This window comes from Balaenoptera physalus, assembly GCF_965194825.1.
Source record: "Balaenoptera physalus genome assembly, chromosome: 15".
NCBI classification, from domain to species: Eukaryota; Metazoa; Chordata; class Mammalia; order Artiodactyla; family Balaenopteridae; genus Balaenoptera; species Balaenoptera physalus.
This window is the reverse complement of record NC_138894.1, coordinates 9,803,220-10,091,577: the sequence shown is the minus strand read 5'-3', so window position 1 is coordinate 10,091,577 and position 288,358 is coordinate 9,803,220. Positions and strand designations below refer to the sequence as shown.

The window sequence follows — 288,358 nt, the reverse complement described above, 5'->3', positions numbered from 1 at the left end:
GTGTGTATCTAATGACCTTTTTCTCTTTGTTACTGGTCACACTGTTTACATGTCTAGTGATGTTTTTATTGTATGCTGGATATTGTAGATAACACTTTGTTTAAATAGTGTTGAGTTTTATTCTGGCAGACAGTTAGTTGACTGGCATATCACCCTGATCCTAATGAGGCTTGTTTTTAGGTCTTGTTATTGTGGGTTTGGCATGGTCCTTACTCCAGATTAAAGAAATCCTATTCCTAAGGTGTGGCCTTTCTGTGGCCTCAGTTGTTCAGTAAGAGCTCCTCACTCTGGAAGGTTAGAGCTCTATGTCTCCCAGCACTGTGTGACCTCCAGAATCTTTGTTTAGCTTACTACCTGCTCCTTAGTAGTTGTTCTTTTCTGAGCCTCGAGGAGCCTTGTCCTGTGTAAACACAACTTAGTATTATGCAAGACTAGGTGACCACTTTGAAGATTTCAGGAACTTCGTCTCCAGTACACTGTGCCCCACAGATTCCAGTTGCCTCAGCACCCCCGAATTCTGACCTCTGTTTCCTCTGCCCATCTCTCTGTTGGTCTCTGCTCCCCTGTGTCTTGGTTTTGAAGGCTCTCCCCCACAGAAAGCCAGGATGGATGTGGAACTTGCCTCACACGCTTCCATTTGGATCACAGACCACTGAACATCGTTCCATTCCTGACAACAGTTGCTTCATATATTTTGCCCAGTATCAAAATTGTTGGAAAAAGACTAAATCCAATACTTATTATTCCACTATGGCTGGGATTGGAAGTCTGATTGTATTCTGACTCTGGCTGCTGTATAGAAGAAACTACAAAATGAACTACTTACCCTAAGGCCACATAAAAAAAGATTGATGATGGAGTTTCTCTTGGAGCAGAAAATGCTAATGCTTTGACACCTGTTAAACACCTGTGCAAATCTGGCAAGGCATCAGGAGTAAAATGTACTTTCAGATAAACCCATGGGAACATGAGGCCAGTTCTCATCTCTGACACCAAGTAGAGACCTGCAGTTTGGGAGGCTGGAATAAAAGGACCTCCTTCCATAGTTCTTCTGGTTGAGCTCAGCCACAGCCAGAGCAGGAGCTGGCAGTGTTCCTTCCCCATTCAAAGCTGTAACCAGTGGACTGACTGGCCATCTCATCTGGGAAACCAGCCACAAGGGCAGAGGAACCCAAGTGTGTGACCTGGGGAGCTCTGAGGTCACCCTCAAGTATTGGGTCTCATTTAGACAATTCCAAATCTTCAGCTGTGGGGCAGGAAACGGGTCACATGCTGTTACTCTTGCAATGCAGGACCAAGTCAACCCTCCAACAACAGTTATTTTCTTAGCAAATGCCTGCCCCTCACTACAAATGGGGATCTGGATCAGGGGAAGCCCGCAGTCTTCCCTGGCCACCCAGCTATATGACGCCACGGTTTCTCCCATCCACAGCCTGTGGACGGCTTGTCACGCTAACAGCTCGTCAGGGAACAGGAAGATTTTATCAGCCCAAATAAACACCCGAACTCAAACTCACCCTATCGCTGTGAATGTCTATCAGGCAGATAAATACACGAAAGAGCCGCCCCCTCCCTTCCCTGGTACAAGCTGCCATTTGCCCTGGACAACAGACCGAGGCTTGGGTGTCAAGTGGCTCACAGATCCAATGACCTTCCCTCCATCCCCTCCACACCCCGGCACTGCTTCAGGAGAGCAGCAACGTCCAGAATCCACTTGAGAAGTGGCCTGAACCTCACAATTTCCATTACAAGTCCACGTGCGCAGAAGTGAACGTCATTTACACCTCACCTATCTTCTCTCAGCCTGGACTGAGCCTCTATTTGCAGAACCAGCCAGAAGAATCCTAAAGGTTCAGAGGTCTACACAGAGGAAGCCCACTGCCCAAAACTTCCCTCCCTAACCCTATCTTTAAAAGCGTAATGCAGATGCTAATAGCAGGGACTGGACAAAGATGTCCTGATTTTAAGCCTCACACAGTGAATCAGCATTTCAGAAACTCTGCTCCCTCAGAGACCCTGTGAGAACTCTCCGGCAAAGTTTCATAAGAGATTGGCGGAGGGCTGTCAGGCAATTTCTGTGTAAGCTTTCTGCACACGCCACGAAATTCTTATTTTCCAGAGCCCTAGACAACAGTAGCAAATTCTTAAATTTCCCTTACGATATTCACATTAGATTCCTTGGGCTTCTCAAGGGGGGCTTTTTGTTCATGAAGTTATTTTCTTTATTTGGTTCAATTTTCTGCTGATTTACATGTAGCAGCTGTGTGATGTAATAGCTACCGCTCATAAGAAGAGGTGGGCAGGTATGGAAGAATTCCTATTAAATGTCTGAGAAAGCAGTCATGATTCTTAGACACAGGATCCCAGAGGAGTTTCAGAATGTTTCCATGCAATTTGGACCCAGGCAACTGTCATCAAACCACTGTTCAGGAAACCTGCAGATGCAAACGAAATGAGCCGTCAAGACGCGAGCCAGCAGCGGCCATGTACGAGGAAGCCGCCTCCCTGCCGCACATCCCTGCTCTGACCTGCAAAGGCCCACTGCAATCTGATGCCAGGCTGAGCCGGTTTCCCCCAGGGGAACATGCACCTGGCACCGAACACTCCATCTGCTAGGGCGCCCCCAGCCACCCGGCCAGCTGCTCTTTTCCCTGCTTCCCTTTTGGTCAGAGGAATCCTGTTCCCGAGCCACCCGTAAACTCACAGAGCCTGTCCCCAGGTCCAAAGCCCATCAGCGGGCATGACGAAGGGGCAGCGATATGGCTGAGGGACAACGACGATAAAATGAACGGGTATCAGGGCTCTGGCAGCTTTCAAAAGGGGTTACTGAATCCTGAAGATGGAAATGGCTGCATTTTGTGCAGGTTCTCAACCCTCCGGGCTTAATAAAACACCCTTCAGCAATAAGCCCGTCCTGTCATCGTGTCCTTTCTCTCCAGCATCGCACGGGGGGCAGGGGGGAATGCTGTTCCCTCCCCACCAGCCTGGCACCACCTCCCACCTCGGCTCCACCCGCTCCTGCAGCTGCTCCAGCTGCTGGAGCAGATTTCAGAGACCTCTTGCCAACAGGCTGTGGGTCAGGACCACCCTCAGGCAGGACACACCGCACACCTTTTGTGAACAGCACAGGGCAGCATTTTCTCTGAGGATGCATTCTGAGTACTTCTTTGCTTCCCAAACCACTGCTCCGAGGACACCCCGGAACCAGTCAGCTCTGGCTCACATGACAACCGTTCTCCCCAAACAAGGAGCAGCCTGGAAGCCACACGGGTCAAGGTTAAGGTGTCCTTCCCTCCCACACCCACCCACCGCCAGAGTGTGGGCTTAGAGGCCATCAGGCCTGGGCCCGTTTACAGGGGGACCCCAGCAAGGGTCTGTCCCCAGCGCACACGTTTGATTTTCTGCAAAGTGCAGCCGATAACTGCGCCTACTCTCGGGACCAAGAGGAGGATTAAATCAGGTGAGACAGGTCAACTGTGAGGCTCAAGGGTGCATGCAATTACCTCTCAGACAAAAGGGCTGTTCAGGACTCAGGTTCCAGTGAGCTTGCTGGACACAAAGAATCAGAAAAATCTAAGAAACCATTTATTTTTCAAGAAAGGTTGAGAAGTTGTCTTCAACCCCATGTGGCTGCCAGGAAGTGGAGGATATAGCAGTGTACATCTAACCCCTCGGGCCTGAGGCAGGCTGGGCTCACAGTAGCTGTGGTCGCACACAGCAGCTATGGGACGAATATCACACCCATGCTGCTGGCCAGGCATTATAAACCTTGATTGGGATTAAAAAAAAAAAAAAAATCTTCCCCAAATAATTTTTCCAACATTTAGCCTACTGCAAACTACTTCACTCTTCTCAGCTACCATGTTCTGGAAAATACAGAAGTTGTCCAAACTCTGGAACTATTCTTGCTCCAAGATTCCCCAGGTCGGGGCTTGCTGATGGGGTCTTTACACCCGGAGTTCTGGGTGGGGCCGGGGGCGGGGGGGCTTGTCCCAAGGCCAGGCACCTGGGTCCCTCAAAGGGACATGTTAATTCTGGCCCTGCCCACCTCGCAGTTAATGGTGGGCCCAAATAAGACTGCTGGGTGCAAGCTGTGCCTTGAAAAAAAACAGACGGTTCTATAGATGGGGAGGTTTCTCCAGACTATGGGACACTTTGCACAGATGCCCCCGGCAGCCCCAGGTGCCGGCCCACAAGCACTGACTGAGGGTCCTGGGCCTCCGTGGGCAGAGCACGAGGTCAGGCACTGATGGACGAAGCTGACAGGATGCAGTCCCTGCTCTCAGACTCCCACAGACGACAATCCGCCCCCTTAGTGTGCGAGGTCCAGGTGTGTTCAGCGTCATGAGGATGCCCAGATCGATGCCAGGGCCAGAAGGGGAGGCACCTGCAGGAACGGGAGCCGCCGAGCCTCTGCGGGACAGGGTGCCGGTGGCCCGCGGTGGCCTCCTGAATCCAAGCACTGGGGCCTGAGGCAAGGCCGGCACTCCCAGGCAGAAATTACCTGCTGAGCCTCAAAGCTGGGCCACCCTGAAAACCTGTGGATGCTTTGTTTTCTTCCCCAAACCGTTCAGTTCACATGATTAAACCCACAGAAACCCCAAGCACACCAATTGCTCTGCTCGCATGCGTCTCACATGGCAACAGGAAAACCGCAGAGGTGACAGTGGAAAAATGTTCTTTCGAGAACAATACTGACACACATGTGCTTAACTGTTTTACTGTCCCAGCTGGCTGACTCATTTGGTGGTGACGCAAGTGCCAGGCCCCTCCCCGCCCCTTGTTTGGCCCTAACTGGCAGCGGGAGTGTTTCCTCTGGTGACAGCCACCAGCGTCCTGGACGACACACCTGTGCCCGGGATTGGGGAGAGCGGGAAAGGGGCAAGGGAGACCACAGCATTTTGCAATTGATTGAAATAGCCATGCTAACTGCTCATTCCTTTGAACTAAAAGGCAGTCTGCAAAAAGTAAAAGAACAGCAAATGGAGGAGGGGGCCGTGCTGTCGGGCGGTGGATGGGATGGGTTCAACGTGGCCCAGGTATGCTGCAGGCAGGTAAAGGCTCTGGGTTGAAGGTCAACAGCGAGCATGGTGATGCCCACTCCTGTCTGCCACCCACTCCTCAGGGGTGACCTGGCCGTGCTCGCCCGGCCCCACCTCTGTCTCAGGCGCTGGGCTCACACCACCTGTGGTTGCACAGATCTGCTGCTCCGACCCACTGCTCGTCTGCAACGGGGCGTGTGCCGGGCACAGACAGGCGTGTCCCCCCCCCCTCCAGGCCCGTGATGGCTCCTGAAAGCCATCCCCCCGCCCCCCGCTGCGGCTGGGGGCCGCCTGCCTCCCACCCCCGACTGGCACGGCCGCCCCCTCCCCTCGGCAGCCCTGCTGAAGCAACTGAGCTAATTCTGGGCTCCCTGCCACCCGCACAAGCCCACGCGCACGTGTTCTGACTCATTTCTGAGGCGCCTGGAAGCAGGGGCCAGGAGACAGGCCACAAGGCGCCCACGAGCACCCCATCAGCTCAGGGCCGGGGGTCCTCGGCCTGGCAGGGAGGCCTCTAATCACTTCCACAGATCACACTGGTGGGGACGAGCCCCGATTTTGAACTCCACGGATGGATGTCTTGAGACGTCCAGCCATGTGCTCGTGGTACACAACCATGGAGTTAAAATCTGGAGTTAAAAATTAAACCTGTCTTACTGTTTACCATCGAGACCCGTTTGGCGTGTGGAAAATTCTCACCCTATTGCCAACGTTCTCAAACCTAAAAGACATGAGATCAGAAAAGAAGGGAGAATTTACATCTAAAAGCTCAGTTCAATCTATTTCCAAAACCATTTCCTGGACACCTATTTTGCGTTATTCTTCCACATCCCCAAGGACCTCAGGCAGAGTCTCCACCCTCAAGAGACGGCCGTTTCTGCCCTACCTGTAGCGGCGGTACGATACAGCGCGAGAAGGGAAGCGACACGGAACAGTTACATCTGCGCAGGAGGTGAGGGAGGGGGAAGAGTGACCTGTGGGCAACCCACGGGCAGTGAGGACACAGGCCTGCAGCCTCTGGGGATGTCTGGGGAACAGGGAGTTTCAAGGCTGGAACCTGTGGGCAGTGAGGGGAGGGGCAGGTATCAGACGTGCTTAGATGCGAGGAATGCTGGTCAGACGTGGGGGGCCCAATGCCAAGCCCCTTAGTAACTAAGGACCACACCTCCCATCAGAGGGCAGGTCTGGGCATCCAGGAGTCACAGAGAGCGCACTCTGCAGCAGCAAAAAAACAAACATCGTATAGTAACGCATGTATGTGGAAGCCAGAAAAATGGTACAGGTGAACCTAGTTCCAGGGCAGGAATAGAGACGTAGACATAGAGAACGTCAATGGACATGTGGACACAGCGGGGGGAAGGGGAGGGTGGGATGAATCGGGAGGTTATATTTGACATAAATACACCACCATGTGTAAAATAGCTAGCTAGTGGGAACCTGCTGTATAATACAGGGAGCTCAGCTCGGTGCTCTGTGGTGACCTAGATGGGTGGGATGGGGGGAGGGAGGTCCAGGAGGGAGGGGATATATGTATACATAGAGCTGATTCACTTCATTGTACAGCAGAAACACAACACTGTAAAGCAATTACACGCCAATAAAATAAATAAATAAATAAAAATAAAATGAAATCTGTCTGACTCTTAAAGAAAAGAAAAAAAAGAAGGACTTTAACCAATGTATGTGGTCGGGCAAGTTACTTACACGCTCTGAGCCTCAGGATAGTCAGAATAAACATAACAAAACCTACTGCAAGGCTGTTTTCAGGATTAAATACGCTATGGGAAAGCGAAGTGCCTGCCTGTGGCCAGTGGTCCTGCAGTGCCCAGGTGTAATGTGGGCGGGGAGAATACAGTTTAGAGACAGACAGGTTTGGGGGGAGGTGTCAAACTCCAACTCCACCGCTTAGAAGCAATAGGACCTGGGAGAAGTTGCTCAAACTTCTGAGCCCCGGGCTCCTCCACAGGCAGGCGGACAACAGTGCCCTGCCATTAACGGGCTTAGAAAGCGGCTCTGTATTGCAGGCTTTATTATCATCTTGTCATTCCCTGTGACCCACTGAGCAGCGCGGGGATGGCGGGCTCGGCCGTGTGCCCCGTGACCCACTGAGCAGCGTGGGGACGGCGGGCTCGCCCGTGTGCCCCACTTGTGGTCAGAAGCCAGGAATCCAAGTCAGGAAAACAGCCAGGGGGGAGGAGGCAAGAACCAACAAGCCCAGGGGCCTGCGGTCCTGGAATTCTTCCAACGGATCTTCCACTTGGGAAGTCATTCTCCTCCGCCTCCGCCGCCTCCGCCGCCTCCTCCGCCTCCGGCACCACACAGCAGCCCAGCCAGTGCCAACAGCAGCCCGGACATTTACTCAAGGCGGCCTCCGAACCTCCACCCCAGGCAGGAAGCGTCCGAGAGCCAGGTTTCCAGGGGGACGGCGCCCCTCTCTGTGCTGGGCATCACACCCACGCGCACGTGGACGCCACCAGTGAAAACGCGCAGAAAAGGCGCACACAGGGAGGGGGCTCCCAAGAAACCAGCAGGGTCCTGCCCACCCCTGATGCTAAGGACGGACAGCCCCACCGGCACCACCCCCCCCCCCCCCCCGCCTGTCCCCAGGCGCTTCCCGGGCTCCAGCCCTGACGCAGCTCCTCCGCCACCGCTGCGGGACCACAGCAACTCAAAAGGTCCCGGGCTGAGCCCGCAGGCGCTTCCCGAAAACGGCGGAGCTGCCCCGGGCTCGCCCCTCCCACGTCGGGTTACAGAGGCTGGGTGCCGTCTCCACCCCACGGTAGCTCTCCGCTTACACGGGCTGGACGCGGTCCAGGCAGACCTGTGGTTGGTTACCGTCCTCTTCCAAGGAGATTTTTTTTAAAAACAGGAGTCGCGGGGTGGAGGTGGAGCCCTGTCTTGACCCCTCCTCCGCCTCCCAGGGATCGGGTTCCTGAGCTCACCAGTTCAGGGCCCTCGAACCACAGGCCCCTCATCAACTCCGCTGAAACTGGAGCGTCCGCGGGGGAGGCGGGCTGCCCTGGGTGCACGAGCCGGGCAGTCAGCACCCCTGGGGGCGGGGCGGGGTGGGGGGGACACAGCCACTTGCCCTTCCTCCTCGTTCCGTTCTTGACAGTCTCGTCCCTGGAATTTAGACCCCTGAGAGAGAAGGAAGGAAGGATGAATCTTAGCCCAAGGCTGCTCCCAGGGCCGGTCCCCAGCCCCTGGGGCAGTGTCCGGCAGTCATCAGGTGCCCAGCGGGCAAAGGAGTGTGTGGTCCGGAGCAGGGGACCAGGCATCCGAGCATCAGCTCCCTCATCAGTCGCGGGTCTCTGCCAGTGTGGGTGGCTTGGCTGAAGGAATTGGCATTGAGGCGCACAGGGTAGAGAAATAAGGGTTGGGGGCAGGGCGTCAGCCTGGATGGAAGTGTCCATTTCCTGGCCTGGCCCAGGGACTCGGTCTGGCCCCTAATCAAAGTGATAAGGAAAGACAGAAAAGGACATCACATGACAGGCCCTAGGGGACTCAGGCTCAGGGACAAGGGGGTACAGAGTGTGGGAGACGGGCTGCCCCTTGCTGCCCCCTTTCTGCATGGAACCCGGTGTGGCTAAGTCCTTCCTTTGAGCCCAGGAGTGCCCGGGAGGCCAGAGCAGAGTATCACGGTGGACTCCTTCCTGAGCACACGGGAAGCTCCTCCCAGGACCAGCAGAGAGGAGCCGGGCAGTGAATGAACAGGGCAGGGGCATGCCAACACCTGTCGCTGTGACCACAGGGACCAGGGATGCTTGAGGACTGGGGAGAATACGACCGTCTGGAGTCCTGCAGGACCTGCCTAGGTTTGAGCTAATCCAGGCCATGACGTGAAGGTCACCTGAGAGCAGAGAGGGAGGAGGGCTATCAGCTCTGTGCACATGAAGGACAAGAGCGGCAGAGTGACGGGGCGGGGCCTGCACTGGGCAGGTGAAGAGGGGAACCGCTCTGCTCGGAGGGGGCTGCTAGGCAGGGAAAGAGCTGTCCGCTGGGCACGGGCACTGGGCACGGCGGCCCGTCACGGATGGGCGGCAGCACAGCCGGGTTTGTGTGACAAGTGATAGTTACACATTCCACGCCTATTTGGGACAAGAGGTCAAGCTCTTTTTTTTTTTAAGATTTTTTTTTTTTTTGATGTGGACCATTTTTAAAGTCTTTATTGAATTTGTTACAATACTGCTTCTGTTTTACATGTTGGTTTGTTTGGCTGCAAGGCATGTGGGATCTTAGCTCCCCAACCAGGATCAAACCCACACACCCTGCATTGGAAGGCGAAGTCTTAACCATTGGATCGCCAGGGAAGTCCCAGAGGTCAAGCTCTTTCAACACAGTTTTCTCCAACTCTATGACTGAGAGGAAGCACATGGGCAAATCTTCCAAACATCTACTAACCAGCTCTTGGTCTCCTTGGAACCAAAATCAAATACTCTGACCGAATACAGTGCAAGTGTTCAAAGGCGCGGCCGAGCCTTTTGTTTGGTGAATGACAGCAGGTGTCCCTTCTGGGCTCACCCAGGGCACTGGCCTGGAAAACTGCCCCAAACTTCCAGAGAGGGCCGGACGGCAGGAGCCCAAACTCCCACGACATCATCCAATGTTAGGATGCACCTAGAAAAATGGGGATTCTAATTATAACAGTAATTCATTGGATTGTAAGACCACTGTGCTGTATCCACACGATGGGATACTACTCACCAATAAAAAAGAATAAACCACTGATGCAACTACATGGATGAATCACAAAATAATTACAGGCTGAAAGAGGCCAGACAAAAGAGGATCTACTGCATGATTCCTGTTATATAGAATTCTTGGGAATGTAAATTGAGTAACAGTGACAGAGAGTGGACCAGTGAGAAGGGAGGGGGATGGAGGGAAGAGATTAGAAAGGGCATGAGGCATTTCTGGGGGTGATGGATATGTTCACTGTCTTGATTGTGGTATTGGTTTCACGGACACATAAATATGTCCAAACTTATCAAATTGTGCACTTGAAATGTGTTCAGATTATACGTCAATTACATCTCAATAAAGCTGTTAAAAAAAGTCATCCAAGCTGATTATAAGAAAAAATACAGAAAAATATTAAATCTCCCATAATTTTATCAGAGCTGACCCAAAACAATGTTTCCTTTCAATCTTCTCCCTATACACACACACAAATAACATATAACCTTGTTTTTACATAGACTACAATCCCTCTTTTAAAAGTTTTTATATTCTGATTTTTTAAAAACTGTATATACTGAGTTTTTGTTTAGTTTTGAACTCCACCCTTCAGGCACACTGAGAACAGGGGTGGGGGACAAGCAGCTTGGGGGTGGGGGGAGGGTGTGCAACCAGAAGGGGGTTCAGTCCCAGAAGCAAAGCCTCTGGAGGGGCCAGGTGGACCCCAGACCCCAGGGCAGAAAGCCGGTCCACTACTCTGAGAGCCTGCCCAGTGTCAGCACCCCTTCCTTTGGTTGAAACTTTCCTGTTCTCCAAATCGCGCCTAAATGACAGTGCCTCACACCCAGTATCTGCTCTGAAAAAAGTGAAGACCGGCCTATTCTCCCAACACATCTCCCATCTTCACTTTGGCCCCCCGGCTCTTTCCCACGGGTCCCCGTCTCCCCCTCCAGCCCCGGCCCACCATCCCTCCCGCCTTCTTCATTTAGCCCTAGATCACGAAGTGCCCTTGTGACTAAGCATCCTTCGGAAATGTTCCTAAGGGTTCAACCACACTTGGCATATGAATGACTCACTCCCTATTATTGGATGTTGAAATTGCTTCCAAATTCTCATCTTTGTAAATTACATTGTGATGAACATCCTTGCAAAGAAATCTTTTGACTGCAGATTTAATTGTGTCCTTGGGAAAAATTCCTAGAAGTGGAATCCCCAGGATGAAGGGGTGAATTCTTTTAAGGGTTTTGGGACATACTGCCAAACTGCTTGACAGAAAGCTTGTATCTTCCACATGGCTCCACTTGCACCAAGTACCATCATTCACAAAAACAAACACAAACGATACACACCCCAAATGTTGCTAATTTGATAGCAAAAAATAGTATCTAATTTTAATATGCACCTATTTTATTACTTTACAACCGACTTTCTCAGATTTACTGCCATTTATTTCTCCTTATGTGAATGAATTCACATCGTTCAGCCACTTTCCTATTGGCAAGTTCATTCACAAAAAGAGTTCTTCATATCAATTATCAGAGTTGTTTTTGTAAGAGTATTTTTCTATACGTGTTGCAGGAGTTTTTTTTCTCAGTTTATCAACTGACATTTTATTTTGTTTTGGGGTTTTTTCCTTTTAGCACACTAAAGTTTTGATTCCCCCTGGTGAAACAAAACAATTTTGGCCTTGTGGCTTCTGCCTCTGGTATCACATGTAGAAAGATGTTTCTCATCCCATAATTTCTTAAGTTCTCAACTGAAGTAAATTTAATGACTTCATTTTTACATTTAAAATTGTAATCCACATGGAATACATTTTGGGGTTTGACGCGAGTGAGAAACCTGATGGTTTTCCTAGTGGTTAAATATTAACTAAATCTATTAACTCTTATTTTCCAGACTTTCTAGTCTGTTCCATGGATATGCTTTCAATTACCAGCTCAAAATCAAAATGTTTCAAGTATTATAAATTTATAATATGTTTTAATATCTGATAGGTTATCCACCAAGATTCTAGCTGGGAGTTGCATTAAATCCAGAAATTAATTTGGGAACAACGTAAATACAGAAAATAGTGATCCCTCCTTTGCGGGAACGTGCTAAACACCTTCATTTACAGAACTGCTCTCTTGAGTTTCCAGGTCAACTTTCTTATGCTCTTCATGCAGGTTCTACACATTTCCCATTAGCACCCTTGCCAGGAATTCCACCTTTGATTCTGTCATTGGTGGAACAGCTTCCCCATCACATTTCCTGACTATCTTAGGGGCAGACAGGCGAATTGTGCACACTTCCGCATGTAGGCGCTGTCTCTGCAATGTCCCCCAGCCAAGCACAGCTGGTTCCAAAGCCTTCACTGAGTGGTCACCCCTGCAGGCCCCCAGAGCTGTGACCACTAAGGGGCGCCCGCGCTTTCCTCCTCGGTTTCGCCGCAGCCTCCTCTTTTAAACCCCTCCGCCCGCCCTCGACAGCCCTCTACACAGCCCATGCCCTGTCCCATCAGACACAGCCTGTCCCACACACACCAGACCCTTCTCCCAACTGGAGGTGTCGCTCCCTGTAGAAACGACCTTCACTCCTCTAGATCCATCTGCTGCTATCTCCATAGTCTGACTTCATCAACTGCCCCCTCAAAAGAACACTGTAGTGCGTATTTGAAAGGTGCTAAGAGAGTAGATCTTAAAAGTTCTCATTACAAAAAATTGTGTAAATATGTATGGTAGCGGATGTTAACCAGAGTTATTGTGATCATTTTGTAATATATACAAATATTGAATCATTATGTTGTACACTTGAAACTAACGTCAATTATAGCTCAATAAAAAATAAAGTAAAATAGCAAAAATAAGTAAGATAAAATGTTAGGAATTTTTTTAAAATCCTCACTGGGTTTGCACCTTGTAGAGGAGCCCTTACTCCAGTCTACTTTCTGATAAGCTATTCACACGTCTGTGCCCTGTCAGGTGATGCTGGGAAGGCCCGGCCCACAGTCAGCTGTCCTGCCCCAATCCCAGTGCCGTGCACTCGGCTGCAGCAAGTGTGTGCTGATAAACTAGGTGAAGGAAGCTGGAAATGTGCACCCTGGGTATGGCGAAGCCAAAAGGAAGAATGATTCCAGGAAGACCGGGAGGCCCGAGGGGCTGAGGACAAAGGAGCGTTTGTGCCTCTTCAGAGCAGATGGGGTGCAGGCCAGCCCAGCCCTGCACACCTGGAATCTTTCCCAACAACTGTTTGGGCTGCTCCCTCCTGCAGGAAGGTGGGAGCCCGGGTCTTGGAAATCAGCTCTGCCCAGCCGTGGCCCAGACATGCTCAGGTGAAGGCCAAGGCTCTCAACCCTGGCCACATAGCAGATTCACCTGCAAAGCTTGTTAAACACAAAGTACGCTCCCACCCAGACCTCCTGAGTCAGCAGGGTAGGTGAGGCCACGGCAGCCTCAAGCAGGCTGATATCAGGCCAAGGTACAGCCCAGGCAATCACCCTCCACCTCCTTGGCCTCCCTTGAATGGCAAGGTGGACCAAAAAAGGAGAAGAAAATAACGCTTGACAATGCCTGGAGGCCAGGCGCTGGGCTAGGAAGGCACTTGACATGTACTATCTAATTGCGTTACTGCCCCAACTTACAGAGGAGAAACCACATTCAAAGGTGTAGTCTCATCCCCAAGCGACCAGCCTGGGACCAGGACCAGACAAACCAAACACCCCATAACTGAGAAATCCAACCTTTTCTGGTTTAGCTAAGACTCTGAAGGGCCTAAGAGTGCCAAGCATCTATCTCCCCGTGATGCCTCGGGCACCCAAGCACTTGGTCCTGAGCCTGAGAAACAAGGGCTGTTTGCCTTCACCGACTGGCTTCCGGCCAAGTTTGGGGGGCCTGGTTCTTTTCAGGGTTCCTGCTTCTCCTCCAGCCCCATTCTGCACCCGGGCATGGGTAAGCCAAGCCACCGAGCGGTCCCTTCCTGCCTGGGCCCCGCCTCTGTGACTCTGCTCAGGCACCTCCCCAGGTGGGCAGGGCCCTCTGTCACACTCCCAACCAGGCTGTGTTGTGACATTCTGGGGCTCTAAGCACTTCTGCCTTCATGAGCCCCTTCCTCTATTTATAAAAGATTTTTTAAGTATTATATATCTTACAATTGCATTGGTATAAAGGTGAATATATTATTGTATACTAAAACATTCTCTTTAACCTGAAGTTCATGTTTTCCTTCTGATTTTAAAAGAAATTAAGACATTTCTTTGGGCCCCTAAAGCTCTGACGGACGCTCAGCACTGTGCGTCCCGTGTCCACTGGGCCGGTGGGCCCTGCCCCACCGTGAGCCCCACAGGGTTCCCTGGACGCTCCCCACGGAAACTGGCGCAAGCTCAGCCAGTGCCTCTAGGACCCAGGCCCCAGGCACCCCACCCCGGAGGATCTGCTGCCCTCACCCGTCACATTCATTGCACTTATGCTGATATTTCAATGCTGTTTAGACTGTGGGCTCCATGGACCTTGATAATGTGTACTGAAGGAACACTGAATAGAACGAATAGCAGTGAACTTTTACCAGTGGGACTACTGGATGAAATGATAGGTTTGTTTGAGGACTTTTGCCTGATTTTCTTGGCTCAGTATTTCATATTCAAATTAGCTCAACATGCAGCTCTCTCTCGCAGGTGAATAAGAGGCCACGGTGGCCTGTGAGACCAGGCTGCTGAGGGAACAACATGCCTGCTAGAATCCTGGATCCTTCTGTTAGGGTCCAGGTATAAAAGTAGGGTCCAGGTGCCTCATGATCCCTAAGTGGTTAAGACATCCTGTGTATTTCTAATGCTAAAGCTCTACTGGGCTGTGACACTTCAGACCGTTTGGAAGTTAGTGCAGTGGCTGATGCTTGGGGATTACTTTTTAAAAATAAATCCTGGGAATTCCTGGCAGTCCAGTGGTTAGGACTTGGCGCTTTCACTGCCGGGGTCCGGGTTCGATCCCTTGTCAGGGAACTAAGATGCCATAAGCCAGCGGTCTCCAACCTTTTTGGCACCAGGGACTGGTTTCGTGGAAAACAATTTTTCCACGGATGGGGGGTGGGGGAGGATGGTTCAGGTAATGCAAGAGATGGGGAGCGATGGGGAGCGGCAGATGAAGTTTTGCTCGCTCACCCGCCACTCACCTCCTGCTGTGCGGTCCGGTTCCCAACAGGCCTCGGACCAGTACCGGGGGTTGGGGACCCCTCCCATAAGCCACGTGGCATGACCAAGAAATAAATAAATTAGTTAATTAATTAATTCTGAAATCCTGAAATAGAGAAAACTAAGCACTAATTAATACTTGGAATTTTGGTATTATTCAGCCTATTACATCTCTTAAATTTGTCTTCATGTTTGGTTACCTCTTTTAGACCATTTTTTCTTAATTCATATGTTTTCTTTTAATTAAGGTATGTTTGTTCTAAAAAGAAAACATTTGGGAGTAGAAAACTACACTTTGTCTCATAACTGGAGTGAAGCTTCAGCCACTGCAGAAGCACCCCCTGGTGGAACCTACTGAAATTGCAAGCAAAGTACCCAGGAGGAAAAAGCAAACTGCAAAAGGGCATATCCACTTTTTTGAAAGGCTACAAATATGAAATCTCCAAACACAGATCCTTGGTTCTTTACCTGTGAATCCCTGATAAACAAGCATTATATAGAAATGTATCAATATTATGTCACATACATATACAGGTTATTATTTTTATTTTATTTTACTTTTTTTTAAACATCTTTATTAGAGTATAATTGCTTTACAATGGTGTGTTAGTTTCTGCTTTATAACAAAGTGAATCAGCTGTACATATACATATATCCCCACATCTCCTCCCTCTTGCGTCTCCCTCCCACCCTCCCTATCCCACCCCTCGAGGTGGTCACAAAGCACCGAGCTGATCTCCCTGTGTAGGTTATTATTTTTAAATAAGTGTAGATGTGATTAATAAAATATGTCATCTAGATGAGCCTCAAAATTCATACTGTTTTTTTGTTTATATACTGATATATTAAAAATACAATTGTTGTCATGTGGAAGGTTTCCCTAACTGTTCAATGTGACAAAGGGACACTCCTACTCAGAAAGACCAGGAACTCTGGCTTTAGGGGAGAACTGACAGCCTTTAAGAAACCAAACACCGTGGCAGACCATCCTGGACGTTGTGTCTTGAATTCAGATGGGAATTCCACTTTGATTGACAGTGAGGAGCTTCAACTGCAACTTTGCACAAAAGACTACACATCCATGAGAAGAGCAAAGAACTGATGTAATGTCATGTTGATATTACAGCAGAAGTGTTTATTTGGGAATTGGGGAGAAACAAGAACAGAGGATGTTTGGGAAGTATCTGCTCCCTCGGCTAATCCTGCTGGCACATGGCGAACAGTTCACTTGGGATTGCCCCGTGGAGCCCGAGAGACTCAGGATGCAGCCACCCTGGTGCGCCAGCCAACCACTGACCCGGTGACAAGGCAGGATCCCAGCACCGGTCGCTCTGGACCCCTTCCCCCACCCCCAGGGGCTTCAGGTGACCGCCTCCCTCTCTGCCCACCTAGGTGTCCCTGGACGGGGACAGGCACACATGCCACTTTCACCTCCTGAGCTTTCGTTTCCTCACCTCCAAACAGGGACAATCGTTCGTACTCTTTAAGGTGGCTGCCAGAACTAGTGGGATCATGTATTCCTTAAGTACCCAACAGTGCCTGGAACACAGCCCATGTTCAGCCCACTGGGGCTCCCACCCGTCCCCCTCACTCGACACTACACTTTTTATTCTCTCAGATGGCATGTTACAGGCAACAGTACCCCAGTTGGTCCACACAACGACCCTCAGAGGTAGGGGCTCGTCCCGTCCCATTTTCCATACGGGGAACAGAGGCGCTGAGAGGCCACATGGCTGGAGAATGTGAGAGTCAGGCTCTGCACCCAGAGCTCCCAGTCACGAGGCCTTGTTCATTTTAACTAGGAATGTTCTAACATTAAAAAAGAGAGAGAGGTAAGTAAGGCTTAATTATAATAACACGTCCTTTTTAACTCACTCTTGTCCACTGGCTACAGCATACCTGCCGCTTCCACACAAACGACTGCCTTTGCTTCTCCCAACAACCCTGGAGGAAAATGAGCCCGAGGCCCACTGGGTCAGCCCGGCCCCCAGCCCGTGCCCTTGGCTGTCTCCCCACCTGCCACCTCCCCTCCTCTGCTTTCCTGCAGAAACTGCTGCAGGCGGCGGATGCAGGAGGGAAGGAGGAGGGTCCCCAGAGACTCCCGCCCGGGGTGCGTGTCAGGGAAGCAGCTCTGGGGGAAAGTGGCCTGGAACAAGGAGCCCCTCCTGTGCCCCAGGCCTCGTGCACACCCTGGGGAGTAACTTGCCAAGTTCACTCCCACTAAGAGAAACCCTGGGCCAGTTATAAGGACACTTCCAGGCCATTTCCACATTAACAGTTCAAGACAGGTTAAAAACAGGCGACAAGGAAAGGACACTGGGTTCAATTCCCTGCTCCACCGCGGACTGGCTGTCTAGGTAAGTCTCATAACCGCTCTGTGCCTCAGTTTGCTCCTCTGGAAAATGGGAATAAAAATTGGTGTGGGGGTAAAGCAATCCTGGCAGCACCTGGCGTTTTACCTAAGGAACAAACAGTCTATTTTCAAGGGGAAATCATCTCCTGAGAGAAGAGGGGGTAGAGGTGGGTCCACAGCTCTGTTGCTCACTAGCTGAGGGGCCCTGGCCAAGTTACTTGGCTTCTCTGGGCCTCAGTCTCCTTATCTGTAAAATGCACAGGGTGATCGTAAGGACTAAATGAGATGCTGAAGATGAAAGACCCAAAATGATGCGTGGCCTCGACATCACCTGCTCTCTGCGCTGGAAAGAGACTCATCTAATCTGGAAAGAGACTCATCTAATCGCACACATACTCACAGCTTAGTAACTATTTGAAAGCACAAGATTCGGGGAGGGGGAGGTTATGCAACAGGCAGCCTGGATTATCCAATGTATCTATGCCACATGCACAAAATTCAGAATCTCATTGTACGTGCTTAGAAAAATGGAAAGAAACACCTGTTGCTGGTAAAATAATTATTTCAGTTTACTTCATCATATACAATCAATGTACAACCCGTAAAATTAAAGAAAGGCAAATGTCTGTTACATATAAACCATAGATAGAAGGTGCTGTGGAAACCTAAGGCACATCATTTGGGATATAGCAAATCACGATTACTTTCTCTTTTTTAAAAGACATGGGTTCCTTTGATGGGCCTTGCTGAAAGCATGACCTGCTGGACCCTCCAAGGACTAGTCCCAAGGGCTGTGTCGGCCCACCTGGAGTTGGACGGGGCCGAGCCCCCTTCTCACCCCTACCACCCCCCTCAGAGCTTCGAGCTGGGGAGCACCGGCTTGTTTTAAACAGTCCATCTCTAAAGGGGGAGCACACACCACGAGGGCCAGAGGACCTGTTGAGGGCCAGGAGAGCGTGCACCCCCAGGCTGGGGCTGCCCCCCTGCTGTCACCCAAACACCCCACCACCACCACAGCTCTGGGTTGCTAAGGACACAGTCTTTTCTGGAATCCTTCCTCGGCAATGCTTTCCTGGAACAACTGAAAATACAGAAACCACGCAGAGGGGGAGCTTGGAGCTATATAAACACCTGAATTCACACTAATCACACACAAAGGCCATTGGAAGAGGCAGGGAGAAATACGGTTCATAAACTGCCTGCTGATCAATTATGGGTCGTGAAAAAAAATTGGCTATTAACTTAGCAATAAGCTAACTCCTGCTTCCTACCCACGCCTGACAGCTCAGGGCTGCTCAGTGTGAAGGGGCAACAGAACCCAGGGTCCCCAGGAGAGAAAAGAGCCAGACACTCCCCTCCCAGCCCACAGCTGCCCACAGGCAGGCCTCAGGGGGCCTGATTTTCAAATACGTGGTCTGCATAGAAGGCAAGTCTGCAGGTGCTATTCGTATGTGGCTTCACCTTGAGATAGATACTGATATATAGAGACAGATATATAGTGTTTCTTTTTTTACCTATTTGAAGCTCAGGCTGGAGAGGCTGCCAATCTGGTTTCTAAGAGTGAGCAGGAAGGGGGCTGGGGTCATGTCAAAAGGGGTCTGAAGAGAAGGGGACTGAAATGAAAACCTTATCAGGGAAACGACCTTGACCTCCTCTGGAGAGGACAAATGATTGATTCTGCAAGGCAGGGGCCAGGCCCACAGAACCCATGGCTAAATTCTGTGAATTTCACCCCTGTCTGCATCAAATAGAACACAAAAAGTACACAATATTTTTTTAAGAAAAAAGAGAGAAGGGCTGAGATACAGTTCACCCCACCTGGCTTGCTCACTGCCTGCTGGAAGCTAGAAAACCAAGACCACACTTCCCAGCCTCCATCCAGGCCATGCTCCCCACGAGGTGGAGTTTCCTGTGCCTCTTTGCTAACAGGCACCACCACGGAGGCATCAGATTTTCCCATGGGTGGTGATGGGGGTCCCAGGTGGTCCACTGGCCACAGCTCCGCGATGAATGCTGAGTGGCAGGTGGGACCCTCCACGCGGTGGGTCTGGGGTGGGAGGCAGCTCCTGGCGGCACAGCTCTGCAGTGTTGCTCTGGGGGTCACCCCTGCGGGTCTGGCCCAGGGCTGAGCTTTCAATGATTCTGTTATCCCTGAATTTCCTGCATTAAATCCTCTTCTCCTTAGACTAACCAGAGCAAATCCTGAATAGCACAGATGCTGAAGATGCCGTCGACCAAGATCCATGAAATCTCATGGGGAAAAAAAACTTCAGTGTGAAAAAAAAAAAAAAAAAAAGACTCTGGGCAGGACACCTCAAAGGAGGTGGCTTGTATACAGACAGGAAATCTACTTATGAGATAGGACTTCAAAGGAAGCAACCAGACAAACGTGCAAAAGAGCGCTGACAACGATCTTCATTGTCGTGCTGCTAAACGGAAACGTCCATCCAACAGAGGGCGTGGTGAGTAAGCCAGGGCCACCCTGACCATGGAATCCCTCGCAGCCATAACAGCTGGTGCTAAGGAAGAGCATCCGACAATGTGGAAAAGAGGTTCAACACATGCTACCCATTTTGAAAAGGCAGCCCAGAAAACAATGTAGACATTACCTCTTTGTATTAATAGATACTTTTGTGCATACATGTATGTATGCGTATTCGGGACAGCAAGGACAAAGTTTGGAAGGATACGCGCCCCCAAATGTTACTGAGATGCCTGCTCGTGTTCTGCCCCCTGGCTTGCTGGATGCGAGAGTCTGTCTGTTATGCAGCACCTGGCCTCGGGCCACCCGAGGGGGGCAGCCAAAGGGCAGCCTGCCAGGACGGAGCCAAATCACAAGTGTGGTCGGGGCCCCAGACGGTTAGACGGCCCGTCCCACGCCGGGTTCACCACCTTCCAGGCCCTCCCCGCTTGCTGGTCTGGCCGAGTCCTTTCTACAATGGTCCCTCTGCCACCTAGAGACCCCGGGATGCCCATGAAACGCTCCCAGCGACTTCAGCTCTAGAACGTGGTACCAGATAAGCCTTGCTCACCAGAACCCCTCGACGCACAGACCCGTCTTTGCTCACGAAGGCCACAGAGCAGCAAGATGATACCAGCTAAGCCTCGGAAAGCAGGTGACGCACATCTGCAAAATGTTTTGTATTCGTACAATAAGAGCCCATTCACACCCTGAAAGTACACTGGAAATGCTAATACATCATGATTTAAAGATCTGATTTCCAATGGACCATGCAGCTGACACCAAGCAACTGGCCAAATACACAGGGCCGAGTCTATCCCCATGGAAATGACCCCAGGGCACGGAGGATGAATCAGCAGGTGGAGTGGCGTGGCCGCCGGGTTCAGATGTCGACCCCCAGCAAACGCCACCCTCCTCCTCCTCCTCACTTCCGTTAGCACAGTTAGCACTGCAGCTGCTAAGTCATGAATCTTCCACGCAGACGGGCCCATAAGAAAGTTCCTGCTATCACTCCTTGCGGAGGAGGTCAGGGAGAAAGGATGAATAATTAACAGGCAAGCTGATGGAGCCTCGGGATTAGGAGTTAGGTATCAAACCCAGGTTAGAATAGCAGGTGCCAGTGGAGACGCTGCTTCAGAGCAGCTCCCTGCCTTTCCCACGTGGGCTGCAGAGCCGTGAGGAGAACTCAAGGGACCCAGGTCAGAGCCTTCATGCCCACCGCACCTGCCCCTGCACCCATGCGGTGCTGAGGCTGTGCCTGCCCCAGAGCTGCAAGCAGACCAAAAGAGCAAACAGCTGAGAGCAGCTTGCACAGGCTCGGAGCAGCGTCTACAGAAAGGACAGCAAAGGGGATGGGTGACTCTCGTAAGATATGTTAAGTGGAGATAAAAACTCAGGAAGGAGAGCATGTGTGCATCCAACATAGAGAGGTGGGGAAGGATGGACAGACACCTGATAGTCATGAGGTGCTAAATATACCCAGGCAGCTGGGCAGTAAATATTCATGACACACTAATGTTGAAAAGGTACTAAATATTCATAATATATTCATACGCAGGAGACTAAATATACAACAGGAACCTGATATTGGCCGTAATTCGGTTACCCACTGGCGACACCCACTGTGCTCCTCTGATCCACGGCTGTTCGTCAGGCTCACCGGCAGGCCACAGATGTGGCAGGGCAAAACTGTCCCTACGGCTCCCAGCAGAACAAGTGTGTGTGTGTGTGTCACTGGCCCAGGGCACCTCCCATCTGTGGCCCTGCTGCTAGTACTTGTAAGCACACGTTAGCGGGGAAAGCTGACGCTGCAGAGGGAGATGGACCACGTGAACCCTGCATGCCCCAGGACTCAGGGTCTGAGGGTCTCCCACCTGCCAGTACCCTCTCCTACCTGTGTTACCTTCCCCATCTTTCTGCCCTGGCTCTTTGCTTTAAATTGCATCAAGGTCCTTTCCCACAGGACATCTACCACTAGCCCTGCTCAGGAGCGCTCTGTAGAGCAGACTTGCTCATTCTCCTGGAACGCCATCAGACCTCAGCTGAGGAAGGACCCTTTATTGCTTTAGGAGACATTATTAGGGGGCCCTAATTGGGAACTATAATAAATGCCCTTTTGCCTTCTAAGAAAGACAATGGAAGAGTAACAGCTACAAATAATCTATGAAGCATTTTCTCCGCTGATACAGGACCTCAAGTGATGCGTGTCTCTGTGTGTGTGTGTGTGTGCGTGTGTGTGTGTGTGTGTGTGTGCGTGCACGCGTGTGTCCCTACCCCCATGCTATGGGGTCTCAGGGACTCTAAGTGGCAGAGCGGAAACCAAAGCCCTGACTGCCCGCCTCGGCTGGACAACCTGCTTTAAGAAAGCAAAACACCTCTGACATTTTCATGTCCCACACTCGGGACAGCCATTCTGAGACTAGTTTCTTGGGAAAGTTGCACACCTTGGCTGACGCTTCTGTTGTCTCCCACAGATGTGAGAATCTGGGGACAGAAACAATGGACAGATTGGTGTTTGGACCCCCGAGGTGAAGGTGGGTACTCCGGAAGTTCTCAAACTTCATACATTCAAAAGCCCGTCCCACACATCAGGGCTAGGAAGACACTTGAGCAAATAAATAACTTCCTACTCCTCACCTTTCAAAAGGCTCTGTTGTAATTTCTTTTCACGGATAGCTTAACCATAAGAAAAATAACTGGGAGCCCTTCCTACCCGGAATCTGCACAGGAACAGTGCAAGCGTCTGCACGGAGCTAGTGGCCAACAATGGTGAGGGGGCATCCCTAGTGGTGTGGCCACACCTGTCTGATCATTCCTTGTCAATCTGCTGCTAAATTTGCTGAGCATCCGCCCCGCCCCATGGCATCTACTGGTTTTTGACCCACTGAGCTCAGGGTTATGGGTCATAGCACGTTAAAGCAATACAAAGGATGCCGCGGTAATTCCTTAGAATCACCGATGTGTCTTAAAGGTCCATTTACCTGAGCTGAAAGTTTGAAATGAGTTTCCAGGTGCAGATAACTAAGAATAACAGGATTAGATGAGAATTCCTCTGATTTCCATTCAGCTGGGGGAAAAGACCAGGCATTTAGAAAGCTGACCGTGCCTGCTGTCCTATGTACAGATGACACTACCTGTACCAGGGTTTACAGGTACCCTGACAACAAAACGGATACGCACAACACCAGGAAGGGTCAAGTCACAGGTGGGACCCGAAAGGCCACTCCTGGGGCAGCCTTCTGTCTCTAGGAATTCAAGAGCTCCTTCCCATGGGAAGTTCTCTTTCATCTCACATCTGTGTGGCCAAGTCTTAATGTTACTTAAAGTCCCACCTCCTCTGAGAAGCCTTCACTGACCACTTCACCTTCCACACATGGAGTGTGAACTAAACCTAGGGCTTGGGTGTATAGCTTTACGCTTCATAAGAGCTAATCATATTCTCCAGACAATTCCCAAGGACCCTGAAGCATCAATTATGACTTGGACTTTTCTGTATTTTTCCTGCTGCTTTTAGTAAATGCCAAGCATACAGTGGGTCGTTCTGATGATGAAGCAGCAGCGGCATAAATAGGGTGACCATTTGGAAAACACTAATTCATGTGAAATTGGTCTACCGGGCTGGGCTCAGTAGTGTGTAGGCAGACAGCTCTTCTCTCCCCCCACCACCAAAGCTTCAAAGCTGCTCTTCCCCATTTCCTCCCAGCCCCAGACTGGCAACTCCAACAGGCCCTACAGCCTTTCCAGTCTTTTTCAGGTAATAATAAGCCCAGTGCACATAACCGAGGTCAGCCGACCCAGAAGATGGGCCGGGGAGGGGGAGGGGCGGGGGGAGAGGGAGTTTCCGGTCTATTTCCCCAGCTTGCTCCCCACCCCGCTTCCTTCCCACCTTGCCAGAGTACATCTGGTTTCTCCAGGGATGGGGGAGTTAAGAGAAAAAGATGTTGAAATTCCCTTTACACATCAAGAGCTTTACTCTAAGCCACAATGTCCAGAAGATAGGAGACACAACCTAAGAAAGATTCCTGCCCTGCAGGTAGAAAAAAGTTCTTCTGGTACCAGGAGAGAGGAACCTGGGAGCCCCCCGCCCCTTTGCACCGTGCCTGGAGGAGAAGAGGCGGTGAGGGAAGAAAAAACCCTGGGAGGTTGAGGGGGACGTAGAAGGCAGGGGGGGGGAGTTTGTCCTGCCTCCTGCTGGGAACACAGGGACTGCTCAATACAGCAGGTATGGGGGCCTGGGCTGTTCCACACAGACCTGGTGGAGACCCAGGGGGTGGGGACCTCAGAACCGGATGCAGGAGCCGGGTCCCCAGCTGTGGCTCACCCCAGTGACACCCGGCTGGACAATATGCAGTGGAAACAGAAAAAGGAGGCTCAGACGTGGGAAACCCATCAGAGGACAGCAAGAGGCCACCCTCCCCCATGCCCCGATGTGACTGCAACCTTCTCCTGGAGCCCAGAGACCACCTGCGGTGAGAAGGGGCCCCAGAGGGCGACCTGGGGAGACAGAGACTGATTCTGAAGGGCTAAGCTGCTTTAAGCTAGATAGCGGCTGAGAGAAAATCACTTGAATTAGGCTCAGGAAAATCACGATCATGACCTAGGACTAGATATATCAAAAGGGAACCAAAGTCCTTTGTTCGGGGCAGCGAAATTAAGCTCACCTATAAAAAACTTCGCACATCACAACTGGTGGCTGGTGACCTTCACCCCTCCACGATAAAGCCGGGCAAGAAACATCTCCACTCGGATTCAAATGCTTCCGCAGGGTCTCCATGCAACACAAACAGCGTTTATAAAAGCGTGTCTGGGGGCTTCCCTGGTGGTGCAGCGGTTAGGAGTCCGCCTGCCAATGCAGGGGACATGAGTTCAATCCCTGGCCCGGGAGGATCCCACATGCCGCGGAGCAACTGGGCCCATGTGCCACAGCTACTGAGCCTGTCTATGCTCTGGAGCCCGCGGGCCACAACTATTGAAGCCCGCGTGCCAGAGTAGCCCCCGCTTGCTGCAACTAGAGAAAGCCTGCGCACAGCAGCAAAGACCCAACACAGCCAAAAAAAAAAAAAAAAGTGTGTCTGTGCACAAGGCACATGGCTAACCTCCAGAGGAAGAGCGGGTGACTGCAAGCTTGCCAAGGCAAATCCAGGCCCCCTGAGCCATCGCGGAAAACTTACCCCCCAGAGGCCCAGGCACCTTCACCCACAGTCTCTCATTTAACCCTGTGAGCTGGCGATCAGCACTCCCATTCTGCTGAGTCAAACTGAGACTCAGCAAGATTCGGTGACCAGCTCAAGATGACCAAGCTGAGTGACAGTACGAATAGGACAGCCACCCTTTCGTGTGCCCCACGTGCCTGGTCCCACGCAGCGGCCAGATGCTGTGCGTGAGCTGCACAGCACCCAGGGAGGGGCCACTTTTTAAAATTTTATTAACGAGGAAACGTGCTCAGAGAGGCTAAGAAGCTTGACTCACAGGCAAGTCTGGACCGAGGGTGAGGCAAGCGAGGCCCTCGCTCCAGGCACAAAATTTAAGGCGGTACCAAAAACTCCAGAAGATAAATGTTATAATGAACTGTTTTAAAACATCAAAATTAACACAAAATCCACATCGTACAAAACATCACAATTTTAAATAAAGACAGGATCCGTATTACTGATTTTTCCTTCTGCCTTAGGCTCCAATATGGCTCAGCACAGCACTGGGGCAGAGCCAAGAAACCAGACCAGCTCAACCCTTCTCCACCGGCCCCCAAAGGCAGAGACCCCTGATGCGCCTGCACTGCCTCTAGATGTTTCTCCTCACAATTTTATGACCTCAAAGGGCTGTAAGGAGTGACCAGGATACTCCATCATCGCAGGTGTGAGCTCCAGGGAGACCAGGGGTCTAAACAGATTCTGTTCCATGGTCACGTGCACGTGTTATGTAAATGAAGGAAGCCTGCAGTCTTCAACAACAGGGTGGGATATTTTAAGATATCAGTTGGGGAAGGTGTGGGGTGGGCTCGATCACACAGCTGCTTGTCTCCCACTGGATGGATTTCTGGCTCAAAATTAAGTTTTCAGCAGTGACACGATGCCAGCTGCCGCCTGTACCTACGCAAGTCCAATCCAAACGGAGGCATTCCTTTTCACTTTGCATTTCAAAAGCCAAAGCTTAGTTGGTAACTACTACATTGGCGTAGCTACTTATGCTTTGATCACTTGTTCACCTCATATTAAAGCCCCGCCTGAGATGAAGCCTCTGTTCAACAAATATGTGTTGATTAAAAATTCGAACATTTCTTACATCACACCCAGAACCTCGTACTAGCGGCTTGTAATCAAAGCCTAAAACCTGTAAAACAAATCAACCATTACCTGGAGCAGAAGGAAAATAGTTTATGACTCTGTCCACTATTTTCTCCTGCCGTGGCCATTAGCGACGGGAGGCACAAATATTTCCGTCTACTAACAACTTCAACCCTGCAGACCATCTCCCATCTTTTCTATTTTCTGAACACGATCAACTGCGAGGCTTCGCCTCACGACGCAAAGTTGTCCGGCAAAGTGAGCAAAGGGAAACTTCGGGCACTTGCGGGAGCGCGTCCGGCTGGACTCGGCCCTGGGCCAGCGCTGCCCCGAGAGGCGGCCTCGGGCAGGGCGCCCTGTCCGCGGTCCGAGGGGCACCTGGAGGCCCGCGCCCTGCCCTCGGCGCCCCGACCCCTGGCTGGCCGGCCAAGCCCGGCTCCCGGCCCGCGCCGTCCCCGCCCGGGTCCCCGCGCCGCGGTCCCCGGCCCACGCGCGCCCGCGGCCGCTCCGCTCCGGTCCCCCCGCCCCGTTACCTGCACGGGAGCGCGGGCGGCTCCGCGAAGCGCCGGAGGCTCGGTCGGCGAAGTGGGGGCGGCGGGACTGCGGCCGCCCCGGGAGCGCGGACGCCCGGCCCGCACGCGGCGCTGCAGGTGGCCGCCCGGCCTCGCCGCCGCCGGGTCGGGGTCCGGAGACTCGGACGCGGGCAGGGGCACGACCCTCCGGCGCCGGCGCTCGCCCGGCCTCGGCGCGCGCTCCCCGCCCCGGGCGCGCCGGCTCGGCTCGGCTGCTCTCGGCGCGGCGGGGGCGGACGCCGCTCAGCTCGCTCGCCCGCCCGTGGCGCGCACCTCCCCCGCGGCGCGCCACTCCCGCCGCCGGGCCGAGTCGGGCCGCGAGCTCGCGGGGAGGGGCGGGGGAGGTGGGCCCCGCGGGCCGGGAGGGCGCCGGGTGCGGGCCTGGCTGCCCGCGGGGACCCCTCCGCAGCCTGCGGCGACCCCGCCTGGGCCGGTCCGTGCGGCGGCGCTGTCAGGGCTCCAGGCCTGGCCGCCCCCACTGAGCGGGGCCGGGGTCCGCCGGAGACCCAGACGACCCAGAGGACGAGGCGCCCCGGCCCCGCGCCCCTGCGCGCCCTCTCCGAGGGGGATGCGGCCCCGACTCCAGCCTCGACCTCGGGGGTCACCTGGGGGTCAGCGTTCCGACGGCCGGGGCCAGAGGGAGGGCGCCGTGGATGGGAATTGTACGTTTGAATAAAAGTAAAAGCTGGGTTTTTTATAACCATGTTGGTCCGGAGCGTCTCCGGGCTAATTAGGGAAGCTGCCGCCCTGTCTTGGGTTGAATCATGGTTGTGACACTGCAAGAGGGGGAAGAAAGGCTGCTGACGGCTTCGCAGCCTCGCTGGCTGCCGTTTGTTTCTTTTGGAGACGGGCTGGTCCAGGTAAGGAGAGCGTCTTAGGAAACGTAGCCTCGGGTGGTGGCTCAGCGAATCAACTAGAGAGCCGGCCCTGAAGCCTGGGCCTGCGGATCACACAGCCCGGGACACCTCCACTCCAACCATGTGCCCCCAGAGCAGGGAGCTTTCCCGGCAGGGAGGGAAGACGCACGTGAACTGTGACCCGCAGGAAACCGAGGCCACGACAGCTGACCCTTGAGAAATTTCCATGCCAGCTGGAAGAGCTCATGCTAGCATCACGGAGTAACACTCGAGTGATACCCGACGTCTGAATCATCATTTAAATCGGCGCCGTTATATGGGGAAACGCCTGGAATCTGCGCCACATCTTGGGGTGGTGGGTTTGGGGATTTTCCCTGCGTACGCTGAAGACTGGAGAAGCCTGCGTTTGTACCACTATCCGCAGCAGAGCCAGGGTGGAAGCCTGGAAGGGGCTGTCTCCACCCCTGGCTTTAAAGGGGATCAAAATCCCAAACAGAAGAATCAAAGGCAGGGAAAAGAGGCTAAAGACAGATCTCATTTACTTGAGCACATAAAGAGAGGTTTACTCAGAAAAAAAATTTTTTTTCGTATAATCCCTTTGGTACAAGCCATTCTCTTAAAATCCCCCTTTGCCCTTAAGTGCTTGAAATTTCCTGTGTGAAAGGAACAAAAATATATTGTAGATCAGTCTACAGCCCCCCAAGTTAATAACCTGCCCTCACAATGGACAGGTGACTCGTGACAGCCAGAGACAATGTTAGGGGTGTGTGTTTGCTTTTTTCAGAACCCTCAGACTAAACTGAACAACTACAAACAAAGCTACACTCCCTTCTCTCCTCTCCCACCTTGAGCCTCTGTTCCTTGCTCTTCAAAATCACATTTATTTTTTGTTGTAACTAAATATTTATTGACTTCATAAATTCCCTTTCTAACTAAGGATTTCATTGGTTTCCAGAGTATCTTAAACCTCTGGCTTTATTTGTGTGTGCCATGGGGGGCTTTTGAAGTTCCTGGAGGTTCTGAGGGGACAGAAACCAAAGTTCCTGGTGATTAGTTAAGGCTGAGAAAGAACATGGTGTCAACACCCAAAACAGAAAGTGGTGAGGAACTTTGTGAATAGGTTAGGAAAATGGGAAGTTACCCGCTTCTGGTAGAGCAAACACCTTCATGCTTTAAAAGTGTTGAAAGGAAGAATGTCCCTTCCCCACACCCAGTCCCCAGGGCTCCTCCACATGGCCTTCGAGGGAGCTCTTTCCCTCCATAATGCCTCTTGGACCAAACCTTGAAGCCAGGTTGAGAAATGGCTAAAGTGTCAGTAAAGTTTTGCCAAAGGTTCCAAGGAAATAGTCCCCATGTGGAGTTTCTGGAAGCCTGCACAGACAACCATAAAGCTATGAGCATAGGATTTGTTTTTGTTTTTGTTTGTTTTTTCTGGAACTCCAGAAAATCTCTCATCTATCCCTGATCACCTCCTCCCAGGGAAGGAGAACCTCACCGACAAGGCAAAAGGAAAAGTCTGTGCTACCTCTAAATACATTGCACCTCATCAAGGAACACATTTTTATCAAACTGCAGGTGCTGTTCTAAGCCATTTACAATTCATTGCTCATTTAAACCATTCAGTCCCCAGGAGAGCCCTGAGCTAAGACCTGCTGTTATCCCATTTTACAAATAAGGCACTGCCATTGTCTCCCTGTTGTGGAGGAATGAGGCGCCCAAGGTCAGGCAGGAAGGAAGTGGCAGAGCCAGGGATTGAACCCACAGTCTGAACTCTCGGCACTGAACAGGCTGCCTTTCTACAAGTGGCATCTAACGCTGCAAACTGAAAACACCTGTTAGCTTAAAAAGGGAAGGAGAATCACCCTTGCCCACACTCAGGAAGAGGCAGCCTCTGGGATCTCAGAAAACAAGAGAATTTAAGTCTAGTCTCCTCTCTCCTGAATCATCATTTAGTCAGACCAGAGGGCTGTCATTGATGGGTTGAAGAGGGGTTCGCCAAAGGTACCAGGCTCACTAGCCCAGGTTGGTACCCAGGAGACCCTTCTGCAGGACAGGCCTTCATCCCAGGCTTCTGCTCTTGGGTCTTCATAAGACACTCAGCCTGCCTGTCCTCCCTTGGGTTCCCAAAATACAGGCCCCCATCAGGCACAGGTATCCCTACCTGGGCAGAGGATTTCAGCCAAGGACCAGCCAGGAACCAACTAGGAAAAAAAGATGTCAACCTTCTCATGACAGCAGGCCCGTTGCCCAGGTGAGCCTTGGTGACAGAGGTGGAATTGAGCCGCCTCACTGTCAGAGGTCCTCCTTCCTTGCCTGTTGTTTACATGCATCATCTGCCACCACACACCCAGGCAGGTCCATTTTTGTCCACACAATCAAGCGGCTGTGTGTATGTGTGCACTTTTGCTCTAACTAGTGATTAACTATTTTCAAGACCATCACAAGAGTCACAAAGCTCTGCATGGAGATCACACCTTTATTTCAGTGGTTCTGAATGTTTTCTCGTAAATCTTTACAATCTTAATTTTTTTGTAAAAATAGATGTCTGATTGAAAGACTGGACTTATGTTCAGAACAAGTTCAGGGCATTCGGTTTTCCTTGACGGAATGTTTTTTCCTAAGTTAGATACTATTTATCCTTTTGGGCCAGTTTATTGATCTGTAGGAAGGTATTTCAGGTTTAGTGAGGTAGGGATATTCAGTAATTCTGGCTTAGTGTTGGCTTCGGCTGGGAGGTCACAGTTCTGCTAGAAAGTTATCATGGTTAATAAGTTTCATAAAATCTTAGGGTTTCAGGGTGGGCTAAATCTTGGTAGTGTTTTTTGTTGTTGTTGATTGCAGGATTTGGTTTGGTTTTTGTTTTCTGAGGTATAACTGACCTAAAGGACACACATCTCTGTGTTCAGCTTGAATTTTCGGTTACATATCATTTCTCTCATGCAACCATCATCCACATCAAGATCTAGAACATTCTTAGCGTCCCAGGAAGCTTTCTTGTGCCTTTTTGTAGTCAGTGCACACACCCAAGCTAACCACTATTCCACACTATTACCATAGATTAGTGATCTATGTTGTTAAGGCTCATGAATAGGCATATGTAGACTGATACAGTATGTCTTCTTTTGTATCTGACTTCTGTTATTCAACACAGTGTCTGTGAGATTTATCCATGTTCTGTGTATCAGGTCATTCCTTTTGTATTGCTGTGTAGTATTCCACTGCATGGACATACCGCAACTTACCCCTTCTACTCCTTAGGCATTTGGATTCTTTCCAAGTTTGGGATATTATAATACATCTGCTATGAACATTTTCATATATGTTTTTTGGTGGGCATAAGCACTCAATTTTGCTGGTTATTATCCAAGAGTGGAATCCTGGGTCATAGGACATATATATGTAAGTTTAACTTTAGTACTTACTACCAAATACCATCTCTCTACTGCATTGTTTTCCTTTGAAAGTATGATACAAAATTCTTTGACAAATATCTGTGTCCATAGTTTGTCTGCATTCACAATTATATCTTTAGGAGAGATCCAGAGAGGAGTTCCTGAGTCAATGGCTGTGAATGAGTCAGAGGCTCTATTGAGTCACAGGGTATGAAGGCTTCTTAGGTTGTAAGGCCCTAATGACACAATTGGATAATACTTTCATTCATCTCTGGGCAGCTTCTTCTCCCATTCCTCACAGCAACTAGCCCTTACTGCTCTCATGCACCACGTGTTCTCAGTCCCCATCACACTCTTCCAAACAGATGGTCTGCTTCCTTTTTTCATAGAAAATTAAAGTTACTGGGCATGGAAATAAGTCGGCTAAGCAGCTGACCTTAAAATAGGGAGATTTTCCTGGATTATCTGGGTGGGTCCAGTGTAATCACAAGGGTGCTTAAAAGGGAAGAGGGAAGCAGCTGAAGACCAGAGACGGCATGAGATGGCATGAGATGGACTCACCTCAATAGTGCTGACTATGAAGGTGGAGGGAGGGGCCACAAGCCACGGAAGGTGGGCAGATTCTAGAAGCTCGAAAAGGCAAGGAAATGGATTCTCCCCTCAAGGATCCAGAAGGGACATAATCCTTCCAACACCTTGATTTTTAGCTTAATGAGACATATAGCAGACTTCTGCCCTCCAGACCTGTGAGATCATTAAACTGTGTTGTTTAAACCACTAAGTTTGTGGTAATCTGTTACTGCAACAATAGGAAACGCATACGGAATTTATTTTAGAATTCCCTTGACTTATAGCTGGAAAGTCTATTTCTCCATGCCCACTCACTGGCACAGTCTATAGCAGAGACCCCATTAGACCTGCCTTGGCTCAATCCTAGCTGAATAAGCTTAATATTTTAAATTGAGGTTATCATTCAAAGTAGGATTCAGACTCTTAACTAAGGCTCTCCCAGGCACTTTTTTTTTTTTTTTTTTTTTTTTGGGCAAATGCCAGACACTGACAGTCTGAAATTTTGGAGCCTTGGGCAGCCATTTAAATACCCTTCAGCAATTTATAGACATTTCAGGAACATCCACAACAGTATCTTCTGATAACTCAAAAATGCTTTCAGTTTTATTTTAACCTGCCCCAATTTTATAAGATTTATTTTTAATTATTCCCTCTTTTTAAAAAAAGTGCATTCTCTTGTTACACCATCTAAAAATCATAGTTTTGTTCGTTTTCTTATCAGTAGTAATGTTATTTTCCATAAAATCCTGCGCTTTCATACTTAACCCTTCCTCTAACCTAACAAGAATTTCTTATCCAAAAATATCAGCTTCCTGACTGGGGATGAATCTGGAAGATTATTTTGGAGCAATACCCGTAACAATGCTGATTTTGTGTTTATATGGAATACTATTTTCAGTAAGAGAAATGAGAATTTTAATTACACTTATAAAGTCTAAACCTCTACTTTTCTTTTCTTTTGGTTTTATACCAGCGAGATAAAACAAGCATGGATCTGATTTATGGGCTGGCCCACATAGCTCCTTTTGCAAATGTGGCTTTAAACCAGCTAATCTTTTGAAAGTCTTTACACTGACTAATTTAGAAGCAAGGAGAACAAATGTGGGAGTATAAATGCAAGGCACTGAATAAGAGTGATCAGCTCTGCCAATGAACACACTGCTGTGTTTCTGAGTACCCAATGCAGTTCACGACTTTCATTTAGATGAAGCTTCCTGGGGCTTGTCTTGCCTCCCCAGCACAATGTGCTACGTGACTGGAATTCCAGTTTGGAAGGTGAGATCTGTCCAGGATCTTAAAGATCAGAGTCTTCAACCTCATGTAATGGGGGACTAGAGAGTGACTAGCCCAAGGTTACATGCTGTTGGCTGAGCTTTGCTAAAGGCAGGTGTGTTACAGCACCTGCTCACCTCTCACTGATTCTGTAGTCTCTCCAGTCTCTGAAAATCACCAGAAGATTCTGATGGAAAACTTATCTTCTTAGTAGAACAAATGAGCAACACTCCTATTCACTTGATAGGAGTGCAGCATCTTATTCATTTGATAGATTGTAAATAACAAATACACTATAAATAAACAAACAGTAAAAAAGGAAATGTAGGGTTTTTTTAATCACAGAAAGGTTTTTTATTGACACTGTTTGGGCAGCTCCTTATTTTTTGCCTGAGTTATGAACAAAAACACGTTCATAAGGCAGTTTGGTACCCGAAGCATACACCCTCTTCTGCTAACTGCTGGAGCAGCTCTTCCATGGCTCTGTCAGTGAAATGACATGACATTCAGGTGAAAGAATGAAGAGAATGTTTCAGTAGCAAATGGTAACACTAAAAATAGTGTTTGGAGTGAAAGTAGGATGAGGAATAATTTCTTCATTGTTTCCATGGAAAAGTAGGAAAGTGGGAATGATGTATGGCCTTTTGAGGCCTTAGGTAGATCTGGAGATGTACCCTTCAAAGAAATGGGAGGGCCTCTGCTGCCATGATAACTCTCTGAACAGCTGTTGCGCATTTCACTTTCATCTCTACGATCTCTTCCCATTCTAAATGTCTGTGAGTCTGATTTATTTCATGTATATATGAAAATTTTTATTGACTGTATTTTTATATCTAGTTGCCTATTGTTTGATCCGTGTTGCTTCTACAGAAAATGGCATAAGGGGTGCTGAAGTGCTGACTCATGCGAAGCGGTGATGTAGGTGAAGCTTGTTTTTTGTGCACTTCGAGTCCTCTTCCAGCTCAGAGACCTATCCTGCAGATGCCCCAGGCCTGCCTTCTGCAGACAAGGCCCAATTTTACCCCACCCCCTTCAAAGGTGCCCCTTCTATAAACCTCAGCTAATAAACCAACATGCTCATAAACTAATCCCTTCAAAGATGTCAGTGGCAAGTATTGCTTACTGTTTTCCTGCCTCTATCACCATTTCACAGGGGTATGTGTAATTCTACAAAAATTCTCAATGAAATGCTAGCAAAATTAATCCAGCAACATATCAAAAGGATTACATACCATGACTAAGTGGGATTTACCCAGAAATGCAAGGTTGGTTGAACTTACAAAAATCGATCAATGTGATAAACCATATTAATGGAATAAAGGACAAATACCACCACATGAGCATCTCAGTAGAAAAAAAAGCATTTGACAAAATTCAGGACTTTTTCATGATAAAAACACTTAACTAGGAATGGAAGGGAACTTTCTCAACCGGAAAGGGCATCTGTAACAAACCTAAAGCTAACATCATACCACACGATTAAAGACTAAATGCTTTCCCCTTAAAATCAGGAACAAAAGTATCTATTCTCACCACTTCTATTCAACATTGTACTAGAAGTACTAGCCAGGGCAATTGGCAAATAAAAGAAATAAAAGACATCCAGATTTGAAAGGAAGAATAAAACAATCTCTGTTTGCAGATGACATGATCCTGTAGATAGAAAATCCTAAGGGATTCACTAAAAATTATTGTAACTAAAAAAAAATTCAGGAAATGTTGCACTATACAAGATCGATATACAAAAATCAATTGTATTTCTATACACTAGCAACAAACAATTTGAAATGACATTAAGAAAACAATTCATTTACAATAGCATCAAAAGTAATAAAATACATTGAAATAAATTTAACAAAAGAAGCATAGCCTTGTACACTGAAAACTGAAAAACATCACTGGAAGAAATTAAGACCTAAGTAAATGGAGAGATAGCCCATGATCATGGATCAGAAGACTTAGTATCTTTAACATGGCAATACTCTCCAAATTGAGTTACAAATTTAATGCAGTGCCTATCAGAAACCCAGCTTGCTTTTTTTTTTGCAGCAGCAGGACAAGCTGATCCTAAAATTCATATGGAAATACAAGCAACCCAGGGCAGCCAAAACAATCTTGAAAAAGATGGAGGACTCACACTTCCCAGTTTCAAAAGTTACTGCAAAGCTACAGAAATCAAGACAGTGTGGTACTGGCAATGGACAGACATATATATTAAGGGAACAGAACTGATAGTACAGAAATAAATGCTCATACTTATGGTTAATTTATTTTTAACAACAACACTGAGATGATTCAGTGGGAAAGAATTGTCTTTTCAAAAAATATTGCTAAACAACTGGATATTCATATGCCAAAGAATGGATTTAGATCCTTTCCTTATGTCATACACAATAATTAACTCACATGAATGATAGACATAATGTAAGACTAAAACTATAAAACTCTTAGCAGAAAACACAGGGGTAAATCTTTGTGACCTTGATTTTGGGATTGATTTCTTATATATGATACCTGAAGGCACAAGTGATAAAAGAAAAGTTGGAATTCATCAAAATTATAAACTTGAATGTTTCAAAGTACACCATCAAGAAAGTAAAAAGTGATAAATGTTAAACTTTTAAGTAACTTTTACTTAAAGTAAAATATGTAAAAAATCTTTAAAAATATATTTTATTCTTTGTACCATATTGTACAGAAACCACTGTAGCAGATATGTTTTAATAGAACTGTATGAATGCATATAAAGTATGCTCCTTTAGTTCCTGGATACAAAAGGTTACATAAATATTGCATAAAAGGATTTTCTGGAAGTGTTGGCAGCTAAACAGCTAGACCACTGAATTTTGCTTCCAAAACTACCTCTTCATATCAGAATTTCATAGCATATCATAGATGTCACTAGACCTCTGTTCAGTAAACTGACATTAGAATCCCAATAAGTTAAAGAAAAGGAAAATAGAAAGGCAACCAAAATATTTGCAAATTATATATTTGGGAAATGCAAATCAAAGCCACTAGACACGCACAAGAATGTGTATAATAAAAAATCCCTAAATATTTGGTAATTAAGAAATATAATTAAAGTAATCTGTGGGTCAAAGTGGAATCACAATGGAAATTAGAAAATATTTTTAACCAGTCATGAATGAAAATATGACATATCAAAACTTGTGAGATACACCTAAATACTTTGCCTTAGTGGAAAAGTATTACTTGTTCAAAACACATATGTTAGAAAAGAAGAAAGACTGAAAACCCAATTTGAGCATCCATCCTCAAGAATCTAGGCAAAATAGCAGCAAATTATACCCAAAATGGAAAATAGAAAAAAAGAGAAGAAATTAGTGAAATAGAAAACAAAAAGCACAGTAGAAAGGATCTACAAAGCCAGAAATTGAAAAGATTAATAAGATTGATATATTCCCAGTAAGACTGACTTTGAAAAAAACGAGAGAAAGAAGGCAAAAATAGTCAACATCAGGAATGAAAAAGGGGGTATGTAGATCCTGTTTCATGAAAGAGATAATTGCAGGATTTTATGAACAATATTATGTCTAAAAATTTGTTTAAGTTAAATGGACAAATTCCTAAAAAAAGAATTCAAATAACTAAAACTGACTTAAGAAGAATGATATCTGCTGCCTGCTAATGCAGGGGACATGGGTTCAAGCCCTGGTCTGGGAAGATCCCACATGCCGCGGAGCAACTGGGCCCGTGAGCCACAGTTACTGAGCCTGCGCGTCTGGAGCCTGTGCTCCGCAACAAGAGAGGCCACGATAGTGAGAAGCCCGCGCACCGCGATGAAGAGTGGCCCCCACTTGCCGCAACTAGAGAAAGCCCTTGCACAGAAACGAAGACCCAACACAGCCATAAATAAATAAATAAATAAATAACAAAAGTGATTGTTTAAAAAAAAGAAGAATGATATCTGAATAGTCCTATTACTATTAAAGAAGATGAATTTGTAATTGAAAACCTTCCCACAATGGAAACTACAGGCCCAGGGGCTTCACCAGTGTAATTCTACTAAACATTTAAGGAAGAAATCATTTCACTCTTATACTGCTCTTCCAGAAAATACAAAGTTCCTAATTTATTCTTTGAGGCTGACTTAATCTTAACACCAAAACCTGATAAGGCCATTATGAGGATGAAATTTTACACAACTCAATTTCATTCAGGTTTATTTTATCAAATAAAATATCAGCAAATCAAATCTAGCTGTATATAAAAAGGTTCCATGTGAAACCCAAGTTGACTTTATTCCAGGAGTACAAGGTTAAATTAATATTTGAAAATCAGTCAACATAATAAAGGAGAAACTAATATGATAATCAAAATAGATGCAGAAAAATTTTTGATAGTGTTCAACGTCCATTCAAGGATTAAATCTCTCAAATTAGGAACTGCAGTTAACTTTGTTAATCTGATAAATAGTATCTTTGAAAAAAAAAAAAAAAAGAGGACACTAACCCATAGCAAGTATCATACTTAACGGTGACATGCTGAAAACTTTCCCTTTGTGATTATAAAGAAGACAAAAATATCCATTAACACCACTCCTGTTCAGCTTCATATAGGTGGTCTTAGCCAGTGCACTAAATCAAGAAAAAATTATAAGTATAGGTATTGTGACAATAAAAATGTGTTTTTTCCACAGATGACATGATTGAATATGTAGGGTCCTAAAGAATTTACCGCTAAATTATTAGAAGGAATAAGTGACTTTTAGCAAGGTTGCTAAATACAGTACAAGGTCAAAATACAAAATTCAAATAAGTTTTATGTGTCAGCAAGAATTTAAAAATGATACATATTCATGTATAAAAGCATCAAAAAATTCAAATACCTAGTGACAAATATTTTAAAATTAGTGTATCAACACCTTCACACAGAAAACTATGAAATATTACTGAGAAAAATTAAATAAATAGAAGAATATATGTTCATGGACAAGATGACTCAGTATTAGAAAGATGTCAGTTCTCCCCAAATGTATCCATAATTCGATGTAAATTGTATGTTAGAAATTATAACAAGTTTTATATGGAACTCCACTAAATGATTTTTAAATTATATGGAAATACAAAAGAAAAAGAGTCAAGATACTTTTGAAGAACAATAACATGATAGGATCTGCTAGAGTGGCTAGCAAGACTTTATTGTAAAGATACAGTAATTAAAACAATGAGGTATTTGTCAGATAGAAAAACAGACCCATGAAATAGTATAGAGAGCCCAAAAACAAAGACACACATATTTTGGCACTTAATAGGACAAAGTAGTCATGCAAACCCATGGGGAAAAAATAGTCTTTTCATGTGTTTGTTGGCAATCTGTATATCTTCTTTGGAGAAATGTCTATTTAGGTCTTCTGCCCATTTTTGGATTGGGTTTTTTGGGTTTTTTTGATATTGAGCTGAATGAGCTGCTTGTAAATTTTGAAGAGTAATCCTTTGTCTGTTGCTTCATTGGCAAATATTTTCTCCCATTCTGAGGAATGCTCAACATCACTAATCATTAGAGAAATGTACATCAAAACTACAATGAGGTATGACCTCACACCAGTCAGAATGGCCATCATCAGAAAAATCTACAAACAATAAATGCTGGAGAGGGTGTGGAGAAAAGGGAACCATCTTGCATTGTTGGTGGGAATGTAAATTGATACAGCCACTATGGAGAACAGTATGGAGGTTCCTTAAAAAACTAAAAATAGAACTACCGTATGACCCAGCAATCCCACTACTGGGCACATACCCTGAGAAAACCATAATTCAAAAAGAGTCATGTACCACATTGTTCATTGCAGTTCTATTTACAATAGCCAGGACATAGAAGCAACCTAAGTGTCCATCGACAGACGAATGGATAAAGAAGATGTGGCACATATATACAATGGAATATTACTCAGCCATAAAAAGAAATGAAATTGAGTTATTTGTAGAGAGGTGGATGGACCTAGAGTCTGTCATACAGAGTGAAGTAAGTCAGAAAGAGAAAAACAAATACCGTATGCTAACACATATATATAGAATCTAAAAAAAAAAAAAAAAAGGTTTTGAAGAACCTAGGGGCAGGACAGGAATAAAGACGCAGACATAGAGAATGGACTTGAGGACACAGGAAGGGGGAAAGGTAAGCTGGGACGAAGTGAGAGAGTGGCAAGGACATATATACACTACCAAATGTAAAACAGATAGCTAGTGGGAAACAGCTGCATAGCACAGGGAGATCAGCTCAGTGCTTTGTGACCACCTAGAGGGGTGAGATAGGGAGGGTGGGAGGGAGACACAACTGGGAGGAGATATGGGGATATACGTATATGTATAGCTGATTCACTTTGTTATACAGCAGAAACTAACACACCATTGTAAAGCAATTATACTCCAATAAAGGTGTTAAAAAAAAGTCTTTTCAACACATAGTGCTGAGTTAATTGGAAATCTATATGAAATTTTAAAAATCTCAACACTTTCCTCAATTCTACACAAAAATCAATTCCAGATGGACTGTTGTAAAATTAACAAGAAAATAATGTTTATAGATGAAAATGTGAGACACCATTGCAAACTTCAGGTAGGAAAAATTTTCTTAAATAGGACAGAAAAAAATGCACATCCATAGAGGAAATTATTGATAAATTGGACGTTATTTTATTTTTTTATATTTATATTTTTCTTTTTTTTTGGCTGCGTCAGGTCTTAGTTGCGGCGTGGGGTCTTCGTTGTGGCATGTGGGCTTCTCTCTAGTTGTGGCACATGGGCTTCAGAGCGTGTGGGCTCTGTAGTTTGCAGCATGTGGGCTCTCTCCTTGAGGCGTGCGAGCTCAGTAGTTGTGGCGCACAGGCTTATTTGCCCCGCGGCATGTGGGATCTTAGTTCCCCCACCAGGGATCAAACCTGCGTCCCCTGCATTGGAAGATGAATTCTTTACCACTGGACCACCAGGGAAGTCCCAAATTAGACATTATTAAAATTAAGAAATTGTTTATTAAAAGACACCATTAGGTGAGTGAAAAATCAAGCCTCAGTGGAAGGTTATTTGCAACACATATATGGGCTTGTATCAGAATATATAAAAAACTATAAATTAATAAGATAGAAAACCCAACAGAAAAGTAAGTAAAAGACTTGAATAGGAACGTCACAAATACGTATACCATTGGGAAATAAGCATCTGAAAAGGTGTTCAACCATATTAGTCACTAGGGAAATGTAAATCACAGCCACAGTGAGACACCATTTTACACCCACCACCTGGTGGGTGTGTAAATTAGTGCAATTACCTTGGAAAACAGTTTGGCATTATTTACTAAGGTGAACATATTCATACTCTTTAACCCAGTAATTCCACTTCTAGATGTATCACATGTGCACCAGGAGACATGCACATAACTCTTCACAGCAGCATCATTCTTCTTTTTTTAAGTTTTTTTTTCTAAATAAATTTATGTATTTATTTATTTTTGGCTGTGTTGGGTCTGCGTTGCTGCGTGCAGGCTTTCTCTAGTTGCAGCGAGCAGGGGATACTGTTCATTGCGGTGCACGGGCTTATTGCGGTGGCTTCTCTTGTTGCGGAGCAGGGACTCTAGGAGCGCAGGCTTCAGGAGTTGTGGCACGTGGGCTCAGTAGTTGTGGCTCGCGGGCTCTAGAGCGCAGGCTCAGTAGTTGTGGCGCACGGGCTTAGTTGCTCCCCAGCCTGCGGGATCTTCCTGGACCAGGGCTCGAACCCGTGTCCCCTGCATTGGCAGGTGGATTCTTAACCACTGCGCCACCAGGGAAGCCCAGCAGCATCATTCCTTTTATTTATTTTTTAAATTTATTTATTTTATTTATTTATTTTTGGCTGCATTGGGTCTTCGTTGCTGCGCGTGGGCTTTCTCTAGTTGTGGTGAGTGGGGGCTACTCTTTGTTGCGGTGCGCGGGCTTCTCATTGTGGTGGTTTCTCTTGTTGCGGAGCATGGGCTCTAGGCACATGGGCTTCAGTAGTTGTGGCGCACGGGCTTCAGTAGTTGTGGCTCGCGGGCTCTAGAGCACAGGCTCAGTAGTTGTGGCGCACGGGCTTAGTTGCTCCGCGGCATGTGGGATCTTCCCGGACCTGTGGCTCGAACCTGTGTCCCCTGCATTGGCAGGCAGATTCTTAACTGTTACGCCACCAGGGAAGTCCCAGCAGCATCATTCTTAACAGCCCAAATAATAAATAAATCGTGTCATATTTGTAAAATGGAATAATACACAACAATGAAAATGAAAAAACCCTGCAATTATTATTACATTTAGCAACATGGGTAAATTTCAGAAACAAAATATTGAGTGAAAAAAAAGGAAATAACAATACAAACCCTAGGATTCCACTTATAAAAAGTCTCCAAATAGGCAAAACTGAACTATTTGTCTTAGAAATCAGGACTCTGGTTATTTGGCAAGACAGGAAGAGTGACTGGGACGGGGTACCAGGGAAACTGCTGAGATGCTGGCAATGCCCTGGATCTTGGCCCCGCCAGACAGTAGTTTTATGGGTATTTGTGATAATTCATTGTACTTTTCTAGGTGGTTACACTTTACCACCAAAAATGCACTCTATGAAGTACTGCTAAGATTTTATTTTTTTTATTATTAGATTTTTCTAATAATGAAATACAGAAAATTGGGATCAAATACTTCTTCCCTTATCCCTATAGGTGACACTTTCTAGCCTTTCTCAGTGTATCTGGCATATCAGAATATCAGGTTTATGATCCTATAAGATCATGGTCACAAAGACATTGTTTGCCAGAAAAGAAAAAGTCCTACTTCTCATTGTAGAATCCAGAGATGTCTGCTCTATTTTACCCCAGAGAGCTCTGAAACAATGAACAACAGAGCACAAAGAGAGTAGCACAGAGAAACACACAGAGGGACAACAGTCTACCCTGTCTGGTTCTGATGATCTGTGGAAACTCCTCAAATGGACGATTCCTATTATTCTTTCTCATCAGAATTAACCTGTGTAAATCTGCCATTCCCTGCTATAAAGGGAGATACTGTTCTATTGCTTCAGGTATGAATTAACCACTTGCCCCAGTGAAGGTGTTTATTTCAAAACCTTTAAAGGCTAACCTACTGCCAGATGGGAGCTTAGTGAAACCTGAAGTCATTTATCTTTGATCTACTTGCAGAAAATCCTTGTCTCTGAACAATTCAAACTTCACAAGTGAGTGAGGTTTGTAGGTAAGCAGAGGGCTTTGAAAGATGCTACAATGGGGGCTGCAATAATCAAATGTAGATCGGTTATGGTCAAAGGGACTTGTTTCATCATGGATTAACTTGATTATTGAATTTTACAACTCTGGGCTGCTAAGGAAGAGATCTTGAATTGTTTCCCACCTGTGACCATCTTCTTCAGATCTGCCTTTAACTCGCTTCTGCAAAGACCCACTGTCTGCTTTTTTCTGAGGAAATTATTATTATAAATAACTACATAAATGTATGAAAGCTATGTTTTGTTTAGCTAGAAATTTTTAGAAGGTGGAGAGAAGTGGGCCATGTTTCAAAAATGTAAATGCAGTTGAAGAGAATCCCTCAGCCGAGCAGAGTCTTCACCAGCCATTTGGCTGCAGTGAGGGAAACATATTAAGGCTGCCTGCACTGGAGCGCAGTTCCAGCGAGTTCTTGGAGCTACAGGGAAGTACTGAGGCAAACCTTTCATCCTGTTGAATATAAAAAGTAGGTTTCACTCATTTGTTCATTCAGCAAATACTTATTGAACATCTACTATATCAAAGTCACTGGTACTTGAGTGTGAATTGGCGAAAAATGCTGCAACAGTACAATGAAAGAAAAATAGGAAGAACTATATGAAAGTAAATATCAAATTAAGGTTACACTTAAATACAGATAAAAACACTTTCCTCTGAAAACAAGATGACTATGAGGCATATTCCTGATTCTCTCCATCACTCTCATTAGTAGTAAGCCAAACCATAGGTCTATTTGTCTAGAGGCTGTTATCCTGAAGGACAGACATGCACAGATGGAGTTAATTAGCTGCCCTTGAGCTAGGCTTACTTCCAATTGCCTTGACTTTGATGGAAACATCATTAAAGAAACTGATCCTTTAATAGCAATCCCTGAGATTCCATAGCCTGTTAAGAAAACTGAGGAAGCAGAAGAGATTTCTGTCATATCAAGGAGTCTGAAGTCTTCTCTTTCAGAATATTGCAAAATGGCCTCTCTATTATATCAGATGCTATAGCCTAAGAGATGATGCAAATGCATTAATAATTACTATAATGTCTGTTTCCTACTGAGATAAAACTGGTTTAAGTCCAGCTCAACAAAACACATATAAAGAGGCAGCAAGCAGAAGATAGATTTTTTTCTCCTTAAACCTAAAACAGGACACTGTACTTGTCTTAATAGATAACAGCTCATGTTACCATACATGTAATTAACATTACCTCCAAAAGCAAAATAAACATAAGATAATAATTCTTCATTTCCTGAGGGACAAAATGGGATATTTTCTATATTTTATCTTCTCTTGTTTGTTGAGCCTTTATGAAATTTGGTCTTCATTTTACTAAATGTGTAAGTGTAAGATGCAAAATTTCCTGGAAGTACAGCAAGAAGAAATTTAGAACACAGAAAGCTTTTGCACGGCCAAGGAAACCGTTAACAAAATGAAAAGGCAACCTACCAAATGGGAGAAAATATTTGCAAATCATATATCTGATACGGGGTTAGTATGCAAAATACATAAAGAACTCATACAACTCAATAGCAAAAACAAAAAATTGGATTAAAAAATGGGCAGAAGATTTGAATAGATATTTTTCCAAAGAAGACATACAGATGATGAACAAGTACATGAAAAGATACTTAACATCACTAATCATCAGGGAAATGCAAATCAAAACCACAATGAGACCACCTCATACCTGTTAGAATGGCTATTATCAAAAAGACAAGCGATAACAAGTGTTGGAGAGGGTGTGGACAAAAGGGAAGGAATGTGCGCTGCTGGTGGGAATGTAAATTGGTGCAGCTACTATGGAAAACAATATGGAGGTTCCTCAAAAAATTAAGAATAGAAGTACCATATGATCCAGCAATTCTACTTCTGGGTATTTATCCAAAGAAAATGAAATGAAAATGAACCCCCATGTTCATTTCAGCAATATTTACAGTAGCCAAGATATGGAAACAACCTAAGTGTCCACTGATGGATGAATGGATAAAGATGTTGTGGCATGTATATACAATGGGATATTATTTAGCAATAAAAAAGAAGGAAATCTTGCCATTTGCAACAGTATGGATAGGTCTTGAGTGTATTATGTTAAGTGAAATAAGTCAGACAGAGAAAGACTGATACTGTATGATCTCACTAAAACAAAACAAAAACAAAAGCTCATAGATACAGAGAACAGATTGGTGGTTGCCAGAGGCAGTGGGCTGGGGAGGAAGTAGGCAAAATAAATGAAGGGGGTCAAAGAGTACAAACTTCTAGTTGTAAAATAAATAAGTCATGGGGATGTAATGTACAGCATGGTGACTATAGTTAATAACACTGTATTGCATATTTGAAAATTGCTAAGAGTAAATCTTTAAAGTTCTCATCATAAGAAATTAGGTCTGGTGATGGATGTTAACTAGACTTACCGTGTTAATCATTTCACAATGTAGACAAATATTGAATCAGTATATTGTATACCTGAAACTAATATAACATTATATGTCAATTATACCTAAATTTTTTTAAAAAGGGAAGTGGGTTTCCCCCAACATTAAATCATAGACTTGTAGAAAGAGAAGGGGCTCAGAAAGGACACCAGGAGCATGTTTCCCAGCTGAAAAGCTGACCTTTCTCATAAGGAGAGCTTCCCTGTGCATCGGGGCCTCTAAAATTTCTCTCCTTGGCTTCATTGGCTCCTTGTTTGACTCTCTCTGCCACATCTCTGCCCACCTTAACTGAAAGTAATAAAGGTGAGCTCTCCAACCACAGTCCAAAGAAAGGAACTCTTATTATCCATGAATCTGGGTGCCCATCAAGTGCATGTTCTTTTCGAAGACCTAATCCTTTTCACTCCTCATCAATAGACTAAACTCACCATCATTTCATTCCTCTATTTTTATTAGTAGATACAGCAAAATATCCTTTTTTTTAAAAAGAGGAAATAAAAGAAAAATCTCCTTTGAAATACTCTGAAAGTTTATTGTTAAAAATAGAACTCCCATAAGATCCAGTGATTCTACTTCTGGGAATATATCCAAATGAAAACATTAACTCAAAAAGATCTGCACCATGTTCATAGCAGCATTATTTACAAAAGTCAAGACATGGAAACAACCTACGTGTCCATTAACGGATGAATGGATAAAGAAGTGTGGTACGTATGTACAATGGAATAACATTCAAACATAAAAAAAAATGAGCAAATTCTACCATTTTCGACAACATGGGTGGACCTTGAAGGTATTGTGCTAAGTGAAATGAGTCAGACAGAGAAAGACAAATACTGAATGATCTCACTTATATGTGGAATATAAAAAACACCAAAACAAAAAACCCCAACCCCCCCAACAAATTTACAGAAAAATTGATCAGATTTGTGGTTACCAGCGGTAAGGGTTAGGGGAGGGGGAATTGAAGAAAGGTAATCAAAAGGTATAAACTTCTAGTTATAAGATAAATAAACACTAAGGATGTAATGTACAACATGATGACTGTAGTTAACACTTCCACGTGATATATAGGAAAATTGCTAAGATAGTACATCTTAAGAGTTCTCCTCACAGGGAGATATTTTTTTTTCTTTTTATTGTACCTGTCTGAGATGAGGGATGTTAACTAAACCTATTTTGGTAATCGTTTCACAATATACGTAAATCAAACCATCATGCTGTACAACTTAAACTTATACAGTGATACATGTCAATTACTTCTCAATAAAACTGGAAAAAAAAACTGGAATAAATTTATCAAAAGAGGTGCACTGAAAACCGCAAAACATTGTCAAAAGAAATTAAAGAATCCATATCACATATTCATGGATCAGAAGATTTAATATTGTTAAGATGGCCATACTCCCCAAAGTGACCTATAGATTCAATGCACTTCCTATCAAAACCAGGTACTCTCTTTTGCAGAGGTTGAGAAGCTGATCCTAAAATTCATATGGAAATAAAAGCAACTTAAAGTAACTAAAGCTATCTTGAAAAAGAAGAACTAAGTTGTAGGACTCACACTTCCTGGTTTCAGAATTGACTACAAAGTTACATTAATTGTGACAGGGTGGTACCGGCATAAAGAGAGACATATAGGTCAACAGAACAGAATTGAGAGTCCAAAAATAAACCTTCACATTTATGGTTAATTTATTTTCATCAGGATGCAAAGGGAATTTGATGGGGGAAAGAATGGTCTTTATAACAAATGTTGCCCAGACAACTGGATATCCACAAGCAAAAGAATGAACCCAAACCCCTTCCTCACACTGTACATAAAAGTAACTCAGGGCTTCCCTGGTGGCGCAGTGGTTGAGAGTCTGCCTGCCAATGCAGGGGACACGGGTTCAAGCCCTGGTCTGGGAAGATCCCACATGCCGCGGAGCAACTGGGCCCGTGAGCCACAACTACTGAGCCTGCGCGTCTGGAGCCTGTGCTCCGCAACAAGAGAGGCCGCGATAGTGAGAGGCCCGCGCACCGCGATGAAGAGTGGACCCCGCTTGCCACAACTAGAGAAAGCCCTCGCACAGAAACGAAGACCCAACACAGCCAAAAATAAATAAAAATAAAAAAAAAAAAAAAAAAAAAAAAAAAAAAAGTAACTCAAACTGAATCATAGAATTAAACTTAAGAGCTAAAACTATAAAACTCTTAGAAAAAAACATAGGAATCAATATTCATGACCTTGAGTTAGGCAACGTTTTCTTAGATACAACACCAAAAAGTACACCTAACAAAAGGAAACAATACATAAATTGGACTTGATCAATTAAAAACTACTACTACAAGTGATACCATCAAGAGAGTGAAAAGACAGCCTACAGAATGGAAGAAATATTTACAAACCATACATCTGATAAGGGTCTAATATCTAGAATAAAGAAAACTTACAACAATAATAAAAAGATAACACAATTAATAAATGGGAAGTGGATATGAATAGACACTTCTCCAAAGGAGACAGACAAATGGCAAATAAACACATGAAAAGATATTCAGTATCAGTAGCCCTTAGGGAAATGTAAGTCAAAACAATACCATTTCACAACCACTAGGATGGCTATTTTTAAAAAAAGGCTGATAATAACAAGTGTTGGTGAGGATGTGGAGAAATTGAAACACTCATACATTGCTGATGGGAATGTAAAATTGTGCAGCTGCTTGGAAAACAGATTGGTAATTCCTTAATTACTATATGACCTAGAAAGTTCTCTCCTAGGTACCTACCCGTGAGGTTAGAAAACACATATCCACACAAAGACTTGTACATGAATGTTCATTGTATTATCATAATAGCCAAAAGGTGGAAACAATCAAAGTGTTCATTAATTCATGAATGGATAAATAAGATACAGTATATTCATGCAATGGAACATAATTCGGCAATAAAAATTAAAGAAGTACCAATACCTGCTATAACATAGAAAGCCCTTGAAAATATGCTATGTGAAAGAAGCCAGTCACAAAAGACCACATGTTTGTATGGTTCCTTTTATGTGAAATGTCTGGAACAGGCAAATCATAGAAGTGGAAAAATGATTAGTGGTTGCCTAGGGCAGGGGGTTGGTGTGTGGAGGAGAATGGGGGATGAGTGATTGCTAATGGGAATGCTGTTTCTTTTTGGGTGACAAAAATGTTCTAAAATTAGATTGTGATGATGGTGACACAACTCTGTGAATATACTGAAAACCATCGAATTATATACTTTAAATAGGTGAATTGTATGGCATGTAAATGATATCTCAATAAAGCTATTAAAAGGAAGGATAAAGGGAGGGAGGGAGCAAGGGAAGAAGGGAGGGGGGATGGAGGAACTAGAGCTTTGACTCAAAGGAAATGTTTTGAGGGACTGGAACAAAATGTGTATATTCTCAGCACCAGAAAACACCACAAACAAATAGATCCTCATGTGTACAAATAAAGGAAAGGACATTAAGTAAATGAAGATAATTAAATAGATTGTATAGAGGGTGTGCATTCTAGTTGATGTCTCTAGCACATTAGAACAATGTAGGTTGTTTTGGAAAATTAGTTTTGGCATACTGATCAATCTTACCTTGTTCAAAATCTAGAGATCTGATACTGCACCTGTGAATCATCCTAGCATTTATTAAGCACCCACTTACATTTTCAGCATGGTTAGAGATGGAAAAACCTAAAAACTGGATCCTAGTATTGTATTTGATGAAACAAAGCAAAAACACATGAAGTGGGAACCTAGCTAAATACACTTTAACCCATTCAACATATATTTAAAGACCACCTGTGATGTACAAAGGACTGTTTTGAGTAGGAGAAGGCTGGGGATAAAGATAAAAGTGGGTGAAACTATGTTCCCTTCCCTCAAAATATTCAAAGTCTATTATAAAACAGCTTCTCAAATAGGTGTAATACAAGGCATTATGTGATACAGGCCTAAAAAAGGTAAACATTTTAAGGGGAAGTCAGAGAAGGGCAAACTAATTTAGGGCTGATGGGATTAGAGAAGACTTCAAAAGCCTTCTAGCTGTTGATCTGTTTCTCACCTTCTCTCTTAAAACAAAACAAAAACTTAATATTTATGCATTCTGTTTTAATTTTAATCAAAATTATAAAAGATTCAGATAGTTCCACAAGGTTATTAAGACAAAAGTCTCCAGCCAGCCTTATTTCCACCTGTGCATTTTCCCCTCCCAGAGGCCACCAGTTTTACCTCTTTTAGCTGATTGTTTTGGTATCCCTTTCTCTAAATAACAAACTTGTATCACTATTTCTTGACTTTTCAGTTTTAGGCATTAGCTATTGACTTACCACTACAAAAGAAGAGAATTTAGCTTTATTTCTTTCCAAGGCCTTCATGACCCATTGCTTCTTTCCCATTCCTTCATTCTCTCATTAATTCATTTTGTTTAGATTTATATTCAGTGTTTACATTATTATGTCTACGAAGTACTATTTGCAATTGAGCCATCTGGTAAACCATGATTTATCTTTCCCTTCCTAAACTGCTTTTCATTTTCCCTATCTTGTTTTTCATTCCTTTGATCTCCTATCTCTTACCTGCTAAGGACTAACAAATCTCTTTCCCCAGGCAAGTTTTCTCTCTTGATACTGAAACCTATAGATTTCTTTATTAATTCAACAAATCATCAACTGACCACCTACCGTACATCTGGCATTGTACTGAAACTAAGCACTTTAGATATATTATCTCAGTTAAACCACATGATTCTATTTTGAGTTAGGTACTATTATAAATATACCTTTTACAGAGAAGGAAAATAAAAAGTTAGCACTTTAGAAAGTGCTAACTTGCCCAAGTACATAGCTATGTAGAAACATGATGTAAAGTCAAGCAGTGGGACTTAAGAACCTATGATCATAACCACCTATACTTTACATTCTTTCAGTAAATATATATCAACTGGAAGCCACCATGAGTCTGGCACGGTCTGTACCATGATAAATAAATCAGACTATTCTTGCCTTCATGGAGCTCACAGTCTAGCAGGTATGACACACAAACAAGATGATACAATAAGAATGCAATGGATACACCAATAAAGATGTTAAAAAAAAAAAGAATGCAGTGGAGGACATGGGATAAGTGAAATTAATAGTGAATAAAAGAATACATAGAAATTAGCAAGAAATAAAAAGACTTTCATTTTTAGAAATAAATATTGAGCACACATCAGTGCCAGGCACCGTGCTAGGTGCTGCCGACACAATGTTAAAACAAACAAGAATTTTCCAGGCTGGGAGACGAATAGGAGAGAGGAAAAGGAGTGATCCAGGCAGAGGAAACAGCATGTGCAAGGGCCAAGAGATAAAAGAGCATAAACTGTTCAAGGTACTGAAAGCAATTCGGAATAACTATAATATATAATTGTAAGGTGGGGGGTGAGGTATGAAGTTGAAGAGATAAAAAAAAAACCAAATCAGAGAGGTCTGTAAAGGCAATGTTGAAGAGCTTGGACTTTAATGACAAATTTGGTACTCACAGCGTGCATGTGTGGAGAGAGAGAAGTAAGCATATTTGTGTTTTAAAACTCTTTCTTGATTACAGTGTGGAGAATGGATTAGATGGAAGTATGAAAGCATACCTGTTTTTTGTTGTTGAGTTGTAAAAATTCTATATATATTCTGGATATGACATCCTTATCAGATATATGATTTGCAAATATTTTCTCAAATTACTTGGATTGCTTTTCACTTTCTTGATACTGTCCTTTGATGTACAAGGTTTCTTAATTCTGATGAAGCCCAATTTATCTATTTTTGTTGTTTGTCATTTAGCAATATTTAAGAAACTTTGTGAAATACAAGGTCATGAAGGTTTGCGTCTATGTTTCCTTCAAAGAGTTCTGTAGCTTTAGCACTTAAACCTAAGTATATGATCCGTATTGAGTTGATTTTTGCATGTGGTGTGTGGCAGGATCCAACTTCATCCTTTTGCATGTGGTCATCCAGTTGTCCCAGCACCACTTTTTTTCTTTTTTTTTTAAATTTATTTATTTTCTTTACATTTTATTTTTGGCTGCGTTGGGTCTTCATTGCTGTGCGTGGGCACTCTAGTTGCGGCGAGCAGGGGCTACTCTTTGTTGTGGTGCGTGGGCTTCTCATTGCGGTGGCTTCTCTTGTTGCCGAGCACAGGCTCTAGGTGCACGGGCTTCAGTAGTTGTGGCACGTGGGCTCTAGAGCGCAGGCTCAGTAGTTGTGGTGCACAGGCTTAGTTGCTCCACGGCCTGTGGGATTTTCCTGGACCAGGGCTCTAACCCATGTCCCCTGCATTGGCAGGTGGATTCTTAACCACTGTGCCACCAGGGAAGCCCCCAGCACCACTTGTTGAAGAGACTGTTCTTTCCCCATTGAATGGTCTTGGAACCCCTGTCAAAAATCAATTGACCATAGATGTATGGGTTTATTTCTGCACTAATAGAATAAACCCATTCTATTCTATTGATCCTTATGTCTGTCTGTATGCCAGTATTACACTATTTTGATTACTGCAGCTTTGCAGTAAGATTTGAAATTGGGAAACATGAATCCTCTAACTTTGTTCTTCTGATTCAAGACTGCTTGGGCTATTCTGGGTCCCTGCAATTCCATAAGAATTTTAGGACTGGCTTTTCCATTTCTGCAAAAAATAAATAAATAAATAAATAATAATAATAAATAATAATAATAAACTCCATTGGGGTTTTGATAAGGACTGTATTTAATCACAAGACGGTTTGGGAGAATATTTCTTCTTAAGAATATTAAGCCTTCCAATCCATGAATGCAGGATGTCTTTCCACTTATTTAGCTCTTTAATTTTTTCAGCAATATTGCATAGTAGGAAGTGATATTTAAGTTGACAGAATGTGTGGAGTGAGAAGGGAAGGGAGTGACCTGGTGTGGCATCTGGGCTCGGGGTTCAGGTGTCTGACATAGTGGCTGGTGTGGGACTCCATGGTGGGAAACCAGGGCAGAGACTACAAGGAGGAAACATTGTTGAATTGAGTTTAGACATATCCAGACTCAGTGCCTATGAGATATTTAACTCAGAGGGTTAATAATCCTCTTTTAAAACACGCTTACTTCAGCAAGAGTGGATGTTTTGTACTAAACATGACTTTTTAAAACTGAGAGTTCTCTTTCAGGAGATTTCTTTGTCATCAAAGAAAGAATATGTTTGGTATAGTTTTTGCATTGTGTATTTTATTGCATTTTTTGTATTGTGTCTTTACTATATCAATAGGCTATTACACATTTACCTCAAGCAATTAGAATCTCATTTAAAACAATAAATGCGATGGGCCCCCGGCCTGAGGAGCAGGGGTGGGAGCTTTGAGACTAGGGTGGTGCAAAAGCCGTGTGGATAACAGGCTCTTGGTGCTCCAGCCAGGCATCAGGGCTGTGCCTCTGAGGTGGGAGAGCCAACTTCAGGACATTGGTCCACAAGAGACCTCCCAGCTCCACGTAACATCAAACGGTGAAAATCTCCCAGAGATCTCCATCTAAACGCTAAGACCCAGCTCCACTCAACGACCAGTAAGCTCCAGTCCTGGACACCCTACGCCAAACAACTAGCAAGACAGGAACACAACCCCACCCATTAGCAGAGAGCCTGCCTCAAATCATAATAAGGCCACAGACACCCCAAAACACACCACCAGACGGGGACCTGCCCACCAGAAAGACAAGATCCAGCCTCATCCACCAGAACACAAGCACTAGTCCCCTCCACCAGGAAGCCTACACAACCCACTGAACCAACCTTAGCCACTGGGGCAGACACCAAAAACAATGGGAACTACGAACCTGCAGCCTGTGAAAAGGAGACCCCAAACACAGTAAGTTAAGCAAAACGAGAAGACAGAGAAACACACAGCAGATGAAGGAGCAAGGTAAAAACCCACCAGACTTAACAAATGAAGAAGAAATAGGCAGTCTACCTGAAAAAGAATTCAGAATAATGATAGTAAAGATGATCCAAAATCTTGGAAACAGAATGGAGAAAATACAAGAAACATTTAACAAGGACCTAGGAGAACTAAAGAGCAAACAAACAGTGATGAACAACACAATAAATGAAATTAAAAATTCTCTAGAAGGAATCAATAGCAGAATAACTGAGGCAGAAGAACGGATAAGTGACCTGGAAGATAAAATAGTGGAAATAACTACTGCAGAGCAGAATAAAGAAAAAAAAAAATGAAAAGAATTGAGGACAGTCTCAGAGACCTCTGGAACAACATTAAATGCACCAACATTTGAATTATAAGGGTCCCAGAAGAAGAAGAGAAAAAGAAAGGGTCTGAGAAAATATTTGAAGAGACTATAGTTGAAAACTCCCTTAATATGGAAAAGGCAATAGTTAATCAAGTCCAGAAGCACAGAGTCCGATACAGGATAAATCCAAGGAGAAACACGCCAAGACACATATTAATCAAACTATCAAAAGCTAAATACAAAGAAAAAATATTAAAAGCAGCAATGGAGAAACAACAAATAACATACAAGGGAATCCCCATAAGGTTAACAGCTGATCTTTCAGCAGAAACTCTGCAAGCCAGAAGGGAGTGGCAGGACATATTTAAAGTGATGAAAGGGAAAAACCTACAACCAAGATTATTCTACCCAGCAAGGATCTCATTCAGATCTGACAGAGAAATTAAAACCTTTACAGACAAGCAAAAACTAAGAGAATTCAGCACCAGCAAACCAGCATTACAACAAATGCTAGAGGAACTTCTCTAGGCAGGAAACACAAGAGAAGAAAAAGACCTACAATAACAAACCCAAAACAATTAAGAAAATGGGAATAGGAACATACATATCGATAACTACCTTAAATGTAAATGGATTAAATGCTCCAACCAAAAGACACAGACTGGCTGAATGGATACAAAAACAAGACCCATATATATGCTGTCTACAAGAGACCCACTGCAGACCTAGGGACACATACAGACTGAAAGTGAGGGGATGGAAAAAGATATTCCATGCAAATGGAAATCAAAAGAAAGCTGGAGTAGCAATTCTCATATCAGACAAAATAGACTTTAAAACAAAGACAATTACAAGAGACAAAGAAGGACACTACATAATGATGAAAGGATCAATCCAAGAAGAATATATAACAATTGTAAATATTTATGCACCCAACATAGGAGCACCTCAATACATAAGGCAAATACTAACAGCCATAAAAGGGGAAATCGACAGTAACACAATCATAGTAGGGGACTTTAACATCCCACTTTCACCAATGGACAGATCATCCAAAATGAAAATAAATAAGGAAACACAAGCTGTAAATGATACATTAAACAAGATGGACTTAATTGATATTTATAGGACATTCCATCCAAAAACAACAGAATACAATTTCTTATCAAGTGCTCATGGAACATTCTCCAGGATAGATCACATCTTGAGTCACAAATAAAGCCTTGGTAAATTTAAGAAAATTGAAATCGTTTCAAGTATCTTTTCCGACCACAATGCTATGAGACTAGATATCAATTACAGGAAAAAATCTGTAAAAAATACAAACACATGGAGGCTAAACAATACACTACTTAATAACCAAGAGATCACTGAAGAAATCAAAAAATACCTAGAAACAAATGACAATGAAAACACGACGACCCAAAACCTATGGGATGCAGCAAAAGCAGTTCTAAGAGGGAAGTTGATAGCAAAACAATCCTACCTTAAGAAACAAGAAACATCTCAAAAAAACAACCTAACCTTAAACCTAAAGCAATTAGAGAAAGAAGAACAAAAAAACCCCAAAGTTAGCAGAAGGAAAGAAATCATAAACATCAGATCAGAAATGAAAAGAAATGAAGGAAACAATAGCAAAGATCAATAAAACTAAAAGCTGGTTCGTTGAGAAGATAAACAAAATTGATAAACCATTAGCCAGATTCATCAAGAAAAAAAGGGAGAAGACTCAAATAAATAGAATTAGAAATGAAAAAGGAGAAGTAACAACTGATATTGCAGAAATACAAAGGATCATGAGAGATTACTGCAAGCAACTATATGCCAATAAAATGGACAACCTGGAAGAAATGGACAAATTCTTAGAAATGCATAACCTTCTGAGAATGAACCAGGAAGAAATAGAAAATATGAACAAACCAATCACAAGCACTGAAATTGAAACTGTGATTAAAAATCTTCCAACAAACAAAACTCCAGGACCAGATGGCTTCACAGGCTTATTCTATCAAACATTTAGAGAAGAGCTAACACCTATCCTTCTCAAACTCTTCCAAAATATAGCAGAGGGAGGAACACTCCCAAACTCATTCTACGAGGCCACCATCACCCCGATACCAAAACCAGACAAAGATGTCACAAAGAAAGAAAACTACAGGCCAATATCACTGATGAACATAGATGCAAAAATCCTCAACAAAATACTGGCAAACAGAATCCAACAGCACATTAAAAGGATCATACACCATGATCAAGTGGGGTTTATCCCAGGAATGCAAGGATTCTTCAATATATGCAAATCAATCAATGTGATACACCATATTAACAAATTGAAGGATAAAAACCATATGATCACCTCAATAGATGCAGAGAAAGCTTTTAACAAAATTCAACACCCATTTATGATAAAAACCCTCCAGAAAGTAGGCATAGAGGGAACTTACCTCAACATAATAAAGGCCATATATGACAAACCCACAGTCAACATCGTCCTCAATGGTGAAAAACTGAAACCATTTCCACTAAGATCAGGAACAAGACAAGGTTGCCCACTCTCACCACTATTATTCAACATAGATTTGGAAGTTTTAGCCACAGCAATCAGAGAAGAAAAAGAAGTAAAAGGAATCCAAATTGGAAAAGAAGAAGTAAAACTGTCACTGTTTGCAGATGACATGATACTATACATAGAGAATCCTAAAGATGCTACCAGAAAACTACTAGAGCTAATCAATGAATTTGGTAAAGTAGCAGGATACAAAATTAATGCACAGAAATCTCTTGCATTCCTATATACTAATGATGAAAAATCTGCAAGTGAAATTAAGAAAATACTCACATTTACCATTGCAACAAAAAGAATAAAGTATCTAGGAATAAACCTACCTAAGGAGACAAAAGACCTGTATGCAGAAAACTATAAGACACTGATGAAAGAAATTAAAGATGATACAAATAGATGGAGAGATATACCATGTTCTCGGATTGGAAGAATCAGCATTGTGAAAATGACTATACTACCCAAAGCAATCTACAGATTCAATGCAATCCCTATCAAACTACCACTGGCATTTTTTACAGAACAACAACAAAAAAATCTCACAATTTGTATGGAAACACAAAAGACCCCGAATAGCCAAAGCAATCTTGAGAAAGAAAAATGGAGCTGGAGGAATCAGGCTCCCTGACTTCAGACTATACTACAAAGCTACAGTAATCAAGACAGTATGGTACTGGCACAAAAACAGAAATATAGATCAATGGAACAGGATAGAAAGCCCAGAGATAAACCCACGCACATATGGTCATCTTATCTTTGATAAAGGAGGTAAGAATATACAGTGGAGAAAAGACAGCCTCTTCAATAAGTGGTGCTGGGAAAACTGGACAGGTATATGTAAAAGAATGTAATTAGAACACTTCCTTACACCATACACAAAAATAAACTCAAAATGGATTAAAGACCTAAATGTAATGCCAGACACTATTAAACTCTTAGATGAAAACATAGGCAGAACACTCCATGACATAAATCACAGCAAGATCCTTTTTGACCCACCTCCTAGACAAATGGAAATAAAAACAAAAATAAACAAAAGCGACTTAATGAAACTTAAAAGCTTTTGCACAGCAAAGGAAACCATAAACAAGATGTGAAGACAACCCTCAGAATGGGAGAAAATATTTGCAAATGAAGCAACTGACAAAGGATTAATCTCCAAAATATACAAGCAGCTCATGCAGCTCAGTATCAAAAAAACAAACAACCCAATCAAAAATGGGCAGAAGACCTAAATAGACATTTCTCCAAAGAATATATACAGACTGACAACAAACACATTAAAGAATGCTCAACATCATTAATCATTAGAGAAATGCAAATCAAAACTACAATGAGATATCATCTCACACCGGTCAGAATGGCCATCATCAAAAAATCTACAAACAATAAATGCTGGAGAGGGTGTGGAGAAAAGGGAACCATCTTGCACTGTTGGTGGGAATGTAAATTGATACAGCCACTGTGGAGAACAGTATGGAGGTTCCTTAAAAAACTAAAAATAGAGCTACCATACGACCCAGCAATCCCACTACTGGGCGTATACCCTGAGAAAACCATAATTCAAAAAGAGTCATGTACCACAATGTTCATTGCAGCTCTATTTACAATAGCCAGGACATGGAAGCAACCTAAGTGTCCATCAATAGGTGAATGGATAAAGAAGATGGGGCACATATATACAATGGAATATTACTCAGCCATAAAAAGAAATGAAAATGAGTTATTTGTAGTGAGGTGGATGGACCTAGAGTCTGTCATACAGAGTGAAGTAAGTCAGAAAGAGAAAAACAAATACCGTATGCTAACACATATATATGGAATCTAAGAAAAAAAAAATGGTCATGAAGAACCTAGGGGGAAGACGGGAATAAAGACGCAGAACTACTAAAGAATGGACTTGAGGATATGGGGAGGGGGAAGGGTAAGCTGGGAGAAAGTGAGAGAGTGGCATGGACATATCTACACTACCAAATGTAAAATAGATAGCTAGTGGGAAGCAGCCGCATAGCACACGGAGATCAGCTCGGTGCTTTGTGACCACCTAGAGGGGTAGGATAGGGAGGGTGGGAGGGAGGGAGATGCAAGAGGGAAGAGATATGGGGATATATGTATATGTATAACTGATTCACTTTGTTATAAAGCAGAAACTAACAAAAAAATAAAATAAAATAAAATAAAACAATAAATGCTCTTAAATATTACCATAAGGACTTCTCTGGTGGCACAGTGGTTAAGAATCCACCTTCCAATGCAGGGGACACAGGTTCGAGCCCTGGTCCAGGAAGATCCCACATGCCATGGAGCAACTAAGTCCGTGCACCATAACTACTGAACCTGCGCTCTAGAGCTCCTGAGCCACAACTACTGAGCCTGTGTGCCACAACTACTGAAGCCCACATCCCTAGAGCCTGTGCTCCACAACAAGAGAAGCCACCGTAATGAGAAGCCCACGCACCACAACAAAGAGTAGCCCCCACTTGCCGCAGCTAGAGAAAGCCCATGCGCAACAACGAACACCCAATGCAGCCAAATTAATTAAATTAATTAAGTAAAAAATATATTACCATAAGAAATAATCTTTTCTTTGAATTTTAGCATAGAATACACTTAAGGGTTCTCTACCTTTGGATAATGTTGGCCCCTTTATACTTACCATATAATTTTCCTTTTAAGTATTCTGCGATTAATGACACAAGTCAAGTACAGTATACTTTTAATCAAGTATGGAAATATTTTCTGACATACTTCATTCCTATTTCTGTCACACCCCTCTCCCTCATACTGCCCTCTCCACTTACATTATCAGAGAGAGTCATACAGAGTGAAATAAGTCAGAAAGAGAAAAACAAATATTGTATATTAATGTATATATGTGGAATCTAGAGAATTGGTATAGATGACCTTATTTGCAAAGCAGAAATAGAGACACAGAGGTAGAGAACAAATGTATGGATACCAAGGGGGAAAGGGATGGGGTGGGAGGAACTGGGAGATTGGGATTGACACATACGCACTATTGATACTATGTATAAAATAGACAATTGAGGGGAACATACTGTATAGCACAGGGAACTCTACTTAATGCACTGTGGTGTCCTAAATGGGAAGGAAATCCAAAAGGGAGGGGATATATGTATAATGTATGGCCGATTCATTTTGCTGTGCAGTAGAAGCTAACACAACATTGTAAAGCAACTATACTCCAATAAAAATTAGTTAAAAAAAAACCCAATATATGTTAAGTGCACACAACAGGTGACACTCAGCTCCTTATCAGCTCTTCTAGGAGGTGGAGAGACTAAAATAAATATTGTGATGCTTTGCTACCTAGCAGAGGTTAATTTTGCATATCTACTGGTATATTATTTAATACCAGCAAGAAAAACTTTTTGTATATTATTCTGTAACATGTTTATTAAAAGATAACATCTTATTTTTAATTATTCAATTTTTAAAACCAATCTGTAATGACTGTCCTGAACTAGCTGTGTAAACCTCAAGGTTTTTAAAAATCAAAGTAAAGTGAATTTAGAGCATAAATTTATGGTGAAAAACATTAGAGTGCTAATGCATAAACAAGACCTAAATCAGGGCACTACTAATGCATAAACAAGACCTAAATCAGGGCACTATCCTACATTACTGTAGTCATAATGAATAGTGACTCTATAAAATGAGACACTGTCTGCATCATATGAATATTATCAATGACAGGGCTTTTTAAAAATTATTAAAATGGCAAGAGTACAAATAGCTTTTACCAGTAGTGTTCAGACTGTAATATCAACATTAAATCAAAGTCTATGGACAGAAAAGTTAAGAGATTTAGGAGAATTTAGAGGAAATGAGGAAACATCACTGAACTTGGTACTCTACATTATAGACAGCTGCCACAGGCAAAAAATAAATAAATAAAATGGCAATTAAGTTGATTGCAGTATTTTAATATTTTAAAGAAAAACATATTAAAAATACAGATTTTTTTTAAATTTTTACATTCTTGACAGATATAGCATTACCTACCTTTCTAAAAATAGTAGGGGTAAACAACTGCAGAAAATGTATGTTAATTAGTGGTACAACACTATGTATTTAAAAACCCTGACACGCTCGTACTATCTACTGCTTTGAAGTCAGATTATGGCCTAGAGTTAATGTCACGTTGGTTCCAAAATGGAATATGGGGTCCCAGGCCAGTATTGGTAAACTGTGCCTATTGTGGCACAACTTGTCCAGCCATGAAAGCATAAATCACAAAGAAAAAATCAGTTTTGTAAAAACACTTTTCCCTCTTTTTATAATCTTCTTTATTTACTCTGGATAGTTAACATGACAGTGTTCAATAGTGAAGTAAGCAGATTTTATACTCACTATTACCGTATGGATAGAAAGAGCCATATGCATTTTTGTTTTTTATAAGTCATCTCAGATCACTGCGATATGGCACATGAAAAGAGAGATTCAGAGGCGCAACGTTAATAAATTCATTTAACATTGTCAAGCATTCAAAAGATAAATGCAATCATATAGCAAAAAAAAAAAATCAGTTTGAAACTCTGACCTCTCCCAAGGATATGAAGAATCTTTTCACGTGTCAGAAATCTCTATAGCAAAGATTCCTATAAGAGAGAAAAAAATTATGTAGATTAATATTTTCAACTCAATGATTTCATGATGAATTAAAAAAATGTGTTCTAATATTACTTTGGTAAGACTTAGGATTTCTCCCTCAGCTTCTGTGAAAGAAAACAGATACAATGTATTTTTTCACTCAGTTTCACAAGCTGTGATACATCCATATCATGGAATACTGTGGATTCAACAATAAAAAAGAATGAACTATTGACACACACAACTTGGATGGATCTCATGGGCACTGTGCTAAGAGAGAAAAACCAGTCTCAAAAACTGACATCCCATGTGTGATTCCATGTATACAACATTCTCAAAAGGACAGAATTATAGAGCTGGAGAAGAAATTAGTGTTTGCTCAGGGATAGGGAAGAGAACGAGAGGCCTGTGATTATAAAAGGGTATCATGAAGGAATGAGCTCCTCGGGGCTGACGGAACAATTCAGAACATTGACTGTGGTGGCATCATATGTTCTCTGTGTAAAAAAACTGCGCACACACACAAGTGCGTTGTGAAAACTAGTGAAAACTGAATAAGGCCCATCGACTGGTTAATTATGCCAGTGTCAGTTTCCTGGTTTGTAAGATATTGCCATTGGGGAAGCTGGGGGAAGGATATGTGGGACTATCTGTACTATTTTTGCAACTACCTGTGAGACTGCTGTAATCATTTCAAAATAAAAAAAAGTAAAACAAAGCAAAACAAAACTGTGTTACAGTCACACAATGGAGTATTACTCAGCAGTTAAAAGGAATATCCAATAATATCTGATACATGCAACAAGCCGGATAAATCTCATATGTAGTGCTGAGTGAAAGTCAGCCACTACAGACTGCATACCACATGATTCCATTTATATGACAACCTGAAAAGGCAACACTATAGGAACAGGAAACAGATCAGTGGTTGGGGGAAAGTAAATTAAGTACACTGACTGTTGTCTGGATAATAGGTGGCAGCCAAAGGATACCATTTAAAACTAACAGCAAAAACTTAAAATTTAAAAAATAGGGTACTTTAAGGGTACTATTAAAAGTATTAATAGAAAGGTAACCATTATAATAAAACACAAAACTTCTTCAATATCAAAAGAAATGTTCACAAGCAAAGAAGAATAACCAAATAGAGTAAATATCACACAGTAAACACGGTTATCACAACATAAGATGATATGACCGAGTTGAGGCCAAATTTAAGTTATATCAATAATATAAAGGAGCTTAACTCACCTGTTTTAAAAAAAATTTCAAAATGATTCATAAAGCAAAACTCAAATCCATACTATATAAAAGCAAGATACTTAAAATGCAGTGATTCAAAAAAGTTAAAAATAAAGTGATGGACAAAGATCTACCAGGCAAATGGAGACAATAAGGAAACAGGAGTTGTAACTCTAATACCAGACAAAGTAGGCGTCAAGTCCTTCCTCCTTCCAAAAAAATTAAACGCATCAGAAAATAACACTTCATAAAAGCCACATTCACAATAAAGATATGACAGTTCAGAATATCTATGCCACAAATAAAACAGCAAACCACCTATATAAAACAAAATTTATAGGAGACATAAGAAAAAATAAAAACATACTAATAATAGATTTTAAAGCACCATTCTTAGTAAAACAAGTGAACAAAAATTAAACGACATTATAAAAGAACTAAATAAAATTAAAAAGGCAAATCTTTTAGATATATTACACTATACTCTGATAAGAAAGAATATATCTTCTCAAGTGCACATGAACTGTTCACAAAAATTGATCATGCAGTAAAGTACAAAGAAAACATCAGTAGTGTCCATAAAATAGAAATATTATAGACAATAGTCTCTGATCACAATGCAATAACATTAGGAATTAAAAATGAAACCAAAACAAACAAACAAAAAAGCTCTTCTCATTGAATATTAAAAGATTTTCTATCAAATAACTCTTGGGTAAAAGTGAGAATACAAACAGAAATTACAGAATTTCTGAAAAATAATGATCACAAAAACACTATATATCAGAATCTATGGGATATATTTAAAGCAGTGATCACAGCAAAATTCATAGCTCTGAATATCTACATCAATAAAAGTGAAAGAATGGTAATAAATGAATTAAATTTCTAACTCAAAACTCTAGGGAAAAAAACCCAACAAAGTAAATGAAAAAGCACAAGGAAGGAAATAATATAAATAAAAACAGAAATTAATAAGAAAGAAAAACAGATTAAATCAATAAATCAAAATGCTGGTTCTTTGAAGCAATGAACAAAGTAAACAAACCATAGGCTAAGGTAATCAACAAAAAAAGGGAGAAACATACATATACAAATGAGAAATGACAATAGGATATAACTATTGATACAGAAGAAATTTTTAAATTTATAAGATATTGCATTGGTTACTTCTGTGCAAATAAGTTTGAAAACCTAGATAACTGAAAACCTAGATAACTTTTAGACAAATAGAGATAGAAAGCTTAAAAAGACCAATTTCCAAAGAAGCAATAGAGGAGTTCCCTGGTGGCGCAGTGGTTAAGAATCCACCTGTCAATGCAGCGGACACGGATTCGAGCCCTGGTCCGGGAAGATCCCACATGCCGCAGAGCAACTAAGCCTGTGCACCACAACTACTGAGCCTGCGCTCTAGAGCCCGCAAGCCACAACTACTGAGCCCGTGTGCCACAACTAGTGAAGCCCACACACCTAGTGCACATGCTCTGCAACAAGAGAAGCCACAGCAATGAGAAGCCCACGCATTGCAACGAAGTAGCCCCTTCTCACCGCAACTAGAGAAAGCCCGCGTGCAGCAATGAAGACCCAACGCAGCCAAAAATAAATAAATTAATTAATAAATTTAAAAAAAAAGAAGTCGTGTCAAGGCTTTAAAAAAAAAAAGAAGCAATACAAAAAGTTATTAAGGAAGTACACCCCACAAAAAAAAAGAACCAAGGCTATGTGGTTTGACAGGTAAACTCACCCAAATCTTTAGAGATCAAATAATCCCCAACTATATAAATTGTTTCAAAGCAAGGTAAACAAAAAATTCTCAAATTATTTTTTTGAAACAAATATAACATTGATATCTAAACTTGATAGACATAGCACAGAGAGAAAATTACAGACCAATATCACTTACAAATATTGATACACCACAGATCTAAAGTAAATGAAATAGTAGTGAACACCAAGAAAATAATACACTATGACCAAGTAGGGGCTATGCCAGAAATTTAAAGATGGTTCAATACTTGAAAATCTATTAATATAATTCACATATTAATAGTTCTAAAGAGAAAAACCATATCTTCATAGATGATAAAAAGGCCCTTGACAAAAACATCCTTTCCTAATAAAAAGTCTTGAATAGTAATGAGTAGTATTTCCTTAATATCATAAAACATATAAACCTCAATCCTAAAGCCAGTATCTTACTTAATGGGCAAACCCCATTGGCATTCTCACCACAGGTCAGAATTAAAACAAGAATGTCCACTTTTGCCACAGCTATTTATCATTATTCTGATGATACTGGCAAATACAATCAACTAGAGAATACAATTCAAGAGATACATACAGGAAAAGAAGAAATAAAATTATCTCTTTTTGCAGATGACATGATAGTATATCTGGAAACCCCTAAAGAATCAATGACAAAACTTACTGAAACAGTAAAAGAGTTTAGCAAGGTAATGTGATAGAAAATTAACATGCAAAAATAGCATCTTTTGAAGATACAATGAATGGAGGAAACCCCGTTTACAATAGCAACAAAAAATAATAAAATCTTTAGGAATGAACTTAACAAGAAATGTTCAAAACCTATATAAAGAAAAAAACTACAAGCCATTCCTGAAAGACACAAAGCAAATTTAAACAAATGGAAAGACATCTCTTCTTCTTAGGATATCTCAACATAATCAACAAAAATGAAAAATGAAAGCAAATTGAAACAAATGAATCTAATGTATTTCAAATGTATACCATAAACACAGTGAAAGGGGGAAAAAAAGAATTACTTCAAGTAAGTTATGAACACAGTATTTGACTATATGCCTTCAAGACTTGGGAAAGGTAATGTATGGGGATAGAAAGGAAGAATTGCAAACAGATTCTGAACTTTTTTTACTGTAGTAACAGTAAACAGCCTGTTTACTGTAGTAACATAGATGAAGACATTTTGAAAGTATTTTAGATGCATTCTGGGGTTGAGCAAATGAATACCTGTGTTGCTGTGTTGCTGTTGTTGAGCAAATGTGCTGATGTTAAACCAGGGCTCTCACTGGAGAAGAAAGGATGTACAAATACAGAACGGAAGGAGGCAAGGGAGAAACCTGTGAGGATGGTTCAAACTGGAGGTATTAGTTATTGTAAAAAAAAAAAAAAATGTCTGTTGGGGACGGTGGGGAGAGGGCGAGAGAGAGAGAGAGGGAGGAACAAGTGCAAGAGTGTGAGTGCATGAGACAGCACGTGTTGTCTCATAAATACAGAAAAAGCAAATGTGGTAAAATTTTAATAATAGTGAGTATGGGTAAAAGGTTGCACAGATGTTCTTTGTATTATTTTATTTTTGTTAACTTCTTGTAAGTTGGAAATTATTTCTAAATAAAAATGTTTTTACGAAATTTGTGGCATACAGGAATATATCTAAAATATTTTCCTCTGAAAAATTAGCCTATTATTTTCCTGAAGTATATGTACTTTATGGTGCTGTAATAATTAGCCAATATTTTGTTAATGAAAGTATATGAAAAAACTGTATGTTGTAGAAATAAAAAGAAAATCAGATTTTAAAAATATAATTTATGTAGACATTAGATAAAATAGACCTTTCTTTAACATATTTATATAAAACTAATTATCAAAATATTTTTATGTCTACATATCTAATTATGTAATGATGTTTAAATAGCACTATTAATGGTAGACTGTTAGGGAGTTTTCTTACCCCCTCAGATATTCAGTTTTTATTGCTATATGGTTCCCGAAGAATGGATCCTTAAACCACTTACTCTTCTAATGATCGATCCAGGCCTCGGTCAGGAGATCGACGGTGAGCACGTTCTGGTGAGTGACATTTTGCATTTGGCTTTATTGTGGAACTCAAATGATAAGCATTACTTGAGTAATTCTGGCGGCGAAGTTCTTGCACAGCTCTTTCCCTAAAGCAAAACAGTGAGACTTTTACTAAACTTTATATCCAGCGACATTATTAACACTGTCGTAGAACTATAGTTCAAATCATGCTTTAAAATCTAAGCATCATGAAATAACCAAAATCTGTGGTTATCCAAGGAACTGTGCTTTCCAGGCTGAACGTGGCATAGAGACACACTTACCTTTCAAAGCGCTCTGTCCCTAGTTGTCTCTTGGTAATGTCTAAATCAGCTTCCAACTGCGTTATGACGTTCCTGAACTGGGCCACGTCTCTACTCTGGATGGCCCTGTGTAAAAGAATGTGAGTGACAGTTAATCACAGGTAAAATACGGCTAGGACTCCTAGAGTACAAGAAACCATGTTGGCAATGGTTTCTCAGCTGGATCCAAGCAAAACTGTCATTTTCATAGATGTATTAGTGCATCTAAAATATGCCAGCTTTAGATGCAGTAAATGTGCAAAGTAGCCTACTAAAAGCCTAAGCTGTCCCAGCCCCATTCAATTAGTTAAACCTTTTCTGTCTCAGTTTCCCTATGTTTAGAGGGGTAATATTATCTATTATCTAATTATATTACTTATTTACTGCAGATCATTTTTACAAGTGTACTTTAAGGTATTAGGTGTGTATTCCAGTGCATATAATACTGGAATTCACTAGCACCATGATGAATGTGTGTGTATATATGTACATTTAATTGACCAAATGACCAATTGACAAGTATACTTGTAATGAAATTTGATATGTCTACTGTTAAAAACAAAATCTCTTCAATTTAACAGGATCTTCCTTAGGGCTAAACACTGCCTCAAAAACCCTGTGATAAGGCACACTACCATGAGGCAGATGACACAGGTGAATGCTGCTTGCACAGAACATTCTGTCCTCTCTGCTGGCTTTCAGGACTGCATTACAGACTGCTGGAGTCTAAACTTTAGAGACTAAGAACACTCAACTTTATCAAGCTTACTTGATACTACTCACCAGCCAGTCTAAAACAGAATGTACCCCTTAAGGTGGGAGTGTCGGCACACTTCACTGAGGCAATTTCCACCTACGGCTTGAGGAAATGATCCTGCAGAACTGGTTGAAGGTACCCCAAAAGCCCAGCTGCAGTGATTGAAAAGAATGACTCAATCACAGCTGCCACAACCTAAAATCAGTTTCTGAAGGAAATGGGCCCTGGCTTTGCAGCCTTTGCTCAGTCGGGGGCTCCTACAAGTGGCTGATTTCTGAGACCGTGATTCCTGTCCTTCCCCATGTCCCCTGCTCGGATGGGAGGGCAGAGTTGAGGCTGGATGAAAAAGTGTTATAGGTGGGACAGATAAGAACAGAAGCTAAGGGTCCCCATGAAGTTTTGTGAGAGGTGAGTTTAATAATAAAATATTAAGTTTAATAATAAAATATTCTAATAATAAAATATTAGTTTAATATTTTAATAATAAAATATTCACTATGTTTAATAATAAAATATTCACTATGCAGGCAGGCATTTCCACCTAATCCTCCAGTCTTGTAAATAAGGTGCTAATGGTATTAGGGATTCTTGAAATTAAAAAAAGTCAAAATCAATGCTCTGGGGGAAGTCTTCAGCATTCTGTAAATGCAGTAGTTCTTCCAGATAACCAGTATACACTTAGAGGTACATAGGTACATAGGGAAATATCATGTGGCAAATGGAAAGACTCGGTAGCACTACCAGGTGGGTCCATAAATAGAAAAATTCTTCTGGTTTCAGAAGTGCTTAATTTCTTCTAATCTGGTTATTTCCTAAAGGCAATATGTTAAATCAATAGGTGTTCATTTATACCCAAACAATCAACAAAGATGGTTAAAGTTAAATTTAGATAAATTTAGATAAATATATAATAAAAATAAGTACTAAATCTTAGACAAATCACAATACTTGGGGTCCTCAGTTTAATTAATAGCAAATTATGGCACTAAATTGTCTAAATGCCAGCTTTAAAATTCTATTAATCTGGGCTTCCCTGGTGGCACAGTGGTTGAGAATCTGCCTGCCAATGCAGGGGACACGGGTTCGAGCCCTGGTCTGGGAAGATCCCACATGCCGCGGAGCAACTGGGCCCGTGAGCCACAGCTACTGAGCCTGCGCGTCTGGAGCCTGTGCTCCGCAACAAGAGAGGCCGCGATGGTGAGAGGCCCGCGCACCGCGATGAAGAGTGACCCCCGCTTGCCGCAACTAGAGAAAGCACAGAAACGAAGACCCAACACAGCCATAAATAAATAAATAAATAAAAAAAAAAAAAAAAAAAAATTCTATTAATCTATAAAGTACCAAAAATTTAGAAATATGACTTTGTTATCATATTGCTAACCAACTCACATTTTGTTTTCTGCCAAACAAAGGTGTTCTTTAAGAAGCTGAATTTCAGATTCTTTTTCTTGAAGTGCTATCTGAGACTGATATTCTTTGTCTCGATTGGCCACCAGCAAAGCTTCTAGATTCTGCATGGAGATTCTCTCATTTGTCATCTGACTCCTGAGGAGTTCTATTTCAGAACGAGCAGAATCCAACTCATTCTCCATCTGTACAATAATAGGAAGATACCTATACTTATTCCTATTCGTTCACTTAACTGATGTATTATCAGAGACTCATAAAATGTCTGTATTATGTTATAAACTGACAACCACTTTTAATTTCTTGATTAGAAATTGTGTCCTCCTTCTTACCGGATACATACATGCACACACACTGAGTATCACTTTCCCCAACTCTCTGATAATATCAGAAAGTTCATTAATTTAAGTAAAGAGTTATTAATCTCAAACTTCAAACAATTTCCATTTGCAGCTTTGATATTTCTTAATTTATTTCTGCAAGACTGACATAGTAGTATCTGTAACTACTGCTTTGTCCTGAGTTGGGTGAATTATAAACACCTAACTTCCTGACGGAATGTCATCGCGCTCCATAGTTAAGAAAGATAAGGAGTAATTGCACATTCCCTCTCTTGCATGATCCTCTGGAAAACTTCACTTTTTGAAGGTTATCTTGAGCCTAAAATACGTTCTGTAAGCCAAATGTTTCTTCAAAAGGAGGAAAACCAGACATCACTATTTAGAAAAAAATTATTCCTTATCTCATAATACACATTATAATAATTTATATATGCATTTAAAAAGTTAAATGTACAAAGATAAAACCCTAAGGAAAAAAAGTTAAATAAAAATGAAATTATTAGGAAAGGGGCGGGCAGGTAGGGGAAGAACTTTTTAGACTAGATACAATTAAAAAATGATGTCTGACTGTAGAAAAAACAAACCTATTTATACTCATTATAAACAAACAAAATTTACGAGGAAAAAAACCAGATGAGAATAAACTCAGTAAATAGTTAATATCTTATTAATATAAGGAAGATGAACAAACTGATGAGAAATATGAACTAATGATGTGAACAGAAAATGTACAAAATACAGCTAATTAGTAAACATATAGAATGACTTACCCTTACTAATAATCAAAGAAATAGAAATTAAATCAAGACGGTATTTCTAGTCCAGGATTTCTTAACTTTGACACTACTGATCTTTTGGGTTGGACACTTACTTGGCGTAGGGAGCTGCCCTATGCATTACAGGATGTCTAGCAGCATCCCTGGCCTCTACTTACCAGGGACCCATGGCATCCCCCCACCCTGGTTGTGACAGTCAAAAATGTCTATAGACATTGCTAAGTGTTTCCTGGGGAGCAAAATCTCTTTCAGGTGAACCAATGCTGTAGTTTATCAAACTGGCAAATTTCTTAGTTTTTGTGTTGATTAACATTAAAACGGGCAATGGCAATCTCATATACCTTGCTGGCAGGAATCTAAAATGGAGCATCACTTTTTTGGTAACAGCTTTATTGGAATATAATTCACATACCATTCAACTTGCCCATTTAAATTGTACAAGTCAATTGTTTTTAGTATATTAACAGAGTTGTATGATCATACCACAATCTCACAATCTATTGTGAGAACTTTTTCATCATCCCAAAATGAAACCCAGCACACATCAGCAGTCATTCCCCCACCCCTACCCCAGCACTAGCCCTAGACAATCCCTAATCTATTTTCTGTCTCTATGATCTGCTTTATTTTGAACATTTCATATAAATGGAATCATACAATGTGTGTGTGGTCTTATGGGATTGTCTTCCTTCACTTAGTGTAATGTTTTCAAGAGTCATCCATGTTTTAGCAGGTATCAGTACTTCATTACTTCTATTGCCAAATAATATTCCCTTGCATAGATGTAGGAATATTTGAGTTATTTACACTTTTTGGCTATTATAAATAATGCTGCTAAGAACATTTGTATATAAGTTTTTACATGGACCTATGTTTTCATTCTCCTTTGATAAATAGCAGTGGGATTTCTGGACTTTATGGTAATCCTATTTTTTCACATTTTGAGGAACTGCCAAGATGTTTTCCAAAGAGGCCTATTTTACATTCCCACCAGCAATGTATGAAGGTTCCAAGTTTTCTACATCTTTGCCAACATTTGCTATTGTCTTTTTTAAATTATAGCCATCCTAGTGGTTATGAAATGGTATAGTTTTGTTTTGCATTTCTCTGATTGTTAATGATGTTGAGCATCTTTTCATGTGCTTTTTGCCCATTTATGTAGTGTCTATAGAGAAATGTCTATTGAGATCCTTTCCCCATTTTTTGAGTTGGGTTATTGCTAAGTTGTAAGAGTCCTTTATATACTCTGGATACAAATCTCTTATCAGATATATGATTTGCAAATGTTTTCCCCATTCTGTGCATTGTCTTTTTACTTTGTTGATATCATTTGCAGCACAAAAGTTTTTTATTTTGATGAAGTCCTTCTAATCTATTGTTTCTTCTGCTGTACTTGTGATGTGACTCTAAAAAAGCATTACCTAACCCAAGGTCACAAAGATTTATTTGTATGTTCTCTTCTTAAGAGTTTTATAATTTTAACTCTTACATATAGGCCTATAAAACATTTGAAGTTAATTTTTGTATATGGTATGTGATAGGAATCCAACTTCATTCTTTTCCATGTAGATGTTCAGTTGTCCCAGTAGCATTTGTTGAAAAGACTATTCTTCCCCCATTAAATTGTATTGCTACCAATTTTTCAGACATCATTTCACTACAAATGTAAGAGTTTATTTCTGGACTCTCAATTCTGTTCCACTGACCTATATATCTTTCCTTATGCTAGTACCACACTGTCTTGATTACTATAGACAGTTTTGAAATTGGGAAGTGCTCTGATTTTGTTCTTTTTCAAGATTGTTTTGGCTATTCTGGGTCACTTGCACTTCCATATTAATTTTATGTCATCTTGTCAGTTTCAATGAGGAAGCCAGCTGGGATTCTAATAGGCATTGTATTGAATCTGTAGACCAATTTGGGGTAGTACTGCCATTTTAACAGTGTTAAGTCTTCTGATCCATGGATGTGGGATGTCTTTCCTTTTATTTGGGTCTTTCATTTCTCTCTCTCTCTCTCTCTTTCTCTCCCTCTAGCTATCTCTCTCCAAACTGGAAATAACAGATGTCCTTCAAAGGATGAATGATTAAACAAACTGTGTTACAGGAATGAACCACTAATATATGCAACAACCTGGATGACTCTTCAGAGAATTATGCTGAGTGAAAAAATCCAATCCCAAAAGGTTACATATCGTATGATTCTATCTATATAACATTCTTGAAGTGACAAAATTTACAAGTGGAGAAGAGATTAGCTGTTTGTTTCCAGGGATTAAGGAGAGGTTGTGGATAGGAGAGGAGTAGATATAGTGCTAAAAAAGGGCAACATGATGGGTCCTGTGATAGAAATGTTCCATATTTTGCCTGAAACAATGTCAAAAGCCTGGTTGAGATATTATACTATGGTTTTGCAAGATGTTACCATTGGGGGAGGCCAGGTAAAGGAGACACAACATTTCTTTGTATAGTTTCTTATAATTGCATGTGAATCTACAATTATCTCAAAATCAAAAGTTTAGCTTAGAAAAATTATTTGTCTGTCCCTTATATGCATAGTACAGCTGAAGAAATACAAAGATAAATAAGACAGTTCTTACACTTGAAATACAGCTTATTATGGGGATAAACATATATACATAAATAACTAAATTCTAAGGCAAAAAAATTTATGTCAGGAGTATTTAAAAATACTATGAGAATTAGCCTGATGACTTCACACCCATCAGGATAGTTATTAGCAAAAGAGAGAGAGAGGTGGGGGAGGGAGGGAAGGAGGGAGGGTGGTAGAGAGAGAGAGAGAGAGAGAGAGAAAGAAAGAAAGAAAGAAAGAAAGAAAGAAAGAAAGAAAGAAAGAAAGAAAGAAAGAAAGAAAGAAAGAGAGAAAGAAAGAGAAAGAGAGAAAGAAAGGCTGAAAAACAAGTGTTGGCAAGGATGTAGAGAAACTGGAACACTTGTGCGCTGTTAGTGGGAATGTAAAATGGTACAGCTGCTTTGGAAAACAGTATGGAGGTTCCTCAAAAAATTAAAAATAGAATTACCATATGATTACCATATGATCCAGAAATCCAACTTCTGGGTAGAGACCCAAAGAAAATGAAAGCAGCATCTTGAAGAGAGATTTATACACCCATGTTTATAGCAGCATTATTCACAATAGCTAAAACATGGAAGCAACCCAAGTGTCCACAAACTGACAAATAAATAAGCAAACTGTGGTATATTCACACAATGGAATATTGTTCAGCCTTAAAAAGGAAAGAGAGGGTGGAGTCAAGATGGAGGTGTGGGAAGACGTGGAGTTAGCTTCTCCCCACAACTAGGGCGCCTGCTGGCCGCTGGTGGGGGACTCTGACACCCAAGGAGATGGGAGGAAACCCAAAGTGAACCAGTAGGATGTAGGGGGACTGAGCGGGGAGGAGAAGTGGAGGCCAGACAGGATCTGCGCCCCCTAAGGCCGGGGAGATCAGGAGAGGCAGGTGGGAGGGACTCTCCCAGAAGAGAGGGAGAGGAGTGGAGGGCCATCGCCTGGCCCACTAGGGCCAGGGAGCCTGCTGAGCTCCCAAGCCAGTTCCCCCTATCCAAAGCCCGATCCAGGCCACATGCATCCTTGAGGGCATAGCAGGGAGGCCGGAGAGATCAGGAGATGCAGGTGGGATGGGCCATCCAGGAGGAGCGGGAGAGGAGCGGAGGACGATTGCTCTGCCCACTCGGGCCCGGGGAGCCTGCTGAGCTCCCAGGCTGGTCCCCTGACCTCCAAGGCCACCCACCCCTCATTGGTCCTGGGGGCATAGGAGGGAGGCCGGGGAGATCAGGAGAGGCAGGTGGGAGGGGCCCTCCCAGACCGGATGAGCAGGAGAGGAGAGGAGGGCGTTTGCCCTACCCACTCAAGCCCAGGAAGCCTGCTGGGCTCCCAGGTGAGGTTCCCTGCCTTCTAAGACCAGGGGTGCGGGGCACGCCTGGGCCCCTTCTGTTCCTAGAGCCTAAGCCCCACCCCCCCACATCCCCCAGGGTCTTTTCCAGCCGTGTGGGTCCTAAGCATAGGCCCCGCCCACTGCCCAAACCTCACCCTTGCTTGGGCCCTGCCCTCCACAGCCAAGGTCTTCCCCCCCCCCCTTTTTTTTTCTTTTCCCTCCTCTTTTTTACTTTTGGGGTACTGATGTACCTTCTGGTTGTTGATTCATCTATATTTTTATTTTTATATTCTTTCTAACATATCTGTTAGTTTCCTAGTCTAATTTTATTTTTTACTTTGTTATTGTTCTCTCTCTCTTTTTTTTTTTTTTTGCCGCCCCATGTGGCTTGAGGGATCTTGTTCACGAGCCCAGGGTAAGGCTGAAGCTCCTGTGGTGGGAGCTCCAAGTCTGAACCAATGGACTAACAGAGAACCTCAGACCCCAGGGAATATTCATCAGAGTGAGGTCTCACAGAGTTCCTCATCTCATCACCAAGACCCAGCCTACAAACCCCAGTGTTGGAAGCCTCAGGCCAAATAACCAGTAAGACAGGAACACAATCCCACTCATTAAAAAAAAAAAATGAGACAGCAAAAAAATATGTCACAGATGAAGCAGCAAGGTAAAAACCTACAAGACCAAATAAATGAAGAGGAAATAGGCAATCTACCTGAAAAAGAATTCACAGTAATGATAGTAAAGATGATCCAGAATCTCAGAAGTAGAATGGAGGCACGGATTGAGAAAATACAAGAAATGTTTAACAAAGATCTAGAAGAACTAAAGAACAAACAAACAGAGATGAACAACACAATAACTGAAATGAAAAATACACTAGAAGGAATCAATAACAGAATAACTGAGGCAGAAGAACGAATAAGTGAGCTGGATGACAAAATGGTGGAAATCACTGCAGAGGAGCAGAATAAAGAAAAAAGAATGAAAAGAATTGAGGACAGTCTCAGAGACATCTGTGACAACACTAAACACACCAACATTTGAATTATAGGGGTCCCAGAAGAAGAAGACAAAAAGAAAGGGTCTGAGAAAATATTTGAAGAGATTATAGTCGAAAACTTCCCTAACATGGGAAAGGAAATAGTCACCAAAGTCCAGGAAGCACAGAGAGTCCCCTACAGGATAAACCCTAGGAAAAACACACCAAGACACATATTAATCAAACTAACAAAAATTAAATTCAAAGAAAAAATACTAAAAGCAGCAAGGGAAAAACAAAAAATAACGTGCAAAGGAATTCCCATAAGGTTATCAGCTGATTTTTCAGCGGAAATTCTGCAGGCCAGAAGGGAGTGGCAGGATATAGTTAAAGTGATGATAGAGAAAAACCTACAACCAAGATTACTCTACCCAGCAAGGATCTCATTCAGATTTGATGGAGAAGTCAAAAGCTTTTCAGACAAGCAAAAGCTAAGAGAACTCAGCACCACCAAACCAGCTTTAAAACGAATGCTAAAGAAACTTCTCTAGGCGGGAAACACAAGAGAAGAAAAAACCCCACAAAAACAAACCCAAAACAATTAAGAAAATGGTAACAGGAACATACATATCGATGATAACCTTGAATGTAAATGGATTAAATGCCCCAACTAAAAGACACAGACTGGCTGAATGGATACAAAAACAAGACCCGTATATATACTGTCTACAAGAGACCCACTGCAGACCTAGGGACACATACAGACTGAAAGTGAACAGATGGAAAAAGATATTCCATGCAAATGGAACTCAACAGAAAGCTGGAGTAGCAATACTCATATCAGATAAAGTAGACTTTAAAATAAGGACTGTTATAAGAGATAAGGAGGGGCACTACATAATGATCAAAGGATCAATCCAAGAAGAAGATATAACAATTATAAATGTTTATGCACCCAGCAGAGGAGCACCTCAATACATAAGGCAAATGCAAACAACCATGAAAGGAGAAATCGACAGTAACACAGTAATAGTAGGGGACGTTAACACCCCACTTACACCCATGGACAGATCACCCAAAATGAAAATAAATAAGGAAACACAAGCTTTAAATAACACAATAGACCAGATAGATCTAACTGATATTTATAGAACATTCCACCCCAAAGTGACAGAATACACTTTCTTCTCAAGTGCACATGGAACATTCTCCAGGATAGAACACATCTTGGGTCACAAATCAAGCCTCGGAAAATTAAAGAAAATTGAAATTGTATCAAGCATCTTTTTCTGACCACAATGCTATGAGATTGGAAATCAATTACAGGAAAAAATCTGTAAAAAAACACAAATACATGAGGCTAAACAGTGCACTACTAAATAACCAAGAGATCACTGAAGAAATTGAAGAAGAAATAAAAAAATACCTAGAAACAAATGAGAATGAAAACATGACGACCCAAAACCTATGCGACGCAGCAAAAGCAGTTCTAAAAGGGAAGTTTATAGCAATTCAATCTCACCTCAAGAAACAAGAAAAATCTCAAATAAACAATCTAACCTTACACTTGAAACAACTAGAGAAAAAAGAACAAAGATAACCCAAAGTCAGTAGAAGGAAAGAAATCATAAAGATCAGAGCAGAAATAAATGAAATAGAAATGCAGAAAACAATAGCAAAGATCAATAAAACTAAAAGCTGGTTCTTTGAGAAGATAAACAAAATTGATAAACCCTTAGCCAGACTCATCAAGAAAAAAAGGGTGAGGATGCAAATAGATAAAATTAGAAATGAAAGAGGAGAAATCACAACTGACACTGCAGAAGTACAAAGGATTATAAGAGACTACTACAAACAACTATATGCCAATAAAATGGACAACCATGAAGAAATGGACAAACTCTTGGAAAGGTACAATTTTCCAAGACTGAACCAGGAAGAATTAGAAAACAAAAACAGACCTATCACAAGTAATGAAATTGAAACGGTAATTAAAAATCTTCCAACAAATAAAAGTCCAGGACCAGATGGCTTCACAGGCAAATTCTATCAAACATTTAGAGAAGAGCTAACTAACACCCATCCTTCTCAAACTCTTCCAAAAAATTGCAGAGGGAGAAACACTCCCAAATTCATTCTATGAAGCCACCATCACCCTGATACCAAAACCAGAGAAAGATATCACAAAAAAAAGAAAATTATAGACCAATATCACTGATGAACATAGATGCAAAAATCTTGAACAAAATACTAGCAAACAAAATCCAACAGCACATTAAAAGGATCATATACCATGATCAAGTGGGATTTATCCCAGGGATGCAAGGATTCTTCAATATATGCAAATCAATCAATGTGATATACCACAATAACAAATTAAGGAATAAAAACCATATGATCATCTCAATAGATGCAGAAAAAGCTTTTGACAAAATTCAACACCCATTTATGATAAAAACTCTCCAGAAAATGGGCATAGAGGGAACATACCTCAACATAATAAAGGCCATATATGACAAACACACAGCAAGAATCATATTCAATGGTGAAAAACTGAAAGCATTTCCACTAAGATCAGGAAAAAGACAAGGATGTCCACTCTCACCACTCTTATTCAACATAGTTTTGGAAGTCCTAGCTACAGCAATCAGAGAGGAAAAAGAAATAAAAGGAATACAAATTGGAAAAGAAGAAGTAAAACTGTCACTGTTTGCCGATAACATGATACTATACATAGAAAATCCTAAAGATGCCACCAGAAAACTACTAGAAGTAATCAATGTATTTGGTAAGGTTGCAGGATACAAAATTAAGGCACAGAAATCTCTGGCATTCCTATACACCAACAATGAAAAATCAGAAAGAGAAATGAAGGAAACACTCCCATTTACCATTGCAACAAAAAGAATAAAATACCTAGGAATAAACCTGCCTAAGGAGGCGAGAGACTTGTACTCAGAAAACTGTAAAACACTGATGAAGGAAATCAAAGATAACATAAACAGATGGAGAAATCTACCATGTTCTTGGATTGGAAGAATCAATATTGTGAAAATGACTACACTACCCAAAGCAATCTACAGATTCAATGCAATCCCTATCAAACTACCAATGGCATTCTTCACAGAATTAGAACAAAAAATTTTACAATTCATATGGAAACACAAAAGACCCTGAATAGCCAAAGCAATCTTGAGAAAGAAAAACGGAGTTGGAAGAATCAGGCTCCCCAACTTCAAACTATACCACAAAGCTACAGTAATCAAGACAGTATGGTACTGGCACAAAAACAGAAATATAGATCAATGGAACAGGATAGAATGCCCAGAGATAAACCCATGCACATATGGTCACCTAATTTACGACAAAGGAGGCAAGAACATACAATGGAGAAAAGACAGCCTCTTCAATAAGTGGTGCTGGGAAAACTGGAGAGTTACATGTAAAAGAATGAAATTAGAACACTACCTAACACCATACACAAAACTAAACTCCAAATGGATTAAAGATTTAAATGTAAGACCAGACACTATAAAACTCTTAGAGGAAAACATAGGAAAAACACTCTTTGACATAAACCACAGCAAGATCTTTTTTACCCCACCTCCTAGAGTAACAGAAATAAACATAAAAATAAACAAATGGGACTTAATTAAACTTAAAAGCTTTTGCACAGCAAAGGAAACCGTAAACAAGACAAAAAGACAACCCTCAGAATAGGAGAAAATATTTGCAAATGAAACAACTGACAAAGGATTAATCTCCAAAATATACAAATAGCTCATGGAGCTCAATATCAAAAAAACAAATAATCCAGTTAAAAAATGGGTGGAAGACCTAAATAGACATTTCACCAAGGGAAACATACAGATGGCCAAGAGGCACATGAAAAGATGCTCAACATCACTAATTATTAGGGAAATGCAAATCAAAACTACAATGCGGTATCTCCTCACACGGGTCAGAATGACCATTATCAAAATATCTAGAAACAATACATGCTGGAAAGGTTGTGGTGAAAAGGGAACCCTCCTGCACTGTTGGTGGAAATGCAAACTGATACAACCACTATGGAGAACAATATGGAGGTTCCTTAAGAAACTAAAAATAGAACTACCATACGACCCAGCAATCCCACTACTGGGCACATACCCTGAGAAAACCATAATTCAAAAAGAGACATGCGGGCTTCCCTGGTGGCGCAGTGGTTGAGAGTCTGCCTGCCAATGCAGGGGACGCGGGTTCGAGCCCTGGTCTGGGAGGATCCCACGTGCCGCGGAGCAACTCGGCCCGTGAGCCACAATTACTGAGCCTGCGCGTCTGGAGCCTGTGCTCCGCAACGGGAGAGGCCGCGACGGTGAGAGGCCCGCGCACCGCGATGAGGAGTGGCCCCCGCTTGCCACAACTAGAGAAAGCCCTCGCACAGAAACGAAGACACAACACAGCCATACATACATACATACATACATACATACATACATAAAAAGAATGTAAGCAGACAAGAATAGCATTAAAAAAAAAAAAAATTAAAAAAAAAAAAAAAAAAAAAAGAGACATGCACCACAATGTTCATTGCAGCACTATTTACAATAGCCAGGACATGGAAGCAACCTAAATGTCCATCGACAGATGAATGGATAAAGAAGATGTGACACATATATACAATGGAATATTACTCAGCCATAAAAAGAAATGAAAATGAGTTATTTGTAGTGAGGTGGATGGACCTAGAGTCTGTCATACAGAGTGAAGTAAGTCAGAAAGAGAAAAACAAATACCGTACGTTAACGCATCTATATGGAATCTAAAAAAAAATAATAAAATGGTACTGATGAACCGAGTTGCAGCGCAGGAAAAAAGAGGCAGACATAGAGAATGGACTTCAGGACATGGGGTGGGAGGGCAAAGCTGGGGCGAAGTGAGAGTAGCATCGACATATATACTCTACTGAATGTAAAGCAGTTGGCTGGTGAGAAGCAGCAGCATAGCATAGGGAGATCGGCTCGGTGCTTTGCGATGACCTAGAGGGTTGGGATAGGGAGGATGGGAAGGAGGCTCAAGAGGGAGGGTATATGGGGACACGTGTATGCATATGGGTGATTTGCTTTGCTGTGCAACAGAAACTAACACAGTATTGTGAAGCAATTGTACTCCAATAAAGATCTATTAAAAAAAAAAAGGAAAGAAATTCTGCAATATGCTAGAACATAGATGAACCTTAAGGACATTATGCTAAGTGAAATAAGTCAGCCTCCCAAAGACAAATACGTATGATTCCACTTATGTGAGGTACTTAGGGTAGTCAAAATCATCAAGACAGAAAATATAATGGTGGTTGCCAGGGGCTGCAGGGAGGAGAGAATGGGGAGTTATCATTTAATAGGTATAGAGTTTCAGATTTATAAGATGAAAGGAGTATGGACATGGACGGTGGTGATGGCTGCAAAACAATGTGAAAACCACTGAACTTTAAAATGGTTAAGATGGTAAAGGTTATATGTATTTTAACACAATAAGAGAAAAAATACTTAAAGACTAGTAAGTAAGCAACAAAACCTGTAGTAAACATCCTTAAAAGATTAAAAAATAAATATAAATCATTATCAATTTTATATTTAGTTCTGCTAAGGGTAGTAATTTTAAAGCTTAAAGAAGGTTACTAATCCTTTTGGTTATGGTGTGTTGGTGTATGTGTATCAACATATAACCAAAATGTGTTGATATTTCAATTATACTATGCAACTGGGATACATATCCCTTCAGGATTCAGGCTCCATCTATTTTTCCAGATGCATCTCAGCCACCTGGCCATTGAAAATGACTTACTACTCACTCAAGAGTTTACTTATAACTTCAGACCATTGCCTAAGCGGTTGTTCCCTCTGAATGGGATGCCTCATCACTTCTGAGTTCAGTAGTGTGCCCTTGTGAACTCCTCTCTGACACCCATAAGTCAAAAAGGAACTCCCTCTCTGAAAACTTGAGTATTTCTTACTAGTCTAATATTCACCCCAAATAATTTGTATGTCAATACCAGGAAGCCCCTGAGGGCAGGGGACTGTATCTTTTGAACATTATATTCACAGTGGCAAGCACAATGTCAGGCACATGGTAGATACAATCAAGTGAATTACAGTTTAAAAGAACTCAGCCAAATAGTAAATTTTGCTTAAAAGAATATCATTAAAGTTATTATTTTGCTAGATAAACCTCAGACTCATGGTTCTTTGCTGATTGATATGTCAATGTGTTTTATAATTCTTTTGGCTAAAAGTAAATGCAAATTACACACTCAAACGAAGAGCTTCTGTTATGGTCTTGAATTGTTTGGAACACAGCATAAATTAATTTCTTGGACTTTAAAAATAAAATCTAAAGTTGAAAGACATGGCTTGATGTAATATTTTATTAAAAAATAGTTCATTTTTTGAAAATGGTGGTAATTTTATAGTAATAGTAATATTAAAAGAACCATTTAAAAACGTAATACATACCATTTCTATTTCTTGATCTTTAGCAACCAGCTGTCGATTAAGAAGTTCTTTGCTTGAGTCAAGTTTAATGCAAAGTTCCCTTGTGGAAGACAAATCTGCAAGGGCAGACACTTTTTCAAACTGAACCTTCTGAAGCTCCTCTTCCATCTTTACAACAGATTTATGTAAAGTAGCAATCTGGGACTTGTAAGACCGTTCTGCATTTAAGTGCTGCAAGGACAAAATTATTATATATATGTATATTTTAACTTGAAAAAAACCTACAGCATGGAAAACAAAGTGGGGCAAATATTTTAATGATAGTACTTTTAGATTATAAGGAACTTTAGATGATACAGGTGGCAATAGTATGCACAAAACATTCCGGGAAAGATAAATTTGGGCTTCAAATTTCTATATATAAAATCCAGGAGTAAAGTGGTCAACTGGTCGTTCTTTTTTTTTTTTTTAAATAAATTTATTTATTTATTTATTTATTTTTGGCTGCATCGGGCCTTTGTTGCTGTGCGTGGGCTTTCTCTAGTTGCGGCGAGAGGGGGCTATTCTTCATTGCAGCGCGCGGGTTTCTCACTGCAGTGGCTTCTCTTGTTGCGGAGCATGGGCTCTAGGCACATGGGCTTCAGTAGTTTCAGCACGCCGGCTCCGTAGTTGTGGCGCATGGGCTTAGTTGCTCCGCGGCATGTGGGATCTTCCAGGACCAGGGATTGAACCTGTGTCCCCTGCATTGGCAGTCAGATTCTTAACCACTATGCCACCAGGGACGTCCCTGGTCATTCTTTTTAATGTATTTAGAAAACAATTTAAAAGTCTCATCCCCAAAGTTAGTTGAGATATACATGTTTGGCCTGTAGTTCTGTCTATATTTGCCACAGTTTCAATTATTCTACGGTATAAATATTATTATTGTTAAAGACAAAACATTATCTACCATTTCATTCACAATACCCATTTTCTAATTCTTGAATGGCATGCTGATATGGATCATAATATCATAAAATGAGAGCTGATAACTCTCTAGCACTTACTAATACCTCTGAGGGAAAAAGACTCCGGGCAAGTATAAATCAAGAACACATCCACATTATGGAAAATAAGAGCATGTCTTTAAAACTGTAATATGAGAGTCAAGTTATAGAAATGCTTTCAAATGTTCAAGATAATTCCACACACCCCCCTTTACTTTCAGAAAAATGTCTTATGTAAGTGTACTGCCACCTACAGAGAAGTATTTGCTATTATGTGAGACTAACAGAACTGAAAGACAAATAAAGAAATGTTTTTGCTTTTACAAGCGTTTTTACAAGTACAATGCACAAAAAATTGTTCCTGGAATAAGTTATTTGGCCACAATTCACTCCTACCTTTCTGCCTCCCTTCCTTCCTCACTCACTCAATTTCTCACTCATTCTTCAAACAACCTTCTATCCATCCATCCACCCACCCACCCATCCATTCCATACTTATTGAGTATATTCTATGTTCCAGTCAATGTGCCTAGATGCATATCCAATGGTAAGCAAAATGGTCTCTGCTCTCATGAAGTTTACAGACTATGGGGGAATCATGCATTAATAAAATAATCATACAGATGAATATGTAAATATATATTAAGCAAATATTTCTAGAGAAAAAAGTGTAGAACACAGGAAAGTGACCTAGACTGATGGGATCGGGGAAATCAGGAAAGACTTCTCTAAGTAAATGACACTTGAACTGAGATCTGAAAAGTGAGTAGATATACAGTGTGTTGGGGGAAGGTGGCTTTTCAAATCAGAGGATGCTAAGTGCAAAGCAAGAGCAGAAAGAAGGCTAGTATGGCTACAGCTCAGAGACTACAGGGAAGAGTGATAGGAGGTGTAGTTGAAAAGGTATACAATTTACAAAATAGAGCCTAGTAAGCCATGTAAAATTTAGGTCTTTATTACAATTGACAGATCTTACAGAGTAGGTTATGTGATCGGTTTTGTGTTTTGAGAAGAATGTTTTGGACGTTTCAGGTTCTAGTAAAATAGTTGATTAAGCTAAGAGGAAAATCTTCTGGATAAAACAGAATAAAAAATTATTTTTGCAGTTCATAGTTGAACTTGCAGGTAAGAAAGAGAAATTCTCACATGCCAAAACACAGAGAAAACAAAACCAGAGCACGGAGCAAATGAGCAGGTCTGAAGCTAAGAGTTGGGGATTGGAAGACCCAGTAATGGCGAATGGCTTAACACACTCAAGTAAGACTAGGAGACAAGAATTTAGGACTAATGGAGAGTTGGAATTGAGATCTCCACATAATCTGGGACCCTTGAAAGGAGGCTCCAGGAAAAAAAAATCCACCCAGCCTCACAGAGAGACAACCAAAAGTTTATCTTGACCTAGTCTCTGGATAGAGAAAAAAAAAAATGTCTTCTGTAAGAAACTGAAAACTTTGGTCTGGCTTCACCCAATTTTGGAGTCTGACTTTACCCTACCCAATTCTAAACTTTAACATAATGTTTGTTCCATGCCTATGATAACTCAGAGTCCTTTTGTAGAAGCAGATGCACCTCCCTGACCATTCATAGTGAAACACAACATTTTCTGGCTGGGTTGTGGAGGTCTTGAGAGCTACTCTTTATCACAAAACGATCCTCTAGTCTCCATTCCTGGCAGATTTAGAACGTAATAGTTCCCATGAAATCCTTTCTCCCACATGTTCCACTTGCGTTTTTACAATAACTCCTGCTTTCTTGAACTAGCTGGAGTAGATCTCTTTTCCTTACATTTGAACAAGTTTTCATATATAAATGCATTTACTCAGACGTGAACACATATTAAATGTCTTCAAAAATGTTTTCCTTTTAGAAAAAGAGAAAAATGTATCCTTAGGAAATCCCAAATTTCAGTAACATATATTCTGCTAAGTATATTTTGCCAAAGTTCTGCAGAGAACTGGATTTTTAGAATTGGGTTGAGCATGCTTTATACCAAACTCTTGGCCCTGATCACTATTGCCCTTAATATCACCTAAAGTCAACCCTCCTGGATTTGATCACAAGGTTTTAGGATCAAGGATAGCAATATTGTCATATTACAATGACAAAAACAAACAACACTGATATTGAAACAAGCATACCAATTATTTATGAGGTCTTTGAGCAAGAGTTATTTACAGTGATTAAAGCAGATGATTTTTTATGTATTCATGACAAAAAAAGAAGCAACAATGAATGAAGAATTCTGTAAACATATGGGTAGATACAAATAAGGATTGCCTGAAAGAATAAGAACAATATTAATGACTTATTTTTAAGAATATAAAAACAAGGTGGAACTAAAATAGTACACAACAGTATCATAAAAGATTGGTGTGTGGGTGTGTGTGTGTGTGGGTGTGTGTGTGTGTGTGTGAAAGAGAAAATAAGAGAGAGGGCACAAGATCTAGTAAGCAGTAGTTTTGTGCTCAGTATTCAAATTTTCTCAATACCATACATTATTGTTTAGGAAGAGGGTTGGAGATACTAACAACAGACTTTGTTAAGTATGCATATTACAATTTTAACTACTAAAAGAATAGATTGAGAACATATAACTTCCAAACCAATCAGCAGTGGGGTAGGAAGTGTGTAAAGAAAACAAACACATAAAAGACGTGTAAAAAAAGGAGGTTCTTCAGAAATGAGGGTGAAATAAATACTTTTTAAAACAAACAATACGTGAGAGAATTCAATGCCAACATACTAGAAGAAACTTTTTTTTTCCCCTCAGTTGAAAATAACTTAGCTCTTACCACTTTATTTTATTTTACTTACTTTTTGTTAAATTTTTTTCTATTTGTTACTTTATTTAGAAGAAATGTTTAAAGGAAATTCTTCTAGCAAAAAGAATATTATAGTAGATGAAAACTTGGATCTCCCCAAAGGAATGAAGAGCATGAGAAAGTCTTTCATTCACCTTATATTTGAATTTCTTTAAAGATAACTATTTAAAGTTAAAATAATAATGTACTATGGGGTTTACAATATATGTAGAAGAAAAATGGAGGAACAGCAGGATAAAGAATGGAAGGGGGAAATAAAGGGGTACTAAGAAGTAATCTATTATTTGAAGGTAGACTGTGACAATTAAAAGATACATGGCCTATACTCCAGAATTATCAGCAGAAAAAAATAATGATGTACAGCCTATAAGGCCATAATAGAGATAGAATGGAATACTAAAAAAAAATACTCAAAAGAAGGCAGAAAAAGAGTAAAAAGGAAACAAAAAAATAAATGGGACAAATAGAAAACAATAACATGGTAGATTTACACACAACTATATTAATAATTCCATTAAATATAAATGGTCCAAAGACAACTAAAAGACAGATGTAAGACAGGATAAAAAAGCAAGATCCAACCATATGCTGTCTAAAGGAATACTATTTTAAACATAAAGACATAGAAAGATTAAAAACAAAAGCATGGAAAAAGATATACCATACAAACAATAATTAAAAGAAGTCTGAAGTGGCTATATTAATACCTTACAAAGTATACTACAGAATGAGAAGCATTACAATGGATAAAGAGATGAATTCATTAAGAAGTAATGTAACACAGATTCAAATACATGAAGTGACATGACAGAACTGAAAGAAAAAATATACAAATGCACAAATATATTTGGAGATTTCAACACTCTTCTCTCAATAATTGGTAGAACAAATAAACAGAAACTCAGTAATGATAGGAATTGAAAAACACTATTGATGAACTTGACCCAATAGACATTTATAGAACATTTTACCCAACAACAAAATAACACACATTATTTTCAAGTGTACGTGGAAAACCCAGAAAGATGACCATATGCTAGCCATACAGTCTCAATAAATGTAAAAGACTGAAAAATCAGTAACTAGAAAGGTATTTTTTTTAAATCTCCAAATACTGAAAATTAAACAATACCGCAAAATAACATAAGGGTAATCAGAAAATTATTTTGACATAAAATAAAATGAAAACATATCAACTGTGTAGAATAAGGTTCCATTTCTGGCACGGCAATGTGAGCAGCTCCATAGAACCAGTGAAAGTAGTGAAAACTATAAAAATGCAACCTTAAATGGTCTTTAAATAGTCTCTGGAAATGGTCTTAAGAACATACATTAAATGAAGAAACACTTTTAAGAAAACCAACTAAAACTGGGAGGGAACAGGAAAAGTCCGTGGCATCTGAAGTATGACCCTCTCTCCCCCTACCCAGCTCAGCATGATGGAAATTCCACTCCAGGTGGGTGCAGCTAAAAACAATGCTCCCTCTCCCCTCAGTACTCAGTCAAGAACTATAGTGTATTCCCAGGAGAGGCAGGCTATCAGCATTTCTCATGTCACTCCAAAAGCTACTTATTTCAGAGGCCAAATTTCTGGCAACAATGTCTGGGAGATGGGGGCTCCCTTCTTCTGCCCAGCCTCTCCACATGGGATGGAGGTTCTATCTTGTTTGTGGCATACTGAGAACACTGTGGCTCTGACTCTCCTTGACACAGGTTATTCATAAGGAAGAGGTTCCATACCTGGAGAGGCATGCTGAGAAGGCCAGAGGCTACAGCCATATACCCACCATCCCCTCCAAGTGCCCAGATCCTAAAGCGGACATGTCACTCAAAGAGAACTGCACCACTGTCCCCATACCAGCTTTAGAGCCAGGGCTCAGAGATTTTGCCCAGGGAGAGAGAGAGGCCTTAAAGCAGGAAGCTCCTAAATTCTTCCAGAGGAACTTTACTTCATTTACAACTGACTATAGGAAAATTCAAGTCTAAGGCACTCTCAAGAACAATGGAAGGTATGGCGAAAATACTTCAAGGCTATGTTGAAAAGAAATTTAAAAAAGAATGGTAAACTCTTAAGAGACACAAGCTCAACCATAGGTCAGCTAGTTTACCAGCGAAAGTTCGGGGAAGAGACTGCTAAGAAGAATGTTCTCGGGTTCAGAAAAAACTCAAACATTGACCTCAAAAGCTATCCCTGTAAAACAACTCAAATTTAACTGAATCAGTCTATGAAGCAATTTGTGCTTGAGGGCACTGTTGAAAACAATAAAGCAAATAGCCAGAAATTAGTTGGGCTTAACAGCTGAGTGGAGTAAAGGAAGAGAGTCAAAAAAGGCCCTGCCAAAACCACTGTCATTGCAGGGTAACTGTGGACGCATTCAAGGCTGCACCTCTGAGGAGAAACATCAGAGGCTTCACACTTCAAGGGGAAAGGGGAGAAAGAGATTTCACTAAATAATCCAGCCAGTCTCTAATCATATAAACAAGCAGCCTTCCAGTTTCTGTTCCAACATGCAAAGAGCTTAGAGATCACGCCCATGCTCACAGTACGAAAAAAGCAGAAAATATGACAATAAACAACTCTTCTTTGATCTATCAGAGAATTGAAGACATAAAACGAATCACTGCACCCAAAATATAGAGAAAGGTAAATACAGAGAATTGCAGCTTACCAGGAGGAGAAACTGCCGTTGGAGCTAGCAACTGGTAGCAACACTTAAAGGGTAATTGACCACCTGCTAGAGACTGAGCATGAACTAGCTTGAGAGATACATCCTCCTGGGCTCCCAGCCTGAGGAGAACCCCACATTTTTATTAGTTCCGAGCAACTTCAGGCAAGTTATTAGAACCCCTGGAGCCCACTGGGTTTTCAGGATTAACATCCGAGAAAAATCCCCTCATGCTTCTAGCAGGGTGAGGGGAAAAGTAACCATTTTGAATAATCCCACAGAATTCTGTCCTTCTTGACAAAGGTCTGCTCCCAAAGGAGATAATTTTGTGACAGCACAACCAACATGGTTGTAACAGAGCCTAACCAATGTGGAGGGATGGTAGTACCTAACGCAGATTCTCTCAAGCCTTTCTACCTCATCTAAGGGAGAAAAAAACTGAGAAACACTTGTGAAGGTCACATCCCAGGGGCACAGGCCCACTAAAAGACTAAGACCTAATCGTAGGATAACAGAACATGTCTCCTCCACCTACACTTCACTACCACATCAACAGGGCTCCTGTATAAAAATAGGAGGTCACAGTTGAAAGAACTACAAGGTTCAGACTCTATTTAAGAAGTCTCCAAGTGAACCCAAAGACAATAGAGGAGACAAAGAAGGACACCAGAAGGAATTTTAGCCTCTCTGACATGCACGGCTACAGTAAACAGTAATCATAGCCTAACTCATAGACAGATAAACACAAAACTTCACAGTAAAGGCCTATTTACCTCAGTAACTTTTACCAAATGCTGTTTGTTGCAGCCTTTTATTATAGAAAAAGTGAAGACAGTTAAATGTCCTTTAGTATGGGAATGAATTTTAAAAATAAAGTATTTTATTCAATGACTATAGAAGCAACTGTTTAGATGTACACTATATGTATTAAAATAGATACATTTCAAAATTATAATATTGAGCAAAAAAGGCAAATTGCAAATAGATACCTACAGTATATTATCACTTAAAAAAACTTAAAGCACACAAAACATTATACATCATTTGTGGGTGATAGATATGTAGAAAAAGTACAAACATATGAAAAAGAGTTATACAACTGACATGAAAGTTCTACATACCAACCATTAGGGAGGGAGGAGAAGAAAGGATGAGGAGTTGTATCTGCAATGTTCTGTTTCTTTAAATAAAGAGAGACTTTATTTAAATAATAAATATATTCTTTATAAATATGGCAAAATGTTAGCATCCTTCAACTTTGGAGATGGGCATATGTGGGTCTTTTATATTACTTTTGGGGAGGGCACCGTTTTCTTATGCTTGAAATAGTTTCTAATTTTTAAAAATGCTAAAGATTATTCTAGTTGTAGAGTAGGTAAGAGATCAGAGAACCAGAGCGAAGAACAGTTAACAGACTACAATTCACAGTATATTTAAATAACTTAAGTGTTCGTTTATACACTTAATTTACGGAAAGCCAAACAAAACTCTTTTAAATATGATACAGGATGTACTACAAGCATATTTTACCAAACTTACCTGCTCGACCTCTCTATTGAGGGCATCTACTTTTTCTTTTAATCTGTTACCCTCTGCCTCAGCAGTGATAAGTTCTAATTTGAGGGTATTGTTATCTGCCTCTGCTTGACGGGCCTTATTTTCCCAGTTTTCAGCATCTTCATTGGCTTTTCGGAGTTGGTCCATCATTTGCCGGTTCTCAGATTCCTAAAAAGCAAATCTTAGGTATTACTTTAGGAGAGTAAAATGTTAAACATGTGATGCAAATTAAACATTATTTGCCAGGTCACTGGGAATTTACTTGCAACGATGACCAACGGTACCATAATCTCAAGGACTCCTATCTCTACTCTCAGTTTAGAAAATTGGTCATCCTGTAATTAACAAAAGGGAATGGGACCAGGATCTGCCCTGGCTCCTGAGTCACACTCACTCATCTAGTAAAGTTTCCACTCTTATCTTCAAGACCTCAATGAATATGTTCTTATATTTGCTTTTGTTCAAACAAAATCCTCATTGCCTCCATATAGCTTCTTACTGACTACTTGCTGGTCTGGTTTCTGAGCTTCTGCCTTGACCTGACCTTTTGTTATCTGTGTATTCCCTTGTTCCTGACTGCTCTTCTGGGTTGTACTACGGCTACAGAGCTTCTGCCTGCTTGCATATCTTAAGCGTCAGCTTCTGATAATTCTCCTGGTTTGGCGTGTTTCCTATCCGGTTCCTGCCTCTCATTCATAACCCCAGCCTTAATTTCCTCGATCATGGACTGTTCTATGATTCACTTTTGCTCACTGTTCTAATAACTTGCCTGAAGTTGCTCAGAAGTAAAATATGAAACCTATGCCAATAAACACTACTCATAAATATACATCCATGTATATACTGGGCATACAATATAGAACCACTGTTAGAACCTATCATGATAAAGTTCTATCATGATGGACTGACTAAAGTAGGATCTTATTTCTAAAGGAAAACAATCAGCTCCTCAAATAATATATTATACTGAGTAATAATTATGAAGCTACTTTTAAAAAATTATTTTAGTAGTATGGTTTGGCCAACTCATTCTAAAAAATCATTTATAATTTTGGTAATTAATTAAAAAGGCACTAGATCTCTTTCTCTCCTACCTGTTAATAAACAGTTCAGAAACACTGGAATAAGCAGCATCTAATTGTATAAGGCAAATTATAATAAACAACATCTCATTGTATAAAGCTTTCAAATCAGATTTTTCTCATAAATATGATTAATCATGAGACTGGTTGAAATTCAGTTAATATTGCCACCTTGTGGTCTGGCTGTACCTTGACCAATATGAAGGATCTTTGCCAAGTCTGTTGATTAACAAGTTAACATACTAAACTACTGTATTGGCTTTTAAGATTCAGATATTCCAAATGTGCCAGTAGGAATCTGATGTGTGTTTTCTATTATTGTACTAAAAATAACAGTTGTGTACAGAGTATGTACTTGGGAGTTACATGATATAATATACATAAACTGAATTTTACCCACGTTAATTTTTACCCTCTTTAACTTTCTGTAGCACTTATTGTGTGTCATTCTCTTAAAACTGCCTTATAGCTTTATGTAGTTAGCTGTGGATGTACCATCTCCCCAATAACCCCTCAGATTCCTCGAAGATAGGAACCATTTATATGTTGAATTCAGTTTTCTTAGGAATCATTTTTATATTAAATTTGGCTTTGTGACTAGGTAATATATGGTTCCAAGTTTAAGCAGCGAAAAAGACTGCATTAAAACGTCTCTTTGCCCTCTAACCACTTAGTGCCCTCCCTCCCAGCAGCCAGCAACCACAGTTTACCCTTTTTTGTACCTGCCCAAAGCAGCCAGAGCAGTGTGGGGTACAAGATGGGCAACATTATAAAGAAAGTGAAACTGATCTTTGGTATTCTCCAGTTCTCTCTTTGCAGATCTCTTTCCCTCTTTCTGGTGCTTCCCCACCAGTTCCCTCTGGTTGACCACTGGGCTCTTTACACCCCTCCACCAGGGCAAAGGCAAAGCTGCTGCCTCAGCTGGAATCCTTTGCACTTCCTGTCTGAATCATGGATACAGCCTCTCCTAACTGCTCTTCCCTCTCCTTTGTTACCCTTCTGATTTATTCTTTTCCCAACATTTCCCGAACAATCTTTCTAAAAGGCAATTCTTCAAATAACTTCTGTGTGTATGTTGTGATGAAAGTTTCCTAAAAATACAGTTCAGCCAAATCCTTCTTACCTCTTTATTACCACCCACCTTCACGTTCCACTCTAGCTACAGGACCTACTTTCCCCCCCCCTACTTGTTGTCCCCACTGCCGGGGGTGCCATTCTGTTTCCTCGCAGTTTTTCAACTCTGTCACCTCAGCGCCCAGCATACTGCACACTGAATGGATGGGTGATGAATAAAGTACTCGACAATCCTTAATGGACCTCCCTACCAAAATGGACCCGTGATCCTTTCTCTCAGGGGAGTGCCTGGACCCATCCGGCTATGTTGTGAAACGGAGTCTCAAAAAAGAACTCACATGAGGATGCTAAAAGCTGAGAGGAGTTTGATGTGTGATGTTTGAAAATACAATTCCAGAATCTAAAAGCCCCATTCCCTAATGGTGGAATTTCAGGCAATGCGACAGGCTAGGGAGAAAAAGGGAAGTGTCTAACATTGACTGAAAGCTTACTACGTTAAATGTTGTTCAGATAGTCTTTTATTTATATTCTGCCCTATTCTAGAATAGACTTAGATGGCTCACTGTGCTAGGCTATCTTACTCACTTGGATGTTCTTCCCAATTACCGATGGGACACTGAGACTGAGGGAGGTTGAGTGGCCTATAGAAGTCCACGGCATTAGTGAGAGGAAGAGTCAGACCTATCTGACTCCAAAGCTTCTGTCCGTTTATGACATTACATTGCTAGCACCTTCAACTCAAGAAGGGTAGGAAATCATCTGCTTTGGCAACATGAGGCTGCTGCCTTACTGCATGAAAACAAGGGTTGCAATTCACGAGTCCTTAGAATCTCTCATCTCTCAAAGTCCTGAATGGTCTTATGTACACCATAAATAAATGCTCAAGATATGTTTATGGACTGAAATTACATGATATGTTAAATACAATGAGGAAAACTGTTTGGGGGGAGGAATTCCTATTAATGGTTTGATTGTTATGTAAGTAGGTAACACCACACTTATTACAGTAGTCAATCCAACACTATTTTATATAATAGCTTATCAGATGGACATACCCAACATCCTTGGTCTAGCTGTCTGTTTATTCCAGGGTTGTCACACATGTGCCCAAATTATCGGGAATCATCTGACATCAGACATGCCAGTCGACGTGCGCCTAGTCGACTGGTTACTAACAGAGAAATGGAGAAGAGAGCCATCTGCCCTCTGGTCCTGAGAAACAGGTGGCTCCACAACAGAGTGATCAATTCTGATCTGCTACACAATCAGGTGGAGCCTCTTTTGTCAAAGGTTTGTAACTGTAAACTACCATTTCCAAATATAAGTGAGCCCAACTTGATTCTGGCCCCTTGTTCTTCATCCAATTAGGAGGATTCTGCTTATCTAAAATGGCTAAGTGGCAAATAAAAGGGGTGTATCCCTGAGTTACCTTTCTGGACATTGGTGACATTCTAAATATATAGTTAGCACGTAACTGTCAACATTAAAATAGGCTATGCCTTAAAGAAATGCACTTGATTCAGCTGTCCCTATGAGTGCAATCAATCAACAGCTTTAGTGAAAACTCAAGTATCTCGAGCCAAGGTGAAAATATATATATATACATACTTCGGACTTTAATACATTCTTCAGTTTATTAACCTCCAAATTAGTGTCTTGAACCTTCTGTTTAATGTCACTAAGCTCATTATGAGTATCATTCAGTTTTTTAGACAGTGCCTATGAGAAAAAGACAGTTAGATCTGACTACAAAAAATTAAAAATTGCTCTATGTCAAAACCACAATAAAAATTTTTAAAAATATTTACAGTAAATATGATAAATAAAAATTAATATACCTAATATATAAAGCTCATATAAAGACAGTGAGAAAACACAAGAGTCCAAACAGTAAATGGGCAAAGAACCCAAACACAATTCACAAAAAGGAAGCATAAGTGGATAATACTTGAAAAAAGTTAAAATGTACTAGTAATCAACGATATGGTAAGGAATGGGCGTTTCCATGTATTATTAGAGTAAATGTAAATTTGAGAAAAGCAAATCTGTGGTCTGCTACCTGGTGATGACATAAGAGACATTTTTAAAAGCTCATAAAAACAAGAAAGACAAATATGTTACTTTTTGTTAAAGGTGGGAGATGGATGCTTGGGTATTCACGATACCCATGTCCACTTAGAAGGTTTTTTAATTTAAAAAAGAAACCTCATAAGCGTTTGATTCAATTTGAAACTAAATCTATAAAATTTAATGAAAAAGAATGTTTATTAAGGCATTATTTGCTATGTGACAATATTTATTCACATTAGGTGAATGATGCAGTAAATAATAGTATCTACATAGTGGTAAAACCACACAGAATACTATGCATTCATGAGAAATGTTTGGAATAATTTTTAATAACAGAAAAATGTTAATGTATATTTGAAAAAAATCAGGATAAAACACTAAAAACAACTCAATTTGTTTAAAATCGTGGTATTGAGGAAGAAATTTTTTTTAAGGTTTCTGCTTTCCAAATCTTTTATGATATGGGTTTTTTCTTTTTTTTAACATCTTTATTGGAGTACAATTGCTTTACAATGGTGTGTTAGTTTCTGCTGTATAACAAAGTGAATCAGCTATACGTATACATATATCCCCATATCCCCTCCCTTTTGCGTCTCCCTCCCACCCTCCCTATCCCACCCTTCTAGGTGGTCACAAAGCAACGAGCTGATCTCACTGTGCTATGCGGGTGCTTCCCACTAGCTATCTATTTTACATTTGGTAGTGTATATATGTCAATGCTACTCTCTCACTTCGTCCCAGCTTACCCTTCCCCCTCCCTGTGTCCTCAAGTCCATTCTCTACGTCTGCGTCTTTATTCCTGTCCTGCCCCTAGGTTCATCAGAACCTTTTTTTTTTTTAGATTCCATATATATGTGTTAGCATACGGTACTTGTTTTTCTCTTTCTGACTTACTTCACTCTGTATGACAGACTCTAGGTCCATCCACCTCACTACAAATAACTCATTTTTGTTTCTTTTTATGGCTGAGTAATATTCCATTGTATATATGTGCCACATCTTCTTTATCCATTCATCTGATGATGGACACTGAGGTTGCTTCCATGTCCTGGTTATTGTAAATAGAGCTGCAATGAACAATGTGGTACATGACTCTTTTTGAATTATGGTTTTCTCAGGGTATGTGCCCAGTAGTGGGATTGCTGGGTCGTATGGTAGTTCTATGTTTAGTTTTTTAAGGAACCTCCATGCTGTTCTCCATAGTGGCTGTATCAATTTGCATTCTCACCAACAGTGCAAGAGGGTTCCCTTTACTGCACACCCTCTCCAGCATTTATTGTTTGTAGATTTTTTGATGATGGCCATTCTGACTGGTGTGAGGTGATACCTCATTGTAGTTTTGATTTGCATTTCTCTAATGATTAGTGATGTTGAGCATCCTTTCATGTGTTTGTTGGCAATATGATATGAGTTTTTAAACAACCTGCAGTCCACAGAGGGATCCATCTTCTACTCTTGGGCCCTCTGACTCAAACAAAGGAAAAAACTATTCTTGAACATTTGTATATTGTTATGATACTAATTTTCTTCTGATTATAAAAAATGTTTATGAAGGTGTAACAAACAACTATGATGTTATAGTAAGCTAATAACAGTTAAAAAATATTTACCTAGTGATTATGCTAGACACTCTACATTCTTGTTAGGCATATTCTCATCTACTCTCCATTTCTACAGTTGATAAACTGAGAGAAGTTAAATGATAGGGTCACACAGCCAGGCAGGGGACTTGAACTCATGTGGGTCTTAAACACTCCACTCTATTGTATTCTCATGTAGAACAAAGCATGATATAAAGTGCTATGTGGTTTTATCCCAGCTACATTAAAAAGTTCATGTAAAAGACAGTATAAAATTTTTTTAAGTACATTGAAAATCAGTAAAAAATACATTAACAGTGGGTAACTCTGGGTGGTAAATATGAGAGTTTTTAATCTAATTTTCATAAATATAAGTTATATTTACCTTTAGCCTATTTGCTTTAGCCATAAATAGAGCACTATAGTAGATCCTATAAATTCACATCTCTTGTTTTTATTGCTATTAACTTTTAAAAGATAAACTTTCTTTTAAAATAGTTTTAGACTTATAGAAGAGTTATTAAAATAGTATAGAGAGTGCCCATATACCCTACACTTAGCTTCCTCTATTATTAACATCTTATATTAGTATGGTAAATTTGTCACAATTCATGAACCAATATTGATACATTACTAACTAAAGTCCATATTTTATTCAGATTTCTTCCATTTTTACATAATGTCCTTTTTCTGTTCCAGGATCCCATTATTCATTAATTTTTGAACAAAGTACTTTAACACCTCAGGCAACTTTTTAATAACTAACCAAGTTTTGCAGCTTTATATCTGATTATATAAATTAAAATATTTAACAGTTAAAAAAATACAGACTTTTATGATGCAAACTGAACACATTGAGAGTGATAGCAAAGCAAGGGAAATTATGTGGACCAAAAATTTTAAAGGGGAAAGAAAGTTTCCAAGTAGAATTTTTTAATGTTAAAATTAAAAGTGATATTGGTAATGAGAGCTCTGGATAAAGCTGAACTGTACTGGCTTAGAGAGGAAGTAATTAAAAGAGAAATTTTCCTAAAAAGAATCACAGTGCTAAAGAGGACCAAATAATGTATCATGGTCTGTATACTCATATTCAAACAGAATAACAGTCCATCAAATAAATCAACGCTTTTCTTAAAAATTTCGGAAGGTTATCTTCATTTGTTGGTTTATTCAAATATTTATCCTTCACTAAGGAAGTACTTCCTAAGGTTTAATACAAATCTATTATACTCCCGTTCCCTCTTTTCTCTGATATTTAATACTATATGTCTGAAAATTTCATTTAGAAATTATATGGCATATTCTGTGTAATAAAGGTAAAAAATGGCTAGTTCCAAAGCCTGAGCTTTTCTACAAAATGAAATGAGGGCTATGCCTCAGAAGAAATACCTATTTTTCTTGGAGAAAAAGATTGTAGGAACAAGTATACCTGGTTTTCTTGTTTAGCTTTAGAAAACTTTTCTTGGAGATTGTCATTCTCATGAGCCAAGATATCCCTTTCCCTGGCAATTTGAGACAGTTCATCATTTGTTTCATCCAATTGCCGACGCATTCTGGAAATGTCTTGTTCGCACATAATTAGGGCTTCAGTAGACTGTCTATTCCACAAATCAAATAGTACATAAGAAGAGACATTTTACCGGAACAGAATAACAAATTTTCACAAGACAGAAGATAGACAGTTAGCATGAAAACATTTGAAGAAGTTTTAAATACATTTAAATTTGTAGGAATAAACACTGCAGAGATAGTGCACTGAAGTTCCTCTGTGTTGCCAACATTTCACTATAAAAAAGGATGCCAAATATACACGGTAGTCAGTGATTTGTTAAGCATTTCAAAACTTCTGACGTTCAAGTATAAGAAAGCCTCCATCCTACCTCTAGCTGCTACGGCTTAGTCTCCTCTGCAGGCTCCTCTTCCTCTGCCCGCTTAAAAATGAATGGTTCTCCGAGCTTAACCCTTAGCCTGCTGATTCTTCTCACGCTACCCCTTCTCTCGGACAATTCATATTCATATCCGTGGCTCCCAACCCTGTCTACACCCAGACGACTCTGAAATGATCACCCCAGCCTCAGTCTCTCCCTTACACTCTAGACCCTTATATTTAACTGCTTACTACACATACTTATAAGGACATCTCAAAGGCTTCAAAGAAAAATCTTTTCTCACGTAGGTTCATCATGTCCAGTATTCATCCCCAGCCAGAAACCTGACATTTTTCTAGATTTTCTCCTTTACAAACACCACTCTCCTGTCCTCCAAACTCCCAACCCCAATTTATCATCACCTCTGCAGCCTAGCTGATCTTTCCGGCATAAAAATCTCAAAATTCTTTAATGATTTCTCATTGCCCACAGACTCATTTGTCTGTAACACAGGCCTCTGCCTGCCTACCTAGCCTCTCCTCCATTTCTCCCCTTACACTTTGGGTTCCAACACACTCACCTACTTGTCATTCAAGAGGCTCTTGGACATGATCTGTGGTTCTTTGTGGCTTTGTTATTCTTTCTACCTTGAATGCCTTCTCTTTCCTTTCCTTGGCAAACAGCGTATCCTCCCTTTACTTCCCTAAACAGACTTAGGCCTCCTTTTAACATTAGGGAGTTATCATCTTACATATAACACTAAGCTCCTTGTTGCTTACTATCTTTGTACAATACCTAACATAGTACTTTGCCCCCAATAAGTGCTCACATTTTTGTTGAATAAGTGACTTACCTTGATGCCTGTTCCATCTCAGCAATGATATTCTTCATGCCTGAAATGGTCTTCTCCTTGAAAAGTAATATAAGTATTAAATAAAAAATTATCTTAAACTGTTATTTCTGTTAAAACTGAATAAACTAAAAGAATTTCCCCTCCCTTTTGGATTTCCATTTGGTTTTAAACATTTATGTTCTATTTTTCTTTGCTACACTTTAAAACTAAAGCCTAATATATCAGTGTGAGTATATGTACTGGATAAAAACAATAGATTATGCTCATTTAAGCAAAGACTATACTTAGGTATATTGATATGAGATCATTATATCAAATACCGTTAAAAGATGTTTTGTGCAGTTATCCAGCAACACAAGAACCCCTTAAGCACCCTGTTTTTGGAAGAAAACCACTGGTTTGGCATTGTAGTGTTCTATACTGGGAACAGGACTGATTTACTTCCTCATTTCTTCATGTTATAAAACCCAAGAAAGTGAATCATGTAAAACTGAATTTAGTTCTTAATAGAATAATAACTTCGACCAAGTATAATATATATATGTCATCAACATCATCTTCAAAAAGCTGTTCCAATGGAATTACTTATAAAAGTATATGATTAATTTTAGGTGTGAGTTAATAAGGAGGTAAGCATTAGGCCTAGAGCAAAGGTATAAAAAAATAAATTGCTATTCTTCCTTTTCAAGGGTATGGTGAGGAAGTAGAATTAATGGAGTCAATCAAGACTGAAATGAGGGGGAATATCTTAATGCCATCAATACCATTACCACACCTCCTCCTTTAAAAACTCGCTGATCCTGAACTAGTTACAGATACTTTACATAGGGTCTTAGCACTAACATTAGTCCTAAAAAAGTAGGAAAATTATTCTTTCACTAAATACCTAGATTTCACTTTGCCCTTTAAATTTTCAAATCCTTAGTAACCAAGTAGCAAGATGAAAAACTAAATCTGTATTTCCCAACTAGTGCTGTTCCTTTCATCAGAGAGACAGGTGTGTGTGTGTGAGTGTGTGTGTGTGATCGTCCTTTATTCACGTGCTCCTCTCTAGGGTATTCTTAGCTCTGGTTTTCCATTCTGCTTTCTGGTAGAATGGTACAGATTCCACATCTGGCAGTAATGGGTATTGAAGTATGGTTAAAATATCCATTAGCAAAACTGTTAAATCCCTTTAAGAAGCACAAGCCAATGGAAGAAAAACTCAAAGAGAAAATACCACTTAAAATGGAATATTTACACATGCTTTTGAAATATAACTTAATACACTTCTAAATAAATTCTGAAAAGCTAATTGAACTTCTAGTGTTTCCGACAGAAGTTCCTTGGTTAAAATTTAAACATGGTTTATAAGCCTAAAAAGGACTTTCCTTTATCAATAGAAATTCATCTTGAAAGACTCTCTAAGAACACTGTGAAGTATCCAGGGCAACAAAATTACTGTATAGAATCCAAAAATATATCCTCTTAGCCTATTTTTCTCTTAATATGACCCAAATAGTACTATTTCTTAAATTGTTGAAATTTATGCCATCATTATCAATTTGATATTCCTTGTACAACCTCAATACGTTTGTCCAACCAGTGACATAGATTCAAGTTAATTGTTAAAAATTCAACTTGGACAGGATGGTCATAAATCTACTCAGAAAAAAGAAACAAACTAAAATTTTACACAAATAATTCTGGCTTTTATGATTCAAAAATCTGTGAACTGGCTATTGAATTTTCTAACTTTAGTTGGTAGCAAGTAGTAGAACATCTTTTAAAACTATGATTACCAGTAAAAATTCACCTTATTCACTATAATATAGACTTTTCCATAGTAATTTATTTCTGTAATCTCCAGATTAAACTATAAAACTACTGCTTTTCACTGAAAGGCATGATAAATTCAGCTCTGAAAAATCACTCTAGAGAATATTTCCTCTTTTGAATGTCTAGCACTGTTTTAAAAAGTTATTTTCCCTTCATAGGATGGATGCGTTTACATTCATAATCCTATACAAAACTCTTAATTTTGAAATGGACTTGCAACTCAATATTCTTTGTGAAGGAAAAGATAATATTGGTACAGTTAGTAGAATGGAAGAAATGTGAAATATAAGATATAACAGAGGGAACAGATATTCAGAAAGAATTGAGTAATTTGTTTCTAAATATTAATGTTTTTAAAGAAAATCATGTTTAACTATTCAAAAAGTGGTTTGAATATAATGAGAAACAAAATCCCACCCCCCAAAATACCATAAAATTTCAAAAATATTAAAAGGTATTAACTATAAAGTAATGAGTCAGACTTTTCAACAAGTTAAAAGCCAAAATTTACTACCTCACGTATTTTGATAACTTCATTTGTGCTCATGATTCCCAAATCTATTAACTTCCATTTTCTCTCCAAACCTTAAAATCCAAGAGCCTATGAATATTTCACTACATGTCCCAAAGGCATGTCAATAATATTCCTCTCTAAGATTGTTCTGTGTCCTGTGTTTCCTACTTCACACATAGGAACTATTCATGTGGTTCCTAAGTCAGAAAGCGCATCTTGTCAGTCTTACTTCCTAAATAGAGTTGTCTATTTCTCTCATGGATACTGCCACTCTCCTAATACAGTTCTTACCATTTTACTCCTAACTAGTGTCCTTGTCACTATTCTCATTTCCCTACAATCCACCTTTTACGTAGATTAACAAGGGCTAGGATAATGTTTTAAAGATCTAATTGTAACATTTCATTTTCATTATTTCAATGTTCCTCTATATCCATGATGATGGAACCTAAACTCAACATCATGTGTAGTTCTGATTTCTTGCTTATCTATCCCATCTCATCTTTTACCACCGCCCCCCTTCATCCCCCCATACTCACCTCTTTGCACTCTATTCTGGACATATTAAACTATCAAGAAATCTCATGAAATTCTCTTATGAAAGCCACTGGGCTTTCATATCATCTGCTCTACTTGTTTGGATCACCCTTTCTCTAAAAGGTGCTCTACCTGTCTGGATCACTCTTTTTCTCACTGTCCCCTTCCTCTAATCTTTTCTTGGCTAATTCCTAGTCATCTTTCAGGGCAGTGCAGGCACCACCACTGCGTGGAAGGCTTCCTAGATCTTCTCCCTCCCCTAATCCAACCCCCAGGCTGAATCAGGTGTGCTTCTGAGAAACTTCACTCATACATTGTGCATACGTCATTATGGTACTTAGCACATTCTATCATAACAGCCTCTTTCTTTATCTTTCTCCGAATTATACTATAGGCCTTTGGAAGGTATGCCCACTCAACCTCAGTTTCTAACATAATTCCTGGTACATGTCAATAAATGTTTGTTGAATGGATGGATGGATGGATAAATGAATGAATTAGTTCCCTTAGAGAGGGGAAAGACCTTATGCCAGTGATGCTGCCTTTGCTTAAGATATTTGTGGAAAACAGTTTAGGAATTGCCTTCAGAATCAGTTTATGAGCTAGAAAAGGGGGTCAATATTTCCCTGCCTTTTTGAGAACACCTTTTTGTTGTTGTTGTTGTTGTTTGAACAACAGAAATGTGGGATGAAGCTTATCATCTAACTTTATTCACCAGTTCCATGTGATCCACTCTCAAGGCTAAGGATGATGTAACAACGTGCCCCCAGTTCTGAATACAATTACAAAGGTGGTTTTAATGAAATACACATATTGCTTCCCAAGGTGGCTACCTGAAAACATAAGTTCTGCTGTACTTTTAAAAAGAAATCAGTCTCACTGCTTTTTTTTTATTATGCTTTACATTTTGATATTTGAATTAGTTATTGTTAGTGAATGTTGATCATAAATTGATGACAGAAAAGTCTATTTAAAAATATTAGCTAGTGAATTTGAACACATATTTCCTAAGACTATCTTGAAATATTTCAAAATCAGATTTTAAAGTTTTAGCTCTCTAGGAAAAAATTGAGAAAATCCTATTATTTTATTCAGATTCTAGTTCAAACATTTCTTTTAAACCACGGTTGTCAGAACATACTTTCATTGCCAAACTCTCTCCAAGGGATGCAATATTCTCAGATTTTTTATCCAAACATGCTTGCAGGCATTCCTTTTCTTTAGCCAGATCATTGAGGGTTGCACCGAGAATGCTGATTTCTTCTCGCTGGGCAATACTTTGTCTTGTAAAATTATCTAAATGTGTAATCATAAAGGCATTGTTTTAATCAAGATAATTTTTTTTCCAGTTCAAGCAGAGTGAAATACTTTTCAAAGTTAATTCTCCTATATTATATTCAATGACTAAATATAAAGTACTGTATCCCAAATAAATAATGGCTTTTGCTGTTAGTGATTAAAAATGAAGGTTAATCATGAAATTCTAAATGACATAAATGTAAAAGCACAATTAACACATTTGAATTAGAACAGCAAAGGATATATGTGGAATCTAGAAAAATGGTACAGATGAACCGGTTTGCAAGGAAGAAATAGAGACACAGATGTAAAGAACAAACATATGGACACCCAGGGGGGAAAGAGGTGCGGGGGGAGGTGGTGGGATGAAGTGGGAGATTGGGATTGACATATACACACTAATATGTATAAAATAGATAACTAATAAGAATCTGCTGTATAAAAAAATAAATAAATTAAAAAAAAACATAACGGAAAAGAATATGATAAAGAATGTATATATATATATATATATATATATGTATAACTGAATCACTTTGCTGTACAGCAGAAATTAACACAACATTGGAAATCAACTATACTTCAATAAAGTATATTTTTTAAAAAAAGAACAGCAAAGGAAAGTTCCTTATAACAAGTTCTCAAAGTAGAATGTGTGGTGGGGTAGGGGAGGGTGTGTGGATGAAGCACATGGACTATCAATTTTCCCCCCCTCTAATTTCACCTCCCTCTAGCATAGAATCACTGTTGGATGTAAGCTGGTAACTAACAGGTCTTAATAAAATATCCAATTAAGTCATCTTCAGAGTCAAATATCTTCTAGTATTTTGGTTTTTCTTAAGTAGTGTTATAAAAATTCCTAGAAAAAAAATTATCCCAGGAAGTCTGATTTGATTTGTAAGAACTCTGGCAAGCCAATGTCACTGTTGAAGGACTGAAAGATGGTGTAGAATAGTGGTTTCTAAATTGTGGTTTCTCAACCAGCACCACTGGCAGCACCTGGGAACTTGTAAGAAATACAAATTCTTAGGTCCCATCCTAGACCTACTGAATTAGAAATTCTGAGTAGGCAGACCAATTTATGTTTTAACAAGCACCCCTCCCAAGTGATTCTAACGCACAATAAAGTTTGAGAACCACTTTAGGAAATTGGTAAGGATACAAAAGCCCTGGCCGTATCCTACTTCGAGGAGCCTAGCTCAGTGAGCTTTAGCTCTCCAGGTAAAGACTGAGGTTTGAGAACCACTGGTCTAGAGCTCTACCAAGGAAGCTCTGTGTGACTAGACCTCTGCTAGACCCCCGCCAAGGGCCACCCAGTGCAGCACTAAGAGACGTAATCCCATATGCCAAGAGGGTGATTTATATAATACATCACATCCCTTTTCCAGGCAAACCACATGTTTTGGATGTTCTGTTATCTGAGTTCATTCCCATTGGCATAAAATAAACTCTAAAACAGCTAGTATCTCCTAGCTTAAAAAAATCCTCAACCCCACATCCCACTTAAGCTACCACCCCATTTTTCTACTACTCTTAATAGCCAAACTTCTTAAGACTTCTATTCTCTCCTGTCTCTACCTCCTCACTTCCCAATCATTCGTCAACCTACTCGATCTTCCACATCTAACACTATAATTCAAACTTTCTGGGGGGTCAGTGCTACCAAAACCTCCAATGTGCCAATCCAATCAATGTTTTTTCATTCTCATCTTATTTTGCTTCTTGAAAGTATCTGACAATTGACCATATCCTCCTTTTTAAAACATGTTGCTCTCTTGCTTCCCAAAATGACACTCACTTCTGGGTTTTCTTCCTGTGTCTTTGGCTTCTTCTTACTCAGTCCTGGATCCTCTTCTCCTTATTCTCTATATTTCCCCTAGGTGATTTCATGGTTTTAAAATATCATTTATATGCTGATGTGTCCCAAATGTATATCTTTAGCTTAGATTTCTCATCTGAGATATAAACTTATCTATTTACCTGCTTACCCTACATTTTTACTTGAACTTAAAATATCCAGAAATGAGTTCTTCAATCTTCCCCTTTTATATTTTCTTTTAATACTTCCTGTCTCAATAAAAAGCACCTCCACCCACCTAACTGCTTATGTCAGATATTTTTGAACTGCATAATAGCAAATCTTAAAAATATTTATTCAGTTTTAAAATGGGCTCTTTTCTAGTCCTGACCAAAATTTTACTTTAAAGTTATAAGAAGATTAAGTTATGACCATATTTTCATAAAGATCACTGGTAAGAAACAATAATAGGAGACTTTATAAAAATAATTTTCTCTATAAACTCAAGTGATACTATAGATATAGCCAAATATATGTACACTTTCCACCAAAAATAGTATATATGTAATATATTTCATTACAACAGCTATGGGCATGACATATAATACAAAAACTTATAAATTCAAAATTGATCATCATAAATTTACAAAGTATTGCTGCTTTGTTTAGCTATTTCTTCATTGAAAAATATGAAGCTATGTCTAAGTATTTATGGTCCTAAATTTAAGTAAAAATTTTTATTATCAAAGAAAAATATATTTCCCATGATTTCTGACTAAAAAACTTTAATTTAAGGGCATATTTCTAAGTTTATCTATGTTATAACTGAAGAGAAGAAAACTTTCTTTTAAACCAGACTTTAAAGAAAAGTAACATCAGGAAAAAAAAAAAAAACTCACCAATTTTTTCATCCAAGCACATAATTTTCTCCTGAGTAAGCTGTAGCTCATATTTTTTCTTAGCAAGGTGTCGTTGAGTATCAGAAAGATCTTTTTCTGTGTTTTCATATAAAAGTCTGTAAACATTTTAATAATAAAACTAATTCTGAAATTTTGTTTTATCAACTTTTTAGTGTATTTAAATCTAAAAACTTTTAAGAATACTAAAGTACATTTTTTTCTTCTTAGTATTTTCATTATAAAAACACATTATAGGAGGTTTGAAATACAAAGGATAAAAAGGGATCCTCAATCCACCACTCCAACATAAGCAACTATTAGCATTTTGGTGTTCATTAGTTTGTATTTTTTTGGCTACACATATTTTAAAGTTACCATATTCTAAATTCAAAACTGAATCCTGATTTTTTTTCCACCTACACTTAATCTTTAATTTTTTTAATCTTATTATTCAGCCCTCCAAATTATCATTTTCTGGCTGAAAAACCTTATATGAGCAGTAACCATTTACTTAAGTACTCCCCTAATATTAGACATTTAGGTTCATTTCAGGTTTTCACTATTATAAATAAATCTGTAATGAATAGCATTTCATTGAGTCCACAAACATTTATTAAGTGTCTAGTATGTACCAGGCACTAGGTGTTGAGGAAGCTATGGTGAACTAGGTGGGCAGTGGCCCTGGTCTCATGGAGTTCACAGTCAATAAACAAATATTAATAAGTAAACAGACTATAATTTCTGGAAATACGGAAGCTAGATAATCTGAAAGTCCTCTCACCACAAAACACTTACACATACTCAATATGATGTAAGAAGCATCCTTTTAAATGTACAGCAAAACTGAAAAGGATTTGTAAGGGAAGTTCCCTGGAGCCAAATCAGAGCAATAAGACAATGAACTGTTGTTATGTTGGATACAGTTGGGGTTTGCCTGTCTCTGTGGCCTAGAGTCTTGCCTTTTAACTCAGAAACAGAAGATGAGGCCACAGAGATGGCTGCAACACAAGTATTAGAACTAAGGTCTGGGAATTCCCTGGTGGTCCAGTGGTTAGGACTCTGTGTTCTCACTGCTGAGGGCCCAGGTTTGATCCCTGGTTGGGGAATTAAGATCCCACAAGCCATGTGGCATGGCCAAAAAAGAAAAAAATAAAAAAGAATTAAGATCCTCTACCATAAGGCCACTAAGGGCTACACTATTTTTTTTTTTCATATTATTTTACACGCTTGAAGACTTCTTTTTTTTTAAAGAGCTCCTAACTTATTTATTTATTTATTTACTTTATTATTTTTTTTGGCTGTGTTGGGTCTTCGTTTCTATGCGAGGGCTTTCTCTAGTTGTGGCAAGCGGGGGCCACTCTTCATCGTGGTGTGCAGGCCTCTCACTGTTACGGCCTCTCTTGTTGTGGAGCACGGGCTCCAGACATGCAGGCTCAGTAGTTGTGGCTCACGGGCCTAGTTGCTCCGCAGCATGTGGGATCTTCCCAGACCAGGGCTCAAACCTGTGTCCCCTGCATTAGCAGGCAGATTCTCAACCACTGCGCCACCAGGGAAGCCCAAGGGCTACACTATTACTGGAAAGGACAGACTAGAAGAAATCAGCTTGCCAAACATTGCTAGGGCCAGGGTAATAAAAATAACTAAAAGTCTTCATTGGGAATTCTCAATCTCAAGATAAGAAATCAAAATAAAATCTGGTTCCAGGATGGTCATATAATCTAGAACACTCAGTGGAAATAAAAGTTCTCTGGAGGGACATGCCCTCAACTCAGGCACAAACTAAACCTCAGACACAGGTCTGTTGAAAATGAGCTCACAATTCAATCTTAAAAACACATTAAGAAACAACCCAAACTTAGTGGGAGTCAAAAGACACACAAACTAAATTAAATCCCAAAGAACTTCAGATTATAGCATTATTAAATAGCAATTTAAAAATAGTTTTAAATACTAAGACATAACATAAGTAATAGAATACACAATGAAAAGAAAAAAGAACCAGCAGATTTTTAAAAGAACCAAAGAGAACTGCAGGAAATTAAACTAAAGTCACTGAAATAAAACTTTTAGAAGGACAACATCAAATGACAAGTTTAAGAACAAAATAGACACAGCTAAAGAGACAATTAGTAAGATAGAAAGAAAAATTTTAAAAAGCCAGATCAGAGGAAATTACTTATAATAGAACACAGAAAAAAAGATAGAAAAAATACAAAAGAAAGTTTAAGAGACATAAAGAACAGAATGAGAAGGTCCAATATTCACCTAATAAAAATTCCACGAGAGAATAAACATAATATTCAAAGAAACAATGGCTCATATAATACATGAAATCTTAAACTAAAGAAACATCAATGAAAAACATAAACAGCAACTTTGAGGGAATGTAAATCATGGGTAGAGCCAAAAAAAAAATCTGTATCTATTAAGACAATTATAAATGGAAGAGGGTAAAAGTATTTAAAGGGACACAAGATTTCTACATTTAAACTGATAAAATGTGACACCAGTAGGCTGTGTTGAGTTATGTGTGTATAATGTAATACCTAGAGCAACCAATGAAAACATCTACATAGAGATACTCAAAAGTATTAAAGATAGATCCAAATGGAATTCTTAAAAATGTTCAAGTAACCCACAGAAAGGTAGGAAAAAGAAAACAGAGATAAGAAAAACAAAGGGAAGAAACAAACAAAAAAACAAATAAAACAGGAGACTTGAGCCCTAACATATAATAATTACATTAAATACATAAGGTCTACCTTATTTATGTTAGCTAAGCACTAGAAACAATCAAAGTGTCCCTCAGTAGATGAATGGTTAAATTGTGGTACATCCATACCATGGAATACAATGATAAAAGTACATAAAACTGTACATACACATTGAACTAGTGACAATTTCTGCTTTTGATATTGTACTATAGTTATATAAAATGTAATAGCTGTGAGAAACTGGGTGAAGGAATCTCTCTGTATTTTTGCAACCTCCTTCCACCCTAAATTATTTTAAATTTAAGAAGTAAAACAAATTCTCAAATCCAAGCTGTACAGCTAAACTAAATAAATAAAAATATCAGGGTGGGAATTAGGAATCACTATTTTTTTTAAAGTTCCTTATTTGATTCCAATATGCAGCCAAGGTTGTTAAGGAGTGCCTCCTACTGCTGCTTCACCCAGGGGAGCAAAAGGTGAAAAACTGACAAAGCAGATGTTATGTTAAGACAAAATGTTATTGCAATTTTATGGTGTCTCTCCCATCTTAGTACTCTTCCATCCCCCATAGTGTGAACTCAATGAGGCTGTTCCCCCCAAAGCACTGTATGATATAATAACTTATATCTCGATGGAAAAATGTGCTCACAGACCAAAATGATAAGACATTTGAAAAGACAAGTCATTTCAAAAGAAACAAAATATACTGATTACAGAATCCAGCAATACCAGATATATTAGAAGAAATAGATCAAAAATTTTTAATTAGACTAATAAACATATTAAAAGAAAGAGAAAGATATCAGCAATATGAAAAAAGAACAAAGCGGAGAAACAGATGTGACAAGTATGAGAAATGTAGTAGATGAAATTAAAAGGAAAAAAAAAAAAGATGGTGTAAATAGCAGAATGAATGTAGCTGATCAATGAGTTAGCAAACTGAAAGACCAAACTGAGGATATTTCTCAGAATGAAGTATAAAAGGACAAATAAATCGAAAACATGAGATGAAAAGTTAGAAGACTTACCAAACCTGACTTTAAGACTTACTATAGTAACCATAATAGACAGCCCAGAAATAGGCTCACATTTATTCAGTCAATTAATTTTCAACGAAAAGCAATACAATGGGGAAAAGAAACAATTGGTATTTGAACAAGTGAATTGCCATGTGGGGAAAAAAATGAATCTTGACCCCTACATCACATCACATACAAAAGACATAATATAAAAGCTAAAACTATCAATATAATGCTTTTGAGAGAAATCACAAACATATATATAAAAAGTTTTAACCAATTTTAGTAAATCAAATCCAAGAATATAGAAAAACTATAATACATCATGTCCAAGTGGAGTTAACTCAGGAATGCAAGGTTGGTTTACAATCTAAAATTATTTAATGTTATTCACCATATTAACACCCTAAAAAAAAAGGGAAAAAAGCCATATGACCAGATTAATAGATGCAAAATAGACATTTGACAAAATTCAATATCCACTCTTCATATGAACTCTCAGCAAATTAGGAATAGAACTTTTTCAATCTGATAATAGGCACCTACAAAGAGCCTACAGCAAACATCACAATGGTGAACGGTTGAATGCTTTCCTACTAAGATTAAGAATAAAACAAGGATGGCTGTTCTCATCCTTCTATTCAACATTATACTAGAGGTTCTAGCCAGAGAAATAAGGCAAGAAAAAGAAACAGGCATTCAGACTGGAAAAGAAGAAGCAAAACTCTCTATTCACAGACAACATGATAATCTATGTAGAAAACCCTACTGAATCTACCAAAAAAAACTATCTTAACAAGTGAGTTTTGGCAAGATTGCAAAATACAAGAGCAGTACACAAAAATCAATTTTGTTTCTTACACAGGTATACCTCATTTTATTGCATTTTGCTTTACTGCACTTTGCAGATATTGCTTTTTTTTTTTTTTTTTTTTACAAATTGAAGGTTTGTGCCAACCCTGCATCATACAAATCTATTAACACCATTTTTCTAACAGTGTTTGCTCACTTCATGTCTCTGTGTCACATCTTGGTAATTTTCAAAATATTTCAAACCCTCCACCAGCAAAAAGATTGACTTGCTAAAGGCTCAAATGATAGTTAGCATTTTTTTAGCAATAAAGTCTTTTTATTTTATTTATTTATTTATTTATTTATTTTTGGCTGCGTTGGGTCTTCATTGCTGTGCACAGGCTTCCTCTAGTTGCGGCGAGTGGGGGCTGCTCTTTGTTGCAATACATGGGCTTCTCATTGCAGTGGCTTCTCTTGTTGTGGAGCACGGGCTCTAGGCACACGGGCTTCAGTAGTTGCAGCATGCGGGCTCAGTAGTTGTGGCTCACGGGCTCTAGAACGGAGGCTCAGTAGTTGTGGCACATGGGCTTAGGTGCTCCACGGCATGTGGGATCTTCCCGGACCAGGGCTTGAACCCATGTCCCCTGCATTGGCAGGCAGATTCTTAACCACTGTGCCACCAGGGAAGTCCAATACAGTCTTTTTAAATTGAGGTGTGTACATTGTTTTTTAGACATAATGCTATTGCACACTTAAGAGACTACAGTATAGTGTAAACATAACTTTTATATGTACTCAGAAGCCAAACAATTTGTGTGACTTGCTTTATTGTGATATTTGCTTTATTGTGGTGGTCTGGAACAGAACATGCAATATTTCCAAGGTCTGCTTGTACTAGCAAAAAAACAATAGGAAACTGAAATTTAAAAAGCATTTATAGGGCTTCCCTGGTGGCGCAGTGGTTGAGAATCTGCCTGCTAATGCAGGGGACACGGGTTCGAGCCCTGGTCTGGGAAGATCCCACATGCCGCGGAGCAACTAAGCCCATGAGCCACAATTACTGAGCCTGCACGTCTGGAGCCTGTGCTCTGCAACAAGAGAGGCCGCGATAGTGAGAGGCCCGCGCACCGCAATGAAGAGTGGCCCCTGCTCGCCGCAACTATAGAAAGCCCTTGCACAGAAACGAAGAAGCAACACAGCTAAAAATAAAATAAATAAATTTATTTTTTAAAAAAAGCATTTATAATAGCATAAAGAATGTGAAATACTTAGGTATAAATATGACAAAGGGTGTACAAGATTTGTACACTGAAAAAATATAAAACACTGTTGAGAGAAATTTTAAAAGATCTAAATAAATGGAGAGAGATTTTTCTGTTTATGGATCAAAGGCTCAATATTGTTCATAGTTAATTTTCCAAAATTGATCTATAGATTCCACATAATTCTAAGCAAAATCCCAATAATAATTTATGTATGTTGACAAGATGATCCTAAAATTTATATGAAAATGTGAAGGACCTAGGACAGCCAAAACAACTTTGAAAATGAACTAAGTTGGAGGACTTAACAGTACTTGATTTCAAGACTAATTATGCAGCTTCAATTATCAAGTCAGTGATACTAGCATAAAGATGGAAAAATAGATCGATGGAATAGAGTCCAGAAACAGACTCACATATATGGTCAACCAATTTTTTCACTAAGATGCCAAGGCAATTCAGTGGGTGAATGGATAATCTTAACAAATAACCAATGGATACCCATATACAAAAAACAAACAAAAAAACTACCTCTACTTTTATCTCATACTTTACACAAAAATTAATTCAAAAAGGACTACAGACCTTACATTTATGTAAGAACTAGAACTATAACACTGCTAGAAACAAACACAGCAAAAATGTTTAGTGACCTTAGGTTTGGCAACGATTTCTTAAATAGAACACAAAAAGCATGATATAAATGAAAAATAATTTCAATTGTGCTTCATCAAAATTTAAAGTCTTTGCTCATCAAAAGACACTGATAACAAAATAAAAAGGCAAGCTCTATACTGGGGCAAGATATCTGCAAAACATGTATCTGACCAAAAATTTGTATCTAGACCCTATAAAGGACTTTTATAAGTTAATGATAAAGAGATAAACAAACCAATAAAAAATGGGCAAATACTTGAACAGATATTTCACTAAAGAAGATATATGAATGGCAAATAAGTAAATGAACAGATAATCAATATCACTGATCATTAGGGAAAAGCAAATTAAAACTACACTAAGATACTACACACCCACTAGTATAACTAAAGTAAAAAGACAGATGATATCAAGTGTTGATCAGGATACAAAGCAACTGGCACTCTCATGCACAGCTGGTGGGAATATAAAATGGTAAAACAATTTTGGAAAACAGTTTGGCTGCTCTGGAAGCTATCAGGGGAACCACCACTGTGTCCTTGGGTTATAGGATCAGGGCAGCAAGGATTTACAGTGGTACTTATCTGGCTTTTGGTGGAGAGCTGCCCTTGACAATGGAGACGACATTCTGTGCACTATACCTGACTGTTACAAGATCCTACCTGATAACTCTCATTCAGTATGCATCTGGGAAAAAAAGTACCAATGCCTGCAGAATGGCATAGTAAATCAACAGTAATAAAGTATTTTAAAATATAGTTAAATTCTACTGTAGTCCAAGAAGAATCCCTTTAAATGCCCTGACAGACTATTTTCTTAGCTTTCTTCTTGTAAAACACTTTTAAAATGCATGCTAATCATACTGCTCAATATCAAAAAAACAAACAACACAATCAAAAATGGGAAGATCTAAATACACACTTCTCCAAAGACATACAGATGGACAACAGGAACATTAAAAGATGCTCAACATCACAAACTATTAAAGAAATGCAAATCAAAACTACAATGAGGTATCACCTCACACCAGTCAGAATGGCCATCATCAAAAAGTCTACAAATAATTAATGCTGGAGAGGGTGTGGAGAAAGAGGAAGCCTCCTACACTGTTGGTGGGAATGTAAATTGATATAGCCACTATGGAAAACAGCATGGAGGTTCCTTAAAAAACTAAAAATAGAGCTACAGTATGATACTGAAATCCTACTCCTGGGCATATATCTGTAGAAAACCATACTTTGAAAAGATACATGTACCCCAATGATCACTGGTGCACTCTTTACAATAGCCAAGACATGGAAGCAACCTAACTGTCCATCGACAGATGAATGGAAAAAGAAGATGTGGTACATATATACAATGGAATACTACTCAGCCATAAAAAAGAATGAAATAATGCCATTTGCAGCAGCATAGATGGACCTAGAGATCAGCATATTAAGTGAAGTAAGCCAGACAGAGAAAGACAAATATCATATGATGTCGTATGTATGTGGAATCTAAAAAAAATGATACAAATGAACTTATTTACAAAACAGAAAGAGATTCACAGACATAGAAAACAAACTTATGGTTACCAAAGGGGAAAGAGGGGTGGGAGAAAGAATAAATCAGGAGGTTGGGATTAACATATACACACTACTATGTATAAAATAGATAACCAACAAGGATGTACTGTATAGCACAGGGTACTATACTCAATATTTTGTAATAACCTATAAGGGAAAAGAATCTGAAAAGGAATATATATATGTATATGTATATAACTGAATCACTGTGCTGCACACCTGAAACTAACACAACACTGTAAATCAACTCCATTAAAAAGTTCTTTAAAAAATGGATGCTAATATAAGAGCCATAAATGTATTACAATAATAAATATATCAATGCATATGATAATGAATGAGTCCAGAAAAGACAAGTGGAGGATGTGGCAAAACCTTCCGGTGTACACTGTGGCCGTCCTTATCCTGTTAAACTGCACTGCAGCCACATGTCTTCCCAAATAGCCATAAGACCCCTGCACAACACAAGAATATACCTAATAAGAAAAAGGAAAATGGAAAACTACATTCATAATCAGAAGTTCTCAAATCAGACCTTTAAATCACTGACCAATAAACCCACACCGAAAACAGACATTCAAGAAATAGAAACTTTAGAAATAAAGCTGGTAGCTTCTTTTACAGACTCTTCTAACTCCAATATGAGAAAACAGGCACTCAGAAAACTCGTTCAAGGTATGTTTAGGAGTTGCTTTTACCAAAGCCCAAAGGGACTTTGGTTAAGCTATCTAACATGGTTTTTAATCAAATGCCTATTGTGGGGCTTAAAACCAACCCTCTGTGCAGCCTTAGTAGGAGGTGTTAAAAATCAGGGTTCTGCCATGGGGTGTGATTTCCCTGATTTCTCTGTATGGTCTTATTCTCAAAACAAATTACCATTTGGTTCTCAAGTTGCACTCTCCATTATAGCTCAGATGTATACACTTTTGTCCATTTCTAAGGGAGACACTCATTCAGAGACACTCAAAATAATGCTTTTACAGATAGTTGGTTATAATCAAGTAGACTCTCCAGAGAAACTCAAACCAGTGAAATAGAAAACTCTACAGATTGACAGCACTGATAAACCAAGCTGTAATGTATGGTGATATTTTTTATAGTTTCCACTCAGCATTTTAACAAATAATATTACAAGCAACAGTTTGATTAGCAGAGGCTGAAATTCATGCTTTGTTACCTCAGAATGACTCTAAGACTTAAAATTCAAGATGAGAAATCTGCACTTATAAACCTCACTGCACAGAACAGAATGCTTCCTTCACAAAATGACATAATCAGAACCAAATCACAGATTTTTAAAGCAATTTTGGAAAATGTCTTGTCAGGTGATTTGTCTGGCCAGAAATCAGATAGTGAAGGTTCTCAGTATGACATTAATATGGGATCTGACATACAGTTGCCATCTCCAGCTCAGAGTCCTAGAATAGATTTCGGTTGTTTCCAAATTTGGGCAATTATGGCTAAAGCTGCTATAAACACTGCATGTAGGTTCTTGTGTGGACATACATTTTCAACTCCTTTGGATAAATACCAACAAGCATGATTGCTGGATTATATGATAAGAGTATGTTTAGTTTTGTATGAAACTGCCAAACAGCCTTACAAAGTGACTGTACCATTTTGAATTCCCACCAGCAATGAATAAGAATTCTTGTTGACCCACATCCTCACCAGCATTTGTTGTGTTTCCAATTTTGGCCATTCTAATAGATATGTATTGGTATCTCATTGTTGTTTTTAAACTTTTTTTTTTTCCCGCAGTTGCATTTTTAATTAATTAATTAATTAATTTTTGGCTGTGTTGGGTCTTCGTTTCTGTGCGAGGGCTTTCTCTAGTTGCGGCGAGCAGGGGCCACTCTTCATCGCGGTGCGTGGGCCTCTCACTGTCGCGGCCTCTCTTGTTGCGGAGCATAGGTTCCAGACGCGCAGGCTCAGTAGTTGTGGCTCGCGGGCCCAGTTGCTCCGTGGCATGTGGGATCTTCCCAGACCAGGGCTCGAACCCGCATCCCCTGCATTGGCAGGCAGATTCTCAACCACTGCGCCACCAGGGAAGCCCTCATTGTTGTTTTTAATTTGCATTTCCAGATGACACATGATGTGGCGCATCTTTTTATATGCTTATTTGCCATCTGTATAACTTCTGTGGTGAGATGTCTGTAAAGGTCTTTGGCCCATTATTTAAGTGGGTTATTTCTTATTGTTGAGTTTTTTAAAAGTTCTTTGTATATTTTGGAAAACCTATCTATCTATCTATCTATCTATCTATCTATCTATCTATCTATTCTTAAGGTACAGTTGATGTACAATATTATATAAGTTTCATGTGTATAACATAGTGATTCACAATTTTTAAAGGTTATATGCCATTTATAGTCTGATTTATTTCACTTAGCATAATACCCTCCATGTTCATCCATGTTGTTACAAAGGGCAAAATGGCAAAATTTCATATATTGTATATTCATATTCATGAATATATATGTACATATTCCCATACATATATATACACACACACACATATATATACCACATCTTCTTTATTTATTCACCTGTTGATGGACACTTAGGTTTTCTCCATATCTTGGCAACTGTAAATAATGATTCTATGAACACTGGGCTGCATGTATCTTTTCAAATTAGTATTTTCATTTTCTTCAGATAAATACCCAGGAGTGGAATTGCTGGGTCATATGGTAGTTCTATTTTTATCAATAGTTTTTTGAGAAACCTCTATACTGTTTTCCATAGTGGCTGCATCAATTTCCATTCCCAGTACACGAGGGTTCCCTTTTCTCCACATCCTCCCCAACATTTGTTATTTGTGGTCTTTTGGATGATGACCATTCTGACAGGTATGAGCTGATATCTCATTGTGGTTTTAATTTGCATTTCTCTGATGATTAGTGATGTTGAGCATCTTTTCATGTGCCTGTTAGCCATCTATATGTCTTCTTTGGGAAAATGTCTATTCAGTTCTTCTGATCATTTTTAAATTGAGTTGTCTTTTTAAAATTGAGTTGTGGATAGCAGTTCTTCATCAGAGGTGTCTTTTGCAAATACTTTCTTCCAGTCTCTGGCTTATCTTCCCATCTACTTGACATCGTGTTGTGTGGAGTAGAAGTCTTTAATTTTAATGAAGTACAGTTTATCAATTATTTATTTCATGGATTGTGCTTAAGGGTTGTATCTAAAAAGTAATCACCATACCCAAGGTCATCTACGTTTTCTCCTATGTTATCTTCTAGAGGTTTCATAGCTTTGCATTTTACATTTAGGCCTATGATTCATTTTGTGTTAATATGAAAGGTGTAATGTCTCTGTCTAGATTCTTTGTTTTTGTGTGTGTGGGTGGGGTTTTGTTTGTTTCAGGGTTTTGTTTTTTTGTTTTGGTTTTTTGGTTTTTTTTTTTTTTTTGCATGTGGATGTCCAGTTTTTCCAGTACCATTTGTTGAAAAGACTGTCTTTGCTCTATTGTATTGCCTTTGCCTTTATCAAAGATCACTTGACTATATTTATCTGGATCTATTTCTGGGCTCTCTATTCTGTTCCATTGGTCTGTCTATTCTTTTGCCAATACCACACTGTCTTGATTACTGTAGCCTTATAGTAAGTCTTAAGTCAGGTAGTGTCAGTACTCCAATTGTGTTTCTTCAGTATCTTTTAATTCTTTACCTCTCCATATAAACTGTAGAATCCATTTGTTAATATACACAAAATAATTTGCTGCAATTTTGATCAGAATTGCACTGAATCTGTAGACCAAGCTGGGAAGAGCTGACATCTTGACAATATTGAGTTTTCCTTTCCATGAACATGGAATATCTCTTCATTTATTTAGTTCTTCTTTGATTTCATTCACCAGTTTTGTAGTTTTCCTCATATAAATTTTACACAAAGTTTATTAGATTTAACTTAAGTATTTCTTTTGGAGGGGGTGCTCACATAAATGTGTTTTTAATTTCAAATTCCACTTCTTCATTGCTAGTAAATAGGGAAGCAACTGACTTTGTATATTAACCTTGTATCCTGCAACCTTGTTATAAATGTTTATTAGTTCCAGATTTTTTTGTTGATTCTTTTGGATTTTCTAGGATATCATGTCATCTAGATTAGATTTTAATATTGAAATCTTTTTAGCTTCAAATATCCAAATTCAAACCAAACCAGTTTTGGAATCACTGGACATGGAGACCCAAACTAACTTTTTAGTAACAGATAGCTCTATCGATCATTCAACTCCATGGGATATTCTAACTTCTTGGGCCTAGAGATGTTTGATGCACAAATGCAGACACAGAGACCTTTTTTTTTTTAATGATATGCTTCTAGGAAATATTCTGAAACACTCCAGCTTTTTAGAAGTGCTGATTTATCTGACATAGAAATCCAAACAGAAGAACTTCTACTACTAAAATACACCTGTTTAGAAAGAAAAGTTCATGTAAGCAGTATAGAAACACAGAAAATGAGTATTGGTTTTTGAAACCTGGGGATTTTTTTTTTTTTCACCAGCAATGAAACATAAACAGCAATAGATACATTTCTTTCTGGCTGGTTCAGCCTGAACACTATGGAACCTCAGTTTAGAGTTATAGAAACCTAAGCATGTGCTGAACTGTGCTCAGGACTTAACTTCTAATGAGTGGAGTTCACATGCAGAATAAACTTAAAATTTTTCTCATGAACTGACAAAATGGATAACAGAGACAATGGTATTTTAACTATGCATAGGTTCATTATAATTCTTTGCCTTTTATACACGTATATATGAAATCTATGATAAATGTGAGTGCGTTATAAAGACATTAACCTATTAAAATACACAGACAGCTGACTTCTCAGCAGAAATAATTTAAGTCAGAAGACAGTAGGATATCATCAAAGTGTTAAAATAAAAATAATTCCCAAACTGTAGAATTCTCTACCTAGCAAAAATATCCTTCAGTACAGTAAGGTTGCAACAGAGGTAGCGAGAAACACTCAGCTTTTGGATACATTTTGAAGACAGAATCAACTGGATTGGATATGGGTATATGAAAGAGAAATCATGGATCACTTCAAGGTTTCAGTATGAATGGAGTTTCCGTTGACTGAGATGAGAAGACTGAAAGAGCGGGTTTGTGTGTATCAGAGGGCAAAGGGTGGAGAAACTCAGGTTTGGAAATGTTAATTTTGAGAGGCTTATTAGACATCCTAGTGAAGATGACAACAAGGTGGTTGGACATTCAAGTTTACAGTTCAAGAGAGAAGTCCAGGCTACAGATATACATTTGAGAGTCAAGAGTAAATACATGAAAGTGAATGAGATCACCTAGGGATGAGTATAGATATAAAAAAGAAGTAGTCTAAGGACTGAACTCAGGGACACTTCCAACATTTGGAGGTAAGGAGATGAGGAAGAACTATCAGGAAAGACTGAATAGGACAGCCAAAGAGATAAAAAGAAAATCAAATGAGCATGGTATCTCAGAAGCCAAATGAACAAAGTGTTTAAAGGAGCAGAGAAAGAGAACGTAAGTAATCAACTTTGTCAAATGTTGCCGATAGGTCAAATAAAATGAAGACTGATAACTGACCACTGGATTGAGCAACATGAAAGTAAATATTACCTTGAAAAGAAGTTTTGATAGGATGGTGAGGGAGAAAGGCAGATTATAGTAGGTTCAAGAGAAAACAAGAAGTGAGACATTGGAGCCAGAAGTTCAGGCAACTCTTTCAGTGAAATTCCTGTAAATGAGACACAAGATTTAGTACAAATATAGGACATCTGAATAACATGATTACAAATCTGATTACAAAGGGACAAATACAAAAACAATGCACCAACTATTTCAGAATTTATAATTTCTCAAGTATACACAGATCATTACCAAAAACTGACCATAAAAGTAGAGAACAACAAATTTCAGAAATTTTAAATCTAACAGTATGTTAACAAAACAACGTAATTAAGCAAGAAATCAATCACAAAGGGAAAATTCATTATGTTTTTTGGATATTTAAAATCACACTTATAAATAACCAATGGATCAAATAAAAAGTCATAATGGAAATTAGAAAATATTTTATAAAGAAAGAAGTACATAACAAAACTTGTAGCTTACATTAAAAGACGTATTTTGAGGAGAATTTATGGCCTTAAATGTTTATATGAGAAAAAAGACTTAAAAGTAATAAATGTAAGCATCCATCTTAAGAAATTAAAAAATAGAAAATAAATTTAAAGAAAATAGAAGAAAGGAAATAATAAAGAACAGAAGTTAATGAACTAATAAGACAAACAATAGGGAAATTGGTCCTTTGAAAAGACTAATAACAGACTAGAAAAAGAGCAAATCACTACTGATTCTGTGGACAGTAAAATGTTGATAGAATATTGTATACAACATTATTCTAAAAATGTTTTAAAATTTAGGGAAAATGGACCAATGCCACAAAAATATATATATTGAAAAGCATAAGAAGAAATTTCTGATTGTCCTTTTCCATTAAACAAATAAAAGCTTCCCTCAAAGAAAAATTGAGACCTAATTGGCTTCACTGGGAAGTAATAAATTATTCCAGATAATGAAAGAAGACAAAATGAATTGGAAAGATTTTTATAAAGTTTATATTACCTTGATACCAAAATCTGATTTTAAAAACCCCCAAGATTGGCAAATAATTAGCCAATCTCATTTATAAAAATAGAGTTAAAAAATATTTTAAACAAAGTATTAGTTAACTGAGACCAGAAATTTATAAAAAGTATAATATACCCTGACCAATTTGACAAAGCACATCCATTCCTGAAAAAACACTCTCAGTAATCCACAAATAGAAGGAAACCTCTTCATTCTGACAGAAAACATCTGGGAAAAACATGCAGCTAACATCATACTAACTACTGAGAGTCAGAATGCTTCCCCTAATATGTGGAACAAGACAAGGATGTCCACTTCACCGATTCCATTCAAAAAATCACTGGATGTTCTAGCCAGTGCAATAAGGCAAGAAAAATAAAGGGAGAAAAAAGCATGCAGATTGAACAAGTAAAAAGGTCTTTATTTGCAGATGATCTAATTATCTATGTAGAAAATTGAATGGAATCTATAAAAAGGCTACTAGAACTAAAAGGTATATTTAGCACGGTTGTAGAATACTGGATAAACAAATAAAAATAAATTGCAGGACTTTTGGCTTTAGCCCTGACATGTAAAGAGCTTAGGAGCCATCATTCCCACTGTTATGGGGGAAATAAAAAGAAAGATGAATAAGCTGAGAATCAAAGACTTTTCATGGACATATCAGAGTAGTGAGTTGCAAGACAAATCACCACCCCAAAAACTGAAAAGTATGGCAAATTAGGAGACTTACAACTGAGATCTGCTTATCTAAAGCAGAAGTCACTGGAATTATAATTGGTTAAGAACATTTAAACAAGAAACACCTCATCAAAGACATACAGATGGCAAATAGCAATATGAAAAGATGTTCCACATTACTTGTCATTAGAGAATTGCAAATTAAAACAATGAGATATCACTACACACTTATAATGGCTAAAATACAAAAATCTGACAATACCAAATGCCAACAAGGATGTGGAGCAACAGAAAGTCTCCCTCACTGCTGATGGGAATGCAAAATTTTACAGTCAATTTGGAAGAGAATTTGGCAGTTTCTTACAAAGCTAAATAAGTTTTTCTATATATGATTCAGCAATTGTGCTCCTAGGTATTTCCTGAACTGATCTGAAAACTTCTGTCCACACAAAAACCTGCGCATGAAAGTTTATAGCAGCTTTATTCACAACTGCCAAAAACTGGAAGCAACCGAGATGACCTTCAATAGGTGCATGGGTAAACACAATGTGGTACATACATATGATAGAATATTATTCAATGGGAAGAAATGAGGTATCAAGGTATGAAAAGACATGGATGAACCTTAAATGCACATTACTAAGTGAAAGAAGCCAGTCTGAAAAGGCTATGTGCTGTATGATTTCAATTATATGACATTCTGGATAAGGCAAACATTACCTCAGCCAGGTGACCAAAGTCAAAATCAACAGTAATGAATCATATCAATAGGATGTACTCATGACATCCTGGGTATCTGTGTATACTAAAATGGCACTTTAATTCTGTGATCTTTCTCTCAAAAACATTACCCAACCTAATCATGAGATAACCATCAGACAAACCCCAACTGAGAGATACTCTACAAAATACCTGATCAGTACTCCTCAAAACTGTCAAGGTCATCAAAAACAAGGAAAGTCTGAGACTGCCAAGAGAAGCCTAAGGAGACATGACAACTAAATGTAATGTGGTATCCTGGATGGGATCCTGGAACAGAAAAAGGACATTAGGGAAAAACTAAGGAAATCTGAATAAATTACAGACTTTAGTTAATTATAGTGTATCAATGTTGAGTCATTAATTTTAACAAATGTACCATACTAATGTAAGATGTTATTAACAGAGGAAATTGGGTGTGAGGTATGTAGGAACTTTTCACTATCTTCACAATTTTTCTGTAAATCTAAAACTGTTAATAATACAAAGTTTATTTTTTAAAAACAATCGTATTGCTATTTTTGTATACAAGCAATAAACAATCAGAAAGTAAAATTCTAAAATTCCACTTACAACAGCATCAAAAAATGGAAAATACTTAGGGATAAATCTTACAAAAGAAATGAGAGATCTATATGTATAAAACATTGCAGAGGGAAATTAAAGACCTAAATAAAGAAATGGAAGTGTTCATGAGTGGGAGTTTTTCCCCAATCAAATCCCCAAGCAGGCTTTTGTGTTTACACTATGAAGCTAATTCTAAAATTAAAATAAAATGCAAAGGAACCAGAACAGCCAAAACAACTTTGAGAAAGAACAAAGTTGGAGGACTAACATTACCTAATTTGAGGATTTAAAAAAAAAAAAGGCATCAGGAATGTTGTATTGGCATCAAGATATATATAGATCCACCAAACAAAATAGATGATCAAGAAACAGACTTACACATATATGGACAACTGACTTACTACAAAGGTACAAAACAATTCAGTGTAGACAAGTAAGGGAAGTTTTTCAACAAATGGTGCTGGAACAATTGGATATCCATATGCAAAAAAACTGAATTTTGAGCTACACCTTGTACTATATACAAAAATTAACTTGCATAGATTTAAATTTAAGAACTGAAACTATAAAACTGCTAGAAGAAAACACAGGAGAAAAATCTCATCTTAGGCTTGACAACAATTTCTTTAAAAGAACACAAAAGCTGGATATAAATTTTTAAAAATCAGTAAGTTTTACTTAATCAAAAATCAAAAACATTTCCTCTTTAAAAGACACTTAAGAAAATAAAAAGGCAGGCCATAGACTGGGAAAAAAATATTTGCCAAACATATATGTACCTAACAAAGGACTTTTATCTAGAATATAGAGAGGATTTTTATGACTTAATACTATAAAAAATTCAATAAAAGTGTGCAAAAGTTTGGAACAGACACTGAAGAAGATATATGTATGGCACATAAGGACATGAACAGATGCTCAAAATTACTAGTTATTAGAGAAGGCAAATCAAAACCATAATACATACCTATTAGGATGGCTAAAACTATAAAGATATTGCATACCAAGTGTTGGTGAGGACATGTAACAACTGGCACTCACACACTGCTGGTGCAAATGTAAAATAAAATAATACAACCACTCTGGAAAACAGTTTAATGGTTTCTTCAAAAGTTAAACATATATCCATCATAAGACTCAGTCTTAGGTATTTACCCGAGAGAAGTAAAAGCATATGTCCATACTAAGACCCATATAAGAATACTCATAGCAGTTTTATTTGTTATAGTCCTAAACTGGAAGCAACTGAAATATTTACGTGGTATATTCATACAATGGAATACTACTCAGCAATAAAAAGGAATAAACTATTGATTATATGTGACAACATGGATAAATCTCAGAATAATGATGCTGAGTGAAAGTAGCCCAACAAAAGAATATATACTGTATGATTTCACTTATATAACATTTTAGAAAATCCAAACAAATCTCTATGACAGAAGCCAAATCAGTGGTTGCCTGGGGAGGGCAGGGTAGGGGAGAGGTTAGAGGAGTATGAGAAGACTTTGTGGAGTGATGGATAGGGCCACTATCTTGAGGGTGGTGATGGTTTTACAGGTACATACACATGTCAAAACTTACCACACTGAACACTTTAAATATGTGTAGTTTACTGTACATATATCAATTAAACTTGAATAATACTGTTAAAAGAAAACAACTGTACACAAAAAACCTCTAAATTATTGTACATTTATCTGTTAGAATATTTTAATAAACCACGATAATGCTTTCAAAGAATTTCTAATGACATGTGTAAATGCTTATGGTATACAATTAAGTGAAATTGGCCAAATATATAACTTAATATAGGATGATATCAATTACATAGAAAGCTTTTATACACACAGACAGATCTATTTCTGGTTAGAAAAATGATCTATATTAATAATAGTTTTCCCTGGGTTATGGAATCATGGGTGATTTAAATTTCCTGTATGCTTTTCTCTATTTTCCAAAGTTTTCTTTGTTGTCCTTCTTATTTTATTATTATTTTTATTTTACCTGAGTTTGCAATATCCTTTTAAGCAGGAAAGTAAAAAATAAATGAAGGGAAAAAATTTAAGTGACTCTCTGTCCTGACAAGTGATTCCAATATATGTACCACAGACCCGTGAAAGACCAAAGAGGGGATTCTGGGAATTCACATGTGAACCAAGTATTATCTGTAGATTTAATAATATACTTCATACTCATATGAACTATTATATTTCATATGTTCATAGATGCACTGAAATTCAACCTTACTGAATCTGTAGAATGTCTATTTCTCACATCAATAGATACTACAAGTAAAACACTAACATGGAGGTCTTCAAAAACTTATTCCCCTAAGTCATTGCCTGTAGGTTGCTTCAATTGGTATATCTTCTGCTACCTTTCTGCAATATGTAGAAAGTGCTAAGCACAGTACATGGCATTCAATTAATAGAAGTTCTATTACATGTTCCTATTTCTCTCCTATGGCTTTTATTACATGCTAAACTACCCCCTTCCTAAGCTACTATCAAACTGGTGCTTTGTGCTTTCTTATATCGTTCAGATCCCAGAACATAACTAAAGTTATAAGGTAAATTAAACAGTGAGGGCTTCCCTGGTGGTGCAGTAGTTAGGAATCCACCTGCCAATGCAGGGGACATGGGTTCGAGCCCTGGTCTGGGAAGATCCCACGTGCCGCAGAGCAACTAAGCCTGTGCCCCACGACTACTGAGCCCACGCGCCACAACTACTGAAGCCCGCACGCCCTACAGCCCATGCTCCACGACAAGAGAAGCCACTGCAATGAGAAGCCCACGCACCGCAACGAAGAGTAGCTCCCGCTCACTGGAACTAGAGAAAGCCTGCGTGCAGCAACGAAGACCCAATGCAGCCAAAAATAAATAAATAAAATAAAAAACAAAAATAAATTAAACAGTGAAATATCAAAGTCAAATATGCTCTTTACACAGAAGGGCTTTGTAAAAGCTACTTCAGCTAAACATTGAGGCTTTCTGCAAATATAAGATTAGTTAAGTGTGGCATTCCCAGTCTGTGACTGACCTTCAGGAAATCATTTAATGTCTGCTAAGGTGTCTACGACTGCTTCATAATAATCCTCTCAGAAAATAAAGTCAACAAATAACTTAATTATCACTATAAAATACACTACAAAAAGCAGAGCTATTATTTATAGTTAAACTATTAGTTGTTTAATGGTAATTGAGTTTACCTCAAAGAATTATTCTCTGCTTTTTGTCTGCCAAGTTCACTTTCGGTATCCATTGCCTTTCTTGCTAGTGATTTCATTTCTTTTTCCACAGTGGTTATGGTTTCCTTCATCAAAGTCATATTTGACATTTGCTCCATACGTTCATCATCGAGCTATACAAGCAGAATGACAAAGTTACTGCCATCACTAAAAATGTTTCAGTAATCTTCCCAAAGAGACATCCTCTCTTTGTACAAACCGGTATATAAGATTCACACAATGAGATGATCAGATTAGACTTGAACGTTGCAGGAGGCTGTATGGACAAGGCGACCGTGGAGCAGGAACTCAGACAAGCCACTGCACAGCTTCTCCATAAAGACTATCACAGTATACGCATCTATATTTTCAGTCTGGTTCAGCTGGACTATAGCACACACAGCTTATTTGCAAAAGGATTTCTTATTTGTTGCTCAGCATTAACAAATTACATATATAAAGTGGGATTATGACAAATAATGTTTTTCTCCTGTCTCCTGCTTTTTTAAAAACTCATTATAACAACATAAAACAGATGAATTCAGAAATATAATCAATTAAATTTGGTTAACAGAAAGTTGAATTCCCTTAATTCTGTTCATACAGTCAAAACATTTCAAATATATATTCATAGCATCTCAAATCCTTGATTAGTAAAAAGGTGATGCTTCACAGTTAAATTCAGTTTAAATACATTTCATTAATTGCCATTTCATTATAATTTTCTCTACCCTAGCTACTCTTTAGGAAGAATACGCCAGTTTTTCTATCCCTGGCAATGTTATCGTTAATGGAACAGGGAGATGAAAAAGTTGCTAAAATCCCTTAGAATGCATCCCTAATGGTTTTTTTAAAAGAACACACTTTGCAACCTAACACAAAAAAAGGCTTTACTCACATTTTTTAGAAGGAAATAAATAATGAAAAAGTGACTATTTACACCATACATACTACTATAAATATCTTAGGATTACAAACACTATCATAAAAAACCAACTTCTCTGAACACAGAAAAAGGGGAAAAGGGGAAACCACTGAGAGTTTATAGCCGAAAGTGGAAAAGTGCTTTTTCTTTACGTTATGAACTGTACACTCCAGCTCCTCTATCCTTTGTTCCAAGTGAGCCTTCTCATTAAACGCTGTCTCTTGGGCAATCTGTTTAAAAAACAAAAACAAAACAGAGCACTTTCAATGTCACTGCATTGTGTCTCACAAATGCTCGTATAGATAAAATTCTTTCAAACCTTTAGCCTTTCCCTTAGACTATCTCGTTCTGTGGTCATTCTTCTTAAGTCAGTGAAGGCCACATCTCTCTCAGTCTCCACCCGCCGGAGGATGGCATGTGCTGTTGTTGATTTAGGAGATTTACAGCTTTTCATCATTTCTCGTCGAAGTCGGGCAATTTCTTCCTGTGCCTATTATTTAAATACACAGATAGACTTTTATTTAACAAGCTTTAGAACAGAAATAAATACAGCTATCTTATATCCAGCCAGTTAAAATGCAAACCTATATTAATATGCATATGGCAGGATAATGGTATAATTCTTTAATGAGTTTACACAAATAAATGCAAATGATGCCCCCATATGTAAATGAATGTCTACAAATAAAAGCTTGGTTTACAATATCTTTGCCAAAAATTAAAAAAAAAATTAATTTGGAAGCAGTCAATGAAAGAGACAGTGTTTCACTAAGAAATATATATGGTACTCCATCCATTTTTTTTGTTAGACTTTTTTTTTTTAACATCTTTATTGGAGTTTAATTGCTTTACAATGTTGTGTCAGTTTCTGCTGTATAACAAAGTGAATCAGCTATATGTATACATGTATCCCCATATCCCCTCCCTCTTGCGTCTCCCTCCCACCCTCCCTATCCCACCCTTCTAGGTGGTCACAAAGCACCAAGCTGATCTCCCTGTGCTATATGGCTGCTTCCCACTAGCTATCTATTTTACATTTTAGTGTATATATGTCCATGCCACTCTCTCACTTCGTCCCAGCTTACCCTTCTGCCTCCCCATGTCCTCAAGTCCACTCTCTATGTCTGCATCTTTATTCTTGTCCTGCCCCTAGGTTCTTCAGAACCATTTTTTTTTTTTAGATTCCATATATATGTGTTAGCATACGGTATTTTTCTCTTTCTGACTTACTTCACTCTGTATGACAGACTCTAGGTCCATCCACCTCACTACAAATAACTCAATTTCATTTCTTTCTATGGCTGAGTAACATTCCATTGTATATATGTGCCACGTCTTCTTTATCCATTCACCTGTCAACGGACACTTAAGATTGTTTCCATGTCCTGGCTATCGTAAATAGTGCTGCAATGAACCATGTCTCTTTTTGAATTATGGTTTTCTCAGTAGTGGGATTGCTGGGTCATATGGTAGTTCTACTTTTAGTTTTTTAAGGAACCTCCATACTGTTCTCCATAGTGGCTGTATCAATTTACATTCCCACCAACAGTGCAAGAGGGTTCCCTTTTCTCCACACCCTCTCCAGCATTTACTGTTTGTAGATTTTTTGATGACGGCCATTCTGACTGGTGTGAGGCGATACCTCATTGGAGTTTTGATTTGCGTTTCTCAAATGATTAGTGATGTTGAGCATCCTTTCATGTGTTTGTTGGCAATCTGTATATCTTCTTTGGAGAAATGTCTATTTAGGTCTTCTGCCCATTTTTGGATTGGGTTGTTTGTTTTTTTTGATATTGAGCTGCATGAGTTGCTTGTATATTTTGGAGATTAATCCTTTGTCAGCTGCTTTGTTTGCAAATATTCTCTCCCATTCTGAGAGTTGTCTTTTCGTCTTGTTTATGGTTTCCTTTGCTGTGCAAAACCTTCATTAGGTGCCATTTGTTTACTTTTATTTTATTTCCATTTCTCTAGGATGTGGGTCAAAAAGGATCTTGCTGTGATTTATGTCATAGAGTGTTCTGCCTATGTTTTCCTCTAAGAGTATTATAATGTCTGGAGTTACATTTAGGCCTTTAATCCATTTTGAGTTTATTTTTGTGTACGGTTTCAGGAATTGTTCTAATTTCATTCTTTTACATGTAGCTGTCCAGTTTTCCCAGTACCACTTATTGAAGAGGCTGTCTTTTCTCCACTGTATAGTCTTGTCTCCTTTATCAAAGATAAGGTGACCCTATGTGTGTGGGTTTATCTCTGGGCTTTCTATCCTGTTCCATTGATCTATATTTCTGTTTTGTGCCAGTACCATACTGTCTTGATTACTGTAGCTTTGTAGTATAGTCTGAAGTCAGGGAACCTGATTCCTCCAGCTCCGTTTTTCTTTCTCAAGATTGCTTTGGCTATTCGGGGTCTTTTGTGTTTCCATACAAATTGTGAGATTTTTTTGTTGTTGTTCTGTGAAAAATGCCAGTGGTAGTTTGATAGGGATTGCATTGAATCTGTAGATTGCTTTGGGTAGTATAGTCATTTTCACAATGCTGATTCTTCCAATCCAAGAACATGGTATATCTCTCCATCTATTTGTATCATCTTTAATTTCTTTCATTAGTGTCTTACAGTTTTCTGCATACAGGTCTTTTGTCTCCTTAGGTAGGTTTATTCCTAGGTATTTTATCTTTTTGGTGCAATGGTAAATGGGAGTGTTTCCTTAATTTCTCTTTCAGATTTTTCATCATTAGTGTATAGGAATGCAAGAGATTTCTGTGTATTAATTGTGTATCCTGCTACTTTACCAAATTCATTGATTAGCTCTAGTAGTTTTCTCGTAGCATCTTTAGGATTCTCTACGTATAGTATCATGTCATCTGCAAACAGTGACAGTTTTACTTCTTCTTTTCCAATTTGGATTCCTTTTATTTCTTTTTCTTCTCTGACTGCCGTGGCTAAAACTTCCAAAACTATGTTGAAAAATAGTGGTGGGGGTGGGCAACCTTGTCTTGTTCCTGATCTGAGAGGAAATGGTTTCAGTTTTTCACCACTGAGAACGATGTTGGCTGTGGGTTTACTCCATCCATTTTGTGATAAATTTGAATTCAGCACAATTCAGGTAGAATACTGGTTTAAAAAATATCATAGTGTTCCAGTCTTTCTGTCCAAAATGCATATGCCATTTCCATGTCCTGGCTACTTTTACCCTGACAGAAAGGCCCATCAATCCTTACTGACAACCCAACAAACTCTTTACACACTTGTTCAACAACCATCCTCGGGTTCCAAATCTATTCCATATCTACAGATGATTTCATATCCTACTTTTTGAATCCTACTTTTGTTTCACATCCTACTTTTTTTTGAATACCACCCTCTCCACTGGCTCTTTCTCTGCTTCTTCAACCATGCACACGACTTCCATATCTTGAAAAACTGTCACTAAATCCTGCTGCCCCATTTACCATCAAATGTCTCTTTTTCCTTTGACAGGCTTTTTTTTTTTTTTAAGTGCCATGGATTGTACATCTTGCCTGTTCCTTACCTCCCACTCTCTCTCCCCAATCTAACCTGGCTCCCACACCCACCACTCTGCAGAATTTAACGTAATGACCTCACCAAATCTAATGGCCTCTTCTCAGTTCCTGTTCTTGATATTTCGGCAACACTTGCCATTGCCTTCAACACTCTCCTTGAGATTCCTTCCTTCCTTGGGCGTATAACACTGTTCTGCTTTAGATTCCTGTCTTCTTTATCTCTTTCAAAGGTTCCTCTACCAATTGAATAAAACTTCCCAAGATTCCATCTTGACTTCTCTGTTCCTCTATTTATAGCTTTCTCATTCAGAAACTTCATCCATTCTGAAGGCTCAAAACAAATGACTTCTCAATCTACATACTCAGCTCTTGCCTCTCTCCCCACTCCAGTCCCACATTTCTTACTGCCTGATGGCAGTTACTACCTGATGTACCACCATCATCTTACTCTATCTCTCTGAAACCAAACACATCTTTTCCCTCAAATCACCAATGACTTTCCTGTTTCTTTTTCTATTACCACAATTCTTCAGTCATTCAAAACAGAACTTCAGTGATCTCCATTTGTCCCTCCTTTGTGCTAAAATCAAATCTTGTTAAGTCTTCCTTTTCAGTGTCTTTTGCATCTGTCCCTATCTTTATTTCCACTGATAGCACCCTAGATTAGTCCCTTAATGCTTCATGCATGCACTACTGTTAACAGCCTTCTAAAGAGTCCATGGGGACTTCCCTGGTGGTGCAGTGGTTAAGAATCCGCCTGCCAATGCAGGCGACACGGGTTTGAGCCCTGGTCCGGGAAGATCCCACATGCCGCAGAGCAACTAAGCCCGTGGACCACAACTACTGAGCCTGCATGCCACAAGTACTGAAGCCCGTGTGCCTAGAGCCTGTGCTCAGCAACAAGAGAAGCCACAGCAATGAGAAGCCCGCACACTGCAATGAAGAGTAGCTCCTGCTCACCGCAACTAGAGAAAGCCCATGCTCAGCAACAAAGACCCAATGCAGCCAAAAATATAAACAAATTAATTAATTAATTAAAAAAAAAGAGTCTATGGTTTCCCCCTCCTCCAATTCTCCTGAAGGAGAAATTGTTATATAAGATGATAACATAGAAAGATTACATAGAGATAATAAAGAATTGTTACCAGATTAAAATTGTAAAAATGTAGCTTTCATCATATTTCTTCCACTTTAAAAAAAACAAACAAACAGAATGTCCATTGCTTATAAGAAAGCAAAGTATAAACCTCTTATAGGGCCCACTGAACAGCTTCTACCATGTAGTCTAGAAATTGGCAAACTATATATAGTTCACAGGCCAAATCCAGCCTGCCTCCTATTTTTGTAACTCTGTAAGCTGAAAATGTTTTTTATATTTTTAAATGGTTAAAAAAAATCAAAACAAGATGAATATTTCACAACAGGTAAAAAGAATATGAAACTCAAATTTCAGTGTTCATAAATAAATTATACTGGAACACAGCCAAACTCATTCATTTGTATATTATCTATAGCTGCTTTCACACTACAACAATAGAGTTGAATAGCAGTGTCAGAAGTCACATGGCCTGCAAAGCCCAAGCTACTTCTTATCTGGGCCTTTACAGAAAATGTTTTCAGACTCCTGCTCTAGTCTAGTCTACCTCTCAAGCCCTTACTCCACTGACATATACTTTTATTCTAGTCATAAACTGATCCATTTATGTACTGACTTTCCCACCTTTATCCTTTGCTTCATACCATTCCTTTAGTCTGGAATGTCCTTTCTTACCCCTTTCAAGATAAAAGAAACCCCATTCATCCTTCAGGACTCAAACTCCACATCGTCTAGCAAAGATCTTGATAACCATAACTAAAAGTACTCACCTCTTTTATTTCTTACAATATCTTCTAGACTACTTACGCTAAAGTAACAAAAAGTAAATACAAGACAATATATTTTATCTCCCCAATTAGATTGCAAACATAGAAAACAGTGTCTGGCTTATTTTTTCTATCTTTTAGAGTAGCAAGCCCAGAACCCTGCACTTAGTAGCTGTAATTCTTAATAAAATTTGATATTTTAAAACTAGATTATATTGGTGATATATGGGGTTTATTATTTGTTGAGTCAAGAAGCCATTTGATTAATAAGGGTTATATAATCTTAAGCTAAAAATAGAGATAAACTACAAACTGATTTTACTCTCTAAATTAAATTATACGGTAATTCCTAAAGTGATTGACAGTACATCAAAGTGATGTGTTTGTATTTTTTCACCCCCAAGTCCAAATTTTTTACCTTGAACTCACCACACCCTATCATTTAACACTTTCCCCATTTCTTATTCCAAAAATCAGACTATTTCTATGCATGTATATGAGCTTTTTCGGATATGGGGATAACGTGTGTGTGTGTGTGTGTGTGTGTGTGTGTGTGTGTGTGTACACACATACACAAATTCATCACATTTCATTAAGAATATCATAAGAACAAAGGCAATTCCCAAATGTTAGATTAATTTGATTGACAGATTTACGCATTCTCATAGAACTTAAAGAATTACCTATCTCTAGAATTGAATGTTAGTATGTACGTATTTTGTTCACTTATAAATGTTTACCTGCTCATACAGAAGAAAGGTCTTGTCTCTCTCTGATGTGAGAACCTTGACATTACCCTGAATTTCTGCCAAATGACGCTCATATTTTTCCAGCATGCATTTGAGTTCTTCACGGTCTCTTGTTGTCTTCAAAAGCTCTACATCACAGTTTGTACCCTACAATTATTACATAAGAAATCTGAATAAACAACAAGGTCCTTCTGTAGAGCACAGGGAACTATATTCAATATCCTGTGATAAACCAAATGGAAAAGAATATGAAAAAGAATATACATATGTATAACTGAGTCACTTTGCTATACAGCAGAAATTAAACAGAACATTGTAAATCAACTATACTTCAATAAAATGTTTTTAAAAAGAAATCTGAAATTATTCTTTGACATGTGTTACTGATAGAATGGTGCTACTGATGGGAGCACACGATCTCTAGTTAAGCAAATATGACAATATAATGAAATGATGAAAAAAGTTTAAAAATTGCCTCTCTTTTAAACAACTTCATCCCAAATTGCTCCACATTTGTATGATTACCCCCAACCACTACTAATGCTGGGGATAAAGGCCAATTTCAACGGTCCACTGTGCTATCAAAGAGAGCTCTGTCTCTCATCCTCCTTGGTACACCAATTCATGCCAAATTAAAAGGAATTATTTCCAGATTAGATAAATCAAAGAATAAAAGTCACTGAGCAACAAACTCCAAAATATTTACAAGTTTCCAAAACCTACCCGGGAAGATGGAGAAGGGCGTCTTGGGCTTTTAGATCTACTTCTGATCATCTTTCTCAAATTTTGAGCTTCTCTCTTGTAGTATTCTCTGTCTGCTTCTAAAGTTTTGACAAAGGAATCAAGTCTGGAAGGAGATTTATTTTGTGCTTTTTCAGTCTCTAAAATTATCTTGCCAAGGAGGAAAAAATTAGGCCATTATTTCAAGCTAAACTATAGCATCATTTTCTAAATGAAAGTTGAAAGCAAACAGGATCCTTAAAATAATAAATTTGGTATTTTGAAAATAATTCAAAAAATAATAATTCATCAACACTTTTTCAAAAGCAGTTAGATACCTTTCTTTTCCAGCATTTCTGAATGTAATGTATTTTTATTTCACTGAAAATGTCCCTACATTTACTCAATAACTTTGAAGAAAAAATAGTAAAGAAATTTCAGAGAGGCCAGAATTGTTTCTTGTATCAGATCTAGTAACAAATCCTAGAAATGGAATTAATTTGCTTAGAGAAACCTGTATGCTACTATTAAAGCATCTGTTCATAGCGTTCAAGTTTTGTTCAATAATCGTTCAATGAATGAATAAATTAAATGAATGCTGGATATTCTATACTTGTATATACTTTCAAGTGCATTTCCATTCACTTTAATATATTTAGAAACATTTGTTTTACAACACTTATTTTACCAATACTTTATTGGGGAAAAAGTACAGATATTTTAGAGAGGATGTTTCAAATATTTTAAACGATAACACTAAAATGTCTAATCAGAGCAATTTTCATTTCACATTGTTAAAGAGAACATATTACTCAGAACTAAGTAACATTTGACTTAAAAATATTTATTATTAAGAGGAATATATGTGTACACAAATACATCTTACATTTTGAGAATTAAATTACTCACAGCCGTCATTTTAATCAAGTAACAGCTAAGAGCATTAATAAAACCAACCAAAAGTTCTCTCCAGCTCTAGGAAAGAAAGGAGTAATGATGAAATAGAGCAAGAATAGCATCGCTCTTACGGATGGGAGTACCCCTAAGCATCAGGCAGAGAGTACTGATTTTAGAAAACAAACATTTTTTATTGTTCACAAAATGCATGAGAGCCAAAACATATGTACAATTTTTGCTGTCCTACTAACAGAATAAAAATGATTCTTTAATATGTATTTATGAAAAATGTACTTACAGATCTGAGCCTTTTTATTGTATCTTCCAATACTATTATATTATTTTGCTGGCAAATGAGTTCAATCTGAAAAACAAGCCAGAAAAAATTGTTATTTAGGTGTAAAATATTTAAACTGATTTCACTGGAAAGAGAGCATCAAAAACAGAAGCCACTTAAAAATAAAAACATGCAGACAGTGAATACTTTATGAAAGAAAAGATAATCCACTCTTATGTTTACCTGCTTTTGATGGTAAAAGAACCTAGAATGAAATGAAGCAGTTCCTTTAAATTGCCTAATGTTTTGTATAAAATACTAATTGATTTTATTTTGTCAAATTACTCCCCATAAACTGGAACAAACTATTAATACTAATTATAATTCTGAAGATGATAACAGGGGAGAGTCAAAAGAATGACGAGAATAAGTTTTCCCAAGTCACCATAGTCAGAAATGATTGCTCTTTCCTCTGAATTCTTTTAATAGTTTAGTTCAATCCAACCCACAAAATACTTTTTGTATCAGTTTTATAACATTGTCTTAAAAGTCTTACAGTATAGCCACCTGCAATCATATATCTAGTCTGTGTATAGATTGTACGTTCCTGGAGGAGAGTGACTATGTTTTTATGTAAAGCTGTAAATCTCTTTGTTAAATGTTGGCATATTAGTTTAATGGATTTATTTCTCAATTCGTAAACCACCCCCTTGTTATTCTAATCAAAAATGTCTCCTGTTATATTTTAAATTTGAATTTTCTGCAATTATTGCTTCTCATTTGTTCTTTAGACCAAAGTTCTAAGATTTCTCTGGCAGTTATATTTTAGTTTATGAAATACTAAGGGGTGTTATGGTATGGAATATAACTTACATACAGTTTGGATAAGGTTATATATAGTTTTGGATAAGTTTGATAATTTTTCAATGCTTTAATGTGTACTACTATGTAGACACTAAAAAAAAAAAGGATCTATACTGAATTATGTGCAAAGATGTCCATATATATTAAGTATAAAAACTCACACTGCCGAAAATTTTATCTAGTACGACACATTCTTGTAAAAAATAAATTTATACACACATATCCTAGATACAGATGGAACATAACCAATAAGTAAATTGAGCAAGATAGATTATGTCTAGGTATAGCAAGGTGTGATTACAGTATATATTATTTTCTTCATTATACTCTATTTAAAAAAATATGTATTACTTTTATAATGATAAAAAAATTAATGCTTATTCCACTCAGAAAAACAAACTTATAACTGGCCCAAATGAAAAGATGCCAGCCCAGTGTTTTCATTTATTTGACAATTGTTTAACGAGGGTCTACTATGTGTCTGACATTGTGTTATATGCTGGCTATAGCAGTGAATAAAACAGACAGAAACCTCTACCCTCATGGAGCTTACATTCTCGTTGAAAAGAGAAAAATAAAAGATAATAGGTAAAGTATATATCAGACAGTCATTGTGTCATTCAAAAATATATAATGAGCACTCACATCTGTTCTATACTTAAGATTTTTAAAAAGGGAATAAAATAGACAAAGATCCTTGCCTTTGGACACCTTACATTCCAGCTGGATAGACAACAAAAAATAAACCTAACGAATAAATTACATACTACATTAGAAAAAAAGAGCAATATCCTTAAGAATATTGGGAGTGTTTATGAAGGAATAGGCTGGAATTTTAAAGGGGGTGATCAGAGAAGTCCTCAGTGAGGGAGTCAACCATGTAAAAATTCGGGAGAAGAATATTCCAGGCAGAACATTCAGCTATAGCAAAAGGCAACAAGATTGTATGCTAAATTCCAAGGAATAGTAAGGAGGTCAGTGTGGCTTCAGCAGAGGGAAGGAGGAGGAAAGTAGTAGGAAAGTGCTAGAGAAAAATGAATCAGGGAGAGAGAGAGGGAATAAGCATGCGTGGTTGGGGGCATAGGTCAGAAACCGATACAGGTTTTACGCCTTGTCTTCCTCATGGTAGGTTCTGAAGCATTTTTGACCGAATCACATACAAAGTAACAGTATTGACAAGAGCTACCAGAGATCCAGTCCAATAATGGTCCCATGTTAATTAAAAATATAAACTGTATGAAGAAACTAGTAATGGTAAAATTACAATTCTGTTTCTTCATATTTCACAAACTTGTGTTCAGTAATCTGGGAAACACTGCATTAAGTCATGAATGATCACAACTCAAGAAGAAAAGATCAAAGAAGGCTTACGGTTGTGGGAGCTTTAAAATATGTCCCAAAATTCTGATACTCTTTCCTTCAAAAGATGGAGCTTAATTTCTCTCCCCCTTAAGTGTGGTCTATACTTAGTGACTCACTTCTAAAGAACAGGATGTGGTGGAAGTGACAGTATGTAACTCTTGAGACTGGATCATAACAGGCACTGGAAATTCTTCCTTGTTGTCTCTTTTGGATCATTGGCTCCAATGGGAAGCCAGCTGCCATAAAGAATATATCAAGGGACTTCCCTGGTGGCGCAGTGGTTAAGAATCTGCCTGCCAATGCAGGGGACACAGGTTTGAGCCCTGGTCTGGCTCAAACTAAGCAACTAAGCCCGTGCGCCACAACTACTGAGCCTGCGCTCTACAGCCTGCGAGCCACAACTACTGAGCCCACGTGCCACAACTACTGAAGCCCGTGCACTACAACTACTGAGCCTGCACTCTAGAGCCCACGAGCTACAACTACTGAGCCTGCACTCTAGAGCCTGAGAACCACAACTACTGAGCCCACGTGCCACAACTACTGAAGCCCACGTGCCTAGAGCCTGTGCTCCACAAGAGAAACCACCTCAATGAGAAGCCCATGCACCGCAATGAAGAGTAGCCCCTGCTCACCGCAACTAGAGAAAGCCCACGTGCAGCAATGAAGACCCAACGCAAACAAAAGTAAATAAATAAATAAATAAATAAACTTATATTTAAAAAAAAAAGAATATATCAAACAACCTAGGGAGAGGTTCACATGTCAAGGAACTAAGCTTCCTGTCAAAAGCCAAGAGTCATCTGAATAAGTCCTCTTAAAAGCAAATCCTCCATTACCAATCAAGCCATGACTGCAGCCTGGCCATCACCTTGATTACAATTTCCTGAGAAACCATGAACTAGAACTACTTAGCTAAGCTGCACTTAAAACTGTGAGATATAAGTGTTTGTTGTCTGAAGTCATTAAGATTTAGGGGTAACTTGTTACATAGTGATAGATAATACCATAGTAAATACTCAAAACATTTTCATGGAATGAATGATGGAAGAAGTTACTCAGTGGACTTTAAAAACATGACTAAAAGTAAACTCTTCTGAGTAAATAAATTTAATACTATCTCAATTCTAGACAAACAGTAGTTTTAGCCTCAGACTCTACCCCCACATATCTAAAGAATCATCTCAAATAGTACAGGGACCCAAACATTCTCAGCTCTCAAATTAGAAATTCTCTTGTTTCAAGTCTCATCTCACAAATCAGACAAGGAATCTCTCCCCAGTGACTGGATGCCCAAACCGTACATCCAATGACTTCATGATGATAACAACACGCTGATATTCACATTCAACAACTGGTATTCACATTCCCAGCACCTTTCATGCATCTTTCTAATCCCCATTCTACCTGGAACATTCCCTTACTGAGGTTGGTGTTTTCATTTCAGGGCATTTTACCAACACAAAGGACCTATTTCCATTTTGCCCTCTCTTTATTAACTTTCCAATGTTTTCCCTGCATCAGCAATGTTATCTCTACCCTAAGACTACAGTCCACCTCTTCTACAAATAGCTTTCCAATTCTCGAATACACCAAACATTCCACATCATACATATATGGATATCTATTTCCTAGAAACACTCTTTTCTGAGCTAGGCAGAATTTCCATCTATGAATTTAATATTTTCAGTTTTAGGTAAATCCTAGCTCTTTTATTTTAGATGTTCTGCATTCCTGAAATTCTTCCTTTTGATAGCAGAGGATTCACCCTCAAAGAGTACTCACTCTCTCTCTAGAACACAGACCCTAACAACCCTGTAAAATTGATGACTTCTAAACCAGGCATTCTCTTTATGGGAATTTGGCCAACTAGGCTTCCCACAGTCTGGGAAGGAGTGCCATTAATTTTAAATTTGAAGAAGAAAACAAGAAAGACGTAATAAAACATCAATCCAGTGTTTTTTGACAATTTTTATAATTAAGGCTGAACTCAATTTACCATTAAACTGTGAATGAACGATAACTATTATTAAAAAAGAAACAATACAAACAAAAGAGTTTGTTGAGAATGTTTAAAATAGTTAAGTTACTTTTAAATATCCTTCAAATACTTTGGTAGCAACTATTACAAGATAAATAATTTGCAAGTTAAAAACAAATCATTCTTATCTACTCTCTCAAATAGTTCTCCTAAGGACCTCCTCCAGGCAACATCGTTCAAGAAGATTGTGCCCTTCTATTAAAGTAATAAACTTCATGTATTTAAATATTCCATTATTCAGTATTTTCACTAATACAGACTTATCCTTTACACACTCTAAATAAGTGAGGCTACTGCATGTAAACAAATACCATCCTAGTGTTCATTAACTAGGCTCTTAGATTTCAAATTACTGTAACAAATAATGCCTTCAATAACACTTATGTTTACAGCTTGATCATTTATTTAATTAAGTGCTTTATCATATGCTACCAAGAGTACCATATGCTTTGTTATATGCTACCAAGAGTATACTAAAAGGATGTGTATGAAATAACATGTAACAACAATTAGCTTTGGGAAACTACCGTCTTATAGACACAATTTACTAATTTGGTGATTAATAAAATCAAGATGAATAAGCACATGTTATCACTTAAAAATTCAACAGGTTGTTTTCTGGCTTTCAGATATACCATGTGTCTTGCCTGTAAGCCATTAGACAACAATGAGAAATCAAACTGTCTTCATTTTATAGTACTGTTTAAATTCCTAGTTTCTAAAGGTCATGGTAGGGTACTAAAATTTAATCAAGAAATAAAATGTTTATCAAAATATCATAAAGCTATAGTTATTAAAATAATATGGTAGTGGCATAGAAGATGGCAAATGAATCAGTGAAACCAAATCGTCCAGAAACATATCCATGCACATATAAGAATTCAGTAGCTGTTAAAATGGCATTTATATCAGTGACTGAAGAAAGGACTATTCAACCATACCTCATACTAGAACAGAAAGAAATTCCAGAAGGATTAAAACTTTAAATATACATATTAAGAAGTCTTAAAAGAAAACTGTAGAAAATATTCTTGTAGTTCTTGGTTTGAGAAGGCCTTCCTAAACAAAGATCAAAACTAGGTGGAGATAGAGGGTTTTTAGGGCAGTGAAATTACTCTGTTTGATACTATAATGGTAGATACATGTCATTTTACATTTGTTCAAATCCATAGCAGGTACAACACCAAGAGTGAACCCTAACGTAAACTATGGACTCTGGGTGATCATGATATGTCAATTCTTTATTTTTTTTAATAAATTTATTTATCTATTTATTTATTTTTGGCTGTGTTGGGTCTTCGTTGCTATGCACGGGCTTTCTCTAGTTGCGGCGAGCGGGGGCTACTCTTCGTTGCGGTGTGCGGGCTTCTCATTGCGGTGGCTTCTCTTGTTGTGGAGCACGGACTCTAGGCACACAGGCTTCAGTAGTTGTGGCACATGGGCTCAGCAGTTGTGGCTTTCAGGCTCCAGAGTGCAGGCCCAGTAGCTGTAGCGCACGGGCTTAGTTGCTCCATGACATGTGGGATCTTCCCAGACCAGGGCTTGAACCCATGTCCCCTGCATTGGCAGGCAGATTCTTAACCACTGTGCCACTGGAGAAGTCCCAATATGTCAATTCTTTTTTTTATTTTTTTAAAGATTTTTTTTATTGATTGATTGATTGATTGATTGCTATGTTGGGTCTTCATTTCTGTGCTAGGGCTTTCTCTAGTTGCGGCAAGCGGGGGCCACTCTTCATCGCGGTGCGCGGGCCTCTCACTATCGTGGCCTCTCTTGTTGCGGAGCACAGGCTCCAGATGCGCAGGCTCAGTAGTTGTGGCTCACAGGCCTAGCTGCTTCGCGGCATGTGGGATCTTCCCAGACCAGGGCTCAAACCCGTGTCCCCTGCACTAGCAGGCAGATTCTCAACGACTGCGCCACCAGGGAAGCCCCAATGTCAATTCTTTATCATAAAATGTAACAAATGTACCACTTTGGTGGGGGATAACACCTTTTTTTTAAAGTGTGAAATAAATTGTGTATGTGTGAAAACAGAAAAGAAGAATGGAAATATATATGTGTATATATATATATATATATATATATATATATACTCGTTGGTAGATACCTCTGCAGCAGAAAAAAGGATTAGGGAGAAAGAGAAATGTTCTATATACAGAACATTCCCATTGCTTTGAGTTTTCACTATGACTACATATTACTTAGGAAAATTTTTGAGTAAAAATTTTTAAAAGAAATAAAATGTGAGACACAAAACAATTTAATCCTTAGAATAGACATTTAATTACAATGTCAAATCTAAAAACCTTTCAAATGATGTAAATGAGAATGCCACTTTTTCCACTGCATTAATAACTACATGATGTTTAAAGTAGAATTAAAATCCTGATCAGTAGTTGGATGTTACCTAGACTTGTTGTGGTGATCATTTCACAATACATACAAATATTGAATCATTATGTTGTACACCTGAAACTAATATAATGTTATTTGTCAGTTTTACCTCAATTAAAAAAAAAAAACCTGATCAGTGATAAATCTAATACCTTTGCTTCTTCAAGTTCCTTGTCGGCAGTATCCACCACAAACTTTTTCTCTTTTTCTAGTTGCTCTGCTAGTTGGTCAATTTTAATCAATTCTTGACAAAGATGCTCATTGTGGCTGGTTAAATCCTCTACTTGACTGCTTACCACCTCCTTACTATCCAAGAGTTTCCTAACATATTCTTCCAAGCCATGATTTGTCTGTTTGAGATCTTCAATCTGTTATAAGTAGAAAGAAAATAATCACATTAAATTATTTCCTTAGCTTCCCTCTGAGGAGAAAAACTAGGTGACTGGATTCAGGAAGGGAGGCTTGCTTCCCTGGCAAGGAGACTTAACTATATATCTTTTTTTACTTTCTGAATTTTGTACCATGTGACTGTATTACCTATCTGAAAAAAAATATACTAAGTGAAAATTTAAAGGTTTATAGCTATAATTCTCAAAACAATTTACAGCTTAATAACAAAAAAACCCCACTTAGTGTTGATATTTAACAAAACTATTAGAAAAATTGCCAAATATTTATATCTGCAGAAAAGAAACCAGTCTTGAAATTATTTAATTTTAATAATTAATATCATCAATTAGGCATTCTTTAGAATTAAGTTTCTAACTACTGTCATCAAAATATGTTAACTCTTTAGAGAAGTCCTTTTGAACATATCGGTAACTTACTTGACTAAGCTAAATACCAAATCAATCAAGTATTTGCTGACTAATGTGAAGGACCACAGCTTTCTTTCCCAGCCCACTAATCAAACCATCAATGGATGAAGAAAAGGTCCTTTTCTATCACGAAGGTATCCAAATGCCTTTAAAGGAAAAAAAATATGTTAGACCCATTGAATAATGATAATATGTCAAGAACTATGTTAAATTCAAAAGATACAAAGATAGGTTAGCTATCTGCCTCAGAGAATGTATTGTTTACTTGTGAAAATACATATACAGTATGTTAAGTGCCATAAGAGAAATATCTGAGATAAAGGGGTGGCACAAAGTCCTTTTCCACAGGATCTGTCTCTCACTGTATATTTAACAAATATTTATCGAGCACCTACTATATTCAAGGCACTGTGTGTGCAAGACATGAAAAGACAGAAGGAAAAAACAGTCTTGGTCTTTAAAGAGCATCTAAAATTGCTAAACCCCTTATGTAACATTATTCTTAGTTCTAACATTATTTTTGCTGTAACCTTGTCCTTTTCAAGTAACTAGAGAGAGCTCTTTCCAAACCATCAAAATCAACAAAGTTTTCTTTAAAAATATAAACTTTATTATTTGTCACTGTATAAGGAAATATCCTAAAGGTCATGAATTATATATAACTAACTATACCACAATGACAAAAGGTCATGAATTATATATAACTAACTATACCACGATGACAGTTATTATACTCAAGAAGCACAATAAAAGCCATTATTTTAATCCAACTCTCACTTTGGTATTTTGTAAGGCACACTAACTTGTGAGATTTACAGGAAAAGAGTTTAAATTGTCAAAACCAGGAGACAAAAAAAACCTGAAGAATTTTTTAAAAAGCAAAAAGGCAAACTGTAAATGCACTTATTTCTTTAGTTGAGCCTTTTATCACAACCAGGCTGAATTTCAGCAATACCTCTTACTCTCTTCTTTTTTGGCATTCTCCCAACTACAGCTAAAAATTCTTTGAAAATGCAAATTTGAAGTAATTCCTGTAGCCTTATGGTGCTTCATTACACTGAGAATAAGATGAACAAATACCATTTGTGGTCCCAGGCCTACTGCCCTGTCCAAGCCCTCTCCACCATCTCCAATATACACCTAAGCTCTAGACATGCTGTAAGAAACAATCTTGCTAAACTCATTTTAAAACCTCTGTTAGGGAATTTATTGAAAATGTTATATACTATATCACAGAACCCTCTCTATAAGAATCCTCAGGGAAAACTTCGCTCAGGTCTCAATTTCAGGAAAACATGTGCTTCTTTTGTATACCTGGTTTGTTTTTATTCTTTGGACTTTGAATTACTTAACTACAATTTCCTTGTTGCTTTTGCCTCTAGTAATTTTAAAGAAATCTGCAGCTCACCTCTAGCAACTAGTACAGAAACCGTGCAATGATTTCCTGTTTGCTCTTCTTACCCATGCTTCCACTAAGTTTCTTTACTTTCCCGCACTCTTATTACCTATTTTCATTACTAGCATTTTTTTTTTAACTATAGGGATAAACAAACTTCAATTTATCTATCTTTTTGTCTTTGTTCATGGCTTCAACAGTGCCACGTCTCTGAGCAACAAGAACATGCTAAAAATGTTTCCTAACCTTCCACTGCCCCAGGAGAGGTTACATGCTTTTCCTCTCTGGGCTCCCATACAGCTTCTTATGTATTTTTATCTTAGTATTTTATAAGATGTGTTATAATCATTTGTTTCCCTGTCCCTTCCACTAAGTTCTAAGTGACTTTAACGGGATCATGTCTCTAATTTCTGTATCAACATACCTCTCATTTCTGTATCATTTATTATATATCTAGCACATGATGCTCAATTATTAAATGAATAAAACAAATACATTATAAATAAATAAATGAACACTTCCCTCACCTTGACATCAAGCCCCACTTTTACTTAATTCCAAGACACAAGTACTTTAGAAGAGGAGGTTACAAAGGATGTGGGCTTTGGACTGAGGCAGACAGGTTTAAATCCTGCTGCAGTTCCTCACCAGTCACTTAACCTCTGACAATTTACCATATTTTCTTGATCCTAAGAGATGCATCTGACTTCAGAAAAAAATAAATGGAAGCTTCTTGAGTTTCATCTGTTAAATGGAGAGAACACCTACAATTTTCAGGGTGTAGTTAGAGAGATATAAAAGTTCAAGTAAAATTTTTGGCAGATAATAGGTACTCAAAAAGTAGCTTTTATTAAAAAAAATCTTTTTATTTTGAAATAACTAAAGGTTCACAGGAAGTTGCAAACGTAGCACAGAGGTTCATGTGCCTTTAACCCAGTTTCCCTAAACAGTTACATCTTAAGTAATTACAGTAAAATATCAAACCCAGAGATCTGACATTGGTACAACGTGTGCCTATTGTTCTATACCATTTTGTCACGTGTAAATTGCTATAACTACCACCTCAATAAGACACAGAACTATTCCATCACCACAAAGATCACCCTCCCATTACTCCTGTATAGTCACAGCCTTCCCTCTCCACCCTTAACTCTTAGCAACCACTGATCTCGATAATAATTTTGTCATTTTGAGAATGTTACATAAATAGAATCATGTGATAGAGATCACAGTACGTTATCTTTTGACAGTGGCTTTTTCACTCAGCACAGTGCCCCTGACATCTAAGTTGTTATGTGGATCAACAGTTCATTCCTTCTTATTGCTGAATAATATTTCATGGTATGGATTACCACGGTTTGTTTAATAATTCACCAATTAAGGGAAGTTTTAGATGTTTCCAGTTTGGGGCTATAACAAATAAAGCTGCTACGAACAACTGTATAACTGTATACAGGTTTTTGAGTGGACATAGTTTTCATTTCTCTGGAATAAATTCCCAAGAGTGCAAGTGCTGGGTTGTATGGTAAATGTATGTTTAGTTTTTTAAGAACTAAACTATTTTCCAGAGTAGCTGTTCCATTCCCCATTCCCACCAGGAATGTATGAGTGATCCAGTTTCTCCTCATCCTTGCCAGCATTTGGTATCATGACTATTTTTTATTTTAACTGTTCTTAACGGTGTGCATTGTTATCTCATCACGGTCTTAATTTGTATTTCCCTGATGTTTAGAAAAGATGATCATCTTTTTATTTGTCAACAATACATCCTTCTGTGAAATATGTCTTTATATCCTTTGTTCATTTTCTAATTGGATTGTTTGCTTTTTACTGTTGAGTTGTGAGAGTTCTCCACATGTTCTAGATACCATTCCTTTGACAGAAACAGGGGTTGTAGCTTATCTTTTCATCCTATTAACAGGGTCTTTCACAAAGCAAAAGACTTAAATCTTGATGAAATTCAAATTGTCAGTTTTTTCTTTTATGAATCACACTTTTGCTGTCATGTCTAAGAACTCTTCAGCAAGCCCAAGGTCCTGAAGATTTGTTCCTATGTTACCTTTTAAAAGTTTCATAGTTTTATGTTTTACATTTAAATCTATGATCTATTCTGAGTTAATTTTTGCATAAGGTGTGAGGTTTAGGTCTAGGCTCATTTTTGTTCCTAAAAGATATCCAATTGCTCCAGCACATTTTGTTGAAAAGACTACCTTTCTTCATCAGATTACATTTGCACCTCTGTCAAAAATCATTTGGCTGTATTCGTGTAAGGCTATTTCTGGATTCTCTATTCTGTATCACTGATCTATGTCTGTCCCTCTAGCAATACCATACAGTCATGATTACTGTAGCTATATATTAAGTTTTTAAATCAAGGAGAATGACTCTTTCCACTTTGGTCTTTTTCAAAATTGTTCTTTGCTGGGATTTTGATGGGAATTGTATTAAACTTGGATATAGATTTGGAGAGAACTGATATCTTACTATGTTGAGGCTTCCAATCCCTGAATATTTGTTTAGATCTTCTTAGATTTCTTTTATTAGCATTTTGTAGTTTTCAGAATGTGAGTTCATACTTATTTTGTTAGATTTACATCTAAGGATTCCATTTTCTGAGTGATTGTAAATGGTATGTAATTTTTAATTTAGATTTCCACAGGTTAATTGATAACATACAAAAATACAGGGCTTCCCTGGTGGTGCAGTGGTTAAGAACCCACCTGCCAATGCAGGGGACACAGGTTCGAGCCCTGATCCAGGAAGATCCCACATGCTGTGGAGCAACTAAGCCCGTGTGCCACAACTACTGAGCCTGCGCTCCAGAGCCCACGAGCCACAACTCCTGAAGCCCAGGCGCCTAGAGCCCGTGCTCTGCAACAAGAGAAGCCAATGCAATGAGAAGCCCGTGTACCGCAACGAAGAATAGCCCCCGCTCACCGCAACTAGAGAAAGCCCGTGCACAGAAACAAAGACCCAACGCAGCCAAAAAATAAATAAATAAAATAAATACATTAAAAAAAAATACAGTATGTTTGTGTTGTATTCTGACCTTTTGAACTCATTTATTAGTTCTAGTTTTTACACTGTAGACGTTATGAGATTTTCCAGGAAGAAGATCATGTCATCTATAAACAGGGATAGTTTTATTTCTTCATTTGGGTGTGAATGCCTTTCAACCTAGCTGTATCATTATATTTGAAGTGAATTTCTTATAGACAGCATAATGCTAGGTCATGTTTTTTTAATCCACTCTGCCAATTTCTATCTTCTAATTGGTGTATTTAGATTACATATATTTAATGTGCTTACTTTTATGTTAAGATTCAAGTGTGACTTTTCTGTTGTTTTTTTTTTTTAATTTTTCTTTCTGTTTTGTTTTACCCACTTTCCTCTGGGTTACTTGAACATTTTTTAGAATTCCAGTTTGAGGTATCCATAGCAATTTTGAGTATATATCTTTGTACAGATTTTTAGTGGTTGCTCTAGGTGTTTCATTATATGTTCATAAGTTATCACAGCCTACATTTTACCAGTTCAAGTGAAGTGCAGAGAACTTACCTCCCTTTACGTCCCTCTACCCTCCTTTATTAATAAAATAATTCTTAAATATTTCCTCTACATGCACTGAGAACTACATTCGACAAACATAATTTAGAAAAGTAGAAAAGGAAATTCGATCACGTTTACCCATATTTTTGCTCTATATGTTGTTCTTCCTTCCTTCCTGTTCTTCCAAGACTACTCCTTTTATCACTTCCTTCCTTGTTAGAGAAATTCCTTTAGATATTCTTTTAGGGTAGCTTTGCTGGCAACAAATTCTCAGTTTTCTTCATCTGAGAATATCTTAATTTTCTCTTCATTTCTTAATTTTCCCTTCATACTTCTCTAAATACAGAATATGCACTGGGTTGACAGTTCTCTTCTTCCAACACTTGAAAAATGTTGTGCCACTTCCTTCTGACCTCCACGTTTTCAGACCTGCTGTCATTTGAATTGGTGCACCCCTATAAATATTGAATTGTTTCTCTCGTTTCTTTCAGGATTTTTTTTGTCTTTAGTTTTCAGTTCGAATATGAAGTGTCTCAGTGTAGATTTCTTTGGGAGACTCCTGGTAGGTTTTCACTCACCTTCTTTCATTTGTATATGTCTTTTGCCAAATTTGGGGACTATTTAGCCATTATTTCTTTGAATATTTTTTCAGCCCCACCTTCTCTTACCTCTCTTTCTGGGACTCCAACGATCCAAATGTAGATCTTTTGTTATACGCCCACCTGTCCCTGAGCCTCTGTTCACATTTTTTCAATCTATTTTCTCTCTATTGTTCAGATTAGGTAATTTCTTTATTTCTATCTTCATGTTCACTGATTCATTCTTTTCTCCTCCTCTCCATGTTTTTGTTTGAGAACACTGAGTTTTTAATTTCAGTTACTGTATTTTTTTTAACTTTTTTATTGTGGTAAAATAGAACATCATAAAATTTACCACTCTAACCATTTTTAAATGTAAAATTCAATGGCATTAAGTACATTCACAACATTGTGCAACCATCCCATATCCATTTCCAGAATTTTTTCATCATCACAAACTGAAACTCTGTACCCATTAAATAATTATCTATGAATTTGCCTACCTCATATAAGTGGAATCATACAATATTTGTCCTTCTGTGCCTGGCTTATTTCAATTAGCACACTGTTTTCAGGGCTCTTCCATCTTGTAGTCTCCTTTCAGAATTAAGGTTGAATAATGTTCCATTGTTTGTACATACCCCATTTTCTTTATCCATTCATCTGTCGATGGAATCTGAGTTGTTTCCACCTCTTGGCTATCATAAATAATGCTGTTATGAACACTGGTGTACAAGTATCTGTTTGAGTCCCTGCTTTTAATCTTTGGGGGATATTCCTAGGAGTGGAATAGCTGGATCACATGGTAATTCTATACTTAACTTTTTGAGGAATTGCCAAACTTTTTTTGTACTATGCTTAAATCATTTTACATTAGCAATGCACAAGAGCTCCAGATTCTCCACATCCTCACCGACACTTGTTATTTTCTGCTTTTTGATAATAGTGGTCCTAATTGGTGTGAAGTGATATCTCACTGTGGTTTTGATTTGCATTTCCTTAATGAATGGTGATGTTGAGCATCTTTTCATGTTTATTGGCCATCTGTATATCTTCTCTGGAGAAACATCTATTCAAGTCTTTTGCCCATTTTTGAATTGCGTTGTTTTGGGTTTTTTTTTTGTTGAGTTATAGGAGCTCTTTATATATTCTGGATATTAATCCCTTATCAGATACATAATTTGGAAGTATTTTCTCCCATGTATATTTTTTAATAGACTTACTTTTTTTTAGAGCAGTTTTAGGTTTACAGAAAAATTGACTAGTAAGTACAGAGAGTTCCCACTTACCCCTTCTCCCCCCTCCAACTCACCCCCGTTTCCCCTTATTTACATCTTGTTTTAGTGTGGTACATTGGTTACAATTGATGAACCAACATTATACATTATTATTAACTAAAATCCAGAGTTTAATTAGGGTTCACTCTTTGGGTTGTTGATTCTGCGGGTTTTTACAAATGTACAGTGACATGTATCCATCATTACTGTATACAGGATAGTTTCACTGCCCTAAAAATCCCCTGTGCTCCATTCACCCCTTCCTCCCTCCAAATCCCTGGCAACCAGTGATCTTCTAATGTCTCTATGTTTTGTCTTTCCCAGAAGGTCATATAGTTGGAATCACAGAGTATGTAACCTTTTCAGATTGGCTTTTTTCACCTCACAATATCCTTTCAAGGTTCCTTCATGTCTTTTTATGGCTTGATAGCTCATGTCTTTTTATCAGTGAATAATATTCTATTATGTACCACAGTTTGTTTATCTATTCACCTACTGAAGAACAGCTTGTTTGCTACCAAAATTCCACTTGCCTCTACTTTATCTTTTATTTCGAACAGCTTGTTTGCTACCAAAATTCCACTTGGCTGTACTTTATATCTTTTATTTCTTTGATAAGATTTTCTGTTTGTTTCAAGCATGCTCAAAATTACTTGTTGAAGCATTTATATGATGGCTAATTTAAAATCCTTGTCAGATAATCATCATATCTGATTCATCTCTGTGCTGGCATCTCTTGATTGTCTTTTCTCATAGAGGTTGAGCTCTTCCTGATTTTTGGGATGAGGAGTGTTTGTTTGTTTTTCTTTTTATTGAGACCTCATAGTCTGAGACACCGACTCTTACCTTTCAGTAGGCTTCCTGTGACACTGCTCCAGCAAGAAAAGGGGGACACTGCCTTGTTACTGTTGGATGGGAGTAAAAGTCCAATTTCTCCACTAGGCTTCCTTTGACACCTGGGAAGCGTGGGGCTCCTTGTTACTGCTAGGCAGGGATGGGAATTTAGGCTCCCCACCAGGCCTCTGCTGATACCACCAGAGCTGGAAAAATGAAGGCTCCTTATTACCGCTCCCACGTATCCTCCACTGCCACTGTGGGTGGGTGGACTTGTTACTGTTGGAGGGTGGTAAAGGTTCTGACTCTGCATTTAGTCTCTTCTGATATCATCCCAGCAAAGAGGAAATGGGGTACCTCTTACTACCAGGTGGCGGTGGACTTCTTGGCTCCCCATGTGGTCTCCACTGACAATATGGGGTTGGGGACTTCCTTACTTCCTGAATGACACAAAAGTCTTGGTTCCCCACTCAGCCTTCTTCTTTGATACCACCCTGGCGGGATGGGGGCCTTGTGGGGCAGGGTGGGGGGATGAGGCAAGGATGGGGTTCCTTGTTATAGCATGAGAAGGGTGGACGTCTGGGCTCTTAACCTTTGCTGGCAGGAATGGAGCTAGTTTTTTTCTTTGGTGTCTGCTTAAAGTGGGCAGTTCTTGTCTAAGAGTAATCTGCCTTACTAGATTGCCCATTTCCTAGTCCTTCAGCTAGAAAAGGATGGCTTTTCTGAGACCTTTATAAATCTGCACCCACTACTTCTGGTTGCCAGTTTTTCCAGTACTCTGCCTGGGATATACGGAACAAAAAGAAAAACCAGGAACTCCCTAACATGTCCTAACATTCATTGTGTGCTGAGATCTCTAGCCAGTCTTCCTTCTTCCCACCTTTCAGACAGAGTGTTCTTATGCTTGTTTTATACATAATAGTCAGGGTTTTTAGCTGTACTTAGTGGGAAGAGTAAGGAAAAGTAAGTCTACTCCATTTTCCCAGAAGAGAAAGTTTCTTTTAATAGCCTTATTAATAGCTATACCACAAGTCAGACACCAGGAGAACAGAAACAATAATGAACTTGGGAGTTCAGAAAACTGGATTCAAATTCTAGCTAACTTGGGAGTTCAGAGAAATCCTAGCTCTGTCACTCATTAGTCAAATATAATTCTTTAGCCTCTTGGAACTTTGGCTTCCACATCGGTAAAATGGAAATAAACACAATTTCACAAAGTTGGGATGATTAAGTAAGATTATGTACTTGAAAGCATCTGATACAACACCTGGCATATAGTTTGCACTCACTAACTCTGAATCTATGTGTTTCAAAATGGTTAAGATAAAAATAGAATGATTTTAGACCCATACAATTTAAATGAGCACTGAATTGGTATTTATTCTCTATCTTATTTTAATATAGGCCCCATCCCAAATTAATTTAGGGAAATATGCAGAGAAATTAAATGTAACCTGTAACTTCAGTGAAGAAATGAATTTGTCTTGATTTCTCACTTCTTGTTCTAGCTGGAGAATATTCTGGTATTTTTCAGCTTCAGAAACTGGAGCCCCTAGACCAAAATCATGTTCTTTGGTGGTAACCTAGTGGAAGGAATGGGAATAATATAGAGACAGTCAGGTTTAAAACAGCCTTGTGATTTCCCACAACAATCATAATTTTGAAAATTAACAACATTCAATTAAAAAATTGTTTTTAACCTGTTCCACCAGCTAAAAGGACTTCATCAACATTTACTTTCTTAAAACTTTATATTATAAAACTTCTTCTGTGTGTTTTCCAAATATGAAACTATACTATTGAACATGCTTTTCAAAAAAGACATACTCCACCCTATCTAAGGGAATATGGGTCAGCTGCAAATTAAGTGGTCTACTTCCAGGGCTATGATGTTCACTAGCTACCTGTTTATTGTTATTTTTGTATATTAACAAAAAGGTTTGCTACCCATATCACAAAGGGCTAATTTCCCTAATATGTAAATAATTCCTATAATTAAAAAAAGGAAAAGAAATACCCTAATATAAAAATTGGCCAAGAATATGGATATTTCACAGAAATGACTTTTAAATAGATTTAAAGATATTCAATCTCACCATTTAGAGGAATACAAATTAAAACAACACTGGGACACCATTTTTTAACCATCACATTGGCAAAATCATAAAGTTGGATATATAAATTAGCATTCTGTGGCAGTGTAAATTGACACAGTATTTATGGAGAACAACTGGGTAAAATCTAGCAACATTACAAATGCACATAGCTTCTGTACAAATAATTCCATTTCTCAGAATTTTTCTACATACATATTTGCACACGTGCAAAATAACAGTGTTAAAAGATTTCTCACTTTAGCATACTATACATACTACTCTGCACTGTGCTTTTTTTACTTGACTATGTATCTTAGAAACTGTATAATTTAAGGAAATAATTTGTTCTTTCTCTGAATCAAGGCTGCCATTATGTTAAGGGAGAATTTGCTACAAGCAAAGCAACACAGATGCCATGCTCCAAAATCTAGTGCTTGGGAAATTACAGGCTCAGGATTCCCCAGTCACTGACCTTGTGTTAATGCCCTGTAAAACCCAGCCCTTAGCAGTCTGACAGGTTTATTTCCCTTTTTCCCTTTCCCTAAACAAGACACAAATCTGCTTTTTCTGTTCTCCAGTCCAGCAGTTCCTGCCTCTCCTGGAACTTCAGCATTAGATCTCACAAAGCATTTCTAACTATGAATCACTTTAGGCCTTTATGGGTTAGGCTGAAATCCTAACTACCATTTCTTACATAGTTTCTGTTGAAAAATGTGTTCCTAGTTATAAACATGTGACTAAGTATAACTGAATCAAATGACTCCTCACTATAGCAGTACTTTTCAAATTTTAGTAAACATACGAATCATTTGGGAATCTTTTTAAAATGAGATAATTACTCACAGTAGGTCTGAAATACTGCATTTCTAAAAAGCTGCTCAGCGATCCCTATTTGGCTAGCACACAGACTACACCTTGAATAGCAAGGACCTAAAATCTAAACCTGCCTAGCACACAGAGTTCTTCATAATTTGGTCCCTTCCTACTTCTTCAAATTTATCTCCTACTTGACACCTCCAAGAACCCCTCTATTAAAGGCAAACTATTCTATACCTTCTTTATACATACATTCAGAAACATATTCTCTTTTGTTCATGAGCTTTGCCCTCACTCTTTTCTCCACTGAAGTAAAGACACTTCTAAGGCTCAGCTTGAATTCCATATTCTCTAGGAGGTTTTCTCTCTCTTCTCCATCGAATAGTGATCACCTCTTCATTGAGACATCCAAATATCTTGGTAATAGAACAATTTATGTAGCTATTTACTTTTTCTGGATATGTCTTCCTCACACAGTTACTAGAATCTTAACAAATAATATCCTAGAGCTCTCTGTATTCCTCCCTATCTGCATAGAGTTCTTTGGATAACAGGAAGGTGTCAATACAAATTTGTAGAGGTTGATAATGAAGCAATGTACTAAAGCAGATAAAATGGAACCTTCCCTCCTCTTTTTGGTAAAATGAACAGTCAAGTTTACTATCAGTCTAGTCTAGAAATTAAAAGTATAAAGAGACCAAGAGTCTACCTGACAATTGTGAGCCATCATATTAGAGCTGCACTAGCTTTGGAGGCAGTAAAAAGGGAGAGAAATCAGTGTATCTGAAATGCCCATGCCTGGCATGCCAGGTTCTCCACCTCAGGCCCCTGAATATCTTCCACCTTCCAGTGATCTCTAGATGGAACTTTGAATGGAACTTGTGTTCCTGTACAGATCTCAGAGAACGCAAGTAAAGTACTTTGTAAGCAGCAAATTGTCATCATAAAGACCCAAGCTAGAATCACAATCATTCTCAATGGGGAAGCAACACAGCATAGTGGTTAAGAGCATGTTCTCTAGCCTCGACTGCTCCTGCCCCTTCTTAGCTGCATGACCACAGCCAAGTTACTTCTCTGACCATGGCTTCCTCATCTCTAAAATAGGGATGATAACAGTACTTGCCTCATAGAGTTGTTGCGAGGATTAAATGAGTTATTATATGTAAAGCACTTAGAACAGTGCCTGGCAATAAATAATAACTGCTATATATATTATTATTATTTACAATTACTATTATTACTAATTCCTCTCACTGACTCAACTTATTTAATTGGCCATCATGTCCTACTGATCTTTTCACTAAAATCCCTCTCAAACACATTTCTTCCATCGCTACTATCACTGTTTCAGTTCATACTATCAGACTGTAACATTTATTCACTTACCAAACAAATTTATAAACAGCTAGGATAAGGATGAACCAGTATTAGATGTGGGGGCTAGAAAGATGGAAAACAAATAAAAACTTACAATTTCAAGGGGCTTCCCTGGTGGCACAGTGGTTAAGAATCCGCCTGCCAATGCAGGAGACACGGGTTCGAGCCCTGGTCCAGGAAGATCCCACATGCTGCGGAGCAACTAAGCCCGTGCGCCACAACTACTAAGCCTGTGCTCTAGAGCCCGCGAGTCACAACTACTGAGCCCGTGTGTCACAACTACTGAAGCCCGCACACTTAGAGCCTGTGTTCCCAACAAGAGAAGCCACCACAACAAGAAGCCTGCGCAGTGCAATGAAGAGTAGCCCTCGTTCGCTGCAACCAGAGAAAAGCCTGCGTGCAGCAACAAAGACCCGATGCAGCCAAAATAAAATAAATAAAATAAAATAAAAATAAAACAAAAAAAGAAAACTTACAATTTCAAGCCTCAATGAATCTAGGGAAGTCCAAAACAAATCAGAAATTACAGTACAGTATGATTAGTGCCACATACATGTATGCTAAGGGAATAAAGGACTACAAAAAAGTATTTCTGACTTCTACTTCCGCCCCGAAGACTTAGCATATATTTTCCATGTTCCCTCCGAACTATGAACATATCCCTACTGGAGCATTTAACACATTTTATTGTTTATTGGATGTCCATAGCCATCACAACTTCAACATGTTAAAACAGACCTCAATTTCCCCACCTGCACTTCTGCTCTCAACCCTGCCTCCACCATGTTCCTTCCCAGTCTTTCCATGTCAAATGGCACTGTCATTTGTGCAGTGATCAAGGTCAAAAACCAAGGTGTTGTCTTTGTTTCCTCTTTCCCTGAACCTCATCAAATCCATCAAAAAGCCCTTTGGATCTACCTCCAAAATATATCCCCAATCCATCCACTTCTGTACACTTTTATTATCACCTACTTGATTCAAGTCACCATCATCTCCCACATGGATCACTGCAATTGTCTCCTAACTGGCCTTTTTGATTCTACGGTTGCTCCCTGCAACCTGTTTTCCAAACTGAAATCAGAACAATCATCTTAAAATAATGAGATCCTGCTCAAAACACTCCAATGGCTTCCCACTGCAATCAAAATAAAAGTCAAACTTTTTTTTTGCTTTAATTTCTAGCCTACAAAGGTAGCTCACATTTTTTTTTCTTTTTTCCTTTAACATCTTTATTGGAGTATAATTGCTTTACAGTGTTGTGTTAGTTTCTGCTGTATAACAAAGTGAATCAGCTATATGCATATGTATATCCTCATATCCCCTCCCTCTTGCGTCTCCCTCCCGCCCTCCTTATCCCACCGCTCTAGGTGGTCGCAAAACACCAAGCTGAGCTCCCTGTGCTATGCAGCTGCTTCCCATTAGCTACCTAATTTTACATTTGGTAGTGTATATATGTCAATGTTACTCTCTCACTTCATCCCAGCCTACCCTTCCCCCTCCCCATGTCCTCAAGTCCATTCTCTACATCTGTGTCTTTATTCCTGTCCTGCCCCTAGGTTCATCAGAACCATTTTATTTTATTTTTTTTAGATTCCATATATATGTGTTAGCATATGGTATCTGTTTTTCTCTTTCTGACTTACTTCACTCTGTATGACAGTCTCTAGGTCCATCCACCTTACTACAAATAACTCAGTTTCGTTTCTTTTTATGGCTGAGGAATATTCCACTGTGTATATGTGCCACATCTTCTTTATCCATTCATCTGTCGATGGACACTTTGGTTGCTTCCATGTCCTGGCTATTGTAAGTAGTACTGTAATGAATGTTGTGGTACATGACTCTTTTTGAATTATGGCTTTCTCAGGGTATATACCCAGCAGTGGGATTGCTGGGTCATATGGTAGTTCTATTTTTAGTTTTTTAAGGAACCTCCATACTGTTCTCCATAGTGGCTGTATCAATTTAGATTCCCACCAACAGTGCAAGACGGTGGTTCCCTTTTCTCCACACCCTTTCCAGCATTTATTGTTTGTAGATTTTTTGATGATGGCCATTCTGACCAGTGTGAGGTGATACATCATTGTAGTTTTGATTTGCATTTCTCTAATGATTAGTGATGTTGAGCATCTTTTCATGTGTTTGTTGGCAATCTGTATTTCTTCTTTGGAGAAATATCTATTTAGATCTTCTGCCCATTTTTGGATTGGGTTGTTTGTTTTTTTGATATTGCACTGCTTGTATATTTTGGAGATTAATCCTTTGTCAGCTGCTTCATTTGCAAATATTTTCTCCCATTCTGAAGGTTGTCTTCTCGTCTTGTTTTTGTTTTCCTTTGCTGTGCAAAAGCTTTTAGGCTTCATTAGGTCCCATTTGTTTATTTTTGTTTTTATTTCCATTTCTCGAGGAGGTGGGTCAAAAAGGGTCTTGGAGGCAGCTGTCGAAGATGGCGGAGGGGCAGGTCCTGGTTCTCGATGGCTGAGGCCATCTCCTGAGCCACCTGGAGGCCATCATGGCCAAGCAGGTGCTTCTGGGTCAAAAGGTGGTGGTTGTGTGCTGTGAGGGCATCAACATTTCTGGCAATTTCTATAGAAACAAGTTGAAGTACCTGGCATTCCTCTGCAAGCGGATGAACACCAACCCCTCCTGCAGCCCCTACCACTTCTGAGCCCCCAGCCACATCTTCTGGCAGACAGTGCAAGGCATACTGCCCCATAAGACCAAGCAAGGCCAGGCCGCTCTGGACAGCCTCAAGGTGTTTGATGGGATCCTGCCACCCTATGACAAGAAAAAGCAGATGGTGGTTCCTACCGCCCTCAAGGTTGTGCGTCTGAAGCCTATGCAGAAGTTTGCCTACCTAGGGTGCCTGGCTCATCAGGTTGGCTGGAAGTACCAGGCAGTAACAGCCACCCTGGAGGAGAAGAGAAAGGAGAAGGCCAAGATCCACTACTGGAAAAAGAAGCAGCTCACGAGGCTATGGAAGCAGGCTGAAAAGAACACAGAGAAGAAAACTGACAAATTCACAGAGGTCCTCAAAACCCATGGATTCTTAGTCTGAGCCCAATAAAATTGACTGTTTATTCTTAATTAAAAAAAGAAAAGAAAAGAAAAAGGATCTTGCTGTGATTTATGTCATAGAGTGTTCTGCCTATGTTTTCCTCTAAGAGTTTGATAGTGTCTGGCCTTACATTTAGGTCTTTAATCCATTTTGAGTTTATTTTTGTGTATGGTATTAGGAAGTGTTCTAATTTCATTCTTTTACATGTAGCTGTCCAGTTTTCCCAGCACCACTTATTGAAGAGGCAGTCTTTCCTCCATTGTATACTCTTGCCTCCTTTATCAAAGACAAGGTGACCATATGTGCGTGGGTTTATGTCTGGGCTTTCTATCCTGTTCGATTGATCTATATTTCTGTTTTTGTGCCAGAACCATACTGTCTTGATTACTGTAGCTTTGTAGTACAGTCTGAAGTCTGGGAGCCTGATTCCTCCAGCTCAGTTTTTCTTTCTCAAGATTGCTTTGGCTATTCAGGGTCTTTGGTGTTTCCACACAAATTGTGAAATTTTTTGTTCTAATTCTGTGAAAAATGCCTTTGGTGGTTTAATAGGGATTGCACTGAATCTGCAGATTGCTTTGGGTAGTATAGTCATTTTCACAATGTTGATTCTTCCAATCCAAGAACATGGTATATCTCTCCATCTGTTTGTACCATCTTTAATTTCTTTCATCAGTGTCTTATAGTTTTCTGCATACAGGTCTTTTGTCTCCTTAGGTAGGTTTATTCCTAGGTATTTTCTCTTTTTGGTGCAATGGTAAATGGGAGTGTTTCCTTATTTTCTCTTTCAGATTTTTCATTATTAGTGTATAGGAATGCAAGAGATTTCTGTGCATTAATTTTGTATCCTGCTACTTTACCAAATTCATTGATTAGCTCTAGTAGTTTTCTGGTAGCATCTTTAGGATTCTCTACGTATAGTATCATGTCATCTGCAAACAGTGACAGTTTTACTTCTTCTTTTCCAACTTGGATTCCATTTATTTCTTTTTCTTCTCTGATTGCTGTGGCTAAAACTTCCAAAACTATGTTGAATAACAGTGGTGAGAGTGGGCAACCTTGTCTTGTTCCTGATCTTAGAGGAAATGCTTTCAGTTTTTCACCATGGAGAATGATGTTGACTGTGGGTTTGTCATATATGGCCTTATTATATGTTGAGATAGGTTCCCTCTATGCCTACTTTCTGCAGAGTTTTTATCATAAATGGGTGTTGAATTTTGTCAAAAGCTTTTTCTGCATCTACTGAGATTATCATATGGTTTTTATCCTTCAGTTTGTTAATATGGTGTATCACATTGAATGATTTGCATATACTGAAGAATCCTTGCATTCCTGGGATAAACCCCACTTGATCATGGTGTATGAACCTTTTAATGTGCTGTTGGATTCTGTTTGCTAGTATTTTGTTGTGAATTTTTCTATCTATGTTCATCAGAGATATTGGCCTGTAGTTTTCTTTTTTTGTGACATCTTTGCCTGGCTTTGGTATCAGGGTGATGGTGGTCTTATAGAATGAGTTTGGGAGTGTTCCTCTCTCTGCTATATTTTGGAAGAGTTTGAGAAGGATAGGTGTTAGCTCTTCTCTAAATGTTTGATAGAATTCACCTGTGAAGCCCACCTCCTGGGCTTTTGTTTGTTGGAAGATTTTTAATCACAGTTTCAATTTCAGTGCTTGGGATTGCTCTGTTCATATTTTCTATTTCTTCCTGGTTCAGTCTCGGAAGGTTGTGCTTTTCTAAGAATTTGTCCATTTCTTCCAGGTTGTCTGTTTTATTGGCATATAGTTGCTTGTAGCAATCTCTCATGATCCTTGGTATTTCTGCCGTGTCAGTGGTTACTTCTTTTTCATTTCTAATTCTGTTGATTTGAGTCTTCTCCCTTTTTTTCTTGATGAGTCTGGCTAATGGTTTATCAATTTTGTTTCTTTTCAAAGAACCAGCTTTTATTGATCTTTGCTATTGTTTACTTCATTTCTTTTTCATTTATTTCTGACCTGATCTTTATGATTTCTTTCCTTCTGTTAACTTTGGGGGTTTTTTTGTTCTTCTTTCTCTAATTGCTCAGGTGTAATGTTAGGTTGTTTATTTGAGATGTTTCTTGTTTCTTGAGGTAGGATTTTATTGCTATAAACTTCCCTGTTAGAACTGCTTTTGCTGCATCCCATAGGTTTTGGGTTGTTGTGTTTTCATTGTCATTTGTCTCTAGGTATTTTTTGATTTCCTCTTTGGTTTCTGCAGTGATCTCTTGGTTATTTAGTAGTGTATTGTTTAGCCTCCATGTGTTTCTATTTTTTTACAGTTTTTTTCCTGTAATTGATATGTAGTCTCATAGCGTTGTGGTCAGAAGAGATACTTGATACGATTTCAATTTTCTTTAAAAAGTCAAACTTTTTAAGGTCCTACATGATTTGGGCCCTGCCTTCACTTCCCTAAATAGACCTACTACTCTCTTCTTTTTTCACCCACCAGCTTTATTGGTTTTCTTTCTGTTCCTGTACTGTGCCAATCTCATTCCACTTTGAGGCCTCCTCCCTTGCTTTGCCTCTGTCAGGAACATTCTCACCCCCAAGCCCCTGACATGAATGGCTCCTTCTTACCCTCGGCAATTTGGCTGAAATATCAGAGGGTCCTCCCCAACCTCTTACCTAAAGTAGCTTCTCTCCTACTCACTCGCCCATTAAGTTATCGCACTTAACCCTATTTGAAATCACATCACTTATTTCTTCATTTGTTTATTGTTTGTCACCCCCTACCAAAGGTAAGCTCCAAGCGATGTAGGCTCTTATCCAGTCACTGTTATATCCCTAATGCCTAGAAGACTGCCCAGCACAAAGTTGGTACTCAATAAAACATTTCCCAAATAATGAATTTTGATGATTCAAACAAGGTAGTTTCAATGGTAGGAGGACTAACAAATGAATGAGTAGTAAAGGAAAAGAAATAGAAAATATAGATTTCTTTTACAAAGCATGATTGTGAGAAGAAAGGTAGAACAAAATTTGGGAAAAGACCAGGGTTGTTGAAGGGCCAACAGAAGAGGAGAAAAACTTGCTTCTTAATTTCCTCTATATCAAGGACCCCTTTCAGAATTGAGCAAAAGCCCTAGGTCATTACCCCAGGAAAATGCAAACACATACAAAACTTTACAAACAATTCCAGGGGGTTCAAGAACTCCCCAAAGTTCTTGTACTCCAGGTTAAGAATTCTTACAGTATAAACACAATAACAATTCCTAAGACATGTGTTAATGTTAACTAAAGGACAAAGGCCAATAAGCTAGTAAGAGGAAACCCAGGTAAAGGGTGAGCACTGTCCTTTGAGACAAGACAGAAAAAAGCAAGGTCAGGTGACGATTTAGATGAGAAGGGGTTGAAATCTGAAGAAGTTCCTGCCTGGCAGAATTTTAATTTTTCAGTGAAACAGGAGTTAAGATCACATGCTAAAAAGTATCATCAGTGTTGAGCAAAATATAATATGTGCTCAACAAATGTCTATTGAATATTTTGATAGACTAATTGAAAATACTAGAGTATCTTTTTTTTTTTTTTTTTTCTTTTAAAAGAAAATTAAGCAGTTTAAATTTTATTGACCTCCTGGTTTTTTAAAAAAAGTTAAATTTAAGGTCACACCTCTAAGTTCGATGCATTATATACAGATCGTGCAGAGTATGACTATGAAGAGATACAAATTAGTCCACGCCGAAAAAGATTTACTAGGGTACAGAATCATTTTCATAAATACATATAAAATTCTTGTGAAGATAGAAGAGGACTGACTCTTCAGGTTTTCTGAGACACTTTTCAAAGTGATTCAAGGCACAAAATGTGCACTATTGTGAATACATACATGTGCCTCTAATACAGCCCATCAAAGATTTGGCTTCATGACTTACAAAACTAAATGTACTGAAATGAGATTCTGCTTCTTAGCTGAAAAACCACAGAACCTATAAACATCATGTAGATAATTACTCCAAAATATGGAGATACAAATACAAGCACTTTATTTGAAAAAGCAAACACAAAAGATAGGTGTAAATTCAAAGTGTTTAAATGCTTCCATTCTGAATAATTCAGTTAAGAACCTATACAGGTTTGTTCCCAGAAGCTAATGCATCAATCACTAGTCTCCACTAAGGAAAATGAATTCTAAAAATTAACATGGTTTTCAACAATTCAAATTTCACTATTTATATAAAAACCTAGAGAGACCAATAATATCCAATAGCTTCAAAAGCTAAGCTAAAGACTTTTTGATGTAATCAATTTACCGATGTTTGTCCAGGTCTGTTTAATATATACACAAGGAAAATACACTCACTATAATTTCTTATAAAATAGCAAGTAAGGAGTAGATGTAGGAGATGTAGAAGGGGAAAGAGAATTCAAAAAGTCCTTCTCTTCAGTAACTTTCACTTCAGAATCATCAAAAAGCAACCACTTCCCCTCATACTCCTTTAAGCTTTGCACTACATATGAAATTTTGTTTTCAAAACCACTCATGTTAATGCCTGTTTGGTCACTGGATTCCTTGTTTCTATCAGATTCATGGGTCCCATTAGTATTGTTAGCCTCAGAATTTCTATTTTCAGCAAATGCTGTACTGGCAACTTTATCAGGATTAGATGCTTTGTTGTATAACTCATAATCTGCTTTACTCTTTTGTCCTCCAAGAAGTCCAATAGCTTCTACATTTTTTTTGTTCAAAACTTTACTTGGCTGGGTATTTCCACTGACTCTAATCGACACTTCTTCATCGTCATAGTTTTCGACCACACCCCTTGCTTCCTCCTCATTCAATGGTTCTGGCTTACCTATCTCACACATTTGGTCGATCACAAAATTTTCCTTATCTAGTTCTAAACTATTAAGGTCAGTGACTTTAACAGAAGCAGTATAATGCCCACTACTAATTGTAATGCCACTATGCATCACAACTGCAAATAATCCATAGCTGTCATTGGTTGGCTTTGTGCTCCATTCTTCTAGTGACAGTTTAAGAGGTGTCAGTAAAGGAGTGTTGATCTTGGAAAGTCCACCACCATAACAATCAAACTCCAAGCCACTAGCAGCAAAGCACTTCAAATGAATAGTTATAACTTCAGGCATTTTGTCAAACAAAAGACTTCGTTCAGCTTCAGTATAATGATGGCAATTTTCACAGAAATATTTATCTTCTCCTACAATCCTCTCCACTGAAGCAAACTGTGAAATTGCCCATCTCAGGGTCTTCATTTCTGTTTTTGGCTCTGGAGAAATTTCAGAACTCTCCTCTACTTTGGAAAGCTCATCTTCTTGCACTGGTACACTGATGTCTTGAAAATCTTCTCTTCTTTCTGTTAAACTTTCACATTCTAAGCAACGAGTCCTTAATACCAGCTGACCTTGAAATAATTTCTCCACTAGCTCAAAACCAATTTGCTCTGCACCTTTGTTTATGGGCTTAACTTCATTAACAGGCATAACATTATTCCCTGGAGATTCAAGTCCACAACCATTAGCTGTATTATCATTCTCATACTTCCCCAAGTCCTCTTCAAGATCATATTCATTTTCTTTAGATTGTCCTTTGGATTCTTGGTTTGTTGTTATTTTACCCAGACTACAGAATTTAGAAATAATGCTGGGTTGCTTAGCTGCAGACTTTAACCAGTTTATTTTAACTCTTGATTTCTTTTGTGAGGGTCTTGCACTTTCATTTTCAGAAATGTACTTGGGGATTATTTTAGCAGGAATATCTAATGAATCAACTGTAGCTTTTCTTTTTGATCTGGTTTGTCTCTGGTTTTCTTCCAAAGACTGGTGTTCCTTAGAGACTTTAACTTTTTTCTTCATGTTACCAAATTCAGTGTCACTTTTTCTTTTCCCATTTACTTTTGGCAATTTTTCTTTATAGTCTTCAGAATGCCTCATATTGTCCATCTCCATGCTGTTATTACCACTCACTTCCTCTTTCTGATGTTTTTCTTCTACCTTAGTAGATAACTCTGCCACATTTTTTTCTTTTTTTAGGAGTTGGCATGTTTCTTGAATGTTTCCCAAAATACACTGTAATACTTCCTGTGCATCATGCTGTAGATATCCTTCATACATAGGGTTGAGTTCCCTGAGTGTGTTAAGTAGTCGCCTTGGCTGAGTAGCAAGTTCATCAGTATATTTCTCTGGATTTAAGAGAAAACTAGCCTGAAGCTGTTCGACTGAAATGATCAAGGACTGTAAGCTGCATATTAGTTCATAACTTGCTGAAGAATCTTCTTTGCAATTTCCCTTATCTTTTTGACTGGCTTCATCTTTTAGGGCTTCTTTCTTCCTTGAAATAATATTAAATAAGTGCTTCACTCCAGATTTAAAACCAGGACAAAAATATAATACCTGAAGTATACTATTAAGATAACAAGTATTGCCGAGATTATTCAGTCCCACAAACGGTAACAAGTTTTCTCTCTTCTCACAGTTGACAGGTGAGGACTGTGCTGCAGGAACAACTTGATCAATTTCAGATCCTCTATATTCAGAAGTTTTTTCTTCATTTTCTTGAGAATCTGTGAAATCCAAGGCTCTCTTGGTTTCCTTTTTCTGAAAAAACTTCAAGGAAAGTCTGTTTTTTTTTGATGGACTACCTCTTGAAAGCCCATTATTTTCACTAGGTATGACACCGGGCATTTTCTCTTCAAATCCCAAGGAGTTGACAAAAATTAATTTATACAGGGACCTTGTAATCACCAATCATATCTAAAATATAACATTTTACCAGGTGCCGTATCTTCTATACCATTTCTTGCTCCTGGCTGTCCTTATCACTGGGGGTTGTTACATCAAAAATGTTTCTCCCGTAACTCTGGTCATGGCCCAGAGCGAGGTCCGCGGCAGTGACGCCGACGAGTCTAACCGGGCTGACGGCGGGTGCGACAGGTGAGCCCCTGCCCCGAGCTCGCGGGGGCCCGCGACCCACGGAAAAGCTGGCCGGATCGCCCTCCCCGCAGGGGAGTGACCATTCGCTCTCAAGAGCGGGAACCCGGGCTGCCGCTCGGTCCTGCCTGGCGCCGGCAACGACTACATCCCCGAAGCGGCGCCCGACCGAGCCCGCCCCCGTCCCCGCCCCGGGACGGCAAGGAGCGCCAGAAGCGGCTCCGCTCGCCCGGCGCCCGAACCGCTGGGGTCTTCCTCACTCCACCGCCGACGGTAACTTGGCGCGTTTCTAGAGTATCTTATATAGGATTCTGAAATCTGGTTCCACAAAAGGTCAACTTGTTTTCTTTTTAGAAAATTGTCTCCAAAAGTTTAGACTGAAAGACACTTTGAAGTAGGAAGGAATAGCTTCACTAACAGAAGGATGTAGAAAACCACATAAAATTTTATGAATAATTTTGAGGTGGGTTCTGTATTTATAAAAAATAAGTGAATAAATGTTTTGGGAATTCACTTCAAACAAAACAGTAAGGTCACTTGTTTAACCTTTCTTAAAAATAAATAATCTCTCCAGTCATTCCATCCAAACCCAAGCTCCTCACTTCTCTTCAATCCAGACTGTATTGTGAAGAAATAACTTGCCCTTTTTAAGGAGCATAAAACAATGGCCTTAGGAGAAGAATCATTTATCACTTCCTCTTGGAAACATAAGAAGGGGGTCAAAGAGTTGTTGTCAAGAGGCTTTTCAGAACCAAAGGAATTTAATATAGACTGACATAAATAGCAATAACTAAGACAAATAGAACTACCTTACTAACCAGCACACTTCAAGAGATTATATGGGGTGTGTGTACAAGAAAATTCACAGCAGTGTTCCTCATATTTACCAAAAACCATAGAAACCCTAGTGTCCACCAACAGTAGGTAAATTGTGGTATACTCTTACAATGGAACACCAAACAACAAACTAACTACAAGCAATAAAAAGGATCAATCTTAAAGACAATGTTGAGTAACGAAGCAAAATACAAAGGAAAACTTAGCACAATCCCATCTACATAAAGTTCAAAAACAAGCCAAACTAGAAAGTGCATGATCACATACAAAGATGGTGAAACTACAAGGAAAAGCAAGGAAGTGGCTATCAGAGAAGTCATGAAAGGGGACAAGGAGGAGCGTGTGATGGGAAAAGGGAATGAATAACAACACCTGCTCTAACTGCCTTTGTATGTGGAGTACTTTTAAAAGCAAATGATCCTAAAACAAACTGAAAAAGAAGCACCTGAAAAAAAAGACAGAGAGGCCAGAGAACGTCTACATCTGCTGGGCCATAAGCAGTGATTTTTTTCAGAAGGTAAACAAGATTTATTTTGGAAGCTGCCATTAAATAATGCTAAAGTGTATACTGTTTAAAATAAATATATCATTAATGTACCTTCCTAGTTATTACCCACTAATTAAGACTAAGTGGCTTAGTTCACTCATTAATTAACATACAAACAAAAATCAGTTTTATCCTGGAGGCAGATCTGAATAATGTAACACTTTCCTTTCATAGTTATAACTAACGTATTTTCTTCTAGTTGCAACCCGATTGTTCTCCTATTTATTTCCTTACAGTTTAGAGAAAAAAAAAAGTGTGCTTGAAATTCTGAAAACCACTAGAGGAAATTTAAAACAACGAATATCGTGAGATATAATGGCCTTTAGTGGAAAAAGGAAAACAAACAGAGACCCTGTGTCATCTATGCAACGTTTCCTGAAATCGCTATCCTTGACTTTATTTAAAGAAAAAAAAAGTGTATTCCTATGCGTGTTTAGGTATCAGCTCCCTGATCGCCGCAGAGTTATTCAATTTAAACCTCAAGTACTTTTTCAAAGGAAAGCCAGCGTACCCTGCCTTTCTGGTGTATAATTTCTACAGTAATTATATGAGATTTTCATGCAATTGCCTACGCAATCTCGGCCCTTCACCTCGCAAAGTCTATAAAGTGGCTTAGAAGTGAGAGGCTGGGAGTCAGGAAGAGCCAGGTTAAACTCCCAAATCTCTGGCTTCCAAATTCCTCAGCTCCACTCCAGAGCGTTTCTAAACAGAACAGTCCCTGCAACGACCAAGCAGAGAGCCACGGCAGGAAGCGAAGCGGTCACCATAGGAACTGGGCTCAACCCTAAGCTCCCGAGAAACAACAACAGGGGCAAAGTTTGCTCCTGGCGGGCTTCCCTGGACCGCAACTCTGCCCGCTACCGCCCCTCACAGCGACTCCAACAGCCAATACCCACCTCAGGGGTCGCCCTCAGCCCCCAACACCCGCCACACCAGCCCCCTGCAGCTGCCCTCTCAGAGGCCTTCTGGCCCAGGAGATGTTTTTACCCCAACACGGCGCATCCCCGCGCTTCTACCTGGGGCTGCGGGTCCCTCCCCGGGCTTCTCGGCCCGCCGTCCTCTCCGGAGCTCATCCCGGCGACTGCCAGGACTCCGCCTCCGCCAGGGATCCAGGTCCCTCGAGGTCTCCATCCTCCGCCCCTTTCCTCTCCCTTCCCATCCCAAATCAACCTGGCCCCGCCCCGGGGGTCGGAGGGAGGCGGGACCCGGCGGGAAGGAGGCGGGGGCGGTTAGCGCCGGCCTGCGCCGCCGTCGGCCCCGCCCTCACGCTCTGTACCTGAGGGGGCTCGTCCTCCACCTCCCCGGCGCCTTCACTCCGCTTCCGTACAGCGCGCCCCCTGTGCGCACGCGTACCTGGCACGACCCTCCCTCTCGCGGGGACTACAAGCCGCGCGCGCGCACCCACGCACGTAGCGACGCGTAAGTCCTCCTGTCCGCCTTACAGGGCGCTTGAGGATAAGGCCTCTTCCTGGTCCATCCGCGCCGCGCAGGCGCACGCCCACGCAGCGTCTAGACCCCCCCCCCCCCGAGCGTCCCGTCTCCTAGTAACCAGCCGCTATCCCCTTTCCCAAGACTTTTTCCTTATTCCCTGGGGGCGGCGACCGCACCTGAGTGGAATGCGCATGCGCAGGGCTCTATTCCCTCCGGCTGCCTTCAGTTAGCTCTGGGACACCTGCTGCTTTGCTGCCGCTTTTTTGTGCTATTTTCCCCAGGAATCGGGTACCATTCTGGACCCGCGTTCAGTGAATTCGTTACTCCGCAGAGTTGCTCTTGGGCGCTGGGAGGGTGGTGCGCTCTCGGTCCGCGGTCAGGGGCCTGTTTGCGGGGAACCTCCCGGGTCGGGTGCTGCTGCTTGCAGCCTCGGGGGAGAGACTGGCCTGTTGGGGTGAGTGCCCGCAGCCTGCAGTCTGGGGAGCCTGCGGACCCCGAGCCCCGTCCGCCCGGCACCATCCAGTCTGGGTTGAATCTGGGAGTGACAGAACTAATGATGACAGCGCAGGTTCCTGACCGGTATGCCTTCTCCACAAGCCAGGCCTTCTCCAAGTCCCCTTTGAAGAAAAACTGATTATGGTTAACAAAAAAAAAGAAATATCATTTGATATTTAATATTGTACAGATTCTGCTCCTGTTTAATACCGTTTAAACTTGTCCTCTCAATTAGGAGCCTTCAGTCTGGGAACACTCATTTAACTTAACCAGGTGTAATATTATTTTTGGCCATCCAACTATGTTAATATTGACCACATTACCTAAAAATGAAGAAATGAACTTTTTAGGGAAAAAGAATGAGAATTGCATTATTCTGCCAAATTTTTGGAGCTCAGCTGGAAAGGAAATATTGTCTTTTTAACATTTCTTAATGTTTAACATGTTCCAACTTTTCTTAAGTAACCCAAGGGCTTCTGAACTCTAATGGTGGCTTTATCTCCCTGTCTTTTCCTACAGATGAAATAGATAAACTAGGTTTTCATAGCTGTTCTCTGATGATCTTGGTATAGTATTCGCCTGTGTATTTCAAAAGTAATCTCACATTTGAAGAGACTAACAGTTCCTGTTTTTGCCAGGTGAGTACTCATTTTTTTCCCACAATGTATTTTGACAGGCATAAATAAATTTTATGTTAGAACAAATTTCACAGAAGTGCATTTAAATATGTGCTATATGTTTTTCCAATCTCTGCTGATTTTTTTATGCCAGTACATTTTATTTGTTATTTGTGCCAGTACATTTTCTCATATTTTGTAGCAATATTTTCAGATATCATATACTTTGTAAGTATAGCTAGATACTAAAAAATTAAATCGTGTCCCTGTTATTTTAGATAAAGAAGTCAGAGGTCCCAAGAGATACATTTCCTGTGAAATATAATTATACCTAACTGACAAAATAAGTTACAAAGAAGCATGAGCTCTCAAAGACCATCCTGAAAAGTTATTTGAGGGAAAACAAAGTGTAATCTCATTTCCTCTTAAAATACTAAGATTATTTTGAATAAAATGTTCTCATGATCTAGCATTATTGAAAAGAAATGGGGAAAAATGTACAAAACTCTTAAGATGGAGTTGAAGGCTTGTGGGGAGAAGGGGATTGTTAATATAGGAGGTAGGAAAGTACTTCCTTCAGGGAAAAAATTAGAAGAGTTTAAGCATTTATGTACGCCACCTAGATGTTACTAAAGAGTCTTTGGAAAGAATGTAGGGAAAAGATCATTTTTAAAGCCAGACCAGGGCGTGAAGAGTTTCCTTTCTTTTCCTATCAAGGACTGTTGACTTCCTCCCTCAGCCCAAGAAAGTGAAGATTTTCTTCCCTCTGTGGAAACCCAAAGAGTGCTGAGTGCCCCATCCTGCCCCACCTAATCCTTTTATAGCACCTGAGCTCTCTCCCTTGTAATAGATACTCCTGTGCAAGTCTAAGATCGGGTTTCTCCATCATTTCACAAGCTTCGCTACGAAAACCTCTATTTCGCCTTCTTTCTTCCTCGGTACCTCCCTGGTCCCCTTAAAAAAAAATTATACACATGTTAAGCTGCTTTTTGCTGTTCTGCAGCTAACTGATGCTCTGTTCATTTTTTTTTTAATTGGATAGTTTGTATTAATATATCTTCAAGCTCACTGTTCTTTCCTTTTGCAGTGTTACTCCCATCCACGATATTTTTCATGTCTGATTTGTATTTTTCATCTCTGGATTCCAGTTTGATTTTTTTTTTTAATGTCTTTCATTTCTCACTTCATCATGCCCATGCTTTGGGAAATATGGAATATATTTAAAATAGCTGTTGTATACTAATTCTATCATCTGTCTCATTCTTGGCATTGTTTCTATTAACCGATTTTTTTTCCTCCTGGTTATGCATCACATTCTTCTGCTTGTTTTCATGCCTGGTGAGTTTTTATTGGCTGCCAGACGTTGCAGATTTGACATTGTTGGGTGCTGGAGGTTTTGGTTTTGGTTTTTCTTTAAACACATTTAGGCTTTGTTCTGAGATGCAGTAAGTTTACTTGGAAACAGTTTGATCCTTTAGAGCTGCCCTGTTGAAAATAGTAACCACTAGCTACATGTGGCTATTTGAATTTGTGTTAATAAAATTAAATAAAATTTAAAATTTAGTTCCTCATTTGTATTCTGTATATTTCAAATTCCAACATCCAGCTTGCATCGGTCGTTCAGCAGTAGAATTCTCGCCTGCCAACATCCACACGTGGCTAGTGGCTACTATATTAGGCAGTCCATATAGGATATTTCCATCATTGCAAAAAGTCCTGTTGGACAGACCTGCTTTAGAAGCTTGCTTTTAAGCTTTGTTAGATCCAAAATAGTCTTTATTTAGGGCTAATTTGACCCCATTACGGAGGCAATACCTTTCTGAGGAGTCTATTCAATGTCCAGTATATTAAGAGTTCTTTCTACTCTGACTGGTGAGAACTCTATTCTTGGCCCTGTGTAGGCTCTAAGTACTATTCTGCCTTCTCCTTTTTGGTGTTTTTTTCCCCAGGGCTCAATAGTTTTTTTACATACATACACTGATCAGTATTCAGCCAAAGAATTGTGGGGAATCTTCTGCAGATCTCTGGAGCTCGCTCTCTCACCGCACCTCTCTCCTCTCTCCACAAATTCTAGCCATCTTGGCCTCTGCAAACTCTGAAGTCTGTCTTCTCAGTTCACTGAAGTGACCAGACTCAATCTGGATTCCCCTTCCTTGTGCTGAAGCCTAAAATTTCCAGGCACTGAGCGCTCATAGGACTTAACCTTATCTCCTTTCTCTTAGGGATCACTCTCCTGTACTACCTATTGTCCAGTATCTAAAAACCATTGTTTCATGTGTTTTGTCTGTTTTTAAGATGTTTAAGGCATGAGGATAAATCTGGTCCATGTTACTCCATCCTGGACAGAAGCAGAAGTCAGTTAGCTCCACTAATCATCCCCATCAGAAGTGGTTTGCAATTCAGAAATTGCTTCAGGCTGAGGGAACTGTCAGTGCCTGGGCCCTGAAGCAGAAGAGGGCCCTGAGGCATGTGCTGGAGGAACAGCAATGAGGTCATGGGGCGGGGGCAGAGTGGAGAGGAGAAGAGTTTGGGATGACAGAATGTTACTGGTGTATCTGTTTCCTGTTGCTGCTGTAACAGTTTGGCACAAATGTGGTAGCTTTAAGCAACACCAATTTATTATCTTACAGTCCTGGAGGTTAGAATCCAAAATGGATCTCACGGGGCTAATAGTGAGATGTCAGCAGGGCTGCATTCCTTCTGGAGGTTCTAGGGGAGCATCTGTTTTCTTGCCTTTCCAGCTGCTACAGGCTGCCCGCTTTGCTTATGAGCTTGTGGTCCCCTTCTATCTTCAAAGCCAGCGATGGCCAGTCATCACTCTAACAGTGACATTCCTGTCTGTCCCTCACTTTTTCTTCTTTTTTCTTTTTTTGCTGCACTGAGCGGCTTCTGAGATCTTAGTTCCCCAACCAGGGATCGAACCCAGGCCCTTGGCAGTGAGAGTGCCAAGTCCTAACCACTGGACCGCCAGGGAATTCCCCCCTCCCTCACTTATAAAGACCCTTGTGATTATATTCGTAGCCACCAATTAGCCCAGGGTTATCTCCCCACCTCAAGGTAGGTTGATTGGCAACCTTAATTCCCCCTTGCCATGTAACAGAACATTCACAGGTTGTGGGGATTAGGATGTGGACTTCTTTGGGGACCATTCTTCTGCCTACCACAGCTGGAGACTTGTTAGGTAGAGAATTTGGCTTTACTCTGTGATGGGAAGTAACTAGAGCGTGTTGAGCAGAGGATGGATGTGATCTGGTTTATGTTTTAAAAGGCTCATTCCAGATACAGTTAGAAGAACAAACAGTGGGGAGGCATAGGTAAGGGTAGAAACAGAAACAGGATTCATTGAAGGATTGGATGTGGAATGTGAGGTAGGAATTAAAAATTACTCCATCAGCAATGCACAAGGTTTCCTGCATTCTACTAAATACTCGGTGCTACCCACCTTTTTGCCATTCTGATGGTAGCAAACTTGTATTTCTCTGATTTCTAATAAGTTTGAACATCGCTTTATGCACACATTATCTTTTGAGGATTCTCCAATCTGTGAATTATGTCTCTCTATCCTTTGCCCATTTTTCTAATGGGTTTCCTTTTTCCTTGTTAATTCATAGTTGTTCTTGTTATACTTTAGCTATAAATCCCTTGTCAAATTGGACACCACATCTTCCAGTCCTTTCTCCGTCTTCCGAACTTTGTTTACAGTTTCTTTTTTTTTTTTTTTGAATTTTATTTTATTTATTTTTTTATCCAGCAGGTTCTTATTAGTCATCAATTTTATACACATCAGTGTATACATGTCAATCCCAATCGCCCAATTCATCACACCACCACCACCACCCCCCTGCCGCTTTCCCCCTTGGTGACCATACGTTTGTTCTCTACATCTGTGTCTCAATTTCTGCCCTGCAAACTGGTTCACCTGTACCATTTTTCTAGGTTCCACATATATGAGTTAATATACGATATTTGTTTTTCTCTTTCTGACTTACTTCACTCTGTATGACAGTCTCTAGATCCATCCACATCTCAACAAATAACCCAATTTCGTTCCTTTTTATGGCTGAGTAATATTCCATTGTATATATGTACCACATCTTCTTTATCCATTCATCTGTTGGTGGGCATTTAGGTTGCTTCCATGACCTCGCTACTGTAAATAGTGCTGCAATGAACATTGGGGTGCATGTGTCTTTTTGAATTATGGTTTTCTCTGGGTATATGCCCAGTAGTGGGATTGCTGGATCATATGGTAATTCTATTTTTAGTTTTTTAAGGAACCTCCATACTGTTCTCCATAGTGGCTGTATCGATTTACGTTCCCACCAACAGTGCAAGAGGGTTCCCTTTTCTCCACACCCTCTCCAGCATTTGTTGTTTGTAGATTTTCTGATGATGGCCATTCTGACTGGTGTGAGGTGATACCTCATTGTAGTTTTGATTTGCATTTCTCTAATAATTAGTGATGTTGAGCAGCTTTTCATGTGCTTCTTGGCCATCTGTATGTCCTCTTTGGTGAAATGTCTATTTACGTCTTCTGCCCATTTTTGGATTGGGTTGTTTGTTTTTTTAATATTGAGCTGCATGAGCTATTTATATATTTTGGAGATTAATCCTTTGTCTATTGATTCGTTTGCAAATATTTTCTCCCATTCTGAGGGTTGTCTTTTCATCTTGTTTATGGTTTCCTTTGCTGTGCAAAAGCTTTGAAGTTTCATTAGATCCCATTTGTTTATTTTTGTTTTTATTTCCATTACTCTAGGAGGTGGATCAAAAAAGATCTTGCTGTGATTTATGTCAAAGAGTGTTCTTCTTATATTTTCCTCTAAGAGTTTTATAGTGTCCAGTCTTACATTTACATCTCTAATCCATATTGAGTTTATTTTTGTGTATGGTGTTAGGGAGTGTTCTAATTTCATTCTTTTACATGCAGCTGTCCAGTTTTCCCAGCACCACTTATTGAAGAGACTGTCTTTTCTCCATTGTATATCGTTGCCTCCTTTGTCATGGATTAGTTGAACATAGGTGCAGGGGTTTATCTCTGGGCTTTCTATCCTGTTCCATTGATCTATATTTCTGTTTTTGTGCCAGTACCATATTGTCTTGATTACTGTAGCTTTCTGGTACAGTCTGAAGTCAGGGAGTTTGATTCCTCCAGCTCCGTTTTTTTCCCTCAAGACTGCTTGGGCTATTCGGGGTCTTTTGTGTCTCCATACAAATTTAAAAATTTTTTGTTTTAGTTCCATAAAAAATGCCATTGGTAATTTGATAGGGATTGCATTGAATCTGTAGATTACTTAGGGTAGTATAGTCATTTTCACAATATTGATTCTTCCAATCCAAGAACATGGTATATCTCTCCATCTGTTGGTATCATCTTTAATTCCTTTCATCAGTGTCTTATAGTTTTCTGCATAAAGGTCTTTTGTCTCCTTAGGTAGGTTTATTCCTAGGTATTTTATTCTTTTTGTTGCAGTGGTAAATGGGAGTGTTTCCTTATTTTCTCTTTCAGATTTTTCATCATTAGTGTATAGGAATGCAAGAGATTTCTGTGCATTAATTTTGTATCCTGCATCTTTACCAAATTCATTGATTAGCTCTAGTAGCATCTTTAGGATTCTCTATGTATAGTATCATGTCATCTGCAAACAGTGACAGTTTTACTTCTTCTTTTCCAATTTGTATTCCTCTTATTTCTTTTTCTTCTCTGATTGCCATGGCTAGGACTTCCAAAACTATGTTGAATAACAGTGGTGAGAGTGGACATCCTTGTCTTGTTTCTGATCTTAGAGGAAATGCTTTCAGTTTTTCACCATTGAGAATGATGTTTGCTCTGGGTTTGTTGTATATGTCGTTTATTATGTTGAGGAGGTTCCCTCTATGCCCACTTCATGGAGAGTTTTTATCATAAATGGGTGTTGAATTTTGTCAAAAGCTTTTTCTGCGTCTATTGAGATGATCATATAGTTTTTATTCTTCAATTTGTTAATATGGTGTATCACATTGATTGATTTGCGTATATTGAAGAATCCTTGCATCCCTGGGATAAATCCCACTTGATCATGGTGTATGATCCTTTTAATGCGTTGTTGGATTCTGTTTGCTAGTATTTTGTTAAGGATTTTTGCATCTATATTCATCAGTGATATTGGTCTTTAATTTTCTTTTTTTGTAGTATCTTTGTCTGGTTTTGGTATCAGGGTGACGGTGGCCTCATAGAATGAATTTGGGAATGTTCCTTCCTCCGCAATTTTTGGAAGAGTTTGAGAAGGATAGGTGTTAGCTCTTCTCTAAATGTTTGATAGAATTCACCTGTGAAGCCATCTGGTCCTGGACTTTTGTTTGTTGGAAGATTTTTAATCACAGTTTCAATTTCATTACTTGTGATTGTTCTGTTCATATTTTCTATTTTTTCCTGGTTCAGTCTTGGAAGGTTATACCTTGCTAAGAATTTGTCCATTTCTTCTAGGTTGTCCATTTTATTGGCATAGAGTTGCTTGTAGTAGTCTCTTAGGATGCTTTGTATTTCTCCGGTGTCTGTTGTAACTTCTCCTTTTTCGTTTCTAATTTTATTGATTTGAGTCCTCTCCCTGTTTTTCTTGATGAGTCTGGCTAATGTTTTATCAATTTTGTTTATCTTCTCAAAGAACCAGCTTTTAGTTTTATTGATCTTTGCTATTGTTTTCTTTGTTTCTATTTCATTTATTTCTGCTCTGATCTTTATGATTTCTTTCCTTCTGCTAACTTTGGGTTTTATTTGTTCTTCTTTCTCTAGTTGCTTTAGGTGTAAGGTTAGATTGTTTATTTGAAATTTTTCTAGTTTCTTGAGGTAGGCTTGTATAGCTATAAACTTCCCTCTTAGAACTGCTTTTGCTGCATCCCATAGGTTTTGGATCGTCGTGTTTTCATTGTCATTTGTCTCTAGGTATTTTTTGATTTCCTCTTTGATTTCTTCAGTGATCTCTTGATTATTTAGTAACGTATTGTTTAGCCTCCATGTGTTTGTGTTTTTTTACGTTTTTTTTCATTGTAATACATTTCTAATCTCATAACGTTGTGGTCAGAAAAGATGCTTGATATGATTTCAATTTTCTTAAATTTACTGAGGCTTGATTTGTGACGAAAGATGTGATCTATCCTAGAGAATGTTCCATGCGCACTTGAGAAGAAAGTGTAATCTGCTGTTTTTGGATGGAATGTCCTATAAATATCAACGAAATCTATCTGGTCTATTGTGTCATTTAAAGCTTCTGTTTCCTTATTTATTTTCATTTTAGATGATCTGTCCATTGGTGTATGTGAGGTGTTAAAGTCCCCCACTATTATTGTGTTACTGTCGATTTCCTCTTTTATAGCTGTTAGCAGTTGCCTTATGTATTGAGGTGCTCCTATGTTGGGTGCATATATATTTATAATTGTTCTATCTTCTTCTTGGATTGATCCCTTGGTCGTTATGTGGTGTCCTTCCTTGTCTCTTGTAACAGTCTTTATTTTAAAGTCTATTTTAACTGATATGAGCATTGCTACTCCACCTTTCTTTTGATTTCCATTTGCATGGAATATCTGTTTCCATCCCCTCACTTTCAGTCTGTATGTGTCCCTAGGTCTGAAGTGGGTCTCTTGTAGGCAACATATATATGGGTCTTGTTTTTGTATCCATTCAGCGAACCTGTGTCTTTTGGTTGGAGCATTTAATGCATTCACATTTAAGGTAATTATCGATATGTATGTTCCTATGACCATTTTCTTAATTGTTTTGGGTTTGTTTTTGTAGGTCCTTTTCTTCTCTTTTGTTTCCCACTTAGAGAAGTTCCTTTAGCATTTGTTGTAGAGCTGGTTTGGTGGTGCTGAATTCTCTTAGCTTTTGCTTGTCTGTAAAGCTTTGATTTCTCCATCGAATCTGAATGAGATCCTTGTTGGGTAGAGTAATCTTGGTTGTAGGTTCTTCCCTTTCATCACTTTCAGTATATCATGCCACTTCCTTCTGGCTTGTAGAGTTTCTGCTGAGAAATCAGCTGTTAACCTTATGGGAGTTCCCTTGTATGTTATTTGTCGTTTTTCCCTCACTGGTTTCAATAATTTTTCTTCGTCTTTAATTTTTGCCAATTTGATTACTATGTGTCTCGGCATGTTTCTCCTTGGGATTTTCCTGTATGGGACTCTCTGCGCTTCCTGGACTTAGGTGGCTATTTCCTATCCCATGTTAGGGAAGTTTTCGACTATAATCTCTTCAAATATTTTCTCGGGTCCTTTCTCTCTCTCTTCTCCTTCTGGGACCCCTATAATGCGAATGTTGTTGTGTTTAGTGTTTTCCCAGGGGTCTCTTAGGCTGTCTTCATTTCTTTTCATTCTTTTTTCTTTATTCTGTTCCGCAGCAGTGAATTCCACCATTCTGTCTTCCAGGTCACTTATCAGTTCTGCCTCAGTTATTCTGCTATTGATTCCTTCTAGTGTATTTTTCATTTCAGTTATTGTATTGTTCATCTCTGTTTGTTTGTTCTTAATTCTTCTAGGTGTTTGTTCTTTAATCCTTCTACGTCTTTGTTAAACATTTCTTGCATCTTCTCGATCTTTGCCTCCAGTCTTATTCCAAGGTCCTGGATCATCTTCACTATCATTATTCTGAATTCTTTTTCAGGAAGGTTGCCTATCTCCACTTCATTTAGTTGTTTTTCTAGGGTTTTATCTTGTTCCTTCATCTGGTACATAGCCCTCTGCCTTTTCATCTTGTCTCTCTTTCTGTGAAGGTGGTTTTTGTTCCACAGCCTTCAGGATTGTAGTTCTTCTTGCTTCTGCTGTCTGCCCTCTGGTGGATGAGGCTGTCGAAGCGGCTTGTGTAAGTTTCCTGATGGGAGGGACCGGTGGTGGGTAGAGCTGACTGTTGCTCTGGTGGGCAGAGCTCAGTAAAAGTTTAATCCACTTGACTGCTGATGGGTGGGGCTGGGTTCCCTCCCTGTTGGTTGTTTGGCCTGAGGCAACCCAACACTGGAGCCTACCTGAGCTCCTTGGTGGGGCTAATGACAGACTCTGGAAGGGCTCACGCCAAGGAGTACTTCCCAGAACTTCTGCTGCCAGTGTCCTTGTCCTCCCGGTGAGACACAGCCACCTCTCGCCTCTTCAGGAGACCCTCCAACACTAGCAGGTAGGTCTGGTTCAGTCTCCCCTGGGGTCACTGCTCCTTCCCCTGGGTCCCAGTGTGCACACTACTTTGTGTGTGCCCTCCAAGAGTGGAGTCTCTGTTTCCCCCAGTCCTGTCAAAGTCCTGCAATGAAATCCCACTAGCCTTCAAAGTCTGATTCTCTAGGAATTCCTCCTCCCGTTGCCGGACCCCCATGTTGGGAAGCGTGATGTGGGGCTCAGAACCTTCACTCCAGTGGGTGGACTTCTGTGGGTGTTCTCCAGTTTGTGAGTCACCCACCCAGCAGTTATGGGATTTGATTTTATTGTGATTGTGCCCCTTCTACCGTCTCATTGTGGCTTCTCCTTTGTCTTTGGATGTGGGGCATCTTTTTTGGTGAGTTCCAGTGTCTTTCTGTTGATGATTGTTCAGCAGTTAGTTGTGATTCTGGTGTTCTCGCAAGAGGGAGTGAGAGCACGTCCTTCTACTCCGCCATCTTGGTTCAGGGCCTCCTGTTTACAGTTTCTTTATTGAACAGAAGTTCTTAATTGTGAGTGGTCAGATCCATATGTTTTCTTACTTATTGTTTAAACTTTCTAGTTCTTATTCTAGAAATCCTTCTCCACCCTATGGTGACAAATACATTGTCTTACATTTTAAAAACTGCATTTATGGTTCTACCATTCACATTTAGGTCTTTACTTCATTAGGAGTCCACTTTGGTATATGAGGTAGGGATCTTGCTTTGTTTTTGTCCACATAGTGAGCCAGCATTCACAGTACTATCATACTAAACTTAGTCTCTTCTATCCCCTTTGCTGTATGATGCCACCTTTATCATATGTGAAGCTCCTGCACATACCTATATCCATGCTGGAGCTCTGTCATGTTTTATTAGTCATTTATTTGTTCCTGCACCTGTACTACACTGTTTTTGTTACTTTGACTTTGTAGCATATCTTAAAATCTGGTAAGGCAAGTCTCTGTGCTTTTTGTGTGTGTATGTCCAAATTTATTTAGCTCTTTATAGATCTTTATTCTTCTATATGCATACAAGATTTCTTTTCAATGGCAACCAAAATACTAGGTCAGAGATGCCCCCAATAGACTTCTTCTCCCTTCCTGTCCTCAAGATCCCAGAGAAGTTAAGGTGAGACTCATAGGGCCAAATCTAACCTATTGCATTTCATTCCTTCTCAGTCCCTCTGTTAGAGTGAAGTTTAATGTGCCAGTTGGTAATTATATATATTACCATTATTTTACCCTCTGTCAATTTCAAATGTGGTATGTTTTATAGTTTTGTTAGTATTTTCTTTTTAATTTTTTTTTTTTAATTTGGTTGCACCAGGTCTTAGTTGTGGCAGGCAGGCTCCTTAGTTGTGGCACATGGGCTCCTTAGTTGTGGCATGTGAACTGTTAGTTGCAGCATGCATATGGGATCTAGTTCCCTGACCAGGGATTGAACCCGGGCCCCCTGCATTGGGAGCGTGGAGTCTTAACCATTGCACCACCAGGGAAGTCCCTTTAATTTTTTTTTAACTTTGTATTTTGAAAAAGTTTTAAACATATAGAAGTTTAGCAAAAATAATACACTGAACAATTTTTTATCCTTTCCCACCTAGAGTCATTAATGTTTTGCATATGTTACTTTCTCTCTGTATCTATCTCTCGCTAGATAATTTGAAAGCAAGTTGTAGATATGATCCTTTACCCCTTTGTCAGCATGTTATCTCCTGAGACCAAGGACATTCACTAATATAACCACAATACAATTATCCCAATCAGGGGATTTAACAGTGATGCAACATTATTATCTAATAAACCATCCACATTCAAATTGTCCAGTTGTCCAAGAAGTGGCCTTTGTAGTACATTTCCTCCACGTTCCAGCCCACCCTACCTCCCAATTCAGGATCATTGACTACATTTGGAAATCATGTCTCTTTAGTATCCTTTAATCTGGAGCAGTTCCTCAACTTCTCTTTGTCTTTCATACATTGACATTTTTGAGTACAGGTTATTTATTTTATATAATGTCTCTCAATTTGGGTTTATCTGGTTGTTTCCTCATGATTAGATTCAACTTATGCATTTTTGAGAGGAGTGTTTCCCTTTTAAGTAATCAAAGAGGAGGAACCAAAGAACAGAATAAACTCACTTTTACTCATTTGAAGGTAGTATTGGATATTCACTTGATGAGAAAAAAATTCATCTTCAATTTCCAAATCTAAGAAACAGGTATTTGTTATACTAACAATATTTGAGTAACTACTATGTTTAGGATACTACAGTAGACCCTGGACTCTGTTCTGTTACAGATTAAACACTGATATTCAATCACGAATATGGATAAACAAGGTTTCAAGATGATATCTTTAGAAATCTTCTGTCAGTAAATGATTAGGGCTTGATGGGGATGGAATTGTAAACTCATAAAAGATAACTCCAGTACCTAAATATTAAAGAAATACATTCTAAAAGATGGGTAAGTGCTTTCATTCACAGCTGTGGAGTGGGTTCCAGATCTCAAGTTGCTGCTAGAGCTTCTTCAGTAGATCACTGTTCTCTAACAAGCTCTGGTCCCTTCTGCCATTCTGGTCAACTCTGCTTACCAAATTCCTGACCATCTTTCAAAGCCCAACCCTGACATAGGCCCCCTCCTTTCACAACCTTTCCAAGCCCCTCCCTCCATGTTGCATGCTCATCTCTCTAAGCAGATTGGGCATTGGTAATAAAAAGTACTGTATCTTTATTGGACATCTTTTTTTTTCTTTAGTTTTTTTGTATTGTGGTAAAATACATGTAACATAAAATGTAGCATCTTAGCCATTCTTAGGTGTATAGTTCAGTGTATTAAATATATTCATAATGTTGTGCTGTCATCACCACCATTTATCTCCAGAACTCTTTTCATCTTGTAAAACTGAAAGTCTATACCCCTTAAACAACAGCTCCCCATGGCAACCACCATTCTACTTTCTGTCTCTATGATTTTGACTTCTAGGTACCTCATGTAAGTAGAGTCATACAGGATTTGTCTTTATGAGTTATTTCACTTAGCATAATGTGCTCAAGGTTCATCACGTTTTAGCATATTGCAGAATTTCCTCCTTTTTAATGCTGAATATTTCATCATATTTATATACCACATTTTGCTTACCTATGATCCATCGAGGGACACTTGAGTTGCTTCCACATTTTAGCTATTGTGAATAATAGCTTATGTTATTTGTACATGAGTGTACAAATATGTCTTCAAGACCCAGAAGTTGGTTTGCTGGATTGTATGGTAATTCTATTTTTAATTATTTGAGGATCTGCCACACTGTTTTCCACAGCAGCTGTACCATTGAACATTCCCACCAATAGTGCATAACGGTTTGAATTTCGGGCTTCCCTGGTGGCGTAGTTGTTAAGAATCCGCCTGCCAGTGCAGGGGACACGGGTTCGAGCCCTGGTCTGGGAAGATCCCACATGCCGCAGAGCAACTAAGCCCGTGCTCCACAACTCCTGAGCCTCTGCTCTAGAGCCCACGAGCCACAACTACTGAAGCCCACGTGCCACAACTACTTAAGGCTGCGTGCCTAGAGCCCATGCTCTGCAACAAGAGAAGCCACCACAGTGAGAAGCCCACGCACCACAACAAAGAGTAGCCCCCACTCGCCGCAACTAGAGAAAGCCCACGTGCAGCAACAAAGACCCAATGCAGCCAAAAATAATTAATTTTTTTAAAAAAATGGTTTGAATTTCTCCACATCTTCAACAACACTTGTTATTTTCTGTTTGTTTTTTTTTTTAATAGTAGCTATCCTAATGGTTGTGAGGCCGTATCTAATTGGTAGCTGTGATCTGAATTTCCCTAATTATTAGTGATGGTGAGCATTTTTTTCATGTAATTGTTGGCCATTCATATATCTTCTCTGGAGAAATGGCTGTTCAAGTCCTTTGCCAAATTTTGAATTGGATTATTTTGTTGTTGTTGAGTTTCAGTTCTCTGTATATTCTGGGTATTAGTCCCTTATCATATATATGGTTTGCAAATATTTTCTCCTTCTGTGGGTTGCCTTTATACTCTCAAGTGTCTATTAATGCACAAAATTTATATATTCTCATAAGTTCCAACTTGCCTATTTTTTCTTTTGTTGCCTCTGCCTTTGGTGGCGTATTCAAATCATTGCAAATCCATCAGGAAGCTTTTGCCTTATGTTTTCTTTTAAAAGTTAGAGCTTTAGGTCTTACATTTAGGTCTTTGATCCATCTTGCATTAGTTTTTGTATATGGTATTAGGTAAGGGTCCAACTTCATTCTTCTGCATGTGGATATCCAGTTTTCCCAGCACATTTTGTTGAAAAGGCTGCCCTTTCCCCCACTGAATGGTCGGAGCAGTCATAGGTCTATTCAGATTTTCGTTTCTTATTGACTTAGTCTTGGTAGGTTTTGTGTTTCTAGAAATTTGTCCATTCAGCTAGGATATCCAATTTGTTGGCATACAGTTGTTCATAGCGCTCTCTTGTAATACTTTTTATTTCTGTAGAATCAGTAGTAATGTCCCCTTTCATTTCTGATTTAGTAATTTGAGTTTTCTTAGTCCATCGAGGTAAAGTTTGTCAATTTTGTTGCTCTTTTCAAAAACTACTTTTGGTTTAATTGATTATACGCTATTGTTTTTCTGTTCTCTACTCCATTTATCTCTGCTCTAGTCTTTATTGTTTCCTTCCTTCTGCTAGTAATGGGTTTAGTTTCTTCTTCTTTTTCTAGTTCATTAAGCTGTAAAGTTTGTTGATTTGAGATCTTTCTTGTTTTTTTAATGCAAGTATTTATAACTATAAATTCCCCCCTTAGTACTGATTTTGCTTCATCCCATAAGTTTGATATGTTGTGTTTTTGTTTATCTTCATCTCTAAGTATTTTTTAAAATTTCCCTTGTGATTTCTTTGATCCATTGGTTGTTTAAGCGTATACTGTTTAATTTCCACAAATATGTGAATTTTCCTGTTTTACTTCTGTTGTTGATTTCTGACTTCATCCCATTGTGGTCAGAGAAGATACTTTGTATGATATCCATACTTTGTATGATATCCATCTTTTTAAATCTACTGAGACTTAGTTTGTGGCCTAACATATGGTCTATCCTGGAAAATGTCCCCTTGAGAAGAATATGTATCCTGTTGTTGTTGGGTGGAGTGTTCTGTATGTGTTTGTTAGCTCTAGTCAGTTTATTGTGTTGTTTAAATCCTTTTTTTCCTTGCTTGTGTCCTGTCTGGTTGTTCTCTCCATTATTGAGAGTTGAGTTTTGAAATCTCCAACTATTATTGTAGAACTGTCTATTTCTCCCTTCATTTCTGTCAGTTTTTCCTTCATTATTTTGATAGTGTATTATTAGGTGTGTAAATGTTTACAGTTGTTTGGGCAGCTTTTTTTTTCTTTTCAGAACACCTAGCAGAGTGTTTGGCCTTCAGTAATTATTTCTTTAATCCATTAATAATAAATTAAAAGTTTTTGATAATAAGAATGATAGACAGGACTAAGTAGAGAAGTTCTATTATTTTCTGCCAGGTGATGAAACGTAACATCTAGTAAATTCGTTTTAAAAAAAAGACTTTCGGAGGATCTGTAGAACCTGCAAACCCTTCCACAAAGAAAATGTAAACACTGAGAGGTGGAAGGCGATTTTACTTTATATTTTTGGCATCATCACCATGAAATTTCATTAAAACAAACATTGCCGTGAAGTTAGTTGAAATTCCCACTGTATTCACTTGTAACAATTTTTTCCCCAAGCAATCAAGTTGAAGAAACATCTCCACTACTTAAAGAGGGACCTGCAAACTATTTTTATTTAGCTGTCCCAATGGGATTTTCTCTTAGTAAATCTGCTACTCAGGTATCTGCTCTGCGTATGGATTCAAAAGTGGATGATCACTTAATGCAAGGGACTGAGAAAAGCAAACTGGAACCAGTGACTCAGTTATTTCAAAACACCAAGAAAATAAGATTAGAAGACACAAACCAAGAAAACTTTACAAGGAGCAAAGATACTGGCACAGGATCTCTTTCGGAGAAAGCCTTGGGTTCAGTGGTGTATGTTAAAGAAAGTGATGGAATAGAAATGATAGACGTGGAATGAAGTTATTTGTGTATGTTACCAAAGAAACCAAAAATTGCTTTTGACTAAGAGGGCCTGTTGAATGAGAACTTAACCTTATTATGAAAACCTAACAAAATGAAGGAAGACGATTGCTTATTTTTCACTATTTATGAATCACTGTAGATTGCACTTTTTGATGATACATATTCAGAAAAGTTGCTTTAGAGAGAAGAAGCTTTCCAAAATTCAAAGAAGATTTCTCTGGTATTACATTCTGTCCTTGTCAAAAAATCAGAGTTTTTGTGTAACAGTATTTAAATGGCACCAAAACATTTTAATTATAATGTATTTCTCTAACAAATGATCAAAAACCCAAACACTGCCCAAACAATTTGACATCAGTATTTCACATGATTTCTGGTGTACTGATTTTGTGTGTTGAAATTCCAGTTAGCGATTTTGCTTCAGAATACTTTATCTTCTTGCATTTTTGCATGTCTGTTCTGTTAAAGATCACTGGCAGCTAAACTCAAAGACCAGTAAGTTACGTACCTTGAGAAGCATTTCACATTTCAAATCATCCTTTTAAAACTTTTTTTTCACCCACGTGGAATTCATTTCAGAGTTCACAAAATAGTTTTTTCTAAGTGTAATAATTTATCTTGCAGATGTTACCATTTTATACCACCAATATTTAAGAAAACAATCTAGTTGTTAAAAAAAATTCTTGTTTTGTATATATCAGTTTGCAATTCTTATTAAAACATCTAGTAGTTTGAAACAGCAGTATTGTCCCAAGTAATGTAAGCTGAAGTTAAAAACCATTTGTGTCTGGACATATAATGACTTATAAATATTTCTATTATGTATGTTTTGAACATTTTCCTGTACTTTAATATTTACTGGTGATCTCTAATGCTCAATTGAGTAATCTCCTTAATATTCATAAAGGAAAAAGGCATATTCAAAGAGGAAAAGGCATCTTCTTTTAGGAGAAGAAATATTTTGTAAATCAGAAAAAAACCAAACAGATGTCATGTATTTGTAGAGTTAAAAAAAGAAAAAACAACATTGAATGGGATGTAAGCCACTAAGGTAATGCTCTTTATCATTTATAGAACATAATTCTTTGGGAGAGAAAAAATACACAAATCATTCATTTGTTCACCTAGCCTGGCACTGTGCTTGGTGCTCAGGATACAGTGGTGAATAAATTACCACTACCTTCATAGTGCTTACTGTCTGTCTACCAGGGAAGGTAGAACATCAGACAGTAATTATATAAGATACAAATTGTGATGTGCCATGAAGAAAAAGTTAAATTTCAGAGAGACAGAAGAGGAGACATAACACATAAACTTGACTTTTAATTGTGGGAACTAGGAAGGCTTCTCTGAGGACGTGACATGTATAGCTTTTGCAGGGACATGGTTGTCCAAGTGAGGTGATGGTGATGGTCGAGGTATATCGAGAAGGGGACAGAGTCCAGGTGAAGTTTGGCAGGACAGACTGATGGTCTTAAAGTGGGAAATGAGGAAAAAGAAAGGGTTTCTAGTAAAAAAAAAAAAAAACAGAAACAAAAAAGCTAGATGCATGGAGGTTCCCTGGGGGAAAGAGCTCGGGAGCATGGGTTTTGGGCATACCTGTTTGTAAGGCAGACAGTTCTATGTATGGAATGAAAAAATACGAATTTTGAAGTTGTATACAGAAATGGTATCTAAAGCTAGGGGAATGAAAGAGGTTGCTTATGGTGAATGTATAGTGTGAGATAAAGCAACTACAACATTTAGGAGCTGGTCAGCGCAGGGGGAGCTGGCTAAGGGGACTGAAGAGTTGGCAGAGTTGGTGGAAAACCAAGACAGGATAATGTCAAGATTGCCCACAAAAGTCTTTAAGGTGGAGGCAGTCAACTGAAAGGGTAGATGAGGACTTGAAAGGTCCACTGGATCTAGCAACATGAATGGCACCAGTGACCTTAGCAAAACCACTTTTTTCTTTAATAGGGACTTGGCTCAAATATTTACAGACTGGTTTTTCACCTCCATGAATGTCCAACAGGACATTTGATAGTGTGTTGGACGCTGAATTTGGGATGTCCTTCATTGTATGTGATGCCCCATGCATTGCAGGATGTCAAATGTCGTAGCACAATCCAGTCATTGAGATGATAACAAATGCAAACATTAGTTACTCTGATTGAGAACTATTGCTGCTAAGACATCAGAGAATTGGAATCCCCAAATCCAAGCCAAGCCATAGTTTTAGCAGCACACCTGGGAATGGAAATCCACAAAGACTTCCTGGAAGGGGTGGAATGGAAAAAGTTTAATCAGGACAACAGCCTCACTTAGGTGTTTATTTGTTTTATGGAAGAATTCTACAAGCAGAATCCTAAAGTGAACATTCTTCAGAGTTCTACTATTGTTTCTGATGAGAAACTTCCCATATAAAAATAATATAGTTCAGGAGAAATAAGGATGTTAGGAGACCTTAGATTCAACATACCTATAAAATAAGACCTATAATACATGCATTGGTATTGCATCTAATGGTGTTGTCATTGATGCCAGTAATAATAGTTATCATTTACTGAGCTGGTGTGTAACTGGCTTAGTTGAGATTCCCTGGAAGCTGCTCGAGACAAGGACCCAGATGCACATGATTCTTGAGAGTGTGCTCTTTAAGGTAAGCCTGTAAGGGAGTCAGGGAAGCGAAGGAATCAACGAAGAATGAGCACTCAGACAAATTCATGGCCTGACTCACAAGGTGCTCTGGAGGGATCATACTGCAGAGTTGTCCCACTGTCCCACTTTGAGGCAGGGGTGGGACTCTTGTAGCCCTAGGCCAGTCAGGCATTGGTTGCCACCTCCAAGCCAACGTGGGGAGGCTGGTGGGCAGGGAGGCAGGGTGAATCACTCTGGTGTGCCTGTGCCTGCTAGCTCCTTCATTCACACCAGCTGGAGAATGGATGATGAATTAAGGGTAAAGGGGACCAGGGTGGGGTGCTCACAGTCTTTACTACAATGCCGGACACCTAACATATATTATTTTCCTTTTATTTTGAAACAACCTCAAATTTACAGCAAAGTTGCAAGCATGGTACAAAGGCCTTTCCCTCTCCTCCCAACCATTTGAGAGTTAAGTAGCTGACCTAATTCTCCATCATCCCTGAACACTTTTTTAATGATTTAAAGAATTTTATTATTTTTTTAGATAAATTTTTAAAATTGAGATATAATTGACATATGACATTACATTAGTTCCAGGTGTGCAACATAATGATTTCATATATATTGCAAAATGATCACTGTAAGAAGTTAACATCTATCAACACATAGTTATTTTTCTTCCTTGTGATGAGAACTTTTAAGATATATTCACTTAGCAACTTTCAAGTATACAGTACAGTATTTTTATAGTCACCATGCTGTACATTTACATCTCCAGAACTTATAACTGGAAGTTTGTACATTTTGATCATCTTCACCCATTTTGCTCACCCTGCCAAAAGCCCTTTTGATGGAATAACAGGACAGAATCCATGTTGGAGTAGGTTGGAAAACGAATGGGAAGTGAGGAAGTGGATACTGGATGTGTAGCAACTCCACAAAGAAGCTCAACTCTGAAGGGGAGTAGACAGGATGAGAGATGGAAGATGAGATGGAGGTCGTGTTTGAGTGTCAGCAGAAGGATCCAGTGGAGAAGCTGAAGAAGTAGGAGAGGGGTTAAGGATAACCACAGGATGGAAGTCTAGGAGCAGGGAGGACAGATCCATTCTTGAAAAACACTTCGCTAGGAAATTAGGGGGGAAAAAAATTGTACCACCTCAGATTCCAGAGAAATGGAATTTAGAAAGATGTGATATAAGCAAAGGGCAACAGAATTGCGTGGCTCTTTTTAATGATAACTTGGAAAACTCCTACTGGGACTAACTCTGCACAGAATCCATTCCCACCTGCATAATCCAAGAAAGACTAATTACTCAGAGTGACTTCAATCAAGAGGGTAATAGTAAATAAATAAGGAGCCACTGTGTCTTTATTGTAGCTTTATATGGAGCCCGGGTCATGGTATCGGCATCACCCAATTGTGAACACTGGATGCTTCTTACTCCAAGATGCAAGTCCTGATGGTTTCTATTCTAAGCCAAAGGAGAGATTGATTTCTGTCGAAGACTGAAAAAGATGACCACAAATTCTTTGGGCTCCTCTCATCAAGAGGTGGGGTCCATTTCTCCACCCCTTGACTCTGGGCTGCCTTTGCTGGTGCTTTGGACAACAGAATGTGGCCAAAGTGCTCCTTCCAAGGCTAGCCCTGAACGGAGGTGCCCCAGCAGCCAGCCAGCACCAGCCGCCAAGGGCGTGAATAAGGCCGTCCTGGACCTCCCCGCTCAGCCAACCTGTGCTGAATGAAGGAAGCCACGTGAGCAAGCCTTGACCATATAAATGTTAGAATAAATCGTTGTGTTAAGCCACTGGCGTTTGAGGCCGTTTGTTACGCCGCTATAGTTACCTGGAACTTTGCCTGCCGGGGGAATTTCCCATCTGGCTAAGCCACAAGGATTTTCTTGCCAGCTGCACCGAGGGACACCCCAAGTGGTAACGTTCATTGCCCTCAGTGTGTTTGTTCTCCAACCCACTCCTTCCTACCTGTTACCATCTCTGTATTGGGAATACCAGCGTTTATTCCTTTAAGTGCCATTTATCTTTTAAAACCGATTTTAGTTTCGTCCCCTTCCAAGTGGAGTTGCCTGCCCTTTGGACTATCAGACGTGCAAAGCCCCGCGCAATGCCTGGATGTTCAGTAAAGAACATCCGACCCGACTGCTCTGGGTACCAGGCGGGCTCCCCTCCAGACTGACTCAACCCCGCTCCTACCAGTTCCCCGCTAACGCTCTGGGCTGTCACGCGGGGAACCTCCATTTGCCCTGGAGCTCTAGGCCTTTCGATACTGTTGATACTATTATTCGAACGTGGGCAGCGTCCCTGCCTCTCCTCTGGTTCGGCACCGGCTCGGCCGGTCGTAAGGACCCTCCGCACCCCCCCGGCCCCGCCCCCACGCAGCGCTTCCGGTGCCCCGCCCCCCGCGGGCCGGGGCGGCGGGCGGGGCGGCAGCGTGCGCAGGCGGACGGGCTTCTGGGTCGCACGCGTCCTTACCCCACGGGACCGCGCGCGGCTTGGCCGCGACCGGAAGCCTCAGGTGCGTGAAACCGGAGGCGGGGCGGGGCGGGGCAGGCGGCGTGGGCCCCGAGGACAGGCAGCTGGCGGGGACCTGAGACCCTGGGGCGGGGCGCATGGCTGGCGCTGCAGGCCCTGAAGTGTCCGGTCAGCGCTTGGGAAGACCTAGCTCCATGGTTAGAAACGGATTATCCGCAACACAGGAGGGTCAAAAAACTAGACACGTTGGGTGCCAGCCCTGTGCGCGCCCACCGAGAACCAAAAAGGCGAAGTCAAACAGGCACACGGCCGTCCTGAGACTGGATAAGTTATGTACCAAGAGGTGGCAAGATGGCAAGATAAAACTTGGGGAGGATTTTTTGAAGGAGCTGGGCCTGCCTAGGAGGGTAGGTGGGATCCTGTTATTTTTGCTTTCTGTTCGATGATGGAGAAGCAGGTTTGGTAAATTCAAAGTGGTGGTAGCTAAGTGTCCCCCCCCAGAACATGGAAATATGATCGTCCTCTGATTAAAAAACGATAAAAATTAATAATTTAAAGGTAAGAGTAGAGATATGCTAAGTTAAAGAGACAAAATTTTATCCGGCCTTCAGGACTTGACAGTATCCTGACAACTAAAAAAAGACTGTACATCATGCAGCTGGAGGTCTGATCTGTTTTTGAAGCATGGAGTAAAAGAGAGGTGCGCCTGACCGGATGAATCCAGGCCTCCTCTGGGAGAGACAGGGTGTCCTGGCGTTAACAGCGGGATCTCTCCAGAGCCCAGGAGCTGAGAGGTGATTTCCTCAAGGCTCATTCCACCAGACATTGAAGTCGTATAACTCCATCCTTTTGTCCGGATTCTGTATTCACCAAGCAAACTTATGATAAGAGAGAGTAGTTGGACAGGCCGATCTGAATATCCGGTTGATAGCCTATAGTTCTCTTTGTAAATTAATAAATTGGCATTCAGGTTTTCTCAGACATCCCTGTGTTCCCACTTTTTCTCACTCTTTGTGTGATTCTTTCTTGTCCTACGAGGCTCAGTGGAAATGTTACATCCTCACAGGGTCCTATTTGTTTATATGTTCAGGTGCCTAGAACAGTTTCTGGCACATAGTAGGCACTCAGCCTAACTCCCTCGACTTTCAGTCTGCTTTTCTTTCTTTTTTTTTTAATTGGAGTATAGTTGCTTTACACTGTTGTGTTAGTCTGTGCTGTACAGAAAAGTGAATCAGCTATACGTATACATATATCCCCTCTTTTTTGAATTTCCTTCCCATTTAGGTCACCAAAGAGCACTGAGTAGAGTCCCCTGTGCTATACAGTCGGTTCTCATTAGTTATCTGTTTTATACATAGTAGTGTATATATGTCAGTCCCAATCTATCCCACCCCCCCTTTCCCCCTTGGTGTCCATACGTTTGTTCTCTACATCTCTGTTGCTATTTCTGCTTTGCAAATACGGTCATCTGTACCATTTTTCTAGATTCCACATATATATGTTAATATACGATATTTGTTTTTCTCTTTCTGACTTACTCAGTCTGCTTTTCTGGTCACTTTTTTTTTTTTTTTTTTTAATAAATTTATTTATTTATTTATTTATTTATTTATGGCTGTGTTGGGTCTTCGTTTCTATGCGAGGGCTTTCTCCAGTTGCGGCGAGTGGGGGCCACTCCTCATCGCGGTGCGCGGGCCTCTCACTGTCGCGGCCTTTCCCGTTGCGGAGCACAGGCTCCAGACGCGCAGGCTCAGCAGTTGTGGCTCACGGGCTCAGTTGCTCCGCGGCATGTGGGATCTTCCCAGACCAGGGCTCGAACCCGTGTCCCCTGCATTGGCAGGCAGATTCTCAACCACTGCGCCACCAGGGAAGCCCTCTGGTCACTTTTTTGATGAAGCCTAGCCTGACAACCCTATATGAAATTGCAGCCTGGGGACTTCCCTGGTGGTTCAGTGGTTAAGGCTTGGTGCTTCCACTGCAGGGGGCATGGGTTCGATTCCTGGTAGGGGAACAAAGATCCAGCATGCCTCGTGGCCAAAATAAATGAATGAATGAATAAATAAATAATAAATTAAATTAAATTAAATAGCAGCCCGGTTCCTCTCACATACACGTTTCCTATGTTCCCTTTCCTCTTTCATATGGTCCTCATCACCTTCCTTGATTTGGTTCACTGATGAATCCCAAGTGCCAAGAACAACGCCTGTCGTGTAGTAGATGCAAAATCTCTTGAATTAATATCTTTGCTGTGTTTCGCTCACACCGTATCCACAATGCCTGGATGAATACAGATATTTTTAGCACTATTAATACATTAATTGGATCAATTCTGGAGCCCTTAGTTAACATCTGTTCAGCTCGGTGCCATTGGCTGCTGGTAGCCAAAGACTCTTAAGTTCAATGCAGTCAAAATGGACCAGTTATCTTCACCCCATATCCCCTCTTCCTATGAAATCTGTCCTAGGAAATGTCACCTCTTTCCACCCATTTCCCAGGCCAGAAGTCTGGGTATGCATAAAATTAATAAAAGAGCTAACATCCTGTGTACTTTCTATGTGCCAGGCACTCTTATAAGCACTTTACATGTATTAGTTCATTTAATCCTGATATGAGACCCATCGTTACCCACATATTACAGATAAGGGATCTGCGGCACAGAAAAGTCAACTAATCTGCCTTAGCTGGGAAGAGACAGAGTTGGGATTTGAATGCTGCCTCGTAATCATTATACCATAAAGGACATGACCCTTGACTTCTTTCTCTCACCCTCACTGAACCAATTACCAAGTATCAGGATTTTCCCTGCTTAAATCTCTAGGCAATGTCTCTGAAGTATAAATCTGTAAAACTCTTCAGCACCTCCTCATCACCCTCAGGGTGAAGTTCAAGTATTTAACATGGATTTTTTTTTTTTTTTTTTTGGCCCGAGGCTTGTGGGATCTTAGTTCCCGGACCAGGGATCAAACCCGTGCCCCCTGCAGTGAAAGCACAGAGTCCTAACCACTAGACCGCCAGGGAAGTCCCTAACATGGATTTTAAGTCTCTTCGTAATCTGATCTCTACTTCTGCCTCCTTATCTCTTGCAGCTCCCCATTCCTGCACTCTTAAATACCAGCCAATTGAATTAAATTCTTCGAATTCTTTGAATGGGTCTTCTTTTCCTCCAAGCTATTGTACTGTGTTGGAATACTTTTCCTTACCCCTTCTATGTCTCAACATCAATGTCACTTCCAATGATAAGAGGGTTAAATGGCCTTCTAATGTACTTACCCTGTCATAGCACTTATGACACCCTATTTTAATTATCACCTTCCTTGCTTTTTAGTGTCTCCCACTAAATAGTGAGTTCCTTGAAGGCAAGGACCAGTCTGTGACCTTAATGTCCTCATGTCCATCCCTTCTCAGTGTCTGCTACCCTCGTTCAGTCCCTTGTTATCTCTAGCTGGGACAATTGCAGGGGTCGGTGAAGCCGTCTCCCTGCCCCTAGTCTATCTGTTTTTAATCCATGCTCAACACTGCCAGCAGAAGCAGTTTTGTATAATGGCTGACGTAACACTTTCCTACTTAAAACACCTCACTAGATCCAGCTGCTTTTAGAAAAAGGCCAAATGCTTTAGAATTACATGAATTTGTCTCCTCCCCTTCTTTATTCTACCTTGTGCCTAGCAGGCCCTCCATAAACGTTTGTTCAATGAAGGAGGGACTATATCAAATTTGGTCAAACAGAACCAAGAACAAAGAGTTTAACCAAAGAAACGGCATCTGGCTGCAGAGGCTTCCTAGGACAGCACAGCCAAAGATTTCAGTGGAGCTGGAAGACTGGTAGTGGAACTCCTTTGAGGAGGGAGTCCCCAAGACATGCCTTACTGTTGGAGGACTCTCTGTCTTTGCGTTTGCCTGGAACATGCTACTCCCATCAACGTGGTAAAAACCATCAGATTTCGAGACTCGGTTCAAGTATCCCTTCCTCTGTTACACCTCTCCTGACCTTTCTAGATAGAAAGAGTGTAAATTGGTTCAGCTTTTCTGTAGCATAATTTATCAAGATATATCAAGAGTGATGAAAACATGAAGACTTGTTACCCTAGGAATTGTACATCTAGGATGTAACTACAAAAGAATGTGGCCTAGTTCTGGGCTTTAATAACACAGTCCTTGCCAGGTCTTTAACCTAAAGGAAAATTATGACCATTCTAAGAAACGAAATCGGAATAGAATGGTTTCTTTACAACCATAACTAGTCAAAATACTTCTTTATTATAGCTAGTATGTTCAGCCTTTTCATCAGCACTGCTAACACAAATAATGTGTAAAGTGTCAAAACATAATAAAATTGTTCCTAGCCTTTCTATTTAACCTTGCTACTCTGACCACCTCTCCCCTGACTTCAGGGGGTCCATCCTAATTTAATATTGATCTAAATAAAACAGTTAGGCTGCCAGTAAATATGTATCTGAAAGTTAAATAGGAATTATTTTTAAAGTACTACAAGGACGTAATTAAAGCTTTCCAGACAGATGTTCATGAATACATTGTTGATAACATAGAAAAACTAGAGACAATCTAAACTCACAAACTAAGAGATTGGTTGAGTAAACAGTGGTGTATCTGACAGTGGAAGGTAACACGACATTAAAACTGATGTAAAAATAGGTTTAACATTGAATGAAATAAGAGTATGGTTCCACTTTTGGTGGGGAAAAGTGTGTGTGTGTATTTTACACATGCACATAAAAAAATGGGTACACACTAAAGTGTTAATTGGGATTATCTCCAGGTGGTCATGTTATAGTTTCTTTTATTTTGTTCTTTTTGCTTGTCTATATTTTCTCATTTTTCTCAAATAATGTGTATTACCTGTGAATTCAAAATAATTTGTCTTTGAGATATATAATGTATTTTCAGCTTTATTATTTGAAAAATCTGCGCCCTTATTCCATTTCAACTAAAACAATTTGAGGTCTGTATCATTTATTTCCTTTGAGTACTCTGTTGTACAGTTTTTGCTGAAGACTAATGATAAGGCTAAAAGGCAAGAAAAGCAACCAGACTGGATACTTAAATAAGTTTGGATTAAATAACCAAGAACTGATAGCTACAGAATAGAATTTAATTTTCTTTTTCTCAATCATTAATTTGTTTGTCTTCCATTTTTAAAAGCATGCTGATCCCATTTTCAATGAAGAATTGCTTCCAGTTACTTTGTAACCTCAAGGTCCCAGCAGCTGGTTTTAAAGACACAGTTAAAAGTGGGCTCATTTTACAGTCAGTTTCCAATGATGTTTACCAAAACCTGGCTGTAGAAGACTGGATCCATGACCATATGAATCTAGAAGCCAAGCCGGTTCTTTTCTTTTGGAGGAATTCTCCCTCTGTTGTAATTGGTCGGCATCAGAACCCTTGGCAGGAATGTAACCTGAATCTGATGAGAGAAGAAGGTGTAAAACTAGCTCGGAGGAGAAGTGGAGGAGGAACAGTCTACCATGATATGGGTAACATCAACTTGACTTTTTTTACAACCAAAAAAAAGTACGATAGGATGGAAAATCTAAAATTAGTTGTTAAAGCTCTGAAGGCTGTCCAGCCGCAGCTGGATGTGCGGGCTACCAAAAGGTTTGACCTTTTACTTGATGGACAGTTTAAAATCTCAGGAACAGCTTCCAAGATTGGCCAGGCTGCTGCTTATCACCACTGCACTTTGCTATGCAGTACCGATGGGACCTTCTTGTCATCTTTGCTGAAGAGCCCTTACCAAGGGATCAGGACCACCGCCACCGCGAGCACACCTGCCTTAGTAAAAAATCTTATGGAAAAAGATCCCACTCTGACCTGTGAAGCAGTGATAAATGCTATTGCCACAGAGTATGCTACATCTCATCAAATCGATAATCACATTCACCTAATAAACCCAACGGACGAGACACTGTTTCCTGGAATAAACAGCATAGCCAAAGAACTACAGACCTGGGAATGGATATATGGCAAAACTCCAAAGTTCAGTGTAAACACTTCCTTCAGTGTGTTATATGAACATTCACACTTGGAAGTTAAAGTATTCATAGACATAAAGAATGGAAGAATTGAAATCTGTAATATTGAAGCACCTGACCATTGGTTGCCGCTGGAAATACGTGACAAGTTAAATTCAGGTTTTATTGGTAGTAAATTTTGCCCAATTGAAACGACTATGCTTACAAGTATATTACGTAGAACATGTCCAGAAGATGACGAACTACACAGTAAATGGAATATGCTCTGTGAAAAAATTAAGGGAATAATGTGATTCCAAGTAAATTTCTTAACACTGACAGTTTCAATGAGAAAATTAAAATGTTTACAGTACATTGTATGTCTCTTAAAATAAGAAAGACCTCATCTCCTTCAGTAACTTCTCCCTATTTGAAACTGCCTATCACCTACCCTAGTCCATACTTCCCATTGACCTCTAAGATACTCTCTCTCTGTCTTTATTGATTTTAATACCCGGCTGCATTTGTATTTCACCTCCTTCCTCTCTTACCGTCTTGGGGTTGTATACCATATTGGACACTCTGACCTCAGAGTTAGTTCTCTTTCTTACCGCTAGGGAATATAACCCCAGCTTCTTGCCACCTCTGAAACCTTAAACTCTAAAATTCTCCCATTTTTGTTGTTTCCTTATCCTTCCATCCTCTCCCATTAAACCCAGCTTATTGCACTTTTCTAAGCCAATAACTTCTCCTCAAGTCTCTTGCTTCAACTCCATTTCTTACCAGCATTCTCATTTGTTTCTCTTGACCTACCATAGCCACCCTTTTTTTTTTTCCAACAATTGATTTCCACTCCTATACCCAGATGGCAGGCAATGCTAGAAGAAAATTCACATAATCTATAGTTTTCAACTTGTATTTCTTTGTTCTGTTGGTGCCAGATTCGACTCACCTGTTGACTCCCCCTCATTCTTCAGAGGCCTTATTCGTAAATGTTCCCACTCTTCCTAAGCTCAGAATTCCATTACTCTTAATCTGGTCACAAACCTTGATTTATAATTTGAGAGTGGAGGCTTTCAGAAATGAGCTCCTTCAGCGCCCCCGTGTTCTCTACTTCAACTTTTCTCATTTCATTCAATCTCGAAGAATTGGCTTGAGAATTGGCTTGTCGCTTTTTCCTCTCCAGCCTGTTTGTCTGTGCTTTGTATTGTACTATCAGTTATTTATCTCCTTTATCTTGCCTAAGTCTCTCTCGACTTTTACTGGATTTTTAGCCTTAGTGAATAGACATGCTCATGTCTCCCCTTTCCCGAAGACTCCTGCTCAAGGCTTTACTCTGTTTATCTCCATCATTTCGTTGCCAAACTTCTTCAAAGGGTACCACCACTGCCAACCATTTCCTGTCTCTACAGTTCACTCACATACTCCTCTTATTTCTACAGTAGTTTCTACATGTTTATTGAGTGCCTACTCTGTGCCAGGTACTTTGCTAGTTGTTGGATGTTCATGGTGAGTGAAAGTGACATGGTCACTGAGCTTAAGAACTGACAGTTTAGTGGTTTCAAACTTTTTAAAAACTGGAGTAAAAAATGTATTTTATATTGTGCACCAGCACACACATATATTGCCTATACCTAACAAGTTTCACAATACGATGCTTATCCTTTACTACTTAGCTGATATTTTATATTCAATTTTATTTCTTATAAAAATTGACTTTATGACCCATTAATAGGTCAAGACTTGAGTTTTTTAAAACTAGGGAAAGAAATCAGTAAATGCTTACAAGATGAGAAAAGTATGAAAGAAAAGTCCAGGCAGTTAGACAGTACGGGATCCCTAGCTAGAGCGATCAGGGACCTGACGTTGAAGCTGAGCCCTGAGGAATGAGAAGTGGAGCAGGGAGGAGAATAATCTGGATTTACCGGTTATCTATTGCTACATAACAAACCACTCTAAAACTTGGTGGCTTAAAACAACAACAGTCATTTATTCAGTCCAAGATCAAGGTGACAGCAGGTTTGGTTTCTTCTTATTTTTTAAAAAAAATTATTATTTTTTAATTTGGCCACACCTGGCAGCTTGTGGGATCCTAGCTCCCTGACCAGGAATTGAACCCGGGCCCCAACAGTGAAAGCGCCAAGTCCTAACCACTGGACCGACGGAATTCCCAGGTTTGATTTCTTCTGAGGGCTGTCTCCTTGGCTTACAGGTGGCACCTTCTTGCTGTGCCCTCACATAGTCTTTCCTCTGTGTGTGTATCTGTGTCCAGATGTCCATTTCTTATAAGGACACCAGTCATATTGGATTAGGGCCACCCTAAAGACATCATTTTAACTTATTTCTTTGAAGACCTTATTTCCAAACATGGTTACATTCTATGGTACCAGGGGCTGGGATTTCAACGTGTGAATTTCTTAGGGGGGTTGGGGGGGGGGCTGCAGTTTGCATAATTCAACCCATAACAGGGGTTTCAGGACTCAGAGACCTTCAGACATCTTCACTTGAAACAACGTAACACAGTGTTTGGCTATCACATTAATTTCCGTCCTCTTAGGAGATCTCCTTTCATGTATCTCAGTGGATCCAGATCCCATCCTTTTTTTTGAGGGGTTGTGGGGAGCAGGAGTGGACACACAGGGTTTTGCTGCAGCTGGTTATCTCAAAATGGGAGTAGAGCAAGGGAAGGGGATTTTTCAAGTTGCTCCTGGGACAAACACAGGTGCCAGGCTAGCTGTTCTTCATTTGAGGCAGGTTTAATGGGCAGGCCCCACTGTTCTTTGCAATATTAAATACCAAGTAAACACAATTTTGAAGGGGTTGTTCATGGGCCCATTTTTAAGCATTACATTTGTCACAACAACTGAAAATTATTTTCTAAGAAAGGTATAAAAATCCTGATATGATGTGCTTGGTGCAATAAAGCAGCCATGATTTTCTGATACCCTTTGTTTCTCGAGAGAGAGGATGACATCAGGTGAAGGCTGTTAAGGGCTTCAGGTTCCAAAAGGGAAATCTGATGAGCATTCCTGGAACACATGGATTAAAGGCATGTTTTGCAGGTAGATTCTGAAGAACTTTCTGTATGTCTGCATATGAGGATGAAGGGGAGGGAGGAATCAAGAATGACTCCTAGATTTCTTACTTAAGCAACGGGATGGATGGGGGTACACGGGAGCAGCGGGGGAGTGTGTATCCAAAGTTCAGTTGGGGCCTGTTATGTTTGAAATGCTTGTGTGTTTCTGAGATGCCAGGTGAAATGCCAAATAGGCAGCTGAATATGTGAGATTAGAATTCCAAGGAGAAGTCTTGGCTTAATAGGAGTTGACAGCATATAAATAGTATCGTATATCATGAAAATGGATAATTGTGGACTTTTGTAATTCATCTAAAGTTTAAAGTGTTTAGCATCCAAGTCCCCTATGTTTGGGGAATCCTCCAACTTACAAATCTTGGTGGGAGGTGGAGCCCACCTTTTGGATGAGGCCATCAAGAGGATGTGACCGCCAGTTGTCCTTCAAACTGGACCCAGGCAATCAGAGGCTCCTAACCTCCTCCCCTGTCCTTGGAATGTATGTTCTGCCCACTGTTCCTGTACCAGGAGCCCACCGGGTCTGGCTTAACTCAAGCTTTCCCCTGTTGCCATGCAAAGCAGGCTGCCACCGTAAAGGCATTAGAGAAGCTGAGTACCATTTACGGATACCCTTGTCCAATAGACAGTGACTGGGCAGTCACATTTTAAAGGTCATGATATGCAAGTGTAAAACAAAGAATGTTGCCCACCATCCAGCTCTACAGGGATCAAGTCATGAGCCACTGCAGTCGCTGACTGACGGTGCACCCTGAAAGGAATTCAGGACGAAAAACAGGATGAGAACATATATGCTTTGGAAAAACGGGCCCCTTAGATAGTTAGATATATCTCAGGAAGATTTTTAGAGAACCCAGATTCTTGCATCTTCTCATACATAGAAAAAGCACTAACATCATTAACTAATATATCTGTTCCTCATGACCAGCACTAACCTTTTACTGAGTGTATACTTGACTGCACGGTTTCCCTGGCCAAAATCACATATATACTGGCTTCTTCCCCTGTGTCTTGGGGAGCAGTCCCTTCTGGGCTACCAAGAGGCTGTTTCCCAGGCTATAGTCCTCACTAAGTTTTCCAAATAAAACTGAAACTAACAACTCTTATGTTGTACCTTTTTCTTTCAGTCAACATAAGATTGGGTGAAGGAACATGACACTGATGGAGGTTCTGTCTCTCCTACAAGCCACAACCAGCAGAGTTGGTAGAAAGGAAGAATGAAACATTAAAGCAGCAGATTGAATTACTAACAGGTAAAACCACCTTGGCCAGATGGACTGAAGTACTATCCCAGGCTTTAAGACATTTGAGTGATCAACCAGTAGAGCCTGCTGCCCCACAGGCCAGATGGGAGACCCTTCCTTAGACACACGATACCCACAATAAGGTATGGAAATTGGAGGAGACAGCCATTTCCCTCTCACTGTGGATCTACATGCTATGCTGCTGAGAACACCAAGCCCCATCACACCTGGGAAGGGAGTTTGCAATGGGATTTGTAAAGGGACGTCCCACCAAGATGGGTGAGTTACTTTGCATCCCTGTATGAGGAGGAATGACTCATTCTCCACTGGGATGCTGATGTCCTGCTGCAAACCAGACCCATCCAGGTACTATACCTGGAACAGAACACACACCTTTGAAAAAGCGGAGAAGGTGGGAGTCCTGGTCTGGCAGATCCTGCCCCGTCCATCTCCTCACACCTGATAGTGCTTCCTCCCCCAGCCAACACGGAAGGTACACACAACTAGGTCAAGTTCCTAAAGCTGCAGCCACATTAACATCTAATTATCAGGCCACAAGTGTAATTCTTTTTCATTTATTTATTAATTATTTTTTTCCACAAGTGTAATTCTTATTGGGGAAGACCTCCCCATACAAGTTCCTACTAAAAAAAAGGTTACTACCTAGTACCTAGTTTAGGAGAACTCCAATATTTAAAAGGTAGGGTGGAGGAGAGAAGCAAAGTGTGTTACATGGAAGTTGAGATTCAAGAAGGGAGTGGCCAGGGACTTCCCTGGTGGGGCAGTGGTTAAGAATCCGCCTGCCAATGCAGGGGGACATGGGTTTGAGCCCTGGTCCGGGAAGATCCCACATGCCGCGGAGCAACTAAGCCTGTGTGTGCACCACAACTACTGAGCCTGCACTCTAGAGCCCGCGAGCCACAACTACTGAAGCCCATGTGCCTAGAGCCCGTGCTCCGCAACAAGAGAAGCCACCGCAATGAGAAGCCCACTCGCCGCAACGAAGAGTAGCCCCCGCTCGCCGTAACTAGAGAAAGTCTGTGTGCAGCAATGAAGACCCAATGCAGCCAAAAATAAATAAAATACAATATAAATAAATTTTAAAATGCTGTGAATGCAGAACACAATGATAAAAAAAATTTACAAAAAAAAAAAAAAAGAAGGGAGTGGCCAGTTGGGTCTAATACTCCTGAAACAAGTAACATGAGGGTTAGAGTGTCCATTGGATATGGTGGTATGGAGGTCACTGCTGACCTTGATAAGAGCAATTTCAGTGGAGTGACTGGGTAGCCGGATAGAAGTGAATTGAAGTGTGAATAGATGGTGAGGAAAGGGGAAAAAACTGTATAGAGAACTCAGAGAAATTTGTTCATGAAGAACAAAGAAACAGGGTGTATCTATCTGGATGGGAATGTATGTACTGCAGGAACAACCCAGTAGAGAGAGATTGCTCAAAGGACCAAATCCTTGGTCAGGTTAAACCTACTGAAAATGTGGCAACCTTCCTTGTATGTTAGGACTATTAACCCTTTTCCTACATGTTGTAAATTTGATCTCATATGTTTTTAACTTTTTTATGGTTCCCTTTATTCAAGTTTTAAATATTTATATGATCATTTGCTCTTTACTTTCCTTGATAATTCCTGGGTTTTGTGTTATGCTTAGTACATTCAATGGAGTTAAAAAAAAAAAAGTGTTTGGATATTTCATTAGCTCTTTAACCCATTTAGAATAATTTCTCTATGTGGCATAAGGTAGAGATCTAATGTTACCTCTTGCAAACTTTTATTGGCTAGTCTACTTGTTTCCCACTAACTTGAAAGACCTTTATTATCTATTATGTGCCCATACACACATCCACTTTCTCTCAGGTGTGTTTCTGGATTCCTTATTCTGTCCCAGTGACTTATTTGTCCATTCTTATGCCCAAACATTAAAATATATATATATATATATATATATATATATATATATATATATATATATATATAAATATATATAGGTAAATGTAAATAGGTAAATGTCTGCTAAAGACACTTAATTGTAACAAAATTATCAGTGGTTATTTTTTTCTGGTTGTTAGACCCACAAGCCCATCTGTCTCTTAAGAGTACTCTAATTCATGATTTTTCTTCCTGGACTCTACATTCCCAGGGGCAAGATTAAAGCATCCAATTCATCTTCTTAATAGGTGCTCATTACGTGTTGATTCACTCTCCAACAGGCAAATAAGAGAAAATCTGGTAAAATGTTTAAATTAACCATATGACTTGAAACACTATAACTCTACTGAGTAATGTATTTATAAAAATACTTAGGATTGGTCACACAACTGAACAATGAATCTATAAATTAGTAGAAATGTAAAAGTTTATTGTTAAATTCATACGTTATAGGAATGATCTGTCCAGAGTAAAAAAAAAAAAAAAAAAAATCCAATATTCATTTAAAATAGAAATATACAATATAAATTAGGCTACTACCCATCATATTTTTTTTGTGTGCTTATTATGAAAAATGTCCACTGTTGTTTCATGACATGGTCTTAAATCAAAATCACAATATCCAAGGGAAAAACGACTCTAAGAAGAGAAGAAAAGAATTTTTTTTAACAAAAAGGACCAAAGCCATTTTATTAAAATAAAAAGAGTGCTACACAGTCACTCATAAGACGATATCCTACCTGTGGTTTCTTAAAATAATCAAGTCCCCTTCCGATCTTAATCATCCATCCATTGTTGAACCTGTTGAAATTAGTATATAGTATTACATTCCAGACACTTAAGTCAGACAGTGACCAAAGCTATAATGTATTAAGTGTCAGCTAAGTTTCCCCCTAACAAATAAAATCACTTCTTCCAGTGGCAAGGGTTGAACCAAACCTGGGTTTACCTATGGACTGTGTCTACAGTGAAACAAAACATCCATTAGCTGATAAAGAGTTTAACAATTCAATTAAACTTTCCTCCTGAATTTCACCTTGCTGATAAAGCTTCCCTGTTCTGCTAACAAGTGGCTTCCAAGTGTACTCAGGCAGACTGTGGTGATGTTTCAGGGGTTCCCCTGCCTAGAGGTGGGGGACATAGGCAGGCGGAGCCCTGGCAGGCATGACACAACGTCCTGTCATGCCTACTAGAATATTTAAAAGACCATGAGAAGTAAAACCACATTAAATAAATATTAGTATCACTAGAAAAGGAAATTATCCCAATGCCATAACACTGTGTAGAGCTGAATGACAGAAAAGTACTTCCTCTTCTCACATGACACAGAACATGTAAATTTTATTCCATTAGGAAATAGGAAACTCACATACAGGACAAAATAAGCCAGATTTTTTTTTTTCTTCAAAAGTGAAAAGATATGAAAATTGAGATTTAAATCTTTAGTATTTAAATTGAATATTGTATGTAATTATATATAACTTATTATGAGAAATAAAAATAAGTATTTTTCAACTGCATAAAAATTAAAATATTACTATACACTAACCTAATTTCCCGGTCGTGTATCAAAGAAGAGTATTCTAATTCCAACTGCACTCCATGATTCCTGAGTGACTCTCTTATTTCTTCCAGGCCACTACTTTGCTGTTCTTTCCCACTGCCCTGTTAATAGGAAAAATACAATTTTTTGCCTCAGTTATTAATATTTTAAATTATTCCTAAGCTATGCAATGTGTATCATAGGTGAATTAAAATGGAAAGATTCTATACTAGTTTCACTGTCCATTATTGCAAACAAGCAACCGAAGAAGATGAAGTAGTTTAAGAGCAACTGTTTTTATCAAAATAATTGTTTTTTTCTCTAACGTGAACATAACACAACTCTGTCCTATCTCCTAAAATGTATTTTATTACATTAGCATTCTGTGGCTTGGCAAATCTGTAAATATTTTTTATAATTTCTAGAGATGCATGTTTTTTCATAGTAAATTTCTCAGCATGGCACAGGACTCGTTTACTAATAAATCCAGATATCTTTAGTTTTTCTGTAAAAGGAAGTGAAAATGAATAAACCTATATTCACTTAAAGAATAAATACAATGTATTTTAATGGTGCTGTTTCGTTATTCAGATGGGGCTTCCTTCTTCTCAAATTAATCCTAGAAATATGAATTCTTTAGAAGCATTCCTATTTAAATCAAAATCAAGAGGACAGAAATTGTCAATAATGCAGACAGTGTGATTGCCTCATAGAATATCCAAGAAACTGAGAAACTACTTGAACAAGAGAGTTTAGCAAAGTGGCCAAATACAAGATATGACATACTGAAATCAACAGCATTTTTCCCAAGGTGTTTTATGCCTGTTGTTAGAGAATAAGTTCATTCCCAGTGAAACAGCTCTAGCTGAAGCATGAGGTCCAGGTTTGCCTCGAACTATACCCTGCAACTGAGTAAAGTTCATTACGTTAAGAGAGAGTAAATGCCTTCAGATACCTACTTCATCCAGAGAGGTGAGGAGATGAATAGTTTTTACTTTACATTGTCCCTTAACCAGCATCTCACAAAATCGAAGGAAGTTATACAGCTGAAAGACATTAGGAGGGGTTATTACTAACTCGTACATTTAAAACAATAATGTTTCATCGTATGGGAGTACATTTCACCTACCTGATGAGTGTGTCTAATGTAAGGATCTTCTATCCAAACTTCCGTAACTGTTTCATTCAGGTATTCTTGAAAAAGTGACTCATAACTGAAACCTGTTGCGTTCTCTTCTATTTTAATTTGCTTGTGATATTTTCCAGCTATAAAACACAAGCTTCAATAATAAAACCAGGGACTACTTCCTTTCTTTTTATACATACTATATTTACATGCAGTAATAAATCAGCATCAGATACAAGTTAATTTTTTTTTAACTCGTGCACTCAGCAAACATTTTCAAATGCCTACTCCATGCCAGGCACATTGCAAGATGCTACACATACAAAGGTAAATAAGGCAAAGCATTCCATGTGGGACTTTTTTGCCTTCATGGAAGCCGGGCAAGTGGGAAAGTCCAGAGATTTCTTGGAACCGGTTCTTGAACTAAATCCTATAGACCAGGCAGTTTATTCAAGAGGGAACCATATGTATAAAGATATCTAATATTCCTGTCACCATGAGAAGAACCACAAGCTATGATTCAGTGGCCATCTGGTCCTTCTCTTCAGATTTAAGTCTTTTTATGTCTTGCAGCTGAATAGCTGAAGTATTAAATATATAAATGCAATATAATATGGAGTCTAGGAGTCTTTCTTAGAACTTGTAGAGACTGTGTTAAGCAGAAATTTATAGTACTTCTTAATAACCCAAGCCAAAGCCTAGAATGCCACAGTGTCAGCAGGGTAGTTCCATTGTTTTTGTTTATTCAAAATGGCTCATTATTGAATAAGTTATCGAAGACCTTTACGGTTTTTTAAAAATATGACCCTTAATGGTAGTTCCTAATTTATATGGTGGTTGCACTTTTAAACCTTGTTGGAAAACCAGTAGTTTGGATTCTGTTCCTAATATTTCCAGAGATAGAATGTTACCAACTGTGCATCGGTTTTCAAGCCAAGCTAGCCACACAGGTTAATTTAACCCACAGTATTCAAACCACAATGCTGATGGTACTATATTTCATCCAAGTTTTAGAGGGAAATTGCATTGTAGATTTCAACTGGGGGTGAAGGAAACAATTTTATTCCCACTCAACAGAGGACCTCAGTGGGGGTAGTCAGGGTGTGCGCTAGTACAGAACACCAGGAAGAGGTGGGGAGAGGGCTGGAGTAAAGAGCGGCTGAGGGCCGGGGGCACTGGGTTTTCTGAGGGCAGCAGTTCCACTGACTGTAGAAAGCAGCAGCCGTGCACTTCAGGTGGCAATGGCCATTGCCATTGTATGTTTGTAAACTGGAGCCTCATGAGTAGAGAACCAATTATAAATAGGGAACCATACCTCCTGCATCTCTAATCATTAGGAATACCTAACTCCTGAAATGTTTTGACTCACAACGAAAATCTCAAAGAAGTCCCAGGAGTTTCTTGAGCTACTTTAATATTTCGGTCATTTTATAAAGGGAAATACAAATAAAATACAGGATTTATATTCACTATTCCTCTGCAGTATTATTTAAACTGGAGTCTACACATAAGCTTCACGGGGATCTATGAACTCCTTAAAATGGCATGCAAAGTTCTGCAGTACGTCGAGCTGTCCTCAGATTCTCAGGAGGGTATCTGACCCCCACCTTCCCCCAACCAGGGAAGAAAAAGGTTAGGAACAGCTCGTGTACAGATGAATGGAAATGCAGAGTAGACCTGCAAGCTCCAAAGGGCACAGCCAGAAACACTGGGTGAAATGGGCTTTATCACAATAGCACGTACACACACTCTCCAAAACAGCCTCTTTACCTTCTTTTTCTTGATCCAAGTATTTCTTTATGTTTTCTGCTCTATCCATGTAGTCAGAAATTCTTTTTCTGAGATTAGACTTCCTTGTTACATCTTTGGTGCCTACAAATTTAAAAAATACACTTTCAACTTTCAAAACAGGCTTCCTATTTGGTACAAGCAGTATTTCCCATTGCCCAAGTTTTCCACGATTTCCTGTCCTTTGGCATGGTCTGTCTTGGTCCTAAAATGCACAAATAATAGGCCCAAATTTAGCTTGATCATGTAGGGCCTCCATTTTTTTCACTAAGCATTTGAAGCAGCTTTATTTAGGAGTGGGGACTCAGACACCGTGTCTCACTGCTGAGACTTCAAATCTGGTGAGGAAACAAAGGTGGCTTATTACGTGTCACTGAGTCTGAGCACTATTTTGTCCTAATTACCCGTAAGTTTGAAATCTAAGCATAATCAAAAGATAGCAGGGCTTCCCTGGTGGCGCAGTGGTTGAGAATCTGCCTGCTAATGCAGGGGACGCGGGTTCGAGCCCTGGTCTGGGAAGATCCCACATGCCGTGGAGCAACTAGGCCCGTGAGCCAGAACTACTGAGCCTGCGCGTCTGGAGCTTGTGCTCCGCAACAAGAGAGGCCACGACAGTGAGAGGCCCGCGCACCGCGATGAAGAGTGGCCCCCGCTTGCCGCAACTAGAGAAAGCCCTCGCACAGAAACGAAGACCCAACACAGCCAAAATTAAATAAATAAATAAATAAAAATAAAGGAATTCCTTTAAAAAAAAAAAAAGATAGCAAACAATATCTATCTTTCTTCCACAAAACCAGCTTCTATTCCAGACTTCCCCTTTATGGTTTATGCTGAATCATTTTCCCAGCCACCCCAAAAATGGAAGGTATTTTTTGAATATATGTTATCAATAAAGTCTTACTCCAAGCCCCACCCCCAATCAGTCACCAAATCAATTCCTGGCTCCTTCCTTCCTCCCTTTTAATATTGCTTTTATTTTCCATTATAATTTCATTTTTAAACTCTGAGTTTTAAAACATTTTGTTTTGAATTAACTATATATTTATGGAAAAGCTACAAAAATGGCACAGAATCCCTTCACCCAGATGCCCCTAGTATTAACATATCACACAACCATGGTACAATTATCAGAGTAAGTAACTTAACATTGACACGACACTATTAGCTCATATACAAACCTAAAGAAAGTTAGTGGAAAAGTTCGTTTTCTGGTCCAGAATCCCACATACCATGTAGTTGTAATGTCTCTTTAGCCTCCTACGATCTGTAACAGTTCCTTTAGTGTGTCTCTGCCTTTTATGACCTTGACATTTAGGAAGAGTACGTGGTCAGTTATTTTGTAGAATGTCTCTCATTTTGGGCTGTTGTGTTTTCTCATGGTTAGACAGACTGAGGTTATGCATTTTTTTAGCAAGAAAATCACAGAATTGTTGCGCCCTTCTCAGTGGGTACACGATGTTGATGTGTCTTATTCCTGGTGACGCTGACTTTGATCACTTGGTTAAGGTGGAGTTCACAGATTTCTCCACTGGAAAAATCACTATTTTCTCTTTTGTATGGAATCGCTACCTTGTGGGAAGATATCCTGTCTCTCTCCACTCTTCATCCGCTAATTTTAGCATCCGTTGATGGTCTTTGCCTGCAACAATTATTACTGCAGTGTTTGCCAAATGGTGATTTTCTATTTCCATCATTCCTCTTTAATTTATTAATTGGAATTCCACTGGAAGGAAGAGCTGTCTCTTCTCTCCCATCTACTTACTTATTCAACTATGGATTTATATCAATATGGACTCACGGATATATCTTTTATTCTAGGGGTTGTAATCCAATACTATCAATATTTTCTTGCTCATATTTTATCAGTGTTGGCTTTAAGAGTTCCATCATGTTGGCTCCTTTGTCCTTTTGACATAACCCCTCATTTTTTGAGCACTTCCTTACTTTTTGGTGCAAAATGTTTCATTTTCCCTGCCCCAGCCCTGGAATCAACCATTTCTCCAAGGAGCCCTGGTTCCTTTTATTGGAGAATGGTATCAAGAAATCATATTCTGGGAGCTAACTGTGCTCACTGCTACTCAGGGAGTCTTATCACTACCTCTAGACCCTTTCCGTCAATGCAGGTAGAAAGTACGTGGAGGTTTACTAACACACACATACAACTCTATTTCTATGTCTGCCCATCTGTATCTATATTAAAAACCATGAATTCATGCTGATAACTTTGATCCCACAGGGTTCATTCTAGCCTTCCTCCTTTCCTTACCTGTACCTTCTTTTATTATCCACAATATATTTACTGGCTTGTTCAAGCCTAGTATAGACATAAAATAGTTTCAGAATTCCTAACCCATACCGTTGTGAGAAAATAATTTACCAATTAAAATAATACAATGTTTGTACACTGTTCACTTTGTCTTTAACTTTACAGAATACAGCCAAAATACTATTTTCCAAAGATGCTTAGGTTACCTATTTCTTTCATTCTCCCTTATGTATAACAACTGAATAACTTAGAGAAGTTATTCACTCCCTCCTCATCCTGCTACCCCACTCCCATTTCCCCCTTCTTTCCACCTCTTTCCCACCCACCGCATATGAAGTAATTAATTTCATTAGTTTCTGGTTTTATCCTTCCTGTGTTTCTTTTGAACAAATGAGTAGACACATGAAAATCTTCTTATATCTTTGTTTTTACATGCAGGTTACCATACTATAGCTACTCTTTGTCCTTTGCAGTTTTCACTAAACAATATATCCTGGGAATCACTCCGTATCACTTCACAAAGATCTTGCTCAACCCTCTTTACAGCAGTATAGTACTCCACTGTTTGGCTGTACCATGGTTTATGCAACACTCTCCTACCCAGGGCATTTAAGTTGTTTCCAACACTTTGTTGATATCCACATAATTACTAAAATCTTTCCCTTTCAAGTTTTTCTACTGCCAAAATTAATATCATTTAGACCCCTACTTTCTCATGCCTATACTACAGTAGCATAAGAAAATCCTGATATACCCATATGTCATCCATAAATCTCTTGTGGGGAATCCTGTTTTTTTGTCCTAAGGTGATATGAGAACTCATACTCTTCCAGTACGTTGATATATGTTCCTCTAAACTCAAAAACTTTGAACTTTTTGTCAGGATTCAGCATTTTACAGACTCTTTACAAAGAGGCAGTATGAAAAGTGGTTAACAGTAAAGCATCTGGAGTCAGGCTGTTCTAGTTCAAAACTTGCTTTGTCACTTTTGGCTATGTGACCTTGGCCAGTTATTCAACCTCTCTGCATGTTCATCTGTAGCACAGAGAGAGTAACAGTACCTTAGAGAGTTGTGGAGATGATTAATTATGAAAGAGACTTGCATGTAGGAAATACTCAATAAATGTTGTCAATATGATTATCATCTACATAATTTTTTCCATACACCTCCCCCTCAGCTTCCTTTAGAACATTTTATCTAACATCTCTTTTCTTAAGCTCTACTGTTACTTTGCTCCTGCCTATAAATATACTCTATTTTCCCTGTCCTCTACAAATATAGTACTCCTTTCTTAATCATCATCCTTGATCAGAGTTTGACACTATAGACCCATTCTTCAAACATGCCTTGGTTTTCCAGGCTTGAAATCATACAGCCATCTTCAATTCCCATTCCAACAGCTAATCATGTGCCGGTGCCAGTCATTCAATGCCCAAACTGTCCCCTCCCTTTCCTAATACTGGTGTCGCCCTCCTGGTTCATTCAGGCCCTTATCACCTCTCATCTTGACTTCTGCAGGAGCTCCTTGATTGGTCTGCTTGACTTCAGTCTCTTCAGGTTAATGTCTCTCCTACGCTCTTGCCATATTCACTCGTTTATTCAAGAAATATTCACTGAGAACTTACCACATGCCAGGCATTGTTCTAAGCACTGGAGACATAGCAGTTAATAAAACAAACACAGTCCTCCCCTATCATTCAAATGAGAGGAAAGACAACAATAAAAATAAATTGGTAGGACTTCCCTGGTGGCGCAGTGGTTAAGAATCCGCCTGCCATGCAGGGGACATGGGTTCAATACCTGGCCCGGGAAGATCCCACATGCCACGGAGCAACTAAGCCCATGCGGCACAACTACCGAGCCTGCGCTCTAGAGCCCGCGAGTCACAACTACTGATCCCGCGAGCCACAACTACTGAAGCCCACGTGCCTAGAGCCCGTGCTCCACAACAAGAGAAGCCACCACAATGAGAAGCCCACGCGCTGTAACAAAGAGTAGCCCATTCATCGCAACTAGAGAAAGCCCACGCGCAGTAACAAAGACCCAACGCAGCCAAATAAATAAATAAATAAATAAGCAATGGGAAATTCACAATAGTCAAAAGGTAGAAGCAATCTAAGTGTTCACTGACAGATGAATGGATTTTAAATAAATAAATAAATAAATTGGTAAAACACGTATGTTAGATTGTGGTAAGTGCTATTAAATAAAATAAAGCAAGGAAGAAGGATAAGGGAGTCCCGCGACGGCGGTTGTAATTTTACACTGGGGGTCAGAGAATGGCCTCACAAATAAGGTGATATTTGTGTAAAGACCTGGAAGAGGAGCGGGAGTAGGTCATGCAAATATTTGGGAGAAAAGCATATTCCTAAGAGAGCCGAGCCCTGAAATGCAACTTTAATTACGTCACTCCTTTGTAAAAACTTTAAATGGTTTCTCCTTGTCAATGGAATGAGTTAAAATCTCCCGGCAGTCAAGGCCATCCGCAGCGTGCTCCAAGCCCCAGTCTACCCTTAATCTTTACTTCTCACTCTTTCTCTACAGACCTATGCCAAAGCGAACTGAACCACTTATTTGGTAAAACAGCACAGACAGAATTGGAACACTTTCAGCTGAATTTCTGGAATTCTACTCATCCCTCCAAAACCCCTATCAAAAGCCACCCACCTTTCCATCCCCCAATGACTGTTAACTGTTTAAATCCGCATTGCACTTGTCCATAGGGCTCCTGGCACTTCTTCCCTGCATTAGAGTTATTTGCATTTACATCTTAACCGGCAAGATCACGTCACTGTCTCTGTAAGCCCCACAGGATCAGGGGAGCACACGGGAGCAGAACTCCTGTGATACTGCTGCTTCAGAGTCGGACAATGTACACCATCTCTCTTTCTGAGAGTCAGTATAGTACAGTCTTTAAAGCCTTGGGTTTCAACTGTGACTCTACCAATTGTGGCAGAACTGGAAAGCGAACTTTATTTTTTATGCTGTAAAATGAGGATAACATCACCTCCTACTTCATAAGGCAATTGTAAGAATGAATTGAGATCATGCTTTTAACGTGCTCTGCGCACTGCCTGGCACTCAGCACTTACAAATGATGTTACTCTCATTATCATCACCATCATCACCGTCATCATCATCATATGGTCCCTGCCCAAGGTAGAGTTTTACCATTCTGAGAAAAGTGCTGAACATTGAAAAGCAGCCTCTACTATCTCAAAGCTTCTGAAACAAATCGGAAACACTCAGGCTAAAAAGCACAGAGGGGAGATCTGAGGCCAGACTAAGAGCCCCAGGGGCTGGGGAGCAGGGGCCGGTCTTAAGTCAATTTAATACATAATTACTAGGTGTTTACTACCTGCCAGGGATTGTACTGGGTGTTAAGGGTTATCTGTGTACCTCTCAGCATTGAATAACCATGTAACAGAAAGTCTTAACTGTCTCCTCTCACAGTCCTATACATTTCTCACACCGAATTTCAGTATACCCATTTCTCATTATAAAAAAATCGTTCTTTAAAACTTTTAATGAAGGGACTTCCCTGGCGGTCCAGTGGTTAAGACTCCGCGCTTCCAATACAGGGAGCGCGGGTTCGATCCCTGGTCCGGGAACTAAGATCCCACATGCTGCGGGTCACGGCCAAAAAAGAAAAATTTTTTTTTAATGAAAATGTTTAATGAGAAAAGTAAGGAAAAGGGTGTAATGAACACCCTTATTACCCACCACCTAGAGTTAAAAATTGTTAGCATTCTGCCATATTTGCTTCAACGTTCTTTTAAAGTAAAATCAGATTCAGACATCATGACAATTCTTCCCCAAACAATTCTTCAGGCTTTATCTCTAAAATTAAGAACAGATTTCGAAAAATACCATACTGCCTAACAAAGTTAATTTTAATGCTACCCAATCCATATTCAACCTTTCCAACTTGATCCCACAATGTCTTTTACAGTTCATTCAAACCCAAGTCCTTTCAAGGCTTATCTATTACATTTGGTTATGTCTCTTAAAATTCTAGGATAGTAACCCCTCTTTTATTGACGACATCAATCTACTAAAGATATAAAAGAAATCAGTCCACCTGTCCTGTCGACTACCCTACGTTCTGTATTTTAAGGCTTTCTCGCTGTGCACAGTAAGCGTTTTAACTTTCACTCCCGCCCAGACACAGCAGATTGCAGCTCCTTTTCCTCTAATCCTCCCTCCGCGGCTCACTGCTCACCTTTCAGAACCTGCAGGAGCAGATCAATCCCCTCCTGGTAACACACCAGAGCCTGCGGGTACCGGGACTCTGACTCTAGTTCCAACGCCCGCTTTATCACAGTGACTGCAGCTGTGCTTCCAGAGTCCTGGCCCAGGAGTGACCCCGCCATAGTGCCAGAAACTCACTTCCGCCCCAACCTCCCCCCAGGCTGGCGGGTATGCAGCGCTCCCGGGAGCGGTCACGTGGCTCCAATGCGCCTGCGCTCTCTTTTTATGGTGCCTGAATGGGAGGGGCTCGGCCGGAACTAAAATGCCAGGGTGTGTGCACTGTGACGGCCGGGTTTGAGTGTGGCACTCTGGGTCCTTTCTCTGCTCCGGTTCCCCCGAGTAGTGAGCTTCAGGCTGAAAGACATTTAGGAATTGCTGGTGAGTGGGGAATGAGTGGCCGAAAGTAGTGCATTTTTGCCAGGAGTACATATCTGGGAACCCTATGCAGATGCGAATTGATTTTCTCCATTCGATTCTGTGTTTACGGGTCACAGTAACCTGAATGGGCCTACGTCCAGGTACTGTCCCTTGGGCTCCCGAAAAGCCACTGGCCGGCTGGATCCCATTTCCCAGTTTGTGGAATCCCGGGACGCGGCATGTGGAGCCCCGCCTCCTGGAGCTCGAGGGCAGAGCAGCCTCGGCTGGGCAGTCTGGCGGGAAAGGGAAGTCAAGTATGTTTTAGCATTTTGTGTGCTTCTGCTTTATGCATAACTTCGGCTTTCCACTGGGGTCAGCCTAACTTGAATTGTTGATGGAGATACAAAATTGCCTAATTTAAAAATTGCCGCATTTTAGAACGTAAATCCTCTGAAGTTGGCAGTTAAAATATTTACCGTTTTACTAAAAGCCGTGATTTTGCAACCGCGTTTTGATCGCCACCTACCCAGAGCTGCTTGTTCCGCAGTTTTTTGTTTAGTTTTGTTTATTCCAAGAGGCACTTTGGACGCCTGCCTAGAAGGCATTAGGAGTTCAAAGAGACATTTCTTGCCTTCAGAGATGTCGATTTATTGAAAGGGAAATCCTATGTTCTGCATTTTCAGTAGTGCTCCCCCCCCACCATTTACCATTATGTCTCTTTAGAAAAGGAATTAGTTATTTTTAAAGAACAGTTACACGCATGGTCATTGTAAAAGAGCAACAACAAACCTATCAGACATTACGGGGGTGTGGGACGTCGGGGAGGGGCGGAAATAGCCCTGGTAGCCAACCCTCCTCTCCCTGGGTATGCTAACGTTTCTCTGATAGCCTTCCAGAGTTTTTCTCTGTTTACACACACATTCACAGACACCTTTTTTTTTTTTTTAATTAATGGAAATGGGATCATACTTCTCATATGGTGCATTTATTTTCCTGCTTTTGTGTCTTTGCAAGAGAAACTTAATTGTACGGTGAAAGACAGTATAATTGCTTCAAGGTCCAAGAGTTATGTGCCTAATTATTAAGAACAACCTTTATTGAAACTTACAACTTTTGACTGTCACACATTCTGGAGTATGTAAATGACACTTCATTGATTCAGCAAAAATTAAATGAGTGGCTGCTACATGGCAGTGCTGCTTTAGGTAGATGCTTGGGATACATCTGTGAATAGACAGAGCAAGCCTAAAACAAAAGAAAATTTTAAAATCTTTGTGCTTGTGGAACCAACATGCTGTTGGGTGGGAACAGACAATAAACCACAAACCTAACAAAAAATTAAATTATGTTAGAAGATGTTAAATGCTATGGAAAGAAAATCAAGGAGAGTAAGAGAGATTGGGAGTGCTGACAATTGTAGTGTGCGTCAAAATGTTAAATAATGGAATCAGGGTAGAACTCATTGAGAAGATGAGATTTAGGCCAGAAATTGAAGGACGTAAGGGAGTTAACTATGTGGATATCAGGGGCATTCCAGGAGAGGGAACAGCCAGTCAAGGGAGTATGCCTGCCTGGCAAGCTCCAGGACCTGCAACGGGGCCAGTGTGTGTAGCAATTGAGCAAGAGTATGGAGGTGAAGTCCTCAAGGCGGGGCTTTAGGACTGGCTGTCGCTCTGATTGAAATGGAGAGGCATTGGAGCTTTTTAGTCTTGTAATAAATAAACTTTTAATTTTGGAGTAACTAGATTTATGGAAACGTTATGAAAATAGTATGGAGTTCCTACATACCCCCACACCAGTTTCCCCTTTTACTAACATCTTACATTAGTATGGTACATTCGTTATAATTGATGACCCAGTATTGATACATTATCAACTAAAGGTCATACTTCATTCAGATTTTCTTAGTTTTTACCTGATGTCCTTTTACTGTTCCAGAATCCCATCCAAGATACCACATTATGTTTAGTTGTCAAATGCTCCTCTTGACTATGACAGTTTGACTATGACTTGCCTTGGTTTTGATGACCTTGACAGTTTCAAGGCAGTCAGGTATTTGAGGAGGTAGTGGTCAAGTATTTTGTACAATGTCCTTCAATTGGAGTTTGTCTGATATTTTTCTGTTAGAGAAGTGTTAGGGGTTTTTGGAAGGAAGACATAGAGGTGAAGTGCCATTCTCATTCCATCATATCAAGGATACATGCTATCAACTTTACCTTTATCACAATTGATGTTAATCTTGATCACCTTGATGACGTAGTGCTTGTTAGTTTCCTCTAATGTAAAGGTATTTTCCCCCCTTTCTATACTATACTCTGGTAGCAAGTGTTTAAGCGTAGCCCATGCCTCAGGGTTGATAGCTTTACTCCACCTCTTTGAGAGGGGAGTATCGACATAAATTATTTGAAATTCTTCTGTAAGGGAGATTTGTTTCTTCTCTCTCATTAATTAAGTTATTCATCTGTTTATATCAGTATGGACTCATGGTTAGTTTATGTTTTGGATTATAAGCCAATACTTTGTTAATTATTTTGTTGCTCATATTATTTCATCTGTAGCCACTGGGAGCTCTTTCAGTTGGCTTCTGGTCCCTTTGACATACCCCCATCATTTTGATTTTTTGAGTAGTTCCTTTCTAGCACTAGGTGCTCCAGACTCAGCATTATATATTCCCTGCTACAGCCCTATAATTAGCCATTTCTCCAAGGAGTCCTGGTTCTTTTTTTTAGAGAATGCTATTAGAAACTAAGATCTGGGCACTGGGCATGCTCATCGCTACTGGGATGCCATTGCCTTTAGGTCCTCTCAGCTAACAGAGCTAACCCATGTGTGTATATGTATCTATAATTATTTCTATATCCATCATGTCTATATTAAGCTAAACATGAGTTCCAACACTAATCCTCTGTCATTGGATCACATGCATCATTGTAACCTTCCTCTCTGGCTTGTGTGTAACCTCCTACTCTGATAATGAGAAACCTGGCTCATTGGAAGGTTTTGAGCAGAGGAGTTGACATTATCTGATTTCGGACTTAATGAGATGATTGCTGCTGTGGAGAAAAGACCTTGGGGAAGTTAGAATAGAAGCAGGAAGGCCAGTTAGGAGGCTCCTGTTGAAATCTAAATGATAAGAGAAAGATTTAACAAAGAGTGAAGCTAAATAAGTTGGGTTAGTACCTAACGCTTGACTTGGGAGGAATGAGTATGGTAGAGAAAATAATTTAGCATTGTCTATTTGATTGGAGGGACGGAGGATTAAGCATCTCTTCTAAAGAAGCCTTGATACAAAGGATCTAAACAACCAGCCAAGCAGACTGGATGATTTGAACTAGAAATTGCTCTGCTGTATTGTAATGTTTGAGGTCTGAAGTCCGAATGGCAGTATGAAATTCTGATGTACTTCTGAATTCTGAGTTGAGTGGACCATGGATCTAACCCGTTAACTGATTCAGACATTCATCAACAAACACTGGGTGCCTACTGTCCATCAGATGGTGTGCCAGATGCTAAGAGCAGAAGATGAACAAGACAAAATTCTTGCTTTCAGGGCACTAAGGATATAGTAGTTAACTCTTCGAAAACTGATATGTAATTAGTTTTGAGAGACTGGTTCGGTTGCTGAGACTTTTTCTGAAGTCAGGCCCTTCTAATGGGACATCTTGCATTGATTCCAGTAGCTTCATTGCTTTGTCCACACCACAGGAAAGACCTGCAGAGCTTGCGTGAGCCAGAATCTGGTGAACACTGAAATACAACACTTGCCCTATTTTGGCATGTTAGGGTATTCTTATTATAGCTTTGTAATAATTTAATGATAGTATAATAGTAAAAACTACCATTTATTGAGGGCTTCTATGTGCCAAGTACTGTTTTAGGTGTTTTCAGAGTAATTCATTTGCAAGATAGGTATTGTTTTCTTTCTGTTCTTTGGGGGAAAAATTGAAACATACAAATTTAGTAACCTATCCAAAATATACATGTAGTTCATGAACTTAATCTTTCTGCATTCAGTTTAAGTCAGCATAGTAGGCTATAATTGTTTTGTGTCTAAATAAATATGACTTTTAGTTTATAAATGCCATGCATGTTCGTTAAGAATAGTTTAAAAATATAAATAAGCAAAAAAGAACATTCTGCTTTATTTAACAGAAGGGTGTTATGATTTAGTGAAAATGTGCTGGACTAGGTATTAGGAGGTTTGGGTTCCAGACCATATACTCTCTTGAAAGCTGGATGCCCTTCGGTAAATGATTGAACTCTCTGGGATTCATTTTCCTCATAAATAAAGTAAGAGGGTTGTCAGTTCTAATTAGGAGTTTGGATTTCTTCAGTCCCTTCCAGCTCTTTAATTTTTTTTTTTTTTTGATCCTATAACAAAGCATTCTTTATATCTGCCCTCGCTGTTGAAGATTTTTTAAATGATAGTAACCTCCATTGCCTAGTTTTGTTGAATCAGCCTAGGGTGTAATTTAACTCTTTGGTGAAAATGGGATATGGTTAATGTATAATTACTTCCTATGGTTTTCTTGAACTCTCAGTGAAACATCTATTATAACTTCATTCTTGTCCTTAGTGTATTAAAACAATCAAGATTTTGCTGTTAAACTTCATCCAGTTTTTCAGTTTGAGCTATCCATTTCTAAGACATACCTGACCCACAGATCTGTTTTCTACTTCTCACAGCCCCTAAGGAGAACAGTCACCACACTCATGGCAGGGATTTTGCGCTCAATAGTTCAGAGGCCCCCAGGCAGACTACAAGTAAGTATTTCTTTTCAAGAATTATCTTTTTTTTTTCCTATTCCTTAAGAACTTTTTCTCTCTTTTCTAATTAACAAAACATACAGGCAAGTTAAAATTTTAAGTTTCTTTATATATATATATATATATATATATATATATTTTTTTTTTTTTTTTAATGTTGAGGGTTAATTTTTTTTGTGGTTTATCTGCTGTTTTATCCCTAAAGATCTGAAATCACAAAAGACCTTTTCCTGGAGAAAATGCTGGTAAAAAATGGCTAGTGTTGATTCCCCATGGCCCACCTTAATCTTTTGAAAGTTTTAGATTTTTTTTTTTCCTTCAGTTATGAAGAGTCCATTTTCAGTAATAGAAAATTAGAAAAATGTAGAAAAGCAGAAAGTAGAGAAACAATTTCCCAGAGACCATTAATGTTTGTACTTTCATATATTTCCTTCCAGTCTTTCTTCTAGAAATTTCGTTGTTGCAGCCTAATCTATTCATGAGGTCCAGAGTCTAGATAGGACCTGCTGCTGCCTTTAGATAATAATAATGCCAGGTGCTTTACACACTTACCTTAACCTCAGATTAATCCTGGGTGGTAAGTATTATTTCCTTTTTATAGCCGAGGAAACCGACCCTCTGAGAGGATAAGTATCTCATATGTCACAGCTGGTAAGTACAGAGCAGGATTAGAGGCCCAATGTTCCTGGTATGTCAAAGCCCACGTCTTTCACCAGTCTTCCCCTAACCCCCAATTCCCTCCTGCTTATTCTCCCATTGTTTATACCATCTCTGCAGTACAGGGAGGGCATGAAGGGAATGATTATTGCCCACCCAGAGGAGTTTCCTGGTATGAAGGATTAGCAGTGAATCCTTTTTCTTTGGCAGCCTGAGAGAAACATGACTGGAAGATTGTAGAAAGGGAACAAGAGACAGGAAACAGGAGTTGATGGCATTCTTGGGACTAGAAAGAAAACTGGAAACTCATTTTGGCTTTCTTTTACACTGTATTGCTGAAGCTGAATTATCGTATGTTGTCTAGAGCACACTGACAAACTACAACCTACAAGCCAAATTCAGCCCACCACCTATTTTTGTAAAAGTTTTATTGGAATGTAGCCACACCGATTTGTTTACATATTGTCAACAACTGCTTTTGCCCTGCTGTGGCAGAGCTGAGACTTGGCTGCAGAAACTGTGTAGCCCCAGAGCTGGAAATATTTACTGTCTGGTTCTTTACAGAAAAATATTGCCAACTGCTGGTCTAGAAGTTTATATTTAATGTGCTTTTTCTTTATGTTAGTGGTAAGATGAGATGTATTCATTCAGCTAGGGGGCCGAGATAAATGTTTAATAATTACAGGTTAGGTGAGAACAGATTTTGTCACCTAAAAATTGGTAGTTTATGATTTCTGCACTAGATAGAGTTCTAAAAAACAAATGTTTTATGGCATATTTTAGATGGTGACAAAAGGTGTGGAGCCCCTTGTTTGTACAGATTGGATTCGTCACAAATTTACGAAGTCAAGAATTCCAGATAAAGTAAGTTTTTACGTTACTGTTTTTGAAAAACATGTTACTGTTACCGAGTCCAAGCTCATTCTGCTTGCCACAGGACAGGCCAATAAATCGGGAGATGAGGTGTTGAGGCAAGGAATAGCGACTCTTATTTGGAAAGCCGGCAGACTAAGAAGATGGTGGACTAGTGTACCCAAAAACCATCTTATTGGGGTCTGGATGCCAGTTTCTTTTATAGAACAGACGGGGAGGAGGTGAGGAAGTAAAGTAAAAAGGCCATTTGTCTTGCAAAATCTCTTCCCTCGACTTGCATGGGGAAGGGATGTGTTAACTTTTTCTTTTCTGCAGCCATTCACAGGTGGGCAGGGTCAGAATGTCTGTCTGAGCTGAACAAAGGCCTTTTACTTTAACAGGCAGAGGGGCAGGGTTCCTTGTGGCAGGCCATTATCTATGCTTACAGCTATAACAAAAGCAATGAAAAGCAAAGGTTAAAGTAAAAGAAACAGAACCAACATGGAGTCAGAATTCTCTCTTCCCTGTTACATTATGTTTTGAAAGGTACCAATTTTTGTAATATTGAAAACTTTCACGTTAAATTATTTGTGGGTATAGGTAGAAGTGTAGAGCTTAAAACGTAGGATTTATGTGGGAGGGATAAATTGGAAGATTGGGGTTGACATATACACACTACTGTATATAAAATAGATAACTAATAAGAACCTACTGTATAACGCAGGGAACTCTACTTAATACTCTACAATGGCCTATATGGGAAAAGAATCTAAAAAAAGGGGTGGCTAACGTATATGTATAACTGATTCACTTTGCTGTGCACCTGATATTAACACAACATTGTAAATCAACTGTATTCCAATAAAAATTTTAAAAATAAAGTTAAAAAAAATTAAACATAGTAGGATTTATGTAAATGATTATTAAAAATAAAGATGTGCCACTGACCTTTTAAGTACTGGGTTTTTGTCTCAGAATCTGTTTATTCCTGCTTATGGCTTTTTCCCTTGATATCTTGTGTTTTCATATCACCCTTGTCCTGAGGAAACAGCATTTCTTCCTCCTGCTCAGACTGTCTGTGTGGCTCTTGGTTTTTACTTTCTCTATCAGCCATTGCTAATTTGGATCTTCTTCTCTGCTAGATTTGTGTCTACCTATCATTCTTTTAGAAAACACTGACTAAGCCCCAATAGATTTGTTTTGTTTTGATTTCTCCAATTTTTTTGTACTGTGGTAAAATACATGCAACATAAAATTTAACCATTTTTAAGTGTACAGTTCAGTGGTATTAAGTACATTCATATTGTCGTGTGACCATCACAGCCACCATCTCCAGAATGCTTCATCTTGCAAAACTGGAACTCTGTATTCATTAAACAGTAACTCCTCATACCTTCTCCCCCCAGTCCCTGGTAACCACCATTCTCCACTGATTTTTTTAAAAGCTAAAATAGTATTACCATTGACTATTTAGATACCTTTAATGTGCTTGATGTTCTTTTATCAGAAATCTCTTTTTTTTCAAGTCATGGTCCACAACTGCATTGTCTTATATGTTTTCATGTTCCTTAGACTGTAAACTTCTGGAAGAAATGATAGATACTGATGTTAGCATTTGTTTAAAATGTGGGGGGGAGTGATTTTGATAGCTGGCTGTAGTGAGCATGAAAACTTTTAAACTTCATAGAAATGACTCTGTGATGTGCATCTCCAGCCCTTTGCCTATCTTCTGAACTTACTCCTGTATTCTCCTGTAGTTTCTAGACCTTGCTGCTTAGATAACCCGTAGGTATTTCAAGTTATCCAAAATTAGACTCATTGTCTTACAAATGAGGTTGTCCTCCAAACAACCAAACTAAAAGAGGGTGCTTGTCCTGTATTAGTGATGTCAGTTAATGCTACCATCCTCTACCTGATTTCCCAGACTAGAAACCTCTGAGTCAGTATCAACCCTATCTTCTCCCTCACCCACCACAAATCCATCTATTTTACTACCTAAAGTCCCCACATCAGTCCCTTTCTGTTAAAGCTGCTGTAATTCAGACTCTTAAACCATGGCTCTAAGTGCATCCTGAGTTTCCTTGTATCAGTCTCCACCTCCAGTTCATTTGAAAGAGTTTTCTTTCTGAATCTATTTTTGAAATGTCATTTTGCTTCAAACCTCCAGTAGCCTTATATCCATTCTGGAAATTTCTAAAGACTCAGCATAGTTAAGCTTAGTTTAACTTTCCCCCTGCATTGCTTTTCCTGTTTTTTTCTACCTTAGTCACACAGAACCACTTACTTTTCCTGAATATTTCATGCTTCTCACACCATTTCTTTAATTCTTCTCTCCTTTTCTTTGGCGCACCTACCCCATCAAAATCTCTAGGAAAATACCCTTCATCCTACCCACCTGGAGGCAAATACTGCTAACTTTTTTGTTAAATATTTTTGAAGATGTGCATCATCTTGGCTATAATGCTTCTCCAGCTGCTTTCATCATTTAGCAATGTAATGTGAACCCTCTGTGGATAAGTTAATGATTGAATAATATCCTTTTTGATTAAAGTACCGTCTTTTTTTTTGGCCTTCCTCAGTCTGATTCCTCAGAGGTATGACTCTTGACCTAATGTTTTTGACACCTTTATACATATAAGGATAAATAAATAAATAAATAAATAAATATATATATATATATATACACACACACACATACACACATACACATATATATATAATTGTTAGAATCATATCTAGAATTTAAGGGAGAGACCTTCAAGATGGCAGAGGAGTAAGATGTGGAGATCACCTTCCTCCCCACAAATACATCAGAAATACATCTACATGTGGAACAACTCCTACAGAACACCTACTGAACGCTGGCAGAAGACCTCAGACTTCCCAAAAGGCAAGAAACTCCCCACGTAACTGGCTGTGTGGCTGACAGGGTCTTCATCCTCCGGCCACATGTCAGGCCTGTACCTCTGAGTTGGGAGAGCCAAGTTCAGGACATTGGTCCACCAGAAACCTCCCGGCTCCACGTAATATCAAATGGCGAAAGCTTTCCCAGAGATCTCCATCTCAAACCTAACACCCAGCTCCACTCAACGACCAGCAAGCTACAGTCCTGGACACCCTACGCCAAACAACTAGCAAGACAGGAACACAACCCCACCCATTAGCAGAGAGCCTGCCTCAAATCATAATAAGGCCACAGACACCCCAAAACACACCACCAGACGGGGACCTGCCCACCAGAAAGACAAGATCCAGCCTCATCCACCAGAACACAAGCACTAGTCCCCTCCACCAGGAAGCCTACACAACCCACTGAACCAACCTTAGCCACTGGAGGCAGACACCAAAAACAACGGGAACTACGAACCTGCAGCCTGGGAAAAGGAGACCCCAAACACAGTAAGTTAAGCAAAACGAGAAGACAGAGAAACACACAGCAGATGAAGAAGCAAGGTGAAAACCCACCAGACCAAACAAATGAAGAGGAAATAGGCAGTCTGCCTGAAAAAGAATTCAGAGTAATGATAGTAAAGATGATCCAAAATCTTGGAAGTAGAATAGAGAAAATACAAGAAACGTTTAACAAGGACCTAGAAGAACTAAAGAGCAAACAAACAATGATGAACAGCACAATAAATGAAATTAAAAATTCTCTAGAAGGAATCAATAGCAGAATAACTGAGGCAGAAGAACGGATAAGTGACCTGGAAGGTAAAATAGTGGAAATAACTACTGCAGAGCAGAATAAAGAATAAAGAATGAAAAGAAATGAGGACAGTCTCAGAGACCTCTGGGACAACATTAAACTCACCAACATTCAAATTATAGGGGTCCCAGAAGAACAAGAGAAAGCGAAAGGGACTGAGAAAATATTTGAAGAGATTATAGTTGAAAACTTCCCTAATATGGGAAAGGAAATAGTCAATCAAGGCCAGGAAGCGCAAAGAGTCCCATACAGGATAAATCCAAGGAGAAACATGCCAAGACACATATTAATCAAGCTATCAAAAATTAAATACAAAGAAAAATATTAAAGGCAGCAAGGGAAAAACAACAAGTAACATACAAGGGAATCCCCATAAGGTTAACAGCTGATCTTTCAGCAGAAACTCTGCAAGCCAGAAGGGAGTGGCAGGACATATTTAAAGTGATGAAAGGGAAAAACCTACAACCAAGATTATTCTACCCAGCAAGGATCTCATTCAGATCTGACAGAGAAATTAAAACCTTTACAGACAAGCAAAAGCTAAGAGAATTCAGCACCACCAAACCAGCATTACAACAAATGCTAAAGGAACTTCTCTAGGCAGGAAACACAAGAGAAGGAAAAGACCTACAATAACAAACCCAAAACAATTAAGAAAATGGTCATAGGAACATACATATCGATAACTACCTTAAATGTAAATGGATTAAATGCTCCAACCAAAAGACACAGACTGGCTGAATGGATACAAAAACAAGACCCGTATATATGCTGTCTACAGGAGACCCACTTCAGACCTAGGGACACATACAGACTGAAAGTGAGGGGATGGAAAAAGATATTCCATACAAATGGAAATCAAAAGAAAGCTGGAGTAGCAATTCTCATATCAGACAAAATAGACTTTAAAATAAAGACTATTATAAGAGACAAAGAAGGACACTACATAATGATCAACAGATCAATCCAAGAAGATATAACAATTGTAAATATTTATGCACCCAACATAGGAGCACCTCAATACATAAGGCAAATACTAACAGCAATAAAAGGGGAAGTCGACAGTTAAACAGTCATAGTAGGGGACTTTAACACCCCACTTTCACCAATGGACAGATGATCCAAAATGAAAATAAATAAGGAAACACAAGCTTTAAATGATACATTAAACAAGATGGACTTAATTGATATTTATAGGACATTCCATCCAAAAACAACAGAATACACTTTCTTCTCAAGTGCTCATGGAACATTCTCCAGGATAGATCATATCTTGGGTCACAAATCAAGCCTTGGTAAATTTAAGAAAATGAAATTGTATCAGTATCTTTTCTGACCACAAAACTATGAGACTAGGTATCAATTACAAGAAAAAATCTAAAAAATACAAACACATGGAGGCTATACAATACACTACTTAATAACCAAGAGATCACTGAAGAAGTTAAAGAGGAAATCAAAAAATACCTAGAAACAAATGATAATGAAAACACGACCCAAAACCTATGGGATGCAGCAAAAGCAGTTCTAAGAGGGAACTTTATAGCAATACAATCCTACCTCAAGAAACAGGAAACATCTCAAATAAACAACCTAACCTTACACCTAAAGCAATTAGAGAAAGAAGAACAAAAAAACCCCAAAGTTAGCAGAAGGAAAGAAATCATAAAGATCAGATAAGAAATAAATAAAAAAGAAATGAAGGAAACAATAGCAAAGATCAATAAAACTAAAAGCTGGTTCTTTGAGAAGATAAACAAAATTTATAAACCATTAGCCAGACTCATCAAGAAAAAAAGGGATAAGACTCAAATCAATAGAATTAGAAATGAAAAAGGAGAAGTAACAACTGACACTGCAGAAATACAAAGGATCATGAGAGATTACTACAAGCAACTATATGCCAATAAAATGGACAACCTGGAAGAAATGGACAAATTCTTAGAAAAGTACAACCTTCCGAGACTGAACCAGGAAGAAATAGAAAACATAAAGGGACTAATCACAAGCACTGAATTGAGACTGTGATTTAAAATCTTCCAACAAACAAAAGCCCAGGACCAGATGGCTTCACAGGTGAATTCTATCAAACATTTAGAGAAGAGCTAATACCTATCCTTCTCAAACTCTTCCAAAATATAGCAGAGGGAGGAACATTCCTAAATTCTACGAGACCACAATCACCCTGATACCAAAACCAGACTAAGATGTCCCCAAAAAAGAAAACTATAGGCCAGTATCTCTGATGAACATAGACGCAAAAATCCTCAACAAAATACTAGCAAACAGAATCCAACAGCACATGAAAAGGATCATACACCATGATCAAGTGGGGTTTATCCCAGGGATGTAAGGATTCTTCAGTATACGCAAATCAACCAGTGTGATACACTATATTAACAAATTGAAGGATAAAAACCATATGATCATCTCAATAGATGCAGAAAAAGCTTTTGACAAAATTCAACACCCGTTTATGATAAAAACCCTCCAGAAAGTAGGCATAGAGGGAACTTACCTCAACATAATAAAGGCCATATATGACAAGCCCACAGCCAACATCGTTCTCAATGGTGAAAAACTGAAACCATTTCCTCTAAGATCAGGAACAAGACAAGGTTGTCCACTCTCACCACTATTAGTCAACATAGTTTTGGAAGTTTTAGCCACAACAATCAGAGAAGAAAAAGCAATAAAAGGAATCCAAATCGGAAAAGAAGAAGTAAAGCTGTCACTGTTTGCAGATGACATGATACTATACACAGAGAATCCTAAAGATGCTCCCAGACAACTACTAGAGCTAATCAATGAATTTAGTAGAGTAGCAGGATACAAAATTAATGCACAGAAATTTCTGGCATTCCTGTACACTAATGATGAAAAATCTGAAAGAGAAATTAAGGAAACACTCCCATTTACCATTGCAACAAAAAGAATAAAATACCTAGGAATAAACCTACCTAAGGAGACAAAAGACTTGTACGCAGAAAACCATAAGACACTGTTGAAAGAAATTAAAGATGATACAAACAGATGGAGAGATATACCATGTTCTTGGATTGGAAGAATCAACATTGTGAAAATGACTGTTCTACTTGATGCAATCTACAGATTCAGTGCAATCCCTATCAAATTACCAATGGCATTTTTCACAGAACTAGAACAAAAAATTTCACAATTTGTATGGAAACACCAAAGACCCCGAATAGCCAAAGCAATCTTGAGAAAGAAAAACGGAGCCGGAGGAATCAGGCTCCTGGGCCTCAGACTATACTACAAAGCTACAGTAATCAAGACAATATGGTACTGGCAGAAAAACAGAAATACAGATCAATGGAACAGGATAGAAAGCCCAGAGATAAAATCACACACATATGGTCACCTTATTTTTGAAAAAGGAGGCAAGAGTATACGATGGAGATAAGACAGCCTCTTCAGTAAGTGGTGCTGGGAAAACTGGACAGCTACATGTAAAAGAATGAAATTAGAACACTCCCTAACACCATACACAAAAATAAACTCAAAATGGATTAAAGGCCTAAATGTAAGGCCAGACACTATAAAACTCTTAGAGGAAAACATAGGCAGAACACTATGACATAAATACAGCAAGATCCTTTTTGACCCAGCTCCTAGAGAAATGGACATAAAAACAAAAATAAATGGGACCTAATGAAATTTAAAAGCTTTTGCACAGCAAAGGAAAACATAAACAAGATGAAAAGGCAACCCTCAGAATGGGAGAAAATATTTGCAAACGAAGCAGCTGACAAAGGAATAATCTCCAGAATATACAAGCAGCTCATGCAGCACAATATCAAGAAAACAAACAAACCAATCCAAAAATGGGCAGAAGACCTAAGTAGACATTTCTCCAAAGAAGATATACAGATTGCCAACAAACACATGGAAGGTTGCTCAACATCGCTAATCATTAGAGAAATGCAAATCAAAACTACAATGAGGTATCACCTCACACCAGTCAGAATGGCCATCATCAAAAAATCTACAAACAATAAATGCTGAAGAAGGTGTGGAGAAAAGGGAACCATCTTGCGCTGTTGGTGGGAATGTAAATTGATACAGCCACTATGGAGAACAGTATGGAGGTTCCTTAAAAAACTAAAAATAGAACTACCATGTGATCCAGCAATCCCACTACTGGGCATATACCCTGAGAAAACCATAATTCAAAAAGAGACATGTACCACAATGTTCTTTGCAGCACTATTTACAATAGCCAGGACATGGATGCAACCTAAGTGTCCATCGATACGTGAATGGATAAAGAAGATGTGGCACATATATACAATGGAATATTACTCAGCCATAAAAAGAAATGAAATTGAGTTATTTGTAGCGAGGTGGATGGACCTAGAGACTGTCATACAGAGTGAAGTAAGTCAGAAAGAGAAAAACAAATACCGTATGCTAACACATATATATGGAATCTGAAAAAAAAGGTTTTGAAGAACCTAGGGGCAGGACAGGAATAACTACACAGACGTAGAGAATGGACTTGAGGACTTGGGGAGGGGGAAGGGTAAGCTGAGATGAAGTGAGTGGCATGGACATATATACACTACCAAATGTAAAACAGATAGCTACTGGGAAGCAGCTGCATAGCACAGGGAGATTAGCTCGGTGGTTTGTGACCACCTAGAGGGGTGGGTTAGGGAGGATGGGAGGGAAATGCAAGAGGGAGGAGATATGGGGATATATGTATATGTATAGCTGATTCACTTTCTTATAAAGCAGAAACTAACACACAATTGTAAAGCAATTATATTCTAATAAAGATGTTAAAAACAATAAAAAATAGAAGTTAGGATCATATTCTTAGGATCAGTAGTTACAGAATACATCATATATACACACTCATCATGGTGTAGATGAAACAAATACAAGATCCTGTTACACAATGGTGTGGAAATTTGTGTTTTTTGCTCAAGAATATATTATGACCATCCTTCAATGTTAGTACTTACAAAGGTAGTAAACCTTACTTGTTTTAATGGTAGCATTATAGCCAGTAGGATTCATCATAATTTATTTGCATCATATCTTATTTAGTTATATTATTTTTAGTTTTATTTAGAATGTATGCATCATAATTTATTTAGCTATTCTCTTGAGGAATATAGATGTGGTCTTTAAAATTTTCAGTATTACAAATAGTGTTATACATACATCCTTATTTGGGGTTGCAGCCAATACATACTTTTTTAATACTCATGTGTTATTGTCATTGTAAGTTTTTGTTTGCCCCCCTCCTTGAATGGGGGAGGGGATGCAGCCCAAGGTCCAGCTCATATAATGCAATATATTCTCTTGACATTTGAACTCTTTAGTGTCATCTGGTTGCTCCTGGTTTTCTCTCAATACAAGCAAAAACAAAACAAAACCTTGCCTGTGTCGTATTTTTCTTAGTGTATGAAATTCTTAGACTCCATCTATCTGAGTAATCAGACTGGTAGAAATGTTCAATTTGAGGGTGAGGATTATAGAACTATTAGGGATGAAATCATTATGTAGTTGTTTGAAGTTTTTTTAAGGAAAAAAAAATAAAGGAGGTACATAGAAGCTGTGTAGATTGAAATTTTACCATTTATAATTCTTCCTTTCTAGGTTTTCCAGCCTTCACCTGAAGATCATGAAAAATATGGTGGGGATCCACAGCAACCTCATAAACTGCATATTGTTACCAGAATAAAAAGCACAAAAAGACGTCCATATTGGGAGAAAGATATAATAAAGATGCTTGGGTTACAAAAAGTATGTAACTATTTTAGTCATCTTTAGTGTTGTTTAAATTTGCTTTAAATTTTCCACTTTTAAAACTTTAAGTTGTATGTTTAATATTTCTTTTGTTTAAATGTATTATTTCATGTAATATGTTTGGAAGTTTGATTTAGACAGAATGAGCCTACACCTTAACCTTTCCCTGTAACATGCGACCATCTGTGCTTTTGAAATTGATCCATGACATTGTTTCCTTTGTTTGTAGGCACATACTCCTCAAGTTCACAAGAATATCCCTTCGGTGAATGCAAAACTGAAAGTGGTTAAACATTTGATAAGGTTTGTTGTTTGTTATTCCAGCAGTTTGTTAAAACGTGTTACCTAGTATAACTCTAAAAGCATTCTCTTATGTCACAGAATCAAGCCCCTGAAGCTGCCACAAGGTCTCCCAGCAGAGGAGGACATGTCCAACACATGCCTCAAGAGCACTGGAGAGCTGGTGGTGGGGTGGCTTCAGAACCCCACGGACCAGGAAGTGAATAAGTCCTGATGGCCTCGCAGCTTCAGAGTAGAAAGTGCAAGTCATTTCTATTTAAAGATGGTGAGAAAGTGTTCTCATTAAAATATGTTTTAAATTCTAGTCATTTTCACTGGCTAAACATGGTGTGATTCTTCCTTAGTGTAGGCCTGGAGGTTTTAGTGCTATTAATTGGTTTAATTCTGTCCCCTTTCCTTCCAGTAGTTTCACTGGAAAATGGGTAAGAATAGCAGTGTTTGAACATGTGGGTTCAGATGTCACCTTAGCAGTCGTCGTTAACTTTTTTTAAAAATTGTTCTCTCGTTTAATTGAATTCAACACATTCTATGAGTGGCCCTTTGAGTGGAGGGTGTGCATGTGTTGGAGAATCCAGAGCCGACCAGAATGTGGTCCCTGCCCTAAAGGAGCTTAGTCTGTTCCCCTGGAGAACAGAGATTCAGCCAGAAGCATCAGACACTGGGTGCAGCTGGACCGGCTGCTCTGTGCTGTGGTGTCTATAAATACGTTATGTGGACTTGGCTTCATTTTATCCTTAAATTTAATACCCAAAATAGTATCTGTTTTCTAATTATAAATCTCATTTGACCTAAACTTTATTGATGTTCCTTGAACTCCTAGAAACCTCTGCCAACAGTTGAGGTTGCTATTTAAAAGAAAAAAGAGAAGGGAAAAATCATTTAGGGAAAGTTGTTTTATTTCCTTTTATTCTATTTCAGATACCTGGAGAGGTGGGGAGAAGTAAGAATGTTAAGAGAGGTTCAGTGCTGGGAAATTCCGTGGCAGCTAACTAAAGATGATGCCGAGGACTCAGAATTCTAGTTGCCCTTTATTTTCCTTGTCTCGTAAAATTTGGCTCAGGCAGCAGTGACACTGGCATACTCACTGCTTGTGGTCCCAGCATCTGTCCTGTCACAGAGTTTTGGCATCAAGTAGAAGTGCTGTGTGAAGTGAAGCCAGATATCATTAATTAATAAGCTTCAAGGCAATCACACTTTCAATTCCATTCCAATTATTGAATATCCAGTATATGTACGGCCTGGAGAGGATATAAAGCAGAAGGGCTGGGTCTAACTGGAGAGAGGCCTGTATGCCTCAACGGAAGCTGTCCTTGCTGGAGTTGGATTGAGGTCAGCTGTATAAATATTGATAAAAGCAGCCCCTGCTAATGTTTTGCTGCCTCTTTTACTAGGCTAATATTAATGTTTAAAATGGGGAAAAGACCATTGGTTAATTTTTACCCAAAGAGTCTAATAAAGTTTTGGTAAGTAATTTTAACCTCTGCTGCTCATGACTAGAGGAAAATATCTGAATGATGAGTTGGATATTTAGAAATGAAATTGCCCAGAAGTGGGGAGATGAGCATAGGCTAGAGCGTTTGTTTTCTGTTGTCGCATAACATATTACCACAGTCTCAGCCGCATAGAACCACACGTGCTCATCACCCTGCCGTTGCTCCGGGTCAGGGCTCTGGGCACAGCTTAGCTCACTAATCTGCTTAGGGTGTCACAAGGCTTCACAAAAGGCATCAGCCGAAGCTGGGTTCTCCTCAGATCCTTGCAGGGCAGGTATCTGCTTCCAAGCTCTCCCAGGTTGTTGGCAGAAGTCATTTCCTTGTGGTTATAAAATTCATGGCAAGTTGCTTCTTCAAAACCAACACTGGAGTGAGAGACTTTAGCAAGATGGGTGCTACCCTCTTAGGTAATCATATAAATGCAGTGGCCTAGATTCCGTCTCCTTGGTTGCATTCCATTGGTTGGAAGCAAGTCACAGGTCCAGCCCACACTCAAGGAAGAGAGGAATTCCACAAAGGTGTGACCACCAGGGGCCAGGATCAGGGAGGCCTCCGCAAAGCCGACCTGCCAAGCCCGGTCAGTCCATCCTTAAGTTGGACCCAGGGGATTCCCCAGAATGGTACTCCTTTGCCTCCCATCATTTCAAACCTTACAAGGACTTCTTCTGTCCTGTCTTTGTGTCTCAGAGAATTGCTTTATTTCAGAAGGTTTTTCTGGCCACTCCTTGGTGACCATTGGCCTTTGGTCAGGCTCAGGGGAGAAAAAGTTACCCAAGCACTATTTTTAAGGGCCATTCCAGTTCTCAAGTTCTTCTCAATGTAAATGGTGCCTCTTTCAGGCCAAACACATGTTTTCTTCATCTTGTTAACAATACTAACTAGTATGCTTATCATTCTAACTGTCACAGTTTCACCAAGGACAATTTGGAATTGCACTGGCCATTTTAGGGAGCTTTTGATATGAGCAAGATTGTGTGTTTGGGAGGTACTTTAGAACAAAAAAGAACAAAAAGTGAAGAAACCTCCATGAAGACATTATTTGTCTTGTTTTTCTTAAAAAAAAAAAAAAGACCGTTTTATTTAATATAGAGGATATTTAATATCCTCTCCTTCCTTTCTATACTTTGAGGAGTATTAAGTACTGGCTTTTTGATCACACAGCTTGATAAAAATATCAAGGGTCCAAGTTACTGTCTAAACCATCCGTCGCTCTCATTTTATGTATATGTGTCAAAATCTGTTTTATACATTTAAACTTTTCTCAGCTTTAAGACCTTGTTAAACAATTAATTAATTAAAACTGGAAGTCTGGACAGTTTCTAAATAAGAAACTGATACAAAACATTAGTCACTAAATAAAATTTTTACCCTTATTTCTCAGAATGGCAATCCATTAACAAACGATGAAAATGCCTTTGAATAATATTATTTATGTTTCTTTTTCCCTCAAAATTATTAAAATGATATGAAATGAGTGCTCATGGAGAAAAAAATAGCCAAACAATTCATTTTCTGTTCTCTAATTTTCTTTATTTTCTGGAGAAAAGAAAAATAGTTGATCACTTTAGTCAAAGAGAATATAAACAGTTAATTATACCAGGCACAGTAATTACAGAGAAATACAAATATGTATTTGACATAATGGTTATGATTTTCTGCTTATTAACATGGTAAATTTAGTGATATGTACATTTTTAATTTAATATACTGATAAATTATGTTTTAAATCTATAGGCATTCAATATAAGCTTTAAATGTCTTAAAAAATTTACACATGCCTAAATACTTGCATAGAAAGGTGTATTAGTAATTACTACAATCTGTGCATGAATAATGTAAAATAAAAGTAAAAATAGAATTTGGGTAAACTAAAGTATTTTTCATCAAATTATTTCCTATTTTGGGGTACTTATCACATATCTTGTCTTCTATAAAAACTATTCTTGATTTTGCCTTTCCCAAAATCATACCTAGATTCAAAATAATAAAATTGTTAGGATGAATTTTATGCCTACACTATCTGTAGATTTTCTAAAGTGGCCATTAGATGGCATAAATAAAGATTTGCTGTTAACCACATAAAAGTAAGGGCAATAGGAATGATTAAGTTTGTCCAAAGTTTCTCCAAATTTCAGTTCTATTGTGAGAACTTTTGTCTACCAAGCTTATTTTCTTTTAATTAATTAATTTATTTATACTTTGGCTGCATTGGGTCTTCGTTGCTGCACGCGGGCTTTCTCCAGGTGTGGCGAGCAGGGGCTTCTCTTCGTTGTGGTGCGTGGGCTTCTCATTGCGGTGGCTTCTCTTGTTGCGGAGCACGGGCTCTAGGTGCACGGGCTTCAGTAGTTGTGGCACACAGGCGCAGTCGTTGTGGGTCGCGGGCTCTAGAGCTCAGGCTCAGTAGTTGTGGCGCACGGGCTTAGTTGCTCCGCGGCATGTGGGATCTTCCCGGACCAGCGCTCGAACTGTCCCCTGCATTGGCAGGTGGATTCTTTTTTTTTTTTTTTTTAAACATGTTTTATTTTGTTTGCTTCTTTGACCATGAAGCTTTAAATTTATTTATTTATTTATTTTTGGCTGTGTTGGGTCTTCGTTTCTGTGCAAGGGCTTTCTCCAGTTGCGGCGAGTGGGGGCCACTCTTCATCGCGGTGCGCGGGCCTCTCACTGTCGCGGCCTCTCTTGTTGCAGAGCACAGGCTCCAGATGCGCAGGCTCAGTAGTTGTGGCTCACGGGCCCAGCCACTCCGCGGCATGTGGGATCCTCCCAGACCAGGGCTCAAACCCGTATCCCCTGCATTGGCAGGCAGATTCTCAACCACTGTGCCACCAGGGAAGTCTCTGTCCTCTGCAATTTAAGTAATGGTTTTCAAAGTGATGTGGATTATGAAGCTTTACCCAAGTTGTGAGACTACAAATGAACATTTATTTGACACCTATCGTCCATTAGGTTGCTGTGGACATTGTATCACTTGATCTTCCCAACAACCTTGTGAGGGAGGTATTATCCTTTATTTTAGAGATGAGGACACTGAGACTCAGAGAAGTTAAGCAACTTGTCAAAGATGGCACAGGTAGGACGTGGCAAAGCTGGGATTTGACCCTGGACTGTGAGATTCCAAAATCCATGCTCTTCCACAACATCAGAGGTACTAACACCATGGACCCATGACCCAGCGGAGTGATTACTGTAACAGGTTCAAATCAATTAATTTGCACACAAAGCATTGTCTGTGGCCTGAATAAATAATTCCAGTCATAGATATTTACCAGTCATTCAGGTAGATGCTGTTGTAATTTTTAAATACAGATGAATATGAATCAACTGAATCCACAGTGGCTTTTTGTCACTTTATATCTTCTCCATCGATATCAGTGGTAGCTAACATGCATTGAGCTTGCACAGTAGGCCTGGTAGAATAGTAGTAAGGAGTACAGCCTGGGTCTGAACCCAGGTTGGTTGCACTCTAAAGCCTAGCTCTTTTTTAAAAATTTTATTTTATTGAAGTATAGTTGATTTACAATGTGTTAATTTCTGCTGTACAGCAAAGTGACTCAGTTATACATGTATATATATATATATTCTTTTCCATTATGGTTTATCACAGGATATTGAATATCGTTCCCTGTGCTCTACAGTAGGACCTTGTTGTTTATCCATCATATAGATAAAAGCTGACATCTGCTAACCCCAACCATCCCTCCCCCAGCACCTTCCCTCCTTGGCAACCACCAGTCTGTTCTCTATGTCTGTCTGCTTCTGTTTCATAGATAAGTTCATTTGTGTCATATTTTATTTATTTATTTACTTACTTACTTATTTTGGCTGCTTGCAGCATCTTAGTTCCCCAAACAGGGATTGGACCCCCACATTCGGCAGTGAAAGCACAGAGTCCTAACCCCTGGACCATCAGGGAATTCCCTGTGTCACATTTTAGACTCCACATATAAGTGAATCTTTCACTTTCTGACTTACTTCATTTAGTATGATAATCGCTAGGTCCATCCATGTTGCTGCAAATGGCTTTATTTCATTCTTTTTTATGGCTGAGTAGTATTCCATTGTATATATGTACCACAGCTTTTTTATCCATTCGTCTGTCAGTGGACATTTAGGTTGTTTCCATGTCTTGGCTATTGCAAATAGTGCTGCAAGTGAACATTGGGGTGCATGTATCTTTTTGAATTTTAGTTTTCTCTGGCTATATGCCCAGGAGTGGGATTGCTGGATCATATGGCAATTTATTTTTAGTTTTTTGAGGAACCGCCATACTGTTTTCCATAGTGGCTGCACCAATTTACATTCCCTAAAACCTAATTCTTAATGACTACAATCTACTGACCCAATGGATGGTTAAGTACAAGTACTATCATATGAGGATCTTAGTAATTTTTGACATTTGAAAGTAATTTACTTAGTGATTCTCCATCTCTTCCTAGGGACGCCAAAAATGACTATGCATGTGAGTTGTACTGATATTGCCAGGAGGGGCTTGAAGGGACCTTGTCACCTGCTATAATCTCCATCAGTCTCCAGGCTTCCCAAAATAAAGATACAATCTATATGCAAGCAATGTCCTTGCTGTACAAATGGAACTCTATGACCAGACCCCTGACCTCCTGCCCCTTCCAATCAGTTATCTGCCTCTCAGAATTTACAATATAGCAATTGTCTGGTAGCCTCTGGTGAGTCATGATACATTTGGGGTTCCTGGCACTAGAGGTGAGGACTCTAGTCACTCCTCACATCTAAATGGACTCAGCAACAGACCTTAAGCCAAGATGTATGCCGGTTCCAGACAGACAACTTGCTTCGGTCAGTCTTACCAAAAGCGGGGTATGGCAGGAAGATAGATCCCTGGCCTGGAAGTCTAGAGACCTGGCTCGCAGTCTCAGATCTGCCACTAACCAGCTGAGGGTAACCACCAGTGCAGACATCATTTTCCCACTTATAGAGTCAAAAAGTTGGACGAGAGCAGATGATCGCTGAGGTCTCCTCCGGCTCCAACCATCTACTGGAGTTGGTGAGTCAAGTGCATCCTGATCCAGAAGAGGGAATAAATATGGGAGGTTGAGTGAAGAGGTGTGGAAACTTGCACTGCGTTTCTGTTCTCATCAAAACCACAAGGGAGGGACTTCCCTGGTGGCGCAGTTGTTAAGAATCTGCCTGCCAATGCAAGGGACACTGGTTCGATCCCTGGTCTAGGAAGGTCCCACATGCCGCGGAGCAACTAGGCCCGCGCACCACAACTACTGAGCCTGCGCTCTAGAGCCCGCGAGCCACAGCTACTGAGCCCGTGTGCTGCAACTACTGAAGCCCGGATGCCTAGAGCCCATGCTCCGCAATGAGAAGCCCGCGTGCCGTAACAAAGAGTAGCCCCCGCTTGCCACAACTAGAGAAAGCCCTCGCGCAGCAATGAAGACCCCAAAATAAATAAAATTAATAAAATTAAAAAAAAAAAACCCACAAGTGCCATGCAAGTCATCCTGTGTTCAGGGTGGCTTTCAAAGTGAATTTTCTCTGGTTTTCCTCTCTATCTTGCAATTGGTGAAGAGTAGAAGACCTTTATCATATGTAAACCCAGGTCTTAAATTTAAGACCCCCATTCATCAACCATTTTCGTATTGACAAGGACAATAAAGAAAGAGGTGTCATTTGCTTGCTTGCTTGTTAGTCTCAGTCATAATTACAGATTTCCCTGTCAGGCTGGGTGACTCATGGCAGATATGAGTGCTGCCAATGAAATTTTTAAACTTTGCATGTGTCAAGAGTGGCCTCAAAATTTCCCCAAATAATGTAAATGGCTGGCAAATATAGTAAACTGAAAAATCAAGCTTCTTTTTTTTTTAAATCGTAATTGTCAGGAGACTGTCCGATCCAGGTTCCGGTCGCTGTCACTCATAGTTTGGGGCCCGGTGGGGGCCACAGTCGGGGGACGCATTATTGTGGCACAGTGCCTGTCACTGTGATGTCCAGGTCTGAGACAAGAGTCAAAGGCCTCTGGCAAGTCCACTACATTTTCCAGTTTTCTTTCTGCTGCCTCTCTATTTCCTAACCCCAGTGTCCTCCCCACCCTTAGGCTGATCTGATAACAGAGTTGTAGTCATTGATGACAGAGACTTAAAGTCATATCCTTTTCAGGTACAATTTAATTAATTATTTATTTTATTTATTTATTTTTGGCTGTGTTGGGTCTTCATTGCTGCACTCAACTGCTGTGAGCGGGGGCTACTCTTTGTTGTGGTGCACGGGCTTCTCATTGCAGTGGTTTCTCACCTCCCTCCCAGAACTAGTCTGTGGTTATAGACACAGCGTTGCCTCCACCATGTTGCCATGTGTGAAGGCTGGCCACAGCTCTCCATTCTCAAGAACAGCCAAGGATGATTTTCATGGGTCACTCCTTTAACTTCTCTGAGCCTTAGTTGGGCTCATCTGTAAAATGAGGCCATGATAATGATGCCCTATGACTTTGTTTTGAAGATAAAAATAAATGATATATGTGAAAGCATGTTATAAACTGCTGTGCTTCCTGCAGATACCAGTTATTATGATGGGGTTGCCCTCAGATCCTGATGGGTTAGCTGGTTGTTGATTTATTCATTTATCTATCTGCGGGGCTTCAGGAAAAATAATGAAGAGTTGACTTACAGGATAGGAAGTAACAAGTAAAACCTCATTTCCTCCAGGAAGGAAATATGGCAGGACAAGCAAGGGCTATTGCTGCGACTCTGTAGCCTGCCTAGTGGGACAGGAGAAGAACAATATCAGAAATAGCCACACACAGCCCAGGCATCTACTGCACGGCCTATAGAATGAAGGGGCTGCCCGAGATTGCATGGCAAGGCACTTTGGTAACAATGGCTGGTGGAAGGGAGCCCTTCCACAACATTTCACTAAAAAGTTCAATTTAACCTCAAGATATTTTAATGCCTGGCTTGAACTGCTGTATGCTTTTATTGTTTGGGGTTTAATCTACTATACAGTAGGTAAAATGCCATATCCTGCTGAAGACACCACTTACAGGGTTGTCCAGGGTCAAATATGTGACCAGCATTTCAGAAAAGAAGATATACAAATGGTCAAAAAGCTCATGAGGGGCTTCCCTGGTGGCGCAGTGGTTGAGAATCTGCCTGCTAATGCAGGGGACAGGGGTTCGGGCCCTGGTCTGGGAAGATCCCACATGCCGCGGAGCAACTAGGCCCGTGAGCCACAATTACTGAGCCTGCGCATCTGGAGCCTGTGCTCCGCAACAAGAGAGGCCGTGATAGTGAAGAGGCCCACGCACCGCGATGAAGAGTGGCCCCCGCTTGCCGCAACTGGAGAAGGCCCTCGCACAGAAACAAAGACCCAACACAGCCAAGAATAAAATATAAATAAATAAATAAATAAATAATAAAATTAAATTAAATTTAAAAGCTCATGAAAAGGTGCTCAACATCATTAGACATCAAGGAAATACAAATTAAAACCACAATGAGATAGCATTTCATACTCTCTTAAAAGACTAAAATCAAAGACTCTATGGCAAATGTTGGTGAGAATATAAAGCAAATAGAACTCTTGTACATTTCTGGTTGGACTGTAAAATGGTATAACTGCTTTGGAGAGTTATTTAGCAGTTTCTTGTGAAATTAAACATACATCTACCCTATGACCCAGCCATTCCATTTTGGGGCATTTATCCAAGAGAAGTGAAAACAAATGTCTCCCAAAGACTTGTACAAGAATGTTCATAGTAGTTTGATTCATAATAGGCCAGTACTGGAAACACTCCAAAAATTCATCAGCAGGGGAATGGATTAACAATTGTGGTATAGCCATATTATGGAGTAATACTCAGATTAACAAACAAATCAGAGAAGAACTCCCATCCCTAGGTTGGGTCAGGTGCCCACATTCAACTACATCTAGAAATAGATTTGTTTGAAGTTTCCTTGTGGTTTGAAAAGGAGAAAAGAGAAGTCTGAATTTTTAAGAAACGTGCCATAGTTGCTCACTCTGCCTGTGATGGAGAGAAAAGCTGGGGTGGCATCTGGAGAAAGACTTGGGTCAGGCCATTTTGTTAGGGTTTATGGTGGGAGTGACTCGGAATATTAAATCCTGTAGAAGGTATTGAGGATATTGGGAATGGAAGTGTTATGTGATCAGGCATGTGTTCAAAATCATAGAGACTGGCCTGAGGCAGGAATGGGAACACCTCTTCCATTGTAGCAGGAAGAAGAGAGGAAAAAATTGGATAGCAATGCAGTTCAATTTATAGAGTCGATGAGAGAAAATTGAGTGTTCTCTAATGATTCCTAATCCCTCTGAAGCAGGAGGCCAAATCGTGTGCTGAGAGTAAAAATTATGTGGAATTTGAGGCTTAAGGAAATGGAGAAAATGTGGAAAAGTCACTCTGGTGGATCAGAACTGACAAGAGAGCCAAAAAGATTACTGGGGTCCAGATACAGAGTAGCTGAGGTTGGAGCCCATAGACGTTCAGAGACACTGAAATGCTAGACTTTGGCTCAGCAACCTCGTCATCGACAGGGAAGAAAGCAGGGGGGCTTTCCTCTGTTCCACCTGGTCTTCTCTCCTGACCCCGGACTCCAGCCAGCAACGTGCAAGCCTCAACCTGCTTTGCCCTGGCCCTTCCCTGTTCCTGCTCACTCCCTGTTCCCTGCCTTCTGCAGTTTTCATTTCTAGGAGAACTGGAACTGCTTCTCAGTAACAGTGAAATCAAGGGCAGGATTATTTGGGGGTGGGGAGTGGTTGGTGAGAGGAATATATCAGGCACACAGCCTCTTCACTGGCAGTGGGGGGCCTTTGGGTGTGTGCGACCCTGGGATGGCGTGTGCAAAGGGTTCCGGTTACTTTTTTTTTTTTTTTTTTAATTTTATTTATTTATTTATTTATTTATGGCTGTGTTGGGTCTTCGTTTCTGTGCGAGGGCTTTCTCTAGTTGCGGCAAGTGGGGGCCACTCTTCATCGCAGTGCGCGGGTCTCTCACTATCGCGACCTCTCTTGTTGCGGAGCACAGGCTCCAGACGCGCAGGCTCAGCAATTGTGGCTCACGGGCCCAGTCGCTCCGCGGCATGTGGGATCTTCCCAGACCAGGGCTCGAACCCGTGTCGCCTGCATTGGCAGGCAGACTCTCAACCACTGCGCCACCAGGGAAGGCCCAAGGGTTCCGGTTACTTTTAATCAGACCAGAGGCCCCTCGAGGTGCAGAGAGAGGAAGCACATGTTAGGCCTCAGCTGGAGGCTTTTTAATAATAAGTTTTCTTGTTTAACAAGAAATGTTCATGACATGTTGTTGTGCTCTTTATGGAAGCAGGTTATTAAAGGGCACTAGTGAATATTACCAATTTTGTTTTAAGCGTATGTATGTACAGTCATGGAAAATAAGCCGAATTGCATCTTCAGCTGCACCAGATCTTATAAAGCTGCTCTTCAGGGCTTCCCTGGTGGCGCAGTGGTTGAGAGTCTGCCTGCCAATGCAGGGGACACGGGTTCGGGCCCTGGTCTGGGAGGATCCCACGTGCCGCGGAGCGGCTGGGCCCGTGAGCCACAGCTGCTGAGCCTGCGTGTCTGGAGCCTGTGCCCCGCGGCGGGGGGGGGCCGCGATAGTGAGAGGCCCGCGCACCGCGATGAAGAGCGGTCCCCGCACCGCGATGAGGAGTGGCCCCCGCTTGCCGCAACTAGAGAAAGCCCTCGCACGAACCGAAGACCCAACACAGTCAAAATAAATAAATAAATAAATAAAGTAGCTATAAGAGCACCCAAGCCCTTACATTAAAAAAAAAAAAAAAAAAAGTTGCTCTTCAAAGCAGCTACACCACATTTACCCTCTAGAGCAGGGGATGATGAGTGGAGCATCTCCACCAAAATTTCCTATTATCAGACTTCTAAACTGGGTGAGAAAAGTCTCATTTCCCCAATTGAGGTTGGTTGTTTTTTTCTCATTTTTAAAAATAGGAATCGTTATTACGCTGTAGACTGGGTCCAAGTCTTTTGTTAATCATATGAAAACTAAAGAAAGGAATTGCTTCTCCGTAGAAATATAAGCACAAAGGCACTGATATGTTCAATGCTAAATTATCTAGAAAGTAACTGTCCACTTTGAAAATTATCAACAACTCTTGGTTGAGCTGGACTGAGCCAGGATTGTGATGTAGGCAATGTCTTTTTAATATCTTATATTTGTACAGTGCTTCAGAATTGTAAGTGGGCTTTTGAATGGGTTAAAATACCTGAAATAACCCTCCGAGAAAGGTCAAGCAGATTTTATCTCCCCCATTATACATACAAGAAAAGAGATTAAATGATTTGTCCAAGACCTCCTAGCCATGTAAGTGGTGGAGCTGAGACTAGAACCCAAACATTCAGATGCTGAGTCCAGGGATTTCCTTCCCATCATTTACGGGACCAGATGAACCTGAAAGCATTGCTTAATCATGAAATTCCAGGATTCAGTGATTTACATGTTTTGTCCTCTCCAACAGCCAGGCTTTAATGCCCTCACTTACCACCTGGCTGAACAAACCACCCCTTCAGGGTCACCTAGGCCCACTTTAATTTTGGCACTGCTCACTACCTGTTCACCATCTCCAATACACTCACTCCCAGTCCCGTTGGAAATTGTACCTGTTTGGAGTTCTGTGTTCAGAGGCGTTCTAGAACAATGCTGTCCAACAGAAATATAACATGAGCCACAACTTTGATTTAAAATGTTCTATTAGCCACATTGAAAAGGCAAAAAGAAAAAGGTGAGATTAATTTTTGTAGTATATTTTATTTAGCCCAATACATCTAAAATATTATTTCAATATGTAACCAGTAAAAAAATTGAGATATTTTACCACCTTCTTTTAATACTAAGTCTATGTATTTTAGAATCACAACACAGCTCACGTCAAACTAGCCACACTGCTCAACAGCCACATGGGGCCAGTGGCTACCATGTTGGACAACACAGTTCTAAATGATGACTATTAACATAGCCTTTGATGCCCTAAGGCAAAGGAGTAGCCTAACACGGGATTTTTTTGTATCTGTGGAGAAGACATTTTTGGGTATTTCCAACTGTGCTATATGCCAAGTCAGGTCAGCTCTAGGCTCCCTTGAGCTCTGCTCTTGTACTGACCTCAAAGTGGAGCTATCCACCCGCTCCCCTTCCACCCTGCTTCTGACCCAATATACATGACCTTTCTCTGGATCATCTTCACAAAATGGGCTCTCATTTTCAATTGACATCAGAATCACTTAAGGAGATTTTCAAAAATGCAAATTCTAGTTTGAACATGACTCCATGAAGTCACCAGTTCCCTTTTCCTCTTGGAAATCATCCAAAAGCACTAAGAACAGAAAAATAAACTTTTCTTCTACAGCCTTATGAATCACAAACGATATGGAAGGGCTATTGAAAGCAGTAGAAATAGAGAAGATACATGAAGATATGAAGAAGGTAAAAGAAGGTCTGGAGAGGACAAGTTGATGATTTTTAAAATAGGCAAAAAGCATACATCTCTAAGGTAAGGAGTACACCCTGAGGCGTACAGGGTAATTGTTGGGAGGAAAGCAGAGGATGGAATAGGAGAAGAACACACAGGTAGCTGTCAGTTCTTGGTGATATTTGAGTTTGGTGTGGGTCCACAAGTGTTCATTGTATTTTAAAAATAAATAATAGAGGAAGGCCACAAATGGACTAATGATGTGTTTCACAGACTAAGGTTTATGATTTATCTATTTTATGCATCTGATGTTAATGAAAAAATATATGTTAATTGCATTTGTAAACTGCAGCAACAACGAAATGTAATTTTAAAAAGCTATCAGGGCTTTTCGTTCTTACTCAAATGGCATAAGCCCACTACAGCCTATCTCACCCTCAGATTACAAGGAAAAACTGGACAAAATGCTGCCAGACAGCATTTCCTTAATAACTGTTTCAATGGTTGTATTGTGGCTATGTAGGAGAATGTCCTTGTTTGTAAAAACCTCACACTAAAATATTCAAAAATAATGAAACATCACGTTGGCAACTTTCAAATGGTTTAGGGAAAAATGAGTTATTTGCAGCATTCTGTACATTTGAGATTGCAGCTTTTCTGTAAATTTGAGATTGCTTCAAAATCAAGTTTAGGGAGTTCCCTGGTGGTCTAGTGGTTAGTTTTTGGCGCTTTCGCAACTGTGGCCTGGGTTCAATCCCTGTTTGGGGAACTGAGATTTTGTAAGCCGCGTGGCGCAGCCAGAAAAAAAAAAAAAAATCAAAAGTTTACATCAAAAAGAGTGAAAAAAATGTTAGAAACAAAAAAAGATAATTGCATGACACAGAAATGATTAAGGATTAATACCCAAAATAATTTCTATCAATCAAAAAGAAAAAGAGATGCACTGAAATAAAAAATGAAAAAGAGTCATGAAGAAAAGAGAAGAAAAACCATAAATGAACATGACAAAATGTTCCACATCTTTAGTGATCAGGGGAATGCATACGCAAACCACAATGTAATAACATTTCACACCCCCCAGATTGGCAAAACGTTTAAATCCTGACAATGATGGAGTATGTGGCAAGAGAAGCATTCATACATCACCGGTGAAAGTGTAATGGTTAGAATTACTTTACAAAACACTTTGGCATCACCCAGTATTAAATCCAGCGATTTTACAACAAGATAAATACCCTAGTGATCAGCACTGTCTTGTAGAAATAGAATGCAAGCCATATATGTAATTTTAAATTGTCTAATAGCTCATTTAAAAAAGTAAAAAGAATCAGCTGAAATTAATTTTAATAACATTTTAATTCAGCCCAATATATCCAAATTTTTTTAATCATTTCAACATGTAATAGATATAAAAACATTATTAATGAAGTATTTAGAATATTTTTCATACCAAGTCTTCAGTGAGTAGTCTTAGACTTGCAGCACTTGGACTTGCTGTATTTTAGGTGCCTAGCAGCCACATATGGCTAGTGGCTACTGTACTGGACAGCATAGCTCCAGAAACTTGACACGTGGAACAGGAGGCCTGTACAACAATGGCCGTAACAGCATTGCTCATAGTAGCAAAGTCTGGACAATCCAAATGTCCATCATCAGTGGAATTAATAAGTAAACTGTGTCACATACATACAAAATGGAATCCCAGACAGCAGTGAAAATAAATACATTACAGCTATAGGCATCAAGCTGTTTGTTTCTCAAAAGCAATATTGAGTAAAAGGAACAACTTACTGAGTGACGGATACAAAATGACTTCGTTGATATAAAGTTCAAAGGCAGACCCAACTCAATGATGTATCATCTAGGGCTACACACATGGTTGGTAAAAGTAAAAAGCAAAGCAGAAGAGTGGTTAATACAAAAATTCAGTCCACGATCCTCCTGGCGGTAATGGAGGAGAAGCTCCTTGGGGATTCCCCTAGTAGCAGTGAGGTGCTAGTTCTTTACCTGAGAGATAAGTGGATGGGTGTGCACTTTATTATTCTTTAAACTGTACATAAGCATTTTATGTAAATTATATTTAAATAGAAATAATTTACATTAAGGTGTGTATAGTGTACCTCTGGCTGTGGGGGAATTGTTAAAGCATGAGAATATTGTATGAATATTTATTCATATGTATAACATATCTCTGGCAAAATAGACAAGAACTGGTAAAATTAGTTGCCTCTGGATAGAGGAGTTGAGTGGCTAGAGGACAGGAATGGGAAGAAAATTTTCATAATATACCCTCTTGTATCTTGAATTGTGAAGTTCATGAATATTACCTAATCCATCAATCGATACATTTCTCTAATGCAATTGCTTGGCTCCCATCCCTGGAAATTCTGATTTAATAGGCCAGGACTGAGGACCCAGAAATTGCATTTAAATAAGGGAGGGGATTGTGATGCTGTCAGTCAAAGGACTACACTTTGAGAACCACCTCTACAGGCTTATTCATTCACAAACCCTCATTGCATGCTTATTGTGCGCTGGTCATTCTTCATCCATCATAAAAGGGAAAATAAACACAGGTATAGTTGCAGGTAAGAGCTCTTGGAAATTCTCTCTGATTGCTTCTCATATTCTCATAGAAAAGAGAAGCAGACATCCACTTAGATTGTCTGAGCACTAAGAAATAACGTATAAGATGGATGAGCCTTGAAAACACTACTGTTAAGTGAAAAGCCAGTCACAAAAAGACCACATGTTGTATGATCCCATTGATATGGAATGTAAAATAGGCAAATAGAGATAGAAAGTAGATGGGTGTTTGCCAGGGGCCAGGGGAGTCAGTTAGGTAGTGGACGGTGACTGCTAATGTTTGCCAAGTTTCTTTTTGGGGTGTTAGAAATGTTCTGAAATTAGATGGTGGTATTGGTGACACAACTCTATGAGTATACTAAAAAAAAAAAACAAAAAAAAAAACCCTGAATCATATACATTAAATGGGTGAATTTTATCATATTGGAAATATATCTGAGTAAAGGTGTTTTTAAAAGTAAGAAAAGAAATAACATAAAATACAACGTACAAGTTGGAGCCTAAGACCCACAGTTATTATTTTTGGTGGTAACAGCATTGGAATCGCTATGATATCACTATTATTAAGTCATGTGGTAATTACTTTTCAGATCCACCTCCTGGAGCCAACTGTATTTTCCCAGGATGGCCACACCATTGTATATCCCAACCCAAGTGCTCTTATCTTGTGACATTGACAATCTTGCATCAAGAGGTCAGGTCCATGTTTTCTCTCCTCAAACCTCAGTGGACCCCTGTAGCTTCCTCAACCAATAGAATGATGCAGAAATAACACTGTGTGTCTTCCAAGGCTAGGCTACGAATGGCAATATAGCTTCCTCCTGGCTCATCTCTTGGGATGCTTGTCCTTGGAACCCAGTCACCATGTTGTGAGGAAGCCCAGGCCACATGGAGAGGCCGCCTGTGGGCATTTCAGTGGACACCGGCAGGCCCTCAACCTAGAGCCAACAGCCAGCCTCAGGCACCAGACATCAGATGATTTCCACGTCCAGCCTTCAGAACATCCAACGGAGGCCCCAGACACTATGAAACAGAGACAGGACATCTCTACTGCACCCTGTCAGAATTTCCGACCTACAGAAATTGAGATATAATAATATGGTGACTTTGTCACACAGCTGTAGATAACTAACACATCCCCCTTACTAAACTTTGAGTTAATGGCAAGGATTATGACTTAGTTATCTTTGAATTTCCAGCATCAGCCTTAGTGACTGGCTCAATAACTAATAAAACAAAATTTGAAGAAAAGTAACACTTTCCCAGTCTGTGGAATTCAGGCGAGGCTCTTACTTCAGAGATGTGAAATCAGTTCTCATCACAACATAATTGTCAAAACATCCTGGAAACTTCCAGCCATTTTATCTTGATATTAATATACCAAGATCTCAATATTAATATATCAAATCTCAACGTATCAATGAGATTTGAAGTCAAATAGACCATCGTTCGAATCCCAGCTCTGCCACTTACTGGCTCTGTGACTTTGAACAAATTATTATCTTCGCTGAGCATAAATAATTTCTTTGTTTACATCCTTTTCAAACACCTAGGAATGTAGAGCAAATTTTAAGTGCATTCGAATCATCTGGGGATTGTGTTAACCTGCGGCTCCGATTCAGTTGGCCTGGGGTGGGACCCAAGATTCGGTATTTCCAACAAGCTCCCCAGTGATGCTGGGGATGCTGCTGGTCTGCAGTGGGCTGTTTTGAATAGTGTATTAATCATGTTTTCTATTTTCTGTATTTTATGACGTTTTGACGTCTTAAAAAGCTTGCTGGCCAGAGAAAGACTGCTCCTCCCAGGGCTAGCAGTTCTTTGAGAAAGCAAACGGCTCAGCGGGGAGCATGCCTTTCACACACACAGCAACCAATCCAAGCCCTTATTCCTCAATCACCACCTTTACCTAATTTACGCACGTGGAGCCAATCTTTCCCCGGCCCTAAATTATCCCAAGGCCAGATTCCAGGCAACTAGAGACCACCTCTAAAGACCAAAGCCCACAGAAATTATGCAAACTGGCCAGTCCTACACTGTTTCCTCTGCCCTTCCTTGCCGCCTTTCCCGCAGAAACCCCCTTGGAGGCTCTGACTCAGGCCCTCCCTTCGCTCTTGTCTTCGGCCTCCTGACCAAAACCTGCCGTTTCTCCCGTGGCCCTGAGTGGCGTGGCCTGCCTCTTGTTTCTAGGGGAACGGTAAGTACCATTCAACTTTTCTTACGATGGCACTGACCTCTCTCTGTCATCACTCAGTCACCTTTAGAAATTAAGACCCGGACACAGAATAAATAACAGGTCTGACATTGTTCTCGCTTTGTAAGATATCCTCCTTTTAAACGTCTGTCTCATTCTACCTCTGTTTACATGTTAACGAAAATTTACATTGAGATCTGCATCAAATAAAAAGCACCTGGTCACCACCAGTGAGGCTGTACATAGAGACGCTGAGAAAGCACCGGTCCCAGCATGGGCAGCGCCAGCAGGAAAGAGGATGCAGTGTCAGGGACACGCGTGCACTGGGCGAGGAGCAGGGACATGGGAGGCGCCCAGTCCTCTTGGCAGCTCCCTAGCAGGTCTGGCCTGATCTGCGCCTCAGCAGCTGGCCAACTGTGACCAGTGACTTTGTTCTGGTGAACTGGCTCTTGGCTCCCCTGGGAACATGAGGAGAGAATAAAACGCCACCTGCTTTCAAGATCGCAGAAAGTCACAACCCAGTCCCATCTAGTTTTTGTTTGTTGGGCCGCGCTGCACGGCTGGCGAGATCTCAGCTTCCTGACCAGGAATTGAACCCAGGCCGTGGCAGTGAAAGCGCAGAATCCTAACCACTGGACCACCAGGGAAGTCCCCATCTAGTTTTATTCTCTAAAGTTTCATTTGTGTTTCCAACATAAAGTCATTCCTTTATGTGCCTATAAATATGTACTGGTTTGTTTTTTTTTTTTTCCCCCAGAAGTAAGAACAAATCCTTCTTCTGAGTTATTCAGAGCTTCTAGGCTTCAGGGAGAAACAACACAAAAGAGTGCATGATTAAGCTCTCAAATGCCTGAGGTGAAGCCGTTAACCAAGTTCCTCTTATCAATTCCAGCAGCCTCCACTGTTTTCTGGGAGGATGGGAACTCACAGAGGAGCAGCCTGTCTCTTTGCAGCGCCCGCGGGTTGAGCTGGTTGAGCTGGTTTGTTAGTGCCCCGTGTGTTCAGGCCAGGGTTCATTCTGCTCTACACGACCTGATAACATGGGGATGCTGGGAGTTTTGCGTGTTTACTATCTCACACTCTGGAGCAAAAAATTCGAGGGATCTGGTTCTTATTGTCTTCTCAAAGAGCTTTTACTCAGGGTCTTAAGTATTCCCCTTTTTAATTTCCCCATCACAAGACATATTTTAAATAAGTTATTGGAAGTATAAAATGTCTATTTGGTCTGTGCTAGGAAAACCGATTCAGGTCATATAAGGAAGTCAAACATAAGAGAAATGGAGTTGCTTTGATTGGGCACTGCTTCAATATCTTAAAAAAAAAAAAAATCCCCATGAGGTTGCTCTAAGGCAGCGTGGGGAGGGGGGTAGAGAAGGCTGCAGGGGAGGCTGACAGAGGGGGAAGCGGGATGGATTCACCCTGGCTGGATAGGCTGACTCAGCGAGTCAAAGGGGACTCAGCTCCATCTGCCCAGCTAAGCCGGAAGTGGTGCACACCTCAATGAGGAATCTGGGTTTTGTTTTTTTGTCTTTGTTTTGACTGCGCCATGCGCGGCATGTGGGATCAAACCTGTGCCCCCTGCATTGGGAGCACGGGGTCTTAACCCCTGGACTGCCAGGGAAGTCCCAGGAATCTGGGTTTTAAATAGTCCTGAAAAGCGAGAGGAGACTTCAGAGTCTTCAGATGGCTACACAAAACCACCTGTCAGCATCCTATTTCGTTCAGGTAATTCTGGAGAATCTGTGAGGCAATAATTCTCAGCCTTGGCTACACATTAGAATCACCCGGGAGTGGGACTGGGTTTTATTTTTTATTTTTTTTCTTCCAGTTTTATTGAGATCTAGTGGACATAGAGCACTGTATAAGTTTAAGGTGTACAGAATAATGATTTGTTTATATATGTCATGAAGTGATTCTCACAATAAGTTTAGTGAACATCCTTCATCTCATATAGGTACAGAATTAAAGAAATAGAAAAAAAATTTTTTTTCTTCTGATAAGAACTCTTAGAATTTACTCTCAGGAACTTTCATATGTAACATACAGTGGTGTTAATTACGTTTCTCATGCTGTGCATTACATCCCTAGTATTTATTTATCTTATACCTGGAAGTTTGTACCTTCTGACTGTCCTCATCCAGTTCCCCCTCCCCAGCCCGCCCCCTACCTCCACCTCTGGTAACCACAGATCTGGAAATCTGGTTTCTTCTTCTATGAGTTTGTTTGCTTGTTTGTTTTTGAAGTATAATTGACCTAATTGAACTAACACTATGTTAGTTCTTGTTACACAATATAGTGATTTGATATTTCTATACATTTCATACTGATCACCAAAATAAATCTAGTTATGATATGTCACCATACAAAGATATTACATAGTTATTGACTATATTCCCCACACTGTACACTTCATACCTGAGACTCGTTTATTTTGCAGCTGGAAGTTTGTACCTCTTAATCTCCCTCATCTATTTCTTTCCACCTCCTACCCCTCCCCCCTCTGGCAAACACATGTTTGTTCTCTGTTTCTATAACTCTGTTTTGTTATGTTTTTTCATTTGTTTTGTTTTTTTTAGATTCCACATATAAGCAAAATAATACAGTATTTGTCTTTCTCTGTCTGACTTATTTCCCTATAATACCCTCTAGGTCCATCCATGTTGTCGCAAATGGCAAGGTTTCATTCTTTTTTATGGCTAATATTCCATATATCAAAACCAGAATCTCACCAAAGCACATCATTGTGAAATGTCAAACATGTGACAAAGAGAAGATTCTACAAACTCTAGAGGGAAGAGGGGATATATCATATACAAAGGATTAAAATCAAAATGACCTCAGGCTTCTCAAGAGTACTCCTAGAAGCCAGAAGACCAAGGGATAAATGCCTTCAAAATTCTGAAAGAAAACTATTTCCAGACTAGAATTTTTTACCAGGCCAAATCACCAATTCATGTGAGAGTAGAAAAAAAGGTACTTTGGACATGAAAGGCCTCAAAAAATTAACCTCCCACTCACTTTTCTCAGGAAGCTGCTGGAGGATGTGCTCCATAAAAACAAAGGAGTAAGCTAAAAATGTGAAAAATGGGGAGATGCAACATGGGAGAGCTGCAAAGGACTGATGGTGAAGCTGAAACTGCACAACTCGGATGGGACTCAAACCCACCAAAACTCAGATTGGGACTTGAACCCACAGGCTGGGACTCGAATGCACTGTCGCTTAATTGAGACCACACACCTGGTCTCAGGATTTAATGAAGCTCAGGTTCTTTATGTCTCATCCCAGAAGGAATTCAGCAAGAGGCAAAGTGATAGGTAAGAAGTGGATTTATTTAAAGAGATACACATTCCATAGAATGCGGTCTGTCTCAAACGGCGAGAATGGCCCCAAAATATGGGGTGGTTAGTTTTTATGGGCTGGGTAACTTCATAGGCTAATGAGTGGGAGGGTTATTCCAACTATTTGAGGGAAGGGGTGGAGATTTCCAGGAATTGGGCCACCACCCACTTTTTGGCCTTTTATGGTCAGCCTCAGAACTGTCATGGCACCTGTGGGTGTGTCATTTAGCTAGTGTATCAATATTGCAATGAGCGTATAATGGGGTCCAAGGTCTACTGGAAGTCAAATCTTCCACCATCTTGGACCTAGATGGTTCTAACCAGTTTATGTCATATCCTCAAAGGCTATGCCAATAGCTTTATTGCTTTGCCAGGCAAAGGGGGACAGAACCGGCTATTGCCCTTGAAACTGTGTGTCCCAACCCAGGAGGGTTTGGTGAGGAGTTTTATAGCAATGGTTCAAGGGCAGGATTACTGATAAGGATCAGGGTGTGTGCAGGGCCTGTATTCCTTTAATCTGGTCTCAAGTGATCTCCTGTTGAGCTTCTGTGGTTGCTTTAATCTGGCCTCCACTGGTCTCCTGATCTTCTCTGAAGAATGCTTCATCAAGTAGTTAGCATTTTCCATTTTGGGGGGGTTTTAGTTATGCAGAAGAGCTCAAAGATAGTGTTATGTGTATCCCTTGAGACAGAACCAGGATCCTGTCCCAAGGCTGCACTGTTGTCTCTTGGTTGCTCCTCCCTTGTCTCTGCATCCCCTCCCTTCCCTGATTAGCAGCTGTTTGAAAGGGTTCCGTGCCCAGGAACCCCACAGGGTACTGCTTGGTTTCATGACTTGTTCAAGGGCAAGCACTGCAGCCAGGCTTAGATCACAAAATGACGTGAGCCAGAATGGTTTCTCTTATGTCAAAAAAAGAAAAGTGAAGTCTGGTTCTTTTCCTCCGGGGACCCCCTACCCTATCCGAATAGAGAAGCTGCGTGAGACTGCCCTGGTGATTGCAGGACTGTATTTACCCAACTGGTTCACACGTGGGCTCATAACCAGTGCCTCCCAGTCCATTTCCATTGTGCCAGGGAAATGGAACTCTCCATTTCCATTTCCATTCTCCAAAGGTGTATTCCTGAGGTCTTCTCAGTCATATTGTCCTTAATGAGGATCCCTTCACTGGATTCAGCCTTGAGAGTGGGTCTTGGAAGGCAGACGGTGGGGAGACAAGAAGGAAGCAGCCCAGGAGTTCAAGGACACTGATGGTCATGAGCAGGTTCCACAAGCCCCTGACACAGAAGGTAAGCACTTTACATGATCACCTGATGTCTGCCCTGCATCTGTGCCTTGTGCACATGAGTGGCTGGCTGCTATTCCCAACTAAATTTTATGATTTAACAGTTCCTGAGGGCAGAGACTCTGATATAGTGCTTCATATATGGTGAGACAGTCATTTCCAAAACAAATTTTTGCTTGAAATGATGATAGTTGTTCTAGAATGACACTCTGTAAAGTGTTGATAGAATGAGGTATTAATTACTTTTATAGTATACAACCCCTAGAATTAAATAATTTGTCAGTATAGTGGTCAATGTCCTTGAGAGCAGCTCCAACTGAGGAATCACTCTCTGGTGGCCTGACCCTATTAGTCTTAATTAAGTGCCCCAAAGAAGGGGAGAGCTTAGCTGAGTTGGGGGAAATTGGGTGTAGGAGATTGTGGTTCAGGGAAGGAGAGGAAGAGGTAAACTTAGATGTCAGAGAGACCTACGGTTAAGATAATGCTGCAAAGTTTAAAAGTGACTCTCCTGAAACTGAAACCACACAACTCAGATTGGGACTCAAACCCACTGTCTTTTTTTTTTTCTTTTTAGGTGTATAGATGGTGCTTTTATTGTTATTTTTTAGTTTTTTAATAGATCTTCAGTGGAGTATAATTGCTTCACAATACTGTGTTAGTTTCTGTTGTACCACAAAGTGAATCAGCCATATGCATACGTATATCCCCACATCCCCTCCCTCTTGAGCCTCACTCCCATCCTCCCTATCCCACCCCTCTAGGTCATCACAAAGCACTGAGCTGATCTCCCTATGCTATGCTGCTGCTTCCCACTAGCTAACTATTTTACATTCGGTAGTGTATATATGTCCATGCTACTCTCATTTCACCCCAGCGTCCCCCCAGCCCGTGTCCTCAAGTCCATTATCTATGTCTACATCTTTATTCCTGCCCTGCCACTAGGTTCATCAGAACCTTTTTTTTTTTTTTTTTTTTTTAGATTCCATATATAACTGTTAGCGTACGGTATTTGTTTTTCTCTTTCTGACTTACTTCACTCTGTATGACAGTCTCTAAGTCCACCCATCTCGCTACAAATAACTCAATTTCGTTTCTTTTTATGGCTGAGTAATATTCCATTGTATATATGTGCCATATCTTCTTTATCCATTCATCTGTCGATGAACATTTAGGTTGGTTCCATGTCCTCACTATTGTAAATAGTGCTGCAAAGAACATTGTGGTACATGTCTCTTTTTGAATTATGGTTTTCTCAGGGTATATGCCCAGTAGTGGGATTGCTGGGTCATATGGTAATTCTATTTTTAGTGTTTTAAGGAACCTCCATACTGTTCTCCATACTGGTTATATCAATTTACATTCCCACCAACAGTGCAGGAGGGTTCCCTTTTCACCACACCCTTTCCAGCATTTATTGTTTCTAGATTTTTTGATAATGGCCATTCTGACCAGTGTGAGGTGATACCTCATTGTAGTCTTGATTTGCATTTCTCTTATAATTAGTGATGTTGAACATCTTTTCATGTGCCTCTTGGCCATCTGTATATCTTCTTTATTGAAATGTCTATTTAGGTTTTCCACCCATTTTTTAATTGAATTGTTTGTTTTTTTGATACTGAGCTGCATGAGCTGTTTCTATATTTTGGAGATTAATCCTTTGTCTGTTGTTTCATTTGCAAATATATTCTCCCATTCCGAGGGTTGTCTTTTCATCTTGTTTATGGTTTCTTTTGCTGTGCAAAAGCTCTGAAGTTTAATTAGGTCCCACTTGTTTATTTTTGTTTTCATTTCCATTATTCTAGGAGGTGGGTCAAAAAAGATCTTGCTGTTGTTTATGTCAAAGAGTGTTTCTCCTATGTTTTCCTCTATCAGTTTTATAGGGTCTGGTCTTACATTTAGGTCTTTAATCCATTTGGAGTTTATTTTTGTGTATTGTGTTAGGGAGTGTTCTAATTTCAGTCTTTTACATGTAGCTGTCCAGTTTTCCCAGCACCATTTATTGAAGAGGCTGTCTTTTCTCCATTGTATCTTCTTGCCTCCTTTGTCATAAATTAGGTGCGTGGGTTTATCTCTGGGCTTTCTATCCTGTACCATTGATCTATATTTCTGTTTTTGTGCCAGTACCATACTTTCTTGATTACTGTAGCTTTGTAGTATAGTTTGAAGTCAGGGAGCCTGATTCCTCCAGCTCCGTTTTTCTTTCTCAAGATTGCTTTGGCTATTTGGGGTCTTTTGTGTTTCCATACGAATTGTAAAAATTTTTTTTACAATTCTGTGAAGAATGCCATTGGTAGTTTGATTGGGATTGCATTGAATCTGTAGATTGCTTTGAGTAGTATAGTCATTTTCATGATATTAATTTTTCCAATTCAAGGACATGGTATATTTCTCCATCTGTTTATGTCATTTTTTATTTCTTTCATCAGTGTCTTATAGTTTTCTGAGTACAAGTCTTTCACCTCCTTAGGTAGGTTTATTCCCAGGTATTTTATTCTTTTTGTTGTGATGGTAAATGGGATTGTTTCCTTAATTTCTCTTTCAGATTTTTCATCATTAGTGTATAGGAAGGCCAGAGATTTCTGTGCATTAATTTTGTATCCTGCAACCTTATCAAATTCATTGATTAGTTCTAGTAGTTTTCTGGTGGCATCTTTAGGATTTTCTATGTATAGTATCATGTCATCGGCAAACAGTGACAGTTTTATTTCTTCTTTTCCAATTTGTATTCCTTTTATTTCTTTTTCTTCTCTTATTGCTGTGGCTAGGACTTCCAAAACTATGTTGAATAAGAGTGGTGAGAGTGGACATCCTTGTCTTGTTCCTGATCTTAGTGGAAATGCTTTCAATTTTTCACAATCCCACTGTCTTTTAGAGATCACACACCTGGTCTCAGGACTTAATGAAGCTCAGGTTCTTTATGTCTCATTGCAGAAAGAATTCAGTGAGAGGCAAAGTGTTAGGTTTTAAGTAGATTTATTTAGAGAGGTACACATTCCATAGACAGAATGTAGTCCGTCTCAAAAGGTGAGAGTGGCCACAGGGCATGGGGTTATCTCAGAAAGTGAGAGCAACCCTGGGAGAAACACACTCCACGGAGTGTGGGCCATCTCAGAAGACGAGAGATCCCAAAATATGGGGTGGTTAGGTTTTATGGGCTGGGTAATTTCCTAGGCTAATGAGTGAGATTATTCCAATTATTTTGGAGAAGAGGCAGAGATTTCCAGGAATTGGGCCACTGCCCACTTTTTGGCCTTTTATGGTTGGCCTCAGAACAGTCATGGCACCCCTGGGTGTGTCATTTAGCTAATGTATTACAATGAACGTATAATGAGGCTCAAAGTCTGCTGGAAGTTGAACCTTCTGCCATCTTGGACCTAGTTGGTTCTAACCAGTTTTTGTCGTGTCCTCAGTGGCTATGTCATTTTTATAAAGGTTGTGCCCTTCCCTCCTTTTGCAAATCTATTCCCCCCACCAGATGGGACTGGCTACCCTCTTACCCTTTTTCTCATCAAAAGTTTTCAATTAAAATTTGAAACTATGATTTTTATCAAAGAAATCAGTGATAGTTGCCAGATAAAATAACCATATGCCCAGTTATATTTGAATTTCAAATAGACAACACATAATATTTTAGTATAAATGTGTTCTAAATATTGCATGGGACTTACACTAAAAAAAAAAAATCATTTTTTATCTGGAATTCAAATTTAACTGGGATTCCAGTATTTTTATTTGCTAAATCTGACAATGCAAGCCAATGAGACACAGGATTCATTTCACAGAAGTCCACATTACAGCTCACATCCGTGGAAATACCTTTAAAGAGACACAGCCTTTTATTTACACACACCAGACCACAAAATGCAGATAATAATTCTTTAATGTGATTCATGTTATTTTGATGACATTTGGGTCAAACTCAGATTCAGAATCATTGGCCTCATTGGCTACTTTTATCTGTGTAACAGCTGAAGCTGCCCGCACGATAATGATCTTGGGTCTGAGCTGAAGCTTTAGAAGCCCTGTCTTTTGAAGTATTTGGCTCGTGCAAGGACATCATTGCAGAAGTCACAGCTCAGGTCCTGGCTGCTTCGGGTGTAGGCACAGAGTCCACCTGGAATTTGTGAGATGGGTTAATGCCAAGCCCACAGCCCCTCGCTGTGGCAGGGTGCTCAGCAGTTAACTCAGATTCTCTTTCCTAGTTGCTTTTTAGGAGGCAGCTGAGGTTTGGGGGGATCTGGTGCAATGAATTATGTTTGTACCTATTAACTCCATGCTGGGAAACCAACCCATGGGTTACACAAAGCTCTCAGGTGCTGGTCAGGGGTCCAGGTTGGAAACCTCCTCTGGATTTCTTTGATTCTAACAGTCAGGACCTCAGTCATCTGGGAAACCTGGGCCTTGCTGATCCAGGAGGTGGGGCATGAAGGCCAGGGTCCTGCGGGGAGAGAGGCAGAGGGTGATGCAGCTTCCTAGGATCAGGGCTACTTTTTCATTTCCCTTTTTCTCTCCTCCCCTTTGGCAGAACCATTGCCACCTTCAACCTCCCTGAGGATAAATAGTGAATCTACAAGTTTAGGCAAAGGAAGGGACGAGCAGACATTTCACGGCTGTTTTCGGGGTAATGGTGAGAGGCAGAGTTGGAAACCAGAGGTGACAGATGTAGCGTAGGGACCAGTCTGATGCCCTCTTTCAGTGCTGTAAGCATAAACCTTCTAAACAGGTCAGAAAGGGGTTTTTCTATCTGGACTTGTAACTCTCCTTTCAGATAATCCGAATATCTAAAGGTAACTTTTCTATACTTTCTTCTACACCATGTGGGTTTCACCATATGTAGGAGAAATGTCTGACTCTGGGGAGTTCTTTCTTCATCTTCAAAGGAGATGGACTCATCCTTTACAAAGGAAGCAGAATAGAGCAGGAGAAACGATGCCTGCCGTGACATCACCAATGATGTCCTTGGTCCCAGTACTGCATTTTCCAGCTGCTGGGTGACTTTGCGGCAATGACTTTGTCCTCGCAAATTCTCACTTGTAAAGGACAGATGACTTGCCTCCCCCACCGACCTCATCTCATCAGTTTATTGGATGGGTCCCCACATCAAAATAAGATAAAGTATTTGATGGGGCTTCCCTGGTGGCGCAGTGGTTGAGAGTCTGCCTGCCAATGCAAGGGACGCGGGTTCGAGCCCTGGTCCCGGAGGATCCCACATGCCGCGGAGCAACTGGGCCCATGAGCCACAATTACTGAGCCTGCGCATCTGGAACCTGTGTTCCGCAACAAGAGAGGCCGCAATAGTGAGAGACCCACGCACCGCGATGAAGAGTGGCCCCCACTTGCCGCAACTAGGGAAAGCCCTCGCACAGAAGCAAAGACCCAACACAGCCATAAAATAAAAAATAAATAAATAAATAAAATGACGAGACTCCTGCTTAGCCCACAGGGACTCAACATACTGTCGAGTTATCAAATACAGGTTCTTTCAAGAAACCAAGATACTTTGATCCTCAACACTGAGAAAGATGGTGATCAGACTGCAGATCTTGAAAAGCCAATTTCTGATGCATGTGCCTTATCCCAATAGCCTCATCATTATCAAAAGATAATACCAAAAGTAGAATTTCTTATCAGTGCTTCTCTTACTTTGGGTTCTTTTTCCTTCAGTTAAGAGGAAAGGTTACGCTTTCCTTGGTGCCTTGCCATAGTCTTTGCTTTGGTTAGAAGAAGGAGCTGGAAGACATTCCCCACTGCTCTAAGCCCCCAGCCTGGGAATCTCAGACCCCTTTGGTCACCTTGAGCCATGTTTCCCGTTCTCCCTCTGTAGGACTCCTAGGCAGGAACAAACCTGGGCCAGAGCCTGGGGAGACCAATAAACAGGCTATTTCCACCAGCAAAGTCAAATCCTCATGAAGTCAGGTCATGATCAGGGGTCCAGGATTGAACTCATAAGGGGGTCAGCAGACAAGAGATCGGACAACTGGTCACCATCAAGCACTTGCTCTCAAATGCTTTCTCATCCCAGCCATTCCTCTAATCACCTTCCTCGTGTACAAACAGCCCTGGTTCCCCCACTAGCTACCAAATGAATACACAAATGCCACCCAGAATAGCTTGCCGCTGACCCCAGGGGATGCCTGAGGAGCCAGCCACCTGCCCCCAAAGCCTCCACCTTCCATGAGCCCCTCCCACTCCCGGCTGCTCCCATGATCTCCCTTGGTCAGCTGAGATTGGCTACGATCCTTTTGAGTTATTACTATCATTACAAGTAGGGTGTGTATATAAATATGTACTCGGCACTTTCATAATGCTTTTCTCATCTCTTTTGTTTGAAGGTTAGTATTGTGGGTGGTTCCTTCCAAACACCCAGGAAGAGAATATGTCAAGATGAAGAAGAGGTATTAAGGAAGTCATTTGAATTAACAAAAAGCCATGCTTTTTGTTTTCCTTCCCTACAACATTGAGATGGTCTATCTGATTTCCCTTAGTTGAGTAGAAAATGTCATGCCCAGTCCAGAACACCAGAAAGATACAGGAACTTGGAATTTTAGCTGTGTTTACAGGAACTCTCAGATTCAATCACCTAATAGGAATCACCCACTGAGCCCCCAGCACTGAATGAGAGAGGACACTCTGTCCCAGGAAAAAGAGCAGAGAAAGAGCCATGTAGGTACAGGAAAAGCTCATAGTTTCATGAAAGTATATATTTACAGAGGCTTCTCACTGGCTTTATGGAAAGGACCCATCAGAAAAAAGGACTGCTTGCATCCAGATGCAAAACCCAGAGCATTTTACTCTTTGTACTGCTTTTCCAGGGGACAAAAATACTTCTTGGAAACACAAGTGGAAAAACTTAGCTTTTATTGCAACATGAAAGCTCGTTTCATTTTCCAAGCATGGAACTAAATGTCTGTGTTGCGTAAGCACTTGAATGAAAAGAGTCTGTGTAAATACATGTGCCAATGACTTAGGAACACAGAGTTACTTTGTTTTTTTTTTTCAATTACATCAGGAAAGAGCAAGAAGTGAAAATAAGAAATCAACATAGCATATCGAAGGAACCCAAACTCTGTGACCCAACTTTCCAGGTGCCAAAAAGGAGTCTATGTTCAGAAGGGAGTGTTGAGGCGTCACTGGAGTGTGTGTGGGGAGAGTCCATCGGTCACCCAGGACCGATCCGGTCAAACCCCTGTGGCTCCAGACACTTGGAACCATTATCAAAATGTCAGGTCAGTCCAGCACCGTGTTCATGATGCCAAGCACAGCATCCGCTGCAGCAACCCTCTTCTCCCTTTCTGGAGAGCAAAACTGTGACAGACAGCATGGGGGTGTCAAGGTGGAGGGCACGCTGGAAACTGACAACCTGAACACCATTTGGGGCCAGTTCAGGTTCCTGGTGGCCTCCACTCACCCTTCCTCCACTGAGCACTTTGTAATTCTCAAAGCAGTGTTTAGATTTGTAAGGCATCGTGGACCATTTCCTCCTCAGTTAAACAGTGTTTCTGGAAAAGGTGGAAATAAAGGTCTTTGGTCTTTGTAGTTCTCTCACAAGAGAACCCCCATTCCTTTTCCATGAATGTTCTCCCAGATTTTCCCCACAAACCTTGAACCATAGGCATCCCAGGTCCTTAGGGTCCTCCAACCAGCCTGGAAAAGGTGCCGTGTTAACATCCTAAGGTGCTGGGAGATGGAGGTGGCCCTTCCCCATCGTGCCCCACCAACTTGGTCCTGGAAGGATTGAGAACTGCTCTCTACACACGCACCAGGCAGGTCTCCTCTGCTCCACGTTGTACTGCTACCCTGACCCTGGTTTTATTGCTAACTCAGCTTTCTTGCTTGCTCCCTGTGGACTGAAAGGCCTTTCCAGTAGCATCACATCTTAGCCATATCCCCTCTTGCTCTCCCTCCTCACACACACCCTAGCATTGCCCCGCAGACTGCTGTGCACCAACAGGCCTTAAATGAAAATAACAGCAATGACAGTCACATACATAAAATGTTTCTGCCACTAGGACCACATTTTCTTGAGAAAAATCTAACTTTCTAGAGTCAAATATAAGGCTCCTTTTAAACTCACTTTTTGCAGAGTTGCATTTTCACATGGTCCATGAAAATATATATTTACTGAATTTGGATTGTGAGCAAGGATCGCCAGCCTGGAAGGTTCGATCTCTTCACTCTCTGCAGGTAAATCCTTTCCTGGTTGAGAGAAACCTGGGAAGGAGTTCCTTCTCTCCCTTCGGCCTCTGTGCCTGCTTTCCTCACTTTGCCCATCTGGGATTCCCGGAGTTGGGAACTCCAGGAAGGCTCCTCTCCCAGTGCGAAGGACTGTCCCAGGAATATCCCGTTCTGAACAAAGATCAAATCTACGACTCTTGAAGCCTGTCTAGCCTTTGACTCTGCCAAGTTTAAGCTGTTAGACTTGTTGGCCTTAGATCTTTCACAGCCTCCAGAGAAGATAGGAGTTTGTTATAGAAGTGTCACTTAAGGTGGGTGGGGTTAATGAAATAGGAGGGAGCCTGAGGGTGGGGGAGAGGTTACATCTGGAAAAACATAAACACCTCTGTCCTTTGGCTTTGAATTCACAAAGAACACATCTCATTTGGCCTATAACATGCACACATGTTTCTGTTCTCCCATTCTTTCTTTCACCCGTGCTCACAAATACAAAAGTAACTATATACTTGAATTAAAAGAAATCTAAACATGTATAAGTATTGTAAAAAAAAAAAATCATTCTATCATCTACATAATCTTTTATAACTTGCATTTTCCTTGCAAGGTTCTTGAGTTTTCTCTGGCTCCAACTTTTCTTATTTACTTAGCAGCAGAGACACAGTCATTATCAGTTGATCACCATATCCTGGATTTTTCATGCTAAATAGGCCTGAGCAGAGTTCCACCGCTCACCTGTTTTCAGTGAGCTCTTGTCCTCAGAGACCATCAGCCCATCACCCCTTATATAGAGTCCCTGGCCTGCTGCCTCTTTCAAAAAGTGTTGACTTCACCCTCTTACTAAGAGATTTATGGCTAAGTCTTACAAATTATAAAGACTTTGAACTTATATAGGGCCTTTTATTCAAGAACGTCCTGACATTTTGCAAACATTAAGCAATATTATTTCCTGCCACACCTCAGAGGGCAGATCCTAGTTATATTCGTTTTGACATTTTCTGGTCCTACACTTGTTTTTATTTGCACCAGTTTCTGGGAATGGGGCCAGGGAGGAAGGGAGGAAGGGAGGGAGGGTGGAAGGAACTGAATCTGGAGTGTTAGAAACTCTTATTCTTGGTGTGTATTTCAGGTAAGCAGAGCCACACCTTAGGCTGAATGATGCTCTTTTATACACATCTAATACCTACAGTTTGTTCCTAAATGTCTACCCCAATAAATACTTCAAGAGGGTTTATATGAGATTTCCAGGAAGGACTCCTTGCCCCAGATTGCCCAAGGGATGAGTTCCATAACTAAAAGAAGGCGCCTCCTCCACCACCATGCCCGATGCCGCAGCTCTACTGAATGGCTTGATTTCCCCCAAGCAGCCCCATCATTTGCTCCGTGCCTATGGACAGGCTCCTCCCTCTGGTAGAAATGCCCTTGGGGACAGGACTGTGTCTCATTTGTCTTTACAACCCTAGCACCTAACACCCTACCCAACACATATGAGATACTCAGTAAAACCCATGGAATAAATGGGTTGTGCATTGGCTGACTTGTTGCTAATCTGTCTCCTCTGCATCCCCTGCCTTCTCCTGGGTCCCCTGCCCTGCCACACCTGGAATGTGTGAGAGCAGTGAACTTGGCGGCTTCATTCATGACTGAGTCCTCAGAGACCAGATCAGAGTCTAGCACGTTGTGTGTGTTCGGTAAATATTTGTTGAATCAGTCAATGCATGAAGAATCTTCAATCTCACCCAGCAAGGTTCAGATCCGGTCTCCAACCCCACGTCCCAGGTTGGTTTCCATGCTGCCTGGTAGGTATTTCAGCCTGAAAACAACTTGAGAGCAAGGACTGGGTCTTTTCTCCTATATCCCCTAAATGGCACATAAGAGGTATTCGGTAGATGTTGATAGAATGAATAAATGAACCAAAGGATATTTATGACTTGGGGAAGTCACTGACTCCATATTTGCAGCTCAGACTTTGGGGACTGGGATTTCCTAGTTCACTCCCCATGGCGGAGGTGGTGAGGCTACGAGAAGACAGGGCACTCTGAGCAAGGATCCAAACCCAGAGACCAGGAGTTCCTGAACTTTACATCTGGGGACAGGGTGTGAGAATGCTGGTCTCCTCTCTGTTGTTGGCAGAGTTGGGATAAAAAAGCAGATAAATAATGTACCCCACTAGAAGCCATATCCCTACCAAACAGTGGAATCCTTTCTCTTTATTTTGTCTACCAAGGTCTAGCACACACCAACGACAACTCATTTATTAGAGCGTGTGAAAATTCGGGAAGGCCCTGGCCCCATCTGCAAAAACACCACGTCACCAGGGCCAATCAAACCCAGTGCCAAGGATGCACATCAGCATCCTGGAAGTTTCTCCCGTGGTTGGCAACCAGCATGTTGCCTGGCAACAGCTCCACGGAAATGATACACACCAATGCCCTCAGGCTCATTCAGTCCTCAGCTACTCCGTATGAACAACCTCCCTTTCAAAGACCTGGCAGACACCCAGTGGGGAAGCTGGGGCGGAGTGGGGGTGAGGGCGGGTATTGAAAAGAAAGCTTGTTGCGCCTGTTCTTAAGTGAGACTAAATATTAGAAACAGCTGAAGATATTCCCTGCCATGCCCCATACAATTCTGACACCAATTCTGAGGTGTGTGTGTTTTTCCGTCCCAAGCAGTTCTGTGACACCAGCTGAGTCCTATGATTTAACTCAATTCTGACACTATCTACCTGGAAATCGTATCAGATCCCAAAGATTAAGGTCTCAGTCCTATAAGACTGCCCTCCACACCCACCTCCAACTTCAGAAGCCAATTGTAAGTCCAGGTTGCACCTGGGCTTCTGACCTACCAGCTGTAGATCAGAATTTCCAACGACCTCTCCTTGGGTTCCATTAATTTGCTAAAATGGGTCACAGAACTCAAGAGAACCTTATACTTACTAGATTACCTATTTATTTCAAAGGATATAACTCAAGAAGAGCCAGATGGAAGAGAGGCTGTAGGGCGAGGGATGGGGAAGGGGTGCAGAGCTCCCATGACCTCTCTGGGACCACTCTCCCCACATCCCCACATGTTCACCAACTCAGAAGCTCTCTGAACCCTCTCCTCTTGGGTTTTATGGAGGCTTCATTGCAGAGGCAGGATTGATTAAATCATTGGTTATTAGTGACTGAACTCGAGCTTCAGCCCCTCTCCCCTCCCAAGTAGAGGGGTGGGATTGAAAGTTCCAACCCTAAAATCACCAGATTGGCTCCACTGGCGACCAGCCCCCATCCTTAGGGGCTTTCATTAAAATAGCAAAAGACGACTTTATGGTTCTCACCACTTAGGAAATTCTGAGGGTTTTAGAAGCTCCGTGCAAGGAAGGGGACAAATGGAGAGACCAAGCTAAGAACCCAGGCTTAGGCTAAGAGCCAAACCTGTTTCCCCCTAGATGCTGCTCCAGGTGGCATTTGGTCCTGAAGTTCTGGACAGTCTCTTTTAGGCAGGGGCTTCCTGGACTCTTCTGTTCAGTCTCTGCCCTACTCAGTGTTTGACCTTTCCACCACTGTCAGTCCTGAGTGGAGCTCCTGTCTTTGGTTGCTATTCACGTCTCTGGGAAATGGCTTCTCACGGACCGTGCTGATTCTTCGATGACTTCTAACTCCTCCCACCCTAAGAATCCTCATGACCTAAGAGGGCATTTTCCAAAAAGCCTCCTGGACACTGCAGAAAAAAGTGACAGATATGTACTATTGTACACGTCAGAGTCCAGGAATGCTCCTTGTGGCATTTTATAAGAGGTGGCTGGTTGGATAGGGCAGATGCTGTGTTGTGCTCTGCTAATATTTCCCAGGGGAAAACTTGGCAGCTCTTCTTGCCCTCCCCTGAGGGAGGGCACACAGGCTGGTCCCAGACACAGGCTTGAGGTGCAGTCTAACAGAATGTACCCCATAGATACCGGGTGTGACCTACACTCACTTGGTGGGCAAGCTGAAGAGGGCTTTCCTGTTTCCACATCCTGGAAAGCTCTTGTTAGTGTTTTTCTAAGAACAAAGGAAGGAACTGATCTGATCTGATGTGCACCTACAGAACCTTTATACTCATTTGAAGAGACCCTACAGTCATATGAACCTTATCACTGCTCTTTATCATAGATTATTCAAAACACCAGGAACAATAAAATCTATGCGATTTTTTTCATACATTGAACACAGAATTTGTGGATGATTTTTTCTATTTCTTTTCACAGTCTATGATGCCATCCTCAGAAACAGAAGTCTAGATGTAGTCAAGCATTCTCATTGCAAAAGACCATATCTTCTAGTTTTCATTAAGGTCAATGTGACAGTGGAAAGATACAATTGAACTTTCAGCATGGTAAAAGTTTGACTACCTAAAACTGTCAGATGGAAAAAGGTGCCATGTCTAAATATACTGCTGGTTGCTGAAAGGAAAACTCAAAACCTTGCTGCTTTTCTTGTCAGTGATTGCCTGAAGAAGAAGAGTATTTTGATCAATCTTGCTCACAAGACGCCTCCTGCCAGCTCTGGGGTTCAGAAAGAATTGACTTATTCTTAATAGTCAAACCCCAGTTCATTGAGAGGTTCTACCATGTTTGCTTTTTGGGGGGGGGAATCTTCTATTTTGCATTCCTCCTTTTTAATCTTTGGCTTGGCACATCCCTAAGTTGTGAAATCTCCTTGTGTGTTAAGAGCAGTGTTTTAATACCAATTTATAAACATGCGAGTACTTATATAAATTTAGACATGTAAATGCATGTCTTTTATTGGCTTTCCTCTTACACCTAATAAAATCTCCAAGAGAAATACTTTTCAATTGTCAAAAACTTCTATTACATGGACCTGAAACTACTTTTGCCTGAAAGTATTAGGGAGATGATCTATGAATGAAGGCTGGATCTTTAATTTGTTTCAGATTACTTCTAGTTTACATGAAGAAAAAGAATAATTGGGGATTTGAATTATGAACCAGACGTAGGTACTTTTGTACATTTTCTATTTATATTCATATGATGCCTTTTCTCCAGTAAGTGTGAAATAAAATATTGACCCCGTGTAACAAATACAATACAAAAACAAGGCAAATAATAAATGCCTAGGCTGGCTATGGAGAAAAGCAATTCCAGGAAGCAAGTAACAACCTTATTCCTTTTAAAATATTTCTGTCCATCCATTAAATAAGTATTTACTTAGTACCCACAATGTGCCAACCACTGGGTTTATGCCAGGAATAAAAAGTTGAATAAGGCACAACCTCTGCCCTCAAGAAGCTCACTGCCAGGTATTTACTGATATTTTTCTGACTTCTGTTGGGCCAAGGGGCTAAATTCCTGGTTCCCCCTGGAGCAAACATCCAACCTCTCATGTACAGACCATAAAACTCCATAGGATCCATTAGCCACCCTGAAACAAACTGATGAAGTAACTCTAAGTAAAGTTCTTTATTGTCCACAGGCATAGAATTGTGATACCAATAAAACTGTCTTATTCAGGAACCAATAAAATTCTTAGATGCTGTGACTCATGCAGTTTGTCTCAAATATCCCAAATGTGGAAACCTGCCCAAGGGATCACTGGGTCAGACCTCACAGTGGTGGATCACTTCCCAGGGTATCAGATACTTTCACACAGGCTATAATAGCACCCTTATGATGTATAAAGCAGGCATAATCATTACCCATATTTTACAGTTGAGGAAACTGTGATCCTCAACAATGAAATGACTTAGACGACCAAATCAGCAAGGAGCCAAAGGTCAGGTTAGGTAGACTTGTTTGCCTACAATTTTATGTCCTGTAACTCCCCAGAGAGGATAGAGTTCCTCTCTTTAATGGGATCTCTGGGGAGTACCGTGGTTTGGGAATCAGCATCAGTCAAGGCCACAGAAGTTTGCCTATTATGTGGGGAACAATGGCCCACCATGGTTGTATAGAGGTGATTGTCCTCCAGTGGTTGCTGGGATCCCAGGGGTATGATGCTTCCCTAGCAAGGCTGAGGAGATTGCCATTGGTCAGGGAATGCCATTGGTCAGGTGAGGGAATGGAGCACTGTGTCCTGTGCCTTGGGGATCTGCATTCAGGAATGGAGGATGTTGGATGCTCTGTACAGTCTCTATGGAAGAGCATGGAGCTCCCAGGGGTTATTACCCAAAATCTGATCATGGGGGAAGCCCAGGTCATGGAGTCACCAATATCAGGTCCTGGGTGACCCTGGAAAATCTGAGATGGAGGCTTATCTAAGTAGTAGGATTTTTTGCCTTGAGAAGTGAAGACCTGAGTCTTGGGGCCTCCTCATTAGCAGCCAATAATTCCAAGCCATCTAGGGCTTCTGTAATAGTGGCCACATGAGTAACCAAAGGGAGTAAGAAGGTCCTATGGTCTGTAGATAATCCCTTGAGAATAACTGCCTTGTGTCTGCATCAAAAGGAGCGTGCTCAGAGCTGGCTAGGGCTTCCCATCCACTGGTTCTGAATTAACTTTAACTTAGGCTGAGATGCACGATTTGGCTGTTCTATCTTGTGATTCCCCCAAATAATATATTATGGGATCCACTAGACTTGTGGAAATGAGTGTGTAATTGTGTTGTTCAATTCTAAAATTTCTATTTGATTCTTGGTATCTTTTAAATTTTTTTCTTTTGCTGAGACTTTCTATTTATCTGCTGAGACTCTAATTTTTTGTTTGTTTCAAGTGTGTTTGTAATTGTTTGTTGAAGGATTTAGAAATCTTTGTCAGATAAATCTAACATCTGTCTTCTGGGTATGGGCATCTACTGATTGTCTTCTTTCATTCAGTTGGAGATCTTACTGGTTTTTGGTATGAGTGATTTTTAGTTGAAACCTGGACATTTGAGGTATTATGTTATGAGACTCTGGATCTTATTTAAACCTTCTATTTTAGCTAGCTCCCTCTGACACTGGTCCAACAGGGGAAGAGAGGTGCCATGTCTTTTTTTTTTTTTTTTTTCTTTTTGGCCATGCCGTGGCATTCGGGATCTTAGTTCCCCTGACCAGGGATCAAACCCGTGCCCCCTGCAGTGGAAGCTCGGAGTCTTAACCACTGGACTGCCAGGGAAGTCCCAGAGAGGTGCCATGTCTTTCCTGCTAGGTGGGAATGAAAGTTCAGGCTCTCCACTCAGTTCCATTGACACCCGGTGGGTGTCATTACTGCGGTGCAGGGGTGGGGGGGTTGGTTCCCAACCAGGCCTCCGTTGACATCTCCCCAGCTGGGCAGAGTAAGAGTGCCCTGCTGCTCCCCTGACACTGGGTGCGGGTGGCCTCATTACCTCCGGGTGGTAAAGTCCTGATTCTCCATTAGACCTGCTCAGAATCACCTCTATTGGAGAGAGGTGCTCATTACTGCCAGGTGGTAGTGGAAGTCCAGGTTCCTCACTTGGTCCCCAGTGACACTGTGGTGAGAGCAGGACATTCATTAGCCGCATTGGGATGAAAGTCCCAGCTCCCTTCCTGACACCACAGCATAGGGAGGAATTGGGGCCCCTTGTTACAGCCTGGCGAGGGGGGAAGTCTAAGCTCCCCGTTCAGCCTCTGCTGCTGGGGGTGGGGCCACAGTTTTGTCTCTGGTGTTTGGATAGACTAGAGCGGTGATTGTCTAAAGGTTGTCCGTCTTGCTAGGCTTCTCCTTTCCTGGTCCTTTGGTTGGACACAGCAGGCTTCTGTTGAGGTCTCTTGGGGCAGGGGAGGGAGTTTTTCCGGGCCCTTAGGTGTTTCCAGGTTAGTGGCTTCTTCAACTTCAAGTCTGTCATATATGAAGCAAAAAACAAACAAACAAAAGGAAAAAAAAAAAAACAAAGCAAGAGAAAACAAACAAAACCCAGGGAACTCACTGCCATGTCATTCTTCGGGTCCTGAGCCAGCCTGCCTTCTTCTCTCAACCTTACAGTTTTCTTATGGGTTTTTTTGTTTGTTTTTTGGTTTTTTTAATTGAAGTATAGTTGATTTACAATATTGTGTTAGTTTCAGGTGTACAGCAAAGTGATTCACACACACACATGCATATATATGTGTGTATATATATTTTTATATATATATAGCTGAATATATATAAAAGAGTATATATAAAGATCCTTTTCCCTTAATGGTTGTTAAGATATTGACTATAGTTCCCTGTGCTATACAGTAGGTTATTGTTGGTTATCTATTTTATATATAGTGGTGTATATATGTTAATCCCAACCTCCTAATTTATCCCTCTCCCCCAACTTTCTCCTTTGATAACCATAAGATTGTTTTCCATGTCTGTGAGTCTATCTCTGTTGTATAGATAATTTCATTTGTATCACTCTTTTTGGTTCCACATGTAAGTGATATCATATGATGGTTGTCTTTGTCTGGCTCACTTCACTTGGTATGATAATCTCTAGTTCCATCCATGTTGCTGCAAAATGTTTTTTAAAATATATAAGGTCCAGGGTTTTTAGTTGTACTTAGAGGGAAAAGTAGGGAGCAGAGTGTCTATTCTACCTTCCCTGAAGCAAAGTCCTTCATTCACTTGCTTTTGAAAGAAAGGAAATTTTTTTCACATTAATATATTTTCCAAAAGGTACTTTATTTATTTATTTATTATTTGGCCATGCCACGGGGCTTGCAGGATCTTAGTTCCTGACCAGGGATCAAACTCAGGCCCCGGCAGTGAAAGTACCGAGTTCTAACCACTGGACTGCCAGGGAATTCCCAAAAGGTACTTTTTTAAAGCTTATTTTCACACTTAATATTATATTGCTAGGACCCATCCACATTGTGTATAGCTGCATTCCAGGCTTGGATGACTTCCAGTGCAGACTCGTGGTCAGTGCCCTGCACTGCCAGTGTTAGGCTGCCAGGTTCAGTTAACTGGCAACCTTGCCCAGTCCTGGAAGCCATGGGCCCTGCAGAGATGACCCATGACCACACAGCACAGACCCCATCGGTGGTGTTTTCATGGTCCCTCATTCCTCTTTTCCTTCAAAGATGGAGATCTGGGGAAACTTGGGCGCCCACAGATGCAATAAGCCATGAATGTGGTCACTGGGGCGTTCGGAAATGACTTAGAAGGGTTGGGCCTTCCCAGTAAGGCCTGGAGAATCTTCTAAATTCTCGAGAAGAAAACTGCCAAAAGCTGATCAGTGTTGCTTTACTGGGAAATTAAGCTACAGTTTGGCTGATTTTATGATGTGGATCCCTAGCAAAAATCAGGGAGGCTCTGTTTTTAAAGGAGTAAAGAGATGTGTGTGTGTGTGTGTATATATATATATATATATATATATATATATATATATATATATATATATATATATATATAATGTTTTCTGTTTGATTTTAAATGCACAAAAAAGTAGTTAAGCTCAGTATTGGCTTATACATCATGAAATATAACCTGGCCCATCCACACTAAAGACCATTTAAAAGTACCTGGTTATGAACCTATTTCTACTTCTCTAAACACAGACCCACTGTATCAAGACTCCTCAGGTCATATTTATAGCTTCTAGCGTTCATCACAGTTTATAGCCCTCCTGGAATTTAGATGTTAAATATCTGATTAACACCTTTTTGCTTGTGAGTCTAAATTCTAAATGCTCTTTTACCTCTATTATCCAGAAGCAAAATGATGCAGATGTTACAACAAGTCAGACAGAACTGGGATTCACTCCTTGTTCTACTGCTTTCTACCGCATGATCTTGGGCAAATTTCTGAGTCTGTTTCCTTGTCTGTAAAATGGGAATAAAAACAGTACCTGTTTCCTAGGGTTGTTGTGGGGATTGCTTGAGAGAAAATATCTGTAAAACGTCAGCACAGTATTAGCGCAATTAATTTATCACAATGCCTGACATATAGATGTTAGTTGTCATAAAGGAAATATCCAACCATCATAAATTTTGAGAGATCTAATTGGCTTTATTCAGCAATTCATGAAGCAATTCACGAATCGGGCAGTCTCCAGTCTAGCAGATAGAAAGGAGCTCCGAAGGACCATACAAGGTGAGAGATTTTTATAGACCAAAGTAAACAGGAACAAACAAGTTATCCTGGGCATTTGCTGATAGGTAAAAGCAGGGCTACTCCCTTATATGGAGCAAAGGAAGTCTTGGAGCACGTTAGCTAACTTGTGCTGAGCAGGCAAGCACTGATTGGGTGACCTGACCTTTCCTTTTATGGGAGAGCTGAACATAGAAAAGTAGCATGAACCACTCCATCTTGGGCCTAATGAGGTCACTTTAACAGTTGTTAAGTAAAAATAGGTTGTTGGGAAGGTTAAATGGTATATAAATAATAAAAACATCTAGGACAATGCTAGATGCATATGTATATTCTATTTCTTTAGAGCAGTGGCTTTCAATAGCAGGTCATTAGAGCCTCTTGGAGAGCTTTAAAAACATCAAGATGCCCGTGCCACATTCCAGGCCAATTACCTCAGAATCTCTGGGGGTTGGGCCCAGGCATCACTACTTTTTGAAGCGCCCCAGGTGTGGTGGGCAGAACAATGGCCTCCCAAAGAAGGCCAGGTCTTAATCCTCGGAACCTGTGACCTGTTTTCTGGATGTATGTTACCCGGCAGAAGGGAATCAAGGCAGCAGATGGAATTAAGGTTGCTCATCAACTGACCTTAAAATAGGCAGAATATTCTGGCTTATCCAGGTGGATCCAGTATTCACAGGGGTCTTTAAATGTGACAGCGGGAGGCAGACGAGCCAGTGTCAGAGACTCTATCAGGCCTTGACGCTCAGGAAGACAGAGAGAAAAGGGCCCCGAGCCAAGGAATGAGGCAGCATCTAGAGGCTGGGAAAGACAAGAAAATGGATTCTCTATAGAGCGTCCAGAAAGACCACAGCCTTGCTGACACTTCAATTTGAGCGCAGTGAGAGCCCCGGACTTCTGACCTCCAGAACTGTAAGGTAATAAATTTCTGTTGTTTTAGGCCACCAAGTGTGTGGTAATTTTTACAACAGCAACAAGAAACTGATACATGCAACCAAAGTTAAGAACCACTGCAAAAAGCAAACAAACAAAAAGCCCCACTGCTGCAGAGTTTCTGTGGGCTCTCAGCCGTCATTGGCCAAAATCTTTTCTCGAAATCTTTCTAGGAGTGTGGCTTTGCCTGAGAGGAAGGGGCTTGTCTCAACTGTTTCGCTGTTTCCGGTTCTTCTTTTTTATTTCTAAATTTTAAAACTTGAGATATGATTTATGTATAATATGGGAATTCCCTGGTGGTCCAGTGGTTAGGACTTTGCGCTTTCCCTGCTGAGGGTGTGGGTTAGGGAACTAAGATCCCGCATGCTACATGGCCAAAACAAAACAAACACAAAAAATTGTGTGTAATATCGTGTAAGTTTAAGGTGTATGTGTCGATTTGATACAATTATATAAGGCAATTTGATTACCACCATAGTTTTAGCTAACATCTGTATCATGTCACATACTTAGCATCTCTTTTTTTGTGCTAAGAACAATTCAGATCTAGTCTCTTAGCAACTTTCATGTAATACGGAATTGTTGACTATAATCCCTGTACTGTGTGTTAGATCACCAGAGCTTATTCATCTTCTACTTCCAGGATTATACCCTTTAACATCTCCCAGATTCCCCTACCCACTAGCCCTTGGTAACCACCATTCTACTCTTTATTTTATAATTTTGACTTTTTTAGAGTGCACATGTAAGTGATATCATATATTATAATATTTGTCTTTGTCTGGCTTATCTCACTCAGCATAATGCCCTCAAGATCCATCCATGTTGTTGAAATGGCAGGATTTCCTTCTTTCTCTTGGCTGAATAATATTCCGTTGTGTGTTTGTATACATACATATATAAGGTATATGTGTATGTCTCACCTTCTTTATCTATTGACGGACACTTAGGTTGCTTTCATATCCTGGCTATTGTGAATAATGCTGCAAAAAGCATGAGATTACAGATTTTTTTTTTTTAAAGGAATTCCTTTTATTTTTATTTATTTATTTATTTTTGGCTGTGTTGGGTCTTCGTTTCTGTGCGAGGGCTTTCTCTAGTTGCGGCGAGTGGGGGCCACTCTTCATCGCAGTGCGCGGGCCTCTCACTATCGCAGCCTCTCTTGTTGCGGAGCACAGGTTCCAGACGCGCAGGCTCAGTAGTTGTGGCTCACGGGCCTAGTTGCTCCGTGGCATGTGGGATCTTCCCAGACCAGGGCTCGAACCCATGTCCCCTGCATTAGCAGGCAGATTCTCAACCACTGTGTCACCAGGGAAGCCCCCAGATATGTTTTTGATACCCTGTTTTCATTTCCTTTGGATCTATACCTAGAAGTGGGATTGCTGGATCATATGGTAGTTCTATGTTTATTTTTTTGAGAAAACTCCATACTGTTTTCCATAGCGGCTGCACCAGTTTACATTCCTACCAAGAGTGTAAGAGCGTTCCCTTATCTCTACATCTTTGCCAACATTTGTTATCTCTTGTCTCCTTGGTGATAGCCATTTTAACAGGTAAAAGGTGATACCTCATTGTGATTTTGATTTGCATTTCCCTGATGATTAGTGATGAGCACCTTTTCATGTGCCTGTTGGCCACTCAGATGTCTTCTTTGGACATTTGGAAAAATGTCTATTCAGTTCCTCTGCCCATTTTTTAAATTGGATTGTTTTCTTGTTATTGAGTTGTATGATTTTTTAAATATATTTTGGATATTAACCCCTTATCTGATATACGGTTTGTAAAAATTTCTTTTGCTGTGCAGAAGCTTTTTATTTTATTTTATTTTTAAATTTTTAAATTTTTATTTATTTTTGGCTGCGTTGGGTCTTCGCTGCTGCGCACAGGCTTTTCTCTGGTTGCAGCGAGCGGGGGATACTCTTCGTTGTGGTGCACAGGCTTCTCATTGCAGCAGCTTCTCTTGTTGTGGAGCACAGGCTCTGGGCACGCAGGCTTCAGTAGTTGTGGCACACAGGCTCAGTAGCTGTGACTCGTGGGCTCCAGAGCGCAGGCTCAGTAGTTGTGGTACATGGGCTTAGCTGCTCTGCAGCATGTGGGATCTTCACTGACCAGGGCTCGAACCCGTGTCCCCTGCATTGGCAGGCGGATTCTTAACCACTGCGCCACCAGGGAAGCCCCTATGCAGAAGCTTTTTAGTTTGATGTAGTCCCACTTCTTGATTTTTGCCTTTGTTTTTTGTGCTTTTGGTGTCCTATCCAAAAAAATCGTTGCCAAGACTAATGTCAAGGAGCTTCTGCCCTATGTTTTCTTCTAGGAGTTTTACAGTATCAGGTCTTATGTTTAAGTCTTTAATCCTACATACAAACAAGTTCCATTCCAAGATCACGTTCGTAAAGTCCAATTTGTTTGTAAGTCCAACAAAGTTAGCCAAAGGTACCCAACTAACACAATCAGCTATATAGTACTGTACTGTAATAGGTTTCTAATACTTTTCACACAAATAATACATAAAAAACAAACACAGAAAATAAAACATTTAAAATCTTACAATGCAGTACCTTGAAAAGTACAGTAGTACAGTACAACAGCTGGCATCCAGGGGCTGGCATCGAGGGAACAGACAAGAAGAGTTACTGACTGAAGGAGGGAGAGGAGGTGGGAGATGGTAGAGCTGAAGGATTGTCAGCAATAGGAGATGGAGGGCAAGCTGCAATTTCACTCACACCAGACGTGGATGGCACATGTTCTGGTTCCTTGCTGGATTCAAGTCCATCTACCCTCTTGAATAAACAATCCAGTGATGTCTGAGTAGTAGGTTTTTTTTTCTCGTCATAGATGACATGGTAGCACTGGATTGCATTCTGAACGGCTGCTGCAACCTTCGTATACCGTTCTACATTGGGGTCCTGTGCCTCAAAAACTAACAGGGCCTCCTCAAATAAAGAAAATCCCCTTGCCATTTTCTGCATCATGAATCTCTTCAGTTCTTCAGTTACTTCTTCCTCTTGTCTCTCTTCGTCCTTTCTCTGGGCACATTCCCATCTTTGAAAGTTCACAACTTGAAGGTTCGTCTGTAGGGGACTTAACGGTATTTCAAGTTTATTTTGGTGAGTTGTGTAAGGTAAGGATCCAATTTCATTTTTTTGCATGTTTTCGAAACACCATTTGTTGAAGGGACTATCCTTTCCCCACTCAGTGTTCTGACCCCCTGTCAAGTAGTTGACTGTACATGCAGGGGTTTATTTCTGAGCTCTCTATTCAATTCCATTGGTCTATGTGTCTGTTTTTTATGCTAGCACCATACTGATATAATTCTTATAGCTTTGTAGTGTAGTTTGAAATAAGGAAGCGTGATACCTCCAGTTTTCTTCTTTCTCAGGGTTGCTTTGGCTGTTCAGAGTCTTATGTGGTTCCATAAAAATTTTAAGATTGTTGTTTCTATTTTTGTGAAATATGCCATTGGAATTTTGATAGAATTGCATTAAATCTATAGATGGCTTTGGGTGGTATGGGCACTTTAACAATATTATTTCTTCTCATCCATGAACACAGTATCTCTTTCCATTTTTCACATTGTCTTCACTTTCTTTTATCAAAGTCTTGTGGTTTTCTCTGTCCAGCTCTTTCATTTCCTTGATTAAATTTATTCCTAGGTATTGTTTTTGATACTGTTGTAACTGGGATAATTTTCTTTATTTCTTATTCACATATTTCATTGTTAGTATATAGAAACATAACTGATTTTTAAATCTTATTTATTGAAGCATAGTTGATTTACAGTATTGTGTTAGTTTCAGGTGTACAGCAAAGTGATTTTGTTTTATTTATATATAGAGAGATAGAAACATATATGTGTGTGTATATTTTTTTCGATTCATTTCCATTCTAGGTTACTACAAGATATTGAATACAGTTCCCTGTGCTATACAGTAAATACTTGTTTATCGATTTATTTATGGTAGTGTGTATCTGTTAATCCCATCCTCCTAATTTTTCCCTTCCCTCCTTCCCCTTTGGTAACCATAAGTTTGTTTTCTATGTCTGTGAGTCTGTTTCTGCTTCATAAATAAGTTCATTTGTACTGTTTTTTTTTAAGATTCCACATATAAGTGATCTCATATAATATTTGTCTTTCTCTGTCTGACTTCACTTAGTATAATAATCTCTAGGTCCATCCACGTTGCTGCAAATGGCATTATTTCATTTTTTTATGTCGGAGTAATATTCCATTGTATATATATACACCACATCTTCTTTATTCATTCAACTGTTGATGGATATTTAGGTTGCCTCCTTGTCTTGGCTATTATAAATAGTGCTACTATGAACACTGGGGTGCATGTACCTTTTCAAAGTATAGTTTTCTCTGGATTTATGCACAGAAGTGGGATTCCTGGATCATATGTTAACTCTATTTTTAGTTTTTTAAGGAACCTCCATACTGTTTTCCACAGTGGCTGCACCAATTTACATTCCCACCAACAGTGTAGGAGGGTTCCCTTTTCTCTAGCATTTATTATTTGTAGACTTTTTGATGATGGCCATTCTGACTGGTATGAGGTGATACCTCACTGTAGTTTTGATGTGCATTTCTCTAATAATTAGAGATATTAAACATCTTTTTATGTGCTTGTTGGCTATCTGTGTGTCTTCTTTGGAGAAATGTCTATTGAGGTCTTCTGCCCATTTTTTGATTGGGTTCTTTGGTTTTTTGATATTGAGTTGTGTGAGCTATTTGTGTATTTTGGAAATTAAGTCCTTGTCAGTTGCATTGTTGCAAATATTTTCTCCCAGTTTATAGATTGTCTTTTTGTTTGTTTCCTTTGCTGTGCAAAAGCTTCTAAGTTTGATTAGGTCCCATTTGTTTATTTTTTCTTTTACTTCTTCTGCCTTGGGAGATTGATCTAAGGATATATTGCTATGATTTATGTCAAAGAATGTTTTGCATATGTTCTCGTCTAGGAGTTTTATGGTGTCATGTCTTAGATTTAAGCCATTTTGAGTTTATTTTTGTGTGTGGTGTGAGGGAGTATTCTAACTTCGTTGATTTACATGTGACTGTCCAGCTTTCCCAACACCACTTGCTGAAGAGACTGTCTTTTCTCCATTGTATATTCTTGCCTCCTTTGTCGAAGATTAATTGACCATAGGTGTCTGGGTTTATTTCTGGGCTCTCTATTCTGTTCCATTGATCTGTATGTCTATTCTTGTGCCAATACCATGCTGTCTTGATTACTCTGAAGTCTGGAAGGGTTATGCCTCCAGACTTTATTCTTTTTTCTTCAGGATTGCTTTGACAATCCTGGGTCTTTTGTGGTTTCATATAAATGCTAGGATTATTTGATCTAGTTCTGTGAAAAATGTCATGGGTAACTTGATAGGGATCACATTAACTCTGTAGATTACTTTGGGTAGTATGCCATTTTAACTATATTAATTCTTCCAATCCAAGAGCATGGGATATCTTTCCATTCCTTTGAATAATCTTTGATTTCCTTTATCAATGGAAACATAACTGATCTCTGTATGTTGGGTTTTTTTGTTTTTGTTTCTTTGTTTGTTTGTTTGTTTTGTATCCTGCAACGTTACTGATTTCATATAGTTCCAACAGTTTTTTGGTTGACTCTTTAGGATTTTTTTTTTTTTGGCCATGCTGCAGCATACGGGATCTTGGTTCCCCAACCAGGGATCGAACCAGTGCCCCCAGCAGTGGAAGCATGAAGTCTTAACCACTGGACTGCCAGGGAAGTCCCAGGATTTTCTTTATAAGAGATCACACATATCATCTATAAATAATGACAATTTTACTTCTTCCTTTTTTTTTTTGGAATTTTTGCATTTTATTTTATTTATTTTTTAAGAAAGCATGTTCTTATTAGTTATCCATTTTATACATGTTAGTGTATATATGTCAATCCCAATATCCCAATTCATACCACCATCACCACACCCCTGCCCCCGCTTTCCCTCCTTGGTGTCCATATGTTTGTTCTCTACATCTGTGTCTCAATTTCTACCCTGCAAACCAGTTCATCTGTACCATTTTTCTAAGTTTCACCTATATACATTAATATACGATATTTGTTTTTCTCTTTCTGACTTACTTCACTCTGTATGACAGTCTCTAGATCCATCCACGTCTCAACAAATGACTCAATTTCGTTCCTTTTTATGGATGAGTAATATTCCATTGTATATATGTACCACAACTTCTTTATCCATTTGTCTGTCAATGGGCATTTAGGTTGCTTCCATGACCTGGCTATTGTAAATAGTGCTGCAATGAACATTGGGGTGCATTTTCCTTTTTGAATTATGGTTTTCTCTGGGTATATGCCCAGTAGTGGGATTGCTGGATCATACGGTAATTCTATTTTTAGTTTTTTGTTTTTTTTTTTAAGCAGGAGCCCTTTTTTTTTTTTTACCTCCTTTTTAATTTTTATTTATTTATTTATGGCTGAGTTGGGTCTTCGTTTCTGTGTGAGGGCTTTCTCTGGTTGCGGCAAGTGGGGGCCACTCTTCATCGCGGTGCGCGGGCCTCTCACTATCGTGGCCTCTCTTGTTGCGGAGCACAGGCTGCAGATGCGCAGGCTCAGTAGTTGTGGCTCACGGTCCCAGCTGCTCCGCGGCATGTGGGATCTTCCCAAAACAGGGCTCGAACCCGTGTCCCCTGCATTGGCAGGCGGATTCTCAACCACTGCGCCACCAGGGAAGCCCTATTTTTAGTTTTTTAAGGAACCGTCATACTGTTCTCCATAGTGGCTGTATCAATTTACATTCCCACCAACAGTGCAAGAGGGTTTCCTTTTCTCCACACCCTCTCCAGCATTTGTTGTTTGTAGATTTTCTGATGATGCCCATTCTAACTGGTGTGAGGTGATACCTCATTGTAGTTTTGATTTGCATTTCTCTAATAATTAGTGATGTTGAGCAGCTTTTCATGTGCTTCATGGCCATCTGTATGTCTTCTTTGGAGAAATGTCTATTTAGGTCTTCTGCCCATTTTTGGATTGGGTTGTTTGTTTTTTTAATATTGAGCTGCATGAGCTGTTTATATATTTTGGAGATTAATCCTTTGTCCGTTGATTTGTTTGCAAATATCTTTTCCCATTCTGAGGGTTGTCTTTTCATCTTGTTTGTAGTTTCCTTTGCTTTGCAAAAGGTTTTAAGTTTCATTAGGTCCCATTTGTTTATTTTTGTTTTTATTTCCATTACTCTGGGAGGTGGTTCAAAAAAGATCTTGCTGTGATTTAAGTCAAAGAGTGTTCTTCCTATGTTTTCCTCTAAGAGTTTTATAGTGTCCGGTCTTACATTTAGGTCTTTAATCCATTTTGAGTTTATTTTTGTGTATGGTGTTAGGGAGTGTTCTAATTTCATTCTTTTACATGTAGCTGTCCAGTTTTCCCAGTACCACTTATTGAAGAGACTGTCTTCTCTCCATTGTTTATCCTTACCTCCTTTGTCATACCTTAGTTGACCATAGGTGCATGGGTTTATCTCTGGGCTTTCTATCCTGTTCCATTGATCTATATTTCTGTTTTTGTGCCAGTACCATATTGTCTTGACTACTGTAGCTTTGTAGTATAGTCTGAAGCCAAGGAGTCTGATTCCTCCAGCTCCATTTTTCTTTCTCAAAACTGCTTTGGCTATTCATGGTCTTTTGTGTCTCCATACAAATTTAAAAATTTTTTGTTCTAGTTCTGTGAAAAATGCCGTTGGTAATTTGATAGGGACTGCATTGAATCTGTAGATTACTTTGGGTAGTATAGTCATTTTCACAATATTGATTCTTCCAATCCAAGAACATGGTATATCTCTCCATCTGTTGGTATCATCTTTAATTCCTTTCATCAGTGTCTTATAGTTTTCTGCATACAGGTCTTTTGTCTCCTTAGGTAGGTTTATTCCTAGGTATTTTATTCTTTTTGTGGCAGTGGTAAATGGGGGTGTTTCCTTAATTTCTCTTCCAGATTTTTCATCATTGGTGTATAGTAATGCAAGAGATTTCTGTGCATTAATTTTGTATCCTGCAACTTTACCAAATTCATTGATTAGCTCTAGTAGCATCTTTAGGATTCTCTATGTATAGTATCATGTCATCTGCAAATAGTGACAGTTTTACTTCTTCTTTTCCAATATGTATTCCTTTTATTTCTTTTTCTTCGCTGATTGCCGTGGCTAGGACTTCCAAAACTATGTTGAATAACAATGGTGAGAGTGGACATCCTCATCTTGTTCCTGATCTTAGAGAAAATGCTTTCAGTTTTTCACCATTGAGAACAATGTTGGCTGTGGGTTTGTTGTATATGGCCTTTATTATGTTGAGGTAGGTTTCCTCTATGCCCACTTTCTGGAGAGTTTTTATCATAAGTCGGTGTCGAATTTTGTCAAAAGCTTTTTCTGCATCTATTGAGATGATCATATGGTTTTTATTCTTCAATTTGTTAATATGGTGTATCACATTGATTGATTTGTGTATATTGAAGAATCCTTGCATCCCTAGAATAAATCCCACTGAATCATGGTGTATGATCCTTTTAATGTGTTGTTGGATTCTGTTTGCTAGTATTTTGTTGAGGATATTTGCATCTATATTCATCAGTGATATTGGTCTTTAATTTTCTTTTTTTGTAGTATCTTTGTCTGGTTTTGGTATCAGGGTGACGGTGGCCTCATAGAACGAATTTGGGAGTGTTCCTTCCTCTGCAATTTTTTGGAAGAGTTTGAGAAGGATGGGTGTTAGCTCTTCTCTAAATGTTTGATAGAATTCACCTGTGAAGCCATCTGGTCCTGGACTTTTGTTTGTTGGAAGATTTTTAATCACAGTTTCAATTTCGTTACTTGTGATTGGTCTGTTCATATTTTCTATTTCTTCCTGGTTCAGTCTTAAAAGGCTATACCTTTCTAAGAATTTGTCCATTTCTTCCAGGTTGTCCATTTTATTGGCATAGAGTTGCTTGTAGTAGTCTCTTAGGATGCTTTGTATTTCTTCAGTGTCTGTTGTAACTTCTCCTTTTTCATTTCTAATTTTATTGATTTGAGTCCTCTCCCTGTTTTTCTTGATGAGTCTGGCTAATGTTTTATCAATTTTGTTTATCTTCTCAAAGAACCAGCTTTTAGTTTTATTGATCTTTGCTATTGTTTTCTTTGTTTCTATTTCTTTTATTTCTGCTCTGATCTTTATGATTTCTTTCCTTCTGCTAACTTTGGGTTTTATTTGTTCTTCTTTCTCTAGTTGCTTTAGGTGTAAGGTTAGATTGTTTATTTGAGATTTTTCTTGTTTCTTGAGGTAGGCTTGTATTGCTATAAACTTCCCTCTTAGAACTGCTTTTGCTGCATCCCATAGGTTTTCGATCATTGTATTTTCATTGTCATTTGTCTCTAGGTATTTTTTGATTTCCTCTTTGATTTATTCAGTGATCTCTTGGTTATTTAGTAATGTATTGTTTAGCCTCCATGTGTTTGTGTTTTTTACGTTTTTTTCCCTGTAATTGATTTCTAATCTCATAATGTTGTGGTCAGAAAAGATGCTTGATATGATTTCAATTTTCTTAAATTTACTGAGGCTTGATTTTTGACCCAAGATGTAATCTATCCTGGAGAATGTTCCATGTGCACTTGAGAAGAAAGTGTAATCTGCTGTTTTTGGATGGAATGTCCTATAAATGTCAATTAAATCTATCTGGTCTATTGTGACATTTAAACCTTGTGTTTCCTTATTAATTTTATGTTTGGAGGATCTGTCCATTGGTGTGAGGTGTTAAAGTCCCCCACTATTACTGTGTTACTGTCGATTTCCTCTTTTATAGCTGTTAGCAGTTGCCTTATGTATTGAGGTGCTCCTATGTTGGGTGCATATATATTTATAATTGTTATATCTTCTTCTTGGATTGATCCCTTGATCATTATGTAATGTCCTTCCTTGTCTCTTGTAGCATCCTTTTTTTTAGTCTCTTTTATCTGATATGAGTATTACTACTCTAGCTTTCTTTTGATTTCCACTTGCATGGAGTATCTTTTTCCATCCCCTCATTTTCAGTCTGTATGTGTTCCTAGGTCTGAAGTGGATCTCTTGTAGGCAGCATATATATGGGTCTTGATTTTGTATCCATTCAGCGAACCTGTGTCTTTTGGTTGGAGCATTTAATGCATTCACTTTTAAGGTAATTATCGATATGTATGTTCCTATTACCATTTTCTTAATTGTTTTGGGTTTGTTTTTGTAGGTCCTTTTCTTCTCTTGTGTTTCCCACTTAGAGAAGTTCCTTTAGCATTTGTTGTAAAGCTGGTTTGGTGGTGCTGAATTCTCTTAGCTTTTCTTGTCTGTAAAGCTTTTGATTTCTCCATCGAGTCTGAATGAGATCCTTGACAGGTAGAGTAATCTTGGTTGTAGGTTCTTCCCTTTCATCTCTTTAAATATGTCATACCACTCCCTTCTGGCTTGTAGAGTTTCTGCTGAGAAATCACCTGTTAACCTTATGGGAGTTCCCTTGTATGTTATTTGTTGTTTTTCCCTGCTGCTTTCAATAATTTTTCTTTGTCTTTAATTTTTGCCAATTTGATTACTATGTGTCTCGGCATGTTTCTCCCTGGGATTTTCCTGTATGGGACTCGCTGTGCTTCCTGAACTTGGGTGGCTATTTCCTTTCCCATGTTAGGGAAGTTTTCGACTATAATCTCTTCAAATATTTTCTCGGGTCCTTTCTCTCTCTCTTCTCCTTCTGGGACCCCTACAATGCGACTGTTGTTGCATTTAATGTTGTCCCAGAGGTCTCTTAGGCTGTCTTCATTTCTTTTCATTCTTTTTTCTTTATGCTGTTCCACAGCAGTGAATTCCACCATTCTGTTTTCCAGGTCTCCTATCCATTCTTCTGTCTCAGTTATTCTGCTATTGGTTCCTTCTAGTGTAGTTTTCATTTCAGTTACTGTATTGTTCATCTCCGTTTGTCTGTTCTTTAATTCTTCTAGGTCTTTGTTAAACATTTCTTGCTTCTTCTCACTCTTTGCCTCCATTCTTTTTCCAAGGTCCTGAATCATCTTCACTATCATTATTCTGAATTCTTTTTCTGGAAGGTTGCCTATCTCCACTTCATTTAGTTGTTTTTCTGGGGTTTTATCTTTTTCCTTCATCTGGTACATAGCCCTCTGCCTTTTCATTTTGTCTGTCTTTCTGTGAATGTGGTTTTTGTTCCACAGCCTGCAGGATTGTAGTTCTTCTTGCTTCTGCTGTCTGCCCTCTGGTGGATGAGGCTATCTAAGAGGCTTGTGCAAGTTTCCTGATGGGAGGGACTGGTGGTGGGTAGAGCTGGCTGTTGCTCTGGTAGGCAGAGCTCAGTAAAACTTTAATCCGCTTGTCTGTTGATGGGTGGGGCTGAGTTCCTTCCCTGTTGGTTATTTGGCCTGAGGTGACCCAACACTGGAGCCTACCCAGGCTGTTTGGTGGGGCTAATGGCAGACGCTGAGAGGGCTCACGCCAAGGAGTACTTCCCAGAACTTTTGCTGCCAGTGTCCTTGTCCTCACTGTGAGACAAAGCCACTCCCCGCCTCTGCAGGAGACCCTCCAACACTAGCAGGCAGGTCTGGCTCAGTCTCCTATGGCGTCACTGCTCCTTCCCCTGGGTCCCAATGTGCACACTACTTTGTGTGTGCCCCCCAAGAGTGGAGTCTCTGTTTCCCCCAGTCCTGTCAACGTCCTGCAATCAAATCCCGCTAGCCTTCAAAGTCTGATTCTCTAGGAATTCCTCCTCCCGTTGCTGGACCCCCAGGTTGGGAAGCCTGATGTGGGGCTCAGAACCTTCACTCCAGTGGGTGGACTTCTGCGGTATAAGTGTTCTCCAGTTTGTGAGTCACCCACCCAGCAGTTATGGGATTTGATTTACTTGTGATTGTGCCCCTCCTACCGTCTCACTGTGGCTTCTCTTTTGTCTTTGGATGTGGGGTATCTTTTTTGGTGAGTTCCAGTGTCTTTCTGTTGATGACTGTTCAGCAGTTAGTTGTGATTCCGGTGCTCTTGCAAGAGGGGATGAGAGCACGTCCTTCTACTCCGCCATCTTGAACCAACCTCGGCACTTCCTTTTTCAATGAATGCCTTTTTCTTTCTTGCATAATTGCTCTAGCTGGGACTTCTAGTACTATGTAGAATAAGAGTGGTGAGTGTGGGCATCCTTGTCTTGTTCCTGATCTTATAGGAAAAACTTTCAATCTTCCACCACTTATTATGATGTTGGCTGTGGGCTTGTCATATATGGCCTTTATTATGTTGAGGTACATTCCTTCTATAAATAACTTGTTGAGATTTTATCTTGAAAAAAATGTATTTTGTTGAATGCTTTTTCTGCATCAATTGAGATGATCATATGATTTTTATCTTTCATTCTTTTAATGTGGTGTATCACATTTATTGATTTACATATGTTGAACCATCCTTGCATCCCAGGGATAAATCCCACTTGGTCATGGTGTATGACCCTTTTAATGTGTTGTTGAATTAGATTTCTTAATACTTTGTTGAGAATTTCTGTATGTATATTTATAAGGGATATTGGTTTGTATTTTTTTCTTGTAGTGTCCTTATCTGGCTTTGTTATCAGGGTAATGGTAGCTTCATAAAATGAATTTGGAAGTGATTCTTCTTTGATTTTATTTTTTGACAATTTTGAGAAGGATTGGCATTAATTCTCCTTTATATGTTTGGTAGAATTCACCAGTAGAGCTATTTGGTCCTAGATTTGTCTGTGTTGGACAGCTCTTGATTACTGATTCAATTGCCTTACTTGCATTATTGGTCTGTTAAGATTTTCTATTTCCTGATTGTCTTGGTCGGTTGTATGTTTCTAGAAATTTATCTGTTTCTTCTAGGTACCCAATTTGTTGGCATATAAGTATTCATAATAGTCTCTTAGTCTAATTTAAAGTTTGTCAGTTTCATTTTTGTTATCAAAAACTGAGTTCTTAGTTTTGTTAATCTTTTCTCTACTTCATTATTTTCCACTCTGATCTTTATTTCCTTCCTGTGGGAGGCATGCAGTCTTAGCCAGAGGTAACTCCTGGAGGAGACAGTATGTCTCTCACAAAAAGCAAAGCCCTTACCTTGGAATGCACTCTTTTTCCCAGACCTGAGGAATGTAAAAGAGATTAGCAAAGCTATCTCAAGCCAGGAGACTTCAGGGAACTGGGAGTCCTGGTTGTTCCTTATGGCTGGGGGCTGTGTGTGAGCCTGGTTAAGGGAAGATAATGTTCAAGGATAGTTGTTGTAAACTTGTTGACCTCTGTGGTAGTGACTGAACTGAGACAATAAGCAATTCCATGGGATTATTGTCTAATAATGAGTTCCTCTTCTGTCTATATAAGATTCAGTAAATTCTAAATAAAGTACCTTGCAACCATCAGTTGTCTTGGTCCTTCTGACCACATACTCACAGTGCTATACAGTCCCTTACCCCTCTCCATCGGGACCTGGAAGACCCCCTGCGGTGGCTGAACCATCGCACCTTCCTTCTGCTAACTTTGGGCTTCCTTTGTTCTTTTTCTAGTTCCTTGAAGTGTGAAGTTAGGTTGTTTATTTGAGAGCTTTCTATCTTCTTAATATATGCATTTATTACTATAAAATTCTCTTTCAGAACTGCTTTTGTAGCATCCCATAGATTTTGATGTGTTGTGTTGTCATTTTCATTTGTTTTGAGTTTTTTTTTCTTTATGACCCATTTGTTGTTCAGGAATGTGTTGTTTCCACATGCTTATAAATATTCCAGTTGTCCTCTTGTTTTTTATTTCTAGTTTCATACCATTGTGGTTTGAAAAGATAGTTGGTAAATTTTAATCTTCGTACGTGTGCTAGTGTTTGTTTTGTAACCTATCATATGATCTATCCTGGAGAATATTTCTTGTGCCCTTTAGTAGAATGTGTATTCTGCTACTGTTGGATGGAATGTTTCTATAAATGTTTTGTAGGTCCATTTCGTCTAATATATGAGTCCAGTCCAATGTTTCTTTCTGTTTTCTGTCTGGATTATCTTTCCATTGCTGAGAGTGGGGTATTGAAGTCCACTGCTATTATTGTATTGTTTATTTCTCCTTTCTGATCTGTCAGTATTTGATTAATATATTTAGATGCTCCAATGTTGGGTACATATATATTTATGATCTTCCTGATGAATTGACCCCTTTATCATATATGATCACCTTCTTTATCTCTTATTACCTCTTTTGGCTTAAAGTCTATTTTGTGTGATAGACGGGTAGATAGCTACCCCTGCTTTCTTTTGGTTTCCACTTGCGTGGAATACTTTTTACTGTCTCTTCATTGTGATCCTATGTGTGTCCTTAAACCTGAAGTGAGTCTCTTATAGGCAACTTATAGTTGGGTCATATATTTTTTTTAAATCCATCCAGCCACTCTGTACCTTTCTGATGGGTGAATTACACTTAGAGTAATTATTGATATGTAAGGACTTACTAATGCCATCTTAATAACTTCTCGCAGTTTTGTAGTTCCAATGTATTTTTTTTTTCTTGTTTCTGCCTACTTTTGTCAACTGGTCATTCCATGGTGATATGCTCTGTTTCCCCTTTCTTTATCTTTTGTGAATCTCCTATAGGTTTTTGCTTTGTGGTTACCATGAGGCTTACGTAAAACATAAATAAAGCAGTTCATTTTAAGCTGATAGCAACTTAACTTCAATCACACACAGAAGTTCCAAAATTTTACTCCCTCCCTTTACATTTTTGACATCACAATTTACCTCTTTCTATATTTTATGTTCGTTAACAAATTATAGTAGATACAGCTACAAAAATATATAACTATATATTATAAAATAATCTTTTCCTATAATCTTTGTACTAAAAGTAACTGGTTAACATACCACCCTATTACAGAATTAGAGTTTTCTAAATATGACTGTATATCTACCAGTGTGCTGTATACTTTCATATGTTTTCATGTCACTAATTAGCATCTTTTCATTTCAGCTTGAATAATTCCTTTTGGCATTTCTTGCAAGGCAGGTCTAGTGGTGATGAACTCCCTCAGTTTTTGTTTATCTAGAAAAGCCTTTATTTTTTCCTTCACGTCTGAAGGGTAACTTTGGATAAACTATCTTGGTTGGAAATTTTTTCTTCCAACATTTTGAATATGCCGTTTCACTCTCTCCTGGTCTGTAGGGTTTCTTTTGAGAAATACACTGAGAGCCTAATGGGGGGTTCCTTGTAGGTTATAATCGTTTTTCCCTCTGGCTGCTTTTAAGATTCTCTTTGATATTTGACATTTTCATTATAGTGTATCTTACAGAAGTTCTTTTTTTTTTTTTTTATTGAAAAAATAGGGTGACCTATCAGCTTCATGAATTGGATGCCCAAGTCTTTCCAAAATTTGAGAATTTTTCAGCTATTAATTTAAATAAACTTTTTACCACTTTCTCCCTCTCTTCTCCTTCTGAAATACTAATTATTTTAATATTTGTACATTTGATGGATTCCCATGGATCATGTAGGCTTTCTTCATTCTTCTTCATTCCTTTTTCTTTGTTCTCCCCTAACTGCATTATTTCAAAATTCCTATCCTCTAGCTCACTTATTCTACCTTCCATTTGGTCTACTTTTCTGTAGATATTTTATATTGCATTTTCATTTTATTCATTGAATTCTTCAGCTCCAGAATTTGTTTGGTCCTTTTTTATGATTTCTATCTCTTTGTTAAATTTCTCATTTTTTCATGTATTTTCCTCATTTCATTGAGTTGTCTTTCTGTGTTTTCTTGTAGTTCACTTGAGTTTCCTCAAAACTGCTATTTCAAACTCTTTATCAGCTAGATCTCAAAATTCCATGTCATTGAGTTCAGTTATTGGAGGATTGTTTTCTTTTGGTGATGATATTTCTCATGTTCCTTGGAGTTTTGCACTGTGGCTTTTGCACTGAAGTAGTGGAACCCCTCAAATCTGTACCAGTTGCCTTCAGGTGGGTTCATTGGTCCTGTTATATCTAGATTTTCTCTGACCTTGTATGGATACATCTGCTCCACACTCCTTACTCCCTCTTGTGGTGGAATTTTTAAGCTTTCATGCCTTCTCTGGTTCTTATAACTCATCAGGTTGACCTTTGGAAACCTCTTTGCCAGAAAGTGGCACTACCACTCAAGTTTGTGGTTTCTTTTTTGCCAACAGACCCTGGTCTGAATTTTCTGAGAACACTCTGGCCATTGCACTCAGAAACACACACAAAGAGTCACCTGCAGACTTGGGGATGGGGGGAAGTGTGGGTTTAGCACTCAGGGCATTGGGGGGTGCCTGCGGGCCCAGTGGAAAGATCTTCAGGTGAGCCTCCCAGAGGCTCATGGGCAGACTTCCTGCTGAAGTCCTGAGTGCAGTCAGTGGGAATTTTCATTCCCAGCCTCTGACTTCTCAGTGGGAATAGTATATTCAGTAATGTTATTTTTCAGACAATTAAAAAGTTAAGATAGCTCTCAAGGCTATTTCATAATGTGTAATCTGTGCTTTACATTTTATGAGCTCACAAAACCTGGTACTTTGCCCAATATTGTTTGTTTTTACTTGGAGATCTCGTTTAGAGATTTGGTTTCCTCTTCTTTTATGAAAGAGAAAAAAAAGAACATTGCTGAGGTTGCTGGCCCAGAGCAGTCCACATTTTATTTCTTGTGGAACTGATGACACAGGGCAACTCTTTCATAAAATAAGGATTTGGGGGTGTGTTAAAAAGAAAGGGGAGTCCACGGGACTTCCCTGGTGGCACAGTGGTTAAGACTCTGTGCTCCCAATGCAGCGGGCCCAGGTTCAATCCCTGGTCAGGGAACTAGATCCCACATGCATGCTGCAACTAAGAGTTCACATGCCACAACTAAGGAGCCCACAAGCCACAACTGAGGAGCCCATCTGCTGCAACTAAGACCTGGTGCAACCAAATATATAAATAAATATTTAAAAAAAAGAAAAAAGAGAGGGGAGTCCAGAGGGTTTTCTCTTTCACATGTGCCTGATTAGGAAACATTTTCATATGAAACATCTGTACAATAGAATACTTTGCATTCATTAAAGAGAGAGGTAGCTCTGTATGTACTGATATGGGAAAATGTTCAAGCTATGTAGCTAAGTGGTGGGGAAAGCAGAGTCCATGTTAGAGACTGTCCTGACTTCTGCAGGGTACCTCAGATTCTCATCAACTAAAATAGTGCAGCCTGCTACTGACAACCTGAAGAGTGGCTTTCATGTCCCTTCTAAGTTTTTCTAAAATTATTCATATCCCTTACTTTTCCCCTTCTGTCTCATTTCATTCCTAAAATCCCCTAATATTCAGCTTCTGTCCCAATCACAATGGGTTTTCCAGTACAGTTCCTTTTTATTATATATATTTTTTGTTCAGTAATGATTCAATTTTTAAAAAGTAAAAAAAAAATTGTCAAAAAGGATTCAACACAGAGTTTCAAAAGATACAAGAAAAAAAAAAGGAAAAACAAGTGGTAGATAAGGGTCTCTCTTTCCACCACCTCACAACTACCAATCTGCTCTATGGATTTACCTATTCTGGATACTTCGTATGAATGGAATCATAAAATATGTAGCTTTGTGTTTGTCTTCTTTCACTTAGAATAATGCTTTTCAGGTTCATCCATGTTGTATCATGTGTTAGTACTTCATTCTTTTTTTGTGGCTGAGTAATATTTCATTGTATGCATGTATCACAACTTGTTTATTCATTCATCCAGTGATGGACATTTGGGTGTTTCCACCTTTTGGCTGTTATGAATAATATTGCTGTGAACATGTATTTATATTTGTTTGCATAGCTGTTTTAAATTATTTGGGGAATATACTTAAGAGTTCAATTGCTGGGCCATACAGTATTTCTATGTTTAATGCTTTGAGGAACCAACAAACTGTTTTCCATGGCAGCTACACCATTTTACATTTCACCAGTGATTTACAAGGGTTTCAATCCACACCCATCCTAGCACTTGTTCTCTTTTAATTTTAATTATAGTCATTCTAGTGGGTATGAAGTGGTATCTCATTGTGATTTTGATTTGCATTTCCCTAATGACTAATGATGGTGAACATATTTAATGTGCTTGTTGGCTATATGTGTATCTTCTTTGAGGAATTATCTATTCAAGTCCTTTGCCCATTTATAAATTGGTTGTTTGCCTTTTGTTGTTGAGTTGTAATTTCATGCGAATTTGAATTGGTTTTTCCATTTTTGCAAAAAAGGCCATTGGAATTTTTATAGGGATTATATTGAATCTCTAGATTGCTTTTGATAGTATTGCCATCTTAACAATATTGTATATTATAATTCATGAACTCGAGATATATTTCAATTTTTTAAATATATATCAATTTACTTCAGTGACGTTGTATAGTTTTCAGTGTACAAGTATTTCATTTCCTTGGATAAATTTATTCCTGGTATTTTATTCTTTGGATGCTATTATAAATGGCATTATTTTCTTTATTGCTTTACTGATTGTTCCTTGCTAGTATATTGTCAACACACAACTGAGTTTGTGTGTTTGTTTTGTACACTGCAACTTGGCTGGATTCATTTATTCTAGTAGTAGGTTTTTTCTGTCTATTTGTGTATTCTTTGGGATATTCCATTTATAGGAGCATATCACCTGTAAAGAGAGGTAGATTGATTCCACATTTCCAGTTTGGATGCCTTTCCTTTTTCTTGCCAAATTGCTCTGGCAAGAACTTCCAGTACAATGTTGAATAGCAGTGATGAGAAAGTGGACTTCCTTGTCTTGTTCCTGCTATTAGGAGAGAAAATTTTACCATTGAATATGAAGTTAGATTTGAGGTTTTACATGAATCATAATGAGGAAGTTCCCTTCTATTCCTAGTTTTCTGAGTGTTATTATCCTGCAAGGATGTTAGATATTTTCAAAAGCTTTTTCAGCATCAAGATGATCATGTGAGTTTTTTCCTTTGTTCTATTACTGTGGTGTATTATATTGATTTTCTTATGTTGAACCATCCTTGCATCCTGGAATAAATCCTACTTGGTCATGGTGTATAATCCTTTTGATATGTGGTTCAATTCCATGTGCTAGTATTTTATTGAGGATTTTGCAACTATATTTATAAGTGATATTGGTCTGCAGTTTTTTTGTACTTTAGGTACCTTTGTCTGGCTTTGTTATTAGGGTAATATGACCTCTAATAGAATACATTAGAAATTGTTTCCTCCTCTTCTTTTTTTGGAAGAGTTTGTGAAGGACTAGTGTTACTTCTTTAAACGTTTGGTAGAATTCACCAGCAAAGCCATATGGTCTTGGATTTTCTTTCCTGGAAGGCTTTTTATTACTAATTCAACCTCTTTACTCAATAAAGGTATGTTCAGATTTTCTATATCTTATTGAGGTGGTTTGGTAAGTTGTGCATTTTCTAGGAATTTGTCTATTTCTTCCAGGTTATCTAATTTGTTGGTGTATAATTGTTCATAATATTATCTTACAATCCTTTCTAATTCTGTAAGGTCAGTAGTAATATCCCCACTTTCATTTCTGATATTAGTTATTTTCATCTTTTCTCTCTCTCTCAATCTAGCTAACAGTTTGCCAAATTGGTTAATAGTCTCAGAGAGTTCATTTTTGGTATCATCAATTCTCTCTATTTTAAAAAAATTTCTATTTTATTTGTCTCTGCTTTAATCTTTATTAGTTTCTTCTGCTAGATTTGGGTTTAGCTTGTCTTTCTTTCTGACTTCCTTAAGATGTAAAGTTAGCTTATTAATTTGAGACTTTCCCTTTTTAAAAAACTATACGTTTTTAAGAGCAGTTTTAGGTTCACAGGATAATTGAGTGTAAAGTGCAGAGATTTCTCATATATTCCATGCTCCTACTCATGCATAGCCTCTCCCATTATCAGCATTCCCAACCAGAGTGGCATATTCGTTACAATTGATCACCTACCTGCCTTGACACACCATCATCATGCAAAGTCCATTTACATTAGGGTTCATTGTTACTGTTGCTCTTTCTATGGATGTGGACAAATGTAAAATTTGTATAATGTATAATGTATACAGGTATAATGACATGTATCCACTATTACAGTATCATACAGAACACTGATGTCCCTGGCTTATGATGGTTCAACTTAATGATTTTTTGACTTTATAATGGTGCGAAAGCAAACAAGCATTCAGTAGGAACCGAACTTTGAATTTTGATCTTTTCCTGGGCTAGTGGTATGTTGGCCAGTACTCTCTGGTGTTGCTGGGCAGCAGGAGTGAGCCACAGCTCCAGTCAGCACATGATTACTAGGGTAAACAACTGATACATTTATAACCATCTGTACCCATACAATCATTCACTTTTTTTCACTTCCAGTACAGTATTCAATAAATTACATGAAAGAGTCAACATTTTATTATACAATAGGCTTTGTGTTGGATGATTTTGCCCAACTGCAGACTAATGTGTGTCCTGTGCACATTTAAGGTCGGCTAGGCTAAGCTATGGTGTTAGATAGGTTAGGTTCATTAAATGCATTTTCGACTTAAACCCACCATGAACTGAAAATATCTTATCAGGATGTAACCCTGTTGTTAAGTCTAGGAAGATTATAGTTTCACTGCCCTAAAAATCCTCTGTGGTTCACCTTTTCATACCACCCTCCCCTTTAATCCCCGGCAACCACTCGTCTTTTTATTGCCTCCATATTGCCTTTTCCAGACTGTCATAAAGTTGAAACCATACAGTATATAACCTTTTCAGATTGGTTTCTTTCACTTTGTCTAACATGCATTTAAGTTTCCTCCATGTCTTTTCATGGCTTAATAGCTCATTTAATTTTAGCACTAAATACTATTCCATTGTCTGAATGTACCACAGTTTATTTATCCATTCACCTACTGAAGACATCTTGGTTGCTTCCAAGTTTAGCAATTATGAATAAAGGTGCTATAGACATTCATGTGTAGGTTTTTGTGTGGAAATAAGTTTTCAACTCATTTGGGTAGATACCAGGAGTGCAATTTCTGGATCATATGGTAAGAGTATGTTTAGTTTAGTAAGAAACTGCCAAACTGTCTTCCAAACTGGCTGTACCCTTTTGCATTATTACCAGCAATGAAAGAGAGTTCCTCTTGCTCTACATCCTTGCCAGCATTTGGTGCTGTGTTTTGGATTTTGGCCATTCTAATAGGTGTGTAATGGTATCTCATTGCTTTAGTTTGCATTTCCCTCATGCCATGTCATGTGGGACATATTTTTGTGTGCTTATTTACCATCTGTATATCTTCTTGGGTAAGGTGTCTGTCCAGGTGTTTGACCCGTCTTTTAATTGGGTTGTTTGTTTTCTTTTTTTAAAAAATAAATTTATTTATTTTTGGCTGCATTGGGTCTTCGTTGCTGCATGCGGGCTTTCTCTAGTTGCTGCGAGCAGGGGCTACTCTTTGTTGTGGTGCGTGGGCTTCTCATTGTGGTGGCTCCTCTTGTTGTGGAGCACAGGCTCTAGGCACACGGGCTTCAGTAGCTGTGGCACGGGGGCTCAGTAGTTGCAGCTTGTGGGCTCTAGAGCACAGGCTCAGTAGTTGTGGCACACGGGCTTAGTTGCTCTGCAGCATGTGGGATCTTCCTGGACCAGGGATTGAACCCATGTCCCCTGCATTGGCAGGCGGATTCTTAACCACTGCGCCCCAGGAAGTCTCAAGTTTTTGGTTTTCTT

The 288,358-nt window shown here is 39.6% G+C and overlaps 7 protein-coding genes and 1 pseudogene across 44 annotated transcripts in view; 3 read left to right on the top strand and 5 right to left on the bottom strand.

The window, feature by feature from the left end:
- Positions 1 to 26,851, bottom strand: part of CRACDL (CRACD like) — a 123,309-nt gene extending 96,458 nt beyond the window's left edge. For 3 of the 8 annotated variants that reach the window (XR_014254183.1, XM_082427245.1, XM_082427246.1), the window contains exon 1: positions 26,515 to 26,850. The gene's annotated coding sequence lies outside the window, so the exon portion shown is untranslated. Of the gene's footprint in view, positions 1 to 7,984; positions 8,004 to 26,514 lie in introns of those variants that run through there. The other 5 variants (XM_082427247.1, XM_082427248.1, XM_082427249.1 and 2 more) reach the window with 3 other exon arrangements.
- A 21,573-nt stretch (positions 26,852 to 48,424) lies between these two features.
- On the bottom strand, positions 48,425 to 164,198 carry TSGA10 (testis specific 10). Of its 19 annotated transcripts, none has more exons than XM_082427295.1 (21): positions 163,721 to 163,998; positions 148,553 to 148,681; positions 138,799 to 139,014; positions 132,007 to 132,072; positions 130,815 to 130,982; positions 130,083 to 130,238; positions 124,278 to 124,448; positions 124,111 to 124,188; positions 123,016 to 123,167; positions 103,163 to 103,278; positions 100,308 to 100,462; positions 96,298 to 96,353; positions 95,006 to 95,174; positions 91,535 to 91,645; positions 87,753 to 87,938; positions 79,761 to 79,970; positions 67,240 to 67,442; positions 65,076 to 65,180; positions 64,749 to 64,898; positions 59,681 to 59,738; positions 48,425 to 50,976 (listed from the first exon to the last, which is right to left on the bottom strand). In XM_082427295.1, the coding sequence occupies exons 1-20, from the start codon at positions 163,862 to 163,864 to the stop codon at positions 59,714 to 59,716; spliced, it is 2,766 nt and encodes a 921-aa protein (XP_082283421.1). In that variant the 5' UTR covers positions 163,865 to 163,998; the 3' UTR covers positions 48,425 to 50,976; positions 59,681 to 59,713. The 19 variants fall into 19 exon arrangements, with proteins under 19 accessions (XP_082283421.1, XP_082283420.1, XP_082283422.1 ...); XM_082427294.1 differs by lacking the exon at positions 48,425 to 50,976 and adding an exon at positions 59,043 to 59,552; XM_082427296.1 differs by lacking the exon at positions 48,425 to 50,976 and adding an exon at positions 151,864 to 151,883 and having other exon boundaries at positions 59,043 to 59,738; positions 163,750 to 163,998.
- Positions 151,865 to 154,668, top strand: LOC309644035 (large ribosomal subunit protein uL13 pseudogene; annotated as a pseudogene). Its single transcript has one exon. The product of its transcript is annotated as a large ribosomal subunit protein uL13 pseudogene (transcript).
- On the bottom strand, positions 158,420 to 161,633 carry LOC309644012 (ubiquitin carboxyl-terminal hydrolase 1-like). The gene is made up of 2 exons (XM_082427323.1): positions 160,813 to 161,633; positions 158,420 to 160,707 (listed from the first exon to the last, which is right to left on the bottom strand). The coding sequence occupies exons 1-2, from the start codon at positions 161,101 to 161,103 to the stop codon at positions 158,761 to 158,763; spliced, it is 2,238 nt and encodes a 745-aa protein (XP_082283449.1). The 5' UTR covers positions 161,104 to 161,633; the 3' UTR covers positions 158,420 to 158,760.
- A 172-nt stretch (positions 164,199 to 164,370) lies between the features above and the next one.
- Positions 164,371 to 197,150, top strand: LOC309644044 (uncharacterized protein C2orf15). Its single transcript, XM_082427388.1, has 3 exons — positions 164,371 to 165,297; positions 180,173 to 185,678; positions 195,823 to 197,150. The coding sequence occupies exon 2, from the start codon at positions 180,243 to 180,245 to the stop codon at positions 180,516 to 180,518; it is 276 nt and encodes a 91-aa protein (XP_082283514.1). The 5' UTR covers positions 164,371 to 165,297; positions 180,173 to 180,242; the 3' UTR covers positions 180,519 to 185,678; positions 195,823 to 197,150.
- Positions 190,725 to 209,057, bottom strand: MITD1 (microtubule interacting and trafficking domain containing 1). Of its 4 annotated transcripts, XM_082427364.1 has the most exons (8): positions 208,829 to 209,052; positions 202,322 to 202,423; positions 200,555 to 200,691; positions 200,385 to 200,471; positions 199,432 to 199,547; positions 198,623 to 198,683; positions 191,831 to 191,890; positions 190,725 to 191,057 (listed from the first exon to the last, which is right to left on the bottom strand). In XM_082427364.1, exons 1-8 carry the CDS (start codon positions 208,977 to 208,979, stop codon positions 190,965 to 190,967), a joined length of 807 nt encoding a protein of 268 aa, XP_082283490.1. In that variant the 5' UTR covers positions 208,980 to 209,052; the 3' UTR covers positions 190,725 to 190,964. The 4 variants fall into 4 exon arrangements, with proteins under 4 accessions (XP_082283490.1, XP_082283492.1, XP_082283489.1 ...); XM_082427366.1 differs by lacking the exon at positions 191,831 to 191,890 and having other exon boundaries at positions 208,829 to 209,048; XM_082427363.1 differs by lacking the exon at positions 190,725 to 191,057 and having other exon boundaries at positions 191,378 to 191,890; positions 208,829 to 209,057.
- Positions 196,214 to 255,130, top strand: MRPL30 (mitochondrial ribosomal protein L30). 9 transcript variants are annotated; one of them, XR_014254199.1, is made up of 11 exons: positions 209,146 to 209,528; positions 213,901 to 213,978; positions 215,422 to 215,502; positions 224,825 to 224,971; positions 225,204 to 225,277; positions 225,356 to 225,539; positions 238,134 to 238,277; positions 241,373 to 242,976; positions 246,001 to 246,288; positions 247,425 to 247,598; positions 254,604 to 255,130. XR_014254199.1 is itself a non-coding variant. In XM_082427381.1 (6 exons), exons 2-6 carry the CDS (start codon positions 213,928 to 213,930, stop codon positions 225,486 to 225,488), a joined length of 486 nt encoding a protein of 161 aa, XP_082283507.1. In that variant the 5' UTR covers positions 196,214 to 196,218; positions 213,901 to 213,927; the 3' UTR covers positions 225,489 to 225,597. The 9 variants fall into 9 exon arrangements, 2 of the variants coding, with proteins under 2 accessions (XP_082283507.1, XP_082283506.1); XR_014254200.1 differs by having other exon boundaries at positions 245,623 to 246,288; XR_014254197.1 differs by lacking the exon at positions 238,134 to 238,277 and having other exon boundaries at positions 245,623 to 246,288.
- On the bottom strand, positions 247,624 to 252,665 carry LYG1 (lysozyme g1; the record flags this gene model as incomplete). The annotated part of the gene is given in 4 exon segments (XM_082426210.1): positions 247,624 to 251,708; positions 251,895 to 252,017; positions 252,020 to 252,032; positions 252,423 to 252,665. Coding segments are annotated over 4 exon segments (480 nt in total). The 3' UTR covers positions 247,624 to 251,607.
- Positions 255,131 to 288,358: the final 33,228 nt, after the last annotated feature.

Excerpts from the sequence above, each read along its gene's own strand:
- LOC309644012 (XM_082427323.1), bottom strand. The coding sequence starts at position 161,103 with ATGCCCGGTGTCATACCTAGTGAAAATAATGGGCTTTCAAGAGGTAGT. Across the intron at positions 160,708-160,812 it reads ATCTTAATAGTATACTTCAG|GGAAATTGCAAAGAAGATTC; the intron begins GTATTATATTTT and ends CAAAAAGATAAG.
- TSGA10 (XM_082427295.1), bottom strand. The coding sequence starts at position 163,864 with ATGGAGACCTCGAGGGACCTGGATCCCTGGCGGAGGCGGAGTCCTGGC. Across the intron at positions 100,463-103,162 it reads GTGCTTGGATGAAAAAATTG|ATAATTTTACAAGACAAAGT; the intron begins GTGAGTTTTTTT and ends TTACACATTTAG. Across the intron at positions 59,739-64,748 it reads CTGGATCGATCATTAGAAGA|GAATCTTTGCTATAGAGATT; the intron begins GTAAGTGGTTTA and ends TCTCTCTTATAG.
- LOC309644044 (XM_082427388.1), top strand. The coding sequence starts at position 180,243 with ATGGGATTTTCTCTTAGTAAATCTGCTACTCAGGTATCTGCTCTGCGT.
- MITD1 (XM_082427363.1), bottom strand. The coding sequence starts at position 208,979 with ATGGCGGGGTCACTCCTGGGCCAGGACTCTGGAAGCACAGCTGCAGTC. Across the intron at positions 202,424-208,828 it reads GCTCCTGCAGGTTCTGAAAG|GCACCAAAGATGTAACAAGG; the intron begins GTGAGCAGTGAG and ends TTAAATTTGTAG. Across the intron at positions 200,692-202,321 it reads CTTGGATCAAGAAAAAGAAG|CTGGAAAATATCACAAGCAA; the intron begins GTAAAGAGGCTG and ends TGTGTTTTATAG.
- MRPL30 (XM_082427380.1), top strand. The coding sequence starts at position 209,454 with ATGTGGAGCCCCGCCTCCTGGAGCTCGAGGGCAGAGCAGCCTCGGCTG. Across the intron at positions 224,972-225,203 it reads AGATGCTTGGGTTACAAAAA|GCACATACTCCTCAAGTTCA; the intron begins GTATGTAACTAT and ends CTTTGTTTGTAG. Across the intron at positions 225,278-225,355 it reads GTGGTTAAACATTTGATAAG|AATCAAGCCCCTGAAGCTGC; the intron begins GTTTGTTGTTTG and ends CTTATGTCACAG.